Source organism: Vicugna pacos, chromosome 24 (genome assembly GCF_048564905.1).
Source record: "Vicugna pacos chromosome 24, VicPac4, whole genome shotgun sequence".
Lineage (NCBI taxonomy): Eukaryota > Metazoa > Chordata > Mammalia > Artiodactyla > Camelidae > Vicugna > Vicugna pacos.
In genome coordinates this window covers 16,494,608-16,782,965 of record NC_133010.1, presented here as the reverse complement: position 1 = coordinate 16,782,965, position 288,358 = coordinate 16,494,608, and the positions used below count along the sequence as shown (strand labels likewise).

General features: G+C 42.7%; 2 protein-coding genes, 1 long non-coding RNA gene and 1 other non-coding gene across 8 annotated transcripts; 2 read left to right on the top strand and 2 right to left on the bottom strand.

Annotated features, from left to right (window-relative positions):
• Nucleotides 1-31,503: 31,503 nt before the first annotated feature.
• LOC140688943 (uncharacterized) lies at nucleotides 31,504-34,563 on the top strand. Its single transcript, XR_012063765.1, has 3 exons — nucleotides 31,504-31,806; nucleotides 32,096-32,183; nucleotides 34,497-34,563. It is a non-coding gene; the product is annotated as an uncharacterized lncRNA (long non-coding RNA).
• Nucleotides 34,564-63,041: 28,478 nt separating this feature from the next.
• On the bottom strand, nucleotides 63,042-72,733 carry AQP4 (aquaporin 4). Of its 3 annotated transcripts, none has more exons than XM_006205086.4 (5): nucleotides 72,574-72,733; nucleotides 69,208-69,622; nucleotides 68,154-68,318; nucleotides 67,788-67,868; nucleotides 63,042-63,842 (listed from the first exon to the last, which is right to left on the bottom strand). In XM_006205086.4, exons 1-5 carry the CDS (start codon nucleotides 72,603-72,605, stop codon nucleotides 63,564-63,566), a joined length of 972 nt encoding a protein of 323 aa, XP_006205148.3. In that variant the 5' UTR covers nucleotides 72,606-72,733; the 3' UTR covers nucleotides 63,042-63,563. The 3 variants fall into 3 exon arrangements, with proteins under 3 accessions (XP_006205148.3, XP_072804982.1, XP_072804983.1); XM_072948881.1 differs by lacking the exon at nucleotides 72,574-72,733 and adding an exon at nucleotides 71,647-71,684 and having other exon boundaries at nucleotides 63,402-63,842; XM_072948882.1 differs by lacking the exon at nucleotides 67,788-67,868 and having other exon boundaries at nucleotides 63,564-63,842; nucleotides 72,574-72,638.
• Nucleotides 72,734-92,075: 19,342 nt separating this feature from the next.
• On the top strand, nucleotides 92,076-92,147 carry TRNAA-AGC (transfer RNA alanine (anticodon AGC)). Its single transcript has one exon. It is a non-coding gene; the product is annotated as a tRNA-Ala (tRNA).
• Nucleotides 92,148-99,179: 7,032 nt separating this feature from the next.
• Nucleotides 99,180-286,543, bottom strand: CHST9 (carbohydrate sulfotransferase 9). 3 transcript variants are annotated; one of them, XM_031690310.2, is made up of 6 exons: nucleotides 286,293-286,543; nucleotides 260,359-260,568; nucleotides 212,803-212,841; nucleotides 188,596-188,637; nucleotides 125,605-125,642; nucleotides 99,180-102,125 (listed from the first exon to the last, which is right to left on the bottom strand). In XM_031690310.2, the coding sequence occupies exons 2-6, from the start codon at nucleotides 260,477-260,479 to the stop codon at nucleotides 101,034-101,036; spliced, it is 1,332 nt and encodes a 443-aa protein (XP_031546170.1). In that variant the 5' UTR covers nucleotides 260,480-260,568; nucleotides 286,293-286,543; the 3' UTR covers nucleotides 99,180-101,033. The 3 variants fall into 3 exon arrangements, with proteins under 3 accessions (XP_031546170.1, XP_072805170.1, XP_031546172.1); XM_072949069.1 differs by lacking the exons at nucleotides 260,359-260,568; nucleotides 286,293-286,543 and adding an exon at nucleotides 218,203-218,291 and having other exon boundaries at nucleotides 212,803-212,837; XM_031690312.2 differs by lacking the exons at nucleotides 125,605-125,642; nucleotides 286,293-286,543 and having other exon boundaries at nucleotides 260,359-260,463.
• Nucleotides 286,544-288,358: the final 1,815 nt, after the last annotated feature.

Here is a 288,358-nt window from a genome sequence, read left to right as displayed (position 1 = left end):
TCGGCCAATCTCTCCACCACAGCAGCCGAGTCCCAGACCCTGGGGTGTCTCTGAAAATCAGTCACATGTTATAACGGGGATAATTATGAAGTTCTTCCAAGAAGGAAGACACACAGGCAGACTTCGTCTTTTCCTGGGACCAGCACCCCTCGGATGTGCCCTGCTTCCGTTAACATGTCATCGATGCACCTTGCTGCTCAGTCCAGGAAGTCAAGGCACATTGAGGGAGTTCCACATCCTATTTCCTAATATCTCCAATTTCCCTTTCCTCTTTTCTTCCTGCTGCCATTAGCTTAGTTCAGCCCTTATCATTTCTCTCTTGGGCTCCTTCTAGTTAGTCTTCACGATCCTCAAAGTCCAACAAGATGCTGCTAGAGTCACCTCTTTAAAATCGAGAATTGATTCCAGCGCTCCCCTGCATGTTCTGTGTGCCCTCTTCCTGTCTCCTGATATTCACTGCCTTGTGTAAGCTCCTCTCCTTAAATCGCTTGCTTCTAACAAATAAGATATCTCAGTCTTGAGGGGCTGCTAGTTCCATGATCAGAAATAAGAGGTTGTGACTTCTGTCTTGCTAGCAGGCATGCTTCCTTGCAGGCTCAATGAAATAAATCTCCAAGTTCGGGAAGCCCACATGGCAGGGAGCTAAGGGTGGTCTCCAGCCAATAGTGAGCTAGAAGCTGAGCCCCTCAATTCAACAACCCAAAAGGAATTGAATCCTGCCCTCTACCCCGTCGGGGAACTGAGAGGCAGATTCTTCCCCGGCGGAGCTTTCAGATGAGACTCCAGCCTTGACTGCAGACTGAGAGAGGCCCTGAATTAGAGGACCCAGTTATGTCCAGATTCCTGACCCATAAAAACTCCGAGATAATAAATGTGTGTTGTTTCAGTGGCTAAGTTTGTGGCAATTTGTTGTATAGCAGCAGATAAATGATACAAGCATTATTTGATAACATTGTGCCATCACATACAGTTCTTCCATCATTATCATGTTTGGGTTTATCTTACTGCTATAAAAACATTTTACAATTCTGGAAATGAGGGATGGTTTCTTACAAGCCTCGGCATCCTGCTTAAAGCATTTAGTGAAGGATTTTGCACATAGTAAATGCCCATTAAATACTTATTGACTGAATGAACAAAGGCATGCTTGTTCTCGATATTTTCAAAAAGTGGCTTGGATGCATGCCTTCTGATATTTGGCCTCTATGATTCTGCTACGTTCGTGTAGTTAAAAGGTTCATGCTTATTCCTTCTCAGTTAATAAAGGAAAGTTGTTTTTCCACGAAACATTACAGTTATTTTTTTTCTAGGAATTTGGAGAAAGAATGGTCCTACTTTTTGCAGGTTTAATTAAGAGCCAAATTGGACGTACTTTAGAAAGCTGGGTAGAATACATTTGGGCTACAAATTCTGGGTCCTGATCATTTTCTGATGGCTTTTGCCCACATTATTCTTCCAACCCACCCCAAATGGTCAACATATCTCATCACCTAAGAAGACTCCTTTGTAGTACGTTCAGTCTTTAGCTTCTCAAACAGTAGAAGAATGTTCTAGTCTTTTTCTTTGGCTGTTGATGTATTTGTTAAGGAAGTCATGTATCAATCATTAACCAGTATGACCTAGTCAGTGGGGGGAAAAATCAATAACAAATGCCAGTATAAAACAAATATAATTAAGAGTTTGTTTTTTCCCTCATTCCTCGGCTTTTTGTTGCATCCCCTTTAGAGACAGAGGCCCAGGAAAGCCAGATGAAAGGCAGCCTTCCCTCTCTTTTCTAGAAGAAGCAATCCTTGCGCCTTATCTTTCCATTCTTTATAGTGCAAGATGCTTTCGAAAGATACCGCTAACTTCCCTGAACGGCTTCCCCATTTCTACCTCCTTGTAGAAGCGTTTTTGGGTTCAGACGTCAAAGTCTGTAGCTGCCTGTGTTCTCGCTCTGGCGGAGAGGCGTCCTCTCCCTCAGGCACCTTGCTGCTTAGCTCATTGCTCTGAACGACAGCCATGTGAGTGCGTGATCAATCTGTCCTCCTCAAGAAATCCAACCAGAGCGGGCCGGGGACCCCATCTGGGTCCTCCATGGCTCTCCGAGAAGGGCGTGAGAGCCTGCTGGGACTGAGCAGGCAGTAACTGCTTTCAGGTGTCACTGGAGACCCTTCTTTAGCCCAGGAGGCTCAGGACACACCATTCCGAACCTTGGTCCCTGGCCGCACTCTTTCCTGGTGGGTAGATAGGGGTAAAGGTAATGGTGGTCCCAGTGCTCACAGGAGTGGCTCCAGTTCCCAACTATGTGCTGCCTGTCCACATGGTACGTGGTCAAGCAAACTACCACATCTCAGCAAGGCAGTTGGCAAGTTCTCCTGTGAATCTGAGGGAACATGTGGATTGGATGATGCTAGGTTTAGGCAGCGTTGATGGGACCACTAGTTTCTGGAGTTTGCTGATTAAAGGATCATTGTCCTCCTGGGAGATATTTGAAGAGGGTCTGTCTTTAATCTGTACCGTTCAGGATCTGTTATCAGTGATTTGGATGAGGTCATTCATGACACACCGATCACCTCTGTCGATTATGACAGGCAGGATGAGTTTAGCAAATACAGAGTGACAGAATAAAAATCCTGAAATACTGGAACAGTGGGTGAAACCTAGCAAGACAGATTTCAAAACAGATAAATGGAAAGTCTCACCTTGGGTCCAACACGCACACATACCCCCCCACCCCTGCCCAGGACTATCGGTGGTTCTTGTTTTCTAGAAGAGGGAGGGTGGGGTTCTGAAGCCTGGACTTGAGTGCAGTATTCAGGCATGGGGAATGAGGGTGTGAAGGTCAGGGTGGCCTTGTCTTGCGGAGATGCTGAATCAAAAGCTGGCCAAGCCATTCAACAAAGAAATATCCAGAGAGGTTATGGAGGGAGGGAGCATCTGGCTACAAAGCCAGCCAGATAGAGATCTGGGACAGAGAAGCCTTGAAGAGGGTTCAGGAAGCAGGTTGTAGGCAGAGCCCGGGGCAGTTCCTGTGCTGATGGTTGCTGCCCCGTTTTCATCTGTTGCAGTGACCTTAGGCATGGGTGGGGAGGGAACAGCTAAAGGCACCTGCCAGGTGTGGACAAGCGTAAATACAGAAAGGGGAACTACATATCTAGCATATAGAAGAAAGGCTCAGTTTTTGAGTTGAAAGTATGGTGTGAGTCAAGCTTAGAACGCAGTTGCCAAAATAGCTCCTTTGATCTCAGGCTGCATTGGTAGATGTGGAAAGTGTGGACAAGCAGTCTGACTCTCAGATCACTTAACGTGCTGATCCCTCCAGTACTGGTAACACACTTTACAAGGATCACCGACACCCCGGGATGTAACCAGAAGACCCCCTTCATTCATCCATTTATTCATCGAATGTTTATTGAAGCCCTACTAAGGGCAGGTACTTTTTTAGACACTGGGGATTTAACCACAAACAAAACGGACTAGGTTTCTGCTCACAGGAAGCTTACGTTCTAGAGGGGAGAGTAAATCAATGTAATAAATAATAATTATGTCCAGGAATAAGTATTATGGGAAATAAGATGGGATGATGTGCTGGAGTGACGTGACAAGTGAAAGGTGGGTAATTTACTTATATAGGGTGGTTGCAGAAAGGCTCTCTGAAGAGCTGAAATCTAAAGGACGAGTAAAGGGCAAGCATAGAGAGATCCATGAAAAGAATTCTGCAAGTAGAAGGAACAGCCAGTGCAAAGGTCCTGAGGTGGGAAAAAGCTTAGAATACAGAAGGAGACCAGCAATGAGCAACAGTGAGAGTAGGACGAAGTGAGGCCAGAAAGGCAGGAAGGGTTGGTGGTGAGGAAGGGGATGTGAGACGATCTTATTTATTTTATTGTATTAAACCATCGTGTATGTAGCACTTACCATGTGTCAAGTAGTGTTCTGAATGCTTCACAAAGGTTAATTGATTGATCTTTGTAAAAATGATGGTGGCAACTAATAAATTAATTGCATTTTCTTGCTAAAAATGATTTCACAACTATTATTTCAGTTGTAACGTACAAAAACCCTATTAGATAGGACTTTTTAACATGGTGACTATACAGACCTTGAAGCACAGAGAGATTAAATGATTTGCCCAAGGACCAAATCCTGGGCCATTTTCATTCTTGATGCTTTGTCATTTGGGTAATACTTAATGAAACAGGGAACGTGTAACCCAGAGAAGAGATACCTTAGAAGGGGACACCATGACCGTGTTTGACTATTTGATGGGCTCTACTCAGTGACCTATAATCCGTGACCTGAGAGCCTGTGTATCTTCTCTTCACACTGGGGAGGGGGGTGCCTAATAGGAAGCACCTAATGTTTGTTGTTGATCTTTCGTAGTTGTTGCTGTCCTTTTGTTTCATGAAAACCTCAGTGGAGAAGAATGTTTTAAATGGTTCTGATTTGTGGGTTTGATCCTTAAGTTAGGGAGGAAGAAGTGCAGTATTTGCAAGTATGATGCTGCTCTTATTTCTTTATTCAATTAACAATGACTTTATCAAGCATCTCTCCTGGGCAAGACGCAGTGCTCGGTGCTGTGCGTAGAGATGAGTGAAACAGACACAGTCCCTGTCCTTACGCCGTGCACGCTCTAGTGGGAGAGACAGACAATAAAGAGAAAAACAATTACCTATGTCATTTCAAATTTTATTTATGCCAAGGATGCAGTGGAATGTGCTTTTGTTGTCTATTACTGAATTCTAATTTACACTGAAATTTAGTGGCTTCAACCACAGTCATTCATTTTGCTCACACATCTGCCATTTGGGTAGGACTCAGTGGAAGCCGCTGATCTCTGCTGAACACAGCACCAGCTGAGGTGGCTTGACAGGCGCTGAAGAATCCACTTCTAAGGTGCCCGACACATAATTGATAGTGGGTGTCCTTGGGCAGCTCAGCTGGGGTTGTGGCTGAAGATCTCGTTTCCTCTCCACTTGAGCCTCTGTGGCGGCTGGGTTCCAAGAAACTGTCAGTCTTTTCAAGGTCTGGACCCAGAAATGGGCACAGCATCACTTCCACCATATTCTTTTGGCCAAGCAGTCAAATCCAGCCAGAGTCAAGGGACTCTAGTCCAAGAGTGGTCATAACTCCAAATCTTGATGGGAAGAATGTCAAAAAAAAAAAAAAGTAGCCATCTTTGATCTATCACAAGCTATCATTTTATAAGTTTCTATCTTTAAGCTCAGTGCCCTAGAGAAGGTTTATTTTTGCCTGCGTATTTTTCCTATAATTAGGACGTGTTGACACTGGAGCACATTGGAGGTGCTGGCTTAGGTGTGAATTTATGGCTAGACTAACTCATGAGGATTATTAACAGATTATCATGTTTCTCCTTTAATTATATATTTTCTTTAAGAACTATCTTCACTAAATAACTAAGAATAAAAAAGTCAGATATCAAATCTGAATGTCTTTAAAATTAAATATGGATTCAATAGCCCCTTAATTAACCCTTGTTCTGCCATCAGGTTCTGAGTCTTACGGGGTTTTCACATGTCCTAGGATATTGCAATTAAGCCAGACTTCATATCCAGAGCCCTTTAAATTGCTTTATTTGATTATCATGATTGTCAAAGGCATATTAAAAAAAAATCATGCTTAGTTTGCTTGGTTGTTAGCCAAGGAGCAGACATCTTTTTGGCTCTCGCTCTCTCTTCCTGTTTCGTTAGCCTCCCCCTGCTGGGTGAAGGTGGAAACACCTGGTTTAAATTCCTTCTAAACCACTTACTTCCATGGATCATTGGGTAAGTTAACCTTTCTGGGATTCCTTTTCCACAACCAGAAAGTGAACATTATGATACTAACTTGAAAGGCGTTCTGGAGGATTTCATACACAACCTTGAGTGAATCACCTGTGCACACAGTCAGTACTCACCGCAACCTGGTGTCCTTTCTCTTCTCCAGGCTCTGACCCGTTTGTGTCTTTCTGGCCTTAAGGCAAAGTCACAAAAGAACAACACAAGTCGTGGGAGCATATTTTCAACAGCCCTCACTTTGCTATCACCCCCGAATCACTGACTACCTTTGAAACCTCTGGGGCTAAAACACGCTGTTGCTGATTTAAAAAAAAAAAATTCACGCACAGCTGCACGCACACACGCAATGCATTATTTCTGTCTTTGTTCACTTAGCAGTGAGACTCAAAGTCTAGCTCACTTAAAAACTTGTCTCTGAGTCCTGCTGCAATAAAAACCTAACCAGAACAAAGTACTTAAAACAGATTTGAACAGGAATGGAAGATTTTGATCATATAGGTGGTTTTCATCCATAACAGCAAACATTTCCTTGATTTTCGTCCTTTCTCTGGTGACCTGGTCCTTTGCACCCGCTCTCAGCCTTGCCCAAGGGAAGGCGTGAGGAGCAGAGGAAGGCAGCCCCCTCCCAAGTGCAAACTCTGACCCCCGCAGACCCTTCCCACGGACACCTCGGAGCAGCCTGGTTTATCCACGCCCAAAGGTTTGTTTTTTCCTTGGATAGATTCTATTTGCAAGCGGCAGCTCAGGAGAGAGGAGAGGAAGGAATTACCTCGGATGGCTGGAGCGGAGAACTAATGAGGGGAAGGCCCCAGGGCTTTGCCAGCGGGGCATCTGGCCGGAAAATCTGTGGATGAATCAGCACAAGTGGATGCTCGCTGTTACAAAAATGACCAAAATCGCATATTCTAGTGATCACTGCGGATGGTATCATATTAAGAGTGAAAAGCTCCTGTGAAAGAATGTTCACTTTTCTTAGTGGCGAGACGTAGGAATCCAGAAATCTCGGACTAAAAGCAAGAGGCCAGTCTCCAGACACCTTTTAAAGTCAGCATTCAGACTTTCAAATGGTAGGCTGGCTCTATGTGCTGTTATAAATGGACGTCGTTATAAAGATGTTAATACCTACCTTTTCTCCTAGAACCATGAAAAGGACCACCCTTAAGATGGAATTGGATATTAAAAGCAGTTTCTTATCCGTGTGTCCTAAAGCAATCAGCGACATCCAAGATTAATTAGCAGGGGTGACTCCTGGCATACTAATTGTCACTCCAGAGCACCAGATCACAACCCGGGGGTTTTCCTTTCTTTTTGTCCATGTATGACTATGGGTATGAGGCTCTAAGCATCATTTGCTCTAGATGACTAACGTAATTTATACAATCAGCAACTGCTACCACCAAATATTTTACATTTTAGGTAGCCAAATGGCAATTCCAAGTCACATTTAAAGGGAGTGAAAATCAGATTTAGAGCATGACAAGTTCCTCGGAGAACGGGGGTTAAGGGCACAGGCTGTGGAGTTGGACAGACCTTGGATGAGAATCCAGCTTTCCCATTGAATGCTGTGTGCCTGGAACAGATGTTCAGCCGCGGTGGACCTCCTTTTCCTCATCTGTAGCACTGGATACACAGATAGTAACCACCTGGACAGGTTCTGATGTGGAGTAAATGAAATAATCTACATAAAAAGTTTGGCACGGTGCCCAGCATAGGATGGACTCAATAAGCAGAAGAGTGCAAGAATGTATGCACTGGGTATAATCTTGCTATGTGAACTTGGAGAAGTTATTTAGCTTTCTCCTTCTTATTTTTTAATAAATTTCTTATTTTCTTACTTCTCGGGGCTGCTTTGTTGATTTGGGCTTATCAAATGTTATCCTTTATTGGTATTTATCATTTCATTTGTCTCTCATTGTCTCAAGGACTCTTGTTATGTCTCAGAAGGCAGGGATTGTATTGCACATCTGTTTATAATTTCCATTATGATTTAGCTGGTGTCTTGTATACTGTGGGTGCTCACTCAGTGCTGCTTGATGATTAGTGGTGGTTGAATAGCAGTAGAACATGGTGCAGGGAGCCAGCCAAGATCAGAGATTCAGGCTTCAGGTGCATGAGACGGCTTCAGGCTTGCAGGAGAAAAGAATTCCTTTTTCCTCTGTGGCTAGAGACGTCACCTGTCGTCCCGGTCAGTCATTTTACCCCTTTCCCTCGCTGTACGTAAGCAGGCAGATGAATGGATATAAACACATCATCCCTTCAGGCAGCACACGATTGTCTTTGTTCACAGAAGTCTTCATGGTCAAAAGAATTTATTACTCTAACTTTTGGTAAAGATTGTCTATGAATATCAAACCTTTTTTACTGTGGTAAATGTATATAAGATAAAATGGACTGTTTTAACTAATTTAAGGAGTTCAATTCTGTGGCATTAAGTGCATTCACGTTGTGGTACAACTGTCACAATCATCCATCTCCAGTACTTTTTTATATTTACCAACTGAAACTCTGTTCCCGTTAAACAGTAACTCCACATTCTCCCCTCCCCTGGCAACCACTGCTCTACTTTCGGCCTTTATGAATTTAAATCCTCTAGGTGTCTGTATATAAGTGGAATTGTATAGTATTTGCCCTCTTGTGACTGGCTTATTTACTTAGCATAATGTCCTCAAGATTCATCCATGTCATAGCATGGGTTAGAAATGTCCTGCCTTACCGTGGGTGGACCTGGAGATTGTCATTCTAAGTGAAGCGAGCCAGAAAGAGAGACAGAAAATACCATATGTTATCGCTTATATGTGGAATCTTAAAAAAAAAGACACAAATGGACTTATTTACAAAGCAGAAACAGATTCACCGACATAGAAAACAAAGTTATGGTTATTAGGGGAGAAAGGGAGTGGGAAGGCATAAATTGGGAGTTCAAGATTTGCAGATACTAACTACTATATATAAAATAGATAAACAACAAGTTTCTATTGTATAGCATAGGGAACTATATTCAATATCTTGTAGTAATCTATAATGAAAACAAAAAAGAATCTGAAAAGGAATATATATATGTATATGTATAACTGAAATATTATGCTGTACACCAGAAATCGACACAACATTGTAAACTGACTATACTTCAACTGAAAAAAAAAACTGAAATAATAAATTAAAAAAAGAATGCCCTGCCTTTTCAGGACTGAATAACATTCCACAGCACATCTATACCACATTGTATTTATCCATCTATCTGTTGATGGACCCTTGGGTTGCTTCTACCTTTTGGCTATGGTGAACAATGCTGTTTGAGTATGGATGTAGATGTCTTGTTTTGTAGGAGTGTAGACTATTATGTGCTAGTCTAACTCTTACATCAGTCCTCTTTGTATAAAAATGAAGGCTGGCTGCCATCGGGGAGTGACCCATTTTTGCTTCCCATCATTCTGCCTGTAGCATGACAGCAAGTCTTCCGTGCTGATGGGGACTGGTCTCCACGACACATGTGCATGTTGCCCTTCCCCCTCTGTTCCAGTCCCTTTATGTAGGGAGACATTTGAGAACAGTCCTCCCTGCTTAAAATTAAAGCTTGGAAATTGTCTGCTTGGATTGGATTCACCCAAAAAAGAAGAATGTGAAAAATGAGACAAACTTCAAAGAAGCCACCATCCTACTCATTTCAGACACATCCTGGAGACGCAGCTTCCTCCACCTTGCACCTGGGCAGGTGTGCCCCTTGAACTGGTACCAGACTTCCACGTTGTTTGCGAGGAAAGGGCTCTGGCCACGCTGAGCCTGTGACTCAGAGCGCATATGGCAACCCCAGCTCTGTTAGAAAGAATTCAGAGATCCCAGAATTGATTTAAAAAAAAAAATCTGAAAGCCAGGCTTCCTTTGAGCTATTAAGTCACGGGCACAGTGTCCGCAGATGCCTTATTGCTCAGGGAGAAGCAATGATGTCAGCATCTCCTTGTGCGGTGAACTTCCCGAGGACAGTGAGTGAGCCTTCTCTTCTCCTGCTGGTGAGACCAGGCAAGCATTTCTAACATTTTTGAAAAGAAGCCACATCAACCCTCTTTTGAGCCAGCTGCCACTTGTGGGGTCATCTTTTTATTTGCCGTGTATTTGCTTTTGACCTTCAGTAGGTCCTAGTAACACAGCCAAAACAAATGAAGTAAAACAAACAAACAGATGCAGAACGAAAAGAAAGACTTTAATCATCTCCAGGTACGACCACCCTGATGGTCACATAATTCTCAGCTTCTTTGGTGGTGGTATGTGCAGAACCAACTGTGTTGTACCTAACTGCGGTCATCCGTCACGTTATAACACACCTGGCAAGAGTCAGGCATGTACAGGGCTTTTCTCCTGTGCTCCCCTTTCCTCCTCCATTTCCACCTTGGTGGCCTTAGGGACAGACAGTGTGAGCACTGGGCTGATGGGGCCCCAGAAGTCCTCAGGCAGCCTGTCTGTGGGGACAGAGGAATGTAAAGTACAGGGGGCCTGGAGGATTAATGCTGGAGGATTAATTACTGTTGGAGGCCCTCAGTCTGTGGTTATTGGAAGAATAAATGAGTGGAACAGAAGTGCCTGTGTGAGCAGAGGTACAAATGGGCGATCAGCATCTCATATTCATTCCACTTTGCAGGTGGAGAGACTGAGTTATTGAGAGATTAATTGATTTCCATGGGCTCAGCCAGCCGGCTACTTCACGTCAGGAACAAGACCAGACTTTCTGTTTGCAGACTCAGAGCTGAAAGTGCTTGTGCTAGATTTATGCGCTTGCTGACCCGTCCTGCTGATGGCCACTTTGATAAATCATCTCAATTAGAAGCAGATGTTATCAGGGTATACACAGAGGCCCGCCTTCCTGGGGCTTCCATACAGTGAGGTCGCTATTTTAACGGCTTCCTGTCTCTGTGTGGGTCTGTGTTTGTACAACCCTCACAAACACACAAATACGCAGACAATAGCAACAACACAGCTAGCTGTGGTGGCACCGCAGTTTGCAGAAGGTCGTGAGCGTAAAGTCATATGCCTTCCCTAAATCATGGTCAGCTTTGTTTGCAACATGGACAGTAAAACCAAGAGCCTGGTTTGTTGTCTAGAGGAATCAGAAATCACTCACCCAGCAATGGAAGTTTCTCGGAATCTTGGTCTGGAAAACAGTAATTATACCAACCCTTCCTGCCTTGACGGCATCTGGTACTAAGCATCGCATTCTGGGAATCTTGACTTGCACGCAGAGATTCTCTTAAGTCACTTCTTCCTCGTTCTAGTATTCATATGGCTTTTATTTTCTTGTAATAGTTTCCCTTTTGATTATAAATTTAATGCATGTAAATTTTGCATGAATTTGGGGAAGATGTACAAAGGTTTAAAGATAAAATAAAATCACTTGCCATTCACTCCCCAGAAATAACTATTACTAACATTCTGGGATGTACCCTTTTATTCTGTTCTATACCTACATGTGTGTAGCATACATAGAAAATTGGGATCTACTCTACATTTTGTTGTACAATCTGGTTTTTTTTTTTTCACTTAAAGATACGTTGTGAAAATTTCTCCATGCAATTGATTATTCTTCTAAAATGCAGTTTTTTTTTTTAAAAAGTGGTACAGTTGTCTACGTATTTACTCAATCTTTATTTATGGTGGAGTTTAAACAGAATTCTGACTTTTATAGTTCACATGCATATGGATAATGAAGCATCTATTTTTATATCTGTAGACTCTCTTTTAGAAATACATTTATTTTGAGCAATAAAGTATTTGATCTTACTTTTGATTCACTCTTTCCCCTTGGGACCTTGGAATTAGAGCAAAAAATGAGAAAAGAAACAAGATAATGACTCCGGTTGAGGCAGTTAATGTTAATTAAACCGTAACTTTCCCTTCCCACTCTCCCTCCCTCCTACCCTCTCTCCCCGCTTTAGTCAATGCCTGTGTGTCAGGCGGAGTGTAGGTGATGGAGTAACAAGAAGCAAGTGCCAGTCCCTGCTTCAGTAGACATGCCACGGAGGGTGGGGGCCGAAGAGTGCCAGCGGAAGGAGTAAGAGAATGGAGCTGATCGTGACCTGAGTATCAGCCTCGTAGGAAAGGTGACATAGGCAATTGTTGACCTGGAATGACACGGATGGACTTGGAGGGCATCATGCTAAGTGAAATAAGCCAGACAAAGGCAAATGCTGTATGATACCACTTATATGTGGAATCTAAAAAATAAAATAAGCTGGTGAATAGAACAGAAAGGAAACAGATTCACGGACATAGAGAACAAACTAGAGGTTACCAGTGGGGGAGAGGGGAGGACAAGAGGCAAGATCGGGGGTGGTGATTAAAAGATACAAACTACTAGGTATAAAACAAATGAGCTACAAGTGTATGCTGTACAACACAGGGAACACAGCCAATATTTTATAATAACTTTAAATGGAGCATAAGCTTTTAACATCGTGAATTACTATGTTGCACATTTGTAACATATAATATTGTACATCAACTATAGCTCAACTTAAAAAAAAGTAAGTACAGTGCCTATAACAACCACCAAAATATACGGGGGAATCTGCTTGAGTAGATCATGACGCCAAAGAGATATTCCCTGGGTTGGGGGGTGGGGAAGGAATCTAATCCTAGGTCTAACGCCAGAGCCCGTGAAATTCCAGTGCACTGTAATTTTTTCTGGAGCCTGTACGGTTTGGAATATTTTTGGTTTCTCAAAGCAAACCTGTTTCCACCTCTATTCATATCTCAGACTTGAGAAATCACTGGAAGTAGAAATAAGTTGGATTTGGACAGGAAAGGAAGAAAGGAACAAAGGGAAATCTGGCCAAGGGCAGAGAAAAGGTTTTTTTTTTCCAGCCCAATTTCCAAATGATTTTTGAATCTTTTTTTTTTTCTTCTTCTTTCAATCAAATTCAGAGCATGCTCCATTTATTTTCAAACCTGGCTGGTATAATTTTGTCACAGTTATTCACGTTTTCACAATCTTCACTTAACATCGCCAAATGCATTTGCCCAGGATTTTAAATAGCAGGCGAAGCAGCCTGGAGTCCTCTCTCCGGGAAGGGCTGGGGTGGCGGCGGGGGGTGCTGTTCTCCTAAAGGACAGAAAGAAGCAGCTACCGGGAGCCCTGACACAGGAGAAGATCCAGGAAAGTAGGACACCCTGGAGGGTATTTGGCATATAACAAGGTTGAGTTAGATCCCAAACGAAGCGAAATCAAAGCAGGCTGGCCTCATGCTGGAGATGGGAGTCTGCCTGGAGCTGACAAAGCCCAGGCTCCGGAGGGGCTTAACGACAGGGAAGGAAATGAAGACATTCCTCAGTTCTCCACCCGCCTCCTCTTCCCCAGACCCAAAGATGCTCCACCGTGTTTCACGCGAGGTGGAAAAAACACACAGGCTGCCTGAGTATGCCTCTGTCCACAGGTCATTACGGCTTTGCCTGCAGTCAGCACTTTGAATGCATCCTCAAAGGGAATCTGGAAGGAAATCTCTCCCCTGCCAAAATACATACATGTGCAGAGCATATAGATGCGCAGTCTGGAGACGAGGTCGCCTGGGAGGAGACGTTTTGCTCAGGGTGCCCAGAAAGCTCCTGGCCACGGGACCTGAGAGGGAGACTCTGTGGGTGTGAGCAAAGTCTTTGCCAACTGGTTGCTGTGGGGAACAGAAAACGCTTCCTGGCCCGGAGTAGAATCTTTCAGCCAACGCGGGGAGGGTTGGCCAAGGTTTTAGATGGGAGCTTGCATTCTTCATGCGGGCAAGGTCATTGGCATGTAGGCAACAAAAGCGTTCCCTAGTGGGGAGTCGCATCTCTACTTCTTTGCTAGATGCTTTTCCGTGTCTAGGTGGCCCCAGGTTTTCATCTGCTCAAGTGATTTTGTGAACACAGGCAGAGAGACAAAGAACAATCACATTAGGAAACACGTTATTGTACAAAACACACACACACACACACACACACACACACCTGCCTACCTTGGGACCACGCCTCGCAGCCCAATAACTAGTATCGTAACCCTTTCTTAAGATGGTCCTTGCATTCAGAAGTGGTTTTACCTTTGACTAATCAGATTTTGGAGTGACTCTTCATGTAAGCCAGTGACTCTTAGACCAGGAAGCCCCCGGAGCCTCACGCTCAGGGAGTTTGATGTGCTGGTTCTGGAGCTGGGTCTGGGGCCTGGGTCGTTCTTTACCTGCTCCCCAAGTGCCTCCAACATCCAGGCAGGTGAGCAGCCCTGATGACCGTGGAGAAGCCCCATGGATCATCCTTCACCTGCCTCATGCCTCCTTCCTGCCGGGACAGCAGGTGCCCTAGAGCGGAGGACGAGGGACAGAAGGCTGAGTCCAAGCCGGATTATAATAGACTCTTAATAGAGTATTGCAAGTGGATTTCTTGTGTATTTTACTGTCACGCTTTCAGATACAGGAAATCCGTTTGACCTGCAGGTCTCCAGGAGTGTTCCAAACGCGCGCACAGTCCTGGGTGACCCAGTCGTCCTCGGGTTAGGGGCTCTACTCACCTCCAGCCGCAGAATGCGCACCAGCTCCCCTGTCAGGAGACATGTATCTGAGAAAACACACTGGCATCTTTTCTTTCACCTGGAAAAGGAAGAGAAAACCAAATAAAATCAACGCTTTGATGGTTTTCACCCCCCATCTGAGAGAATCCCGCTGCTTATTAATTAGTCTTTTCAGATTACTGTGGTTATATTGTGCTGCTTGGTTTTTTAGCGGAGGAAGCGGGTAACTTGGTCAGAGTTATCTGGTTATGACTGGACAAGCCTGTGCACAGCTTCGGATTGAAGTGAGTCCATTTCCCCAATACAGCCCGGCTCTCTGCCCAGGCTCAGGAGAAAGCCTTTTTGACATAAGGATTGGAAAAACCCCAAACATCTTCAGATCTTAGGGCATTCTTGCTGGCTCATTTATAATATCACAGGAATCTGGATAAAATGAATTTATTCAGCTCTATTACATGATATAATGGAATGCCCCGTGTTTTAAAAATTATGTGTGTGATGTATATAATACATATTATGTAAAATAGAATAAAAATATTTATAATTGCCTTTCATAGGATTAGAGACTGGATGATAACATTGACTATACTATCTGGATCCTATAAATTTGAGAAAAATCAATACACATTTTCCCGAAGAGATCCTAAAAAATATGCATTGTACTGTTTGGACATTTTAACCAGCTAAGCAGCATGTAATTTAATTTAATTTAAAAATATTGTTTACTTATTTTCAAATATGCACATGTTTCAAAATTCAAAAGATGCAAATGGTTAGCAGTAAAAAGCCTTTCTTTCCACCCCTCTCCCAGCCTCCCACCTCCCCTTCCTTGATTTGAACAGTGCCGCCAGTCTCTGGTATAGAGAAATCTTATTTACAGGGTTTTTAGGGAGAATTGGAGGATGAAGAAGATCATTGTCACTAAAAGCAAAAAAGAAAAAAAAAAAAAGAAAGAAAAAAGAAAGAAAGGTTTCAGTGGCAAATGGAGGAAGAAAACTCTTTGTTTTTTTCTTCCAGTTTTATTGAGATAGGATTGCCGTACTGCACTGTGTAAGTTGAAGGTATTCAGCAAAATGATTCCATTTACACGTATCATGACGTGATTATCGTTAAGTTTAGCGAACACTCATCATCTCTTTTAAATACAAAATGAAAGGAATAGAAAATTTGCTTTCCTTGTGATGAGAATGCTTAGGTTTACTCTCCCAACGACTTTCATCCACAGCGCAGAGCAGTGTTGATTGTATTTATCACGTTGTACACTTCATCCCCAGCACTTACTTATCTGATAGTTGGTACCTTTTGAGCGCCCTCATCCACTCCTCCCCCCGCGCCCCCGCCAGCACCTCCTCTGGTGACATCACCTCTGAATACGCAGCACAGTAGTATTTATCGCCAAACGGCTTTTTGAAATCTCCATCAGTGGCTGCCCAAGCACAGTGCCTCGTCAGTAGATGCTGAAGGAACAGTTGCTCGTTTAATTGGCGGTTGATGGGATGCTGTCTTCCTTACACATCACATGACTCCCGGGTGCTTTCTCTGGTTTCTAGAGGGTCTAGAATCGGCAAGTTGGGCCTCCTGACCTTTGATTTCCCTGCTCCCTGGCCAGCCTATAACCTACCCTCGCTTGACTTGGAGCGTCTGGAGTTCCCTGCCTGACATTCCCACGTGTGCAGTTCGGATGCTGCCTCCGCTCCGGGTTGTATTGGTGGTGCTGAGAAACGGGGAGCGCTTTCTCCCGAGATGTGGGGCAGGTGAGGGCTGAGGCGCTTCCCCTGCTGTGTTAAGAGTTGCCTCCTACTTTCCCGGCAGGAGAGAAAGCCCAGTTGGGGTGAGGAAGCAGTTGTTTTAGCCACTGCTGCATGTCAAATAGGGCTTCCTATTGTTTTGTTTACCTTCTCAGCTAATCCTGTGATTTTAGTTCCAGGAGGATTTTGCCAGGTGGCAAGTATTCCAGGTGACTGGGAAAGAGTGTAGCAGGGGGAAATGGCACGGGGCTCTGTGTGGACCAGGACAACCTCGAGTTTTATTCTCTATTATCTTTGTCCTCTTTGATTTCTTTATTTTCAAAAGCCCAGAAGAATATGTGAAACAGGCTGGACTGGACAGGTTGAAGCTAAGAAAGCTGTTTCCTTAGCAACTGTAGCCATACGAAAGGCTGGCGAGTGTTCCTTGTCTCATTTTTCATTTCATTTTCTGCAGTTTCTGAAAGGAGGTCAGATGCTCTGTATTAAGTTCGCGTTGCAGTTTTGCTTTGTGGTACCTTCTGTCTCAAAGCTGGGTAAGGCAGATTGTTGTGCAAATCTTTGTTTATTTCAGTAAGAAATGAGTGTATATATACATATGTATATATAAACACACATATATATACATATATATAGATATACACACACACACATACACTCTCACAGTCACATTTTGCAGCCAGTTTGCAAAGAATCATGGAATATTCATTTTATTTGTGAAGAGTTAAGAAAGGAAAGTGTGCAAGCAAAGGATGCACCAGCCGTATACATATTTGCAGGTCATCGGTCTTGACCGAGAGCTATTCTGACTTCAAAGTCATATCAGAATATTCTTGGCAATGGCAAACTGCACCTTTTCAAAAAAAAAATTCAGATTAGTCCTCCACTAATTGATTCCTCTTCTACAATTATATGCAAGACCTAAAATTGAAGTTTATGGTGAATTTCAAGTTTCCAAATTCAATTCAACAATATTTATTGCCTCTCTGATCCACTAAGAACTGCAGGGGATAAGCAGATGTGGTAAGATGGCCTGTGCCCTCAAGGAGTTTCAAATTTAGTAGCAGGAATAAGACAAATACAGCGTAATTACAACTACAAGGAAGAAAGTGATGAATGGTGCAATGCAGTGGTTATCGACCTTGACTGCATATTGGAATCACCTGGGGAGATACAAAGACACCAGAGGTTCTTCCCCAGAGGTTCTGCCTTAATTGGTTGTGGGGGGAGTGCAGCCAGGGGACTGGGATTTCAGAAAAGCTTTCCAGGTGATTCAAATGCGCAGCCAAGGCTAAGTACCACTGGCAAAGAGCATCCAAGAGATGCCCAAGAGATATTTTGGATTGGCTGTGAGTAAAAAAGGCTTACATAGCATTTGAGAAGAACCCTGAAAAGTGGGTATGATTCTAGCAGGCAGAGGAATTTGGGACTGAAAGGTGGTGTCTGAGGAGGAGGAGGAGCGTGAGAACAGCCACAGAGGCATGAAACGGGGGAGCGTGCATTTAGGAGCCGTGTGGGGACCACCTGCGCATGAGCTGGAGTATCTCGTGTCTGGGAAGGGGCAGACGGAGGGATACTGAGGTGGGGTAAGGTGTGAAGGACCCTGAGCTGGAGGATCCTGGTTCAAGTTTGTTTTCTGTTTTCAGCTGTGCCTCCAAATCTTCAGGGATTTGAGTCGAATCTGATGGGGAGGAGTTCAGCAGAAGAAGACACAAAAAAGAGCTCATGTTGGGAAAAAGGATGAATTCAATATCCGAAAAAACCACCACCTTATAGATTGAGGAGGAGCCTTGAAGGTAGTTCAGTTATGTTTATTTTCCAGATGAGGAGGCCCTAAAGGAACCGACCTGTGACAACTACCTGACTAGTTAGTGAGCTGTCATGATTCCGAGGTCAGCGGGGTGTCCAGGCGGAGATGCCCAGTGGGCAGTTTACAGACAGGTCTGAGGCTGAGGAGAGAGGTCAGGGAGAGAAGCATAATTCTGAGGATCATTTTCAATGAGGACTTGAGGGCAAGGGAGGAATATGGAAAGAAAAGGGAGAGTGATATTTAGATGAAAAGAGAATTTGGAACCAGGAAAAGAGGCATAGAATTAGCACCAGAGAAGTAAGAGTCTGGTCGGAAGAATTTACTGGTACAGAAGCCAAGAAGGAGAGTTTCGAGGAGGAGGGGTCTACATGCAAAATGTTGTGGGTGGTGGAGAGGTTGCAGCCTTGGGGCTGAGGAGAGACCCTCGGGGGCGTGGCTTGTCTGTAACCAGTGCCCGCCTTCCTGGGCTGGTTGCTAGTGGCGGGTGGGTGGTGAATGAATGGCACTGAGGAAGTTACCGGGAACTGTTCTCATGGGCTGGGGAGTACTTCTCCAGGTCTCACTTGAGTCATTTCTCAGCTGTCAAAATACAACACGGTTGCAGTGAAAACCAAAGAGAATAATTTGCTTTCAGAGGAGATAAACAGCCTCTGATTCTGAAATTTCAACCCAAACCCACAAAAAAAAAATGACATTCTACAATACAACCTTGAAAAAAAAGGAAACAACGTACAAATAAGACCATAATTAGCTGTCTTCCCAGTGTTTAAGCCATGTATAAACGAAAGCCGAAGGATAGTGGGCTGTGAGCGTGTAGACAGATTATGGGTGTCACAGTTGATATACAGATCGGGAGAGAGAGGGTGAGTGGGGTTTTGCAGATGGGGAAGAGGAAAGGCTGGATTTTCCCGCTGGGGAGTGGAGGCAGCCCCACTCCAAGCTGGTCAGTCGTTCTGCTCAGCAGTGAGATTATGCAAAGGCGTCATGCCTCCCAGAACCCCCTTGGCCGCCTAGAAAGGGAGAGTTAATGAACAAGGACAGACGCTACTAACCAAAGAAGAAACGCTTGATTTATTATTCACTAATCTCCAAGGTCCCCATGCTATTCAGAATTAACACGCTCTCTGGAAAAATGGTCTAACACCTCTGGGTTGGATGTCGCTGTGCTTATCCGAGTACAGGCAGCATCTTTCTGAGGGCCAGGAAGGAGACACATAATGGAGCCCCCCACTCTTCCAGCTCTTCTGGTCATGTGGTACCACCTCCCACCCCCATGTGCCGCATGGCATCCCTGACTGGAGCTGCCTTGTCTTGCATGTTCCCAGTGATGAGGAGTTCATCACCTAATAAGGTGGCCCATTCTGTTTTTAACTGATTTGATAGCCTTTCGGAAATCGCATGTGTTGGATTCTTCCTTTCTATAGCATTCGTCTTGCACCTGGTCCCAGGTCTTAGCTCTTTTAGAGTCTATCGTTCCCTTCAAGCTCCTTCTCTATTAGCTATTGAATTTGTATTCTACGGCTGGAGTTATTTTCATTTGCTTTATGATATGTTAAAAAAAACCACAAAAAATTGTAGCTTATGTACTCGAACTAAAATTCTTTGGTATGACGTCTATGTCCATTTGGAGACCTCCATCCGTTTAAAAGGGAACTTAAAGTCAACACAACGTTGGTAACTTCGTTTACTCATTAAACTGAAAAAGTCTAGGCTACACTTAGTATTTTTCCCGAGTTGAGTGGTCTGTGATGTGTCTTTGATAAATGTCTTTCTGTGCAGGACCTTCTTTTCCTGTGTGCTGGACCTACTGGGCGGAGCCAGTCTATGGCACGAAGCACAGCCATGCCTTTTTCAGTGGTGAGCCTGAGCGATGTCTGAGCTACCAGACAATTTAACAGTTGTCACTTACAGAGGTCCATCTGCATCCAGATCTCAGAACTCTTTTTTCATCACCATCTTAGGGAGAAGGGACCACGCTGAACATTTTTCCAGATAGTCCAGCACTAAGGCGGTCACAAGTGAGTATTTGGTAAATTCCTGCTGAGTTGGCGTGAATGGAATCCACTTCAGTAGATTTCCCATTTTCCCTTGGACTTCTGTTTTCCTGTGGGGGTACTGGTGGTCCTCTCCGCAAAACCAGAAAGACATCTTTTGATAATTCCTAATTCTGCGAAGTGTATTTGGATTCTGTAGCAATTCTTTGTGAGCCTAGGTCAAGAATTCTGATAGATGTTATTGAAAAATTGTGGGTTTTTTTTTAAATTGATACTACAAAAGGGAAAAAGGATAAGAAGCTTTCAGGATTGGGTCAGGAATCTAAGTTGGTGTGTTCCAATGGGCAGCAGAAGTTCCCACTGCTCAAAATCTCACATGCCAAAATGCTTACCTTTTTTGGTCTGGGTTCTTCAGAGTCTGCAGAATATCTGGATGAATGTTTTCAGTCACGTTCGTCTATCAGAGAATTGACGTTATTTTTGTCCACAAGGACTAAGACATATGCAAACAAGCTGCAGTTTTTTTCTTCCCCATGCATAGTTTTTCAGGGTGTTTTTCCTGATTCCCTGTACATAAGTTTAAATGCACTGTGACTTGAGATGAGACCAATTTAAAACAGACACTGTTCTTTTCATTTTAACAAATTCCCTGATTGTATCCGTCTCTATTACTTTCACCCCGGTAGGCAGTTCTGGCTGGATCACTTGGTTGATGTGAATTCATGGGTTGCATTTGGGTTCCTGGGTACCAGATTCATCTGTAAGTCCCTCTCTGTCCGTTTTCGGCAGCTGGTCTGTCAATCTACTCAATGATTGTTCCCCTTGGCCTTTTTAGTAGGCATTTATGTACATTAATGGTAGAAGTTTTATGTACAAATAAAATCTGACATGTTTTTCAAATGTTGGATTGGCATTTAGTGGATACTTTCGTGCTTGCTCTGTAAACTGTAGGGCTGTTAATTTTACTGGAAGGCCAGTCTTTGGAACCAAAGCCAATAGCAAGGCGCCCCTCCTGGGCCCCCTTAACCCTTTTGTTGAGGCACAAGTTTTCCTATCATTTCAATGAAAGGACAAGTCAGGAGATGACAGTCATCTGGATGTCAGGGTATTGGAGGGGTTGGCAGAAGGAAAGAGTGCGAAGAATGGGGGGTGGGTAGTTCAGTAGAAGGTTGTGGAACCACGGAGATCTGAGGTTATTAGACAAATTAACAAAATATTGTCTCTCCGGCAAATGTTGTGCTGAAGACTTCTTACCCAGAGTGGAGTGTGGCTTGAATCCAAATGTTCTTGAAGATCCACATATAGATTTAGATGGGTTTGGAAGGGAGCCAAAGGCCTTTTTTCAAGGTCGATTTCCAATGTAATTTTCCGATTCTCCTGGAGACGGGCTCTGTCACCATGATCTCCTAGAGCCACCAGCGCCTCATTTTGCCTTAGACGTTCTTCATTACTCCTCATCTCCTTTGCTGAACCGGGTGCTCCCTGAGGGCGGGGCTGACCTGGTATCCTGCTTGTGTCTCTCGCTGTGCTTAGTGGAGAAGGTGCTGTCCGGATGCTGGAGCTAGTTGCACAGACTGGGATTGAAAGGATGGGAGAGAAAGCAGGTCAACTTTGAAAGCCTCTTGCATTTTCAAGAGCTGGAGATCCCTCCAGAGGCCACCCCCGGGGAGGAACGGGCCGCGTCATGATGTGTGGAAGCTGCCTTTCTGGTGGAGGGGATGGCTGTGAAGCCCTGCCAGGGCATTTCCAAGCGGATGTCTTCTCAGAATCCTCAGTGCTCTTGGGCACAGCCAGGCTCCGAGGAAGAGGGTGACTCTGTTGGGTCATTAGAAAGCATTTAACCTCCAAGCGCTGAGGGCAGGAAAGGGAAAAGGCCTGGAGGATGAGATCGGCTCAGGGTACCAGGGAATAGATCAGAATGCTGAGTGACATCTTGCCTGTTTAAGCACTGTGACCTCCTTCTCTAGGTAAAGTCTCCCAGATCGAGTAGGTGACATGTCCCTCCTCCTTTATTTCCTGAGCCCTTTCAGCCACACGGATCTGCGGAATCCTGCAGCACAGGGGTTTCACTCATTCATCCCTGGGTGCTGCATGCCATAGAAGTGGAGTGAGAAAATCCACCACCCTGTTACCCTGTTAGGATACTAGCTTCCACGGTCCTGCCTCTGCTTTGATACTCCCATCCTGCCACTGAGCGCCTGACTCTGAATTTCTAAGGTGCCTAGCACAACGCCTTATGCTGATTAGGTTTATTAAAACAGCAATAATAATACATTTTAAATAAAACTATTGTTTCATAAATGCTTTCATTTTAATTATTAATTAAAAATCAAGAACATTTAATTTTTAACATGGTTTTACTTAATTTTATCTTCTTGGTTGATATTTATAAAATGTGATTATGTAAAAAAAAAATGACAGCTTCAAAATCATGAACCACCACCTAATCACAGACTATAATGTTGTTAAAAACTTCCATCTGGCTGTACATCTTACTGTTACCCCAAACCCTGCTTCTATCCCACAGCTAACGATTCTCATAATGTTTGTATTTATCATTCTGTTGCATTTCGTCTTAAACACAGTTTTATCTCCATGTGCACATGCTTAAACAAGGTATTATTCAGTTGTATTTAAGTTTCATTTTAAAAATCCTATCATCTTGCTTTTAGGTTTCTGGAATTTTCTTTTCTCTACTTAAAATTACATTTCCATAATGTATTCATGTGGTTGCATGTGGTCATAGTTTATCAATTTTCATTGCCACGTAATATTCTATAGTGTGAAAATACAATAGTTTTTTCCCCCCATTTTCCTGTTGATGGACATTTGGCTTGTTTATTGTTTTTGCTATTGTATGTTACTGGTGTGAAGCAAGGGAAGTTATCTGGGGGGGTGTATCCATTTAGGAATAAGGTCTACAAGTGTTCAGCTTGGCAGGATGATGCCAGACTGTTTTTGCAAAGTGGATCACCACTTATTTTCCCACCAGCCAGCTATGAGATTCCCCACTGACCTGCTTTCTCTATTGCCCATGGTAGACTTCGCTTTTTCCCCCCCTTAAACCATCCAGTGGGTATAAGATGATATATGACTTTTTGTTTCTCTGCTTTATCATGGGGATGGGACTGAGGGTAGGTTCTGCAATGTGTGCTTGTTGAACTGCCTTTACCGGAAAGTCCATTGAAGTCAGAGAAACAGAATTTTAGAGCTAGATGGGATTTTATAAGATGGACCATCTGGGAGAGCCGAGGACCAGAGATGTCTACATCTGTATCTATAGCATCTCTTCCTTTATCATCTGTATCTAGCTCGTCTATGGCTACATCCATCAGTATCTGTCTACAGCTGTGTTTCACACATGTTTGTGTGTGTCGTGTGTTATAAAGAACAAACATGTCAATATTATCACAGTCCCCATGCAGGAGAGGAGGGGAGCAGGAAAGGATGAAAGCTATGCAGGCTGACAGGTGCATTCTCCCGAGAGAAGCAGGGAAATCATCTGCTCTGCTAAAGGGATTGTGGGCTGTGTGGGTCATCACCGCTTGGAGAATGTTATGCAAGATGACCTGTATGTGTACACATGTGGGTGTATGAAGAAGAGATGTCTGCAAAGAGGGTGGATGAGAGAAATTGCTGGAGTTCATCAGTAATCACAGATGAGGGGAGCAAAAGAATTGAAGAGGAAAGAAGATTCTAGTAATGTTGTCATGAACCCTGTATTCTTTTAAGGTTCACTGAGAAATAGAATGAAGGATCTGAGTCATCTCTGAAGTCCTCTTGGAGACCCTGACGTGTTTCCTTTAACTTGACAAAACATTGTGATGGAACCAGATGGAGTCCATAAAATTTCAGCACTGTATTCACACAGATGCTAAAAACTCTAAGCACAGTAGATTAAAAAAATATCCACTTATTGTTAAGATGAGCATTACCTTTTTTTTTCACTTAAATAAGGAATAAGATATAAATGCTGCATGCATAAAATAGGATGGAGAGTTTCCTTTTCAAGTACAAATATCTCCTATGACCAACAGGTCCCTTTCAGAACATATTTTAAAAATATAATATCCACTGAACACTTGACATATGTCAACTAATAAAAGACAAATGAGTAGAAATATTCTCCTTCTGCTGAATATTAGCTTTTGGTTTCAGGTGCAATCGAGTCATTCTGATGGGCAGAGAATCACTTGCATTTATGTTAACTTCCGTGCAGTTGGAATTCCACTCGACCACGTGAATAAGAGCCCAGCTGTATTTAGCCAGGCTGACATTTCCACTGTCAAATCCACTAACCAAAGCCAAGTTGTAACAACATTTCCTGATACTCCTCTTAGGGACTGTACATCTATTTGTTTACTTATTTAATGTGACATTTCTTTCAGCGGCGACTCTTTCCATTGCTGGCTGTAATAGGAAATCCTTCTTTTGAACACTGAGTAATAAAGGAAAAAGGGAAAAGAAAGAAAATCTATACCTTAGATATTTTAACCACTGCATCCACTTAACATATGTCTCTTGAGCCTATAACAGGCGTATAAATATGTGTCACCGCGTTTCTCAGGGTCTCCCATTTGAAATCCTTTGAGAAGCATCTTGGACAATGTTAGATGTGCTCAGGGTGACTGCTCCTGTTCTGAGATCTTCCTTTTCATTTACAAAGTGTCAGGTGCTGCAACGCAGAGACTCCTATATCCAGCTCTAGTTCTGACCTCCGTGTGTCCTCGAGTTCCCTGGCTTCAGAAGCTCTGTTTTGCAGGGGCAATCCCCTTCCTCCGTTCACAGACAATTTCTCTCTTCCTCTCCTCCTGACAACCTGTCAGATAGTCGCTGATTTCTCTTCCCTGGCAATGCACTGTTACCTGCAATTGCAGAAACCATTAATAAAATGGGTGGGAGGGGGTGGGGGGAAAGGGAAGTAAGACACAAAGGGAGTAAGGACTGTACATAGCCCGCGGGTTTTTCCCTCCCACACATATGATTCTCCGTTGTTCCCCGCCTCACGTGGGAAAACGTTGTCCTGCTGGAAATACACCTTGAAGGCGGCTCTGCCTCAAAGACATCACTATGCATATTAATCACACACACTTGGTAGTGCCTAGAGTTGTTTTTCACGAAGCAAGTTGAAATACACCCGCAACTTGCTCCTCGTCTTCTCTAGGATCCCGGAGTGTGGGCTCAGGTGGCTCCTGCCCCCAAAAGAGAGATGAAAGGGGCTTGGAGAGGAATTCTTTATGACAGAAACAGACAGGGAAGGAAGCTTCACTGGATGAGATCAGCCCATCTTCTAGGAAGACCAGAGCTCTGGGAAGTATTTCAGCACAGGAAACGGCCCCACATGTCAGTAAGAGAATCAATTGCAAGGGCACGCAGAGGGGAGAAGGACCTAGAGAGGAAAATCAGAGGCAGATAAGAGAATTTCTAAGAGAGAGTCTTTGTCTGAAGACGCACGAGGATGCCTTAAATGCTGAGATGACGTCCCCCCACATCTTGCCTGCTGCTCCCCCATTTTCCTACAGAACTTTACAGTTTGCTTATTTGAGAACAGATCACCTCTGTTACCTGGGCCAAAGGGAATCTTGATTTTTTTTCGGAGCAATCTAGTGGATTCTGCCAACCCAGTGCCCACTCCGTGGGGTTCGTTGCTTCAGAGGAACAGCTGATGCTTTGGGGCTCGGCCGTGAGCAGCACTGGCTAATGGATGTTTGGGTTCCCTTTGTTAGACCAGCCCAAGATGCAGGCGTGCTCTTTCTCCAGGACTAGTTAGTTGGTTAGAGCACGATGCTAATGAGATCAAGGTAGATGTTTCTGAAAACTGGCGGTTTCACTTTACACAGAAGAAGTTCTCTTGTTTGCTCACAGAGTTTACTCATAAAGGGAAGTGGTACCGTGGCCTGCCCAAGCAAAGCCGTCAGCGCCACTGGGAAACCAGGGACAGAGGCTGCCCTGTGCCTGTGTTTCTGACACCTGTTCCTTTTTCATTCTGAGAGGAAAGACCCTCATGACCTGTCACACCTGACTTCAGAAGTCTTCTGACGTTCTCAGTGTTCTCAGCCGCTTCCCACGCTCGTCAGCGAACACGTGAAGGCCAGCTGTCGCTCCACGCATGTCACTTTCATCAGTGGCCCCGGGATTAAAGCCCAGTTCTTTGTATTTAAAATATTCTGGTTTGAGCCTGGGTTTTTCTTCTAATTTTGATGCCTGATCTTCCATGTCACTCAGCGTTTCAGTCAAACTGGACGACCCCTGAGCCCTGAAATTGTTTCCATTTTTTTTTTTCTGTGCCTGTTCTCCTGGTGTTCGCCCTGGTGAGAGCGATGCCTCCCAGTTCTGTCTCTCATCCTTTCATTTTAAGGCGCTGTTCAAGTATCACCATGAAACGTTTTCTGTTCTCATAAATGAAGGCAAATTCTATCCTTTGAGTGTCTCTTGTACTTGGTTTATACCTCGCTTAGGGCCTGTGATTTTTTTCTATAATCATTTGTTCCCTCAGTAAATATTAATTGAATACCTAAAAGTGCTAGACACTGAGGCACACGGGAGGTTGCACACGGACATATGTAACCCCCTCGTGTTAGTTAAGGATATCCGAGCTGCTCTAAGAGACAAACCCCAACACTGAGTGGTTTCCCAAGAGAGTCCAACACAGTGTTACTGGTTGGCTGGAGGCCCTTCTCTCCATGTTGGTTCAAGGACTTCATTAGTTTTACTTATCGACTTTACTTTCATATACCTATTTTATCTCTTGGTTATCTACACTGTAGATAACAAATTAGCTACATCACAAATTAGCTCCAAACCAGCTGGTTTAAAAACCACATACTATTTCACAAGTGCGGGGCTTTGGAAGAGGTTTAGCTGGGGGGTAGTGATTTTCAGGTTTCTCGTGGGGCTGCAGTCAAGCAGATGGCTGGGTCTGCAGTTACCCGAAGGCTCGACCGGGGTTGGTGGGTCCACCTCCAAGGGGCCTCCCTCGCAGTCCCACACCACCTGCCTACTGTCCTCGTGGCAGAGTAGCTGGCTTGCCCCACAATGAGGAACCCAGGAGGGAGCAAGATAGAGCCTGCTGGGTTCTAGTCTAGCAGTGAGTTGCCAAGGTCAGCTCATGCTCCGGGCGTGGTGAGAATTAAGCACCAACTTTCAAGGGAAGAGTGTCAGAGAATCTGTGGTGCTCTTTTGAAACCACCAGAGCATGGGACTCACACTCCCTCAGTTTGTGTTCTGCTGTCTCCTAGGGCCTAGGTTCTTTAGCTTCCAGCAGGTAGAAGATGAAAGCATGGAGAAGGCACACCGGCTTCTTAGAAACACTGCTCTGAAAGTGACACATATGACATCCATTCTCATTTCAGTGGTGAGTAGTGGGTGGCCACCTCTGGATTCCAGGGTGGCTGGAAAACGTCATCTGGGGCTGGGCAGTGACAACACTCCATACCCTCCACTCTGCCCCAAAGGCCAGGGACTCTCTTGTCCTTTGTGTCCCCCGTTATACAAATAACAGGCCTTGTCAGAAGAGGTGCTCTGCAAATATTTCACAAACAAATGAATATATGAATGATGGGATGGGAGCACTATTTTTCTGTATGTTGCAAAGGAGAAACCTAGGCTCGCCTCTTACTAGAATCCACACCAGCCATGCTACTCAGATCCTGTTTACGGCTCAGCTGCGGCGCACATGTCTACGCTCAGAACTACCTAGGCATGATGGCTCTCTTGTTATTTCTTATGAATTATTTATCTCTCCCTCTCTGAACTTTCTTCAAATGGCACATTGCAAAGGACTAGTTCTGGACTAAAGAATATTATATAAAGGCAAGAATGTTCAAAGCTTCCCTGTATCACTACACAAACAGTTCAAGTAAGCGGCTGCCAAACACCGAAGTGATGGGATCACAGGGTAACAGAGATAAGAAACAAATTGTCATAGCAACCAGAAGCCCTCACTTGGAATGACTATACTTCAACTTAAAAGGTAGCTCTGGGAGCTTAAATACCCACAAAGAAATGGTTAATTTTGTAAAAGTGTCATTTAAATACAGGAGAACCTCTAAACTTTTCTGAGTGAATATAATTTGAAAGCAGTATAAGGTGGGAAAAAAGCCATAAAAGCGGTAGTGAACTTTCACCATAGTGTTTAATAGGAACAATAATTTATGTTAATTGCTAAACACTATTTATTTGCTGAAAAAATAAGATATTGTTCATATCTGATATACAGTGGAGGTGCAATTAGTACAGAAAAGTTGAAAAATGCAGAAAATATAATAGAATGAAAAAATAATCCTACCACTCTGAGTAATTTTAAAAACATTTTTAGTCAATATAGATATATATCTCTGTATACCTTCTTTCAATAATATGTATATTAAAAAAATTGAGATTGCACATGTATTTTCATTTAGTATGTTGATTTTAACTTCTGTCATCTCATAAACATTTCCTCATGTCTTTAATATTCTTCAAAACATTAATTAGTTACTACATGATTTTTGATAATTTAGACATATCATAAATGTATCTAATTATTCTTATAATGTTTGACATCTTGACTGTTTACATAGTTTTGGCATCATAAATAATTTTCTAACCAACCCTGTGGTTTAAACAGTATTTGTCACACAGTGAGTTCTGAACAAGTGTTTAATGAATAAATTACAAGATATCAATCTTTATGCACATCTCTGATTATTGATACCATGTTCCTAAAAAATGAATTTTCAAGAATTATCAATAAGATTGGGGGGGACTTGTGAGCACTCAGAGATTCAATTGAGGGGGTAACTGGTCCCTCTTGGGGTTCACCATTAATAACATCTTATTGAACCCCCAAGTTAGGCTTGAAAGATGTCAAGTGACTGTGTGAATTTGACCCAATCATTTAACATTAGGTGTTGCAACCCTGGCTGCACAATAGATATATCTGGGGAGATTAGGGGAAAAAAATAGATGTCTGGCCCCACCCTTGACAATTAAAATCCAAGTCTCTTGGGGGTAGAAGCCAGCGTCAAAAGTGTGTAAAAGCTCCTGTGTGATTTTAATGTGCGGCTCAGGTCGAGGCCCAGGGATTTTGACTTTGAGAGCATCTTCCCACGGGGATGGATGGACGAGAGGGTTCAACAGGTGGGCCACTGGGAGGTGAGTGGGTGAGAGCAGTTCCCTGAATTATTGGGGACCATGGATTTTAAATATTTTAAAATATAAATATTAGAAAAAAAAAACCCAAATGGTAGCACCTGCAATCAAAGGGCAATCTTTTATACCAGGAAGATGGTGTGAGTCTCCTTGCTGAAGGTCTGCAGGGGACTTGGCGAAAGTAACACAGTCCCCACCAAGCTGCCAACCTCCTTATCTGGGCTGTAGCCATTCCACTGGCCTGTTTCCCTTGACTTGCTGTTACTAGTCCGCATTACAGAAAGCCCTTCTGTTAACTGAAATTGTAATATAGTACTGAGCTCGCCAAGTACCAAAAAGCTCTGAAATCTAAACTTAAAAAGCAGTTAAGGGTGGAAGAGGCAACTATTTCCAAGCTTGACTTCAAGAACAACCTATGAAGCAACTGAAAATTAAAATTCTCAAAAATTTCTTCATGAAATAATGTCACGGGATGTCCAGACTGCAGTCTGATCACCACAAAGCCGAGCACCACTCACGCACAAAGCCTTCTTGAGCTCGTGGAAGACACATCTGAGGCTCCAACAGTCAACTTTTCACAACGTGAAGGACAGGAAAATAAGCTGTGACTTGGAGAAGCTCATAGTGAGGGGGGCGGCTGGCTGTGCACAGCGCCACCTTCTCCAGCCTCTGGATTTCAGCGCAGGGCAGCAGCCGAGCCTTCCTTACTTCCGGAAGGTGGGTAACAAAATCAACCAGGGCTGCACATGGCTGCAGGCAGACCTGGGCACAGAGCTCCCAGCATCCTCTCCCTCTCCCTTTTCCCTCCCCACCATTGGCATCAGTCCCCTTATTTATTGGAAACACCAATCATTCTTTTCAACCAAGGCATTATTTTTCTTAAATATCATTTCTCCTGCCTCTAGGGATGTTGAATACAAACTTATTAATGAGACTGTTGTGTGATGTCATTGTGGATCTTGCCCGTGTTGGATGATCTGCTTAGTTCATGAGACATCCAGAATCTACAAAGTGACTGGCAGGGAAGTGAGCATTTCGCGTTTGCCAGCGTGGCAAGACATCACTGAAAGTGCAAGGATGAAAAGCCAATGTGTGGTTAAGTTGCTCGATCGTAGCGTCTTTTGACTGCCTCAGCTCACTATTTGGAGGCATCTAACTTAGTGTCATTGCATTTGCTGTTAAAACAACTGTCCAGGAAATCACACCATGTAAGGAACAAATCATTGCATCCTTTTCCCCAATTTTGCTGTGGTGATCCCTTAGACGACAAAACAGCTTCACCATCCTCTTTTTCATCCTCCACCCTCTGAAACTTAAATTCCACCCCCACCCCCATGGACATCTAATATAAAAAAGAAAATCAGGATTGTTAATACAGATATGACTTACTTTCACCACCTGCCAAGGGGTGGAGCTGCAGAACCACAGACCACGGGTGTACTTACTGCCTTTTCCATCCCATCGGTACTGCATCCAGCCCTGACTTAGACAGACCCCCCTTCTATCCCTTTTCCTTATTTAGCATTAGGTTCTCAGCCTTTTCTTTCCTGGTAAATTTACCCTGATGATAAATGGTGTAAATTTCTTCACAATTCAACCCCGAGATAGAAAAGCGGAGTGGGGACAGGCGCTTAAGGACTCAGCTCTCAAAGAACCTCTGTTGAGAAGACATGTGCGTGAAATGTAGAGCCAGAGAAAAAATGATGAGGCAGAAATTGTGGTTTGTTAAGTTTAACAACTTTGGTTTTAAAACTTTGTGCAGGACTGCCGCTTAGTTAAAAACATGGGATTCATGGAAATTTAGCCTCAAATCCTGGATTTGAGGGGACACTGTCAAGTAAGTCCAGCCTTTTCCAATTTTTATTCATGAAACGTAGCAACGTATTTATTTGCTTTTTAGTTGTCATCATACCTAGTTGATAATCCGGACTTTACTGTTTAGAAGCATCCTCAAGACCTTTATTGGAGCCATAAAACAATGAAACCAAGGCTAGTGTTTGGAACCGTGTCAAAGGAATTTATGGTCTTACCACACTTAAATTAGAGAAGCGAATCTTGGGGATTTTGTTGCGTGCAACCGTGCTCTTGAATCATTTGAAGCAACCTGGTGTCACCATGAGGTGGCGCACTGCAGCCACCGATCGCTTAGGCGGGCGGGAAGCAAGCTACGCCACCGAGGCAGGAATCCCTGGGCCCTTTCTCCGACCCTTCTCTCAGCCATTTACGACCGCAGAAGACAGTGCGTGTGGAAGCCGGCAGCAGGGGTTTCTTTTGTGTGACGTCTGGCTTTGAGCCGCCGCGGCTGCGGCTCCCGGCCCCCGCCGCCTCTGCGCCCGCGGCCCCCGCCGCGTGAGCTCGCCCTTCCGGCGCGGGGTTCGCGCGGCAGCCGCGCCGCACCTGTCAAAACCTGCGCTCGGCTTGGACCGGGGTCTCCGGATTTTGCAACATTTGCGGTGGGGCAAGAGAATGAGTCTGATGAGGCTGTGTTTTGTGAACGAGTGCTGCTCTAGAATCATATCCCCGCTTTTTAACATTGGGCAAAGGAAGAAAAATAGAGTGAAAAAGTGAAATCGTGGTAATTACTCGGATTCTCGGCATCTGCTAATGTAACACTTTTTCTTTAATCACGTTCTAGAATGTGTGACCTTTACTTTCTCCGGTCACGCTGGCTAGAGGGACAAATCCAAGGTGCAGTTGACAAGGATCCGGATGGCAATAATCGTCTTCAGCTGCAGGGTCTCCACGCAGCAGAAGCCCAGGGCGCAGGGTTCCAGGTTGCCTGCTCATTCCTGGCAGCGTCTGGCTGCACCGCTCCTCTCCGTGGAGACTGGTAGGGCTTCTCTCCCCCTGGCATTCTTTAATCCAGTTTCCCACTCAGTGAAGACACTTCTCTGCTCCCCACCATTAGCCTGCTTCTCCCCTTATTTTTCCTGTGGGTCCATCACTCCTTTGCTTGAAGATTCTCTTCCTGGGCTCCGGGGAGGCTGGCCATGGACTTCCAGGATCTTATAGCTCTCTTACTCTGGGAACTTGGAATACATTCCCCCGCAACTAGATTGGAGCAGATTTAAGTGGCAGTGCCAATGACCAAACTCAAAAGTGTCCCTTGCCACCAACAGGACCCTTGAGTCTCGACCTCTTCTTCCTTCAGCTGTATGGCCTGAGTTCAAATCACAGCCTTTCCACTTTCATGCAGTGTGATCTTGGGTAAGTTATTTAACCTCTCTCTGCCTCAGTTTCCTCATATATAAATGGGGAGTGGAGGGGTCATCACAGGACCAACTTCTCAGCTTCATTGTGAGGATGAAATGATTCAATCAATGCATATGATGGGCTGAGAACATGGTCTGGCTCTGAGTAAGCACACACTCAACAACGATTATTATTAGAACGTTTTGATCTTTATATGCCAGGAACTGACCACTAGTTCCCATTTTTCCAAAGGGCTGACTGAGACTTCTCAGGAGGTCTGATGCTCTGACTCATAAGTCAGAACTCTCCAGGTGAGTGGGCAGCTTCAAGTCGCTATGTCCCCGCTCCCACTTCTCACTCGATAAAGTTCCTGGAGGTAGACATGTTGCTAAACTACTGGTAGGACGATGACTGTTGACCTGGAGCCAAGACTGGAAGAACCAGACCCTCAGAGCTTGCTTTGTATTTGTGGGTCTGGTTAGACATCCCTTTGTTTATGTTTTAGCCACCAGCCCCTTTTCTCCTTCCTAAGGGCACCCTGAATTTCCTTTGGGAAACCGCTTGCTCCCTTTCTCAGCCATGTGGGATTGGGGAGGATGGAAACTCCCTCTGATTCCAGCGTAGCCCCGATTGGCCTAAACCATCAGGCTGCTCCGCCTCCTCTGACCACTGCAGTAGGTTCAGTGAAGGAGCTTTTAGCCAGTGAGGGCCTAGAGACATTTGCAGGGGTTTCTGAGAAAGAAAAATACAACCCTTTTTTCCAAACACTGTAGGAAAAGACCTTCCCTCTTCCTCTGGGTGATGAGGCAGAAGGTGAGGTTGTGAGATCTGGAATTTGGCAACATTTGGACAAAGTCAGCTGCTGGGAGAGACAGAACTCAGCCCTGGCTGTATCTTCTCAGCTGCTGGGTCCAGCTGCTCCACAGCATCCTCTGGCCTTCTCAGCTACAATTCAACACATTTCCTTTAGGAAATCAATCCGAGTTGAGTTTTTGGTCACTGGCACCATACAAGGTCTGTCCTGACACACTATGGCAGGGAGAAACACTTCAGGGTTTCCTAAGCTCGAATTTGAAAACTATTCTTGTTCTTTCAGTCGTATTTAGATGCCTAAAATACCTAAACATTCTGAAGCTTTCTATATTTACATATGACCTTCCCTGATATGCAAATCTAGAGTGGACTCATTTGTTAAGTTGTATTTCCAGAAAGATGTCTCACCTATCAATTAGGAAATGGCCTTTCTTGCACTTTTCTAAAGTGACGTGAGTCAACACTTGGCACGTCGCTGGTGCTTATGGAATGTTTAAGAAATGAGGTTTTCTGGTTACTCGAATTTCTGATTAATTGAAAGTTAATAAAAAGCTCTCCCCTTCCCCACCCATAACCTACTGTTTCCCCTCTGTAGAAAATCTTTGTGAAATGTTTAAATGCACTTTCTTTCCTTATTAATTACAGTATAGTGAGCATAATTGCACTTTTGATGGTTATGAATTTTACAGTGCCTCAGGGTTATCAGGGTATAAATTCTCACTGTACAATATTTTACATGTAGAAGTTGGGGAAATTGAGCTAAATATGGATTGATCCAGGGACATTTTCTAGAGGTTTATTTTTCAAAAACTAGTTTTCATTGTCTTTGGTCTTTTTCTTTAAAATATAATTTGTGTAAAAAGTTTGATCAAAATTTTGGTCAGATAGACTCTTGGGTTCTTTTTTTAACTTTTTAAGTTAAAAATTAAATTAAATAGTAATTTTTTTAATTTTTAAAATTGAATGAAAGATTCTTTAAATTCTATACTGCTTTGCAATTGTCACATGTTTTACACACATGATTTCATATAATCTCATAATAACCCTTTTTTCCCTAATCCCCTGCCCCTCCCTCCTTCCCTCTCCCTGCTGGTAACCACTTGTTTATTCTCTATGTCTGTGAGTCTGCTTCTTTTTTGTTTGTTTTTTTACTATCTGTATTTTTTAGATTCCACATATAAGTGATATACAGTATTTGAGCTGGACTCTTATTAAGGAAAAAAAATTTTTAATAAGACATTTAAACACTGACATTAGTAATTACGCAGCAAAATTATTAATGTGGGGCAAGTTTGAAAATGGACATTAGGGAAAATATGGGACAATAGGGACCTTTCATTGGCAAGAGAAGTTTCAATGATGAGGTTATACTGGGGGTGAAGTTTGATTGCGTAAAGCCTCAGAAATGACCCAGGCTGACCTGTGAGAGTGAATTCACAGAATGTGCACAATGTTGATGCCAGGGCATCCGGCAAGTAGCAGCCGTGGCCCATTCTGGTCTTGTTTCTTTTGTAGACTGAAGGCTCAGTATTTCCAGATCTTCGCATGTCCTGTGGCTGCGGCCAACCCTGGTTGGTCATGAAGCAAGGATGACATGGAGGGAACACATCCGGCAAATACATACTGTTCTTGGCAGTCTTTTCTTGGGTGCATCCTTTCTGGTTTCTTGTCACCACTAGACTGATAAGCTGTAGAGGATTCAGGGATTTGGGATCAGGGCTGTTAGTCCTTTTATTTCCATCAGAGATGTGATTAATAGCCAGAGTCAGAGTCAGAAGGCAGCATAACATCGCATGGAGCGTTATGGGCTGAACTGTGTCTCCCCCAGACTCATACGCTGAGGTTCTCACTGGATGTGACTGTGTTTGAAGATAGGGTCTGTAAAGAAGTAATTAAATAAAAATGAGGTCATTAGGATGGGCCTTAATCCAATACCAATGTTGTTCTTAAAAGAGAAGGAGATGAGGACAAAGTACAGAGGGAAGAGGATGTGAAGACCAAAGAGGAAGATGGTCGTCTATCAGCCGAGGGGAGAGACCTCCGAAGACACTCCCTCGCTGACGCTTTGGTCTCAGATTTTCAGCCTCTAGACTGAGAAAATAGATTTTAGCCTGTGGCACCTCGTTATGGCAGCTTCAGCAAACGAGTATCTAGAGTTATCCAAGAACGGGGCAGGCCAGCCATCAGGGCGTGGAGCCAAGGATGGGACGGAGAATTGCAGCTCAAGTCAGGAGGATATGAAGGGGCCCGTCAAAGCATCCGGGGAGCAAACAGCAGGTTGCAGAATGTGGAAATTCTCTGGCTGGGGACCAGCAGGTGGTACTGGGTCCTCCCTTTGGTCTCAAGCCTCTTGATGTTGCAATTCCCCTCTGCCTACCCTTGCTCCAGTTTCTTACTCAAAGAGGCCGTATTCTGTATGGTTCAGAAACTGGCATTGGACAAGTTAAAAGTTTGTTTCCTTATTTTTTTTCCAGCCTAGTCTGTCCTTGGCTAGGATCACCCTTCATGTGAATTAACGTTACTGACCCACCGTCTGCAGGGTTTGTAGGCTGAGTTTTATTTACAGTCGTGGTGATGAACTCAGTAGCCTGAGTTAGCGAAACCCTCTCACTGGTCTCCCCTGTGAAGACGGCTTTGCAACGGTGGGGAAATTACAGAGGTTTCCTGAAAGAGTATGTGTTGGCTGGAGGACTGATAAGATTGAGATACAGTCCATAATTAGGGGACTAACTTCTCTACAAGCAAAGCTGCTGCTGCTTTTTAAAATCGGATTTAACCTCAGTCGTCCCTCAGTAGCACTCCGCTATGCTCATTTTAGTTATAGACAAAACGTTTCACTCCCAAGTCAATCAGCCACCACTGAGATGAGCTCTAAGGAGATGAGTTGGAGTCTTCAGTCTCAGAGTCCCACAGGGAGACAGATAGGAGTGGTTCGAACATGAGAAAGACTATGAAATGTGCTGTAACAAAAGCGTGGATGGGTTTCATTCAGAGAAACAAAGGAGAAAGAGGATGTTTCCAGCCTGGGAGACACCTGGAGGAGGAAGGGACTTGAGTCTGGCCCTGGAGATGCAGCTGCATCACAGACACAGACTGGGGGTGGGGGGTTTCAGGAGGAGAAACAGCCTGAACGTGAGCACAGATGCCGGAGAGGGCGGGGTCTGCTCCAGAGCAGAGCGTAACCCGATGAGACCGAGGTGCGGGCACATCAGTCAGGTGAGGTGACAGGGGAGAGACTGGAGGCGGAGGCTGGGGCCTGAGCCTGGGTGGCTCTGACTGCCAGGTTAGAGGAAGCTGGGAAGCCAGTCAATATTTTCGAGAATAGGAGCTGATGCGGGTATCTTGAATTTAGGAAGACAATTCTGGAGGCAGAATGGAGAATGCGTGGCCTGGGTGGGTGTCGGGGGCCGGGACAGACTGGAGCCAGTGTCCAGTCTGGAAGCCACTGCAGTCGTTCAGATGACAGCTGGGAAGGTCATGACCTGGGAAAGTGACAGCAGGAAGGAAAAGGAGGCCTCGGACTTGGAGGTGTAGGGACCCAGGGAATCTGCCTGTTACAAATGTCTCTGGGGTTAAATGCAATGATGAACTTAGAGGAAGTAAAGAAGGGACCAGATTCATTTTAATAAGAAGGTGAAAAACTCGTTTTTGAATACGTTGAGCTTCGGGTGTGTACACGTTCAGCAAGTGAGCTAAACTTGCTCTTTGAGGACTGGAATACGCCTCATTCACCTGTGTAGCCTCAGCACAAAGCAGGGCATCCATCCATTCATCCATTCAGCCAACACTGATTAAATGCCCATTCTGTACCAGACTCAGGGGCTGGCCTGGAGAGGGCGCTCAACATTTATTTGTTTAACTGAACTAGACTGATCGTGATGGATTCCCACACAGCTAAGATGTCATTATGTTGAGAACATCTAATTGGTAGACGTTAGTAAGACTACTAGTTTCATGGGGATGGGACTTAGGGGTGGAAACGTAGTAACTCTTCCAGGGAGGGAGGAGCTGATAGCCTCTCTCTGGATGGGCCGCTGGTGGAGGTGTGGTGGGAGTTCACCTGCCCTCTGCTGGGTCTCTCAGCCTGGAAGTGGATGAGGAACACAAAAGCCTTGGACACAGGGGAGGTGGAATTGGATGGCTGGGACATGCTGGGATCTGACCTACTCAGTTATAGGACTCCCTTCCCCTCCCCCGCCGACCCTCAATAATGCTCAGTGGTCAAAATGGGGACCAAAAGCAAAATGGATAACTGGAGTCAGGTGAGATTAAAAATTGGAAGGGAGGGTGTGGAGGTGGATGAAGGATCCTGACAACCAGCATCTCCAAAGTATGTCTGAGAAAATAGAGCAAGAGTGGTAGGGGACTGAGTGACGTTGTAAAGATCAAGGAATTGAGTCTTGAAGACAGAAGCCAGATTCAGCCGCGATGAGAGAGGATAGGAGAGGTGGAAAGTCTGGAGTGCTCATCAGAGTCAGTCATTTTTTTTTTCTTCCCCAGAAAAAAATGTGCAAGTAATGAAGGTGGACGCTTTCACGGATTAACCCAATAAATAACACCCCTTTGTACTTTTTGGTGCCTGAGTCTACGCTGCAGTTTCCTGGTGATAATAACTCCTGGTTAGAGTGAAATGAGCTGAAGGAAGCATTCTGTCAGGATCTATGTTTAACAGTGAGAAGGGAGGGGATGGCACCCCTCACCTCAATCATGACGTCCTTTGAAGTTAATCTTTGGAAATAGAATCTCAGTTTGAATTTCCTTGAGGTTCTTTTTCAGACATATGCTAAGTTGCAGCAGATTTTCCCCCACCCCCAAGTTTTTACTTCTTCCTTCCTTGGCTGTAGCAGGCATCAAAAGAGGTGCCTTTAACAGAACACAAGATGCTGTCTTAATATTTGTGGTGCCCTGAGTCTGTGGGCTCCAGGCAGGCAGAGTGGTTACCTCTGATTCTCAGTAAGCCTGCCCTTTCTATCAGCATTTAAGGAGATGGTCCAGGTAGCAGAGCTCCTTTGACCTGGGCACGGGTAATAGGATTGTTGCCTATACTGCCCGGGTCTAAAACTCACCGAGAACAGAGTGGCACCGCAGCCCTGTTCCCACGGCGGAGGACACAGGTTCTGTCCAGCAGCCATTAGGTGGTGCTGCCTGACCATCATTGCCCCTGCAGTGTCCTGCCTGGAGTGTGGGCACGATGTGAAATGACGATCTTTTAAAAGGTGGAAGTGGCTGAGATTTCTCTATCACCTCTGTGAAACTTATTGAATTTTCTCTCTCTCTTTTCCCCCCGCTCTCAAGAATAGTGAATTAACTGCTCTAAGGAGGCAGCAGACTGGGATGTGTCTTCTCAGACGGAAAACAGCTGTTGGCATTTGAACAGCGGTTTCCACGTTGCCAAGAGTTTTCACATGTCAGAGTTCCTGGACTCTAGTAGGTCTGCTCTCAAAAAGATTGCTGAATGAATACAAGAAGTACTGCACGGAGAGAAAATAGCTAATGAGCGTTGACTTTTGATCATGTAGAGCAAGCGCATCAGAGTTGATCTGGCAAAAGAGGTGCTGTTTCTGCGAGACAACATGCACGACCATTGACAAACACGACACATAATCCTACTTAGTCTGTTGTGGGGGCAGGTACTATAGAAGTTGCCTTGTTAGCGGAAAATCGAAACAGCAACAGCAATAAGAGTTTATGTAAGAACCTACCCTCAGACGCTCCTGGTCTCCGAACGGCTCTTTAATGGAAGGTCAAAGACTTCGTTCTCCATCACATGTTGCTATGTGGACATGCTACTTTGCAGTCATGCTGAACGATTTGGCGAGGAGGCAGGGTAAAAAGATATTAAAGGCAGTATGTGCAGTTTCTTTGACCAGTTTGGAGAGTATTTTTATTTACCCGTGGAGTCGGTCTCGACTGTAGGAACTGTCTTCAGCAGCTTCGCCTCTTGGGGACCCCGGGAGGTGAGGGGCGCCCATGAGTTCTGACATCACCTTCTTCTGGGACTTGCTGACTCTCTAGAGGGAACCCCTATGGTGTCTAGGATTTTTCAGGTTCCCTGCTAAAAACCCTTGGGATGCTGGAAGTTGTGGCTCCTACACAGGGTGGGCCTAGGATTATCTAGGATTATTGTCACAAAATATCTACATTTTTTTAAATAATTTTTTTTTAGTCTTTTTGTTTGTTTGTTTGTTTCTGTTCAGTCTTTTGGTGGGGGGTAATTAGGTTTATTTATTTAATTTTTTTAATGGAGGTACCGGAGAGTGACCCCAGGACCTTGTGCGTGTTGAGCATGCGCTCTACCACTTGAGCTACGCAATCTGCCCCTACAGTTTTAAGTTTGAAAAAAATGACTCAGACATCACAGAAAAAGAAAGTATACAATTTTGCAAATTTTGAATTATGTCAATAAGAATTAGCAAGTACCCCTCGTCCATGCTCCTGATTTCATTCTCCGTCAGAGGCAGACACTGCTGTTTGATGTGTATCTCTTCCAGCTTTTTCCTATATTGTTACATCTCCTATAGTTCTAGAAATCACCCTGTCCTGTTTTCTCTGCCTGTGTGACACACACACACACACACACAACTCTTGTCTTTCCTTTCTTTCTTTTTTAAACCAAAAAATGGCATACAGTATTCCATTGCACAGATGTGTCACAATTTATTTCACCAGTTTTCTACTGATGATCATTTTTGTAATATTCCCTTTTTTTTTTTTTGGCTGTTATAAGCACTGCTATAACTAACATCCAGATGGGGGCATCTTTGCATTCTATCAACTGGTTTAAATTGGTAAAGTTGTACACGAGGAAAATTGCATGACATCCTACCTAACGTGTAAGCCTGTATCAATATTACACTGCAAATCACCCTTTGTGGTTTTGAGCAGGAATCAGGGGATGACTATTTCTGGACCTCCCATCAATGCATCAATGGGGATTTGGCCACAGCTCCTCACTATTTCACACTGTTAGTTTTCTCTGAGGGTGTTACACACTCATCACCTCAAGAAAGCTATAGTTATTCATTCACTGGCCCCCTGCCTTTTTTTCCCCTTCATATTTCCCTTTTTAACAGTATCTAATTTCTTTATAGAAAATGTGCCCATTTTTACTTTCATTTCCATGTCTTTACTTTCTTTTTCCTTCCCTCCTTCCCTCCCTCTTTTTTCTCTCCTTACTTTGAAAGCACAACGTTACTTATCAGTCAGGTTTCCCATTTGGAATGCTCCCCTTGGAATTATTTTCTTTTCCTGGGGAAATTCTGAGTTTAAAATAAAAATAAGCAGGTGGCTCATGTGCTATTTCTCTCCCATCTCCCTTTTAGTAAGTAAGGCTCCGTGGAGTCTCCCCGGGGGCTGCCGGCTCTCAGCAGTGAGCTGTCGTACAAGCATGTTCCAAGATTTCCTCTTAGATCCCTGCTAAGACGAAGACGACTGTGTCTGGTGGCAGGAAGCTATGGGGGCACCAGAAATGAGTGCCTTAACGGTGTGGTTTCAAGCCGGCTCATCTCTCAGGGTGGATGTTTCTAAGAATTTATAGGGAGAGTCGTTTGACCAAGACTGTAAAGTTGAGAAAAGTGGTGGCAGTAATCATTGCCGATTAAACAGAACTGGAGGAATCATCGCTATGAAAAGGGAGGGTGGATCTTGAGACGGAGACAAGAATTCACCATTTAACAGGTGTTTGCAGGGACGAGGTTTAACCTGAATATTCCTCAGCACATCATAATAGCAACTGATTCTATTTGTTGGGAAAAATTTATAAAACGATTAGTTAGTCGACCTTTTTTCCCTCCAACGTGTCACTAGTATATACACGACACAGGCAACAGATGTTAGAACAAACCAACCAATTTTTTCTCTTGTGAGTAACTGATCAGATTCTATATGGTGGACATGCTCTGGTCGCCTTCACTGTAAAACAACAAGGTTTGGTTCAGTTGTTGAATCACTGAAGGTGGCCCATTAGGACTGGCTACTTGGAGCTCAACTTGCAAAGGGGTGTGTTTTTCATTGTGATGGCCGGACAGCCTCAGAACCATATTCTGAGAGTCTCTGCTCCTTCATATAGATAGTCACAGCTTCTCTGAATGAAGATGGAGAGTGAAGCATGTTGCCATGTTTTGTTTCCCAGCATCTGAGATACAAAAGACGAAACCAAAGGCATCATCGGTGTTCCTGCCTACCGGTGGTTTGCCTTTATTGTTCTGCAAGAGGAGGTCTCACACATGGGAAACCATATGCTCCATCACGGTTCAACTTTTGATGTCTCATCCGGGAGAGGTTTGAGCCCCCATCCCTCAACATTTCTTTTATGACTCCGAGATTAAAAGACCATATTCCATTTTATTTTATTGTATCTTTTGGGAGAGGCACAGAAACAGTAACTCCTAGCGGAGGAGGGGACTGTGTGCCCTCTGAGCTGGAAACAGATGCTAATGCGAACCTTCTGGCAAGATTGCTGGCAAGATCACAAATATATAAATATTTCTGCATCTTTCAAAGTGAGGATGCCTCTGACAATAAAAGAAAGTTGAATTACTGAATATATCCCCCCAAATACCATGTGCATCTGTAACAAAGCAACATTCCTCTTTTCTGACCAAAAGAGAAATTTTAGTTGGTCGCTCAATCAAAAAAAAAAAAAAAAGGCCAGGTAAAGTAAGGAATCATGAAAAATAGCTAAGCAAGTCTTACTGACTTTACTTAAGCTTGAGATCCTTAGTTATACACGAGTTCACCAGCCTTGTGAGGTGGGTCAGGACCTTGTCCCTGGCTTGGGATCTGCTGATGAATGCTCTGCCGTGGCTGTCGGGCACAAGGAACACCCACACCGCATCATTTACAGTGTTCAGCTTCAGCTTCTTAAGTGCAAGGAGAACTTATGGAAACTTAGAAGGAAATCTGCGGTCAGGATGCTTCTGGATTTTTATGATCACCCCCTTCAATCCTTTACTTGCCTTCCTCACATTGACTATAAAAGCTCTTTTTAAGTGAACTATTTTTGTTGTTTCTTTCCAACACGTTTGACATGGTTTTGTAGAAATAGATCTTTGGCTCTTTGTGTTCACGTTCATTCCTTTTAATAAGGCTCAATGAGATCACACAATTACGTTAAAAGCACAACTGGCGACACTGGATTTAGGAACGGCTTCCTGCGGAGCGCCCGACGCAGGGGCCTGGACAGGACTGTGTGGGTCTGATGAGCGGTCTGCTAGTTGAGAGAACTGGGTGTTCCGCGGGCACCAAATGGTATGCTTCACAGAGGGCAATGACAGCCAGCCTCAGTTAGTCTTTCGTCGTGGGAGGGAGGTTGGCTAAGAGAGGATTTTTGAATCGTTGTCATCAAGTATATAGGTCCTTGTAGGTCAATGAGCAACTCTTCCATATTCTTTTTGTTTGTTTGTTTTGGTGCAATAAATGTATTTATTTTTCAGTTTAAGCAAGCCAGGGGGTGAATAAATCCAAAATGAAAATGCCACCCAGAGATTAGCTGTGGGCCACACACGCAATGTGACTGAGCAAAACCAAGCTGTTTCCAAACCCGTGTGCAGACTCAATTCCTTCATGAATCAACTGTGTGGCACCACCTGTTTTGTTAAGTGTCTTTCTGAAGATACGGAGTTTGTCTTTGTGTGGCAAGAAGTCTCCTTTCACAAAATTGTGTGTGTGTGTTTGTGTCTTCCATATTCTTTCATTGCATCAACATACAGAATGGTTGCTCTCGGCTAATGCCTCTTTAAACAATTGCAATATGGCATCCTTTAAAAGCTGGTCTCATCTTCGGGGGCCAGCAAGTCTTTATTCAGGCAATAGAAATGTGTAAATGAATGAAGTCTGTGTATTAAACACTTCTGAGTGCAGGCTATTACAAACTTCTATTGGTTTTTTTTTCTTTCTTTTTTTTCCTAAAAGACATGTGCATTACAGATGATGGGAAATCTCTATGTTCAACAATAAAAGTAAGAGAGAAAACCAGAGTGTTATTTAATGTTGGAAATCAAAACTGTGTCCCTGATTGAATTAAGAGGTGGAGAGGAAGACTTTCAGGTCCCCAGGTGGACTGGAAAATGTAGGTGCCTGCAAGCTTGCAGTCAGTCGGCAAATGTCCAGTCACTATGTGTCTTCACTGCTCATAACAGTGCCCCGCTCTGGGCTCTTGCTTGTTCTGCCTGATGACAAGGCCACCTTGACGAGGAGCCCCCCCAGAACCTTCCCCAGGGGCCTCCTGGGCTGCCCCCCCCCCGGACATCTGCCTTCAGAGGACACGATACAGAAATCTTCAGGACAGAAGGAGGGCCGAGCTGCTGCTGTGTGCTCGGCTGGCTGAACTCCTAACATCCGATGATTAGATTTGATTTTTATGTCATCCTGAACTCTATTTTCAGTTCTCTCCCTTTTATCTTTTCTCGGCATCACAACCTTTACTACAAAGCTCATTTCAAGGGAAAAATCTCCAAGAATTCTAATCACTCCTGCTTCACGCTTGTCTGTTTGGGACACCAGCTCACAAGGTGTCCTTTGAATGATTGCTTTTAGTGAAATCAAAGTGACTTGAGGGGCAAAACTTTGATACCCGACTACGTGTTTTATGCCACTTCGGGGCTTCCTCTCGCAACTTGATGGGATAAACGTGAAACGTGAATCATCAGGGGTGAAGAGGGCTGAGGCTTGTGTTCTAGATTGTTGGCAGAATTTTAAATTAACACCAGGAACGTGCTCAGAAGAACTGGCCATTTTGTGAGACTTCAGAGGCAACCTGGAGTCAGGTCTGTGATTCTAGAATGTTTTCAAATTGGGGCGATGGGTTTTCTTTGTGGTCAGATGCCTCGGGCAGCAGCCACAAAAGTGACTTCTTGCCCTTAGAGGGTCTTTTCCTTCCTTACTTTTGCAGCAGTTCTGCAAGTGGTGATGACTTTGGGGAGACTACTAAGGGTTATGTAGGAAGGGTGGAAGACCTCTCCTTCATCCCGGGCTGGCACCCAGGATGCAAGATCTACCTCCTTCCATCTGCAAGCCCTCTGGAGCCGGGCCTGCTCTGAGAGCTATGTCTCCTCTTGATTAGAAAAGGAATCTTCAGCACAATGCTGCAGAACAATGTAGCCTTACCATTCTTTCCATCAGAGTGGGCTCTTAAAATGACTTACAGCAGCAAAAGTTACCAGATGTCCACTTGTCACCTCTAATAAGAAACACTGAACGCTTACTATGAACAAGACATGGCACACGTATATTTCCTTTAATCTTCTCAATAGCTTTGGTGGCTTTATCATCCTCTTCCTACAAAGGAAGAAAATGAGGTTTAGAAAGATAAAGATCCCACAGCTCGTAAGGGGCAAAGCTGGGATGTAAATGCCCTTCTATCTGCTTTCAAAAATGGTGGTTATTAACTGGGAAACATTCGGGGGCTCTTTCAAGGTATCATTGTGAAGGTTTATTTGGTATTATTCATTCCAAGTTAGAGAAATGGAAGCACATGACATCTCATCTGGCCTCTTCAGTTCTTGGAAGGGAGAACGAGATGAAAAGGTGAGTACTTTTGATAATTGTCTTCTTAGATCACCGTCCACGCTGCCAAACAGATGCCACGCTCTATCATCACAGTGCGTTTATTCAGCATAAGGGCAACGAAGAGAAATTAGTAGCTCCTGGCCCACAGGTAGGAAGGAGAATGGAGACTATTCTAGAATGATATAAAGCATAAGCCCAAGTGAAGGAAGGCTGTTCTAGCCTGTGAAACAACCACAGCTCGCCGGTCACTGCAGATGGCAACCTCTGGGTGCTGCCGGGGACCCAGCGAGGGCTCCTGTGCTCTCCTGGTAGCGGGCTTCACGGCGGCGAGGGGCTGGCACAGCTTCCAGGGTCCGCCTCCTCCACGGGCTCGCCTTCTGAAACACTCTGACAGCCTGCACTCGGACGGGCTCGCGAGCCCAAGAAATGAGGGCCGTTTTCTTTGCAAGTGTTTGCCAGGGTGTGGCCTAACAGGAGGAACGATTCTGTACATAATGGTATACCATTGTGATGAGTGCTTTTAAACAAAAAATACCCCGAAGACAGCACTGCCCAGCTCAAAAGCAATTCAGATGGATTACGCGACCTCTTTCGGCACCAGCGTTTCCTTTATGTTCTTGGAAATAGCTGGAGAGACTTTCCACACACATTTCAATCCTGGGACTTGGAAAGTTTCTCTCTTGTGCCTTAAAGAGCAGCGCGTGCCACTATTAAACTTGAACTGCCTGGACAGCTGTGAAGACAGAAAAGAAATCCCAAGATGGAACATTTTCATTTTGTTGTGGGTATTGCTTATCGTGCAGCTGGTCTGAATTTTCTCTAAAAAGATGTTGTGCCACTGTTCCTCTGAGGCAGAACCTGAGGGCAAGTATCTCAACTCATCACCCCACACCTCCTTTTCGATCTCAGCAAGTCGTTTTGCCCTTAACTCTGTTGTGCAAAATCACAAAAGATGGCTGTTTGTCAGAATCTTCTGTAGGATGCAGTCTACGAGCTCATTCTCCGAAGTTGCTGGAACACAGCATTCCATTGTAAAAGATTTTCTACATCCACCCCCAACCCCATTTTCACAGTTTCCATGGTAACGTTTTGCTCTGATGACACCTCCAGGATTATTACCGCCGTCCCAGTTATTTCCTCGGATTACTACCGCTGTTCATTGTCATCAGCATCATTTTGACTGTAGGTTAGTCACATCCGGAGCCTTAACGCCTGGCCTCTGGGGAGCGTGTTCTCCAAACAGTTGCAAAGTGAAAAGAAAAAAATTAGGACGTGAATTCCAAGAGGTTACCGGAAGTGCAATTATCCGACATCAGGTTTATTTTTTTCCTTTCCCTTTTCATTTTCCCACCAAGTCAATCTAACCCCTCCAGAATAGATGTGTTTGTTGGTATTACTTTTTGTTTTTAGAGAAGGAATGTATATGTGCACAAGTGTATGTGTTGGGGGTGGGAGGAATTCTACGCCCAAAAGGAAATTTTCATTACTAACGGAAATTTTCATTAAATGTTAGAAACGAGTTATTTAGAGATTAAGTTTTAACAGACAATTATCCACCGATTTTATTATACTTGTTGCGCCAAACCTGTGACCCTCTTCCAGGCTGAAGGGGGAAGAGGCCTCCTTTTAGTGACATGTTAGTTAGCGAGACCCCCAGGTCAGCTGGGACATCTCGTACCTTTGAGATCTGCTTAACGTTGCCTGGAAACCCTACCACCTAGGCCTTGAGAGTCCAGAGCCCTCACTGTAATGTGCACAAGTCCCCATAGCTGTGCTTTCCATCTCCAGGTCCCTGTGTTGATGCTTACTGCTCCTGCCGGGTTTAGGGAAACCCTGGATGCAGGATTCAGTGTCTTCACCAGTTTCTAGAAGAAATTCAGATCAAGTTAGCTTGCCTTCTTGCGTTGCTGCCCTCCATCCCTCCCTCCCTTCTTCACTCTTTCTTCCTTCTGGCTTTCCTGCCTCCTTCACACACCCCTTCCTTTCTTTTGATGGGGGGCAGGGCTTTGATGAATTGGTGAGTCGCTAGTCACCTCTTAAGGGAACGGCCACCTATCACCTGGTTCCCCAGCGCCGACAATGTCTCACCTCCTTTCTTCCTCTCTTCCTCTTACTTCCCCTCCTGGCACATTCAAGCATTTCTTCTCCTTGTCTTACTTAAGGCAGCAATCCCTGAAAGGAGTTCAGTTTTCTCCTCTTCGTTCATTTTGCCCATAGATATGTTTGTGGCACCTGCAAATCAATTAAAGATCTTTCTCCACCCACAATGTGGTTACGCCCTGAAGTTGAAAACATGCTAAGTCCAAAATGCGTTTAATACACCTAACCTAGCAAACATCGTGGCTTAGCCTAGCCCACCTTAAATGTGCTCGGAACACTTCTGCTAGCCTGTGGCTGAGCACCGTCATCTAACACAAAGCCTCTTTTATACTAAAGTGTTGAAAGTCTCGTGTCATTTATTGACTACTGGACTGAAAGTGGAAAAGAGAATGGCTGTCTGTTTTTGTAAAAGCCTCTTCGTAAGTGATGTCACAATACGCTGTATCTTTTCATCTCTGCATTTCTGTTTGTAGTTATGTGTTTATTTCTGAGTATTTAATTCACATAAGCCTCCAGTAAAACTCATCGCCGTGGCCTGTTGTTTAGCACCTGTCACACAGGAGGTATATGATCAACATTTTTGAGCAAATAGGTAAATAATTGCCTCCTTTGTAAGACTGAGGTCTACATTATATAACGCATCTAAGTGATATGGCACAGTGCCGGTATATAGTAAGTGCTTAATACATGCACATTATTATAATTATTCTTACTCCTGTAGGTCTGGTGTTCTTGACTCTTAGAGAAAGCTGAGAGATGAATACTTTGCATTTCTTCAGCTAAGTCGCAATAGCTCTGTTAGCTAAGTTTTAATAGTACAAAGGCTTTCATTAAGCTCAATATTCTGCCCCTGGCTTTCGACTGAGTGTTAATTTAAGAAATGGAGACTTCCGAGGTCATCTGTGGGGCCCCTCATGAAGACTGCCTGCCGTGAGGCAGGCAGGGGAAGGGGCTTTGGGGTTTGGATTCTGACTTTTTCATTCTAGCAGGAGCCATGGGCGACTTCTCTCTCTGTGCCTTTATTTTCTAACCTGTAAAGCAGGCATACTCATCTGTCTCGCTGTGCTGTTATGATGATTAAATTATCGATACATAAAGAGTTTAGGAGAATGCTTGGCACATAACAGACATTCAATATATCTTAGCTGTTCTTTTTACAAGGACTCGTAGGATACATTATTCCTGGAATTTAGTACAAAACAGAAAATAGTCACCCTTAAAGGGTTGGTATTTTTCTTTTTACATCATGGCACATTTAATAGAGGCCGTTACATATCCTCTTCGCACTTGCTATCAGAAATTTCAGAGTTAACTTTAGTGCTTCCGTGTAGCGAATCTCTCATCTCTGACCCATGTACATAAGCACCATTCTGTCTGTAGAGTTTATTATTCCTTGTATTTATCCTGCGGATCTGGATTTTTTTTAAAGTTGAAATCTCCCTCCAATCCTTTTGGGAAGCAGGTGGGGGTACAAATGATAAATTCATGAATTTCACAATAATATGTTAGGAAGGAAACACATTTTAGGTACTATTTATGTCAGATTAATTTCTTGTGATCTGAAGTTTCTCTGTAACCCTGCATAAACGTCTCCATTCCTTTGTGAATAACTAAAAGCAAATTCAGTATTATTGTGGGAATGATTCAGTTCAGAAATGCTAATGTAATATGTTCCAAATGCTTATAATTAGAAATTGCAAAATGAATGCTGGAAGTATTTGAAAAGCCCAAATTATTTTCCACTATTCATATCACAGAATCATAGAATTATAGAACAGGATGTAATTTGTTTCCATGTCTCACTTGGTTTGACCAAACTAACCAACTTAATCTTCTGTTAACCTAGTTCCAATTTCTTCTTAGAAAGGAGACAAAACTACTGTATTTTCATTGATTTATGGCATCAGAACACGTTTCTAGTTGGGTATTTCATTTGACTCCCTCTCAAGGTCAACACCTTGACCACTTGAAATAGAAGGCTATCAACCCCATGCTAAAATTTTTTGAAGAAGAAATTTTAAAGACCTTCACTGATAACTTTTATCAAGACTTTTTAGCATTCTGCTGGAGAGGGTGCAGAGAAAAAGGAACCCTGGTGGGAACGTAAGTTGGTGCAGCCACAATGGAAAATAGTATGGAGATTCCGTAAAAAACTAAAAATAGAGTTACCATACAATCTAGTAATCTCACTCCTGGGAATATATTCAGAGGAAATACTACTTTGTGAAGATACATGCTCCCCAATGCTCATAGTCGCACTATGGAACATGGAAGCAATCTAAATGCCCACCGATGGATGATTGGATAAAGAAATATATATATGTATATATATACACAAACACACACACACACACACACACAATACAAACACACACATATATACATACAATGGAATAGTACTCAGCCATAAAAAAGAATGAAATTATGCCATTTACAGCAACATGGATGGATCTAGAGATGATCATACTAAGTGAAATAAGTCAGACAGAGAAAGACAAATATCATATGATATCACTTATATGCAGAATCTAAATATAACACAAATAAACTTATTTACACAATAGAAACAGATTCACAGACATAAAAAACAAACTAATGGTTATCAAATGGGAAAGCAGGGCGAAGGGTGAATTAGGAGTTTGGGATTAGCAGATACAAACTACTATGTACAGAATAGATAAACAACAAGGTCCTACTATACAGCACAGGAATCTACATTCACTATCTTGTAATAACCTATAATGGAAAATAATATGAAAAGAATATATCTATGTATAAATGAATCACTATGCTGTACACCAGAAACTACTACAATATTGTAAATCAACTATGCTTGAATTAAAAAATGAACAAAATAAAAAAGAGTCTATTAAAAAAGGACTTAACATTTCTGTTCTTTCTGCAGGTTGAAGCTAAAACTCATACCGCCACTGGGTAGAGAGAGGAGAAATATTTGGTAACTATGTGTTGGGTAACAGCCCACTGCAGAAAACCAGTAACAACCAATTCATTCATTCAGTCATCAGCCAATAAATATTTACAGATTGCTGGCTGAGTGCCATGTGGGTGCCAGATTTTCTTGGGAAGTCTAGGGACTGACAGGGTAGCGAGCTGCTTTGATGCTACCCAGGGATCAGCCTGCACGCTCAGAGTTTGCACAAATAGAAGATGTATTCGAGTTTCTCTTGGGAGAAAGGGCCAGGCTACAACCATCTTAATTCCTACCGAACCAGAGACAGAGGGCTGATTGCAGGTCTGGGAGATGGAATACATCCTCTTCAGCTCAGTGGCAGGGGAGGAGTTCCTAGGGATGGGAATCCCAGAGAGCTAAAAAACAAAACAAAATAAAACCGAAATATGACCCATGAGGGAAAGAATCAAGAGTAATCATTTGCCAGATTCAGAGAGCTCAAAGCTACCTAACCAATATTTTTATTTGTTAAATTTGGCAACTCTGTTTGCCTACTTTTCCCTCTGCCTGCAGCTTAGTGAGCCATTATGCAAAGGGAAGGGGAGGGGACAGGGAAGATTAGAACAGAAGCTGTTCACAGCCCCTTCCTGGAAGTCAGGCATCTGCCAACTACAGATCTTAGCAAGGTGGGTGTGGGCACTCTTTGAAGAAAAATTGAGAAACTGCTTAATATTTGGGGAAGGAAATTTTCTATGTTAGTGGATCTGGTTTTGTGAATTAAAGTGATCATACGAATGTCTTTTTCATATTAAGTGAGCAGAAAATCATGGGGATCTGCCAAATTTCCTTCCAGGAACAGGGGATGATTATCTCCACTAAATAAAAGTTTAAAGGAACAGAAAAAGCACAAAAATAAATTTGTGTTTTGGTTCCGTCCACACCCACATCCACATGTCTGACGGGAGGAACACAGGGTATTAACAGGGGAGACGTAGCAGAGGCACCTAATAAAGGCTGGAGGGGGTTCTCCGAGGAAGCAACAGTAAATGGGGAGTGGAAGAGAGTAGAGGATTTCTGTGCAAAGATGGCAGATGAAAGATTTTTAACTCCCTCTCAAGATCCCTATAAAACAATTCTAAAGTGGTTTTTTAAAAAGGTATTAAACCCCAAAGCATAGGAAGAACAGAAAAGCAGGCAATAACTACAAAATTCTGTAACGTAGAAAGCAGATGGACGAGTGATAAAGGACCAGAGAGAATTGAAAGCTAAGTTCAAGCAGAGAAAGAAGAAATCCAGCTTCATTACTCAGCATTCACAGCTCAGAAATGGGATCCACCTGGAGCTTCCCAAAGTGGGGTAGTTAGAGAGGCTAATATGGGGAGGAACGATTGAAAGTTAGTTTTTGGAGTAGTCAGACTCCCAGCTCACCTTGCCAGCTCACTGACCCACAACCCTGGCAAGAGGAGGAGGATTTACTTTTTCTAGAGAGAGAAGCGAGGCCCTGCTGAGGATGGAGAAACCATCCTGAAAACAGAGGCTTAAGTAAATGTATGCACTACTGGATGTCAAGACCGTCCCCCAGCCTTCTTCCCACGTTTGGCTTCTAGATATTGACTAGCCAAGCTGTCGCCTTCCACGAGAGGGATACAAGAGCTTTCTCTGGGGAATCCGACCAGCCTAGGGGCAAAGGTCTGCAGACGGTGGAGTCAAGACTTCCTCACCTAAACAGCCCAGTCAGGTCACCCTGCACTGCAGTTCAGAGTTCAGAAGTCCCAAATATTTGTTTGGGGGATGTGGTCTCCACACTTAAATATGAGCCGTTGCCAAGGATAACCAGAAATCTGAGTAAAGCATCTGATATAGTACAAGAGGTCCAATATCTGAAGAGCAGGGGCTCCAGAAGAAAGAACAGGCAAACTGGAAAGCAGGAGGTAAGGGACAATTCAGGTAAATACACCAGAGTTGAAGTGTTTGAGTTTTAGATTGAGAAAGCTCCGTGAATGCCTAGCAACAAAACAAAACGGGTGGAAATGGACCCAAGACATATCATTATGAAATGTCAATGCACTAGGGGAAAAGAGAGGGACATACAAGCTGAGGAGACAGGGAGAGAGAGAAAGACATAGACAGTCAGACAGACAGACAGACAGACAGACAGACAGAGACAAGGAGAGAAGATCAGGAAACCAGTGGCATATTTCTCATCTGCTAGACACTAGAACCTTCAAAATTTCTTTTCTCAGACTATAATCAGTTGTCAGGATAAACAACCAACCAACCAAATAGAACAAACAAACAAAGAAAGCAAAATAAAAGAGGAAGATAAGAAACACCAGAGGGAGGCAAAGGGACTGTAAAGAAGACGGTGAGGGGAGATCCGAGGGTGGCAGACACTTCCTGGGAGAGGAGTTCACCAGCCCAGGCTGGAGCAGGTCCGAAGGCTCCAGGAGAGGTTTCCTCAGAAAGGTGTCATCAAAAGAATGGCATGTCTCAGCATTTTCAGAGGAGATTTAGACAAGTGGCGAAGATTCTGGGGTTGGACTGTTAAATACTTAGCAAATGAAGAAAACAAACCCGACAAAATTATTATAAACTTTCGGGGAAACCACAGCTCATGCAAGAAAGGCAGAGAAATCACAGTCAACTCATGGCTGTGTTGTGAAGAGCATGGATGTGCACACTGACGTGCTGGAAAGCGGGGAAGGAAAGATAATGTCTTCTTCTTCAGTGGTGGCAAGTCAATAGATGAATGTCTAAAGTCAAAAACTAAAGAAATCAAAGCAGCCACGCAAACCTATTATTGACAGGCAGAGAGGCAACTGCTAAGATATTTAGTTAAGAAAAGTAAGTGATTGCCTTTCAAGGCTGAGGGGGAAAATGACAAAAGAGAATGGAGGGTATGATGTAGAACTATTAAAATGAACATTTTGAAAAACAATTAAATTATTTTATGGCAAAAGGTGGAGTGATGGCATTGTGGTGGATGGGTTCACAGAGAGCTCCAGGCAGAAGAGAAGGGACATGTGCACGCCCTGGGTGAGACAGAGAGAATGGGGCTCATCTGAGGAATGGAAAGAAGTTCAAGGTCAGTGTGGGGAGTAGAGGAGTGAGAGGGGCAAGGTGGGCAGGAGTGAGATAAAAAGCTAGAGGACAAACAGGGACCAGATCACGAATGGATTTTAATTTTCTCCTAAGGACAATGGAAATCCAATGAAGGGCACTTTTATCTGCAACTAAGAGAAAGATCAGATGAAATAAGGGAATTGTACTGTGTTGTCTCACATCACAAGAAGCCCAGAGGTAGGACGGTTAACTCAGCAGCTTAGTGATGTCATGAGGGATCTGGCTCTTTTCCACTTTCTCCTCTGCTCTTCTCAGTGTGCCCGGTGTGTCTCAGACAAGCCAGATATTGCTTCCTCTTCCAACAGCATCCGAAGGCTAGAAGGGGAAGAAGGTCCATGTTCCTTCTGTCTCTGTCTCGGTTACTTGCTGTTGCGTGACTGATCGTATCAAAATCATTGTCCGAAAACAGTCACCCTTGAGCTTGCTTGTGGCCATGAGTCAGGGATCCGGGGTGGGCTTCGCTGGGCATCTCTGCTATTCTCTCTCGGACTCACATATTTCCTTGTGGTCAGTCAACTGGTGGCTTAACTGGGGCTGGATGGTCTCAGATAACCTCACTTACATGTCTGGGGCCTCAGCCAGGATGTCTGGAGCTGCTGACCTCCCTACTCCAAGGGGTCCTTCATCCGCCTGTTGACTAGACAGGGCTTCACGTGGGAGTCTCGAGGCAGTGTTCCAAGGAAATGAGGGCTGAAGCTGCGGGCCTCAAAAGTCCCACAAGACCACCCTGCTACATTCTATTGGTAGAGCAAGTTAGAGGAACAGCCCAAATTCAAGGGAAGAGAAATAGATTCCACCCCATAACGAGGAGGCCAGCAGAGCCATGTTGAGAAGGTACACATGAATAGGGATGGTGTGAGTTATTATGGCCATCTGTGCAGATAAATCTATCCAGCCTCCTTTTGAGTAGAGAATATTTTCTCAGATGAGGTTAAACGCATTATTCTCAGGCCCTTTCCTAAACCAATCACTGAAGAAGGCAATTTAATTATCCTGACTAGGTAAGCCTAATAAATTTGACTCCTTGGAACTGAACACCCATCCTTCTCTGGAGCCAAAGGATTCTTATTACAAAGAAATATGTGTGTGGGATTTGGATAGAAAAACAGTATCTCCCAGATTTTACTAACGAAATATAATTTCATTTTAAAAGATAACCGTTACAAGATAATGATTTCATTTAGAAAATAACCTTTCAAGATGAAAAGATATGACTTCATTTTTAAAAGATAACCTTGAAATAGGATTTAATTTTTTAAAAGGAGGTTATTCTTCTTGCTTGGAGGGAAGCAAGACTGAAGGCAGATAGACCAGTTGCAGGAATTCTCAGTCTCAGCACTGTTGATGTATTGAGCCAGATAATTCTTTGTTAGGGTGTGGAGAACTGTCCTTTGCTGTAGGATGTTTAGAAGTATCCCTGGCATCTACTCATGAGATGCCAGAAGCTCCCCGCCCCTTAATTGTAACAACCAAAAATATCTCCTGACATTGTCAATTTTTATCTAGAGGGCAAAGTCACCCCCGGTTGAGAACCCCTGGGTTCCGAGGCTAATCCAGTTATGCAGGTGACTATTTCACTGGCCTGAACCAAAGCAGACGCAGTAGGGATGGAGGCAAGAAGGATTTAAGAGATTTTAGATTTGGCAAATAATTGGATGGGGAGTGGGGACTACATGTAGATGGCTGCCATGTTTTGGCTTAGACAGCTCTATAGTTTGGGGTACACAAGAGAAGAAACGGGTTGAAAGAAATTCAGGTAGCTAGTTCCGCTTGGGACATGTTCAGTTTGAGATGTTTGAAGAGCATAAATGAACATGTCCAAGAGACCTTAGAATAAAGATCTGAAACTGTTGATCCTTGAGCCTGGTCCAACCTCAGACATATTGTCTTTGCCTCTATGGTTTTAGAAAAAAATACCTATGAACCAACATTTAAGACTTTGGAGCCTCCATTTTCTAAAGATTGTCTAAAATATTAGAAGCTTAAGCCACACCGGACCCGGATTCTTAGATGACAGAAATCTGCTGAGGCGAGTTGAATGCAATTGGTCCCAGGCTCCCCAGAACCTTCTTGACTCTTGTCCATCACTTGCCTGCTTACCTTTGGAATAATTGGAGTGTATGACCTTTGCTTTGGTTGGACCTTTCTTCTCTTTGGTAGAGACACAGATGTGGGAACCATTACCATCTGAAAGGCTCTGCATTATACCTTCTGTGTCCCTCTCTCACCCATATGTTTAAGTCAGACTTCCTAGATCTTTTAAAATACATCATTCATTTCCCCCTCCTCGAATTGACAGCAGTACATGTCCCTCGCAGAAAACATAGAAAAGACACCACACATATTATCCCAAATCCCACAGTCCTGTTGGATTTTCTTGCTAGCTTTCCACATAGCTTTGGGAGTGGTGATTAGGGAAGGAACCACCCCTTTCTGCCTCAGTTGGGGTAAACTTGCTCCCACTTTTCAGCCCAGATCCCAGGGTGCTTCACCACTAAAGCAGAGTTATTTGTCCAAAATGTCAGTGGAAGAAAGATGAACTGGTTGGATTCACCTCTCTGCTTTTGTGCCTTTTAAGCCAAACTTTGTGTGTTCTGGGCTTCGCTAAGAAAAAATTTCTGAAACAATCAAGAATTCAGGCAATTAAGTGTTTTCCCAACACCAAGAAATTCAACAGTCAGATTTTATTACCCCTGGTGTCTCTCAATGTTTCAAGGAAACATTTTCCATTTATGTTCATGTATTATCTCAAATGCTTTTTAAAATAAGCCTTAAATGTATTATTTGTAGGTAGCGCTTTTAAAACTGCTTGAATAATAGAAAAAAAAATGACATGCCTCTTATAGAACAAAATGGGCCCTAGGAACGAGAGAGAGAGAGAATGTGTAAGACGGCATGTAATGGTTAGAATTAAAATGACATCTGACAATTACTTTCAATTTGAACTGAGGTGAAGAAAATCAGAATTACAATACTCTTGTGATTAAACTTTGATGAGCTGAAAATGTCACCATTGTTTGAGGAGAATTTTTTATTAGAGTTCAAAGAATATGAATGATTTAACCACAATGTACCAACACCACAGGGCTGACTAATCTGTATCAGTTTTTCTCAGCTCGTCCTCACTGCAGATCACTAGAGAAATCCCAGCAGCCCTCCTGTTCATCTGCCACTGTTTCCAGAAGATCGATCGGCTTTTGAAACCACAAGATCAGCCTTCCGTCCCTTGTGATAAGTTTTGACCCTGAAATCGTGCAGTAACTTAATACCACCAGTCACCTCCAGGAGCCCTGTGCTGAGACGAGGCTCATGATTGTTCCTTCTTAAAGAGATCAATTTTAAAGGCAAGATTTCTTGAGTGAGATGGAAGGAGCTCACGCTTTCATCCTGCACTTGTGGCTGAAGATCAGGATTCAGTGAGTCCCTTAATTCCCCTGGAGAAGTCTATTTCCCTTTTACATGATGTTTTGACAATTACAATGGAGATGAGGGCTTATGTTTGCAGAGGACGATGCGTAGTGCAGTTCTCTGTGGGGCGCTGATACCACACAGGACAACCGAGGTGCTAATTACAGCACAGGGTGACAAGAACGCGCTAACTCAGCACCAGGACTTTGCTCTGCACGGAGCAAATGCTGTCCTAGCAGGTTCTGGGTGGCGTCAGGAGAGCCAGGAGCCCCACCGCGTACCTTGCTGTTACTGAGGGACTCCTGCCCCCCCGCCCTTTCCTCCCTCTCCGGGAGCCCAACATTTAAATGGACTTTAATTTACCAGTCACTGGTGGTACATCTCTATTACTTTCAAAGATTTTTGTCTTCTGAGAATCTAAGTCAAAATATTCTGGGATTTAAGCTACAATTCTGTAGTTTGGACACAGGGAAGTTAGTGCTGGCTGTGTTCCTTCTATTCATTTCCCGGAGCTGTTGCTGTTGTAATAATGTTACAACTTGGTCCACTCAATAATCTCAATATCTTTATTTGATTTGATTTCTTACAAATACAGTCTGTCAACTTTGTAGATTTATCCAGAGTAAGTTAATCATACACTAGTTCAATTTATTACCAAACACCATTTTGTTGATTCCCCAACTAAAACTTTATTTTATTTAAATACAGCTACTACATCTTTAATAAATAAATGTAATTTATGAAAATTTTCAATAGAGCCTTCAACAAGATAGGTGCTTAAACATCTACATTGATTGGGTGATTAATAGGTGAAAGGGAATTAAAATGACCTGGCTTAATGAAGGTCAAAGATAAATTGTCAAAGAAGGTAAATTAAAGACCAGCTAAGCAATTTGAGCTAAAAAAGTGGGAGGTACGTTGTAAAACCAGTCTCTGGTCAAGAAAAGAAAGTGAATTCTCGCCCATTTAAAGTCCCTTTCAAAAATACTTTTGTAAGTTTGGCTGGCCTATCTTTGTGGCATTTGCCCTTGAGGGTTTAGATCTTCCTTCAGGGGTGATCAAAACGATAACCAGAGGTTAAGTCATGAATCACTGAGAGGTTCAAACATGCTGCAGTCTGTATCGGCTGTGTAAGAATCAAAGGCTTGGATAAAGCAGGTATGAATGTTGGAACAAGTGGGGGCCTAAAGCACCCCAGGTAAGAGACAGCACAGGGCAGTGGCTGAGAGCAGGGTCTACAGTTACTGTTGTTATTGAAATGGGGGAGACTTTACCAGTAACTTTGCCGTTAACCCTCAACTCTCTTTTCTGGACCAAATGAAAAATATCTTCAGTAGTGCTCTTTCTAATATTTTCCTTAAAAGATCAATTACACATTTCCTAAATTACCCAAAGTATCCTAAAGTAAACCCATTGTAACAGTCCACCCTACTCTTTGATTTAAGATCTTTTCTAAGTTCTGTAATATTCACTCCAGGTCTGTAGTACATAATTTATTGCCCCTTGTTGGTATTATACATGAAGATTTCCCCCAGTATGGCTAGAATATATTTATTGCCACTTAAGGAAAGATGGCTGATGGGAAATTGGGCTGAGGGATGAATGGGAGAACTTAATGTGATCTGAGAATTAATTTAAGGAACTGGGATTAGTGGGGATGTGGGCTCCAGGTTTTGCTTTACTACTAGGTAAAATTCTGGGTAATTTACTTAATTTTCTTTGACACTCGGATTCCTCATCTTTAGAGATGAGAATGATAGTAATGCTTGCCCCACAATGAGCTTTGAAGAGTAACTCATTGAGACTAATATTTTAAATTCTAAAGCCCAATATATACTCATAATTGATAATTATTCTAATTCGTGAATTCCTCCTCTGTCATTCTGAACTTTGGCCAATGTTTTTATAAGGGAAAAAGGAATACAAGCTATGATTTCTATCTGTTCACAGATTAACTTAATTCCTCCAAATTGGAGAATTTCTTCCATCCATCCATCCATCTTGCATTTATTGAGCGCTAGCTACGTACTATCACTGTGTTATGCACAAAGGTTGCAAACATCAAGATCACGGTTTCTCAGAGACTTCTGAACATTGGGAGGTAGCAGAACTTGACTCAGCTTTTTTTTCTTTTCAGGTCTCTTTAAACTTAATGAGTGAAAAGATAAAAAAAACTAAAAAACAGTAAGAATTAATTCAGGTGACATATTGTTCTGGATATTTTCCAAGCAGGGTAATTACCTAAAATCAGGCTGACTTTTATTCTCTAGTTTCCTAGGCTTATTAAAATACTTTTTGTGCTGAAATACTCATTGAGTTAAATTTCATCTAACATCTGGCCATCGTATAAATATAGCAATGAAAACATGTCTTGTTGCTTATGCATTAGGTATAAATTTTAGAAACCCAATTACTGTTTCATTCTTTCTGTGCATTTTCCCTTTTATTTTCTTTAGTGTTGGAGCTAATTTGGGGTTCTTAATAGGAACTATATTAAGCATTCAAATATTTTGCACACACCTATACAGCGAAAACCAACTAGACTGAGGTATAGTGCTTTGTAGCATTTGCTAATGATTGTGAGATGTTCCTGAAGTTCTTTATTCATTTACGCAACAAGCATTTATTGAGTTGAAGCCTAGTCCTTAGTGTTGAGGGTGGAGAATACAGAATAAATAAGACGCAGTCTTAGCCCTTAAGGAGTTTAAAACCTCGTAGGGGAGACAGATACCTACACAAATGATTTCACTACAACGTGATAAATGTGGTAAGAGAGGTAGACATCCACCTGGATCCTCAGGCATCATTCACCACTCTTCCGATGTGTTGCACGTTACATTAATGACTGTCCTCAATCCTTGCCTGCGGGTCTGTATCCTCTCAAAATTGAGAGATTCAACCCAACAACTCAAGGGAGTAAACCAGTACTCACTGAGCCTCCATTATCCATCTGGGTAGGCAGAATTTGCCAAAAACCCTAAGGACAGATCATCTATTTAGCGATACCAGCCTCATCTGAGCCACAGTGGCTTGAGTCTTCACTTCTGGACTGTCTAATGACAGCCAATATTCAGTGTTCTATTTTGCATAGATGTGGACATTTAGGATTAAGCCCGTGAAAACACAATGTTCACTGTTGACACGAGGGTATGTACTCTGCACGCTCTCAAAAATGCGTTTTACTATATGGATTGCACCACCATTTCATTTGGTGTTGATTGGACTCAAATATCTAAACCTTCCGGTCATTCTAAATGATGCTCTTAGAATAGAAGTTGCAAAAGCTATGAACGAATTTTTGAGACCATCAAACACGATGCTTCCCTTTTAAAACATTAAAAAGTTTATTTGCAAAAGCTTAGTAATATGAAATACAACATAATTCATGGAAATCAACCAGAATGCTAATACGTTAATAGATTATTCCAAATACTAGACATTACAGTTTCAACCTCCTTACCATTAGCTCTAATATTGGAATAACGTTTCAGTTAATAAATAATTGTGAATATAACCATATGTTCAGTTTATTCTCACCAGTTTATCTCGAACTACAATTTTGTGATTTGGGTCATAAAAATGATAAACAATTGTTTATATAGTTTCATAAATTGCATGTTTATTTAATTAATCCTGAAGAGAATCTAGAAATATATTCTGATGGGTTATTTAAATTCGGTGTATTTTTTAGCTCTTGGATTTTTAACATGCCTGGGTAACACTATAATTGCTCTTGAGTTTAATATTCTGTGCACATGTTGTGTAACATTTAGTTGATATGTGTTTTCACAGGCTGTTGTCATTTGCCGAAGTGAGTGGCCATAGTTTTTAAGCACTGAATTAAATGTCTTCCATGTATTTCAGAGAATTATGGGTTTCAAAAGTTACTGCTGTTATGGAGTGATCTATAAAGTGTTGTAACACCAACGCAAACACACACGATTTGTGGTAAAGAGAGTGAGTTTTGTTATATTATATATTCCGGATACTAATTACCTCTGGCCTAATAATTTCAATGCCATCGACATATTAGGAAAGACAGAATTACCTTCAGGTACAAACTATTCTGAGTTTGCATATCCTTCAGTGCTTATAAGGAGAACTTACATGGGCTTTCTATTGTTTGATAAGTTTGTCTATTGCGCTCAGCTATCACAAAGGCAATCTCTTCTGTCAAGTGTCCATCACGTATGGGAACAGTGTCAACAAAGAGCAACAAAGAGCCTCTCTGGGATTGATGTCAGCATTTGAATCTGCTGTTCTATTTTGGAATTTTCTGGTTCATTATCGAGTTTAAACCAGTAAGTGAGTTGCCTGGTTTCACGGTCTAAAATTTGTCCTATTTGAAATCGGTCCACACTGCTAAAAATCAGATAGCTTAATTCCATCATATGTGTTACTGAAATATTTCTAATCTCCTTGTAAAATTTTCAAGACTGAGCTGCAGCTAAAGCCAGCACCTACCAACGGCATTAGGGAGAGGGTCAGACGAAAGAAAGAAAGAATCAAAATTTATGCCAAACATCAAATGGCAGCAACAAAGCGTAGGAATCCTACATTTAAGTAACTGTTTAGATACCAGAAAATACTTCCTTCCAGTGGAAAAGTTTAGGACTCCTTGAAGAAATTATCATCTCCTATAAAATGAAAACATACATTCAAATTCTGGGTCCCCAAATTTTAAGAAAGCCCCGAAAACTTAAAAAATGACTCTTCACCCTTTGTACTCGTTTGCCCAACTCTACACTTCTGCAGATTGGGGACCACCTTACAGTTTGGGAGTGCTTGTACTTCTCCTTAGGGAAGAGATGGTTGGCACTGTTTCCTGGCTGGCTATAATTCATTTATGTCCCTCCAGTTTTTCTCTCTGATCTCTTTTCTGTATATCTGTCAGCAGCGCTCTCCTGGGAGCAGTGCGATGCATTTCATTAATAAGACAGGATTAAAGGAAAAAGCCCCAGTCTCCTAACACACTTGGATAATTTGGTGCCATTCACCAGGCAATAGACCCCTGCTGCAGAGATGTCATTAGAAAGGTACAATTTCATTACTTTTTACTAGCAGAGCCTTGAGTAAAATACAAAAATATGTTGTCTCCTATGCGGGAAAAGAAAAGTGCGAAAGCTTTCATTTGCTGCGTGCCCCTAAAATAGCAGAATGCAAAAATATATTTTATAGTTTTTACATTTATATTGTCTTCCCTTAGTAGTCCTTGAAATCCTGCTTTTATTAAACGTTGAGCAAAATAAAGATTAAAAGAAAATTATTTATATTCTTAAATCACATATGAAATTTACATGTATTTTTCTTAAGTAACACACTTGTTTTAGAATACCTACTATGTGCCAGGTACTCTGTTCGTTGATGGAAAACAGTAAAAACATCATTTATGAGTTGTTTTTTTTCCAGCACTAACTTAGTGAATGCTCTAACCGGAAAAGGGTGTAAAAGTGAGTGTATAGGAAGTAAACCATATGGCTGGATAAAAACGATCATGGGCCAGTAAAATGGTAAGTGTATTCGGAAAACCTGTTTCATTTTTCCCTTACTAACCAATTTTTGAACTGACTATTGGCCAATGGTTGATAGTATTATCCTTTGAGCCGAACCACCCCCAGTTTTAAGCCTTTAGTGGTACACTGCAAACATCTGAAAAGATGGGCATAAATCATCCTTAGAAATGCACCCTAGATCCTACAGATTCTGCCCCCAACAAGAAGCAAGGGGCCTCAGTGGTGGAGGTTGTGGTCGGCCCCCTCGCCGCAAAAGGGGCCTGGGATTTAGGCACCTGCCAAAAAGATGCCAGTGGGACTCCCAGGCGCTACCCTGGCGTATGTCTCTCTGGGAACCTCATGCATTACTTTCCTAGCACCGAAGAGAATCAGATTTAATAGTGGTCCATTATCTCACTGCCACAGACACACAACTGCCATTAGCACTAAAAGGTGGTGCACAGTTGGAACTGTGCATGGGAGAAGAAAGCCCTTGATTATCAGCTATTTACAAGCTACTCTGTGCAGTGATAGGTTTTTGCTTTCCTGTTAGCTTTTGTTCAGTGGAATTGACTTTTGCGGCTCTTTGTCTAAGACAGAGGCTAGACTAGACAGTTAAGATGGTAGAAACCGGGGTTTCCAGAGATCATTTTACTGACATAAGGCAAAGCAGTAGAGGGAAAAAACAAGCTATTTTGACAAATAAATGAGCCAGTAATAAAAAGACTTAAAAAAATGGGCTAGGTTACATGTACTACCTTCTACAAATGAAAGACTGGTCACCTAGTCAGCTTTGAATACAGAGTTTTGATGTCCCCACCGTTTTACTTGGCAACCACGTCATTCTTTGTCTCTCGTGCATTTTAATTCATTAAAATATCATTATGCGCACAATGCAGATTATCAAGAAACGTCATGAGAAGTGGGACAGGAGCAGTGATCGGGACTGGTGGGACCAGTTCACGCCTTCTAGAATGAGCAGAGCTTAATGATTAACAAAAAGTCAGGACTCAACTAGTCATGTTCTTGTTATCGAAAGTAGGTCCCGGCTAATGTTTAAATATAGATAACCAAAGTTACAAACAAACAAAACCCCCAGTTTTGCCAATAAATTAAAAAAAATTAGCAAAATGGGTAAGTAGTTAAAAGCTTAGATTGTTAACCTCGTGTAGTGTATCTGAGGATGTGCACTGAAAACAGATCAACTATTTGAAACCATTATATGGACTTCCTTTCTCTTAATGATTTTGGTATGACGGTAAATTTCCACCCACCCCCCATATGATCTTACAAGTCTTTTGTCCTGAACCTCAATAGATGCCTTATAACTTGGATTTTTTTAGGGTGGAACATATATAGGGTTTCCGAAAATTCTTCAAATTGTCTGGGCTTTAGTTCCATATTACCTTGGACATTGAGGAGGAGGAAGGAATATTATAAATTGGAGTCGAGGTTGAAATCTGGGCATTTGAGATATAAATGAAAACAATTCATTAGCAATGACTCTTACTAATATTCTTTTGCCGAGGTAGTTTATAAACAGGGATTGTCTGCAAAAGAGTTTGTCCTATTTTCTCTCTTGAATGCGCATAACTCTTTGACACACTACATTTTGCCACTGATAAACTTGATTTAACAGAAGAAATACTCAGGTGAGGATTGACAATACCAATTTCATGGTGGCGAAGGAATAAGTTGATAGGTATGTCTGTAAGCTTTGTCAGGCAAGGCTTAACAAAATCGTGGTACACATTTTAAATTGACTGTGAATGAATGGCAGATAGATAAGCTAGGTAGACATTTGCTTTGGGGATATTTTTCAAAAGATTTTTTTTTTTTTTTAGATTTGAAATTCATAATAGGTTTCTTCCATTCCTCCTTGGTAAATAACGAAATACGCACTGTCTAGATTAAGTAATATGACATGAAACGACAAACCTGTACATGTCTAGTTTATAACAGATCTGTTTCCTTAATGGGTGGAAGGAAATCTGAGGACAGTTCTAAGGGTTCTTGTCTGCTTTCAGTGCTGTCCTCTAGTCATACTGAAGATAACACCTCTCCAGATGGCTCTTTCCCCTTCTTCTCCTCACCCCGATCAATGTCGATCACGTGCACCACTCCGGGTTTGAGAATCAGGTCGTCGGTCTCTACCTGACTCCTGTTGTCCTCCACCTCCATGTAGCTCCCTTTTGTTTGCTGGGCAGCTTTGCTGAAGGCTTCTTTAAAACGACGTTTGAGTTCAACATCTGGACAGAAGACATACTCATAAAGGCCACCCGCGAGGACAGCTCCTATTATTGGTCCAACCCAATATATCTGGGGAAAGTATGGAAGAGTTTTAGAGTGTAAGTGGAGCAAAACTATTTCTTTGAACAATACACAGATATAGAACTTAGCTGGTTTAAATTGAGAGCAAATGTGTCATGCATGAGAAAAAGGAGAATTGGAAAGAAAATAAGAAAATTAAATCTGCATCAGAGATCCATGTGTTACTAAATAACATTTGAACAGAAAATAAAAAATGACTGTTTCTTCTTCTCTTTTCCTGCTTTCAGTAATTATGTTCTTTTCATTTTCTAATAATCCTTAAAGCAAAGATAGGCCCTCTTTGGCTGTACTGTAAATTAAGAAGACACTAAGATGTCTTCAACTAAAATAGAAAAAAAAACTCTGGAGAGTAAGTATTTTCTTAATATTGCCATCTTACACTGGTTTTCTGTTGAATCACAATCCTAGTACAGATTGTATCATTTTGGGCTTTAATTATTCAGGACAGCATGACAAATGGAATCCCAGCTCCACCACTTAGGAAACTTGTGACTGCTTACATCCGTAACTTAACCTCCTAAACCTTGATTTTCTCATCTGCAAAATAGGGATGATGGTAATACATACCTCATGGGTTGTCAGGACTAAATTCAAATAATACTGGTAAAGTACTTAATAGTTCTAATTTCATTAGTAACCTGTTCCATTCTATGTTTCCTAGACAATTTAAAGATGTCTGTGACAAGGCTAGCTATAGGTCATCTTCCTTCTGTTACATGCTTTTCTCTCTAAAATTTGGTGATTTGCTTTAAGAGAAAAACCTGATAGTTTGTCCATTAATTTTGCAGAGCTCCTTCATCCTTATGGTTCTTACACTGATGACTTGGTGGAAAAATCTGTTCTGAGTTTATGGGTGATGGCTCGCTGAGGATGAGCCATTCCAAGGGCTTTAAGTCAAAAACGAGAAATTTTTTATCATATCACTTAAATGTCTACAATAAACTCAGTTTTGAGTTTGGATACATTTCAACATTTGCTTTAGAGCACATGTTGGCTGTGGGATACTAGCCATTCATTCAACAGATAAACTTCAGGAACAGAAACTCTGTTTCTGGATCATGCTCTCTGAGCTGGCTCCACTCAGGACTTTTCTTGTCTGAACTCATTTAATGACCTTTGAGGTAGATACTATTATTATCCCATCTGATGGGTAAGACAACTGACACTCTGAGAGGGTAAGAAACTTTCTTAAGACACAGGAAACTATATTCAAAATCTTGTAATAACTTTTAATGAAAAAGAATATGAAAATGAATATACATATGTATATGCATGACTGAGACATGGTGCTGTACACCAGAAACGACACATTGTAACTGGCTATATTTCAATAAAAAAATTTTTTTTTAATTGAAAGAAAACTTGATTAAGATTTCATGCTTAGCAAGCGATTGAGGTGGGATTTCAAGTCTGTCTGATTTGAAATCTCTCTTTTGAACTGTTTCACAGTTTTCTGCGACATTATGCTTCCCTTATTGCAAAAAAAAAAAAAAGATGAATGCTTCTGGCTTAAAATACTCTCTGGAAATTAAGCTCACTTAGCATCCTCATTGCAAAATCTAAAGAAAACTCAAACTTTAAGCTGAAGCTGAACACATATACTTAACAGGGAACCTGTTGACAGAGTGGCTGCAAGAACCAAGTGCCTTATCTTGAACATGAAAGAAACGTGTGAGAGTTTACCTTCTCTGTGCCCTTTCAAAGGAGAAACGAGAGCCCTCCTCTAAATGTCTTTGCCCTCTGTTCCTTTGGTAAGATCTCATTAGGTATATTCTATTCAACCAACTACAAATGCCACACGGGAGAAAGAGGACTGCTGAAAAATTCCGACACTTCCCCCAAAACACCTGTGGCCAAGACATCTCGCTGAATGCTCTCAAAAACACATCTCACTTTCAAGTTGCTATTCCCAAAGTCATAATGCCCTTTAAAGTAACTTTTAAAATTTATAAAAGTAAAGAAGATTTATTGATTAAAAATAAAGTCCAGAAAAGTATAAAGAGGGAAACTAAAAAAATGTTACTACACTACACACAAAATCCACCATTAACGTTTTGTTGTTATTTCTAGTCTGCGGAACTATCTACAGACAGACTTTAAGTTAGTTGCTAATTTCACACCACTCCTGCAAACTGGACGTTCATTTCCCGATAAAGTAGCAACAAGGGGAACCTTTGATTCAACCAACAAGCTAAGAATTTTCTTACTATTTAAATTTTAACCCATTTCCTATAACTAAGAAATAATTGATAAAAACATGTTTTCATCCACATTTTAAAGTCCTCATGGATTAAAAGTTGTCATTTTCCAAATTTAATTTAGAAAACTGTTTAAATTTAAATTAAATTACAAATCCTGTTTGAATGTATAAACTGAACTCAAAGTTGTACTTTCTTCAGAAAATCTACATACTGTCTTTCCATTAAAAATTTCCACTCCTGTTAACATGGCAAATCTCTGGAAACATAAATGGAAATGTCAGTGGCAAAATGACCAATCTCACGGATAGTATGACTGACTAAGTGTTTGCATGGCTGGGTTCCAAATCTTGCTTTTGATCATTGACTCTCACGCTGTTATTTGATGGGCTAGGCTACTGGTAAGAACTTGGTACACTTTTCTTAGGAGTAAATGCACATAGCACTGGTGCAAGGTAATCATGGTTGTGTGAGTGTGACAGTGTCAATAACCACTGCATACATGAGATTAAAACATAAGTGACACCCATAATGGAAAAGAATCTGAAAAAGAATATATATGTGTAATCAGGGGGAAGGTATAGCTCAGTGGGAGGGCACATGCTTAGCATGCATGGGTCCTGGGGTCAATCCACAGTATCTCTGCTAAAGTAAATAAAAAAATAATCCTAATTATTTCCTCCTCTATACAAAATAAAATAAAATAAAATAAAAAAAGAATACTTTGAACAAGAGGATAAAGTTGAAAAAAGTAACTGAATCTCTTTGCTGTACATTTGAGACTAACACAAATTGTAAATCAAGTATACTTCAATAAAAAATAAATTAAAAAAACAGAAGTGACATATACTTACATTCATGAATTAAAAAGGAAAGGTGTAAAATAGCACTCATAACGTGTAAATGAAAATAAAAGTTAGCCCCATTTGAAGCTGACATACGTCTCATGTTTATTGGTTATTGTAAGTTAGTGTGTAATAGACCTTCAACACTGCCACGTTATTCATTTAAAAGATTTAAATTTCTTTCTGGTAAGAAACAATTGAAACAAGATTGATTGTGGTATTTAAAAGCGGATACCCCAGCTCTCTGGAAGTGTTGCCACCACATTAATAAGTCGGTTAGGCATGAGGCTGAGAAGTGTGTCTTTTTCTGAAAGTCATTTATCTTTCTAGCTGTGGTTATGGTCATAATAGCATAAGCATTTGCAGCATTTATTCCTCACCATCTGCAGTTCAAATGCTTCCAACTCGTATACTATTAATTGGATTCATGCTTCTGTAAACAGAAAAGGTAAATATTTTTGCTAAGGGCAGTGCTTTTAAGCATTTCTCTTTCTTTTTCTTTTTCTTTTTCTTTTTTTCTCTTGCAAGTACATTTTTTGTTATTGCTGGCAAGGATTTACTTTCAATTATTTAAACACCATATTCACCCCCCCCACCTTGATTTTAACTTGTTCCAGATAGGCAACCTCCATGTATAATATATTCTGCCCAAGTCTGGCAGATACAGTGCCCAAAGCAATGCTTAAAAAAAAAGGACGATCACTGAAGGCCCAGAACAGATATAAGATGAGACATTTTGCAGCAGATCTGTGCTAGTCTTCATGAAAGACATAATAAGATGTAAAGGGGGCGGGTGGTCAAAGCTGGGAGGAAGAGAAACTAGTGAGCAAAATACTGAGCAGAAAAGAGCTCCATGATAGGAAAACAGGAACAACGAACAGAAAGGTTACCCAGTGGTTTTCCCAGTTTCCCATGATAACTGCAGGTCCAAAGGATCGGGCAGGGTTCATGCTGGCCCCAGTGTAATTGATCTACAGGGAAAAAGAACAGAACTTCAGACGTTGCTGACACAGGGCTCCTAACAGGTATCTTTCATTGCACTTTGCTGCCATTTGCCGAGTCAGTTACGGGAACTGTCCAGATGATAGCAGCCATATCAACATTCTCATCACAGAGATAGCAAAATGATCACCTAAAATGGACAGACGTGTCTGGATACTAAAGAACTATAGCTGGGAAACACAACATCTTCAGGCCAGCTCAACGGGGAGGATAAACGACATGGATCAATTATTTAAATGGACTGGGAGACTTACTGCAAATAAATGTCCAATTGCAACAGAAATTCCAATTGCTAAAGCTATCGACCCCGTGACATCGGTCCGTTTGGAATCGCAGCTGGCAAAAATTGTAAACACCAACTGAAAGGTGATTATCAACTCCACCAGGAGACCGTGACCAGCGCTAAGATTTCCATGAACCTGGAAAGAGAAAAATATTCCAACTGAATTAAAGCGAGAGAACATTTTGTACAATAACATATCATTGTGAAAGATATATTTTATCTCTGTAAAAACTGATGATTAATTTGAGTGTTCTGTCCCACCCTTAATTGAGATACTTCCCCCCCTCAAAAAAAGAAATAAGTTTCTACTCATCTTGGGCCATCACAAGATTATTAATTACTCTCACAATGACCAAGCGGGACTTTGTGCTGAATATCCTTTTCTACAAAGGAAGGAAAATGTGCCACTGCTGCACTTAACTTTAAAAGAGTTTCTTGAGAGTCTTATAATTTTATAAGGCAATGACTAAATCCATTAATTAGATTTAAATTAATTAATATATATTTCAATTAAAAGTTAAACTGTGTGTAGTTTTTTTAATCAACGCTGGCGCCGAGCTAACCAACGATATTACTAATCAGCTAAGAACAAAACTCGGATCAAGTGCCAATTTATTATTTTTGAGTGTTTACCCCGGATGTAGATCATTTTAAACCTCATGCCCATGACAAGAAACAAAAATGGTTCTTTCTGCTAGTGAACCAACAAATAATTGTAATAAAAAACGCCTTAAGCTAAATATATAGTCGGTGTAGTCACTGGGATGGAGAGAGAGAGAGGAAAAAAACAGCACAATTTTTGTGCTACCCAGACTCAGTGATATTCAAGTCATTCAACAGCAAATCATGATTTCATATGATAGATTCAGTGTGGCCAGTATCAGTTTTCACCCCATCAAGAATCAGACAGTCCCTGGGAATAAATTAGCAACTTTTAGGAAGGTCTCTTAGGCCTCTAGGGTGTCATGTAGCAGTCTATAAAGAGCCTGGAGTACTAGTTTGAAAACAAGAGCTAAAGATGGTACCGTGGTGACCCCCAAACCCCCCACCACGCTGGGAGGCGTGACCAGGTAGAGGATCCCGGCTCCAATGATGGCGCCCAGGCACTGGGCTGCGATGTAGAAGACAGACTTGGCGATGCTAATCTTCCTGGTGCACACCATGGCCACCGTCACAGCTGGGTTGATGTGGCCCCCACTGATGTGGCCAAAGCACTGGACCATAGTGGCGATGCTGAGTCCAAAGCAAAGGGAGATGAGAACCATGTCGACGGGTAAGGGCTTTTCTGCTCCACCCCAGTTGATGGTGGATCCCAGGCCGAGGAGGACAAAAATGAGCATAGCCAGAAATTCCGCGGTGACTGCCTTCCAGAAAGCTTGAGTCCAGACCCCTTTGAAGGCCACCATGATACTCTCTCTTCTACACAGAGGTCCACACTTACTGAAAAGGAAAACAAATTGGCCTCAGAAGCTACTAAACCAGGGTTTATGCATTTTGGTGAAGATGGCCCGGCCTGCAGACTTGCCCTACTGTGGGGAGCCCATCCCCGCAAAGGTTTTTTGCATACCAGGAAAGAGTGTTTCTGGAAAATCTCCTTAATTAATTATCTCCTTAATTAATAGTCAAGAGAGAGTTATTCTAACCTCCTTTGGTTTAATATCCAAAGACCATCCAGTTTCACTGGAAAATCATCTGAATTGTCCCTAGAAAGGAAAATGCTTAAGTCGAGTTCCTTAAAGAATTAAGACTAAAATAGGTTTATCTTGTAATTAACTCCCTCAGAACGAGTTTTGAAGTTTCAGTGTACTTTTTACAGGTCATTTGTATTTGGAATTTACAGCCATAAAAAAGGGGGGTCTTTTCCAGTTTTGTACTTTACTGTTCAGATGGCATTCTGAAAATGGATTTGTAGACTCTGGATGAAGGGGAAGCCTGCTAGGAAGCCAGGGAAGCTGCAAGTCTGTCTTTCGAGAAGGTAAATTCGTTCGGCTGGAAGGGAACTGGGCGGCTGGCAGGGCAGGAGCTGGGCCCCGGCGACCCGGACAGGGACGCCGCCTCGCTCTCCCCCGCCAGCGGGTGGAGTCTGGGAGCCCGCACGCCCGGTTCCGGGGGCGGCGCGGGGACACAGACCGCAGACCGCAGACCGCAGGCCCCGGGGGGGGTCCGGGGCGCCTCCCCGAGGGCGGGAGCGGCCACCCCGGACCGTGCCAGGCTCCGGGCAGCGCCAGGGGCACAGATGCAGGGGCCCCGCCAGCCCGCCGGTGTCCCAGGCGCGCCTGGCAGCTCGCCCGGAAAAGTGCATCCAGGCCCCGCGGTGCTTTTGCCGAGTTCAGGGACCATCCCTTCCTGGGCCTGAGACTCCACCCCTGATAAAACTTCCCAAAGGGATCCTGGCGGCCAGTGTGTGTCAGCAGCGCCCAGGCACGCTGCCTGCCAACTGTGGGTGACAGCGACCTGGGCAGAGCTGCGGGAGGCCGCGTGCAAGGGGGTGTGGCCCGGGAGCCGTGGGCCTCAAAACAGAAGGCTCTGGACAGCGGTTTCTCTCTGCTGTCTTCTTCATGGCCTTCTCTTCTGCTTGTGCCTCTTCCGGGGGGGAGGGGGGCTTGTGTGTGTCGGGGTTGCGGGAGGGGGTGAGGGTCGGGTGGGGACCAGCCACGCAGCCTTTGGGACGGTGACCCTTTCTCCCTCCCGTCTACTTTGCTCTTAATGTCCTGGATCTTTACTGCTGAGAAGGGATGGGGTTTGAAGATATTAATGCCAGCAGCTCATTCTGTCAAGAAATGGCCAAGATTCTCTTTGGTGGGGGCGGGGGGCAACGACCCCCGTTCCCCCATGTTGAGATCTTTGCCCTTTTCCTAAGCCTGTGACAGACATGGGAGCAAAGGAGTGTGGACAGCATTTAGCGGAGACTCTCATCCCGAAGGACTGTGAAAAGGGTTAGGCAAGAAAACCAAGTATTTTAACAGATGGGCACGACGGCAGCTTTCCCTTGGACACTGCTGAGAGTGGGCCCTCCCTTCGCCCATCGCTCAGTGTCCCCAGGAGCCCGGGTCTGGCTGGGCGGTGGGGAAACGCTGTGCCAGCAAGGGGCCAGGGGACGTCTGCCTTGACCTTTAGGATCTCAGCTCAGCCCCTGGTTTGATACGGGGCTTTGCTTCAGAGTTGGAGAGAGAAACCCACCTTCCGCCCAAGCCCAGGTGTCTGTAGAAGGGAGCAGCCGGCCCTGTCCCGAGGGTCCAATGCCCAAGTGAACTCCTCTAAGTGAATCACATAATTAGGAAAAACCCCAGCTGGGAAGACAATGCCATCACACTCCCTAGAGGAAGAGTAAGGAAAGAGACAAAAACAGCCCTTGGAACAGGGCAGGGAGGGTGCCCTGGGAGAGAGGTGAAAAGTCTCCCCAACGGGGGAGAAACTCGAAATCACAAATTGGAAAGAAGCTTGAGGGTGGCTTCTGAATTCACCAGCAGACCGCGGCTTAGCCGGGACGGCAAAGGGCAAGGTGTTATGTTAGGTGCTGGTCCTCTGCGGTCAGCCTTATTGGGAAGAAGGAAGAGGACAGAGCAGGAAGCTAAGGAAGCCAGGTGGGTGGGCCTGGGGACAGCCCCCTCCCCTGCCCTGCTCATTCTCTGTGCTTGTCTCCCTCTGCGAGACCCTGTCTAAGAAACTCAGTTGCTCTTTCAGGTTCAAACTTTCATCAGCCAGAAAAATTAAAAACAAAACAAAAGCCAAAAAACAAAGCCCCCAAATTCCCAGATAAAAATAGTCCTTAGGTGTGCATTTAGCCTTCTTTGAAAACCCATGAAATCTGATCTCTTTGCAGGGCAGAGTGACCCTCAGGCGGCCGCGAACCCCAAGGTCCTCCGGCGGCATATGTGTCCCTCTGGCCCCAGCGTCTCCCACGGCCCCTCTTTCTGCCTCTCATCAGCGTTCCCTCAGGGTTCATGCTCACTGGAAATGGATCAACACCATTTGTTTTGCTTCTTTTGCCCCAGAACAAAGGGGGTTTGTTGATGTGACCGGGTTGTACTGAGCCGGACACATTACTTTCCAGCTGAACCCCCAACCGGATTCACTCCTGAGCCCCCGGGTAAGTAATTTTTCTGACAAAAAAATACGACAGCTTAGACTGACCTCCGCAGGGGGATTTTCTGGTGCTTTCGCAGGTCTCCAGTGCACGGAGGGTTTTGCCACAAAGCATCCCTTTTCTTCTGCCCTCCCTCTGCCTCTCTGATGAGTACGCCCAGTACTCAGCCCTGAAAGAACCACGCACCTGCCCTGTGGTTTCCTCCTAGATTCTGCCCGACAAGGCACACACATCTGTACTAAAAGAGTCAGAGTTTCATCTTCTGGCCCTGAGCATTGTTCTCTTAAGGCAGAGAAGGACTTACCCCCACCGCCTCGCTGCGGGTCTGTCACTCATGCCTCTCCTGGCCAGAGTGCTGCCCTCATTGCCAGCCCCGCGGCTCCCAGTGAGTTGGGAGTCAGATTACGGCCGCTTGTCTGATTGGGTTTTTGGAGTCTAGGGGTGGAAAGATTCTGCACCATGTGGCAATCGAGTTATATTTGCACTTGAAATGCCTTTCTCTACCTGATCGCTCTAGGGTATTTCAGGAACACAAAACACTTGCCCACATTATGTTTTTTTAGCTGGTAATCCTGGAAAATGAGGCTTTCCCCAAATTTTTGTGTGAGTTCTTCCCACCACAGAGAACGGTGGAGACATTGTCTTCTTTTGGTTATGGGTGTAGTTGAAATTGAACAAATATTAAAGCATGGATCTGCATGATCCCAAAGTTGAGATGATTGGAGATTCAGACTGCAGTGCCCTTGTCTTTGAGGGGCAGACTATCCAGTGGGCTCTATTTAAAGTTTCTGATCTCAGAAGCAGACTTTTCAGCACAGCAGATAACTGCAGGTCCCTGTGTAGCCCGGGCAGCACTGATTTGGATAACAGGAAATAAGACAGCTTCAGAGTGCTCCCCTGTGATAACAACTGTTGGGTAAGAAGTAGCAAATTTTAAATATATCAAGGTAGGGTGGGCACACAATTTGGGGGAAATGTAGGTAAATTTAATATCTAGAAACCTAGGGACAAGACTGTCTACATCATTTGTGGGGTCTAGTGCAAAATGAACACAGGACTCCTTGCTCAAAGACTGTTAGGAATTTCAAGATTGCAACAGCGGGACGTTAAACAAAGTGTGGGGCCCTTCGAGGTGCACAGGTTTGTGTGCCCATAAAGGCATCCCTGGCTAAGGAGTTGGGCGAACTCTGGAAGGTCTGAGAATTACTGTCTGCATCTCCATCTCATTAATTTTTTTTTCTTTAAATGGACCCCAAGTGCATGGAATTGGAATAATAATAATCCTTGGTGTGTAATGTTCTCACCAGCGGTACATATGTGACCTTCTTTAATTTTGTAATAATTAAATAATTACTTTTTAATAAGATAATGAATATCTGTGAGTCCATCGCTCTCCCCAACAACTGGAAATGTCATTGTAACTCGCGTTTACCCATGGGACCCTCCTATCCCTGCCTCTCCGCCTACCATCTCTTTTCACATCAGAGTTTATTTTTTTTTTCCAGAATGAAATGTGGCAATAAAGACATGCAGGAGAGGGAAGAAGAAAACAGTTCCATTTCACATCATATTTACAGTTTTTCGTTTTCTTGTCTCGTTTGGGTTCTTGAGAATTGGAAATGGCTGAAAGGCTCTTGTGAGGAAAAGGAATTAATATTTTGAGTGCGAATTTCAGACGAGCTCTTTATTTCTGTTTCAAGCATTCTCAGATAACAAAGATTAAGTTCGCATCCTTCAGAATGTGGCCGCACACGGATGGTTATCCATCAGGGGTTTCGGCCTTTTAAAAACACGCCCCCTGACGTCAGAATAAGCTCTGATGAGAGGGGAATGGGGAATTTGTGTGAATCCACAAAGAACACTTAAAATATTTCATGTTGATGCTTAAAACTATTTATCATTTAGACTTGAGAATGAGTTTTTTTGAAGATGCAAAATGTTTTCTGTTCTTTCTTAAATTTGAAAACTTGACCTTGACATTGAGTCAGAAGTGCCTGTGAGGCCTCTGAACCCGAGGAGCAAGGCCGGCTGCAAGGCTAGTTTCTTCCGTGCAAATCAAACCTGTGGTTGGATCCATAGGAACTCACCCCGAGCGGCCCTCCCGAGGGCTGCTGGTCACCGGGGGGACATTTTTCAGGTCCAGTCCCTGGAAACGGCGCTCAGCTCATTAGCATTCACTCCACTGCCCTCGGCAGTTCCCGTCACCATTTTACGAAGTGCCAGCAGAACTTGGTCACCACCGTTTCTCAGCCCCTTTCCCTTTCTTCTGGCTGGCTGATCACGGCCCTGGGAGAATGTGTTGACAGTTCCTAAGGGATGGCTGTTCCCATCGAGGGCAGGGCCACCCTAATTGGCACCAGCTCCTACTGCTTTATTAGTACTCTCAGCAGAGCGGCTTGAACTTGACCAGGGGTTAACCCTTTGCCGACCGGAGCTGGTTTTTCTTATTAGGTATTACTTCTTATCCTTTCTGTATTTGAGTTGATGTTATTGATCTTCCTACAGTGCTCCTGTGAAATAACCAGCTACTTTCCTGGGTTTTCTTTAAACTAGGCAGAGACACTTCCAATAGGATTGTCTGGGGCAAACGACGCAGGATACACTAATAAAGAAATCAGCTGTACTGCACATGTGATGATGGTGGAAGCATTCTGAGGTGGGGAGCCCTGGAGAACAGGAGTAGCAGCTTCTAAGCTGAATTGTTTTGAAATGGTCTGGGCCTAGAGTCAATTGAGATTAGGAATCTAAAGTTTTTTCCCCCCTTTGGTAACCTTAAAAGAGTCTAGATGCATTTAAAGATGGAATAACAATGTATTGAGGAAATCTTGACTTACTGTACCATGCTCTCATCTTTAGGGAAAGGCTGGTAGCATGGCACGTTGATTTAAAATCAGTCTTATATGCCAGGCAAGCTTGTGAGGTTTTAGTTGAAGAGCTTTGTGAAGTTGTAGGTCAGTAAGTTACGAGAAAAATGAAAGAAGGGTAAGTGAAAATCACAAAAGTTCCTCAGCAAAAAGTAGCCAATGGATGCACTTGGCTCCTGAATTCGTAACCGACTATGTCATACTGTTTCCCTCTGGAGCTGATGTACAGCTTTGGGGTCTGTGGACTCCTTTTCCCTCCCTGGCCCTCAGAGCTAATATTCCTTCATACATTCAGAGATTGAAGACTAACACAAACGCACCAAAAATGGCAGCATGCCTCAGTCCCAGGAGGGAAGTGTCCCCAGGCTGGCAGGGGCAAACTCGGTCACAACTCACACAGCTTACCTTGCTTTTCCTGAATCTAAGCGATGTGACTCCCCCCAGAGCACTTAAATGTCAGTATGTTTGTTGAAAACAAAACAAAACAAAACAACAGCAGCATTGGCAGCCACCACACAAAGGGCTCTCACAGAGCTTTGTTCTCTTTTCAAAGAGGTGTTCCCTTCCTGTTACAGTAATTCAGAGTAGTGTCCGGAAACACAGCTCACCCCCAAAAGAGTAAAAGAAAATAACAAAACCCAGCAGGGGACCCCCAAAAAGTTTGACGTAGCTTCCCTTCCTCAGGGAGGTGACTCTGAGAAAGCCTGGGTCTTCCCAATGGACGTGAGACCTTTCGCTGTGTCGCACTCCTGCCCCCACGCCCCACGGACCCAGGTTTCCCCGTTTGGTCATGGCAGGCACAGTTTCCTTGGTTGAGGTCCAGGTGGACTCTGCTTTGGCTGGTGAGCCGTACTCTGCTGACATTTAAGGCAGGAATTCCCTGGGAAAATAGTCCAGAGATTCTCTCGGTGCTGCTGGCGGGGTTCCAAAAGGTTTAGGGTTCCCTTCCCTCGGCAAACGGGCAGAGGGAAAGGGAGGGATGGGAAGAGAAACAGAAGGACTGTATTGAGTGACTGTATTTCATCTGAAGCTTGTGCGAAAAAGCAGATATGTGGTTGGATAACTGGATACTCTTCTCACCCCTTATCTCCCCCCAGCTACTATGACAGAGTTTGGGTGGCCGTTTTAAAGGTTGCTCAGACATCCACAGTCGAAAATCAGTTTTCTGGGAAGCAAAGAACCTTGGGATCGAATGGGTTGGACCAAAATACTTAAAATGGCCAATAAATGAAGTGTAGTCTGTAGTAGTAATTCTTCCAAAATTTAAATTAAATTGGAACGTATTAAGAGCCACATCAACATCTTGGCAATTATTACCTCTTACACAGAAAGCCTCAGAATCTTCATGTTTTTAACAAAGAAAGATAATCCCAGCTTTAGGGAAAGAGCAAGATGCTTTAAATTCTGTGGGTAAGGGGACCTGACAGGAGGAGGAGACCAAAAAACTAGGAAGGTTTAAAAAAAATGCTTTTTGAATAATGTTAGAAACAGAATATTTTCCAAGAAAAGAGAAGAAAAATAGTCATAATCTGCGATTATTAAAAAAAAGTGATAAACGTTCAATAGTCAAGTTATTTGGAAATTTTCTCAGATGACCCTTCTAATAACTCAGGCAAAACTTTCTCTTGTTTCTTTCTTAGGTGATCACACACCCTTTTCCTTAACCTCTGTACTTCCTCTTCTCGTGCACTCAGAAGAATCATGCCCGTGAAGAAATTCACAGGGTCTCTTAGAGGTGTCAGTTCTCTTCAGTGGGTTCACCTTACCTGAACGTGCTTATCTTTAGCTACCCCTTGGCCTGGATGCCTGTTGCAGGGGACCACGCCATGGCCACACCTCGTCGGCTCTTCTAAGGAGCCAGCTAAGGTGATCCTTTTGTCTTCAATCCCTTTCCCTTCTCTCCGTGCCGCGTGATTCTCTGGTTCATTGAGCACTCCTCAACATCTGTCTCCTCCGAGAAACCGCCCTTTGCAAACTAGCTGGGCTCTTGTCACTTGAGATACCCATGGAACCAACGCAACACTCTGCAGGTACTACTAGGGGATGTGTTTGGCTCGTTCACCGGTGTTTTGTTGCTAGTTTACTCTGTCTTTCTGGATGTGAATTGAAGTTGTGGGCCATATATGTCCTGTTCAATTTCTGACAGTAATGAGGATGATGGATGAGGATGGGGGGACAGTAATAATTTTGGGGATGACACCGTTGTGCAGTGGGAGGAGAAGGGTTAAGAGCTGGCAGTCTCACCTCCATCACTTAGTTCTTACGGCTGTAAGCCATTTGATGTTTCTGAACCCTATGTCTTCATCTATGAAACAGAACAGAACATTATCTCTTTCCTCCCTTTTTGCAAAGTGGTGCTAAGTCCGGGTGCCCTCCTGACCCCATTCTGGTTTTGGACCACCTCATGTGGGCTTGCATAGTACTTTGGTTCCCTGAGTTGTATCACACAGTTGTCCCCAGCATGCTTGTCTAACTCCATCACTGTAGTCTGTAATCAAAATGAGAGCAGAGAAATGCTCCAGGAATCTTAGTCATTCATGACACCTAATAATTCATTGTTGTATCCCCAGCACCTAGAATAGACCCAAGACACTTTCTAAAGACTGAAAAACATTGTAGAATAAATAGCAAAGCGAATGAGGCTCAAATAGAATGATATTAGCAGACGTGCTTTTCCAACAGAATTGATAAATATAAATAATGATGATGTTGATGCTTGTGATGAAAAGGGCATATGATTTGTTAGCCAGGAAACCTACCCATTCCAAATCTTGAAAAAGCCATGTATTCTTAATCGCATTTCCCCATTTAAAAATGAAATAGTAAGTCTTTTCTAGTTCAGGTAAGAATTAAGAAATAATAAATTGTTAATGTATGTGCAGGGCTGTGCAATAAAGATCTAGGGAATTGGGAAGTACCAACATTAATGACCCCATTTTATAAACTTCATGTAGACACAGATAATTCCAAGGCCACATTTCCAAGCTGAAGTCAGAAACAATACTAAACAAACTCTGCCTTATGGATTAATCCAAAATGTCTCAGCACATTTTATTAAAAAGTAAGAAACTGACTTGGATGTCATCTCCTCACTGGCTCAGGAACCCTTTGGGGATGATGACAATAAATGACATTTACATCTCTGACATATACATACATATACACACAAATACATAATATATATAATTATGTATAATATATATAAAATAATACTAGTATATTTTTGTCTACTATGGGGCTGTTGGTTGCTTTTTAAGCATATGAATTCTATCAGGGTATAAGTGCACCTTTTCTTATATTCTCCCATTTATCTAGAAGACTTAAAGGGAAGTTTATGCTTTGCTCTTCTTTTGAAAATAGACTCATAGTTTATAAGCAAATGGGCTAATTTGGGGATCATTTGTTAAAGTATTTTAATAAACACAGAATCCTATTCTTGCTAACTGGTTAGATTATTTTTTTAAGTAACATTTTCATTGCAAATGAGAGGGACTTTTAAAAGAACAATTTAGTGAACCAGGAACATACTGACATAATGAACTATGATTCCCACTGATAATGGAGAGTGTTTGGTACAATACAGCATTGTAACAAAGTCTGAAACTGTTTTATCGATGTACTCAGTATATAGTTCATAATTTGTTGTAATAGTTTTCTGTGTATAAGACTTTATCATCACCCAAAGGGGCATATGAAAATCACTTTATAAACTTTCAAGAGCAATACAATTCTTCTTTATGATTATTGCTAATAATTCCATTTGAAAAATGAAAGCTTGCTGAGTAAATGGAAGACTCCTGTGACATCTTGGTAATGTCAGCATGACACCCTTCAACAGCACGTCGCATAGCAGAGCTCACAGAATAAGTATGCAAACCTCATACCACCCTTCTCATTGTGCACAACATTTTGAATAGAAAAAGTGTTGTACCAAGTGGCTTATGGCTCCTGGAATGTTAGAGACAGAGATCGTCAGTATCAGAACATGTGAAATTCTCAACACCTTGATTTCAGCTGTGATCACTAGACCCAACTGCAGCCCAACATGGGGATATAGCCCTTCAAACACTTTAGAGTGCTGTGTAATCCTCTGAACGTTTAATTTTGGCGAAGGGAGAACAAGTGCTCCCATAGTTGGGAGATTGAAGTCTTAAAGGTTTGTCACCTGTCAAAATCACATAGTTGAGGACATGAACCAGTCCTAGAATCTGGGTCCTGAAGAGTTCACTTTAACCACTGAAATTTGTTCACTTCAGCTTTGATTTTTTTGCTTGCATCAGATCCTTACTATGCCACGCAGTGAGTCAGTAGGCCATAGCATATCTTTAAAAAAAGAAAGTGAAAACAAATCCATTTAACTATCCCCCTCCCAGCAAAATTGTTGTTGGCTCTATGAAGCTAAAATTAGATGGAAAGATTGTCGATTGTCCAGTCTTCTAGGCTGACATTTCAAAATCAACATTGGAAGCAAAATTTTAAATCTGTGCATTTATAAAATCAGAATATCAAGAGTGGACTAAGCAACTAATCAAATATTTTAGGACATTGTGAGGTACCTAGAAAAAAGTTAAACAGTCAGTCTATGTCACCTATGGTAAAACATAAAAATTGTTAACACGGTAACAGTGGACTGAGAAGGACTGAGATATTGTCCTATTTCTGGATGGCTGAAATATGAAACTGATGAGAAATTAACTAAATACTGTAACACCAGCTGCTTCATAGCATGGGATGCTCTTGCAGAATGGCTTGCAGGGTAATGAGCACACGGTTTTCCCTGGTTCAGGAGTGTGCACCCCACCCCAGCTTCCCATGCTGCTCAGTCTTCCCTCCTCATGGCTCTGGCCAGGTGTTCTCCGGTCCCTCCAAGCTGCCTGCCCCAGGGGTCCCTCAACCTCCTCACCTTCTTGCTGTTTCTCCACCCTTTCCACGGATGACCTCAGCCCCTACATCACAGTGAAAACAAGCCCTCAGATGAGAAATCCTTTGAATTTCCACAACCAAACCTAAAAATGCCTTGGCATCTGCCTAATCCTCTCCCCCTCATCTGTTTCCTGTGAGAAGAGTCTCCCTCTGCGTGTCTTGGGTGAATTCTTCCACTCCTGGTCTGGGTCCCACCCATTGCTGCCTCCTCCAGTACCATTCTCTAATCTTACCTTTCTGATCAAACTTTTTGATCTCAGGAGCCCTTTACAATTGAAACTTCTTGAATGAACTTTTTGTTTATGTGAACTGAAATAGAGAATTTTAAAAGTGTTTTATTTCATTTAAAAATAACAATAATAAACCCAGTATATGGTAACTAAATTGAATTTTCAAAGAGAAATATTCACATTCTCCAAAACAAAAAAATTGGCGAGAAGAGTAGCATTGTTTTACATTTTTGCAGTTCTCTTTAATGTCTGGTTTAATAGAAGATAGCCGATTCCTCTTTCTGCTTCTCGGTGCAATCTGCTGGGAAATGATTGTTTGGGAAGAGAATCCTGCCACACACACATGTAGCTGGAAAAGAGAAATCTATTTTAGTAGCTTTTTCAGATCACTGTGGGTGTTTTTCTTTGATAGTACACCAAAACTCAGTAAGTGGTCATTTTTTTAAAGGTTAGCATCAATGTGGATTCTGAAGGCATATTAATAAATTTTTATATCTTGTTACTTTAAACTCTATTCATCTATTTTTTACTTTGAACTAGTCTTCTACTCATAAGGCATGATTTTTAACATTATGCATAGTCATTTGGAAAACATTCATTGACTGATGTGGCTCTTCCAAGGGTTGGCACATTTTACTTTATAATATCAAAAATATCATATTTATTAATATCACCACCAGTCACATCAGAAAAGTATCAAGGTTTTGAGAGCTGTCAACCTCACGGTAAAAGGCAAATTTTCCAAAATTATAATTTTTGCTTGAAAGCTCAAATATTATTTCTGGCAACAAATTTGTCAGTTTTTCCAGAAGTGACAAGCTCATTTACTCATTTCCAAGAAAATGTTTGCCAATCACTCCACTTGAATAGCCATAGCATCAGCCATTCCTTAAAGTAAAAACAGTATTCCATAAACAAAGGGGCTGGTTCAGCCCCCTCCTCCATCAGTCCTGAAGATGACCACCATGCTCCATCTGTGGCAGAAGTGCTCACGCATGCTGCTCATTTCGTCACGTAGAACATCACATAGACCTGCACTCAGGGCCGAGAGTTAATACAATGAGTAATTTTTGTGCTTCCTCAAGGACCTTCCTAAGTGGAACTGACACTGATTTTCCTGGTGTGATGGTGAAGAGTTCCACCACGGCTAGGACAGTCCGACCCCTGATTCCCACCAACGTGCCAGCAGCTCTACCCACCACGGCTTTTGTGCCGACAATTCAAAAGTCACACAGTGAAAAAGGCAAGTAACATCGCGTTATGATCATGAAAACAGCTGTGATCACCCAGACTCTCTGAAACGTCTCAGGAAGCCCTAGAGGGAGAGACCACACTTTGAGACCCACAGCTCTAACTGATTACTCCTTTTTTCTATATTTTAACTCTCTACTTAACATCGTCTCTTTCAATTGGGAACCACCCCCACCAAAGCAAAAAACAAAACAAAACTGCTCAACCTCAGTTGCCTACCAGAGACCATTAAATCTATTTCCCCCGTATAGCCAAACATCCTTAAACAGCCATCTCCATTTATTGTCTCTGCTCTTTTCACATTTTGTCCTTTCAATCCCTTGCAATCTAGTTTCTGTCCCTAATGATTCCTGTAAATGGCTCTTTTCAGACTCCCAGGGCCTCCTCTGTTGTGTGACCCTAGAGGAAATCTCCAGTCCTTACCTTCCTTGACCTTCTGCAGCCCCGACCACACTGACCACTCACTCGTCCATCACATATGTGCCAGGCGTGGAGCTAAGTGCTTTCCACCACACGGCTCATTTAATCTGTGTGGCAGCCTGGTGATGGTGCCATGATTATTGTTCCATTTTACAATTGAAAAAAAAAAAAAGAAAGAAAGGAAAGTGCCCAAGGTCATGCAGCTCACAAGTAGAAGTGCAGACTCTCAAATTCAGGGCTCCATGACCCCAAAACCACAGGTTTTAAGCGCTTCAATATACCCCCTAAGAAACACCCACCTCCCTTTCCCACGACATCATTCTCCAAGTTTGCTGTTATCAGTTTCTCAAACCTCTATCATTTCTGTTCCACCTTTGCCACTTTTTCCATATCTAAGTCAACTCTTTACTACTACTTTATAATCATAAATGTATATATATGTACACAGTTGACCCTTGAACTGTACAGGTTCACATACCCAGATTTTTTTCAACAGGAAATAGTGCAGGACTACAGGATCCGAGGTTGGTTGAATCTGCGGATGCCGAACCTCAGATTTGGAGGGTCGACTCTAAGTTACAGGCAGAGTTCTGACTGCTTGGCGGGTGGGTGCCGCTAACCCCTGAGCTGTTCAAGGTCAACCGTGTTTAAAGTCAGCTCAGATGTTTACTTAGCATCAATCTGTGCGACTTCTCCGCCAGTTTGAAAGGCTGGTTAGATTTTTACGATGCACATTCAGTTCACTGTGGGACTTTCAGAGAAGTCCATTCCACGTCCCACCTCCAGCCGTCCTGCACACCGTCCGTGTGCGGCTGCTGCCTCCACGGTGCGCAACGGCACTGTCTTCGAGAAAGGAGGCAAGGGAGAGCAGGTTCTGGAGGAAGTGCCTTCTCTCAAGATGGAAGGAAAAGGGGAGGCAAATGAAGATGTGTGTGCATCTTAGTTGATGGTGGTAAAAAATGGCCGGCCCTTCAGGCTACACAGATTGAGGGATGTTTGATAGAGCAGCATAGAAATCGTTAGAGAATTAATTACCTCGGGATGAAGGATGGTGTTTTTCAGGCGCGAGGCTCAGGCTCTGCTGTCCGTCAGTGCCTACTGCACAGACCAGAGAGCCACGGGAGTGGCAGCGGCGCTGTCCTCAGACCCCGGCCCCGCCGGTCCTGCGCTGGTCCACTGCTCTAGAAGGCTCTGCCCCAGCTCTGCCCCCTGTCCTCCTCCTCCTCCTCCGGCACGTCAGAGCCCCTGCACACCACACGCCCCACAGCCGGGACCCCACAGAAGAGCTGGGCCTGCCTCTTCTCTTGCCCCCCTCTGCTCTCAGGGTCCCCCTGCTGATGTGCGCAGACCCAGGCCCCAGTGGCGGCCGGCGGCCGCGGGGGCAGCTGTGCCTGTAGGAGCTTGCGCGGGGCGTCCGCACGCGCGCCGGTGCCGCGGCTGGGAGGGGAAGGGGGCGCCCCATCATGCAGCGGGCTTGGTTACCCCAGAGTCAGAGACCTGAGCCAAGGAGACAGAAGTGCTTCCCGGGAAACAGGAGCGACAGCTCAAAGGGAACGTGTGCTGCAGGTTCCACCATGCGACCCCCCCCCCCCTTTTTTTAAATCAGTTCCTGGTAGGAACAGAATTAACTAGGGCTAGGCCAAGCGTTGTGATGAAGAGTCTATTTAAATAAAGTGGGAAACTGGTGGACTGTGGACCTGGCGGAGCAGCGCTGTGTGTGGTTAGTACCCAGCCTAGCTTCACAGGTGTCACCACTGTGACTGTTTTAATACGGACCCAGCTGGAACCGGGTAACATTGGACACAGAACAGCAAAATGAGTGGAAACACGATGGCAAAAAGGAGCCCGAGTGAGATGAACACAGAAAGTCTTCCCTTACTTGCATTTGGTGAAGATTTTCCCCAATTTTTTAGAAAAAAAAGGGAAATAGTTTGTGTAGAAACTACACTCCGTATTGTTTTTGGCTTCAGTCAGGTACACATCTATTGAACAAACTCAGCTGTTCCGCAAGGCGCTGGTAGAACAGTATGAAAACCGACTCCTGAGGGTATCGGGTGGGAGAAGAGACTTCAGGTGCAGGAGATTTAAGATGGCAAAGATTTGGATAGATCTGTTTAGGAAGCGTGCCGGGGAAGGCACAGGAGAGAAATAACAAGGTCTTGGTCAGCTAGGAGTGCTTCTGAAGTTAGAAATTTGTAGGGAAATCAGCAACATTCTGTAATTTTCTTTAGCAGTGATTTGCAGTCGGCACAGGAACAAGTGAAATGAATGGAGCAGGTTGGGTCAAGCTTGGCACAGTGATTGCTTAAAAAAATCCCGTGTTTGGTGAGAACAGCACTGAAGGGGGGTGGCCACACTAATTGTCATCATCATGATCACTGACATTTTTTTTTAAGCTCTTCCTATAGGACAGTTTCTGTCTTTAAGTCTTTAAATCTGTCATTTCTGAACTGGGCAGGAGTCATGTGACCACAAGAAGGTTCGCAAGCTTGGGAAGATGGAAGGGCAAAGTGCTTCCAGGGCTTGATGAAGGTTCCAGCAATCTGTCTTTAGTCGTTTTGACTTACACTGGAGGTGGGTGGAACTGCAGTACAAGGAATTTAAAGTTCTGACAACTGAAAAGTGAATGCCTGAGACACAGCATGGTGATTGTCTCTGAAGGTCATTAAAACATGCAATGTATCATTTTGGCTGTTTTGGAATATTTTAGATGTGGCCCTTTTTTTGGGAAGCAGGGTTATAAACAAGCTGATTACCCCGAATCCCTTCCTAACTTTAGGGATGTGAAATTACACTTAGTACTTTTTTGTTTTGTTTAGGCTTTTACTGATAGGGGGAAAAAATGAGGATTTAATCTCATTATTTAAAATTGAGAAGATAGATTTTCAAACAAAATAATTTGGCTCTCTGTGCTGTGGTTGAGAACTGTGGCTGTCTGTGAAAGTGTTTCCTTTATCAGGTGAAAAAAATCCAATCCAGACCCGTTTCATCTTTCATTTGGTTAGTATTCGGTACCGTGGCCGTGTCAGGGAAGCACCTTACTGTCATGTCTGGAAGATCTTAATTGGCATTTGTCATAAGTAACTTTTAGACTTATGTTTAGAGGCATGTGGAAAAAGAGACACAGATTTCAGCCCACCTGGCTGGTTTGCTTGTCTGGGGATATGGAGCAATCTTAATTCAGATATCATGCAAGTCAGCGGGCCATGCAGGCAGCATCTTCTGGGAAGCTGATTGTTCATGCACAGCAAAACTCGCTTTCAATTACTGAAATCAATTTTTTCCAATGCCTCAAAGCAGGGACCATTCTGAGGCCTTTGAAAGCAATTTTTCATTTCATGTCTTTGCAAACCGACACATCACTCCGTTTGCTTTGCAACAGAAGAGCTGATTTAAAGCATTTCGCGGCCGTGGCTCTCTCTGCCTCTTCTACCTGGGATCCCGTGAAACTTCTAGACCATTCTGTGCCACACGGTGGAACTCCAAGATGGCCTTCTCAATAGAAAATGTGTTGGCAGAGTGATAAAAATTGGGTGAATGTATGATTTAACCAAGGAGATTTTTTCGCCAATATTGGTACCGATGTGATTGCACTGATTCTTTTGTCAATTTGATTGCCTGGAAGATTGTAAGAATTCAGCAAATGGCTTTTAAAGAGTTTTCATTCTTTACATATATAGGTCACCTACTCGAAATCTTATTTCCCAGCTTAAAATAATTTTCTGACTAATGTGTTACATACTTCCATGGACAGTCTCTCACTTGTAAGAAAAATATGTTTTTTTTCCTCCTAGTGATAAATACTAAAACTGATACATTTTTGAGAACATGACATTGAACACTGGTAGCCTCTGCTCTTCTCTCCAGTCCTCGTGTCTGGAAAGCTTAGCTTAACATGGAAAGATTTTGTGTGTGTGGGTGTATGTGCATGTGAGTGAAATAAAAGGGAACTCCATTGCGCTGTGTGGCTAGTTTCCAGACAAGTTTTGTCTTGCAAGTGATCATTTTAAAGTAATTTGGATTCTTCAATGTACTACCATTTAAAAATCTGTATTCAGGAACATTGCTGTTAATACTAGAACTTTAGTTACAGTCACAAGTTTGAACCCCAATAAAGCTATAGCCCAGAGCCTATAAAAGTATCCAAAAGATGTTTCTGAAAAATATTTCTGTGGACTGGAATGGAGAGTTGGCGGGGATGGGATGATTGGAAGGAGTCCGGGAGTGTGAACTGTAGTGACTGACTAACGGCTAAAAGTTACCCTGTATTTTGATCTTGTCTTCCATTTAAAGGAAAAGATTGCATTTTCAAGAAGATCATTATTGCCGATATATGTCAGTTTGGTTGTTAAAAATTAGTACTGATCTTTTGATTTTATTTTGGGCTGCAGGCTTGCAAAGCTTTACTTCAGACTGCAGTAACTAAAGGTCCATGGCTCAGATTTATAGAATTACTGCAATGTGGGTATCTAGTCCAATTTTCTTACTTTTCAGAAGATGAAACAGAGTCCCAGTTGATAAACGGAGAGAGTTGTGCTTTTTAACTCTATTTGATAACAGAATTTTTTATAAAAAACTTTCATTGGGGTTTTGGTGCGATACGTAAGTACCTGATACTTGGAGAGTATAGAAATTGAAGCTGAATTACTAAATCAGAAGGTTGCGCGGCAACTGGTGGAAGGGCGCTTATCCTTCAGCTTTTTTCTGGCTCTTCTTCCACGTGCAGCAGCCACTTTTGGCTCCGCCAGATGAGATCTTGTTTTCTACCTGAGCGTGAATTTCCCTGTTTGTTCCTCCAACATGCTAGGAGCTGTTAGAGCAACTCTTTCTTAAGCCATAATCATTAAACAAGTATCCACAGAGCTTAATCTATGAGCTGCACAAGAAGAACCAGACATGATTCCTGTTCACGTAGCAGAGTGACTAACACATCATCTTTCGGATTACCGTTACGCGATGGCCTAACAGGCACAAGGTTGTCTATGACAGACAGTAAATAAGGAGGATGTATCCGAGCTGATTCTACATCAGATCAGAACCCGATCATGTGTTAATTGAATGCTTGGCAATTGTTTTCTTGGTTTACCCACTCAGAATACTTCTACTGAGGAAATGAAGACAGAAAAGATGGGTGGCTTCATTTTACAATGATATGTGGGCTGTGTGGCGTGATGAAAATTGTGGACAGGCAATTTTTAGGCCAGTTAGGATGGCTGCACTAGAGAATCCAAGAAATGCAAGGCAGTATCCGTCATTCTCTTTACAACATACACGTGACCTCTGTTTGTGTGTGTACCTAGTCACTACAAACGCTGCCTCCAGGGCAGTTCACAGACAGGGTTAAGGAGAAGGGTGCGTGTTAGGAAGCCAGGCTGCATTTGGAGAAAAATTGTGACGAGGTAGGGTTGCAAGGTTTACTGGTCACAGTCCCAAACTGGGAATGAAAAAGTTGCCCTTTTGTTTAGCGTTCAAGTTGAGAGTTTGCCATCAAGAGATGGTCAACTGCTGACTTTACTTGAATGTCCTTGAAAAGAGAAGGCCTTCAACCAGACATGAGCAGGAGAAGAATGCCAGGTTTTCTGGAAACATCGCCAAAACCCAACAATTTCTCAGAATTTTCAGAGGCGCCAGAGGAGTGTTTGCATTTCAATGGAAAAAGTTCTGAAAGCGCTGGAAACTATTCCCCGTTTTACTTTTTCATTGAAAAGCAAAAACCATTGCTGTGAATAAGAAGCACTTGCTAGGGCTTTGTTAAGAGTTAAAAAAGGGACCTCTGGGAAATTTTAATTGTTCAACCCTTTGCCACAAAGCCAAGACAAAGAGGATCAAGTCGTTACAGCAAATAGAAAATAAAAGTACTGTTAGTTTCAGCACAAAAGTACCCAATGCCTGGAGCCGCTTTCCACTGGCCTGGCTTTGAAAGAAAGGCAGACCTTTCTAGGTTTAAAGACATGTCATCACAATGACATTGCAGTAACTTAATCATACCCCTCATAAGTACGCACTCCTCCCAAGTGTTTAATCAGCTCATCACTACAGATACCTGGCCAGGAAGCTTGGAGATTATAGCATTTATAAGAGACAATTTTCAAGCAAAAAAATAATATCCAGTTGGGATTTGGAAGGATTTTACATAGACCTATAGCAACAGTCAAAAGTAAACAAAATTATTTTATGTTTAATTCTGCTGCAACAAGCTTGCAGTTGGCATTGTCCAGTAGAAACACAATGTCAGGACAGGGGTAGAGGTCCAGTGGAAATACAGCATCAGCTCAGTGGTAGAGAAGAGGCTTGGCACGCACAGGGTCCTGGGTTCAGTCCCCACTACCTCCATTAACAAATCTATAATGTCAGCCACATAGAATTAAACATTTCTAGTAGCTACAATCAAACAGTAAAAACAATAGGTAAGCTTAATAATACTGTACTTTATTTAATCCAATATATGTAAAATATTATGACTTCAACAGGAAATCAATGTAAACAATTAGGAATGAAACAGTTTACATTTTTTTTCTTACTAAATGTTTAAATTTTATTAAGTACTGTATACTTACAGTCTCTCTCCTTTTGGAAGCTAAATTTTCATTACAAATACAATTGACCCCTGAAAACAACAGATTTGAACTATGCAAGTCCACTTTCACATGAGTCTTTTTCAATGAAACGTACACGGGGTTGGCTGAGTCCCTGGATGTGGAACCTCGGGTACCGAGGGCAGCTATGGGGTTTGGGTGTCCATGGATTTTGGTATCCACAGTGGGTCCTGGAACCAATCTGCAGGAGATGCTGAGGGATGACTGTACTTGGCTGGTCTTCAGATATCGTAATATTTAATTCAAAAGAGGAGATTCACAAACAGACTTTAACAATTTCCAATAACTGAACTGAGTAACAGTTTTTAGTTTTAAACGAATTAAAATGAAATAAAATAGAAAATTCAATGTCTCAGTTTTACTAGCCCCATTGTAAGTACCCAATGGCCACCATGTGGCTAAGTGGCTACTGTATTACGTGATGTATTAAGAAGTTGCTAGTTTTTTTATTATTATGCTGTGACTTTATTGGTTCAAATATTAGCTAATCAAGTGAGCTTTTGAAAATGACTGCTGACGTCTTTTTCCGTGTAGATGTTTTGGGGAGAATACAAATGTTGTATGAGCTTTGGCCTGTCCTTTGCTATAGGGGTCTGTTTCTCCATTTACGACTGCGGTGCATGTTGTGCTAGAAATTTTCAAAACTCTCAGCAAACTTGGCCTGGGGGGCCTTGGGAATCAGTTGGTGATGAGGTTCAGGGGGTGGGAAAGAAAGATGAGGAGGTGGAACTGGGCAGAGGGAGGGGCGTTTTTCCACCAGGCTCAGAAATGTGAACATTATCTCTTTCAGGTACTATGATATCACCACATATTTTCTGATTATTAAAATAATGATTCTTTATTATAAAAAATTAACAGCATTCAGATAAGCCTGAAAAGATAATAGAAACCATCCATAATTCCATTACGTGGAAATAACCCCTGGTAACGATGAACATACTTTTTTTTTTAGTTTTATAAATTTATTCAAACAATGACTGCTTTCCCTAGGGGCTTCTCTGGTCCTGCTGGAGGCCCTGTCCTGATGGCTAGTAGGAAAACTTTGCTCAATAATGAGTAGTATCTCAGTCTTAGAAATATTTGTTTTCTGCTTCAATCTTCAGTCTTTTCAGAGTTTAAGCCCCTGTCGAGGTGAATTTAAATAGTTTCTTTTGGATGAGCTAGACTCTTGCTGAATGCTCAGTCTTCCGGATTTCTGCTCCTTTCCCCTCCCCTTTCCAGGTTAACCGAGTGTACGGAGCCAGTCGCGTGCCCTTCTGGCAGCCAGCCCGACCTCTGGGGCAGGGCACTGCTCTGATCTGCTCCTTCCCAGTGACTACACAATGTCCTTGGTCCATCTGGTCTCTTGATGTGATGCGTCTTTACCCATCATAGGCACATCCGGTACCATCAGACATGCTGGGTCATGTGGCCAGGTGGCGGAGCAGATAGCACGAGCTTGCTTCAGAGCCATCTCTTGGTCTGAACCTCAACTGAACAGGCAGTCTTCTGAGTGTCTCAGAACTCCATGAGTTAGACCAGGATCCCCGAGTACAGTATTTGCTGCCTCTAAGATCCAAAGAGGCACCCCATGAACTAAGCTTCTTAGTGGTAGGCGGTGCAAAGTGCAATAACGTATCATTTCCCACAGAAGGAACGCCCCGCACCTCCCAGACTGTTACACGCCCCAAACCCTTATGGATGTGAGAGACTCGGACATTTCCGTGGGGTTTATCCCCCCCCTCTGTTGCCCACTTGTATCTTCCTGGGGCATCCGGGGAACTTGGCCATTTCCTGCTCTACAGGGCAAATTAACCTGGTGTTATCAGCACAGAGAGTTAATGTGATGACTTGCAGAACGTCAAGATAATCAAGGCCTCTGTGCAGCCGACTCCAACAAAAGGCACAGAACTACCACAGCCCTGGAGCAAGACGGTGAATATTCTCTCTCTTCTGTGTGAAACTGATCTGTGTTTGATCTTTTCTGTCTTTTCTGTTGAAGGGGAAGAATGCTTTCACTAGATCAAAATCCACAAGCCAGAGGTCAGATGTTTACACGCTGAGCTCCTTGCTTGAAAAAAAAAAGACCTTATCCCCTTGAGAAAGGGTTTTCTCAAACTATGAGAAGAAGAGGTGGTAAACAGCCCCCCAATCTTTTCAAAAAGGGACTTTGCATCCTTTGTTAGGGTACCTGTGCCTTTGGGAAAATACCCAGACGTTTCCAGGTCTGTAAGCTATTGGGTCCGAGCGAACGTTAATATGGAGGGACCCAAGACACCATCATCTGAAAGGCTGCAGAAATGTGACTGGTACTAGCCGTACGAACTCTGCACCAGAAGTGGACGCGGCTTGTCAGGCATTCAGCAACACGGGGCTTCAGAACTGGATGGCCCACTGGCCATTGGCGGGAGCTGACAAAGTTGTTCTCAGACCCATCTCCTGCCTGTTGCAGTTTTTGGAAGAGTTCCTCCACCTTGTAACCCCCAGGGTAAATTAGAGCCGTCAGCGCTCTTGGTCGACGAAGAGGTCACCTTTTAATCTTCCCAGTCTTTTCTATGGAACAAACCTGAGATACGGGCCTGCCTTCTGTTACCTGCAGCTTTAAGACTTCAGTCGTCAAGTCGCTCTGGTGTGTCATCCTTGTTCGTCCAGCACTGCCAGTGTCCTGTGAAGGAGGGAGCCCGAAACCCAGAGCTGGGTCCAATCAGTTCTACGATATGACTTTGCTGAGTGAATGTCAACTACAGACGTGGCACTGAAGAAAAAGCAAGAAATGTGACAGAGACTGTCCCCGACACACGGAACTGTCTCCTTTTCCCGTGGGAACGTGTAACTTTGGAAAAGTGGCTACAAATGATCCGACCTGGCCTGGGTGGGGAGGGGGCTGGTCAGGAAAGGCTCTTCTGAAGACCGATGACGTTCTGAAGACTGGCCCCGGGTGTCCCAGGCCCAGAGACTCGCCCTCTGCAAGGCCCTGCGACGGGGAGCAGCGTGCTTCTCTGAGGCGATCCTGGCCCAGCCTGGTCAGGGCGCGGGGCTAATGGAAAGAAGGGAGCTGAGGATGGATGGCGTGACTGGTTTTTCTTACTTGTTTCTACGTGCTGGTTAGGAAACCCACCGTTTTAAACGATTATCTTATTAAAAATAATCAACACTTGAAAATCCGAGATTCAAATAGATGTCTATTTATTGAGCAAGACGTGCATAGTTTCTGCCCGCAGGTAGCTTAGAATCTAACAGAAAAGTTAAGACCCATTTTCATACTGTTATTTTACAAGTTATAATGTGTTGTAAGGGAAGGACACGGGGCTAAGTGAACATTGGGGTAGGTGTGTGACACTCGGTCCTATGTTCATTTCTTCAAAAAATATTTAATGAGTACCTTCTCTGCCATTACAGAGATGAACAAGAGAAGGAATTCAGTGAACTGGGGAGTCAGTTGCATACAGAAATGATTAGAATTCTCTCAGAGCAAAGAGAGAGACACGCACAGGGTCTCATGGGATGATAACAGTAGTTATAATTTATTTAAGTACTTGGGTTGGGGGTATAGCTCAGTGGTAGAGCACATGCCTAGCATGCACGAGGTCCTGGGTTCAATCCCCAGTACCTCCATCAACTAAACAAACAAACCTAATTACCCCCCCAAATTTATTGAGCACTTATTAAACACTTTACATAATTTTCCCATTTATTTCTCCCAATAACCTGACAAGGGAGGTACTGCTCTCCTCATTTTTGATATGAGAAAACTAGCACTTGGAGAAGTTAAACAAATTGGAGCTGTCCCAAAGGTTGAAGGTTGAAGATGTGGAATTCCAACCCAGCTCTTGGTGATGACAAGCCTGGGCGCTTCCCCAGCAGAGCAGTGTGCTTCCCAGTAACGCCAGGCTGGGGCTCTCACTGCAGAGTGAAGACTGGCAGTGTGGAGGGTGGCGCCGAGCAGAACCAGAGTGGGAGAATGGTCAGAAAGGAATGCAGCATCGCACGCAAGACAGGCTGAGGGTTTGAACCAGGAGAGTAACTGCGTGGATGCGAGGGGAGGAGAAGCTTGAGAAGAATGTGGGTGGTGAAGGCAGTGGCCTTTCCTTGGCTGCAGGGAGTCCGCACGGGGAGAAGTCTGGCTCGACTCCTCGGCTCCTGTCGTGGGAGACAGAGCAGATGGATGGAGATGACATCGAATATAGAAAAAGCAGGTTTGGGGGTTAGATGATGAGTTCAACTTTAGTCATGAGGAGCTGGAAGTGCCAATGGGCCACTTCGGTGAAGAGGTCCAGCAGGAAGCTGGAAGTCTGAGCAAAGGTCTGCTGCAGACGTGTGGGCTGGAGAAAGAGATTGCGAGCCATTAGTCTATGGGCGGAGCTACAGCAAGGAAAAGGGAAGAGATTCCCCAGGCAGAGTGGGTGCAGTGGGCTGAGTGAGGGATAGTCGTCGGGGTGGGGAGAGGAAGGGGTGACGTTGAGGGGGGAGGGGAGGCAGCATCACATCAGAGGGGGCATGTGAGGGGGCCGTAAGGGAGAGAGAAAAAAGGGTCACTTCAGGCAGCGCGAATAGTAGGAACAAAGTAGGCAGAAGAGCAAGGCTGTTTTCAAAGAATGTAATGGTTCAATCTGGATGGATCATAATGGGCTTGATGCCATTACTGGGTGATACTGGATAAAAGTTACATTGTCTAGAGCCTTAAAGCCAGGCAGTGAGAACCTGGGAGCAGAACGATTATGTAGGAAGTTTATTTTCAAAGCGCGCAGAGTGGATTAAAGGGGGAAGTTATATGTAGAGTGGAATATTACTCAGTTTTAGAAGGAAGGAAATTCTGACATGTCTACAACATGGGTGAGCCCTGAGGACATTGTGATACATGAGATAAACCAGTCACAAAAGGACAAATACTGTATGATTCCATTTACATGATGTACCAAGAGTAGTCACATTCATGGAGACCGAGAGTAGAATGTGGTTACCGGGAACTGGAGGAAGGGAAAGGGGAAGTTATTTAAAGAAGAATGAGTATGAAGTTTTAGTTCTGCACAATAAAAAGAGTTCTGGAGATGGACAGTGGTGATGGTTGCCTAACCACGTGGACATACTTAATGCCCCTTAAAAAGTTAAGACGGTAAATTTTAGGTTATGTGTATTTTACCACAATCAAAAGCTTAAAAAGGAAAAATGGGGAGAAACAAGAGAAGAGCAAAGGGAAAGGATGGTGGTTGGGGGTGGGGGTAGGGCTTTTTCCAGAGGCTATTTCTAATCATCCAGTGAATGTGGTGTGGCCAGAACTGGGTAGACAGCAGTAGAACTAAAGAGTGGAAACAGGAAAGGGCTGTGTTTATATGCCAGAAATGGTCAGGTGTTGGCAATGTCATATGGTTCAACCTAATAGAAAGGAAAGGAGAGACAAATTGTTTAACGAAGTCCATGAAATGTACATTCTTACCATTTCAGTTAAATTGCAAAATATTTCCTGGGGCACTTGCTTTCACACTAATAAACCACATAGCAAATACTTTCCATTTTCAATCATCTTATGTCAATTTGAAAATGGCTATTTTTTTACGGGAGAAATTCACACTGTCTTCACTTTGTTCAGTGTGACGCGAAGTTGCCAAAAGTGCCTCCAGTACACATTTGTCTTTTGTGTTTCAACAGGGGAAAGTTTCCATTTCCCCATTTCATCCCAAAAGCTTTCAAAAAGTGTTGGGCAGTGCCCAGGGCCGTCCCCATAGCTCACTTTGTTTCAGCTCTACTTTGTGCAGTTGGCAGACTCAGGTGCCAAGTTTCTGCTTCAGCGCTGGTCAAAATCCCATGCAAGATTTTGGTACCACCACCTGCTGATCCATCTCTGAATTGAGAATTTTTCACTTTTAAGAGAGCAATGGAATGAAAGGAGCAAGTTTGATTATTACCTATAATCGACTAGGATTTAAAAAAAAAATCATATACACGTAAGTGGCGCTCAAACTTTGTTGTATGTAAGACTAATCCCAGGATGATGGTGAAAAGGTTTTCTGCTCTTTGGGGACAAGAGTCATGGTTAGTGCTTCCCATGGCTGTGTTTTGGTTTTCTCCAGCTCTCCAAGTGTTGAAGTAGGAGAAAGAGGGGTTGAAGCACTGAGAAGCAAAGATAATGGGGTGTCCTTGGGAAGGCTAAAGTCACCCAGGAAAATTGCAGGAAGGAAGTGGAGAGGAGTGTTATAAGCCAGATAGGGAGATGCTCAGAGACATCTGGGAAACAGGCAGTTTTCAGAGTTGAGGATGAGTGGGTCCACCTTCAAAACAGGAGGAGTTTTTCAAGAAAGGTTATGGAAAAACAGTCTGGATGCATTTATGGGAACCAGTTTTCGTCCCTAGACACCGAGGCTCCAAGGGCATGGGAGAATGACTCATCTCTGCTGAAGGGGATGAAAGGAATGTGTTGCCGGGGGACCCAGTGGCTAAGACAGAAGGATGCCAAAGAAAGGGACTGGATTTCTCCCAACATGTTAGTTGGTCAAAAGAGATTTCTTCAAACAATGAAATATTGGTTGGCCATCCCACTGGGCATAAGACCAGAGGACAAGCAGCATTTCAAGCGAGGGTAAGAAAACCCAGAATGTGACAACCTCATGGACTGCACAACACACATCTAGACAAAGAAAATGTTCAGAAGTCACTTTTCCTCAGGAAGCTTGGTGGATGAAAGAACACACATTTCAGAGCAGAGGTGGCAAAGTGGGAAACTCAGGGTTCAGCCAGGTAAGGCGGATGTGTGATGACAGCTGGGTGGAGAGCATGAACGGGAGAGATCTCTGGCCTCATCTAAAGGGGCCGACCTTGACTCTGCCTGTTTTCAGTTAGGCAGGTAGGATGCAGAGTAACAGAAATTCCCTATCATTGATAAAGAGTCCCAATTTTTAAATGTTGCTGATGAATTCAAATACAAAATAAAATGCTTTATAGGTCAGACCAGACATCTGTGGCCAGATGTAGGCAGTCAGTATGTGGTCTCAGCTTTGGAGCCAGAGAGACCCTGGCAGGCACCTGGCTGGGGGGGGGGTGCCATTAAACCTCTCTGACCCTCAGTTTTCTCACTTATAAACTGATGGATGGAATAATGTTTCAATCGCCTCTTCTGGGGAGTGGATTAGACATACTGTTCATGCTGTTAAATGGATGTACATGAAGTGTTTTTCCAGTGTCTGTTATCCAGTAGGTGCTCAGTAAATGGCTCTCATATGACCAGAATCATGCATTTTTTTTCATCATTTCCTCCCCAAACTTCATGAACAAATACATCATCCTAGGAATGTCCAAGACTGCTGTGTTCACAGCTATACTTCAAACTAAGGTGTGACTGTTAGGATAGAAAAGGCATGTGGCTTGGATCCCTTCCCCCAGTTGCCCTGCTCTGGAGCCTTCTCTTTAGATCCACAGATCCTACAGACACCCGAAAGCCACAAGGCAGAAATATACACACGATCCACTAAGAGATGTGGTAGAGGAGCCTTTACATGGCATCATGAAAACTTTTATTAAAGGAACTCTTTCTTTCCATGCAGTGCTTTGCTAGAAACTGTGCAAAGCGAATGAAAGAGACACAGTTTCTTTCCACCTAAGACATATTCCAGTGACAATAGAGATTTTGTACGCATATAAAGAGCGACAGAGCAAATGAACAAGTGATTAATGAAGCAAAGGACCAAAAGGTAGGGAAGGAACGCCTGTGTTTATTAGCAAGAGAAGAAGGTGATGCGTGTCACATTAGGAGGTCATTCTGTCTTCTTCCATTGTTAAGAGAGCACCTGAAGAGATGAGATTTCAAAACTGAATAATCGAAAAAGATCGCTTGGTGAGTTACCATGAAATGAACGTCCAGATAGAGAGAAGAGAGTATTTCACATAGGAGGTAAGAGTTGAGCAGAAGCTTAGAGATGAGAAAAAAATAATTGCTTAAGTAGATTTGAATACATCTGCCTGGAAGAAGAAGATTCTCATGACGGATTAAGATGGGCGCAACCAGGCAATTCAGAGCATTAAATGATGCAGAGTGGACGAATGATGTTGAACTCAGAGCTGGCCCTCCTCAGGCAGAGGACCTCGCAGGCTGAGCAGGTCTGTCTTCTTCTGGCTGAGCACGTATTTAACTTGACTTTTCCCGTGGTCTATTTCAGTTGGTTTAAGTCTAACCGCTCCTCTGTTCTTCACTGCAACCTTCCTGAGTTAGTTGAGGGTTATCTAACTACTGAACTAATACTGGGGATGGGAACTTGGGAAAAAGAGGTGAGAGCCATTGCTTAGTTTCTCAGTGTAGTCGTGGAGTTCTCACTTTGGCTGACTTGCTGAGCTGCGACCATCTTCCACACCAAGTGCCCATGTGCGGAGAACTGGCGGGACTCCCTCCCTCTTGGACTACGCTCCCCTTGACCTTGCCCTCTCCTGCAGCCATCCCGACTCTCTCGTCCAAATGATATTTTGTTTTCATTAAGCTAAATTTGTTCCAAAGACTTGTCCCTCTCTTTTTAAAAACTCTGTGTCTCATGATCAACTAGAGATTAAGAAAAAAAAAAAAAGAAAAGGAGGAGAGGAAGTCTAATTTTTTATAAAATCTTTGAAACTGTCAGTTGAACTCAGCAAGAATAAAGGGTTAAGCTGATCCGAAATGTCAAAAAAGTTTCAAGATGCCAATATATATATACTTCTTGCCTTTGGCTGTTCTGAATATAGATAAGAGAAAGCAGAAGTAAGTTGTTACGTTTATAGCATTCTAAGAAGAGAGCGTGGTCCTGGTGTTTGCTGCTCGTGTTCATTTCCCTGCCTAATTACCAGCTGAGTCTCTCTAGGCAAGTTACGCAGCCACCCTCTGCTTTAACTTCCTTTATTGTATATGGGGTGGTGATGGCGGTGCGTGTAACACCCTCTAACTTAGTGTGACTATGGAGATGAAATAAATTAATGCCTGAAAAGCACTTCAGCATTGAGTAACTGTTAGCTATAATCATGAATATTATTGTAAAGAATATGATTGAAATTGAGACAGAGTGACTCCAAAGGTAGGACTAAACTATGTTGGCCCTGGTTGAAGATCCTCAGGTGGCTGAGCTCCTATCAAATGCCTCGGCCAACCGTTCTTCAAATACCAGGGCACTTTGGGGATGTTAGCCACAGGCAAAGTTTCTGCTTCACCATCTTCCAAGAAGGCTTAGAGTTTTAAAGTTGCCCCAAGGGGCCAAGTGAGAATTCAGGGGAGGGAGATGTTTATTACAGCCCCAGCCTACTAATTCCAACTTCCACTAATTCAGCAAGTGATCTCTTCAAAGGGAACACTACGATTCAAAATTCTCTGCGTCTGCTTATGTATCCCCTCAGCTAAGCACTAACGTGCAGTGTTAAGGAGATAACACCATTTGAAGAATAATTATTCATGAAAACAGTGTAACAGTCTTTTTTTCCTCTTTGTAGTTTAAGTGGTGTCCAGGTGGTTGCTGAACTGCTAGAGAATATTTTATACGCCATGAAGTTGGAGAATTAGCAAGTGGCCCGCATTCCCACTGGCTTACTGGGTATTTCCAAACACACCATGTCAAAATCAGACAGTTGGGTGTCCTGTGCATACGTTTATGTTGAAGTTTATGGCAGTTTCTGGGCATAATCACAAGATTGTGTCTCCATAGGTAGTTCCCCAGGTTAAATAACTGTGGTTTGGGGTTTCATTGCCAACTTGTTACCCAAATAGTAATTCTAGACAGGAGAATAACAGAGTGGAGGGGCCTTCCCAGGGTGTCACTGCTGTCTGTGAAAGAAAATCAGACCCTTAGGGTTTAATTAGAGGACTTACAATTACACCAAAAGCGTGCTACTGTCAGCTGGGGACACTGCACATCTGGAAGATGGGTCTCGATGTGGTCACTTGCCTTTAGGGAATGAAATCCAAGAAACTGCGACTGTCCAGTGGGACAGTGATGTTCACGGTTGGCGTTATACACAGGCAGAAATGCCAAAGGTCAAAGTGAGCCAGTCTGCAAAGCAGAGTAATTCAGGCGAGATAAATGGGAAATGTACTTAAAATTCCAAAGAATCCAGGATGAATGTGGTATCTTTGGCCCTAAGATGAAAAGACGTCATTTAAAAGGAAGAACAGGTACATAAAAGTGTGTTCTTCCTCCATGAAAATGTACACGGCCCCCGGAACGCAACCACACAGGATGCCGGTTGGCATCAGAGAGTCTGCTTAGGGAAAGGATGACTGAGGGGCCCCCCACGGTCACACAGGCTCTGAAGAGAGGGTCAGGAGAGGAGCTGTTACAGCATAAGGGATAGAACAGCTTTGACAGGGAGAATTTTGTACCATTTTCTTCCTCTCACCCCTTTTCTCTACCACTGATGCCAGACAATCACAGATATGGACATATCATTGGTCGGATATATGTATGCACGATTGGTTACATATATGATTGTGCATGTAGACATAGTCTATCCTCTCAAGTGCATTAGAGATGCCAATAAGACAGACGACCCTTGTTTCCACTTTTTGTTTCTTTCCAAACTTATGAAAAGAAAGGTCGTTTGTTCCTTTCATGGTTTCAGGAGTAACTTTGAGAAAACCACCTCTATCCTTTGTAGCAGATTCCATCTCAAACCGGTTTTGTGTAGTTGAAGAACAAACTGTCAGGCTTCTTGGCACGTTTTTATTCTTTCTCTCTCTTTCTCCATAAAAAGAGAAGTTCAATGTCTCTGAGTTACTAGGAATCCGCTCTACATGGTACGGCAAAATTTAAATGACACGATTTAGATTACACCAGAGTAAAACTCCTTAGAAACAGAGAGCACAGCTCAAGTGCGTGGTTCAGAGGGAAGAGTAAATGGGGTGGAACAGTAGTAAAAGTCTGGTTGTGGAAGGTTTAATACTTACGATCCGGCGGCCTGTAGTAGTTAGTCACTCACTCCTTGGGAGACAAATGGGACGGGGTAAAATGTGTGAAGAATGAAGCAATTCAGGAAAACTCAGCCATGAAATGGAAAATCAAAATGAAATAAGGGCGACTGTCACTATCTTGGTCTATTAATATTCAAATGTTAATACTTTTCTTTGAGAGCCATCACTGAATACTTACTGACAAGAAAAAATGGTAGCTTGAGAAGAACATATTCCAGAAACGCATTTAACAGGGCTTGAACGTGGCGTCTGCTTAACTCAGAGTAACCGCTGACCAATTCAAGTGCACTTCCCATCCAAATGCATCTTCGAATTTAGGATCCCTTGGAAAAAAAATTCCCCAAATGCATTGCAACTTTTCATAGGGGTGACACATGACCGTATTTTCCAGAGACTCTGATTTAATATCTGAATGCAGTCGTACTTGACTCTCTTAAATAGAGAATCGTTAAACTTGAAAAGAAAAGACCTTAATTTGTATATGCATAAGCCTATTAAAAAACTTTTCTAGGGGCTCTTGTTATGTTTATTCTCTAGAACATAACCTATCTTTGAAGTGGTATATTCGTTTTCAAAAAAGCATTCCCAAGCCGAATAATTAGACTGAAAACAAAAGCTATTCTTTGAGTATATTTCCCACATAAAGCCATGCACGTGATGCTTTGATTCAAATAATGAATGCTCTTACAAAACTTTGTTATCGTTTGAGGTCTATATGCAGACTAGCAACTTTTGTTTTTGATGATCATTCCATCCTGAAACAAGTTCCCGCACCTCCACCCCCCATTAAACCAGAATTAGGAGCACATTTCTATCCAATGGGGCTTAAACTTCTCCACCGCCTGCTTCAGAAGTGAAGACCTCTAGTGGTTATGTTCATTTTGTCTCTGCAAAGAGAGCTCAAAAGAAGACACAATTTCCTGAAGTTTTTCTGGAACAGGAAGGTTGCCTTTGTTGCTTTGATCTTAGCATGTTGTGCTTTTTTTTTTTTATTGGCTGTTGAGTATTAAAAGCCACAGCCTCATCTGGTTTTTCTGCTATATTCTCATATTATAAATCATATGATGCCTTCCAATCTAAAGTAAAATGCTCAGGTCCAAAATACCATTTTGAAATTTGTTTATCATTATAGCTGATAGAAAGATTTCCAAGGGTCTAAGAAAGCCATCCGATATTTGATTCATATGCCACAAACTGCTAACAGTATCTCCATGCACTTCAGACAACACAGCCCAGAATGGAGACACACGCTCATGCTATTTCAGAACCCCCTTCCTAGCACTGCACGAGGCTGCTGTGGCTCACGTAGCAACTGGCTAGGTTACTGCTTCTATAATATAATTCGTACCGCAAAAGCGGCTCTTTTCCAAACATTTTAGAGCAACTGGAGTTGTTTGCATGTCTCTGTTAGGTAATTTTCCTATAACTTTGTGCCAGTTGGTTTCATACTATTTGGTAGAACTCGTCATTAAATCAAGACAACTGCACTTGGTTGAATTTCTCTCATACAGAGAATTATAGGAAAATTACAGCTAGCTGATTTCAGGCCCTCATCACGACGTAAGTACAGGATGTTAGAAAATGAATGCAACCTACAAAAACGGAGTTGTATAATTAAACATCAAGTAGTCCAAGGAATAAAAGTCATAGATTAATTGTCTCTCAGTTCTAGTCAGATCCTTTAAATACTGTCTCACCACCTGAGCATTGGTTCTTCTATCAGAAGCGTGTCGATCCTTAAAGTTGGGAAATTTCAGCTCTTTCGGAGCTCCAATCAGCTGTAAAAAGTAATTGGCATCTTCTTCCAAAGTTTCAAATTTCCCGACAAAATCATAGCTGATCAAACACGGATAGCAGAGTTTGCTGACCTTTTCCCAGTGGATGTCCATGCCTACTGGACGGTGCGAATCCAGCAAATAGTGAATGAACTCTTTGAATTTGACTCCAGAGCCATTATTTAATGCCTCCTCACAGGCATTCGGCCGGTATTTCTTTATGATTGCCTTCCCAAACACAGGATGGTAGTAACTATTGGGGTGTTCAAATTTGTCCCTAAATGCTGATACCAACCTTTCCATGGGATCACGAACAAACACAGCTTTGATGTAGGTGTTTAAACGAGTATGAATCCCTTTTAAGTCAAAGCTGTCGAGCTTTTTCAAATGCTTCCCATAGTGAACAGCATCATGAGAGATGTTGTCCGCAGAGGGAGCCAAGCCACTGAGTACCATTAGAACTCTCTTCCAGTTGGAACAGCCAGCTTTCGGCACTTCACAATATAAGATTTTGTGTTTGTCTTCCACATAGATCCTGGATACCATGTGAAAAAGATGTGACTGAGGGCGACTCACCCCGCCATATTTCTTGCAAAATTCCTGAAGGAAGGACCGGCGTTTTTCTTGAGTTGCATCAGCTCTCTTCCATTTGCCATCACTGACTAAGCTTTTGTTTAAAGGGCGAACATCCATTGGCCACTTCATTTCGCTGAACTTCCTGAAAAGGGTATTAGTCCCTTGATGTCTTTCAGTCAACTTAACTGTTGGTGACCCTGTGGTCCTACCCAAGGCTCGTGCCTCACCTTGTGGGTGGCTGGTCTCTGTTAAGACCCGAGTGGGCTTCTCAGAGTGGAGTAGGAGATTTTCTGTTTTCTCCTTGCGATCCCTGGGCATGTGGGACTTGGGGTTCTGTTAAAATACAGAAGGAGAGATGTTGAAGGCACATTTACAAATGTGGGTATATTGATAAGGAACTTAACATACTTGTTTTAAAATGTTATCTGTAGATCGACTATACTTAGAAACAGAAAAAGAATGTTACTGAGGAGAGTACATTTCATGTAAACTGCCAGAACAAATTAGCAAAGCATGTGGAATATACATTTTGCAGTAAGCATCTTCACAGAAAACGTAACGATGAAAGATGGAATCCATGCATTGTTTTGAATCAAAGCTTCACATCTTACATTACATACATTTGGGTTACTATTACGCTATTCATTTAATGTTAACATGATGCATTACATTAATGGATTTTTCTCATACTAAATTATCTGAACATTATTGGGATAAAACTACCAGTTACTGCTTTGAATCTATGAGCACAGTGAGTTTGCTATTGTTTTTGTATTGTCTTTGCATCCATAGCAATCAATTGCATAATCTTACAAAATGCCAAAAAAAAAAATTCACAAGGTGGAAAGGAAAAGGAATCTTCTATCTTAGCTTTGCCTATAATGCAATAGAATGTAACGCCATCATTCTGTAGGTCAGTGATTCTTCAGCTATTAAGAAGTGTGTTACTTAGTGCATTTGAATGTAGATACAAAAAGTAGCTGCATTTGGACTGAAATTTTTGTTGTTTTGGGGAGGCATTCTGTAATGTCCAGAACAGTTCCATGTTGTAAATTACAACTTAAAATTGAAGCAAGGCCAATTTAAAATTCTAATGACCACTTCAAGTTTCCAAGCACTTGCAAAATGTAATAGATTTATCTGTTTCCCTTAGAAAGCGTTTTATTTTTCTAAGCTCATTTATCACAGTCGTTTCGTAACTATAGTCATACTATCATATAATTTCATTCACGTACAAGACCATCCCTCGTTCCTAAGTGAAGAATGACTAAGGAGTCCAGAAAGGTCTCCTTGATGTCCTGCTAAATAAAACTGCCCAACGCAGGATGAGAATTTAGTTCTCTTGTCAGTGGGATGAATCACCTGATTTATCATCGGCTCTCTATCTGACTACATCCTTTCCACAATTCTACTGTCTATAGCAATTGCTCTCAAATATTTGTTACATGAAGGAATGCATGTATGAACGGAATTAAGTCTTCAAGGATGATTAGGAATTTTCTGGCAAATTGAGCAAAAGAGCACTGTGTGTGGGAGGCACCTCCAGGCATCATGGTCCTCCCACCAGGTGAGTTTTAAGGAGCAGTGCTTCTTCCTAGTGGAAGAAGATTGTGTAACCCCTGATCACCGCGGACCAACTGGCACAGCCCCACCAAACAGCTGCCTACGTCCTTCACTCCACTGAGCCAACTCTTTGGGGTTTCAACTCTAAAACCATTGGTCTGCTGTCTTCTCAGAGACTGCCAGGAGGACTCTGAAGCCTCGAATCCCTCTTTACTCTGATCAACAACTTGTCGCCCAGAAAGTGTTCACGTGTCATATGAAATTTGACTTGAGGTTTGACAGATCACGGGGGTTACTGCTAGACTGTGTGGGAAGTGCTTAGCACAGTCCTGAAATCAAGCTGCTGCCATATTTCTGCTGCTGTTTCTTCAACAACTACAGCTAGAAAAAACGCTTGCGATTATCATTGTCTAGTCCTAGTAGTTGCCGCAACAGCACTTCATCCCAGTGACCTAGTGAATCTCGTTTCCCCGGTTGTCCATTATTACCCAGGCTACAATTTGTGTTTCTACATATGACCCTATTGATCATCTCCCTGCCTCGTTAATAAAAACAAAAACAAAAACAGCCTTCCACTGTGTGCCCTCTGGACCTTCCGCTTGCGGTCATCAAACTCCCCTTTAATCTTCTGGAATGGACTTCTGGAATGTTTGTTTCCCATGACTTTCTCTGACGAAACCTGGTTGGCCCCAGAGACTCTGCTTCCCTTGCACTTTTTTGAGCAGATGAAGCTTCACTTTTTTCCCAACCACGTGACCCTCAGGCCAGAAGACAGGGAGCTGTTTCCTGGGACCTCATCATCGCGGCTTCCAGGACCCGCCCCCAGCAAAACCGCCTGCCTCCGTGCCGCACATGCGCACAGGCGTCCTGCTCAGCCTCCCTTTCCCTCCCCTCCTGCTGCCATCTGCCTCTCCCCCCGATCCTTCTGCTTGATGCACTGAAGACTTTAGCTCCTGGCTCAGACTCCTGGTCTCCACTCTTGTCCTTATGTGTTGTGACTGCTCCTTGACCACCTCGCCTCTCATAGAAGTGTCCTCTGTGTTGCACAGACCTGGCCATCACCAGAGCCTGCCCCACCTCCATCATCCCCATGACCCTCCTCGTCTCACCTCCGGTTCATCGTTACTCCCAGTTTTGCACTTTTCTGACCACTTTTCATCACTATGTTATTCAGGCTTTTGAATAACAGCCAGCATGCCTAGGGGCTCTCAGAAAGTCACCTCTGTGGGGAGGTGGTCCCTGTCCACCTTGCCTAAATCACTTTCCCCTCTGAGATGTTCTCCCACTGAGCTCTGCTTATTTTTCTCACAGCACTTAGCACAATATGAGATGATTGTATTTACTTCTACGTTGTCAGTTTCCACCCCTCTTCTACCTCTCTTGCACTAGAATATGCCTGCAGAGGTCTGATTTTTCTTGTTCTTTGTAGAATCTCTGGTACCTCGCACGGTGCCTGACACGTAGAAGATGACCAAGAAATGACTATTGAAGGAGGCAATGTGATTATAACTTAATGATGGGCTTCTGACCAATTGTTTTATGACCTTGTCGAAGAAAAACAGTGCTAATCAGAAGGTGAAAGTTAACTTAAGATGAATCACTGACCGATTCCTGGTAAGGTGCTGAATATCTGTATTCAAACAAACCTTTGGCAGGAGGGAAGACAAATCAAACAGGCACATGTAGAGCTGCTCGTGCTAAAGAAGGCTGGAGGGCGGGGATCCTTGCCTGCCTGCCGGAGCAGATTGGTTCAGTCCCTCCATGCCACCTGGGAACCCCAGGAGGCTTGCCAGCAACCTGGACTCCTAGGCCTCACTGTGGACACCCCAAAAAAGGATCTCTGGGGATGGGGCTCCTAACTCTAATTGAGACAAGCTCCCCAAGCAGTAATGGCATTTGGGGTCCACCGAACTGGAGCATGGCAAAAGAAAGTAAAAAAAAAAAAAAAAAAAAAAAAAAGTTCTTATTTCTCTTATTGCCCAGGAGAGGGAGACACCAAATAGGGTGGACGTGAATATTTCAGTAAGCAGAGACGAACGTCAGGTGTCACCTCAGCCCTCACCTGGACCAGAAGAAACACCCTTCACCTTCGTCCACTTCCCTTTGCTGCAGCTCCCTGCTCCCCAAGCCGCTTTCCAATCACTGGTTTGGCTAGGAGATCACTGCCCGGGGAAGAGTGCATTGCTCATAAATCAGACTTCAATCTCCTACTAGTTTACTGAGTGCTCATCTGTTTCCTCTACTTTGACCAAATCAAGGTATGGACACAGGCTTAGTTCTAAGTAATGACACCCCCTGAGGCTTCTTGTTGGTTGGCCGTGAGGCCTTCTCCCGGCAACACCTCATTTCGCCATCACGCACCTTACAGAGCAGTTACCAGGATGTGGCGACATCCTCCGCCTCCCAGCCCTCCCCTCCACTTTCTTCTAATCGCAGCAAAGGCTTTCCATAACTGAGGGGTTTGCACTGCTGGTGTTTTAAATTTGAGGTTATACCAACGACCCGCCATCACCATCATCATAATAAAAACAGTTCACAATAACAACTAGAGAAAACGCTTACATTTCCATTTTCCTTCAGGCTCTTCGTTCAGATTGTCCCTCAAGCAAATGTATAGAAAACCACACATCCTGCTCCTTCCCAAAGGGGCTCCTCCTGCACTCTTATCTATTTCTGGGATGGTTCTGTTACCACTCACAAAATCTGAGAGGTGCTTCAACAATCAGAAAGTAAACTGGTGACTTCACAGCTCATCAAGTCTTTCGAAAAATCTTTTCTTTTTTATTTATCGTCTCTTAACTGGATATTCTTTAGTAACCTCCTAACTAGCCTTCCTGAAACTTCCTGCCAAATTAGTCTTCCTAAAACATTTTACTTTTCATCCCCTTAAAATCTGGAACTGGCTCAACTACATATAAACTGAAGTCCCGACTCAGCTGGCATTGGCAGCCTGTCACCGCTGGGCCGCATGTCACTTTGTGTTCTGGGTCCTCTGTTTGCATCTATCAGCCTCTCAGCATCTCCCACCCACGCCCTCCCCCCTTTCTCGGGACTTCCCAAATCTCCTAAGTTGATATAAAATCCTGCTCTCTCCAGGAAAACCACCCAGGTCTCCAGCGAGGGATTCCACTCCTTGCTTCCACACTTAGTCTACACCATCTGTAAAGAAAATAACCTTTGTTCCTGCATACACAGTTATTTGATTTTTTTATTGGAGACACTCTTTCAGCCACAGCTAAATTGTAAACTTTGGCAGAAATCTGTAGTTTTCCATAAGTACCTTTAAAGAGGCATTTCCTAGACAGAGAGGTAGAGACCATCACACAGTCTTGCTGTTGACTGAGTGCCCGCCACGAGCCAGACCCATTGCGCCCACTGCCGCCTCCTGCCACGCCAGTCTTCCACTTTCCAGAGGAAGAAATGGAGCCTCAAAAACATCAATGTGTTTAAGACACACAGCTGGAGAAAAAGGGCCAATTCATGGGCTCAGTTTTGCTTTTTTCTTTCTTTTCTGGGCTCAAAGACTTTTCCTGTCCACGTTGCCCCTTGCAGAGCAGAGAAGGGATGCAGGGTCTGGAGGTCAGCACCACTTGGAGAATGATGTGGAGGAGGAGCCTGTAAATGACACTGTCAGTGACTGGCTCAGGGCACACATCAATGTTTCCTCTTCAAGTCTGAGTTCCTTAAGGGGGCTGGACTCTGCCTTATTCCTTGTCCAAGAGAAGTCAGGCGCCTCCACGCTAGAGATGTGGTAGGAAGAAGTGTGAAGCCCCCAGAAGCTCTTTGGTGAGATTCAGAATCCAAACGTGTGGGAACATAACAGTTCATCACTGGCAGCTTTGGGGCTCGGTCTGGACACCCTCTTGAACCATAGGAACAAGTCTGGAGTCTCAATTTCTCCTGAACAGGGCAGGCAGCCTCCGAAGGCAGGGCATTGGGGTAGGTAAGGGCGCAGCCTGCCTGGGGTCAAGTCCTGACCGTGGGGCGGCTTCTTTGCCTTGCCTGGACTCAGCCACTTTTTCTGCAAAGTGGGGACACTAGCAGCAATCATCTCAAAGCTGGTGAGGATCAAATGAGTAAATAAAAGCAAAATGCTCTTAAAAGTTTCCGGTGCATGGTAAGTGATATGATGTGGCCGTCCTTCAGGAACAATTTATTTGCTTTCAGCTAAAACGTATTCCTTGCTTTCACGAAATTGAAACACAGCACTTATGGTAAAAGTCGCCTATGTGACTTTCATGCTGACTACCGATTTGCGCAGACGATGCCACTTCTGAGAGTGTCATCGACACTGCAGACGGTCTCTGCTGTGCGGGGACCTTGGTGAGCAATTAACAGACAAATGTGATGATAATATTGGTAAATAGACGGTGATTTTCCCCCCTTCTTCCTTAGTTTTGACATTTTTTCTAGTTTACTTACATAATATTACTTTTAATAATGTACCTTTTGTGATTTATCTTGAATCTAGATGCGAGTGCATTTTCATTTCTTCACATTACCATGAAGATCTAGTTATTTCTAGTCGTTAATAAGAGTAATGATGGGAGCGGGTGGGATGCTTGAAAGCCCGTCCTTCTGGGGATACAAATCAGTGTGTCCCTGCCTGATGCCTCGGTGCCATGGCTCCTCCTCTCAAATCTTAGGTCAAGGGCTTCAGAGGCTGATCGCTTAGTTAGGAGGGGGGTGAGGACCACGGCCGCATTTCCAGCAGGACACTGGGGACAGGCGAGAAGAGTGTGGGCATACAGTCCTAACACTGTACAGCCCGCCCATCTCTGCCATCCTCACGCCCCACTCTTCCATCTTCAGTGACTCGCCCAACAAATGTTTCCTGATTGCTTAGTGTGTCCTGGGCGCTGGGCTGCATGTCGGGAGTGTGGCTACAAGCCAGCCTCTGTCCCTGCTCTTCAGGGGCAGCCTCAGGGTCAGGGTAGGGGAAGGAGATGCAGAAAAAACCAAGCATTACCATACTCACGGCAGGTGCTAAGATGCAGGAAGAAAGCCATACTAGGACTGCCTAAGAGAGGGGCGTTTAACCCTGCCTAGGGGGCCAGCGAGGGTTCCCTGGAGAAAGCGTGTCCTGTGCAGAGTGACTTGTTTCCTGTCTCTGTAACTTGTCCCCACTCGTGAATATTCTTCTCCATCTTGTTTGCCAAGTGACAAGGCAGGGGCCTGGGACAAGCCGATTTCCTCACAGTATCACCCAAAGACGAGACAGGATATGTTCATTGTACAGATAAAGGTCTTGAAGCTCAGTTTACCTAACTCGTCCAGGTTAACACAGCTATTGCCAAATCTGGGCTTCAAATGTCAGTCTGAGTCATTGGTGGCTTTTTTCAGCTGCATCATCTATCAAGCAATTTATTCATTAAAGCTCATTAAACAAACTGATGTCAGTAAAGCACTAAGCACACACCTGTCACAAGAAGGCATGACAGTTAAGCACCTAGATTTTTGAATCACACAGACCAGATCTGTGTCCCTGTTCTGTCATTTTCTATCTGGGTGACCTTGGCTCACCTGCTTTATTTTGCTAAGCTTCAGTTTTCTTGTCTGTAAAATGGGGGTGATAATAACATCTATCTTGCAGGGTAGCTGAATTATAGGAAATGTGTAGTGCGAAGTATGTTTTCTACAAGGATTAGTTACTTTTATTGATTTATTTAATAAGTATTATGAGCATCTCATTGTGACAAGCATTTTCTAGGTGAATATTAGTGTTTTCCTCTGCCTTTTCCATCTCTTCCTCCTCCTCTCGCCCCCAGATACAGTGAAGTGTATGATAAACGCTCACTGGAGACACATATGAGTGGAAGAGAGGAGGATGAACACAACTGGGAGACAGAAACAGGGAAGAAAAAATCAACTGATGCACAGGCAAAAGCAAAGGAAAGGAAACAGAGGAAAAGAAGCACAATTATAGGTAATGGGACAGAATAACAAACAGTGGGGACGAAAGAAACCAGTGGACCTTAGCCTGCCCCACGCCGCAGTCTTGCAGCCATGCAACAGCTTAAACACAAAGCCGCCATTCGGGTAGTGAGGCTATTCAGGCTGATCCAACAGGCTAATTTCCATGGTCCCCTTGGATGCAAGGACTGCACTTGTGACTTGAGTCCAGTCCTCTAATGCCAACCCAGCAAGCTTCATTTAGCAGAAGACCTTGCTTTTTTAAAGAAACTCAAAATTGTAACGAGGAGTTGTGCTCAGAAAGTGAAGGACGTTCACTATGTTTGGTCATCGCTGTTTTATCTCTGAGCTCGTGTCTGCACACGTCCAGTGTGGATGAGTGCAAAACGCCGTCAGTTACATCTGGCATGAAAGACTAGAGAAGGTGGATTATGACTATTAGGGTTTTGATATTTCATTGGAATTTTAGATCTCTAATAGATTTGAAATACAGCTCTTAAAAACTGAAGTATAGTTGACATACACTATCATTGAAGTTATATACAATGTAGTGATTTCACAATTTTTAAGGCTTATGTTCCATGTGTAGCTGTTATCAAATATTGGCTATATTCCCCATGTTGTACAAGGAATCCTTGTAGCTTGTTTTATACCTAATAGTTTGTATCTTTTACTCCCTTGCCCTTATCTTGCCCCTCCCCTCTTCCCTCTCCCCACTGGCAACCACAAATTTGTTCTATCTGTGAGTCTGTTTCTTTTTGGTTATATTCACCAGCTTGTTGTATTTTTTAGATTTTTACATATAAGTGGTATACAGTACTTGTCTTTCTCTATCTGACTTATTTCACTTAGCATAATGCCCTCCAAGTCCATCAGTGTTGCTGCAGGTGGCAAAATTTCATTCTTTTTGATGGCTAAGTAGTATTTCATTGTACATCCATACCATAGCCTCTTTATCCATTCCTCTGTTGATGGACACGTAGGCTGTGAAACATAGCTCTTTAGTATCTCCAGGTTTCTGTTTAGTTTTCTAAAAATGAGTATTTGTCAGCCAGCCTCTCCTCCCTTTGCTCTGAAGATGAGTGACAGCAGTGTGTATATCTGGAGGGGAAACGGAGGAGGGCGCCCTGACTCCAACACCGTGTTGTAGACAGTCCATCCTTGCTCTTGTTTGCCTAGTGGGGTGGGGGAGAAGGAACCAGCTGCCCAGGGCTGGAATGTCTAAGTGTAAAGTGTTCCTTCTTTTGGGGAGGGGAGTATTGTTATGGACATGGATTCCCAAACAAGACATTTTCCAGGCAAGAGGAATGAGTCCATGAGGTGACTGTGGAATTGGGGGCTGACTGGGGTGAATCAGGGGGCTAGGAAACTCAAGGGCCTGTTTCTTCCCCATCCATTGCCCACTAGTCCTGAGCTACGTGAGCCCTGGGAACAGCAGTGCCTCCTGGGAGAGCAGCAGTGACACGGACAGGGACACATTCCATTTGTCCTGTTTGGTTAAGCGTCTGCCAGCCCCAGATCAGGTTCGTCTGTGTCAGCACCTCTGAGGGACACACACGCCCCTCTGGCCGACATCGCCTGCAACATTGACAAGTCAGCTTTCCCCAAGGCTGCCTCTCCCCCAAGCCGGGCTCCACCCTCTCCGTCTGAGCAGGGGACTCACTCCTGCGTGTCGCCCTGTGTCACCTGGGCCGGCACTACGCTAGGAAGAGATGGTGGCCTGTGGCATCAGATTGTGCCTCGGGAAACCTGAGGCCATGCCGAGAGGGGTTCCTTTTCAGGATTTCAGTCTGAGAAAGAATGCGAAGGAAGAATGTGAGACATAAACTTGCAGCAAAGCGGGACAGAGAGGGGGTCAGACAGAAGACCACTAACAAAGCAAATGCATGAGCCAATGGGTATTTGTCAGGTCTTATATCTTTGTGCATTAAGATACATTTTATTACTTTTATTTTGCAAATATTATTTCATTAATTATACATATTGAAGCTTTTGGGGGGGAGGTTTCTAAAATAGTTTGTTTCTCCCGAAGATGACTATTTGATTCAAGATGTCATTGAAGTGGCTACCAAGAAGCATCAATGGCCACGGCCAACTCCTTCTGGTCTCCCTGTCTTCTCCAGGCCAGGCAGGGGTAGCCCTGGGCCTCATCCCTTAGCCTGAGGCTGGGAGCCGCCAGGGGCTGTGCAACCTCACTGCCCGCAGCCGGTGCAGCAGGAGCGCCTGCCGGACGCGGTGGGGGCGGGGGGCACAGAGGGGCGCCTGCCCCCTGCAGCACAGCCTCGGTAAGTGCAGCTGTGCCAATGGAGAAGGGGTGGGAGTGGGGCAGCCCAACCCTTCCCGGCCCTGGAAGCAGCATTTTCCTGGGGAACTGTGTCTTCCCCGCTCATTACTGCCTAGTCCAAAGCTACTTGAGCCAGCTGGGAGAGCGGCAGTGACATCGGCAGGGCTGGTGTTGACATCCAACCACAACTCTTTCATATTGAGACACTGATGGAGAGGAGTCTGCTTAATCAATTTACAGAGAAACAGCTATCACCGAGCAAGCGAGCAAGCAAGCCTAATTCTCTAAAGATCCTCCAGACACTGCATCATCACCCCACCTCCCCCTTCCTCGTTATGATTCCGCAATCTGTTTTTCGGAAGGAACAAACACGTCTTGACGTACCTTGCTCAGAAATAGTATCACAGTGTATTGGCTTCACCTACTCCCCACATGAGGGAAAACCACCCTCGGCAGGAGGAAGGAGTGTAGGCTCCCTATAGGGGCTCTTCTTAGGGCCCCCATAACTGTAGCCACTAGTGACTAGACTGCAGCCAATCCTGTAACAAGATGCAGGTGGATGGATCTGAGCACCATTCAGCTACGACAGCCAAAGAAAAGACTGACACTGCTGGACCAGCTCTCAGACCGCTGGGAAGACCCTCGCCTCACCTGTGACTCATGGCCCATCGATTGAGACTGCCAGGACCAGGGCATGCCCCCTCCGGAGTGTTTACACCACCGGAGCGGGCAGGCTCTTCTTGGCCCCTGCCAGGGCTCCAGCCTCCTTCAGGTAAAGCACAGCTGTTGGATCAAGACGTATGGAGAGGGTGAGTGATGACACTGGGTTTGGGATGGGTCTTGATGGAGGATTTGCGTGTGTTGCTCAATTAAGTTCATCCTCATCCCAGCTCTGTCACATGGTTATGATCAAGTTTCCATTAAACTTAACCCAGTGTCTTACAACTGGCGACTCCGAGAGCTGGGATTAAAATCCAGGTTTGCCTGGCTCCAAACCTTGTGTTTCTCACTGCATAACACACGTTTACCCCACAGGGCTCTCAGCGCCATCACATCTGGGATTAGAAGAGTGTTTCCTTGCTGCTAGATCCAAGTGAATACTCTCCTTTGTACTGAGCCACCTTGAGGTGGCCAGATGTGTCTGAGCCAACTGGAGCTAGAGCGGACAGGGGACGCGCCAAACCTGTGATTGCTGCTCTTCTCCGACTTGAATTACATAGGTTGGGTACCAAGAACTGACACTCTGCTGGATGATCCTAAATGGTTAGCGTGGCTGAGGGCATACTGGGTTCTTGCTTCTAGAAAACCACGATGTAAACTAGTGTAAACTAGACTCCAGGTCTCTTCTTACGCTGAATAAATCCCACAGAGACGTGGTCATCCGCTCAGCTTTGATGTCAGAACAAAGCTCCTTATCATCATGGCATCTTTATTTCCACTCCTGCCTCTCCATTCCTATTGGAAACACATAGCCAGACTTGGTGGTTATGGAGTGGTGGTGTCTTTACTCCATCCTCGGTAACCTTTTCAAGAAAACTTACATCTTGGCATTTCAGGGACTGCAAATCCAGGACGACACCTAAGATGCGGGCACTTCGGAGTCGTGTGCCTGGATCAGGGGTGACCGGAGGAGAGTTGAAGGTCTCTTTCAGTCTCTGATAAACTCCCAGCGACCAGGGAACCGGGTCCCCTCGGCTTCTTATCAGCTGAGACCCTAGCTCTACGATGCCGTCTCCATGGAGATTCACACACTGAGGGTAAAAAATGCCCACTTCCTGCCACGAGTAAGAGGATGCCTGAGAGTTGGGTCATAGCACCTTCCACCTGCCTGGACCCATCCGCAGGACAGTGTGTCCTCTGGGTCCCAGTATAGAACTCGTTTTCAGCAGAATCCAGTTTCTACGTTTTAGGTCAGTAACTTATCGGATGGTTGGCCCAGAAGATGGAAACCAACAAGTTTCATGTGTTGCGTTTTGGTTAATTTCTCAGGGGTTCTGTCGCCCTCCAGGTGGCTGTCTCCCAGGTCACTGGTGTCCCTCTGCTCTACTCATCGCGTCTCCTACCTCCATCCAGTCACTTTTCTGTACCGTGTCTTCTTCAAGGTGTTTGCAGCCCCCAGCCCTGCATGGTTACAATCGTGGAGGTCTACAAGTGCCCAGACCAGTGTGCAGAAGATCTCCTGAGGGCCAAGGTAGGTTGTGAGACACAAATTTCACGCCTACTTCAGCCCAACAGCTTGTGGCATGGGAGGGAGACCAGACTTAGTGAGTTTTTACCCCTATTCATGCTTTACTTGCAACTGTCAATTCACTTTAAATCTGTACTCTCTACCAGATCAACTTCACTTACACAACAGCGTGAGTTAGGTTACACAACCTCACTACACAAATCACACAAATCACCCTGGGACAGGGGACCTAACTAATCCACCTGGGAGAGTTGCCTCAAGCTCTCATGTGTAAAAGAGAGAGAACGATGCCGACTTTATGGACTGGTGAAAAATAAGTGGAATAAATACACAATCCCTGTCATATATATTCATTAAATGTGGCTTTTCACCACAACTTTTATATTTCTGCTGAGAGTATATTACCTTCCTGCAGTCCCCCTGAGCCCTTGAATTAAAACTTGTCAGACTTTGTTCACTCACATCCCATATTTAGACACCAAGCGCTATTCATTTTTTTCTATTCATTCCCACTATCAATGTATCACTTAGACACATTTTTTTTTATGCCCACACTATTGTCATGGCTGCTAGTGGAATAAATTAAGCAATGCATTCATTTGAAGAGGATTTGAGCGTCTAATATGTGCAGTGTTGAGTGGTGTTGGGCCAGAGGGGCAAACCACTCTGATGAGGGTCTGTCCTCCTGGTACTTAGGTTCTTGTGGGTGAAGGCAGATCACGAACAGATAAACAAACAAAAGGTTTGATGGTGACACGTGTGATGCCAACACCAAAACAGCGTGATGTGATGGAACATGAGGGGCAGGTGGAGGGCGGGGAGACCAGAAGAACCAGCTGTCTAGGGAAGAGCTATTTGTGGAGAAGCTACTTGAGCTGAGATCTGAGAGACGAGAAGAAACCCAAGATCTGGGGGCGGAGCATTTCAGGCAGGGGCAGCGAGGGCAAAGGGCCCTTGAATGGGAAGGAGCTTGGCCAGGAGGAGGGACAGTGGGCAGCCCAGTGTGGCTGTTTACAAGAGAGAGGAGCCCAGGGACACAGGATGAAACCAAAGAGGAGGGCAGGATCGTCTCCTGTGGGAACATCAGGTCATGGAGAATTTAGGGTTTAGGTCATGGGAAGGATTTAGGATTTTACCCGAGGTGTAAGACGAACCACTGGAAGTTTTTGACAAGGGGATAGCAGGATGTGATGGATGCTTTAAAAAGCTCACTGCGCTGGCCCAGTGGAGAATAGAATAGGGCGAGAGGCTGGTGGCTGGGCTCCGTGGAGATGGAACAAAAAGGAAAATACAGGGCAGGGTTTTAAGAGTCCATGCTAACGGTCCTGAAGGGATTTCTCTACTCCAAAATTTTCAGTGCTATCCCATTATACTTCCTGCCAAATCAAATCTCAGTAACTTTGGTTTCCAAGTCCTCCTTGACCCTTCCCTGGCTACGTTTCACGGACTGTTGACTTTTCCAAACTCCACACTATCTACACTGTGTGGTTAATAAGCAAGCGAGTAATCACATCCTCTCTGGGGTTCTGCGCAGCCTTTAAGGTGGATTCGTCCTCTTTTTCAAGGTAGAAAATCCCTTTAGAAGAGGCTCTGTATTGACCTTTTCCCCCATATCCTCCGTCATACTTACTACAGCTCTAAACACAGGGTATGTGTGAAAATTGCTGACTGATTGATGGAAAACATGCATCACTCGCATTCGTTTCTTCAGGATTTCTCTTGTATGAAAGGTGATTATCTGTCAGTATTCATGGCATCACTGAACCAATATGCAAGGCATTCATCATCTTGGGGATAAGCAGATGAAGCTGCCTTGTAATCTTTCTATTTTGCTGGGAAAATTTCACTTGCTTCGGAGTTTATGAGGCCATAAGTGGCTCCCATCTGTTGATGAACATATTTCTAAGAGTCATTTAGTCTCAAGGATGAAATACTTGAGGGGAAGTTAAATGGTAACTTTTATATTAAGTGTCATCTCAGTAACAGAACCAAAATTGGAAGCATGTGTTCAATTTTGGTCTTACGTTTTCAAAGCTTTAGGTCAGGCAAAGAATTAATTTCATTTGTTTACAAAGCAGATTATGCCTAATAAAATCTATTTTGTTTACGGTCACATTTAAGTCAATCCATTGCCTTAGAAAATGAGAGAAATCTGATTGGCTAATTACTCAACATAGTAAATTACATTATTCCCCAACCACAGAACACTGCCCTAATTGAATTATCCAGTAATAAATAGTGTGATGGAAATATTTCCTTTTAATACATTTTGAGCAAGGCGTATACCAGTGATGAAACAGTGAAGAATCTTGTTTATTCCATCCTTGTTTGAGGATCAGCCACAGAATATAACATAAGACTTCTGTGGATAATAACTTTTTCCACATTAAAGATAACAAAGCAAGGTAGCCCTCACTGGAATCCTTACTGGTACTTTTGAATTTTCACTACTTGTCTGTGCATCTTTTCCTTCCCAGAAATGTGTTCTCTGGTAAGTGCTACTTTACAAAATAAAGTTTCAGTAAAATTGGTTTTAATTTACGCACTATCAAAGAGATATAGCTTGGATCATGCTCTCTCTGGGGAGGTAGAAAAACTCTCTAGGACACCTTCTTTCACTCTTGAGATTCGGGTGAGGACCACTTCCTCAGCAAAATGCAGATGCACACGAAGGTCTACACACAATGTCAGGGATACCCGAGGGATCTGCCCCGAGGGGCCAAAACCATATATTCAGCATGAAGTCCACAGCATTGGCCTTGTATTAATGACTACTAGTTGTTATTTATTTATTTTTTTCATCTTGGGCTTTTAGAAATATTTATTATGGCCAAATGTTGGAAACAGTGAAATTCAAAATGATGAAGATTTTTTAAAAAAGTGTTTCAGTTTGTACATACAAAGGAAATAGGCATTTTAGCATCGTTATGGGGAACAGAGCTCAACCTTAAGCAGTGATCTGCATACACTATAAATATATTTCTGATCCTTGATCATGACTTCTTAAAACACATTTTTTTATGTCCATAAGCAACTTTTATTCAAAATGATGACTACTCAAGTGCCTCTTTCCCACACCCGCAGAAGACACCAAGTTTGCACTTGAGTCCTTCATTCAGTTCCTTATCACGAGAAGAAAGAATAAGATGGGTAAACAGTTTAAAGGTAGATTAAAAGATACTGTGTTAGAAATGTATATTCAAACATGATGACAAATGGGCTCTTTGGCCCATTCTGATCATAGCTTTAACCCAAGAAATGGAAGACTTTCTATGGGGAGGTGACGTCTGAGTTACCGAATGTTGAAGGGTCCCCATTAACCACGCTCCCGGCTGGTAGAACTTGGCCACTGGGGTTAGTTTCTATGTGTTGAGGGAAAAAAATCCCCGATGATGGTGCTGACCATTTTGCTCATAAAATCTTCTGAGCTGAAAGCCTGCAGTTACTCAGTGAGGCTCACCTTCAGGTACAGATGCTAGCAAGTAGGGAGGAATGCATTAGGAAACTCAGTCGAGGGGATGAAAAAGATGAGAAACAGACTGACTAGAAAACATTTGTGGAATAAATTTTCCTGGCCTGTTGGGTGACAGCGTCTTAGGTGGTGTCATTCAGTTACACTAGATGGTAAATTCACTGTTTTTAATTTTTTTAAATAGATGTTACATTTTTAGTAGTTTCAGAATCCCATACTTTCTCAAATGAGTAAATAGATAGTGACATATTATTAATAGTGAAGAACTTACAAAAGGGTTTTTAGAAGTAAGGTACTTTTCTGGAAAAGAGAAGAAGAGAAGATGTTTTAGCTGGTGACAGTACAGGTTTCTACTTCAACTCTTGTTTTGTGCCCATGGTAGTTTGGTCTGGGCTCTCTTGAGAAAAACTGCCAGTAGGCAACAGATTACCCCAATGTATACTTTTTTTTTTTAAGTTTCTTTTCAGATGACAAATAGTTTTTCTCTGAGACCAGATTCATTTGATTTTTCACTTACTTAATTAAAAAAGTAATTTAATGCTCATCAGGAACCCCAGAGTGAGTACCTGCTCATTTTGATAGTTACAACGTTTTGAAAAAATAAATAAAAAGATCTACCACATCATAAATACCTGTATTCTAGGTCAGTCTCCTAACCAACTGCTTTGGTGCTGGTGTCAAAATTAGAGTACTGGTTAGGGTGGTCCTAAGTGGGAGCATTTAATTAATGGAAGAACGTTCAGAACTTGTGTAGTACAGCACAACAGCAAGGAGAAAGGATTTCAGAATGAGATCCACCTAGATTCGGGTTCCAGCTCTGTAACTCATCATCTGTGTGCCTTTAAATAAAGGCATTTAAAGCCACAGAGAAGAGTGGCTGATCATATGGTAGAGTTGGACTGCCTGCTTCCATTCTTGGGGAAGCTACTTAACTACCCTCGCCTTGACTCCCTTGATCTGTACCTACCTCCCAAGGTTACTGCTGCAAGGTTGAAAGGAGATAATTTTATGTAAAATTTAGCATAATGCCTACGCACAGCAAGTTCATTAAATGCTTAATGGAGATTCTTCAAGATGGCGGAATAGGACACAGAGCTCACCCTCTCCCACGAAGTCACCAAAAATACATCTACATGTGGAACAGTTCTCACAGAATGCCTGCTCAACTTTGACAGAAGTACAACTGGAACTACAGGGAGAATCTTCATGAAACTGGATACACAACAAGGTCCTACTGTACAGCACAGGGAACTATAGTCAATATCTTGTAATAGCCTATAATGGAAAAGAATATAAAGAGGAATACATATGTAACTGAATGACAATGCTGCACACCAGAAATGAACACAACACTGTAAATTTACTTCAATAAAAAATTTAAAAAACACGTAATAATAATGCTAACCATTATTATTATTAATTTCATGCTCCACACGGCGGGACCTGAAAAATTACTAAATCTTTCAAATGTGAGTTTCCGCCTGTATAGAAAGGAGATTAAAATAGGTGCCCTCCTAGGCTTGTAGTGACCAAGAAATGCGGTGGTGATGGAGTGAAAACACAACTCTTGGTCACAATTATTTAGAAGCATTCTGAGTCAGAATTATCTGCGTATGTGATTGCTAGTAGTTCTTGCAGAGTTGCTAATAAACAATTGTCCTTATTCCAGCCATTATTTCCTGCTTGGCGTTCATGCTTTTAAAACAGTCAAGGACCATTTTCCCCTCCCTCCCTTTGTCTTGACAATATATTTCCAAAGACTCTTGTCTTTTTCCATAGACATCCTTATACAGTATTTTAACTTTCCTGGCTTCTGATTAAAGAGGAGAGGGCCTGCCCTTTGACATTAACACCTGAGTACCTCCTAGATATGAAGTCTTCTAGCCTTTAATAAAGATCATCTTTTATAAGTTCTTCTTTGTGGACCACCGTTGGTGCCGCCACTTTCAGTCTTGCTTCCAAGTACTTTTCAAAAAGACTCATAAGTTGGACAGTTTTTTTAAAAGCACAACTTCCAGGTTTAGAAGGTAATCTTCAAAGAGAACGGGGGGACAGCAAGGTCCTACTGCAGAGCACAGGGTACTATATTCAATAGCTTGTAATGGCCAATAACGAAAAATAATTGGAAAAAGAGTATATACGTGCATAAATCAATCACTATGCTGTATACCAGAAATTAACACAACATTGTAAATCACTATCCTTCCAAAAAAGGCATAATAGTAACACATACACAATAAACAATGTTTTAGCTTCACAAGGAAACCAAATATTTTTAAGCATATTCAAACTCTACCTTGCTCTTTCGTCCCCTTCTGCACAATTTATACAATAACTAGAAAATACTTTGTCTTTAAAAAGCAAAAAGAGAATGAGGAGATGGGAATCTTTACTAGCTCCTTGAGTGCTGAACCTGTCAAGAGAAACTCTCTTTAGGTCAAAGTTGTCTCCTTGAGTGCCTGGCCACTTTGATAAGAATAGTGCAAGGTAATGCAATCCCACTTTAAATTTAGAAGTTGTAAAGTTCACGCTATGCTGAAAAGGCAGCAGTGAATGGCATCACCACACTTACATTCAAGAAAAAAAAATCAGATGCCTAAGTCTTGACCCAAGCAAACGGTTCAATGTTTCGCAGGCAGTTATGAAATGTGGACATAAAGGTGAAACGAAGGTGTGGGTCTCCCTGCCCTCCAATTCTTTCATTCCCCGACTGCGTGACCATTCTTCATAGAGACCACATGCAGCCTTAGCTTGTCTGTTTTTGGTTTCAGTTCCTTACTTGGAAGGGCAAAGGACAACATCTGGTTCCTGCCTGATAAGAATCAACGGCACACCAGGTTTGAACGGTCCAGGGTACCGGAAGGAGACTGCCCGCATCCCCACAATCCATCCCTCTGCCTTTTGAGATAATAGTTCAGTGAGTTAACGGATTTGCATTCTACCAGCAATTGGCTGGACACCTATGATGGACAAGGTCTAACAGTGGACACAGAAATGAACCAGACGTGATTTCTTCTCTTTAGGGTGATCCCATCTAAATTACAAAATCATATGGGAATATAAAGCACTAGAATATCGAGTGGAAAAGGCAAGGGACTACAGCAAAGGGGCAGAAAAATAATACAGGGGTATGGAAGGAGGGAGTACTCTCAGCTCTGTGATGACGAAAGTGTCTTGGAAGACGTGATAGTGGCGTTGGTCTCGGGAATATGAGTAAATTTGGTACGTGCAGAGAAACAGGTGAGTATGTCGGCATGACAGTTTTAAATAGGACACAACAGTCTTACAGAAAGCGGCACAATGGGAAATAAGTCTAGGGAGGCGGGGTGCATGCTCACCAGAGGAGGTCACAGGGCCTTGGGTTTTGTAGTCAAAGGTTAGGATTCTGTGGACAACAGGTGAGTGGGTTCAATCTTTTCTTCTTATTGGAATCACATTTTGAGATTTTTTTTTTAACTGAAGTATCGCTGATTACAATGTTGTGTTAGTTTCTGGTGCACAGCACAGTGATTCAGTTATACATATACATATATATTCTTTTTCATTTATAGGTTATTACAAGCTATTAAATATAGTTCCCCGTGCAATACAGTAGGACCTTGTTGTTTACCTATTCTGTATATAGTAGCTTGTATCTGCTAACATACTGAGTTTTTAAGTTGTAAATGTCTGATCAGGATCATCGTCGGCATATACGGAGCCTACAGCAGGATATGAATGGAGGCCCACGTACTGTAGGTCTAAATATTTAAGAATTTAAAGTAAGCAATACTCAAGCCCTGGTCCTTGTTTTCACCCAAGGTCTGCAGCCTGTCCCAAAGGACTGCTCTGGGCCTAGAGGCTAAAAAAGTCCCTTCTCCTTGACGGCCACCCTGCCACTGGGGGCCACCAGGAGGAGAGTAGGATGGATACTGGCCTCAGCCAGGGACCCCAGGCAATGGCTGACCTGCCTCCACTGAGGACGGGGATGACCCAGTAAATCTCATCAGGTTTCAGGAAACCTGCAAGGTTCTCTTACTTCATGCCTCATTTTTCTGACTCAGGATTGCCAGGCAGTTCTAAGTACCACCCAGAACATCACCTGCCCACGGCACCCATGTCCCAAGCAGAGGGGAGGGCAGGAGCACCGTTACCCAGAGGAACGCCATCTCCTGCACATCCTTCCACTTTGGGGTTGGGGGGCTACCTTGAAACTAAAGCAGTTTCTTTTTCTCTCTGGTTTCAAAGGGCACAGGCTGATCTTTGATCACCCAGCCCAACCCCACCCCACTCGACCAGGGGGCCCAATCCAGCTGCTCTGTTCCTCTCCAACATTTTGTGTGTGCTCAACTGGTTATCAGACTTTACACATGAAGATGAAAAGCAAAAAAAAAAAAAAAAAAAAAAACGGGGTTGCTATTTCTGTGCTTGTGATGTTCGGGGTCTTCCAAAGCATATGAACTCTCTTGGCCTGGTTTAACAGTTATGCCACGTCTGAATCCAACCACTGACCCAGAATTTCTTGGCGGGGGAGGTGTGGGTGGGGTCTCAAGGCCTGTGCTAACAACGTTCCACTGGTGACTATAGTGCAGAGGCAGGGTAAAATCGGGGAGGCATTTCTGTTTAATTATTGTTCTTCGGCAGAGGAGAGATGCCAGGTCACTGGGATTTTGGCAAGTGCAGTGGAACAGAACGATGAATGGAATGGCGCCAGAGCAGGAGGGCCGAGCAGGTGAGATGAGGGCCCGAGGAAGCAGGGCCCAAGGGCTGGGCGTCGGGGGAGAAGCTGGGCGGCTGGGGCTACCGGAGATCCCATCAGAAGTGCAGGTATTCGCGGCAGAAGGAGCAGAGGCTGACTCTCAGGTTTCCAGCTTGTTGGGAGGTGAACTGCCCCCAAACAGGTATGTCACAGTCCTAACTCCTGGTACCTGTGAATGTGACCTTGTTTGGGAACACAGCCTCTGCAGATGTAATCAAGATGACGTCATGGCTGATGTCCTCATAAGAGGAAAGACACAGAGGGAGCACAGCCATGTGTCGACGAAGGCAGAGACGGAAGAGATGGAGCTCAAAGCCGAGGACCCCCGAGGCTGCCTGCAGCCATCAGAAGCCTCCTCCCCTGCAGGTTCCAGGGAGAACCCGGCCCTGTGGCGATACCTTTGATTTTGAACTTCTGGCCTTCAGAAGCGAGAGACAACACATGTGTGTGTTTGAAAGCACCCAGTTTGTGATCGTTTTTTCAGAGCACTCCCAGGAAACGAACACACAGCTGTGAGAGCAGCCGATGGCGTTGGCTCTCTGGGCGGGGCCATCAGCAAAGGCAAACGTGCCTCACAGGCAGCGCCTGAACTGGGAAAATGTTCCCCACAACACGCACATCCAACCCCCGAGAAACGGAGCCCCGTATTCAGTGTCCCTCTTTGTCACCAAGCTGTATAAACACAAAGTATGAATTCACTCTGGGTTTCAACGGTCTATTATCCAAAAAGGCACAAACAGAAGGTATCAATTTACTACGGATTTCAATTGCCTAGGCCCTATAGAAGAAGGCAGTTTCCACGATTTAAGGGAAGAGCGTTTATATTCAGTTTTCCCATTCTCATACTGACCATAGTCTACTTTGGTTTTGAAGGTATGCTGAGAAGGATCTTAAGGTATTATCTTTCATCTACCATAGTCAAAATGATTCAGAAAAACCTGGAGGAGATTTTCATCTCTATGAGGAACATTTTTCAGAGAGGAAATTGTTGCGGTGTTGAACTGCCAAAGAGACAGCTGAAAAAAAATGGGTCACGCAGTCATCTCATTCTGGGACATAAGCTGCCAAGCGATTCACTGCTCATTTCTGTCCTCTTCTCGTAAACAAGCTGCGTGAACAAGTTACTTTAAAAAAGCATCCTGATTTCCCCAGTGAATTACACAGGCAAAGAATCCAAGGTTCCCTCCAGAGAACTCAAATAGTTGTTTGTTCTCAGTGCTCAGGTGTGGTAAAAGAGCTGCGGGCTAAAAATGCTGCATATTGGCTGGTAGGCTAGAAACTTCCCTCCACTCCAGCCCTGATTCCTCACGTTGGTCTGCAGCTCGTAGCTTGCCCAATGGCATAGGAAAAAAAAAAAAAGGAAAAATAAAGACTTGCTTTTCAATTTCAATTTAATTACACAATCTATAATGCCTAGTGGGAAGGATTTAGGGGCAAGGTGGACGCTCAGCAGCGCTCCATTGCACATTCCTTTCTGATAAAGAACCCTGCATTGATTATCTAAGGTGAATACATAGAAATGTTTTTCAAAAGCCAAATCCTTTGGGTGGCAGAGTGTTTTAAAGAAGGGGAGCATGGGGTCAAGAGGTACAAACTTGCAGTTATAAAGCCAATCAGTCATGGATGCAATGTACAGCATGGCGACCATAGTCAATACTGCTGTACACATGAAAGTTGCTAAGAGAGTAAATCTTGAAGCCATCACTAGAAAAAAAAAGTTTTGTAACTTTGGATGGTGACAGATGGTAATTAGACTTACTACAGAGATCATTTCACAGTGAATATAAATATGGAATCATTATGTTGTCCACCTGAAACTAATGTATGTTATATGTCAATCATATCTCAATTAAAAAAAATTAATAAGGAATTGGCTTCACTTCTTGGCTCTTTGCCAGACTTTGGATAAATTAGAGGTGTAAGATGCCTCTTTGAATTGTATTCCTGGTGCCTTCTTGAGAGTCGGGGGCAACTCCCTACTTGGAAGAAGAAAGGATAGACATTCCACTGTAGAATTAGAAACACCAGCTGGCAGACACTGACTGAACAACAACACAATTATCTGTTTTGAGAATGACTGTGTAATGAATATACTTAAGACCCTTACCTCTTAAAGTCAAGTCCAAAGAATTTCACTCTCTGACTGGGACTGGAAACCATTATGACTTTATCTGGTACCAAATCAATGTTTAAGATTATGAGTAAATATTTGGTGTTCTACTTTGGTGTCTACATACTCTTATTAGTTTGGCCAAGGGTAAAAAGAAGGAAAGTACAGGAAATGAAAATTAGCTCCAAAGGAATGGTGTTAATATATTTTTCGACCAACTAACTGCTTTACCTTGTTAAGTTAATAAAGAAAAAAGGCTTCTTTATAAGGCAAAAGTATTCCCTACGTGACTTTAAATAAATAAAAATGGTAGGATTAACTTTACTGGTTATCTGTTGCTCAGCCTTACCAAACCACTTGAGTATGTACAAAGAGCTGAAAATACAATGTCAAAGATACAAAGCACAAAAGGCAAATAAACTCTTTGAAATGGCTCGCTGACTTTAGCATTGCACAGTGACGCCATTCCGAAGTATTAACATGGCTGCTAGGAAGAGTCAATGTTTACAATTATATTCAAAAGCGAAATGGTACCCAGTAAGCATTACATTTTGCCTGCTACTGAATCTGCGGTCTAGTATTTTAGGCAAATGAATGAATAATTTTTACAGTTTGATGAATTACAGGGCATCTGGCACAGATTAGGTAAAGCTAGAGCTTAATTTGGTTGGAATGACAATGGAGACTAGAACTGGAATTTATTTTGAAGGGCATCAGACGGCTCTGAAACACGTAGCCTTGACTGGTATAAATGCAGATGTACCATGCTTCTCCTTGGCGAGCGTGAGTTATAATTGACGCCATAGGAGAACAACAGAAAAAGACACGGAGACTTTTGTGTCTCTGCCCGAGGCCCACATCTACATTCCGAGTCTAGTGGAAGGCGCAGCCTTCAGAGAGGCAGCAGCCAGACTGGCCTGTGGGAGGAGGGTGGGGAAGGGCAACACAGGCTGAACTTGGTTTGTATGTGTGGCTGCGTGCGTCAAACCCCTCAAACAGTTGTACAGAATGACTCCATCTACTGGTAAATATAAAAGAAAAAAAATCAGTAAAAAGGGAAGCAGGCAGGAAGACACTGGTTCAGTGTACACAGAAATCAAAGGCTGGAATGGAAAATCAACTTGCGTGTTTCCATCACTGGGAGTTTAGTTCTTAACTGTTTGGGATGGAGTGACTGGGTGAATTAGAACTTCAGAAAATCACGGAGGAGCCTTACCTTAGTTAAGGGAGACGTACATAAAAGTATCTATTTGCTGCCATGAGAGTATCCATGCAGAGGTCACCATTTGCCCAGAGACACTTATGTGTTAGAACTGCCTCCCCACCTTGGGGAGGTGCGTGTGGAGGGAAGGAGTGAGGTGGGAGGGACAAGGAAAGTGCATGATCATCCACATATGACCCATTTATTTGTTCTCAGAAACAATAACCATATGTCGCTCATATCCAATACCTAGCAATGCTCTTTTTAAAATATTTACAAATGCTTGATTATTAACATTTAAAGTAAAATTCTATATTACAGTTTATGAGAAGTGAGGAAATACCTGGTTGGTGATATATTCCTGGATTTTTTCTCTAGTCACTGAAAGAGAAAGCAAAAAAAATTTAACATTAAAGTATGAAAATGAATAAAAATACAGTACTGGTCTTGCTCTGTTCTCACTCAAAACTCCATCAGCTGTCATGGACTCTCTGAGCAAAGATGTGTATCACAATAGAGACATTTACCATCACTCCAATAATTGGAATGAAAAAAATCAAAACCGAAATAACTACATCAGGCAAGGATAATAGAAAATTGAGTGGAAATCTGGGAAGGGAGATATCAGAAGAATGTATTAAACTCTGGCAGAGAAATGGTAAAGAGATGAGAAGGTCAGAAGAAAAATCTGAACCACAGCCAGTCAAAGGTTTCCAAACAATGACAACCTGTTCCAGCACAATACTGACGCTGAGCTCATGGAAGCTTGAGGACAAGACAAGATTTAAAGTGGCGGATGGCAGAACGGCTACTTTTCTCTTGCCTATGAAGATGAGAAACACATTCCTATGCTTTTGGTACCACCAGAGACTAAAACACAAACCAACAGTTCTATAAATGGTATCTTGGTCAGGACAGAAACATATCAGGGTAACGTATGAAAAGCAACAGAGGGGTACAAATAATGAAGACTTTAAAATAATAAACCTCAGTCATGGCAAAAATAGCTTGAAAGTGATCAATATCATGTATGTCTTAAAGACAAGGGAAAAAAATCCATAGTCATAATGGATCACCAACAAACCACCAGAAAGAGAGGAAAGAAGAAATTTTGTGGGCCCATCGTTATGTGCTTGTGAACATCTTGTTGTGATATGTACACTTTATTAAACCTGTCCTTTTAAGTTTTTCATTAAGATAATTGTGTAGTCATGTGCATTTGTAAGAAATAATACAGACAGGTCCCAGGTACCCTTTACCCCGTCTTCCCCACCGGTGACATCTACAAGATCTGTACTACAGTGGTATCACGACCAGGACACTGACATCGACACAGTTGAGACACAGAACACTTTCACCACCACAAGGGTCCCTCACATCGCCCTTTGATAGTCACAGCCATCCCACATGCAGCCCGCACCCCCTTCTTAACTCCTGGCAACCACTAATCTCTTCTCCATTGCTATCATTTTCTCATTTCAAGAATGTTGTGTAAATGGAATCATACATTTTATAACCTTTTGGGACAAGATTTCCTCACTCAGCATAATTCTCTGGAAAGTCATCCAGGCTGCTGTGAGCATTCCTACCTTTTTAAAAAAAAAAAAAATTGGTGAGTAGTATTCCATGGCAAGGATGTACCAACCCTTATTCAGCATTTCACCTATTGAAGGCTAGTTTCTAGCTACTGTGAAGGAAGCTCCTATCAACATTTGTATACAGCTTTTTATGTGAACATAAGTCTTCATTTCTCTGAGATAAATGCCCAGGAGTGCAATTGCTGGGTGGTATAGTGTTGCACGCTTAGCTGTTTAAGAAACTATCAAACTATTTAAAAAAAACACATAATGAATAAGTGATATTTACCAGTCAATTAAACAACCAATAATAAGCATATATGGAAATTTTACTAAGTGTTCAGCACCAGGCGAGGTGTTACACAGGACACAGCAGACGAACAAGGAGCACAGAAAATGAGATGGCTCTGTTAAGAGTGGGCTATTCAATGTTGTTAAAAAAAAAAAGAGCGGGCTATTCAATCAAGCCACTGTCACGAAACGCCAGGGGCCGGGCAATCTTGGCGTTTCCAGATAATAAGGACCAATTTTCTTCATTTTTTAAAATGGTACGGCCCAACCAGACATTCTTGATATGTTTTAATATTAAGATTTCTTTTGTCAGATAATATGCAGAGTGTTAAAAGAGGAGTGTTTAATGGTCTGTAGAAAAAAAAAACACCTTTTGAAGTAGACCACTAGTATGGCTAAGAAGAGGGGGAAGAATGTTCTCGAAGGAGGAAGAGTCTATGCAAAGCTGTGTGACAGCAGGGAACAGGGCGGGTCCAAAGCCCGGGAAGGAAGCCAGCCAGGGGGAAGTAAGGGGGCGAGGGCTGAGACGAGGCTGGACAGACAGGTGAGAAGCCCGGGTAGACCGTTTGTCGGAGATTTATGATCTTCCCCAAAGTAACGGGAAGTCAGTTACTAAGGGGATTTAGCCCAGAGTGTGATGGGGACACTGGAATGGCTTGGTCAGATTTGCATTTGTAAAAGACCCCTCCCGCTGGGCAACGGGCTGGAGGTGATGCTGGGGGCAGCAGCATTGCTACAAAATCTTAGTTTTGTTTCCTTAGGAACCAAGGGAAAGTTGAAGGGATTCAAGTGAAAAATAAGAGCCCAAACAATCAAATAATTGCCACCTAACCGTGTAGCGGGTCACTGGACTCTAGAGAATGGAGGCAACAACAACCTGGTGCTTCATACAGCACTGGCATTGACTACATGTCTGACTTGGGGCCAGTTACTCAATGTTCTCGTCTTGTTTGGCCATTTATAGGAAGACTTAACCATATTTTCCCTTCTCTGGATTTGTGAGGAGTAAATAAAATAAGCATGAATTTTGCAGGCAAAGGATGAGAGAAGGCATTCTAGAGGGTTGAGACAGGAAGGTTAGTCTCGGGGGCAGGATGATGGGTGTGTTTGGGTAATCGTGAGGCGTTCTGAGTGGCTTGCGCTGTACGACTGCATGTCCCACGGCAGGCGGGATGTAAGGGGCGTGGGAGGAGGGTAAGAGACCAGCCTTGGGAGGTTGTGCACCAGAGGTGAGACTGAGAGGGGCTTTGCAGGCTGTGGGAGGTCAGCAGAGAGTTTTTAGAAGGGGGACGAGGTAGGAAAAGCTGTTCTCGAGAAAGAGGACTTGGGCGGTGGTGTGGAGGATGAGTTGACGGGGAGGGGAAGACGGGAGCAGAGAGAGCAATGAGCATGCTTAGTGTCTGGGCTTGAGTGATGAGGGCTTGAGGCCAGGGATGAAGGGACGTCTGGAGCAGGTGGCATTTCTGAAGTAGCGTCTGGAGACGGACTGGACGTGGGAAGTACAGGAGCAGGGAGCAGGGCACCCTAGGTTTTCAGCCAGGGGAACACGTGGGTAATGATGTCACTGAAGCCATGGTGGGAGAAGGAACAGATTTGAAGGGGACTTTATTAAGCAAGTCCTGTGGGCTTGTTCTCGTAATTAAAATGAAGATATCTATAGGTTATGAAAGCTGACATGGCAATCATGGTGGATTGAATAATGGCCCACCCTCACATGCCTACATCCTAATCTCTGGAACTGTGAACATGGTACCCTACCTGGCAAAAGCATATGCAAATGCGATTAAGTTAAGGATCTTGGGATGGAAGTATTATCCTGGATTATCTGAATGTGCTCAGTATAATCATAAGAGTCCTTATAAGAGGGAGACAGGAGAGCCAAAGGCAGAGAGAAGGCAACATGATGATGGGAGCGGAAGTCAGAGTGATGCCGTGGCTGGAGGGGGACCATGGGGTGGAGAAAGCTGCAGAGGGAGGCCATGGGCATTGCTGGCTCCGCTTAGAATAGTTTCGGGACACCGTTGTCCATCAGGAGCTTCAGGGACAGAAGTTACAGAAATGCCCCCAACCGCCCCCCCACCAAGTCTGAGGGGACTTATTTCTCAAAGACTTGTCATTCCAGAGTAACTGCCTCAGATTCTCTAACCTCCATGACAAGACTCACGCATCCCTCCCATTGTAAGTGGTTTGATTAACCACCTCAAACTGAATTATAACTTCAGGGGACATACTTTTGCTGCCTAAACAGTTTAGAACAGTGGTTTTTAATTTCTTTTAGGTTACAAGCCCCTTTGAGAATCTACGAGCAGCTACAAATCTGCTCCTCAGAAAAATGCCAACACCCAGCAAAACAGGACAATGGCAGGAGGTGAGAGGGGCCCTCTGAAGCCACACACAGGTTTGCAAGAACCTGCAGTTTCAAGTCTCTTCTGAACAGGAGGCCCCAGCACATGAGATAATTTCTCAGATTCCGGCTCCTCTGGACCATTTTTAGTCCCTGAAGAAGACTCATTAGCTGATTAGCCACTGCCCTTGCTTAAGGCGCTGAAAGCATGAGTCTAATGTCTTATTTTTATCCTAAAATATATGGTACCTTCAATATGTCAGGTAACTCCTAAACGCTGGGTGTGCAGAGACGTACACAGCAGGGCGACCACCCTCCAGGTCAAGGTCAAGTGGAGCAGAGATAAGTAGAGATAAATGGCAGCACTGCACTGCAGGTGTTTTAATCGAGTTTTATGAATGACGCAGGGTGAGGACACAGAGGAAGAGCCACCCATGTGGCTGATCTTGGGGGACAAATAGGTTTCTGGGAAGGATGTTGCCAATGACCACTCTTACCCTCCTCCATTTTAGCTCATGCAGAAATATGCCACTAACCACCAAGGACCACAATTCTAATTGATTTTTTAATTGGCTCTTTACTTAATGGTCTTTAAGAATATCTCCTGGATAAAGCATGTTTGAACATATGTTTAGATGATGACTACAAGGACCAAGCATCGGGATGCAGGAGTTGGAATAATGAGCAAGTGGAACTTGAATCAGATCTTCAGAAAGGGATGGAATTTGGAAAGCATCGTGACAATGACAGCTCCGGCTAGATGGGAGGATTTGGGGAGAATTATTGGTGCCCAGGTAGGTTTGGGTGACCTGGAAACAAGTCGATTGCCTTATGTTTGAAGCAGTAGACAACTTGGGAGCAATTATGGTTTCTTCAGCAGAGGTGGACTATGAAGAAAATGAAACTGGTGAATAGACTGAACAGAGCAGGTGGAGCAACTGGAGAACCCAGAGGGCGCTGTGGTGGGTGGATAAACTGGGATAAAGGATTAAAGATGGGAAAGAGTCATATGGGGCTTATTTAGTCACTTAACAAATATGTGATCGGCTACCATGGGTCACATATGGACAAGCTCTGGGGAATCAGCTGGTCCCTCGCTGCACCCAAGAGCTTGCTGGCTGGGCTCCCTGCCCTTCCCTGGCATCGTCTACCTCTTTACCATCGCCGACATTTTGCATTATCCTTTCTGTAGCGATGCTCAAACTGTTTTGAAGGTACCACTGGTGAACTCTTCAGACGAGGCAAGGAAGAGGAAGTCGGGTTACGAATCTCCTCCTCCTTGGAGCACAAGCACACCTGTTGTATGTATCTCCGTGTATTATGGAGAGTAATCTGATATTCCACAGCTGCCAGATTCTGGAGTATCACATCCTCCCTCCTCTCCATCTAAGGGAATTTTAGGAAGGAATCTGAGAACTGGGGAAAGAGGACCAACATGGTGATCTGCAACAGAGCAGCTCTGGCAATTTGGGGAACTTTATCTTTATCCCGCAAAAGAGGACAGGGCGAAAGAGGTAACTATGGCTGATGAAAGGGCTCAAGGACCAGGAATAGTTCAAGGGGGCCAAAGATGGGAGCAGAGGAGGGGTTTCCGAGCAGCCCAGGGGCAGTAGGAACAGTGCCTCAGTGTCTTCAGAATCTACCTACAACTCATGCTGTTGGTTTATAGACGCTGACTTGCTGCAGCCCATCCATAGCTCTCCCCTGGATTGTGATCTTGCTGTCTGGCCATCCTGCCTCTCTGCTTGCACTCCCTAAACTCCTTACTACATCCTACTTGTCTTGTATCAGCTGCGTCTTGCCCATCTTTCCAAGCTTGCCTTGTTCTCTATTCCCTCTCCCTTCCTACCCTCCAGTCACTTGGGTTTGATGTGAATTTCTGGTCCTTTTGACCTTACTGTTGTCTCTCTAATTTTGCGGGGCTGGCTTTTTCGAATTTTTCAGGTTTCAGTTTAATATTAAGACCTTAGGGGCTCTTCTCTGGTCACCCAATCGCCTCTTGTGATCTTTTTAAAATTATTACTATTTTTATTTTTTGGGGGGGAGGTAATTAGGTTTACTTATTTATTTTATCTTTAGAGGAGGTACTGGGGATTGAACCCAGGACCTTGTGTGTGCAAAGCATGCGCTCTACCACTTGAGCTATACCCCCCACCGCCCCTTTGTGATTCTTGATCTCAGCCCATCGTGTGTTTCTTTCCTAGCACTGACCACGACTTGCCATTGCTTTGTCATTTGTATGTTTGCTTGCTTCTTTGCTTATTTCCTGTTTATAGTGGAAGCTCCCTGTGGTCGGGGACCAGGCCCTCTTATTCATTGTTGTATCCCCAGGGCCCAGTGCTGGCACCCTCGAGGGTGCCAATGACTCTGTTTGGTGAGAGCAGCCATTTCTGTATTAGTTCCCAATTGATTTTCCAAGAACTTTAAAGCACCCTAATCATAGTGATTATTATGTCAAAAGTCCTTTCCCCCTATCTTATACAACATCTGTAGTAGCCCAGTTCTGTATTAGGAACATAGTAAGTGTTCAACATTGTGGGAATTGCAGTGAAGGATGGAGGGTTAATTCTAGAAAACTTATAACATCAGGTTTTATACTTTTCCTGCAGGTTAACAATATTTTAACTGTCCTTTTAGTTTGAATTTACCTAAATTACCAGTTTTCTTTTTCTCCACTAAACTACTATTTACGAAAACAAGGTTTCTTAGCAAAGCTACAGTGAAGATACAGGCTGCTCATTAACCACACCATGGAGTACGTGGAATGAGGGGCCCTGGGTGATGGCAGGCTGGACAGCCCCAGGGCAGACGACTTCAGAGCCCCTACCCTACGGGTAGGAACCCAAGGCACAAACCTGGGCTGCATCTTGGGATGATAAGGCAGGCTGGATACAAGTGTCTCTGGTGAAAGGTCACAGTGCGTCTGGGATTTGTGGCGTCTGCCCAGATAAGGAAGAGGTGGGTGACTGTTAGTGATGTAGGTGGCAGGGAACACATCCACGTTTGGAAGGGACTTGGGGACCAGGTCAGGAACAACTCAGGCAACAAGGCAGGAGCCATGCTGGGGGACTGGGGGTAAGGGGGGCTGACTCAGAAGGTAACAGGGCAGGCTTCCAGTCACTGAGGTCAGAGAGTCAGCTGAGGGTCACGGGGACTCAGGAGCTGGAGAGACCTTTTCTGTGAGATACAGCTATTTACATATGAGAAAAATGATCTCCTCCCTTCAGCTATTAAAACTCTACTAAATTAAAATATATCATTATATAATTATTTTGTGGCTCTAGTAGTTATGATTGCGGCTAATGATAATTTTTTTCTCCTGCTCACGGACAGTCTTAGCCTGGCAGAGATGTAAATGTTCCCCGACCAAGACAAGAAAAAAGGAGGGAATCCCACTTAAGGAAAACCTAAGTCATTCCCAAATTTATTCAAATCATATTTGAGAAAGAGGAATGGAATTTAGGGGATCAACTGTTACTGCATAAGCCTTTGCTAATAAAAGATTAAGAAGTATGTGGTTTAGCATCTTTTAATTATTTTTCCTAGCATCTTGAATATACAATGTTTGAAATCTCTGGTTGGATCAACATTATTTTGCTCAGAGGTTTGTGGACTTTGCATACTGATTCTTTCCTGTTTCCAAGTACATTTGCTTTTAGGCTATTTTTATTCACTTTAAAGGAATTTTAATAACTTTCTGTTGACAGCATGGACAGCTGGTCTTGAGAATTAAAGAAAATTCACTTGCTGACTGAGGAAGGAAGTGACATCAATGAGCTTCTACAGTCAGCCCAGAGGGGGAAACTGGCTTGTGAGAGAGTAGCCTTTCATTGCACTGTATTTATCGAGCGATGCCTTGAGATGCAAATTGGTGTATCAATCAAATCTGTGGCGCCTACCTCCAACCAACTTAGTGCAAACTGAAGGAACAATGCCCCGAAACACTGAGGAAAAGGATGAGGGGCTTTGGAACACCTAGGGGCGAAGTGAATGATGGGAGCTCATGGTCCCCTCTCTGGGCTGATGCTTCATTCTCTGTCAAGCCTCAGTTTCTTTGTCTAGAAAATGAGTTTGATGTAAATTGTTGGCTGAAGTCGGTCCATTTCTGTGACAGGTGGCTAATAAGACCATGTCTTAATAGGTATAGTGGAGACACGTTATCTCACCACTTTGTCCCAAAGAGGGCTAGCAATTGCTCTTGATCCTCCACTGACAGCGATCTAGAAAGAGGAATCTTTACGTGTTATTTGTAACTCCCACCTTTATCACTTGATATTTTTAAAATTGGTGTTTGCTGTTTAGAACTCTGCTGTAGAAAAAGTCAGGCACCAAATCGGGACTTTAAATAATAATGACAATTGTCATAACGATGATCATTGTCACAGTAAAGGATGACTTGATTCTTTCCCACCCGCAGAGAATTTCCCTCTGGAGCTGCAGATAACCATGTCTCAAAGGCAACTGTGGTGCAGGCAGAGTGCGGCTGTACAAGTGGGTTGTATCACGTGCGCGTGCACATGCGTGTACGTCTACACATCTGTGTAAAAGAGAGGCAGAAAAGTACCTGAATACATCTTATGGTAATGAGCTGAAAGATTACATTTCCAACGATTTATTTCTTAGCTCATTTTACAAAGTGTCTGCGATGGTTGCAGTGATGGCGCGATACCATTGTTTAACCCATCTCCGTTGGAGTTAGCAGTCTTGAGTCAAAGGGAATTTTATTCAGCCCAAGAGATAGATGCATTAATGCTGGCTTCTTTTCCTTGTCTGTAAACTTATTTGGGGTGTTCAATTACATTTTCAAATTGTGTGAGCTTACAGAAGTAACTCGAACCACTCAAAAAATATTAAGTAAAGAAAACAATGACTGGGTTCTCAACAGCCATAGTCTTCAGGCCAAAGCATTTTCAGATTATCCCCAAGCAAAACTTGCTCATTTGATCCTACAGCAATATTTTAATAAGCATCTATTCTGGACAATATGCTCAGTGCTCTGGAGGTACAGAAGTAAGAGAGAGGAGGTCAGATGAACACCTCCAGAAATAACTACATGAAATCATGGAGCTATAAGGGATTTATTAGTAAATTGTACAGGTCATCAGACCAAAAGGTATTGAAATCTTGATATAGCAGAACTGGCGATGGGTTCACTTTCAGATTTTTCTAGTCTTGGCTTTGCCACTATCAAGTTCCATGGCATTTAGCAAATAGCTTCACTCCTGTAGTCTTTGCTTTATCTTTAGTGCCTAATGACAACATTGCACGTATAGATGGCTTCTAAATTTGTTTCGAGTTACTTAAATTCTTGGGCCCTAAAAAAAACGAGAGATTGAAAATTTCCAGAGAATTGGCATAGGTGAAAAGGAAGAAAGGTTGTGTTTGGTGGGCGAACCTGAGGAAACGTCATAAAGGAGGTGGCATTTGATCTGGGTAGTTAGATGAGTAGAAACAGATTGGAGGGAAAGCTCAGAACCAGGAAATTCATGGGGTGTGCACAGAGAGTAGTAAATAGTTCTTCTTGACTTCAGTGAAGTCTGTCTGTTAGCAAGTAATCAGAGGCAAGGAAACATGTGTATGATGGACCAATACCATGGAGTGTCCTAAATACTTCAGGAGCGATTTTGACATTTATGTGATTACAGAGCTCTAAAAGAGTTTTGAGCCAGAGAGTGATCAAAACTGTTTTAAGAATAACAATCTAACAATACTATGGTTTGAGGATGGGGGGACACTGGGAAGGAGGTGGAATCATGTAGGTGAATGTGAGAGGCACTGTGTAGGTAGAATGGACTTAATTCAGATGTGGGGCTGGGGCAGCCAGACAGTGGAAAGAAAGAAACAGAAGTTGACTAATATCTTGAGCCTGGTTACTTGGGAGAAGATGCTCTTAATGCAAAAGTGGAAACAAGGAAATAGGGCCAGTTTAAAGAAGCAAATTTGGTGAGTAATGGTGGAGGTGGAATGATTAGCTCAGTCTCAACGTTTGTTAAGTTGAAAAAACCAGTAAAACATCCTGGAGGAGGCAGAAAGTGAGATCAGCAGAGAGGTCAAGATAAGGCAATCTTCTGCAGAGAGATGGCTGGGGAAGCTACGGGTTGCAAGATGCTTTTGAAAGTATATACAGAGAAATAATGACCAAATTAGAACTTTGGGGAACAGTTGTATTGTAGTTACATTTGGATAATTTGCTGCCTCCTTAGGCAATGGGATGCAAATTGCACATTGTCTGCAGTGAATAGGGGACGCCACACAAGCTATCACAAGGATTCACTCTCAGGAACTGGCAAGTTAGAGGTTTGGTTTCAGAGTTTAAGTTCTCACTGGTCCTGCATTTCAGTCAAAGTCTTCGATTCTGGCACCAATTGCAATGGTGTGTTTTTTTTTTCCTTTAACACCTCAAACAATTAACTGAATTCTCCACAGATACTGACTGGGTAGCCCACAAATTTAACTCAATTCTGACACTATTTACCCAGAGATAGAGTCAAATCCCACAGGTTAAAGGCTCAGTCCTAGAAGCCTGCACCCCCCGCCCCAGCCCCATCATGCACATGGACACACACACACCACACTTCACGGATGCCAGCTGTGAGTCCAGCTTGTCACCTGGGCACCAGCTATTGACCAGAGGTCCTCACGACTCCTTTTTTGGGTTTGTTTAATTTACTAGAGTAGCACTTACAGAACTCAAAGAAAGATTTTGCTTACTACATCATCAGTTTACTACAGAAGCATGTAACTCAGGAACAGCCTGATGAAGAGATGCACTGGACAAGGTATGGGGAAGGCGGACAGAGCATCCATGCCCTCTCTGGGGGACCGTTATCCCTAAACCTCCACTCCTTCACCAACCCCATCCTTCTGGGGGTTTATGGAAGCTCTATGACATAGGCACGACTGATTAAATCATTGGCCATTGAACTCAATCACCAGGCCCTCTCCCCTCCCCTTGGAGTTCAGGGGTGGGACTGAAAGTTCCAAACCCTCTAATCACATGGCTGGTTCTCCTGGCGACCAGACAACCTGAAGTGAGAGTCCAAAAGTCACCTCATTAAGACAACAAAGGACACCTTTATGACTCTCATCACTTAGGAAATTCTAAAAGCTTTAGCAGCTCTGTGCCAGAAACTGGGGACCAAGACTGAATATATATATTTCTTATTATAAATCATAATATTGCAAAGGCAAATTACAAGTTCTAGGAGAAGAAACTTAGGCTGATTTCCTTATTTATAAACTGAAGCTTTCCAAAGTTTGGGACTTTTCGAAAGACATCAACCACAGATTTTAGTAATGGGCAAGGGTAAGGGTTAAGCAGTCAGACTGTCTGCTGGAAATTCAGTTTCTCTACTCTCTGTCTGAGCGGCCTTGGGCAAATAACAACCTCTTTGAGTTTCCTCATCTGTAACTAAGTATAACAAATATATTACAGAATCTTTTTTCTTTTTTTTTTTTGGTAATTCAACGAGTTAACATAAAGGGCTTGGCACAATACCTGGCATCAGGAATGACTGGTATCACAGGATGCTCCAGCTAAGGACAATAAAGTCGGATTGTTTAAAACCCAGACGGAAGCTATTTTTGAATGTGGTTAAGAAAAATAACAGCAAATTTGAAGATGGCAAAGTGTCCTGTTCTGGAATGGCCAAGCAGTATGGAGGAAAACTAGGGATCATGTGTATTTTCAGTGCCCCACAAAAGTTGAGTCAAATTTAAATGATTAACAAATAGCCAAGAACTTTAGCTTAGCCAATCAATAAAAATGAAAATGCCAATTTTTACCTTAAGGCATTAATGCACAGGCATTCATCCCAAGTCCTGCTCTTGGCCCCAGATGGTCACAAGGAGACAAAGGAGAAAGAACCCTGCAGCATTTGGTCCAGAGAAGTGGCGGGGCTGGGGGTGGGGGGGAAGAGACCAGCTGACACAAAGGCAGAGGGACTTCCCTCAAGAACTGTGGGGGCGGGGCCCCCCTGGAGAACTAATTCTGGTTCTCCTGCAAAACACGCTATGAGAAGGAGAATGTGCACAATTTCCTGTTTACCTCTTGATGCTTCTCAGGGTGAATCACAACATGGCACCTGTCAAAGACTCTCTTCTTGATCAAACTTTACCCAGGTTCCTCTAACCTTGACCTTGACCTTGACCCTGGTCCAGTCTTCTGCCAGCCTAGCCCAGTCTCAGCAAGAATCCTCCTGGGAGTAGGAGTCCCTGACTCTTGCTCTGTGATCAACTTCCTCACCCCCCACCTTTGACGTGTAAGTCCTTGGCCTGCCTTTAGCAAGAATCCTGTTAGGTCAGTTTAGCAAGACTCCTCCTACCTTTAATGTCTCCTCTTAGTAACTGTCCATCCACTGACCCCTCACTCTGCTCCCTGGCCATCAGTTTCCGCTTGTCCTTGTCTTTTAGCCCACGTCTCTCCACTATCACACACCCCTATTGCACCAGTCCTGAATAAAGTCTTCTGGACCATTTTAACAAGTGTTGGAATTCCTTTTTTCCTTTAACACACCTAGTATTTTATCATTAAATTCATTTTTCTTTCCTTTACAACCATTACACTGTCTAAAAATGACTGTGTTTCATTAATTCCTTAAGTTTGCAAATCCCAGGGACTCACAACTTCTAATAATTCCTGGTGATGGCTTAAAGCCTTAGTGTACAATCAGGGCAACTGTAAGTGACACAATCAGTCAATGGCAGCCACTAGATGTCACAGTGTCATTCACAGTAGGAGCCACAGTCTTAGGAAAAGTTAAGATCCCCCCCACCCCCACTTTGGAAGTGGCAAGGAAGGCTAGCTTAGTTTTTAAAGATCAAATACAGATTTTTGAAATGGAGTTCCCTTTTTCTTTCAAATTCAAGCCAAGATTTTTTTTTTTAACACTGAATTGGGACAGCTGGGTTTTTTAGGGACGTTTTAGAGTACCAGAAACGACAGACAGGATATGTGGATGTTTTTTCAGGGACCTCTTTCCCATACATCAGCACTTACCCACTGAAGGCTAGAACGCGCTGAAAGGATTGCTAATGTGCTGTAATTGCGAGGCAGCCTCCCGGCTCTTTGGACATGATGTGAGCAGACCTCCGGAGAGGTTGTTTGGATGTTGCAGATTACGGTTCAAGGCAGGGAAACAGTGAAGGCTGTGCCTTCTTCAGCGTCCCTCTGTAGGACCAGGGGGGTCACGCTGCAGTGCAGCATGTGGGTGGCCTGTGGTTCAGGCAGCAGGGACCAGATGTAAACAGGCAGTGTGACACCGTGTGACACCATTTTCCCCAGAAATCAACCTACCAGACATTTTCCTGTGCAATACCCACAGGAAAGGATAGGCCTGTGACTTTTATGCTTTTATTTCATCTCCCTTACTTTTTGGTGTAGTCTTTTGGCATTTGGGAGAACGTTGTCATTTGTTTGCCTGTCTTACATTTCGGGGGTTCTGACCACCGCTCCCCGCCCAGGGTAGGGGGACAGGAGGGAGGGGAGTGGGGAGCGTGGTAGGGTGGCATAGAGAGTTGTTATAAAACCAATTCTGTGGTCGGACTCTTTTAACACTGAGGAAAAGGTAGAAATTACAAAGCTGAACCCAATCTCTATGGTTGTATCATATTAATTTCTTCTTTATTCACGTACTTATTTATTTGACAACATTAAAAGTAATTAGGGGGAAATCATTTAACATTCATTCAAATCATAATTGATTCCTAGCTTCTTGCTTTTCATGAAGAAAGATTTTTGGGTTTTAAATGCTCACCACTTTATTACTTAGCAGGAAAATGTGTTGCTTGTTCTGTTTCACAATGGTGACAGAATAATTTTCTTTTGGTTTTTTTTTTCCCCTTTCATTTGGAAAATGTATTTCTCTGATTAAATTTGGTTGTTCCCATAAAAGCAATAATTTGAGTAAGTAACTGAAACTCATGAATCCCTAAACCATTTTATATCTGAACTGTTACATGATTTTAAAAAAATTTTAAATTTCCCATTCTTCTTTTATTCCTTAAAAGAACAGAGAGCAAAAGCCTTTAGAGTTTTCCAGTAAAGACAAATAATTCTGATTCTGCTCGGGTGCTTTACTGAGCGCTGCATCACTATAATTCTCCTTACGTTTAAACGCACCCAACTGTCATATATAAGAATTTAAGGTGCTCATTTATCTCCCCTGACTGTCTTGCCCATTCCATCCTTCTCTGTGAACCAGGTTAAGGTCCATAATACTTTGGTAGTTTCAATCACCAATTTCAATCTTATACAAGCAGAAAATCCTTTCTCCTTGACTTCGATTAAATTCATTACTTATAGAGGATGTTCTTATTCTTCTGTTAGAGACTATTTGTATCAACAGCATGATGCTGGTTCCAGGCTCCGGTAACTTGATAGGTTATGTTTCTTTCTGCACCAGCCTTGACTCTGAGAAAGGTCCATTTCATCATGGATCTTTACGGCTTATATCCCAAGACCAAAGAGCATCACAAAGAAATTATAAGCCTAACACCCAGCAGATTTATCATCAGCATTATCATTTTGAAGCAATTTAAAGTAGATAGTAGGATAAAGAAAATAAATATATTAATATTATTAGGAAGTCCAGTGCTCAGTGTAAGAAAAAAGAAATGAGAAAGGCAGAGGAGTTCTAAATTTCAATGCAAAACATATGAAAGCATCACTGAGAAAAAAACAAACATTTTAGCAGCAATGAGCACACTGAACACCCAGATCTTGTTTCTACGCTCTACTTTCAACTTTTCCGTAAGTTTGAAAACTTCCATAACTCATAGTCAGGGGAAAAAAGAAGGCAATTGAATTCAGTGCTAAGTATGTAAGAGGTAGAGATAAGACCTGGTTAACAAGTTTATTTTTTGACCAGTGGTAAGAACAGTTTCTAAAGAATGGCGGGGGCTGAGGCCAAATGGCGGTGATCTCGGAGGTGAGAAAAGGGAAGCAGGAAGGACGGGCCTCGCATATGAGAAATGGGAATGAAATGAAAGGCAAAGGATTGAGTTAGTGCAGAAATATTAATAGAACCCAAAGGACTCACAGACGGCTCTGGCTGAGGCCAAGGAGCTGGAGGAGGAGGACACCGGAGGCAGCACTGGGAACTCTGAGCAGTGGGTGAGCGGGCAATACGTCCAAGGTGCAGGCGTGGCTTTGAACTGGAGGAGGGACACACACCCTCCGATGCTGAAGGCAAGGAATATGGAGAGCAGAGTTTGTAGGAAAGTGAGAAATGGAGAGAGTGCACTCCTGTGGCTTCCATTTCCTGCCAACATCTGAAGCAAGGCAGCCTGCAAAAAATGCGAAGAGTGAGGATGTAAAGATGGCAGTGAGGGATTAGAATCACCGTGAATGGGAACCAGGACATTAAGATAGTGGGTGATGTAAAGACCTTCCTCATGTTGGAGGACGTGATTTCAAAGTGGCACTTGTCAGCACCACTGTGGGATGTGCTCCATCTTTCTAGCAGGTGATGTGAAAATAGAGGGTGCAAGGGTGCCACGGTCCTGAAGAAGGGGAGCTCTGATGATGGACATGAAGGCTCCGAACAGATTAGGAAGGAAGAGGGGCTCAGGACAGAAACAAATGCAGAGAATGGCTGAATAAAAGGTCCAGAGAGATCTATGAGGCCAAAGAACAGTTAGGTGGGCAAGAAGCACCCTGTGAGGAACAACAGCAAGACGCAGTCAGAGATCTGAGTGTCTGACTTTTGAAGTAGAGCAATTACAGGTCAAGATCAGCTTGTGGCCTTGGGAGCTTGTGGCTGAAGCTGAGCAGTGATTAAGTTCATGGTTGCTGTGAAGTTTCCCAGAACCACGAGCTTTAGAGTTAGATGAGCAGAGCCTTTGTTCCAGTTTCCACCAGAAGTTTGAAAGGGCTTCTGTCCATGAGGCGTCCAATTCTGGTCACTGCCATTTATAAAAGTTTGCCATACTCCAGTGAATGGTTTTGCTTAATTTATTTTTATCCAAGTAAGAGGATTAGGAAAGAGTCAAAGCTGAGGCATGAATTCCCCTTCTAGGATTCAGTCTAAGGAAGTCCTCAGGGCAGTGTACAAAACTGCGTCAGCGTGTATGCTCCAGGCTGGGCAGGGACAAGCTTGAGGACGACTTAAGAGAACCTCAGCAAGAGCTGGCTAAAGAAGTTCTGGAAAAAACCTTTCAGCTGGACTCTTTGTAGCCAGTCAAAAATGATCAAATGGATCTATTTAGTGAGATATGGATATATCTAATGAAAAAAGTGAGCTACAAAACGGTATTTATATCATGAATGTATGTTTGTTAAAATGGATATATTTTTATGAAAAACACTATGAATCCCTGGGTGATGGATTTATGGATCCATTTTTCAGTTTGTTTCTCTGTACCTTTGAATTTTCTACAGTGAGTTCCTTGTTTAATAAAAATGTTTGAATTTCTTCTTCAGTGAAGACACACAAATGGCCAACAGGCACGGGAAAACATGCTCAATATCACTAATTATCAGAGAAATGCAAATCAAAACTACAATGAGCTATCACTTCACGTTAGTCAGAATGACCATTGTTAAAAAGTCCACAACTTATAAATGCTGGAGAGGCTGTGGAGAAAAGGGAACCCTCCCACACTGTTGGTGAGAATGTAATTTGGTGCAGCCATTATGGAAAACAGTATGGAACATCCTTCAAAAACTAAAAATAGACTTACCACTTGATCTAGCAATCCAACTTCTGGCCATGTATCCAAAGTAAACTCTAATTCAAAAAATTACATGCACCCCAATGTGCACAGCAGCACTATTTACAAGAGCCAAGACATGGAAGCAACCTAAATGTCCATCGACAGATGACTGGATAAAGAAGTTGTGGTATGTGTACACATACACACACACACACACACACAATGGACTACTACTCAGCTGTAGAAAAGAATGAAATAATGCCATTTGCAGCAACATAGTTGGACCTAGAGATTATCACACTAAGTGAAGTTAAGTCAGAAAAAAGTCAAATATCATATGATACCACTTGTATGTGGAATCTAAAAAAAATGACACAAATGAACTTATTTACAAAACAGAAACAGATTCACGGACTAGAAAACAAACTTCTGGTTAACAAAGAAGGAAGGGGGGGGATAAATTAGGAGTTCTGGATTTGCAGATACAAGCTACTATATATAAAACAGATAAACAACAGGGTCCTATTATACAGCAGAGGGAGCTATATTCAATACCTTGTCCTAACCTATAATGGAAAAGAACATGAAAAAGAATATATATATATGTATAACTGAATCACTATGCTGCACTCAGACACTAAGACAACATTGTAAATCAACTGTACTTCAATAAAACGGCTGAATTTCAAATAAATTGAAAATGAACCATAAACAGCTTAAAACATGACTGTGTTAAAAACTTTATTGTCGTATTACTACTAAGTCAATGTTTTTTTTTGTGAAAAATTTAGACAATACAGATAAAAGAAGTAAACAATTATGACTTAGGATCCTACCACCTGTAGATAAGACCGTTAACATTCGTTGTGCAGTTTTCCAGATATTTCATTTTTATTCTTTTAAAAATGATATCATCTAAGACATACCTTAAAAATATTTTGTTCACTTAAGTAATATATTATGAATAATCCTGGCTTGATGTTAAACATTTTCAATCTGCATCATTCTGAACGACTATCATTATTATTTTTTTAATATACTAAAGTTCCTTTAATCCCTCTCTTGAGATATCGAAGTTATTTTACTGTTTTTTTGGGGGGGGAGGGAACCCTTCTAATGCAGCACTGTGAGGGGTGTTCATATGAACATATCTTTAAGCTCATCCGTAGCTCTTCCCCAGCACAGATTCCTAGATGATCGATTATAGTTTTACGAAATGTCTTAACACTAATACTAAGAATCTTCCTATAAGCCTATTTCTCAGCCCTGCTGTCAACTCTGAATTTTAAAAATGGTAACAATTTTTTAGGAAACATGCTGCTTAAGCAATCCCATTGTTTTGACTTTGTTTCATGTCTTTCTTTCAGAGGATGAACACTTTTATATGCTTAAAGGGCACTGATATTTCTTCTTCTCATTTCTCTGACTCCCTTTTCTAATAGAGCATTTCTCTTATTAATATTAATTTTTGCCTATCGTATGTTCTGTGCATATTTTCCCTAATTTATCCTTTGCTTTACTTGTTTGCAGTGGGAAGGTGATAAAAAGAGAAGGTGATGGCTGCAATGGCTCGTATTTAGGGAGCCCTTACATGATACCAGTACCATGCCAGGGGCGTCACGTGCAAGGTCCACACTCTTACTGCGAGAAGCCTCCTGGTATCTCCAGTTGTGCAGATGATGAAGACGGGGGCTGACCGAAGTTAATGTGGTTCAGATCACAGAGCTGGGAATGGGTGAGCCCAACCTCCCGACTTCGGAGCCCACCACCCTTCCTTTCCTGGTTCCTGCCTTTAGTGTAGTGCTTGGAAAGACACACCGCTGTGTAGCTATTAAAAACAGTAAGGTCAAATCTGTATATGGTGACGTAGAACAATGTCTGCACTGTGTCCTCAGAACACAGCATATAATTAACGTGCTTTAACAACAAGTTCCGACTGTATAGCACAGGGAACTACATTCAGTAACTTGTAATAACCTATAATGAAAAAGAGTATATACATGCACGTACAACTGAATCACCGTGCTGTACACCAGAAACAAACACACACTGTAAATCAACTAGACGTCAGCGAATAAAAGGTACATGTATTTATATACAGATAAGGAAGTCAGAGGACATACACTTGAACACTTTGCTATAGGTGAAGGCTTGGTGGGATGGGGTGATATTCAGTTTTACTTTAGACACATTTGGGGTTTTTTTAAGCTTTTTATTAGAAACGTACTTGGTTGCTCTAAAGAGAACGGTATTTCTGTTGGGTAAGAAGGCGCGGCCGAGGCTTTAATCTGCCTTTTCTTTTCTGCACATTGGGACAAGCATGCATCCCTTCATCCATTCATCCGTTCAACAATCAAGGTAACTTGCCTGAAAGTCTACTTGGCGCTGATCTTGGACCGGATATGGTAAAATCAAAAATGAGAGGATATGATCTGTCCCTTGCCACAGTCTAGCTGGGAGACAAACACAGGACAATTCCGGTGTCCTGGTCACAGGAATACGGCAGAGGACAGTAAGAACAGTGGGAATGGAGGCCCACTGGCCTGGGGGCGTCAGGAAAAACTTCTTGAAAGAGGAAGCATTGAAACGGAGATGTACGTACAGAACTCGCCCCTTCCTGGCTCCGCCTGCCTCTCCAGCCTGGGTGGCGACAATCTTCTGTCAGCATCCTCGGGTTAGCACTTCATCTCCTGTCGCCTGCTCCCACCTCTCCCCCGCATGTTGGAGGCAGTTCCTTTCTAAATAGCCGCTTTCTAACTTACCTCAACCTGAGTGAGACCTCAGTTTCCTTTGGGACGTTTACTGATACATATGATACATAGTGGCTTTGGCCTGGGGCAGGTGCAGCCCAGCCGGGCGGTGACAGGGCTGAAGGCTGGCAGCCTTGGGGGTGGCTGGCATCTCACCTGGGTGCTGGGGTCAAGGCCTCTGCAGCAAAATCCTGTACAGGAGTCCGATGTAACAAGGAGAAAACTGGTGGGTGGCAGGTGGTAGTGTGTGTGTGTGTGTGTGTGTGTGTGACAAACTCTGAAGACTTCTAGAAACCGTGATTCAGATGGGATGGAGCCGGAGAAACGTGATTGGTCTTCTAATGGTAAGACTGTTTGTTTGTTTTAAACTCCAGGGCTGATGCTTTTAGAGAAACACTCTTCACTTAGATGAGTAAATCAAGACTTCAAAAAACTGACTCGCTCACTCATTCATTCAGCAAAGACCGAGGGCACGCTGAGTACCAGGCACTTGGCTGAGGATGAAGACTGAACACCGTGAACCCAAGCCCCTTCCGTGATGGAGCCGGATTGGAACCCAAGCCGGTCTCCCCGCTACACACAGTGCACCTGCTCCTTTCTCGTGCTGCCTCCTTTTTTAAGTATCTGGCAAAGTCTCACTTTGCCAAAACGCTCCTTCAAAAAGACCCAGCCCCCTGCCACTTCTGGGGGCCCCAGAGACCACGGAGCTACGTCTGCATCTTGTCCGCACACTTGCAGTTAGGCCCGGCAGCACCTCCAGGCTCCTAGACTCTGCAGGCTGGTAACGCAGGCTGGGAAGTCATTACCGGGACTGGTCGTAAAAGCTACTGCGTGTGCTTATTACTGAGCCGTTGGGTCTATTTTTAAGAACACAGAGAAGGAAAAGATTAGCTGCCTACAAGCTCCCCCAGCTGTTCAAATGGAAAAATTTCACAGAGCCCTAGGGTGCTCGGTGGCACTGATTCAGGCTTGTATTTTTAAAGAGCGCTTAAAAAGTAAGTGAAACAACTCTTTGTGTATCTCCTCTTATGGAAACCCCTGTTACAACTTAAAGAACATCCTGTAGCCCCAGAGTGTGATGATCAGGGACCTGGGGTCCACACCAACCCCTCTATTTACTGGCTGTGTGACCTCGGACAATTTACCTAGCATCTCTGAACCTTGCTTTCTTTTTCCAACTGCAATTATCAGAATAATACCTATCTCATGAGGTTTTCCTGAGGACTGAATGACATAACACATGTCTCATAATTAGCACAGTGTCTGGCACGTAGTAAATGCTTAATAAATGGAGCCACTATTATTACGAGCATTACCTCTTTACTTACTACAACGCTAGGGAGGGAAGGGGGAAAGGAATTTTAGGTAAATTTACAGAGAAAAATCATCAACTACATTAACATAAGAAAGGAGGAGTAGAACTGAGATTTCTGTTCCCCCTTAACAGGGACACTGGGGATTGAACCCAGGACCTCGTGCATGCCAGGCACACACTCTACAGCTGAGCTATCCCCTCCATCCTCCTGGACTGAGATCTTGATGCAGCTAACACAGGTTTGACATTTACCAAAGTTGTAAAGCTTTATAAAACCTGGAGACCAAATCTAAATCCGTTTCGTGTACTTTATACCATTGCTCACATTTAATTCCTCCACTAAGAAATCAGCACAATTATCTACGGATTTACTCAGAGGCAGCTCTTTTCTTGTATGTTTCAGCTAATCCTCCCAACAACATCTTGTTACATACACTGCACACTGGTTCTCAAGCACCCATCTGGTTACTGGACTGATGCTTCCGTAAGGACAGCCCACCTCTGCTGTGGTCTGTGTGCGCCTGTCCCCGACAGCGGGCCGGGAAGTCGGCATCGCAGCAAAGGACTATTACCCTCAAGCAAGTGCAGGAAGGGTGAGGGGAGAAGGCACTTCTTTTTTTTTTAACCTCCAGAAACAAGTATGATCATTTTAGACTTCAAATTTCTTTTTCCCATTTCGTGCATGTTACTTATAGCTGTTGTTTTCTTTTTCTTGATGCATTTGCAGTAAGCAAGAAAATCAAAGCCAGCCCCAGAGGGCAGTGAATGGAAACCCTAGTGTTCCTTCCGGCAGGGCCTCTCAGTGCATGGTGAAGAGGAAACAGCGCCGTCAGGATGCTGACCCCTCAGCCCCCAGGTCTCTGGGTCCTTTGGCCCCGCCCCTCCAGCAGCCCTGTCTGCTCACCATACAAGTGCATGTCTGTTCTACCCCAGAACCACCGTTACCAGGTGTGCAGTGATGGAAAAAAGATGGAAAGCCCTGCCTTGGAGAAGGGGAAGCTTTGAGCAGTGCCCTTTCAAAACCAGGCCAAGGGAATTGTTCAGGGTTGACCCTGTATTTCCCAGCACAGCACAAGGAGGCAGCACAAAGCAACCACCACCATGGGAAAGAGATGATACAACCAACAAATGTGCAGGAAGAGGCAAGGGACGGGGAGTCCCTTTTCCTAGTGGTCAGAGGAAAGGCCAGGCCAAGATGGTGGGCGCTCAGTCTAGGGAAGGAGAAACACATCTCTTGTTTCATGTTCAGAATAGTGATCTGTTGCTTCCCTCCATTTCCTGCAGTTGTCCAAAGCCAATACCTTCTTGGGAAGCCTATTAAAACAATGTAAAACATATTACAGGGACTCCCTCCCAGTTAACAGCCCTGGCCAGGCATCACGTGGGTTTAGAATTTTCGCTGCGGCTGGACTGTAACTTTCAGGTAAGTGTCACCTGATTGGTGCATCACAGTCTGAAGCTGCGTTGTGCCACTTGCCACGTGTTTCACAAAAATACTTCCCTGGAGTAAGACATACTGATGCCCAGGGAGTGTTATTGCCACTTGCAAGAGCAGTCTGTTTTGGCGAGAGGGCCATCAACTTATAATTACGTGAAGATATGTGTGTGGAACCATGAGTGAGCTGATGACATGATCTCTGTTTACTCCAGTGATGTTCCGTGCTTTTTATAGACCGGCATTCCGGGGCAGCGGGCCACCTGGCTTGCCCTTTAATTTGACCTTGGCTTGTAGCGTGGGCTTTGGCATCCACAGGCCTGAGTTCAAGTTCAAGCACTTCCATTCATCAGCTGTGCAACCTTGGATAAGTTATTTAACATCTCTAGGCCACAGGCTGCAAACCAGAGAGATATGGATAATAAGAGAACTGATTTCATGATGTGGTTGTGAAGGCTAATGGATAAAGCAGACCACGTGCCTGGGAAAGTTTAAAATGGGTTCCCTCTTCTCTTTAGTCCTATGACAACAGAAATGGTAACAAACTCTTCTATCAGTACCAGCAGATGGTGAATACATATGTGGGGATCGGAGGGTCTTGTGACCAAGTGGCAGGCCTCACAAGGGACCCACGAAGGAGACATCTCTCACTCAGAAAAATAAATGATATTGAACAAGTGGTCATTGAGGAAAAATGGAATCCTGACTCTATCACCCAAATAGATGACACTGGCAATTAAAAGAGAACAGACATGTATGGTCTTATCTTGGTCTGTATGCCTAACATTACATGGCTTAGCAAAAATAAATACTAGCTTTATTCATAATGCTGCCTTTATTCTTCTCAATTAATTATTTTGTTTCTTGCTAACGTCTCTCGCATTCCTAGTGGATAATCCCAACGGATCATTTTAGGGTGGGAAGTGTTACGTTAAAAAACTTCACTGTTGTTCATAATTTTTAATAAGAATTTTGTTGGTGAGTTGCAAAGGTGAAACGCTTTATAAAAACTGTGTCTATGACAGCTATTGTAAAAAAAAATCAAAGACAAGCTATAATTGATAGGATACTTTCATTTTTTATCTAAAGAAATCTCTAAGTCCTTGGAAAAGATCAGGCACGCAAAAGTGAGTCAAACCTTGAAAATTATGCTCTTGTTGTGCACTCTGAAGCAGAAATACACCTTTGTTTTTAAGTCGCAAGAATAGTAATCTAGTACTTTGGGGATTTAAAACAATTCATTTCCCTGCTTTAAATTCTTTTGAAACAACAAGGCAGGAATATAAACATCGCACACAGTATTTCTTGATTTAACACCAAATCTTTGATAAAATGCTGATTCTGGTTTAGAATGTCGCTCTCTCTCACGTAAATACATTCACACATCCACACATCCAGTTGTTTTTAACTATCTGGCCTTCCAATGAATTAATCACAAATCTTCCTGTTACAGCATCATCTTCTCACCGGGCCCAGCAGTTTCCTGGTTCCCTTGGCCATGTCGGAAAGGATCCTGTGTCAGTATCAACTGAACTAGAGAAGCCCAGTTGGTCATTCTGAGGCCTATGAATTATTTTTAGCATTTTAGGGTTTCCCTGGCTAATGTTTGGTGATCACCAGCGATATAAAAATGAGACTTTAATTTTTCCTCTCTAAAAAACGATTCACAGAAGCTGCTGCGGAAGTTTCAAAGACCCTAGAAATCTACCTAACCGACCAGTGTTCCAGTGGGCATATGTCTCGGGCTAGCCTAAGGATTCATGCATTTTAATCTCAGGCATGATCAAGCAGATACACCTTTGTGGGGACAGGTCATAAGGATAGTGTGACCTAAATATTGAGGGTTTTATTCTTTCTCTTATGAAATTCCAAAGGTAGCCTCATTCATTGTGGAAAAAATTTCCAATATTGAGAAAGTGCAAAGTGAAAACTTAAAATGTTTTCTCCCCTCCTCTCCCTGACACTGCCCCTTCTTCTGTACTATTCTGTAAGTTTGTTGCACATGCAAGAATTTTCACATTTGTCTTTTTGCTTTCAACAAATAGGGCTATGCTACAGGTGCTGTTTAGCTGCTACTTCTGTTTTTTTTCTTTTATTTAATAGTGTATTGTAAACATATGTCGATTCACGCAGACACATCCCATCACTTTTGATAACTGCACTGTATTCTACTGTCACTTTTTAGCAAATCGTTATTGTATGTGTTTAGAAATGTCTTTGTTACAAGCAATTTGTCAATGAACTTTCTTCTATCTTCACCTACTGACACAAGTATATTCTGTAGGTTAAATTCTTAGAACTAGAATTGCTTGGTTAAAGGGTATGCGAATTAAACATTTTGGTTGTTATTGCCAGGTGACCACAAAAAAGATTATGCACATTTAGACTCCAAAACAACGTATGAGAGCGTGTCTTCTCCACATCTAGTCTTCAGCGTTTCCAAGTTCTGAAGTCACTGTCATCGCTCTCTCTTGGTTTTAATTGGCATTTAAAAAATTAGTGGTGAAGTTGACTTTTTAACTTAATGATTGTAATCATTTATGATTACTTTTCTGTGAACTGTCGATTTTCCACACATCTACTTTTTATTTATAATAGTTCATTGCACATTAAAGAAATCAGATATTTGTGTGTTGAATTCTGAAGGACTTTTCGCTGACTTTCAACTTGGATCATGGAGAATATTTTTTGTGGGGACGTTTTTACTATTTGTGTCAATTTATTGAATGCTATATTATGCTGTGTGCATTTCAAGCCTTTATTCGACAGGCTTTTCCAAATCCATGGCTATTTAAAAAAAATCAGCTATTTTTTTCAGTATTCTTAAGGTGTATTATTTTTTGATGATTCCTTATCTTAGATTTAAAATGTCGATATGCTTGAAATTAAGGAAAGACCTAAATATATTTTTCCTGCTAGATGGCTAGCCAGTTTTGACCAAACTACTGATTTTGAAGACTGCATCTCTCCTGAACTGATTTGAGATGCCACCTTTATTTACACAAAATATCCACATGAGTCTGGGTCTCCTTTCAGATCTGCTGCTGACTCCTTTGTCTATCCTTGTTTGAATTCACACAGTTTTATGTTTTAATGCTTTACTATCTAGCCTTTCTTCTTTCTTTCTCCATTTTTCCCCTGTTAATTCCTAAATAATATGAGCATGGAAGCCTCTACACAGGCTGAAGGTGACCTCTGGTTGTTAGTATGTATTTGGCAGCTGTGATCACAGATAAAAATGCTTTTATTCCTCAGAATAGTTTTTGAAAGACGACTGGCCCAGGCTTTGAGAGTAAAGCAGTGGGAAAGAATGAAGGGGTCCCTGTTCTTACCGAGATGACATTATAGAGACTGGGAGGAAATAAACAATAAGAATATTGACAAATACGCAATGTAATACGTTTCCATGAAGTGGAATGAGGAAAGCAAATTAGGTGATGAGACAGTGGTTGCAGGGAGGGAGATATTTTAGATAGGCTATTTGAGGAAGGTTTGCGGAGTGACATCTGAGCATAGCTCCAAATTAGGTAAGCTTTAGTTTATCGTATCTCATCTCCTTCTAAATAGCTTGACCTTGATACTTCACTGTCTAAAATAGAATTTGTCATCTTTCCCTTAAAATCTGTTCCCCTTTGGTCTTCATCATTTTGGCCAGTGTTAAACCGTCCTGTCTCCAAGTCACCAGATTCTGAAACCTTCGGGTCCTTTTTGCTTTGCTTTTCTCCCCAAGCCTGTCTGTTGGGAGGACCAGAGCCTCTGCTCGGGAACGTCTTCACAGTCTGTGTTTGCCTTGCCATGGCCGATTCTGGGACCTGTGTTTCCAGGTTCCCACAGTGACATGATCACATCTGCCTCCAAAACCAGTCTCTCTGCCTCTCCCTTTCAGCCCCTATTCACCCTGATTAACCATCTAGATTGACCGTCCAGAGCTTTCCTGATAAAAACCTTTGAGCTGCTGGTGGAAAGGATTTCTGCCTACATAATAAAACAATAGATGTCTTCACTTCGGACTCAAGATCCTGAAAAATCTGAAGCCTGCACAATTCTCAAGCCTTCTTTTCAAAGCAATAGCACTCACTCTCTGCCAGGGACTGTTCTAAACACTGTACATATGGACTCATTTAATCCTCACAACGACCCGCTGAGGTAAGGGCTGTTACCACTGTCGCTTTACAAATGAGAAAGTCGAGGCACAGAGAAGTTAACTGACTTGCCAGAGTCACAGAGCCAGCCCATCGACAGCCAGGATTTCAGTTGAAGATGTGAAGCTGCACGGTCTGGCCTCTAACCACGGTGGTGTATGCCACCTTCTAATCTTTCCAAAGCGGTCCCTGCCTGTGTGTGACTGACAGCGTTCCTCCAGGCAGGCACAGTCTCTCCCTGGTTCTCCTTCTGCTTGTCCAAGTCCTCCAGGCCCAGCTCAGGTAGCCTCTCCCCTTCTCTAACCAGCCTCAGCCTCACTGGTTGCCCCACCTCTGAATTCTCAGGGTAATTTTAATCAGGATAACTCTAGGCTGTATCCGCTATTACCATACTGGGGCGCACATGACTGCATATGTGTTCTGCTCCTGCAGCTCAGACTGCAAACCACACGGGCAGATACAGTGGCTCATTCCTCTGGAGACCCAAGGAGGACCCAGCTCATGCAGCAGGTACTTCATGTCGATGGTTGCTTGGGTCGGTCAGAGGACACTTTCTGGAATAAAGCCTGTTTCCAGATAGTACTGATAACTTTCGCGTATTTAAATTTAAAACATGCCATATAAAAACCTGAGGGAAGACAGAGAAGTTCACTCAACAAATAGCACACGGCCTGAGCATACGCGGAGCACCAGGCTTCATTCTAGTCCCTGTACAGCATCCCGGAACAAGTGAAGCTCAGTCCGATTTGGCCAGGCGACGCTGCAGTCACAAAGGTCACATGATCACAGTGGTTTGAAAAGAAAGGCTTTCTCCTGATCACACTATATGTGCTTTGATGGCTCCCGGGGGCAGTTTGCTGCACTCACTCACCAGGGACCGAGCCTGACGGAGCAGCCTCCCCCCTGACAGGTGCGGGATGCCAGGTCCAAGGGAGGAGGGGATATGGCAAGGTGGGCTACCAGAAAAGCCAGACGTGGCACACATCCTTTCTACTCCCCTTTTAGCAGCCAAAATGGCACAGAGCCTCACCTAAACTCAAGCAGTCAGGAAGGCAGTGACGCCTGCACTAGGCCTGGAAGGAGCCAGAGCTGCATGTCAGCGGGTGTTTCTCATGACTCTGGGGCTTTTTGGGGGCTCGAGAGGGGCAAGCCGACAACGAGTTACAGGTAAGCAAACCACAGATCGTGTCAGACAATGCTCAGCGTTAGGGAGAAAGAGAAAGGAGAGCAGGGCCAGGCCAGGAGCTGGACCGTCAGGGCTGCGCTGGCCATGGCTGCAGGGCTTCAGTGTCAGCTGAGGTGTCCCTTCCGCAATGGCACTGAACAAGGAGCTGAAGGAGGTGAAGGAGTTAGTTGAGGGCGTGTGGGAGGGGGGTTCTAGGCAGAGGGACCAGCGGGAGCCCCAGAGTCAGAGCATCTCCAGGTGTCTGAGGAACAGAAAAGAAGCTAGCGTGGCCGGAGCAGATGGGGCCAGGCCAGCCGCACGAGGTGGCACCACTGCAACTGCCCGGCTTTTGCGCTGAATGACCCAGGGAGCCCTGGCCGGGTTTGGAGCAGAGTACGACAGGACTTCACGTCACCTTAAGGAGGGTCTGGGTTAAGGACGACCTGGTGAAGGGTGTGAGGGCGGCCGCGGCCAGCCAGGTGAGAGCAGAGGGTGGTGCTCACACGGGCTGACGGCACCTTCTCTCGCCAGGGGCTCTGATTGCAGATTTCCTTTCAGGGCTATGCGCTTTAAAATGCCGTTTCCGTTTCAAAGGTGGCACGGGACTGAGAACGAAATCTGGTCTCTTCCCATGGCCCTCACAATGGCCTTGGCCCTCCTCCCGCTTCATCTTTTGACACCTGCTCCTTGTCCACGAACTCCAGCCACACGGGCCTCCTTGTGGCCACTTGTTACCCCGGTTCTTCCCAGCCTCGCTGGACGTTCCCTTCACCCAGAACTCTGTCTCCTTTTTCACGTCTCAGCTCAAACGTCTCACGTTAGGGAGGCCTTCCCTGGGCTGGGAGCTTTAAGGAGACCTCTGCTCATTTTTCTTGGTCCCCTCATCCCTCTGCTTCCTTCACAGCTCTCGTTACAATCTGCAGTTTCCAGCGTTTGTTTAATTCCTTGTTGCTGGCCCCTGCAATGCGAGCTCCGTGACCGCACAGCCGGGACCGTGGGTCTGCCTGGCTCTAAGAGGAATTCCGAGTGTCTGCAACAGTCCCTGGCAGAGCGGGGCAGCCATGTTCACAAATGTGTTCACGGACAAACGAATGAATGAAGAGTCTCAAAGGCCAAGCTGAGTCAATGAGGCAAGGACGCAGGTCAACAGATAAGTGGTCCCGGGGGGAACTTAAAAGAGATTTTTTTTTCAAGGAACTCATAAAAACTTGAGGAGGTAACGCTTTAGAATTGTTTTTTGAACCCCAGACTGGATACGCTGGCCCTGAGCATGCTGGCCACTTAACATATTCCATTTTAATGATCTGTTTTTGTGTCTGTTTCCTCCCACCAGAGGCTATGTCCTATTCTTTCTTTTATCCCTGGTGCCTAAGTGCTCGACAAATACTTTTTGTACCAAACTACACTGACTACTCGTGTCTTCTAACTCTCTCATGCTGAGCTCTCTAATTAGATCCTTATTAAAAAACAAAATCTTATCATGAATCTCGTAGGGCACTTTGTGGGGGGAAAAAGAAAACTTTGCATGCATGCCATGATCTCTGGGATACATCGAGATGTTTCTAATCAAGCCACCATCTGGGCCACATGTTTTACTCACTCTGTTTTGTTGTATTCCATCAACTCATGACATTACAGAATCTGAAGTATAGGGTCTGAACTATGATCTGTGACCTGGATCTCCCTGAGAGGTCTATCTTGTTTTTGAAGTTTCAAAACCAATGTGTTTTGAAATGAAAGAAGATAAGGGACTCATAAAATGAAAGTCGGGGTTCAGGAGCAGGGAGCGGACCCTGGTAGGCATTAGCAGACTCGGCAGATTTCTTCAACCAGTGGGGGATGGTTAGGAACCGACACAGAGGCAGAGGCCACGCGCTCCGCTGAGGGCCACTGAGCAGGAGAGCGAACGTTCAGATGAGAGAGGCCTGATGAAGGTGCGGAAAGAAGAGGAGACCAAGGTGTGAAGTATGTTTTCTGATTCTTCAAACTGATGTTGACTTGGTTTCCTCTGAAAACCTGTTAATGATTTTAGTATTGGGCTGAATTTTTGTTCTGGCTTAAGAATTAATATCCTTATGCTTGTACGGTGCCCGGCAGCTTTGAGACACTTCTGCAATCCTCCATCTCGTCTGATCCTCCCAACAACCCAGCAGCAGGCAGAGTGCAGATGACTATTTTCATCTTTACAAACGAGGCGCAAGAGGCTCTGAGCTTCGGGCAACTTGCTCCAGGCCGCAGACTGTAACGGGGCAGAGGTGCCAACACGGGACCTTCTGTGTCCCTTCAGCCTTGCTTTTCTGTTTAAACCTAGGGCTTTATTAGCTCAGGGTCTCCTGAGCAAAGATTTCAGGTGTAATGATGGAGTCAGGGTGGGCTTCCAGGAGAGGCGAGTCAGGGAAGGGAGCTAAACAAGGCTGATTCCAGGAGGGCCAGACGCAGGCTGATTTTTGAGGGAGCTGCACCGTAGAGCATAAAGCACATCTCAGAATTTATCTCACCTCGAGGCAAAGGAGTTGGCCGTTTGTGTTCCCACACGGGTCTACTCTGGCCATCAGCAGCAGGCACCCACACCACCTCAGGGAGCACCCAGTGCCTGGGAGCAATCCCCTGAAGGGGGCCTGCTAGCAGTCAAGCGTCCTAAAGGGGCTCCAATAATGTCCCCCGAAACTATGCTGATCAGGAGGATTAAATAACCTACTAAAAGTGGGATAACCGGGAGCAACTCAGAATTTAAAAAATGCTATACATAGAGACGAAGTCATTGCCTTCCGAGGCGTTCTGAAGGCAGGCAGGACCTCTGGGCATGTTCTTTGCAATCAGAATCAGAGCTGCAGTCATCTCTCTCCCCGAGGAGTCTGGTGCAAAGAAACTCATTCAGAAAAAGGGGGTGTTGGTCAAGGCTGGATGTTGTTTCATTGAATTTACAGAAATTAATTTTATCAACTCATATCCTGTCCAGACAAAAGGTCAGGCACAGAGAACAAGTGATTTAGCTCCAGGTCATTAACTGGTAGATGGCAGGGAAGCCAGGTCTCCTGACACCTCGTCCAGAGTCTCTGCTAGGTGACTGCACGCCAGCCAATCAGAAGCGATTTTGCTTTCCAGCTGGGCAGGGCTGAGGTGAGGACCCAGGAGGGCGGGGCGGGGTGGGGAGGGTTCCCTCCCTGGACTCCCGCAGTCAGGAGTCCTAGAGTCTGTCCAGACTCAGAGAGGAGACTGACTCTCCCCCATAGGCTTTAAATCCTCTACCACAGACGGCCTCTTGCCGGACAGGAGGAGAAGCACCTTTGTGACTCATTGGCAGAGGCTGCGTGGCGTGGCAGTCACAGGCACAGAATCCACGTAGCGCTCGGATGCGAAGCCACCAGGGCTGGTGAGGAGACGGAGTGTAGGCAGAAGTGGGCGTTGACTCCGAGCTTAGAAGAGGGGAAAAAAAAAATCCATCTCCTTGCATTGGTTGCCACTCAGCCCTACGAAGTGTTACTGCGTAGCTTGACTGGGTTCAAAGCTTTATTCCATGCATCCTTCCCTCCTTAGAAGGGATGGTCTTATTTGAAGAGAAGAATCTGAGGGAGATGAGAAATCTGGGGAGCCCTGTGCCTCGGAGCGTGTTCTCCAGGTCCTTTCAATCAATATGTGCGGGGCTGGCCGGGACCGCGAGCATCCCATGCGACGTCACAGAACCATCTTGGAGAAGTCCAACATGCACGCCCTGAAAATGGGCGTCTCTAAAGAAAATGCTACTTGCTAATATATAAAGCCATTTAATTTGTACTGAAGTTAAAAAAAAATAAGTTTAACCAAAACTCAGATGGAAGTTGTCTAAATGCTCGGGTTAGAGAGAAGATTGGGTCAGATACTACAGCAGGTCCTAAAGCAATAGCCTGCTGCAGGGAGTACAAATCTATCTGCATTTGGTCTAAGTGTAGAGTGACCTTTCATTACCAAGCCTTGAGCTTAAAGTCAGCTGCAGTTATTGGAAATCATTTCCAAAGTCATTTGTTAAAAAAACGGGAGGAGGAGGGGGAGGAGGAGGAGGAAGAGGAGAAGAAGAAGAAGAAATACAGATTTAAAGACGCCTCCATATATGCAGAAAGCCAGGCCTGCAGTGCTGGTCAGAAGTAATATAGGAGAAAATCACTGTTGCAGTGATGAGTTTGGAAAACCATCTAAAAGGTCTAGGGCCACAAGGACTGCAATTTAATTTTCTTTCCTTATCCATCAGTAGAATTATTCCTATGTGTATTGCTAAGCTATTTACCAACACCTTATGTATAGCAGGAAAAGGATATGCAGTGTTATTTAGGAGGGAGTTACTGAGAACCATTCGCTTTCATTAGATCAGGGATAATATTACACTGAAACCAAGCAGAGAACATTCCAACAAGCAGAAGTCTCACCTCATTCCAAATGGTGGCATTTATATGCAGGGTGTCCAACATGTCATTAGAGATTTTTCAAAGGGCATATATAGCTGAAGTCACTAGGGCATGATTACATGTGGTACCTTAATAAGTTGAAAAAAAAATCTTCACTCGCTCAGCAGGAACTCAGAAATACTCCCCTGTTCACCACTGAATGCTAAATGAGCCCCCTTTTCAGACGCAGGCAGAAAAAGAGGAGGTATCTGTGTGTGTTAGAAATAAGACATACTTTGATGATTCTCAAAGACATTCTTTCTCCCATGCTTTTTTTCCCCAATGATAAATAATGCTTAATGTGGAATATCGATTTATTTTTCTCAGAGTTACAACAGAAACTAATGATAAATTATTCTGCTTTATTTAATTAGGAATCTCTTTGTCTCCAAATTTCCTTTTCACCCTTTCTCATCAATCCCTCTTCCCTCCCCCTTTTCCTGATTTTTTTTTTTGTGTGTGTGTGTGTTAATATAATTTTTTTCTTTTTGATTTCTTAGACTTCAGAATAGATTCCTTAAGGACAATATCTATTTAGATGATTTATTAAGGATTTTTGCTGTTTATTAAGGGTTTATTACAGATTATGTCTTTTAAGAATTAAATCAGAGTAATAATCCTTCTGTTCTTCGCCCCAACAAAAATGTAAGGAACATCTATCATGTGCTAGAACTTTCCTAGACACCAGCACCCACATAAATTAAAAATAAATCACCTTGTTTGTCCTCACTGATGTTGGTCTGCTTTTGTTAGTTGAAGAGAAGGCTGCTACCATTTGGAATTTGTGATGCGGAGGAACCAACCCTATGTTCAGAAAGAAATCTGGGTCCCAGTGTTGCTTCCAACACTTTCCAGCCTTCTAACCGGAGGCAAGAAACTTTATCTAAGCCTTACTTTCTTCAACTGTGAAGTGAGAAAAATAATAGCGGGCCTGCCTACCTCACAGGGCTGCGGAGAAAATAGAAAGAAAAAACTTTATGAAAATGCTTCATAAATTTTAACGTGTTATGCAAACAGAAGGCACTAACGCGTTTAGTAAATGGCAGATTCGGTTGGTGCCTGGCCCAGTGCTAAGCCAGGTGGGTTCTCTGCAAAGAGCTGAGTCCAAGAGAGGGTCATGACCTCAGCAGACAGTAAGGATTTTCTAAGTGGCTTATGTAAACTCCCCCTGTATCTATGCGCGTATGTACTTTTTTGTTTTGTTTTTTAGGAAAGGACCAGTATGCCAGGCAACAGAAGGATGGACCCTTTATCCTTGAGGATGTTATCCTGAGCTATTGTGTTCTGGACACGTGCCCCTCTTGTTTTGTTGTGAGAGTCTGACGGTGAAAGTTCTATCAAATGTGAACACTTTGTGCCTTTCATCCTCCTGATGACAACCTCTTGCGTCTTTTCCTTTCATTATAAAAGCAGTATGTTCATAAGGGAATACTTGAAATAGACCAAAAGGGAGACATGAGAAAAATGCTGCCCGCAGTACCACTGTCCTCAGACAACCACGTCTAACACCTCACTTCTTCACTGTCTCCCTCTCTCTTTTTCCCCACTCATATATATATATATATATTTTTTTTCTTTGGTTGGTTGACTTTATAGAGTTGTGGTCAAACTGCACATCCAATGTTACTGTCTGCTTTTATTTCCCACATAACATCATAAAATAAGCCATGTTCTATGTTTCCATTTCCTTTCTCCCCTCTTGTCATTCAAAACCCAAGTCCTACACCATCTCCTTCTGGCAGCTTACCATGTCCTGCTAGTCTGACTTACGCGGGTCTCAGTTACATCCCAGTAGCATGCTCAGGCCACCTCTGGAGACCATCTCCTTCCTGTAAGTGAACTGGGTCATCTTTATTCCCCATTTTGCCACGAGCTCCTTCAAGTGGGAACCACATCTCTCTGACTTTGTGTTCACAGAGCCTAGATCAGTGCCTGGCACAGGCTGCTCCATCAGTATTTGTAGAATGAACTACCGAATGTTGTAATAAATTCTTAGCAAAAACCATGCATGTCTGCTCTTCAGTCCTTTGAGTGGATAAACTATAATTTCCTTTAAAATCCCTCTATTGCTGGTTTTAATATTGTTACTACAAATAACTATGAAATTGACATTCTTAAATACACTATTTTTCCTACTTCAGAATTTTTTTTAAAGATTCAAAGAAGGGAAATTCTAGGTCTAAACATTTTTTGACTCTTGAAACGTATTGCCCAATTACTTTTTAAAGAGGTTGCCTCCAGCTTCACTAGCTCCAGCCTACATCCTAGCATTCATTAAGACTCCATTAAGACAACACAGATGTTTCTTCCTCCAGGAAGCCTTCTCTGCTCCTCTACCACTTTGTCAAGCTTAGGTATGCCTCTCCTGTACTTATAACCCTCCAGATCTACGATGCTGTATTATCATTATGTATTTATTCCTCTTTCTTCCAGACAAGATTATAAGCTCTTTTAGGGCAAGAGGCAAGTCTTACTTGTTTTTATAATCCTCAGTGCCTAGAAGAATAACTCATTCTCGATACATTCTTACTGACTGCAAGTAGCTAGTATTTAATCCAACTATATAACAAAACTGATCTACAAATAAAGATAATAATGGTGATGGTTACTATATAACTGAACATAAGGTGGAGGCCAGAGAGATACAGAGTTAGTGGAATTTCTTACTCTGGAAATCTTGACAGAATTAACGTTCAGTACATACTGTACTGTCCAGTTATTCAACAGTTCACACACTGGAGTCAGGATGTTTCACCATAATGAATTTTCCCTTCTCCTTCCACCTGCCTTTACTCTGTTTTCTACATCAGGCTTCCTTCCTCTGACAGTCCTAGGGTATACCAGCCTGCAGACTGAAGGAATGGGAGTGTGACCTAAGGCAAGCAGCTCTATCAGTTCCAGATCTGTTAAAAAAAGAAAGTCCACACTTTTCTTGGGAAGAAAAAGAAAAGATCTTATAATTATAATGGTTAATGATGAATATTTTACCAAGGGCAGAAAATGAGCAAATTGGTATGAAAGAACCTGTAGAATTATCTCGTAGCAACTCACTGGCCAAAAACGAAGGCTGAATATTCTATGTCTTACGTCCCAGGGCAGAAAGGATACGTCAAATGAAGGGATCCTTAAAGGATACAGGGAGTGCTTGTCACTTTTTTGGTCTTTTTTCAAAATGCTTATCAATCGTCATCTATATAAAAATGACCCTTAAATATGTAAGGAGAATTCTGGGATGTTGAGGGAAATAGATCAAGGCCAGGAAGCCCCCCTTTCCCTCCAATTTTACACATAATCTCACAGCAGAGTTGGACTAACTAGTGCATCTTTATCCCAGTTTCCCAAATGAAGAAGTGGATTGGGAATTTAGAATTGGTTGCAGATTGAATTTTCTATGTTCAATAAAAGCCTTTGGTTTGGAAAAAAAATTTTAAAGTATTGGTGAGAGGAAGCTAAATGGTCCTCTTTCCAGGACTAAAAACATACATATGCACAACCGAGCCAAGTCCTTCACGCCTAAATGCCGATTTCTAAATTTGGGACGCACGCGGAAACGACGTACATTCTTCCCTGCGAGGGACCCATCCTCACTCCATTCACAAAATAGAGCTGCTCACGTCTGGCATCAATCAGCATGTGAATTCCTGACGTACTGAGCTGTAGCCAAGTATTTGCTAACTGGCATGTTTGCAGCAGAGCGACATCAATCATTCAAGTGTTACTCATTTCCATTGTAATGAGCACTTGAGGACGAACAGTCAGTTCATTGTTCAGGAATACATGTGCGATCCTGCTGCCGATCAACCATAAACACGAACTCATGTTCAGACTCTGGCGCTTGCCTCTGGCGCGTGGACTTGGGAGGTACAATTTCTGTGGGTAATTACCGCACAGCGGATGTGCGTAGTGCTTTGTAGTGAACAAAGGCTTCCATCACAGAACCTCGCAGGTCCAGCAGAAGCAGAGGCCTGACAATTTAATTATTACTATTACATTTAAAGCTAACTCTAATAATTTCTGACAAGCCCCTTATCTTTGTCAGATAATTCAGTGGGCTGAGCCAAGTTACTAAATATCTGTTGAAGCCAGTCCCTTCCCTCCTCCAGCCTGTCACAGCCCTAATTCAACTTCTCATCAACTCTCTCTTGATCAGTTTCCACACTGCTTTGAACTGGTCCTGGTCCTCCAGTCTCCATCCTCCCCTTCCCACTCCCCAATCAATCCTGCTCACAGCAGTCAGAGTGACCTTTAGAAAAACAAATCTATTATGTTATTCTCCCTCCTTAACATCATTCAACGGCTTACAGCTGCCTTCAAGATAAAGTACCAACTCCTACACAGAGTAAACAAGACCCACAAGGCTTTGCATGGTCTGGCCTCTGCCCGGGGGCTAGATTCAGAGCCTCTAAACATTGCAAAGATTATGGCGCCCCATTTCCTGGTCTCCTCACCCAGACGTAATTAAGAAAAAGAGAGGAAGAAGCCAAAGCACACAAAACACATTTGGATGCTGTAGTTAAAACTGTTTCTTAAAACAGTTTACAAAATGTTGGATACATTTATCAAAGGTAAACATCTTTCACTTTTTTGCCCCTCTCCTGCTTTACTGGTGTTCCTAAAATTCTGCATACTTAGCCAGGTGAATGATTATGGTTTCTCTCCAGCAAAAAAACATTCAAGCAAACAAAACAGTAGCAACAAGAAAAGTTCACCTAAGCCACTAAGTAACTCGTTCGTTCATTCATTCATTCACTTACAGTGAATTCATTCTATGCCAGGCACAGTACCAGCCCCTGCTCAGGCTTGGGGATGGATAATGAATGGGGTGCTGTCACTGGCCTCAAGGAGCTCACAGTTTGGAAGGGAGCGGGGGGAAGGGACTGCAGAATCCTTGAGATTTTCCAGTCCCTTCTGGAACACCTCTTGTGGCAGGTGCCTCAGTGCTCCTTGCCTCCTGGAAGTCTCTGTTCATAGCACTTTGATTTAGGATTCCTTGTCCACAAGACAGCCCTTCAAATATGTATCGATCTACTCAAAAATTATATAATTCCTTTCGACAGGATAGTCCTTCAAGAGTAAAATGAAATAGTATTCATTTACTCAAAAAATGGTATTGAATTTCTAATCTATGCCACACTCTGGGAATTCCAAGTCTCTGACCTTAAGCTCCTCCTGGTCTAGTGGCAGATACAGGCAAGTGAACAGACGATTACAGAAGGGTGTGAAAGAAGAGTGACTGAGGGGCTGACTCGAGACCCCTGTGTGCACGGATGTGCAAGGAGACAGAGGAGCTGACCCCCAGGAGGTATCAGCCAGGCCAGGAATTGTGATGGGGATCCAGGCCAAGGAACACCAATAAGCACCACCTGGAGGGGAGACCAAGCATATGCAGAGACAGACATACCTACCTACATAACGTGTATGCATACACGTGCACACGCATGCACACATGCACACACATAACATACGTGTATCTATACAAACACATACACACAGAACTACAAAGCTCTGTAGCTATTCCAAGTGGATGCTTTTTGCAATGCTGTGAATTGTTACTGAGTCTTGCTATGTGCAAGGTGTCATTCAAGGTCCTGTTCTTTTCTGGGGTCAACCCTTTTTCAATTTCACTTTCCCAGTGGTTCCCAACCAGTTACTGCCGTGGTTTTCACTAACAAAATGTAATTCCCCCTTTTGATGACAATGACTTAAGCAAGGCTTGGAAGTTAAGACCTGAACTCAAAACCCAGACTCATACCTTCCTAGCCATGAACCTTGGGAAATTTATTTAACAATTATGTAACTAATTGTACATTTCCTCATTTACAAAGTGAGGAAATATCTTTCTTATAGGGATTCTGTGAAGATGAGATGGAGTCTCAACCTGCACCGTGCCTACAGCATAATCAGTGCTCCAAAAGTGCTAATCCAGAGAGGATGGTCTTTTCAATTAATTAGGCTGCAGCCACTGGCTACTCCAATCCTGACCCCTGCTTCACACCACCAACAAAAAATTAATTCCAGATGGATTGTGGAATTCCAGACCATCTTCATAAGGCGAGTATCACAATAGGATGAGTCACACGAATTTCTCTGGTTTCCCAGTGTAGATAAAAGTTATGTTAACCTGTACTGCAGTCTACTAAGTGTGTAATATCATTTTGTCTAGGAAAAACAATGTACATACCTTAAGTAGAAAACATTTTGTTGTTTGAAAAATGCTCACCATTGTCTGGGCCTTCAGTAATCTCTTCACTGGTGGAGGGTCCTGGCTGGATGTTGATGGCTGCTGACTGATCAGGGTGGTGGTAGCGGTGGCAATTTATTAAAATAAGACAACAATGAAGTTTGATGCGTTAGTTGGCTCTTCCTTTGGCGAACGACTTCTCTCTAGCACACAATGCTGTTGGATACCACTTTCCCTACGTCAGAACTTCTTTCAAAATTGGAGTCGATCCTCTCAAACCCTGCCGCTGCTTTGTCAACTGAGTTTATGTCATATTCTAAACCCTTCATTGTCATTCCCACAGCATCTTCACCAGGAGTCAGAGTCCATCTCAAGCAACCACTTACTCTGCTCACCCAAGAGAAGCAGCTCTCATCTGTGAAAGTGTGACCACAAGACAGCAGCGATTCAGTCCCGTCTTCTGGCTCCACTTCTAATTCTGGTCCTCTGGCTTCTTCCACCATGGCTGCAGTTCCTTCCTCCACTCAAGTCTTGAACTCCTCAAAGCCACCCATGAGGGTTGAAATCAACTTCTCCCAAAGCCCTGTTAATGCTACTATTTTGTCCTCGTCTGTGAATCATGAACGTCCTTAACAGCATCTAGAATGGTGAATCCTTTCCAGGACGTTTTCCACTTACCATTTCCCAGATCCATCAGGGGAATCACTTTCTATGGCAAGTACAGCCTTAAGAAACGTATTTCTTAAATAATAAGACTTAAGAGTCAAAATGACCCCTTGATCCACAGGCTGCAGAATGGACGTGTGTTTGCAGGCATGAAGACAACACACACCTCGTCCACCTCCACCAGAGCTCTTGGGTGAGCAGTCACATTTTGAAAGGAATCTTTTTCTCCGAGCAGTAGGTCTCAACAGTGGGCTTAGAACGTTCCGTCAGCCATGCTGTCAGCTGGAGACCTTGCCGCAGCTTCGACATCAGCACGGGCTGCTGGATCTTGTGCTCCCACGTTACGGGGAGCACTATTTTCTTCTGAAACCTCAAGAACCTACTTCCGCTGGCTTCAGACTCCTCCCCTGCAGCTTCCTCACCTCGCTCAGCCTTCACTGAGTTGAACAGAGGGAAGCCTTGCTCTGGATTAGGCTTTGGCTGAAGGGAATGCTGTGGCTGGTTTGATCTTCTGTGTAGACTGCTCAAATCTTCTCCCTACCTGCAGTAAGGCTGCTCTGATTTCTTATCATTCGTGTGTTCACTGGAGCAGCACTTGTAATCCTTCGAGAACTTTTCCTTTGCATTCACAGCTTGGCTAACTGTTTGAGGCCCAGCTTTCAGCCTGTCTCAGCTTTCCACATGCCTTCCTCACTAAACTTAACCATGTCTAGCTTTTGATTTAAAGTGAGATTTGATTTAAAGTGCAACTCTTCCTTTCATTTGAACACTCAGGGGCCACTGTATGGTATTAACTGGCCTAATTTCAATATTGCTGTGTTTCAGAGAATAGGGAGGCCCAGGAGAGGGAGAGAGACAGGGGAATGGCTGGTCAGTGGAGCAGTCAGAACACACACAACATTAATCCATTAAGTTCACTGTCGTATACGGGTTCAGTTCGCTGCGCCCCAACACAGTTACTATAGTAACACCAAAGATGACTGATCAGAGATCACCAAAACAAACACAATCATTGTGAAAAAGTGTGAAATACTGTGAGAATCCCCCAAATGCGACCCGAAGACACAGTGAGTAAATGCTGTTGGAAAAGTGATGCCAATAGATGTGCTCAATGCGGGGTCACCAAAAACCTCCCGTTTGTAAAAGAACGCAACATCTGGGATGCAGAGCAAAGCAAAGTGTGAGCAAATGAGATATGCCTGTATAAAGGAATCTAGAGAGACGACTAGGCCTTTGTCTTCTTTTTCACTGATATCAAATGCGAAAGAATGTCCTGTAAGTGCAGGAAATTCGTGATTATCACGTGCGAACGTCGGGAGGGACTTTTCAGGCTGTGCTCCTTCCCCATGGGGACGGGGTTTTTCTCTGGGTAGCCACTGGTCCTAGCCCTTCCCCAGCCCCCAGCCCCTCCACAAGTCAACCTGGCAATCATTCCATTTGAAAGAACTGGAGCTACTTTTCACTTGGGAGAACATAATAAAAATCAGTTCTTCACCACTAAATTAGGACGGACAACCCTTCTCTTGGGGGAAGAAAAGCAATAAGTGATCACAATAATGAGATTGTGCAAAAAGCTTTGAAAACGCTTAGACCACATTTATACAGAACAGTATTTGCTTACATGTCAGATACAGCTGCCAGATTTATGGTTCAGAGACACCGAGTAGGTAATAAATTTGAGTACAACCATTTACTGAAACCATTTTATTTGTTTCTTTAAAAAATAAAAATACTACTTGCTTGTTCACTTCATGTTAAACTATTGTATCCAAATTCCTCCACTTTGGATTTTTGGAATTGATGCTGGCAGGATTTAGCCCATAATGGAATAATTCATTTTCCAAAGGAAATACCTTTATCAATGCAGTGGGCTCTCAAAAACTGTGTTCCAGGCATGATAAGAGATTTTTTATTCCGTATCATTGAAACTGACTTTCCTGGGTCTCATAAAATGCATTTCCCAAAGTAATTAAATGTTTATAAGCTCAAACTCAATTTTTAATCTTAAATTTAAACAGAACAAAAATGTTTAAGGGCTTATATAAAGGAAACATGAGAAGTCAGAGAAAATAAAATGATTTCATTATAGTTTATCATTTTCTGTATCTTGAGAGAGTTGTATGTTTCTCTTTAACTTCCTACATTTTAACCAAAAGGATAACAATTACCTGCCTTCTGGGGTTTTTATAAGTGTTATAATTTATGAAATATCACAGAGTTAGTAGTAGTAGAGTTACTGTTATCTACATATTTAAGGAAGCCTACTGATAAAATAAAGATAAAAATTCAAAATACATGTAATTAATTGGGTCCCCAGATGCTGAGTGAGAACAGTGTGTAACGATGCAGAGCTAATTATTTAGTGGCAGGTTACAAAATACATCAGTTAAAATAGGGGGAAAGAAGAACCCTATTTACAAGAGAATAGCAGAATGAAATGAAACAGAAAACACGATTGATGGTGCACTCATTTAACTCGGTAATAATATGCTTGCAATGCAGAGATCCAGGCTGTCTTTTGGATTTTTTGGGAGCAAATTCAGAATCGCACCTGATGTCACTGGTGGGACCGCACTGCTGACACCAACCTTCCCTCCTTCCCCTCCCACTCTCATTTCCAAAGTTGTGTGTCTGCCTAACCGTGCTCCCTGGATTCACCCCAGACCTCTAGTTGCCTAACCACATCTGCTCCGCTCTTAGTTTCTGCACATGGAACTGTGGCTCTGCTGGGCGCCTTGGGGCTTCGGCAAACTCACCAAGAAAAAACTGTAGTCATGGAGGAGTCTCTTGAGACAAACATGATGAGTTTGGTGGCTGAAGCATTCAGTGATGGAAGAACTTTTCAAAATTTTAGTCCAGACGTGTTTTACTTTTAGAGAACTCAAATGTAGAAAATCCAAAATAATTTACCTATTCTTTCAAATTTAATTTATTCTGCAAGTGATACTTAACCCAAAAACACAGAGATGAAGAAATCCTACCATAGGAGCCCACAGCCTAGAGAAGCGATCTTAAAATCTTTTTCATTAATCAGCACTAAACTCTCTCCATCATTTATTTGTTTTATCTATCTATCTATCAATCATCATCTTCTATTACTTATCTGTTGTCTACCACTGTGGTAGAATATTTTGATCTCATAAAATTCACTCCAACCCCAAATACAGAATTAAAAAGCTTAAAAAAAAACACATATAAATGGAAGTTCCATTATTTTCTTCCCTAATATATTATCTTGCTTATCCCCTGAGGTATAAGCAACTCACTTTGGAAATCACTGCCTGAAAAGGAAACACAGACATGTGAACAGAAAATATAAGAAGGCACAGAGATGGAAGCAGTTAACCCACTGGGGGAAACTGGTACGACTTTACAGAGGAAGTAGATTTAAAACCGGGCTCTGTGAAGAATGAGTAGGGTACAAGACAGGTAACACAGGAGGTGGTGGTGTGTGTGTACGTGACTAGTGAGTTACCTTTGACACCAGTGTTTTTCACATTTGTTTATTTATTTAATGTCATTGAACTTTTTATTCTATTCAAATCCTATGTGGAAGCCTGACATATAATATGAACACAAGCAGAATCGCTCTAGTTGAAACAGAGGGTGGCGTCCACAGAGGGAGGGTCTCCTCAGTGCTGAGGAGGCGCTGGGGAACTCAGGAGTCCAGACAGTGCATCTGAAAAGCCACTATTTTAGACAAGAGATTTCCTTAAGTAATGAGTTTTTCTACTGTATTTTTTTAAAGGTTTAGAGAGTGTAATTTTGATGTAAACATTGGGGAAATTAAAATTAATCATTTCATGGCACAAGGTATCAATCCAAATGTCAAGTTGCCAGTTCGTCCCTTTCCATTGGAAGTTTCTAAACAGAGAAAATATACTGAAAGTAGAGATTTATGATTCAGACGGTCATCTGATTTGGTAAAATATTTTTTTCTCTCTAGTTCAAAGGGATGAGAGTAAGCAGTAATAACTGTATTTCATAAGAATCTATTCATTTAACAAACATTTGTTAAATGCCTGGTCTCTGCCAGGCACTGTGTTGGTTACTGTGAATAAATCTGAAAACTCACTTGTGGTCCAATGGAAGGAAGTAGGCAGTTAAACATGGTAGAATCATGTGCAAAACGTGCACATGTCAAACTTAATAATGTGTGATTGCCAAATAATAACAATACCATAAATCACTATGAAATTATATTTTGCATATGCACTCCATTGTATACTATAATATTGCTATATATTATACATTCATATGTACATATTATTGAACATTTTTGCTGTGTTTTATGTAAAATTGGCTATCAACATTTAGTATTACCCATCCCACGCACAGGACTTTTTTATTAGTGAACTTTTTTTTTTTATTGCCTGTTTCCACATCCTCTGCTCAAAAGGATTAAGGAGCTCATTTTTAACTCTCATTGATTTATAAAAGCTCTTTATATTATTAACCCCTTTCTGTTGAATTTCATATGAATCCCATTTATATGACAATATGTTAGTGCTCTTGAGGTCCAAACAAGCAGTTGGTGACATATCTTTTCAAAGGAATAATTCTTGGTCAATTGGTGAACAAAATAAAAAAAGAGTTTTCCCTTGGTGTACACGGTAATCAATTGCCCGGAAAGTTCAGCGCTTCTTAAGACACCAACAACTCGTTTCCGTTTGTTATCTCAAAGAGAGTAGGGGTCTAGGACCACCTAATTATCAATATGTCTTTTAACTGCAACGGTGTCCACCAGGATTTCAAAAAGCCACACGTAACTGGGGTCAATTCCTTGCTGGGCAGAACTGACTTGTACACTGAGTGGGTGTCTAGCAGTATTGGCTCCTATCAACTAAATGCCAGTGACTTTTAATTTCTGTGACAACAAAAAACTGTCCTCGTAAACTTCCAAAAAATCTTCCTTGCGGAGCACCCCCCCCCCCGATGAAATCACTGCTCCGTTGAATACGGTGTCAGCCCCTGTGTTGCTGCGTGCACGTTGCAGGGTCCTGCGTCGGGACAGTCTGTTCACAGGTCCCCGCTGCAAACACTGAGCTCTTTCCACTCATGGAACATCTTGGTATTTTCCGAAGCCAGGAAGTGGATGCGATACAGAATTGCAATATATTACAGTGACCAAGAAAAGCAAATGTTCTGTCCTCCTAAGGAGAAACGTTAAGGAACTGCACGATATTCACGACTGTGTACATAAATACAGAAAATGCGAAGTTAAGCCCATGGAGTAGGGCTGTGTAGGAGGAGAAGACAAATGGCAAAAATGTAAAAAAGCAAAGATCTTTTCCTAAGTCAAAACCTGAAATTAAAATTAATCTATCTATTGTAACTCAGCTATGAGGGTTGACTAACTGGATGGATGTCTTATGATTTGATTTGGCTTGAAAGAAGTGAAAACATGAATGCACCCTAAAAATCGTTTTGAAATTATAATTTCGTGAAAACTGGCATCTGAAGTAACATCTGCTGTTGGTCTGAATGAAAGGCTTCTTTGTTTTTATTTACTTAATGGAGGCACTGGAGAGTGAACCCAGGACCTCATGCATGCTAAGCAAGTGCTCTACCACTGAGCTATAACCTCCTCCTTGACTGGATAGGAAGTTTATTTAAAGGTTGAAGGCAGGGTTGGGTGCCAAGAGCGGCTGATTGAAAACAAAGCTCTAGAGTAATCTGCGTAACAATTAAACTAATCATCTTCCTCCCAGAAAAACTGATGATGTGGAGGCTTGCCTATGACCACATGGTGAGCCAGGGGAGCAGGAAGCCAAATTCCTGATTCCCAGTCCCAGCCCATCATTTCATTATTCAAGAAGTCCTAGATCCACCACTCATGGGACATTAGCCCAAAGCTCACAAACTAGGTCAGCGGGCGAAGTATTTCAACTTACAGGATGAAATGATGGACATGGACCTGCTAAACTGTACTTGCAATTATTTTCTTAATTATAACTGCAGGGTAATTTCCGCAGATGGGGTGCATAATACAGGAAGATGTTTTCCCCTTCACATTAAGGAGTAGGGCAACTGAAGGTCTCCCATCTTTGCTCTAAGTGTGGCCGAGATATCTGCTGGCCCCCGAACACAGACTTCAGGATTTTATGCAGCGACTGCTCCACATGACAACCAAAAGAAACGGTGAGTTGGGAAAAGAAAATCAATTAAACTGGTTGTTTGATGTCATGTGGACCAAAGCAAGATTTTTTGGCCACATCTTTCACTTTTCCACTTAAATCTGTGGTTTTAGTTCTGTATACACATCACGAAAACAGGTTTTTCTGCTTGTTTGGGTCCAGTAAGAGCGAGACTGTAAGAATGTGTGCTTGTTTTTTGCTGTTACATTTCTCCCCACGGACCTGATCAGTGTGAGAGATGATCCTCCTCTGGCATCAGATAACACGTTGTTCATAACCATCAAGTTTAGGTAAAACAGATCCTGCAAACACATTTTATTGGTTTCTTAAGAAAATAGGGATGTGAGTGTTTGGAAAGGAGGAAAAAGAAAATTTAAGCCGCCAAACAGGAATAGAACTAAAACCAGAACTCAATATAACAGCTAATGAAAACGAAGAACAATAAAGCGGAGGAACAAAGCCGGGCGGAATGGGAGGAAAAATGAAATGAAAGAGAGAGGCCAGTAAAAGTGAAGTCAGAGTAACTAGGAGCAGCAGAGGGAGGGGACAAACGCCTTGAGGGTGAGATTAATGGAAGGGATGAGGACGTGGCAAAGAGACCAAAAGAAAGCTATGGAAGGGACTGAGGAAGGCAAACTGTGTCCTCATTGTCTTTTCCTTCCTTTATTATTATTCCCCCCCACCCCCGTAACATCACAGCCATACTTCCAGTGGTGAAAGCCAGAGGGAGAGAGAAGCTAGGACTTTCGATTTCAAAACTGTGCCCACCTGAAATGCTCCTTCTCTCACCAAACCGGCACCTAGAAACAGTCCATCAGAAGACATCCTGAACTCTTACGTCTAGAATCAGGTATTTTTCCCTCCCCTGAAAAGGCGTATGTATGTCAGTGATGCTTCTATTTCAGAATGTACTCTTGGTAACACTGATTTCAGATCCCTAAGTGCCCTCTAGTGACAAGGTCCAATTTCAAAATCTCTTTCCCTGTAATTCTGTTCTCAGCGTTGTTTCCTTCTCCCAGGACAAATGTGGCTGTCGCAGGCACAAAGCATCCGACGTATTATCAATTTATTTTAATTGGGCAGAGAGGAAAGTTTCTTGAGTAGCTGTAGGACACCATAACAGTGAGTTACTGTTTTCACTTCTAAATCAAACTATAATTGGAAAATGTGATTGTTGCCTATTACAAGAGCCGCTTTCTCTCAGTTACACTGTTACAGAACAAACAATTTGGGGGTGTGGTCAGTCATATCCCCTCTTCCTCCTGTTAAGTTTTATTAAGACTCAGATTCCTGACATAGTTTCTCTTCATTCATCTTGTGACACGATAAAACCGCGGCACAGCCGACAAGAACGACATGCCTCTACGGCTCTCTTCCAGTTTTCCTTTCTCCTGATCACTTCCCATAGCCCTGCAGCCTTAATATGGTAGCTAAGAGAAAAAACGTTGCAATCATCAAAATTTAGGCTTAAACACTAATTTAATAACTTTCTGTGGCATGTGGGGCATGCTCTGTCCTTTCTTTAAATATCAGTTTTATATCTGCAATATAAAGAATAATCGTAAAAGACTGTTAAAGGGAATTAAATAAGACATTACGCGTTAAGCTCTTAGCAGCACAGCTGAATGTATCAGGGCTTAACACAGGATAGTTATTAAGATGTACAGCCCCGTAACTGATATAGACCAACCCTGGGTCTTTTCTTCTTACTTTATAGAGACATTTGGTAGAAGCAAGCTCAATGCTGTGAAGCAGAGTCACAATGACCTTTAAACAGACTGTGTTTACTTCTAATCAGAGCTATTTTTAGATTCTCTTGCGCACCTAAGAGCTCAAGAGCTTAACTAGAACGTTCAACAGACCCAGTTCTGATGTATTATGTTCAACAAATTGTCTGAATGAAAAAAGGCAAACGGGAAATATTAACACCTCTCTTTGTGTATGTCCCTGTACGCATTTACAGATTCTTGAACAAATCATTCTTTTTATCGACGAGGAAATTAAGGCCCAGAAAGGTTACATCATTCAGGAAAAAAGTGGGGAAGGGACAGCTCGCCAGAGGAATGAAAACTTCCTGAAGCGGGTGATTTTCCCATGGACGCCCCCCCTACCCTCCTCCAGGGGCAAGAGACAGGGGTAGAAGAGGTCTGCCCCTGAGCCACTAGGACTGATGGAAGTGTGTTGGACTCTTAGTCACTGATGGGGTGGAAACAGTTAGGGACCATTGGCTTGGTGACCGATCTTGAGTGAGAACCTAGGTCAATTATGCTATAAACATATTGGTATTTCTATAACCACATAAGAGGAATTGTTTCCATTTCTTGTATTCAGAATTTTTAGCTGCAGATGTCTCTGGTTTTCCTCACTTGTGCTCTCTGTACTGCCCTAGTCTTACTCCCATCACCAATTTACAGACCTAGTTAAAAGGGAAACTGATTAGCATGAAGTTAAAAGAATCAGCATGCAACTGGAACCTTCTCTCTGATGTAATCACAATAATAGAGTTCAGCCAGTGCCCCGAAGAGAAAGAGGTTAGCTGCTCTACGTTTTTATTAATTTTTCTTACTTATTTATTTGCCCAGGATCAAATGCTCACTGACGAATCTATTTCCAGAGATCTCTACGACTTAACACCCCAGGCATGGGGCAGGTATGTTATTTTCATGGAAGTCAACCAATGTTAGTGGATTTGGGGCAAGCGAGTATTTCCAGCAGCCTGAAAACCTCTAGCAATGCATGGACCACGAGCTCAGTTTAAAATAGTATTCCCTGCCATATCCATTTTTATTGTAATTCTGTTTGGCCTGTTTTATCACCTACTTTTCATTCACTTGATTTCAGGATGGCGGAGATCCCCCTCTTCCTTTATCGTCACAGTGTCTAGTGTGTCACATGCGGAGCTGTACCAACTGTTTCTAAAAATGACTTCCCATCCCCAGTCGCCGATCTCTTCTTTGGTACTAAAATTTGTCATCCTCGTCGTCCCCCTTTCCAGATTCAAACGATTTATGTGATTGCTTCTCAGCCTTGCCAGGATTGCCACAATTTCAGAAGTTACTCCCACTCAACCCATCACCTAAAAAGGTGCACAGAATGGTTGGATCTCACTGATCCGGAACAAGCCAGATCAGCAAAGCCAAGCTGTCTGAGGAGCTTTCTGAGTGTTGCTGAACAGCACAGTGGTGCATGAGCAGGCCTTCTGAGTCTGTAAACCTAGCATGACGCAAACCAAGGGGCTCACTGGCAGCACTCTCTCCCTCTCTTCCTGTGTTCCTCTCTCTCACACGTACAAAAACATACTTCCGTATCTGAGGTCAGTTTTTGTTCCAGGCATCAGGAAAAGAAAGGGCGCCCTGCTGGGTTCTACTTAACATTTTGCTGCAAATTGTGTATATGTGTAACTCCAACCCAGTCATAGAGTCTCAAGACTTTAATATTGAAAAGGATCTTAGAGACTCTTTTATCTCCCCTCTGGCCTGGACCACACTCCATGTCCTGGACAAGAAACTTAGAGTGGTTTAGCTTGTGGCTCCAGGAGGCCACTCCTTGAACTGGTGGCTGTGGCCGTCCGTGAAGAGGGTGAAGGACTAACTCCCAGGATGTCAGTTCATCTACATCCTTTTGAGATGAGCTCATCTCTTCCTTTGCCCACAGACTCCAGCATGGTGTCCTCCATATATTATTGCTTAATGAATGCTGGATAATTTGAATTTGTTGTTCAGATTCCCTTGGTAACAGAGTGAGCACTGATCTTTAGATGAATGGAGGTGGCCAAGTCACTATCAGACCAAGGCAGGAACTAAGATCTAGGTTTAGTACAATTTCCCTTCCTGCAGTTCAGAATGAAAATATGACAGAACAATGGGTGAAATCATGCCAGCGAGTATGGGAATAAATTTCTGACGTGTGGCATGCAATCTGCGAGGGCACTCCTTCACTTGGTCCTGCACTTTGAGAAGTAATGGAATGGAAAATTAAATTAAATAAACTTTTATTCTGTGGCTCTGTTGAAAAGGGTGCCATCAAATACTTTGAGAAGTATATCTTCTGAAAGTAATTTCTGAAGTTCTTTCACATTATTGAATTGTGAAAAAATATCTTCTCATCTCTTTTATGTTTTCCTTCTGCCTTTGGTAGAATCAAATCCATGGTAACTGACTTTGGGTTGTGTCAGGAATACACTCTTAGTACCAGAAGCCTTCAAGGTGAAACCTGAAAGCATAGGTTCTAAATTAAACCAGAAGAAGTAACAAGGTAATACTTTTATTGTTTTCATTTATATCAACCTCTAACCTCAGACTTCTGTGCAGGCTTTTACGTCTTAGATGTTGTAGCTATTTCTATGGCTGCTAGGTTCTTCACTTAAATATAATTACATCATACTCAGTAATCAATTTTGTTTATAACATGTCTAAACATATATTACTTTTTTTGTTTTCATATGAAGTAAATTTATCTGTGATTACAAAATGATACTTGACAGGTGCAAGGACCAAGTGCCCTTGGTTTTTAGCCCAGGGATTTAAGTGATGTCACTTCCCATGGTTTATAATGTCTTTTTCTCACTTCAGCTGTCTTCTTTCAGACTATTGTTTTTTCAGCAACATACAGACAAAGAAGTCCCTCTCTCCTTGTGCACTTGACTAATGTTAAGTTATTGACCTTGTATAAATGTTGCATGACTTGAAGTAACTGCAAGCATCATTCAAGACAGATGCTCTCTTACGATCTCCGGGAATGATTCTTGGTTCTACCGCACAGAAGTGGCCGTGGACTGGGAGGAGTGTGAGGTTTGGGTCCCACAGCCTCAGGTTTGTATCCCAAATCCATACCTACTACCTGTGGGCTCAGGAAAGGTAATTCCTTTGAACCTTGGGTTTCTCGTCTACAGCACATCCATTCACTGTTCTCAATATGGTGCCCAAGTAACACTCTTAGAAACATATTTTATGCATGTATCTTTAAACACTTCTCGACATGAATTTAGAATGGTCAAAACACTAACAAAATGAGAGAAAATACTTCCCCCCTCCAAAAAAAAAAAAAAAAAACCAGGCTACAACTCTTAATACATAGTTATTTTATAGAGAAACTGAGGCTTGGAGAGGTTAAACAACCTGAACCAGGACCTACAATGGGTCAGGATTTTGAACCAAATTCTATCAGATTCCAGAGTCCAAAGGCTTGTAATGCCCAAGAAAGGAAACAGGAGCCAGGACCAGTCACAAAGCCAAAGGAGGGAGGTTGATGGCGGGAAAGATGAAACAGACCTTAAACACTGTCCGTCTTTCACCTACGTGTACTCATCCATGGTCACCGATTAATCTAGAAACAGGCGCTTTTCAAGCATCTGATGTGGGAGGGGCAGGGAAGCATACGACGGAAGTTCACAGTACATTCCTTCGACTCATCCAGGAAGATGGGAAGCTGAATAAGCATGGGGCAATAAAATTCCAAACTGCTCAGCATTTAGTAACTAGCGTGGCAGCACGCGGGCAGATAATCGAGAGGCCAGCAGAGACGGCTGTCATCAGGAAAGCTCCATGGAAGCCCACCCCCAAAGGGGCAGGACTTGTGTCTTAACTCAGAGAACACGCGGGCAGAGCGCGCTTTATTGGGGTAGCACTGGCGTGCTTAGCACGCTCACGGGGTCACGACTGCGGGGCGGTGAGGAGTCCGGTGCGAGGGAAGGGAGTGGACGGGAGCCAGGCAGAAATGGGAAACCAGCGCCTGACTGAACACTTTGCGAGCCATCCTCAGCGAGAGAGAGAACACGACAAGGCAGCTCTGTGTTACTCCCCACCTGGGGCAGCACACCGGGGGTCAGTGGAGCAGAGGCGGCCAGAATTAGGAAATTCAACCAGGAGATGAGGACAGGGATACTCAGGAGAAGGGAAGAGGGAGAGCATGGTGCTGGGGTGGAATTGGACAAGGGAGAGCCTTTTAGTGGAAAGACAGAGAAGTAAGCTTGGGGTGCATTTCGACTTGAATGGCTGAAGTCGCTATTGATTCTATTTCTCTTATTTCCATTCTTGGGGAGACAAATTGGCTAGTCCGGGAGGGACCCAGAAAGTCTCTTTGGGTTGCCAGGTGATGAGCCGGACTCCTAGCTTCTGCTCCCAACTCACCCTCGGCAGGAGAGGCAAATCACGGATCCAAATTCCCACAAGGCTGTCAGGTGTGAGCAGCTGGCATTTCCTGACAATTCTCTGCACGCTGACTTTTAAATTTAGATTGACTGCATTCTACTGGCAAGGCTGCTCTTGGGTAGAAACCCAAGTCCTCAAACCAACACATATATGAGTAAATTCACATTTATAACTTATGTAGTTTTTTACTCCCTCAAGCTCTTTGGCTTGAAAATGGAAACAGCAAACAAACAAATGAAAACAAAAGCGGGGAGCTCAGAAAGGCAAAGCAAGTTTTCCCAAATCACACAGATAGGATGTAGTAATAGACTTAGAACCCTAGTCCAGCACACATTTATTTTCCAATTTGAGAATCCAAAATAAAACAAAAGGGCACATGGATAAATAAATTTTACCCCCAACAGTTTTGGACATGGGGCTGAAAACTGTAGCTCGTGGCTACCTGTCAAAGAATTGCAGATGACCATGAAACTGGATAGTAAATCAGCTCACGTGCCCACAGAAACTTTCCAGTGTTAGGCCACCCCTGCGGTATAGACGCTGCCTCTATAATACACCTTGGCCAAGCCAGGAGAGTGGAGTGCTGCCTTCTAATCGAATTCTTTCACTTAGTGTACCAGCTTGGGCAAGGCCACTTAGATTCTGTGGTTTAGGAAATACAGGACCATGTGGTGCAACAGTAAGGACTTCCATGACACATGCGACGTGTCTAAAAACAACAAGCAAAATGGTGTTCATAACTTCTCATTCCGTGAATTTGTGCAGCGTATAACCCTTGCCAGGTCTGTGCAGTAGCTGATTTTCAGAGCACGCTACACATGCTGAATCCACTGTTCATTTCAAAGCTCTGTAACCCACAACACTGGTACATTCACGAATTATTAAGCTGTGTACCCTCGTAACACTGAATGAACAGTTCTTTTAAATATACTTTTATAATTTGATATCTTGCTTGGCATGAAAAAATTAGCAAAATAATTGAACAAGAAAACAATAGCTTGAGCTTGAAGCCCTGCATATATGACATGAAATTTAAATACATTTGTAAGTATCTGAGCTTATTTCACTCTTCTAACAGCCACTAAAGATTTAACTCAAGAAAAGATTCCTTGGTTTAAAAAAAATTAGCAAAGACCCTTACTCAAGGTACTATGCAATTAACATCATTATTCAGAGTTTTCCGGGGTGCTCCTCTCTTTTGCATAAATTAGCAGCAAGTGTTGATATTTAACTTACTATACACATTTTGTTATGATCACTGAAGACTAAAAATTTCATTTTAAAGTTTCAATTATCTAGATGACTTGTTTATTTCTTGAAAATTAATCTCCTGGCACAGTGCCTTCAAATAATAGCCATGTGTTAAATGTTAGCTAATTTATATTTAATAAATCGGTTGTCAACTCTTGCTTTTGTGTAGAAAAGCACACCCTTGGTAATGTCAATCCTTTGAGAAAGTTGATGAAACAAAAATTTTAAGTTCAACGGTGTTCATAAAAGCAAAAACCTATGATTGTGGTAAGCAGTATCATAAATAAAACATGTAAGTGCAGCAAATATTAAATACTAAAATTCAAGAACGGTGTTACCACGCCATCACTCACAAGTCTGCAAGAACACACGCACTTCATTAAAGTCAATGGAGTGTACCAGTTCATCTTGGCATTATTCATAATCGAAACATTTCAATTTTAGTTAACACACACACAAAACTAATTTAAAAGTCAAATGAGGAAATTAGTTCTATGTTCCCCATGTTTCAATTCCACAGTGATATCAACCAGCCAAATTTAGCCTTAGGAGGTATGAAAAAGTATCTAATACAATGAGTGGAAAACCTTTTAAAGAATCACCGATCTGTTAAAACTAATGTTTTTGCAACCAATTCAACAAAAATATAGTTAGTGTTGTAAAAGAGCCCTCAGACTACTCTATTACAGAACAACTGAGTTTATCTATAGATTTACTTCCAGATTTCAAAAGCAGTGGATCAAGAACTAGAGGGTTTATGTAAGAAATACAGTTCACTTCCTAAAAAAATTAAATTGAACAGTATATTGATTGAAAAATATTTTCTGCATACACTTTATTAAGACCAGGGAGCATCTTTTCCTGTTTTAAATCTCTTAGATTTCTCAGTCAACACTATTAATAACACATCCTGGACCACTGTCTTGGCCTTTATTTCTGTGACACTCTTCCTGTGTGCTTTCCCAAGTTTTACCATTCTTTTAGTGTCTCTCTCTTTTCCATTTTTTGGTTTATTTCTTTATCAGTTCCCACTGTGCATGGCACCGAGGACTCTGTCCTTCATTCCTTATTTGTTTATCTCTCCATTAGGTCTTTTGTCTCCCGTCTATGAAGTTAAACATCTCCCCAAAACCAGGTTTTACTTGTTGCCATTTGCAGATATCCAACTCGACCCTAAACCTCAACAACAACAAAAAAGGTACTAAAATTCCTTGACTTTCCTGCTAAAACATTTTTGTAATCATTTCATTCTGGCTCTCCTGCAAGCTCACCATCGATACCCAGAGCGTGACTAGTTCCAGGGCCCACATAGATGCCCAAATCTGAGGATGCTCAAGTCTGTCATATAAAATGGCTTGGTAGAGCCGGCCCTCCATATCTGCCCGATACTTAGTCATTCTGACAGCTTTCTTTCAAAGGGTTCCAGTCTCCTCAGTGCGCGGAGAGGGACCCAGACTGGATATCACCTGCTCAGACAGGTCTCCTGACAATACTTTTTATTCTCCCAACTAGAGAAGGAGCTGTGTGTACATCTGTGAGGCACTGTGCGCCCTTGGGAGAGGGGAGGGGAATGTTCATCTGCGAAAAGGGAGGGGTAATGCTGTCCAGCCAGTGGCGGGGCACAGAGGCAGGGAGAGGACGTTGACCTTGACCCTGTACCCAGATCATTCATCTGCCTGCCCAGAGCCGCGATGGTAGCTTCCAGCCACACCTCTCCTCTCTTGAAAACTCAATAGGGAAGGATACATACTAATGTATTTTGTCTATACCTCCTAATGTCAGGAAGTAACTTCAAACTGCAGAGAGAGTCACGTGGGGATCCTACACCACGCAGCCTACCCGACCAGTCGACAGAGCTCTCTGCACAACAGTTCTTGCTTTCATGTCTTCCTTTCCTTTACCACTCGGCATGATTTACACGAATTCTTTGAAAGTCCTTTTAGTGGAATTGCCTGCTTCCGGTTTCTCTCCCATCCGGTCCACACTACCTGTTCGAGAATGACCTATAACTGGTTGGTGCACATGACATTTGGTCTCCTTCACATGGTCTCATCCTGGCTTCTGGACAGTATTTCAAGACTTTACTTCAGCTTAATCTTCCAACTCCCGGCCTGCTCCTTACTTCTTCACTCTGTCCACGTACAGGCACCTCATGGCCCTTATGTGGCTCTAAATCCAAATCCCCTTGGCTGGTACCCCCCTCTCTGCTCTACAGGTCTACGGACTGCTCCTCCTGAGAATTCTGTCCAGTGAACACCAGCGAGCGACCCCATCATCCCCAGCCACATGCCATCAGCCACGACTTGTAAATATAAGCTGCTCTCCTGGGACTCTGAAACAGAAGTAGTATTACTGGCTGTCCCTCAGTCTAGCTACAAACACCCCACGCTCATCTGGTGAGGAGAGCGGGCTTCGCTCATAAGGAAGGACAGTTTTCATCCACTTAACTCTTGGCAATGGCCAGCGAGGCCCTTCCACGCCTTGCTGCTGCCTCTCTCCTCAGCTCACTGCCCTACCCTCGCCTGCGTCACACCAGCCCTTACCTGCCTGAGGCCGTCACGTGTGCTGCCTCCCCTGCAAGGCTGCTCTTCCCCTGCCTGTGACAGGACTGTGTCCCTCTCAACCCGAGTCTCCAAAAGAAGGTCACCTGCTCAGACAGGTCTCCCGACAAGTGGTCTTCCCTGTTACTGTCGTCCGCAGTGCCTGCCGTATCCCGCACAGCACTAACGCAGTCTAAACCTTTGCTTACGTGCCTAGCTCTCCTCATTTAGCTTGTAAGCCCCTAGAGGTGGGAACCTGATCTGTCTGTTCACCATGGCACATCCAGTGCCCAGCACATAGTATGGGTCAGTATATATATTCACCAAAGGGATAAACATTGTCAGAGGTTTCCTTAGCTCTAGGTAATGTTCAAGCATCATCTTAGTAAAACTTAAGATATTACAAATTTGGTATACTTAAGTTTGTATACATTGCATGCATTTAAGATACTACAAATTTGGTATATTTAAATTACAATATGCAATAAATGATATTTGTAGGAAAGTCTGATAATTTGCTATCATCCTCCTGCTGCAGAGATGAGGATAAAGAATAGAAATAGCATGGCCTGGCTCCCTGGACCTGAAGTCATTGCTCAAGGACAGTGAAAGATGCTATAAGATCACTTGCACTATAAAGATCATTATCTAAAATCATTATCATGCACAGGACATTCAAACCTCACGTGGAGCTTTCTTTCCTAGTACTTCAATCCTGACAATTCTCAAAACACCCAGACTTACTTTCTATTTCTCAGAAAAAAGGAGGATAAATCAAGGAGACACTTGGAAATGAACAAATAGTCACGAATTTATAAAAGTGCAGAGATAGCCCTGTGTTTCAGTCATCATAAACATGCCTCTTTATCTGCCTGCAAACTGCCATTATTATTATTATTTCCAATTTTAAAAGTTCCTCCCTCACTTTTTGAGTAATAGTAAAATAGCTTTACCACCTCAGGGTAAACTTAGAGTTTTCTTTATAGATAGGCCACTAAAAAGCAATAATCATAAAAGAAAAATAATTTATTCTTCTTTATCAAATTAAAAAATCGGCTCATCAAAAGGCACTTTAAATAAAATGAATAGGCCAACCACAAACTCGGAAAATATTTACTGTGCATGGATCTGACAAAGGGCTTTCCAGAACCTATGAAGAACTCCTACCATCAGCAAGAGACAAGTGAATGGTAAAAGAGGGAAAAAACTTGAATAGACATCTCACCAAAGAAGATACACAAATGGACAACAGCACATAAAAAGGAGATCAAGATCACTGGCCATCAGAGAGATGCCCCTTAAAGCCACGAGCAATACCATTTCATACCCACTGTTGATGAGGATAAGCAGTAGCTGGAAATTTTAACATCGTTGGTGAACTAATGGACAGTTTCTGATAAGGTTAAACCATGAATTCCATTTCTTGTTCTTTATCCAATGGGAATGAACACAGTTATTCACAAACAGACTTGTACAGAAATTTCAGAGCAGTCTTATCCATAAGAGTCCTAAGTTAGAAATAACTCACATGTCAATACCAGGATAAATAACTTGTAGTTTAGTCATACAGTGGAATATTACTCAACAATAAAAAAGGAATCAACTACCAATACATGCACCAATCACAAAAATACTATACAGTAAGTGAATGGAGCATCTACAAAGTATATGTTATGTGATTCCATTCATAGAACTAACCTATGGGGATAGAAATAGCCAAGTTGTTGCTTGGGCAGTAGAGAGGAGATGAAGGGGTGGGAGAGAAGTGAGGGGAGGGGTCTTGAACTGGAATTGACAGGAAAGGGCCATAAGGGAAACATTTAGGGTATGAGATTCAGTGTCTTATTTTGGGTGGGTGGCTATTATACAAAGTGCATATAATTGTCAAAACCCATTGGATTAAACACTTAAGATCTGTGTGTTTTACCACATATAAATTGTACCTTAATTTTAAAAATTAAGAGATTGTTATTTTAAAAAAGAACTTTAACACTAAACATCATTCAGAATATTTCTCTACTTTCTAGGTATGAGAAACATTAAAAAAAATTCTTGTTCTATTGAATTTAACACACCTGGTTTACAATATATGATGACTACATTAATGTAACCAGTTTCATTAGATTAACTGTAATTCATTAGACTCAATTTATAGTAAAGTTCAGAAACATAAAGATAAAAAAAAACAAAGAAACACCTCCCGAAACAAACAAAAACTCCTGCTCTAAATCAGGATCGTTTTTCAAAGGTGAATGTCATTGCCACAGCCCACCAGCAAGGGGAGTAGTTACACTTTGAGAAGAATTCGAACCTTGTCACCAGTGAATTATTCCATAGGGCACTTTAACAAGACCAAAAACCGACTTCTGGGTATAGCCAGAATGGAAATGACAGATCATTTGAATGCAAGAGAAAAAGATCGGAAACCTTGACCCTCTAGATTACTTTGCACCTCAGTGAGAAAGGGAAAAACAGATCAGTTTATTAAAAGGATATGTTCATGTAATTCAGGCACCAGGAGAATATTTTACAGAACAGCTACATTAACTGTGGGATGCCGCTTTTTCTTGGTTAATTATTCCCCATACAAGAATAATAATGTACATACACCCACTTCTCCCACAAAAGAAAAAGACCTGAACGGTGCCACTATTTTGACGGATGTGGGAATGACAGCAACATTCTGCACGGAATCTGCAAGCTGTTAGAACACTGGAGCCTGTTCGAGAGTAGGTTAAGACTGGCAGAGGGTAATTTTTAAAAATCTTGAAGCGTAAGGGCTTTTCCGTTGAGACAGATCCCAAATCTGAAGGTTTATGCTGCATTTTTAATATGTATCATCACGTCACCAATTCTTACAAGATCTGTAAGGCTTAATTCTCCCATAAGCTCAAGAAGGCTGTGGAAAAGTCTCTCTCTCTCCCTTACTGCCAGGTTGGGTAATCCTCGATGTACAGAAATGAATGTTCTGGCTGACAAGAGGAAGCATGTCCCTAGGCGTGTGTGAGTGCGGGGCTCCTGGTATAGACACTTACAATACGGGTAACTGCCCGCTTTGCACTCTAACCCCCGTAATAACCCTGACCTTGATTCTAACACCACAGTACCTTCTCCATCCTCCTCATTCCCCGGAGAAGCTGAGCACAGAGGAACCAGCATCGTGTGCCTTAGAAAGTGCCCTGAGCCACGCCCGGCAGGGGGGCTGGAATCCCCACTTACAGGAAACCCACATCTCTGCATTCTGCAGTGCTCACAAAGCTGGGATGCCCTCCCTCCTCCCTTGGGGCGCAGTGAGTGCAAGGATCCTGGGTGCACAGAAACAAGAGTCCCTTCTGGAACTGTGTAGGAGAACACGCCTCCAGAAGAAAAGCTTTTTAGAAGCTGAGCAAGGTGCGTGGGCTGAGCAGGGGTGGTCAGGGGCAACTCTTTCCAGCTGCAGCTCCTTCCCGAAGGCAGCCCTCCACCCTAGGGGGAGAGAGCAAGCTCTCACCATGTAGAACAGTTATCAGCCATGAACGTGTGTACCCTTCGGCTGGGACACAGAGCCCGCCCGAAGATTTTCCTCATGAAAATCCAAGGAATGTTTTTTAGTTCAATATCCCTGAGAAATGACTTGGAATTACTTCCACTCATCAAATAGAGAGAAAGCCCTTCTCCCCCCAGTTTCTATAAATGGAGGAAGTATGGGATCCAAAGTAAGGAGAGTCAAGTTTTAGACTCTGCCTTGAACATCTTCTTGAGGTCCCCACGTCTGTGATGCTACAGTCTGGACTGTATTCTTGCCGGCAAGGATTCACGGGGTTGTCCCACACTGACCACCATTTCACTACGCAGCAAAGAATTTTTAGAGAACAATGAGAAAGATTCATGAATACAGTGCTGCTGCCCACATAGTCCTAATTCTGAGTTTGCCACTGGATGGACATGAGTCTTGTGTTCTTCCAACTAAGTGGGAAATAAACCAAAATACTGTCTCCCAAGGGTGACTAAAATCTGCAAGGTGTATAAAAGGTGGAGATGAGGTGTCAAGGGGGGACTAGACGAAGAACCCAGAGATGGGAGACGTGCTGATTAAAAGAGGAAACAGAAGGAAGATGTAGTTAGAGCTAAAGAGATGAAAAAGATAAAGATGTCTGTGTGTGTGTTTAAAAATTTAATTTGATTTTTAGTTGATGTATAACTGACTCACAGTATTACTTTCAGTTGTACAGCATGGTAGCATAGTATTTTTATAGGCTGTGCACCATCTAAAATTATTGTAATATTATTGACCGTATTCTCTGTTTCTTATTTATTTTATAACTGGTGGCTTGTTGTGTGTGTTGTACCGAGAGGTGAGTTGCTCGCTCTAAGGGATCTAGAATGAAGACCACACACAAACCAGGCAGGAATGAGTGGCAGTTGTAGAAGTCACTCTGGTCTGGCTGGCACGGCAGCAGGGGATTAAAGCACATTCAGAAAAGGGCTGATGTGCATTCGTGGCCTGGAGGCTGAGTCCCCAGCCTGAAACTGAATCAGGAGAAGCATTGTGTGGCGCTTCCTACCCTGGGGAAGGCAGAGACTCCCACCCTGGGGAAGGTTGTGCTTCAGCACGGCTCCTGCCTCGTACGGAGGGACCACACGTGGGGAGTGAGGATGCTGTGTGCCCTGGAATGGCCTATATGTGGGCAGGTGACCGCAGCTGACCGAAAGCAATGAACAGGGAGCAAGGTGCTTAGAGGCGAATCCTGCGTGATCCCTGTTGGTCTCCAGAGGAGGCTGGGCTCTGGGAACCAAGCCTGAGGAGAATGAAGAGCGAGCTCCGGGGTGTCCCACCCCCTAATGAGTCTTTACAGTTGTATTTTTCACAGAGATCTAGATTTGTCTGAATTTGACAGGGTTTCCCTGATGTTTCACATCTTATTCATGGAAGACACTTACATTCATTATCTTCAAAGATCTTAGACAGCAGCTAGCACCTTGAATTTAGGAGATCCTTAATGAATAGTTACTGACTGAATGAATGAACTCAGTTCCCCAAAGACAAATGTGTCTTCTATTAATTAAAACAGGAGTCAGTGATGGGCCAGATACAGCCTATATTTTCTTTATGACTGCCATTTGGCAAATGAAGGACGCTCTCTAGCAATTCAAATCTCCCTCTGAGGGAAGTTTAGTAACTATCAAGATAGATCTTGGCAGCTCTCGCCTGGGGTCCCCAGGGCTCGCTAAGCATTTGAAGAGGACACTGGATATTATCTTAACGACTGGGGGGAGAACCCACTTCCAGGGGCGGGGGGGGGGGGGTGGGAAGCGTGGTCCTGCCTGTCGCACCCAGTGAATTCTGTAGTGCCTGGACTTCTGTCTGGAACTGGTGCCTGCAGCCAGGCTCCTTTTGCTTGGTTCAAATACCAGTTTTCTATTCCAGAGGAGGTAGAAACCTTTCTCACTGCCTTGCATGCTAGGGAAGAACTAAATGTCAAGTGGAGGGAGAGGCTGGGGGCGGGGGGGGACTGCGAGCGCAGGGCGGAGAGTGAGAGGGTGGGAAGAGCAGACAAGGGACTGGCTGGTGTCTAACCCACAGCTGGTGTCTGGAGCTCAGCTGACAGGAGAGTGTACAACCCTGGGGACTTTGGCAACTCAACCTTCTTACTTGAAAATGACAAGAGCCTGAAGGTCACAGGCAGCTGAGCCTGAAGAGGAAACACAATATTCTGCCATCCCAGTGTTGAGGCTGGAGGATAGACCTTTGTTTGTTTGTTTGTTTTAGTTTTCTTGTTTGTTTTTTGGGAGAGATAATGCAGTTTATTTATTTATTTATTTATTTTAAGGGCAGTACTGGGGATTGAACCCAGGACCTCGTGCACGCTAAGCATGTGCTCTACCACTGAGCTATACACCCGCCGGAGTACAGTCTGAAGGAATCAGGCCTCCGAGTTTCTGGGATCTGCACTGATCAACATTTTCAACTGTTCCCTCAGTGGCATCGAGCCTGCTTTGACCTTCCCCAACTCCAGTCCATCAGATCATCCATGTCGGTTGCTCCGGAGCTGTATCACTGCACCGCAAAGTCATGTTTTGAGAAGGGGCTCTCAATTCTGCTTAAAAACATTCTTACATGCCCCCTTCTGGTTTTCATTCCTCATTGCGATTTTTCATTCTCTCTCCCTGGGGATAAGCTCTGATTCACAGATGACAATCATCTAGCACCTTTCATCTCTAGAGGACCTTTAGCTGAGTACGTGGTACGTAACTCATCTTTATAACCTCAGCGACCCCTATAAGCAACATACCGTTCTCCTCACATGATAGACAAGAGCTCAGAGGTTAAGGTAACACCGAAATGCACGTTGGTTATGGGATCTGCCCATGTTGACATCACTCACAGGCACCTGAGCTGGGGTTCAAGCCTGTGTCCTCCGAGTGTACACCCCATTATCCAACAGGACAGTGGGAAGAAAACTGAAGCTCATAGACATAAACTCCCCCAAATTTCTTTATAGCCACCTTCAAATTTATTGCTCCTTATTGTCACTCATTGTTTATTTACTGACTAACCCTTTTCTCCTCCAGCAGGGATAAGCTGATTCTATTTGTGCTCTTAAAAGTCCTCTCAGTTGTCCTTACATCGTCTTATCTCTTCCCATTTCTTCCCGTTTCAGTTCTCTGCAGATGGCCCTCAGATGTTTCCGTGAGCTCCGATGGCTGTTTCCAACCACCAAGTAAAGGCGTATTTCCTCAGTAACACACCTTTTTATAGATCATACACCGTCCCCCACACCTCCTCAGCTCTCTGCAAGTACCGTGTCTGCTCTGCGTTTCTTAAGCAGCCCATGGAGTCCCTGTCTCCATGCTTTGGCTCATAATGATTTGGAATGTTCTCCTTTCTCTCCTTGTAGAAATTCTATTTTTTTTTTTTAAGAATGAGCTTAAAAAAATGTTACACCAGCTATGAATATTTCCCCAACTCTCCCAGTCAGAATTTAACAGTATATTCTCTGTGTCCCCAAAGCACTTTGCTTATAAAAATAACACATCACTCCTCACATGAGAAACTTGTCTCCATCTCTATTTCAACTTATGGGCTTTCAGCGTAACGAGGACACTAAGACAGTTTATACATGTTTACACTCCTTGAAGCAATAAGCATGGACCTTGACTAAGTGTTTGTTGAATGAATGAACGAATGGTGATTCAGTTACTGCTCTGATTTTCCAACATGCCCCAGTGAGGCCATGATTTGATTTTAGGGTCATTTTTTTCCTCACCTTAAAAATCTTCACTATCATCCTGGGAATTTGTCTTGCCTGCTTTGTGAAAATTTTGAGTTTTAAATTAAAAAAAAAATTACCTGCTATATAAAAGCATGGAAAAGGAAAGGGAAAGATGCATCATTTTTCTTGTAAAAATAAACACACCACTGTCATCCAGGTGATCAGTGTTACAGAGAAGCATCCAAAAAAAAATGACAGTTTATATTTGTAAATTAAAAATATAAGAGAATCAGAATTGATTCTCTTCTGTTAACAAATATTTAAGTTCACATGTAACACAACAGTACATTTCACTAGATTGGAATAATGAGTTTGGGGAAGTAGCAGGGACTGGGGGATGTTAGCCCGAATTACGGAAGTCAGATTTATTGAAAGCCACGCAGTTTTATTACTTGAATATACTATGATCTGCCAATAAAGTCTGTCTAAGGAGACATCTACTTAATGGCATGGATCCTTATTTAATAGCTGAGTCTTTTCTGTCTGAAGACCACTGTCTATGAGAAAGCCATGAGGACAATTATTCTTTATAAATAAGTTACAGTTACTCCCTTTATTTCTCTTATCAAATCCATTCCTTGGAGATAATTCAAAGGTAAATTTCATCTTAGTCTGGGTCAAATTGTCAAAAATGGTGTATTTGCAGTATCTGAATGAGGTTTTACTACATTCTTAGAGGAAGACATTTCTGGAGAATAATGAAGAGAACCCAACGGGAAGTGGTAAATACTTTTTAAAATAAAAAAATAGGAAAAATGTGAACTTTTTCAAATAAGATGAGCAATAGTTATTCATTAAGCTAGATCTAACTGAAATCTATCTTCAAAGTCTTTGGCTTCCTTTGTAAATTCCTGGAGGGCAAGGATCACGGTCTGCTTGATTCTCTCCCAACCTTCCAAGACTTTATACACCCCAACAACGCCACCGGGGCTGTGCCTTCCGGGGATGGCTGTCATTGAAAGAACAGGCGTTTAAAAGCAACGCTATGGGGGTTTCAGATAAGGCAGTTTTTGCTCTCTTTCTGTCTAACTACCTGAGACCCAAACATTATGGAGAGTTTACTCACTGATTCTGGGTAGAGGCCGCAAGTAGTGTGTAGGTCCCCATCCTAGAAAAGAAAAGAGGGAATTCATATATTACCATCACATCCAAGGACATTTAAGAACCTTTCTACATTAAACACGCTTCAAAGTCTCTGATACGTTATTTCTAGCCAAGAAAATCACGAGGAGGGAGAGGACTATGAAGCAGAGTATGTCATTCCTGTGTTTCTGGGCCGCTCAAGAGGTGACAGGCTCGGTGTGACTTATGCAGAACTCTGGCATTACCTTCAAACTTTGCCACAGAAAAGAGTGAGCTTTGTGCCTGTACCTTCTGCATCTGAGAAACAGAGCTAGAAAACATCCACCACAAGGAAGAAAAGCTCCCTGGCTTCTCTGCATCCTGCTCCACAACATGCCAAGGTATTGACATACAATTACAGTTTCTGCTTAAAACATCTGAGAACTTGGGCTAGACCTCTTTGGGTAAAAAGGATGCTCAGGGCAGGTGTGCCATGTGCATCTCCTGATGTGGCATATCTGGTGACCCATCGTTGGAGACCTCGGTTGGTAAAACTTAGAAGAGCAAATGAAATGAAATCTAGGATAAAAGAACCAAAGCTCTTTGAGGGAAACGCTCCCGTGCGTATTTAAATCATCCAGAAATAACGCAGACCTGGAGGGAAGAGCTCGAACCAAGGGATCTTGGGGTTTTCCTTGCGCCAAAGATTTTTCATCTTAATAATCAAGAAGGACCCTTCTCTGCCAGATGAAGTTGCTAAATGTAACAGTATATTTCTTCTGCTTTAGTCATCTCTGGGGAGAGGTGAGCCTCAACTTACTCTGAGAACAAGTCTAGGGAATCACAAGAGGGTAAGTATATGGCTATTTAGACTTCTGCTTTCTAGATTATACTGTTACAATTCTTCCTTCAAAAACATATTACAAATACACCATATAGAATGCATATTATATACTGTACATAATACTACATATTTTATGTAATACATATTTTATTATATATTATATATTACAAGTGAAACTATATATTAATATATATCTTATCTGTGTACATGTAATGTTTTGCTCTCTGCATTGTCTTTTTCAAAATATGCTTTAATTAGTTTTTTGGGGGGAGGGTAATTAGGTTTATTTATGTAATGGAGGTACTGGGGATTCAACCCAGGACCTCGTGCATGTTAAGTATGTGCTCTACCACTGAGCTATACCCTCCCCCTCAAAATACCCCTTTCAAAGTTTGCTGAGAAAAATTTGAACAAGTACTTCAGCATGGTGAGGCTTAGCAATGGTAGGATTAATTCTCTGTCCTGCTATTCTGCTCCATTTAAGTAACCTGCTCTCAGGGTGACTCATTTATAATACTGCTTTTCTAAACCTAATTGAGACAAAAGATCCTATTGGCCCTTGCCTTTTAAATTAATCTTTCACCAAATTTCATTGGCGCTAAAATATTCCAGTTTATGCTTATGTCAGTTAAATCCTATTCTATCCTTAGAATGATTGAAGAAATATATCCAAGGGCATTTTGAGCTGCACTGTCATGAGTTTCCTGGGATAAGGGATCAGCAGCTCCACTTGATTTAGTAATTTCTGCATTTTGAATGAAGGCACTTATAAGGTCATTAGTAGAGCTCATCAATAAGTTACAGGTCCTACAGTACAATCGATCCCCACGGGTTGGAACCTGATATGTCATCCACTGCACTGACTCACTTTGATGTAATTGCAAGTCTGCATTTACTTGTTCACCCATGTAACAATAGCACGATTAAGGTCACACTTCTGTGACTTGGTGACAACAATACTGTTTAGACCAGACCCTCAAATCTTCCTCCACACAAAACTGATTTTATCCAGGACATCTCATTGTTTACGTAACCTGCCACATAACCGTGGAAGGAAATTAAACTGACATGGAAAAAAAACGGCTATTCAAAAAGTCAAATGCGGCTGCTTCTTTATCTCTGATGAAATTCTGCTAAGTCGCTTATGGTTGCATGAGAAGCTGCTCTCATCAGGTATAGCCCCTCAGCTCTCAGGTTTACCAAGTCATTTCCATTAAAAAATGTGGACATGGAAGCTATTTCCCTATCCCCTGCCAGGGCTCAGCTGTGTAAAGGCTGTGCAAGGTCACCCGCCAATTTCTTTTCTTTTTTAAAAATTTATTGTAGTAAAAAACACCTAAGATCTATCTTCTTAACAAATTTTAAAATGGACAGTAAGGTGTTGTTTACTGCAAGCATGACGTAGTGCAGCAGATGGCTAGGACTCATTCATCCTGCAGGGCTGAAAGTCTATATCCGCTGAACAGCAACTCCCCATCGCCCTCTTCCCAGCCCCAGGAAACCACCATTTGCTAATTTCTCCAGGATCTCAGGAAACCTGACATTGGGGCATAATAATGAGATTATACTCCTGGACTGGATACACTCTGATGGTCTGGTTTGGCTTTCCACTCATTGCAGACTAAAGTATATCATTAGATGAACGCAAGTGTCGTACAGCATACATAGTAAACTTATTGAACACAGGGATGGGGAGGAGGGGATAGCTCAGTGGCAGAGCGCACGCTTAGCAAGCACGAGGCCAGGGGTTCAATCCCCAGTGCCTCCATCTCACACACACACGCACACACACACACAGATGATTTAGTCTTACTTCTCTTTATAATTTCCCAAAACCTAGTTTAGTGCTGTGTATAAACATATATTGAGTTAAACTGTAATATTTCTTTTCAAAGGTTAACATTAATTAATGTTAATTTTAAGGATCTGACAAAAAGACAGGAAAGTAAATACCATTTATTTTTGAATTTATGACTTGTCTCCTAAAAAAAGCCTCCCCTCTCACCTCCCAACAACAGTTAAAGTATGCACAGCCCTTTAAAGGGTCTGACTCTGTCTTCTGGCTCATGGCTATTTCTACGTACTTTTTAACATAATGACTGCCTAGGATGTGGCTCTCAATCTGTATAATCAATATAGGCTGACTTTCTCGCTACATGACCATACATTAAATAACCGTGAACGTTCTCCCGTGGTCAGCTGTGAAATGGCTTTAAATGTCAGCAGGCAGGCTTGCTTCACATAACAGAAGTTAACTGGGTTTGTCCAGAGCCCTGAAAATTAGTAAGAGTTCAAATCTCACATCCAGTGTACGTGTCCTTATATTACACTTAGGAGATTGATATGGTATTAAAGGCTTAATTGAGTGGCACAGACAATCTGATGCAACAAGATCTTTCCCCTTCATCACATGACTTTACTCTGAGCCATTTTCGTTTTCGGTGGTAAAGCACGTATCACCTGTTGAAACTTGGCGTATCACCGTACTGAATGAATAGGTTCAGAGCTTTAATGGGAAATCAGTTTTTTAAGACGTAGCATCTCACCAATCCTTTTTTCCGAGGGTTTGGGGGGTCCAAGCAGCACGAATAGCACACTGAGCCAAGCAGGGCTCACACTCAAATGAGGGAACACAGATATGACCAGAATGTACTTTCCTGAAAGTAATTCTTCTGGCCACGTGATAAATTAAGTTGGTTACCATCACCCTCACTTGACGAGAATACAAGACAGGAAAAGGCTGGACAGTTTCCTGAGGCCACGTGGCAGTTTGTCGTTAAAACTGAAATAGGGTTACATTTCATGAATTTTTTTTCTCCAGTAAATCTTTCATAAACATGAGGATCAATACCCTCTTAATTTTACATAGAGACATATTGATGCAAAAAAAGAATGTCATAGTGAGGTTTAGGTTCTTTGCTGTAAAATATTTGGCTGGATTTAAGTTTATCCCGGTATTTTATTTTGTAATATTGGTTTGGTCTAATCTTACCCTCTTTTCTCTTTTCCTCTAAAATCGCTTGGATATACACTTACTAAATCAATAATAACCACAATAACAGCTAACAGGTACTGAATCCCTATTAAGTATCAGACCTGGTGCTGAGCACTTGACGTGACCCCTGTCTAATCTACGACCAGAACAATCCCACGGGAATCTGACCTGGACTTCTGCTAATGGAATGTAACTACATGTTTCCAGTTCTTCACTTGTTAACATGAACCCCACCCACCCCCATCATCATCATCTATATTTCCTAGATTCAGTTCCATTAAAGTGCATGAGAACTCCATGACACAAAGCAGGAAGCCTCTTGAGACTTGTTTGAGGTTCTCCCTACCATTTTACCAATATATTTTCACACCTGATTCTGTAGCATTTTATTTTCAGTAACTCAACTTCGAGTCTCTCCAAAACATCTTCATAGAAATAGCAATTCTTTTAGACACCCCTATGTCATCGGTTTTATACAATTTATAATTGAATTGAGTAATTCTATGAACAAATACAGCGGGCAGAGCAGGTGTGGGAACACACACAACTGACTCGGTCCACACGCATCCCCACAGGTGGGGTCAGACGTCTCAGGTGGGCTCAAGGCACGGCAGGTGGGGGCCTGGGGGTGAGCTGGCTGGAAGCGTCCGTCAGCAGGGTACATCTCGGGAAGGGGCAGAGTTGCTGAATCAGGGACATCATTTAAGAGAAGGCCAGTTAAAAGAACTTTTGTTGTATTTGATACTTTAACTGTGTAGGCTGAACTTAAAAGATAATTAAAAAAAAAAAAGAAGCAGAAGGAAAAAGAGAGTGAGTTTAGGTTCCTTGTCCAGGATTACAAAACTAGAGCTGGAGCTAGGATTTGGCTCCAGAAATCAGCCTTCCAGTCTAGCACGTCAGTGTTTCTCGCCCCCCATCCCAGGAGAGATAACTGTGGAGGCTTGGGTGGGCTGCGGCCGCCCAGGAAGGGGGTTCAAGACAGCTCAAGAGCGGTCCACAAGAGGACACAGCAACAGAAGAGGGAGGAAGCCTGAGAGCGATGAAACAGTCTTGGAACTCTGCCGAAGAAGAACCCTGATATTGAAATTAACCTTACGTTAACCCAAATATTTCTTGACCTTGGGCCTCACTGGTTCAAAACAAAAGGGGTTTTAGCAGATAAGTTCGGCCAACTATTTTCAGAACCGGTTTTTGCAACTCAAATGGAAGAAACCCTGACAGGGCGTCCCTGCCCTCCAGCAAACAATCAACGACCCCGGAGACCCGTTGCCCCAGTGGTCCTGTGGGAAGCCAGGTGTGGGAGCAAGCTTAGTGGGCACGTGTGACGGCAAACAGCATTCAGAATGAAGCCATTTGAATCTCACCCCCCACTTCCTTCTAATCCTTGGGTTTTACAGCTTCTATTTCCATCAAGTCCTCCTTGGAATAAGACTATGTAAGCACCAGTTTTGAAGAACTCCCTAGGCTCTGTTAAAAACAAAACAACAGGTCCAAAATGGGGTCACCTGTGCTAAGCCCATGTCACCAAAGAGAAACTTAATACCGAACCTAACGGCAGTTCCCATCTCCCCCAAGAATGCAGTCTTAACTGGTGGATTAGGAACTTTCTGGTCAGTACCAGTGAGGTAACCTGCCACAAACACCCTTTTCATCCACCACAGGAAGGTGAGGTCATCTGCCCGGGCCTCATGCCTTCTGCTTTCTGCCTATAAAAGCCTTCCTCTTGGGCAACCTCCTCAGAACCCCTCTCTGCTTGCTAGACGTCATGCCGCCCGATCTGCGAATCACTTAATAAAGCCAATTAGATCTCCAAATTTACTCGGCTGAATTTTGTTTTTAACACCTCCTAGAAGGGACGATTTTATGATAGCTGCTTTAAAAATGCCGGGAATGGATTACGTTTTTCCGTTACGTATTAATGCTTTTAGTTTACGTTAAAGGTTTCCGATGTTTCTGTCCTTGGCCTTTTCCAAACTGTTTCCTTCAAGAAGAAAATTAGAAAGGTATTAAGATTTCTGTGACTTCACAAGGAATTCATAAAAAGGTTAAAGACCTTTAAATGGCCATCCCTCCAATAAAATGATGCTAAGTTGTGCAAACTCTTCAGACACGGGACATAACTTTTATACACGTTCAAAACACAGCTGTTTCGATTTTAACTGATGTGGTTTAAAAAATAATTATTGCAATCATTGAGCCACAAATGTGGTTGAGATTTAGAGCCTCCTTCACATAAAACAGTATGTCATTCCAATAGCTTTTTGGAAGCAATATTTTAAACAGTGGAATAAGTATTTAATGAATATGCATGCAAAGGTAGGGCGTGCATGGGTAGAGATCGAATGTCGGCGTGTATCTGAGCGCTCCTTCCCTCGGAGCCTCGCTCTAGCCTCTGCGCTCTGCCCTTGGCCGAGTGCACGCGCCCTGGCAGCGGGACCCGGCACTTAACCGCGTGCTTTGTGTGGAACAGAGGACAAACTGAACCATGTGCAGCCACGCCCTGAGAGACAGGATGAGCCCAACCGGCAGCCTGGAAAGCAAGAACCGCACTGAAAAGGGGCAGGTCTGACTCTGCAGCTGGCTCAGGGGAAGCCAATGAACCCAGCTCTGCTGCGCCCTAATTCCCTCTTCTACAAAATGTCTTAATGTCCATTTTGGCGTTGAGATTCTGGGAAACGAGGCAGCTACCAAGCTTTTCCTATTTATGTTGTATTTCATCACCCCACCACCATAAGTGCTGTCACACACGCCACCGCCTCTGATGCTCAGAGCAGTTACTTGCTGGCGCGTCACCCTGCCTCACTCTTGCCAGACCATCTCCACGGGAACTTCACCCTCTCTCCCATCTCTCAAGCTCACCTGTACTTGGTTCAGTCCCAAGTACATACACACGCTAGCTCTGACCTCTCCTGAGCTTCAACTCTGCTTCTCCAAGTTCTAGCTTCCATGTGGGTGTCCTATTGCTGGATCAAGTGGACTAGACTTGAACGAAACTCGCAGTCCTTTCCCCCAAACCATCTGTTCCCCTGAACTTGCACACGTGCGCCTATTACAGATTTCTCCTGCCAGGTAGGCTTGTGACTTTGACGTTCCCCCCATCTCTTCTCCACACCTGTTTCCAGACAGTCACCTCTGGATCTTTTCTTTCTGCGTCTCATACTCATTCTTCTTTTTTTGTTAACCCCCCATCAATCCTGCCAAAATCCTTAGCACATCAAAGTCTAGACGACTGCAGTGGTCCCCAAACTGATGTCCTGATTTCAGTCTCTGATCTAAAGTTAATATACCAAATCAAGCATCTAAAAAACTGCTCTGCCCGTGCTCATCTCCTCAAAACCTCTATTTGCTTCTCTCCGTTATCAGATCCCATTTAATTCTCATTAAATATGACCACTGCTTATCCGCGCAACTCAGAACTTTCCTAAACAAATTCTGAAAGTCCTCCGAAGAGGCCACATTCATTTCTATTCCCAAGCCTGAAACAGCCAACTCTCTCCCTGCTGTTTGAAAAGGACCCACTCCTTCTTCAAGACTGAACCTTGATGCCCTCATCTCTCGCTGCTCAGAGCGGTTGGGTTCCGAACGTCAGTAGTTACCACTCGTTTGGGAGGAGGGCAAGCAGCACGCCGGGCAAAGCCCCTTTACACAGAGTAACTCGTTCGGTCCGTGAGCTCATTGGGTGAGCACCGTGAATTCTCCTACTTTACAGGTGAGAGCATGGCTCAGAGAGGTTACTGACGTGTCTAGGCCACAAAGTTGCCAAGTGCTGGACCCAAACCCAGGTGGTCCAAGTGCCGGATTCAAACCCAGGTGGTCCAGCCACAGAGTCCGGGGTTCCTAACCTTTACACCACCATGTACGGAATCTTCCTGTTATAGAAGTCATCAACTGTCTCTCCCACATGCAAGGTGATTAAGGGAAAGCACTTCGCCTCTGTCCTCTTTGTCCCTCTGGCATACACAGAGACACCTGGTATGAGAATTCCAAGAGGTGCAGGAAGCAAATTTCACAGTAGAAACAAGGATGAACCTTGTACAGTGTCTGCCATGCTTAAAACACACTGAGACACACATCTTCCTTCTTGATTTTTCCTCTGTTATGTTAAAAGTGCTGCTGCATGGGCTTAAGACCTAAATACACATTTCTCCGAAGACATCCATATGGCCAACAGGCACATGAAAAGATGCTCACTATCACTAACTATTAGAGAAGTGCAAATCAAAACTACAATGAGGTATCACCTCACACCAGTCAGAATGGTCACCATTAAAAAGTCTACAAATAATGAATGCTGGAGAAGGTGTGGAGAAAAAGGAAACTTCCTACACTGATGATGGGAATAAAATTGGTGCAGCCACTATGGAGAGCAGTATGGAGGGTCCTTAACAAACTAAAAATAGAGTTACCATATGATCCAGCAATACCACTTATGGGCATCTACCTGGAGAAAACTCTAATTCAAAAAGATACATGCACCTCAATGTTCATAGCAGCAGTATTTACAATAGCCAAAACATGGAAGCAACCTAAGTGTCCATGAACAGATGAATGGATAAAGAACATGTGGTATATATACTCAATGAAATATTACTCAGCCATAAGGCAGAATGAAATAATTTCCAGTAACATGGATGGACCTAGAGATTATCATATTAAGTGATGTAAATCAGGCAGAGAAAGACAAATATCATATGATATCATTTATATGAGGAATCTAAAAAGAATGATACAAATAAACTTATTCACAAACCAGAAATAGACTCACACACACAGAAAACAAACTTATGGTTACCAAAGGGGAAGGGGAGGGAGGGATAAATTGGGAGTTTGGGATTAGCATATACACATTACTATATATAAAATAGACAAACAATAAGGACCTACTGTATAGCATAGGGAATCATATTCTACATATTATAATAACCTATAATGGAGAAGAATCTATAAAATATATATATATATGTGTAACTGAATCACTTTTCTGTACACTTGAAGCTAACACGACATTGTAAATCGACTATACTTCAACAAAATTTTTTTAAAGTGCTGCTGCATATTTCACAGTTTGAAAAAGGGGTAATATTCGTAATAAAAATACCTTAAACATTTCCAGGTTTCAGAATGTGGGCCAGACAATGAAGAAAGGACTTTTAATGTCACAGCCTTCCTCCCTCCCTTTCTTTTTTCTTTCCTTCCTTCGTCACTCTCTCAACAAAAATTTCTCCTTATGCACACCACATGCCAGAAAAACAGACCTCTGGGCGTGCTATTAACATTTTCATCCTAGATGGTAAAAGACAGAGGCAAGTAACATCAAGTGATATCAGAAGCAATAAAGTGATCACTAAAATTTACTGTGAACATATCATGAGCTAGACGTTAGGGACTTGACAGCTATTTTTCTCACTTACGCCTCATAACAGCTCTATGAGATAATACTATTATATCTCCATTTGTGTATAAGGGGAGTAAGTTGAGGGAAGGGATGGTCACATGACTCCCAGAGATTCCAGCCCTGGTAGTTTGAGATTAGAACTTGCACTCTTAACTTTTACACTGGACTCCCTCCAGGAGTAGGTTTCAGCCGCACGGCATGCAGAGGGCATATGCGAAATTGGTTTCATTTCCTTTCCACGAATAGTGCTGGAGCAAAAGAGGGATGCTCCGAATATCAGCACAGACTTCCTCCGCAAGCAGGTGTGTGAGTTTTAACACGTTTACTCTCTCAGGGCTTCAGTTAATCCATTTGTAAAACGAAAAATTAGCACCAGAGCATCTCCAGAGCTCCTCCCAGATACAGACCTTCCATTATTCTAAAGAGGCAGCTGTGGGGCAGCGAGAATCCACCGAGTCTGGAGTCAGAAGAACTAGGTTTGTTTTAACAGCCAGCATCCTCATCGAAGCCCCTGTCACAGGGCTCTGCATCCATAACTTCTGGCTTGTCTTCTCTGGACTTCAGCTGCCTGGAAGACGATTTCCTAGTCCAAGTATCATCTGGAAATGCAATGATCCACCCTCTCAACAATACATTATTGTTGACTGGAGGTACAATGCTGTACTGTAGGACTGGAGAGCATCTTGCCGGACTGAAATTTTATGCCTGTTGATTAGTAACCTCCTTCCCCACTCTTCCCCCACCCCCTCAGGTAACCACCATTTCACTCTTTGATTCTATGACCTTGACTATTTTTGATTCCTTATATAAGTGGAATCATGTAATATTTGTCTTTGGGGTCTGGCTTATTTTACGTAGCATAATGTCCTCATGGTTCCTCCATGGTGTTGCATGTCACAGAACTTCCTTCTTTTTGAAGGCTGAATAGTATTCCATTGCATGTATAGACTACATTTTCTTTATCCATTCATCTGTCAATGGACCTTTAGGGGTTTCCACATCTTGGCTATTGTGAATAACACTGCCATGGGCATGGGATAGCAAATATCTCTTACACATTCTGGTTTCAATTCTTCTGGATAAGCACCCACAAGTGGGATTGTTGGACTATATGGTGGTTCTATTTTTAGTTTTTTGAGGAACCTCCATACTGTTTTTCCATAGTGACTACACCACTTTGCATTCCCACCAGCAGGGTGTATGTAACTGCCAGAGAATTCAAAATCAAAGTCTCAGTTTCTGAATTCTTTCTTGTCCTGTTCTGTGGCCGCAGGTTTTGCTCTTTAGATGTGAGACTTGAACTCATGTCCAGTATTTCTTCATTGTAAGCTCTGGCTCCAAAAAGGAGCTATGCCCATAAAATAATGCACCTGATTTGGAAGGGTGTTCACATCATTCCTTCCCTTCTCTGCATTTTCAGGATTGTTTTGCTAACCAGCATGATCCACGTGAACCTTTTTCTTTTCATCTGAAATACAGTCTCTGTTTACACTGCTGACTCCCAAGTCTTAAACTGTGTCGCTCACCTGAGCTCCAGATTAGAGCTTGTATGTACTCTTAACCTTTACACTGGACCAACTGAAAATAGAAAAATAGGAGCCTACTGAAGTAGATTATTTAAAACGAGAAAAACTAGTTAAAAGGTTTAAAATAAAGATGTTGTGCATTATCTACCTATAAAAAGCACATGTGCTTCATGGCAGTGCAACAGTGTATATGATATAATCCTGAAAGCAGATTGAATACAGATGCGGGATGATTCAAGTTGCTGAAAAGAGGGGAGTAAGGAGCATCGGTTCATCTGAAGGGACACAGAAGAAGCAGGAATCTTCCTCTGAAGGTAAGTCCCCAAGCTGAGGATGACTGGACTTGTTCCAGCTCTTCTTTCTCTCCAATTTCAGGGAAGAAAGAAGAGGGATGGACAGTAAAACCAGAAACCCTACTTCCCCCCTCTGCTTGCGTGAACTGGCAATCACCCAGCACAAAGATCACTGCTGGAAATACAATGTGACCTGGAGTTAGTTACATTGTAGGGTTTCTACAGAAGGAAAAACAGGCACTGCTGTCTCCCTCTTCCCTCCCTTCTTTCCTTCCTTCCTTCTTTCCTCAGTTTCTTTCTTCAACATTTTACTATGAAAATTTCCAAACATACAGAAGAATGAAAAACCTTCATTTCTTAAGACCATATTTCTCCGTCCATCAGATGGAGCCAAGTGGTCTCAGAACTCCCCCACTACTGGGTGGGACCAGAAAATTCTAAACCTCTAACTGCCTGAGCAAAGGACTGGACCATTCATGATCGGTTCTGACATTCTGGTCATCTTATCAGTTTCATCATACCTGCAGCTAGTTGATGACCCCTGTTAGACAACACCTGACTGCTTAGATCATTTAATTTATTTTAAATTTTATTTTATTGTGGTAAGAACACTTAACATGAAAGAGATCTACCCTTTGAACGTATTTTTAAGTGTACAATACAGTGTTGTTCACGACAGGTCAGTGCTGCACAGCAGATCTTCCCACGCATTACTTAAAAACAGGAGACAGTGAACTCCATCTTTCAAAGCCATCTAGTTTTTGCTTGTTTGGTTTTTTACAATCTCTCAATGACTCTGACAACTGCCAAGGTTAACTGTTTCCTGAAAAGTTCAGTGAAATTCAGACATTGTGGCCATCATTAGAATACTAAGCATAGGACATTACTGGTCCTTTAATGTGAAACCAGGATCTAATCCAGATGTATTAGGAAGTTGTTACTTAAAGACTTCTGTTAGGGAGTTAAAAAGTATTCAGCTGATTCTCTCTCTTGATTTTCTTCCTCATGTGGAGGGGGCAAATGATTTTTTTCTTGTTTTTTTCAATAAATGCCAGAAAGGTAAATTCAATTCTAGGAATGCATTTACATTCTACTGTTTAACAAATTCTGTACATTTGCATCAAATTAAATAAAGGAAGATGTTAACATTGTAATATATTCGACAATCAAAAACACCATCCTGAATGATGTAGCCAAAACTCTTTACGTGTTGGTTATTTTAGGCCCCAAATTATTTTAGCTAAACCAGTGCAGTGATTTTTAACATGGTCATTTAATTAACATTAAAAATACAGCAATAATTCATATTTATATATGAACTATGAGTTATATATTTGAATAAGAGGTAATTTTTTTTTTTTTTTTTTTAGTTTACAGCGGTGATTCTACAAACATGTTAATTAAGCCTACTTTGAATGGTTCGGCTCCTCTTTTCACAAATGCCTTTATAATTCCCAGGAAGTCGATGCACAGCTGTCCCCCAGCACACAAAGACCACTACTGTTTCCTTCTGCTGAGAAGGCCTGGCGAGGGCGGACACTAGGAAGGCATGCAAACACTTGTTAGGGTCACTTTGCAATTAAAAAAAAAAGGCGGGAGGGATAATTTAGAAGTTTGGGATCAACAGATACACACTACTATATATAAAATAGACAAACAGCAGGGACCTCCTGTACAGCACAAGGAACTATATTCAATATCCTGTAATAACCTATAATGGAAAAAGAATATATATGTATGCATATATATATATATATAAAACTGAATCACTTTGCTGTATACCTGAAACTAACACAACATTGCAAATCAACTATACTTCAATGCAAAAGTTTTGTTTTGAAAAAAAATTGAACATCCCATGACAGAGAAATTGTCATATTCATATCCTATTATTTTCTAAGATTTAGAAGCCCCTATATTAATGGCAAATGAGTTACTGATAAATGTGCTTGACTGCAAGTAAAAGAGATGCAACAGAGAGTTGCGCTTAAGGCGTGAGATGCAATGTTAATGAAATCCTACAATCTCCTTTCAGTCCGATCTCCCCCAGTTGCTTCTGAAGGTAGACTCCCATTTCCAGTTGCATGTAGGCAGGTAGGGGAGGAATTCTGCTTGAAAATAACATTCTTTCCCTGTATTTACGTACACTTTTGAAAATTAATAGCAGAATACTGAAAATCAACAAGCACCAGAAAGGCTGAATTATTAAAGAAACAGTGATTTTTGTGCCTTGTTTTTAATGTTGCAGTGATCTAAAAGGTAATATTCATTATCTGTTCAGGCAAACAGACTGACTCTGAGGCAACCAAGATTCATCTGTAGCAAATCTGAAGGCAAAGTTCAGAAAACACCATCCCACCCCCCAAATACTCCAAATCATCAAATCAAAGAATTTTTTAAAATATGTATGAGATTTTTCCCCATCTCAGATAGAACTTCGGTGCTGTGCCCTTGACTCACAGTAGCAAATAATAAATGTTCTTTTAATCTTCAACAAATGAATGAATAAATGAATGACTTCACTTCCAAACTGAATTAGGATGCAGGAATTAATATGCAGAACTAAGAAAGTTTGCATGAATTTCTGGCTAAGGAGGCACTCACGGCTCTGGGGGTGGTTAAAAGATGATCCTCTGTACCCCAAATGCTCTGACTAGGGGGCTCAGACCCTTCTCACATGTGTTCCCACTTCCCTGGTTTTCTCATATTCCCTTTGCAATTTCTTCCCACCATTCTCCAGGAATTCTTCCCTTAGGAAACTCACAGGACCATTTTCTGTGTGGGATGATTTAACAAAACCACTTGTTCCTTGTTTGGTTGAACCAATATTTACTTCTTCCAGGCCTGGTGAAAGGCCCCAGGGACAAAACAGAACCATAAGCAACTTCTGTCTTTGTTTTCCAGACACTGTTCCATTTTATTCAAAACCAAGCTCAAGAAATCAAGAACCAAGAACATGCAAGGACCTCAGTCTCCGGACAGGCATTCCAGGACTGGGCATGTTGCCGATACAGGCTCACTCAGTCCGGTCCTGGTGCCAGGACAGTGCCTGGAGAATGGAGAGCATTCAATAATGGAGAGTTTGCTAAATACATTTAGTAGCTCATCCAACATCTGTGCATTCAGTGCTTACTACGCTCCAGGTGATAAGGCTACGCTGGTAAGAAGGAGATCCAAGTTCCCTGCCCTGGAGGCGGGGGGGGGGGAGGGGGAGGACGAAGCCTAGAGCAGTGCTGTCCAACAGAACTTCCCGTGGGGACGGAAATGTTCAGCTCTGCACGGTCCGCTGGGCGAGCCCCTGACCGAACACTTGTTCTGTGGCTAGTACAACTGAGGAACTGACTTGCAGAGTTTAATTAATTTAAATTTAAATTTAAAAAATGAAGCAGTGTAAAACATGTTTCCATTAAACACAACTTTGTTGTTTGGGCGGGACTACAGTTTTCTTTAACTGTGGTATCCTGGGCACTGTGGATCTTCGTTGTGTGTCTGGCAAATGCAGAGTTTCTAGCATCTCATTTATCATTTTTTATATAGATTACAGGTTGAAATGATAGTTTTTAATATACTGGGTTAAATAGCATATGATTACATTAATCTCATCTATTTCTTTTTACTTGTTTAAAATGTGGCTACTCAAAAATTTCAGTTTACATCTCTGTTTTGAATTGTATTTCTATTGGATCTAGAAGCAAGCAAGAGAGAGGGAACAAAACCAAATAAGCAAATAAATAATTATGAAATCTAGAGAATCTTACAAATCTAATCATTCTTTCTGCCTAGGTTAAAACCTTATAGGGTACCATATGATCCAATAATTTTACTTCTGGCTGTATATTCAAAAGCATCAAAAGCAGAGTCTCGAAGAGGTATTTGTACACCCATGTTCATAGCAGCATCATTCTAATAGCCAAAAGGTGGAAGCAACCCAAATGCCTACTGATGGATGAATGGATAAACAAAATTCAGTATATCCATACAACTGAATATTGCTCAGCCTGTAAAGGCAAGAAAATTCTGGCACATGCTACAGCATAGATAAATCTTGAAGACACTATGCTGAGTGAAAGAAGCCAGTCACAAAAAGACAAATATTATATAATTCTACTTATATGAGGTCCTAAGATAATCAAATCTGTAGAGACAGAAAGTAGAAGGGTGGCTGCCAGAGGTTAGGGGGAGGGAAAAAAGGGGAGTTGTTTAATAGGCACAGAGTTTCAGTTGTGCAACATGAAAAGCGTTCCGCGGACGCATGGTGGTGATGCTAGCTTAACAATGTGAAGATACTCAGTGCCGCTGGACTGCACATTTGAAGTGGTTAAGATGGTAAAATTCGTTATGTGTATTTTACTGTAATTAGACACATTTTTAAAACCTTTAGTGGGAAAATAACTATATTACTCCAGAAAGACTTAGGGCATTTCCAGGCATTATGAGTCAATGAAAAGCATTAAATTTAATATAGTTCATATTTACTGATCTATATGTCCCAGCATAAACATTTTCGAGTGGCAGGGAAGCCAGCAGATTAGATACAAAAATGGTCAAAGAAAACAATAGAAAAATGCACTAAATAAGGTCAGGTCTGAATGTGGTGTTTAACAGAGAGCTGCGTTCTCAGAGAAGGCCTGGGTAGAATTGCATTTCAGGGATATTTTTGAGGAGGAAAAGAACACATTTGACTGAGAAATATAGATTGTTTCTGTGCAGTGAGAAATAAGAGATTTATAGTCATGCTAATAACTACATAGTGGAGATGTGTAAGCAAATGCAGGTAAGCAAAGAGATTCAAGAGCCACTTGGTGAGGACTCAGACAAGATAAAGACACCAAACAAAGGCATGGGCCACGGTCAGGATCATCTTCTATAAATAGTTCAAAGGCAAGCTAAGACACTGATGATCACATTGAATAAAATTTAAATGTGCTATCTGGAGTCAGTAATGCAGTAATTTACGGCCATTCATTAGCCCCTCAGTATGAATTAGTTGACTAGACGACTCAGCTGTTTCTGGAAGAGTCCCCTGACCCCGCTCTTCCCCACACCTTGTACCTCCCCTGGTGGCGCTGTCTCCTTCTCCAGCTAAGGCTCTGCCCCTTTCAGAGTTCCTCCGATGGCCACTCAAGTCATAACCTCACTCCTGGGGTCAGCCGTCTTCGGCTGTTTCTTGTTTCCTCAGAGTCTCATGGCTTCTCTCCTGTGCTGCAAATCCTCTTATCTGGGAATTTTCCAGTGAGATAATAGGACAATTTATACGACTGATGACTGTATTGCTCAGCTCCAATGACTCCATTCACTTTAGCAGGTTTCCAGTTACACAGGGTACAAGTATATCATTTACAGTTGATTAAAATGTTTGTGATCATTTCTACTGAAAAAAAAAAAAAAAGCAAGTTGGGCATCTGTCCCTTGGTTAGAAATACAAGTTCATTGTTTTCTTTGTGGGAAAATCTGGTACGACTTAAGGCTCCTTTCACAAGAACGCCTAAGGATCATGATATTCTATTCCTGTGGGCATTTTTTATCGTTTGTTAATATAAGTGCCACTTTCAACTAATCAAAGTACATGTTTACCTAGGATGCTCCATTCCCGTATCAGGTCAGGTGACAGTGTAGTTACTGTTCTATTGACTGATACACACACCTTGGTGCCCTTTGATGCAAATTCCACAGTAAATTCAAACCAGCATGAGCCTAATTTGGTTGAGGCTCTGCTCTGGCTCGTACTGCTTTAATGAGCTCCATCACAGAGCTCCTGAAAGTCCATTTTTTATTTGCATTCCTTTCGATTTTAATTGGGAGTTCCTTGTGGCTTTCTTACAGAATATTTAATTTAAGCCAAAAGCCCGAAGTAATTTTTGGCTAACAAAATCATGAAACTCTTCTTCATTTTTCTCTCCTGGATGAAAGAAACACAGAGATGTTGCTCAAGAATCAACCTGGTTAAAAGTTTTCTCTTTTTCAGTTACACACCACACGGCTTTAAGGGGAAATCTTTTGTGATGCAGTGAAAGAGTATTTCTTCCCTGCTGCCTAAAGAAACCATGTTTCAAGTCTCAACTGTGTGCAGATAAGTCCTGCTCTGTGCACTATACTAGCCATCCAAATTAAACACGTGAGGGAATTTCAGAGAGTTGTATTTCTACCTATACTTTGACGATCTGGGGTGATGCTGGCAATCTCTCCCACATTAGCTGTTCATCGTTACAGATTTCTTCAGTCTGCACACACACACTGCTTTAAATGCAGTGTCACACAATGAAATTTAAGGGATTTTCAAAACAACGTGGCACAGCTGTGTTCATTCATTCTCTAGCATAAATTCGACTAGCCGGAAAATGAAGTTTGTTTAAAAATAAACTCTTCAAGACTCCTTTTAATGAAAAGCTGGTGCAAATGTCTTCCAGGTTGTGGATGGAAACATGCATCTAAGATACCTTATTTCACTCAATGATAAATATTGCTCTGAAACCATAAACCCAGAGAGAATTGGTTACTTTTTTTTTTACATTGATTTCACGAACACAGTTCAGAGAGTCAGTCCTTCAGAAAAGCTGTTTAAAAAAACAAACGGGCCAGAGACGGATTGCCTGGGAGGCGGAAGCAGAAAACTGGTAGCTTAGAACCAGAGGACGGATAAACATGAGACACCGTTTATACCAACCTGAGCCACGTGGGCACAGAATACGAGAAACGAGTATTTTACTTATGTTTTCACTGAAGCCCTGGGGCCTGCTTTGGGCTGAATGTGGATCGCAGGTCTGGTTTGAGCCTCAGCTTTGTTATTTGTTGGCTAACAGAGGGACCGTGGCCAAGCAGTGGGAGATGCAGAGGCTCTGCTCTCAGGCCGAGATCCGATCCGGTGGTGCGCTGGTCAGCGTTTAAGAACTGGCTCTCCGGTAACAAGCCAGCCAACCCACACGGCTTTGTAATGTTCGGCAATTTCTGCGGTGTAAATGCTCCCACCACAGCCCGCTGAAGCTCCTCCACGACCTCACGGACCACAGAGCCGGGAACAGACACGCCCCACGGTTCTCTCCCAACACCTCCCCGGAGAGACGAGCCGCTCCAGCAAGCCACCGCCTACGCGTCACTCCCGGCGCTGCCAGCTCACCCACGGGGTCGAAGGCACGTTACTTCCCTTCTCCACATCTCAGTTTTCCAATTCGTAAGATGTTGACCATGAACAAAGTTCACAAGGCCACTCTTGGAGTAAAACAGAAGGCCCTGAGCACAGAGCCTGAAAGAGCAGATCTCAGTGAACATCGATTCCCCCGACTTAATGGCTGAACGATTCTGTCCTGTGTCTGTCTCTGTCTCTTTCTCCTCCTCTCCACGGGCAAACTCTTTGAAAGAGCAAGTCTGCATTTGTTCTTAGTTGTTCTCTACTCCCTCACTCAACCCATCGCTATCTGGGTTTCCCTGACAGAACTCCTAAAAAAGGATTTCTTTGTGGGGACCAGCAGAGTTTTCCCCCCAACTCCAAGGGACACTTTTCAGTGCTTATTTTATTTGATTGCTCTGGGGCATCTGACATGCTTGGCCAATCCCTCCTTCTTCTTCTGTCTTTCTCCCTCTCTTGGGTTCAGACACAGAGAACTCTGCTGATTCCCAGAGGACAACGCTGATGGACCTTTCTCAGGCTCTGGCCTCTGGTTTCTCTCACCATGTTCTTTGTCAATGTCAGGGATTTTCCAAGGATGCGTCCTCGCCTCTTCCCTTCTCAAACCCCCATCTCTCTCTGGGCCAACTCATTTATAACCAGGGCTTCCACTCTTATCCAGGGGCCAACGACTTGAAAGGCAAGCCTGCATCTCAGACCTGTCTCCGGAGTTCCTGCCTTGTGATGCCTGCTGCTTATTCAACATTCTTGACATTTCTGCCTTCATTTCCCAGAGGTCACACTATAATCAACAAAGATACGACACAATTTATCATTTCCCCACCAGACCTGCCCCTCCTCCTGGGCTCCCTAGGTGGAGTGCACTGTTCATCTCATTTCTTAGGCTGGACACCTAGGAGTCATCCTCCTTTACCTCCCCTACCCAATCAAACGGGCAGTTCTACCTTGTAAATAATCTGCATTCCCATTCCTCAGCTCCCTCTCTAATGACACTGTCTGCCCTCAGACCCCTCAGACCCTCATCCTTGCATTCTTAGATACTTCAAGAGATGTACCACCTGATTTCCCTGCCTCCAGTCAATTCCCCTTCCATTCACACTTCCTCTGGAGGACGTTTATAAAATGCAAATAGATTATGTAATTCCTTGCCTTTCATCAGCTTCCCACAGCTACTGCATAAAGTCCAAACTCCATGGGATGGCGTAATGGTCCTTGCTGATTCTGGCTCATGCTTACTTGTCTGGCCACATCTCTTGCCTCCTATCCATTTATGACTACACTCCAGTCTTATTAACCACTAACCTTCCCCTCAATAGGCCATGCTTTCTCTTGTCTTTGTCTCTCTGGAAAGCCAGCCCTCTCCCCTTCTCTATGTATTAAATTCCAATTCTTTCTTCAAGGACCAGCTCAAGCCTCTCCTCTTCTATGAACGCTTCTTTGAAATTTTCATGACACCTTGTACGTGATTCCCTAAAAGGCACAATTCATGCTGTATTATAATCATCTGTATGTACTTCTTTTTCTCTCCCAGCTGAAAGTGGATGAATCAAAACATTAATGCCATATCTTATTCATCATTGCATCTCCAGTATCAAGCACAAAGCCTGGACCATGAAAATATTTATCAAATTGAATGTATCTACTTAAAAAGGTCTCCTCAGATTCCTTCTTTGCTCCTCTGTGGTGTCAAATGAGATGGAATCCAGACAAGAGTTTGTTTTTTTTTTAATTGAGATATAATCGACACACATTATATTAATTCTAAGTGTACAGCATAATGATTCAATATTTGTATATATTGCAATAAGTCTAGTTAACATTTTTCACTGCACATAGTTACAAATTTGTTTCTTTTTTTCCCTGTGATGAGAACTTTTAAGATCTACTCTTTTAGCAACCTTCAAATAAGAAATATAGTATTATTAAGGGACAAGGGTTTTTGCAAGCTATGAAGACATTAAGATGATAGGCGTTTTCAATCTTGAGTCTAATTGGAATAATGACTCTCAAAGTGAGGATAAAACATGAAGAATATTACAAAATATTAATGTCCAAGAAATGATGCGCTTTTCAAGAATGATAGTTTACTTCAATGTGTTTGTTGTAACATAATCTGCCTGCTAGCTTCATATGTTTAATGTTGGTGACCATTAATTAAAACAATGACCAACTAGGTCTTTTCGTGCTTATTTTGAGGATTTTTTTTGGATAGGGTACAAGAATTACAGCAAAAAGCACTACAAAACAGTAATTGCATCGAGAAAAATCATGCTAAATATGCATCCACTTGAAAATTTGCATTCAATAAATACCATACAAGTAAGTGAACATTCTATTCCCGCACAGGTGGAACAATGTATTCAGTATCTAACTTTTTAAAACCTGAATGGCTGCATGTTCAATGTGTGTTTAAAAGTTTCAAAACGGAAGTACTATTGCTGGTTTAGAACACTTCAAAGAAGCGAAAAGCTCATTAAAAAAAATAAGTAGCTGAGGGAGGGTCTAGCTCAGTGCTAGAGCACATGCTTAGCACACTCGAGGTCCTGGGTTCAGTCCCCAGTACCTCCATTAAAAGAAAAAAAAAAGTAAGTAGCAAGGACTGAGCTTACAAAGCAGATGCTCCACCATTTGCTGAATTTCCAATAATACATTTCACCTTTTGAGTTGAGGAAAAAAATAACATTCTTCTTCTTTACTGGTAACTTTTCCCAAATTATGCAAATGAAAAAAGGATTTCTAACCCCGAGGATGTTCTAATGTCATAAATGAAAAGAACGCAACTTTATTTTGAAATACTCCTTATCATCTCTGTCGGTAACTCTTATTCTTCTCTGTCCACTGGAACTACTCTTTATTCAATACTTGACTGGATTTGAAAGTGTTCCCTTTTTAGGAAAATATTGGAACAATACACATTTAGCAGATGGTGCCTCTACAGTCTACGTTTGTAAGCCTTCTAATACATCTTTTCCTAAATAATAACTTATGAAGCCCCTTTCTCTGTGAGAATTCTTCTTTGAATTTTTTGCTGGGTTCCTTTTTAAAGAAACAGGATTTCCTTGACCCCTAAAGAGATCTTTCTCCTGATAAGATAAAAATACTTCAAACTCAATACAGACTTTGTTATAATCTATGTAGTATGGCTGCTTCTTTTTCTTTTCTTTTTTTCTATTTTTCTGATGAGGAAATTGGGTGCTTCAAACAATCAAGGGCAAATAGATAACTGATGACATCAGTAATCTGCCTCTTGATATTTGACTGTTTACCACTACGCAGCCATATATTTTTAGTATTATTTACCAACCCAAATAGCCAAATTTAGCTTTGAAGTTGCTGGCCATGTTGTATGAATTTGACATGGGTTTCCAAACTCAACGTCAAGCGGCATATGCTTTGAATTATTTTTCAAAAATGGCTAAGCTTACCATAGCTTTTTAAAAAAAATGACACCAGGTTATACGCATCCCTTGTCACTCATTTCCAGCTGATCAAAAACAGCATCATATTCGTAACAACAGCCAGAGTTACAATCAGGATGCAAACAACTTTCTCCCCAAAAGAAGCTAAACAGACTACAGAACAACTTTATTTCACAGTCTTAGCCCCATTAGCTATATGCTCTATGGTGCGGCAACTCAGTCTAAAGTAATTTAGCTCAGCTTTGGAATATGACTCATTCAGTTATATAATAAGATGAGAGCCACTGAAAGTTTTTGTGTTGATCCATATACACACATAATAGAGCCATTTCAATAAAGTAATAACGGTAAGTAGAATCATAGACACAAAATTGGAAAGAAACGGAGGAACGGTCCAACCAAACTCTTCATGAATCTCTCATCAACATCACTTGCAGGTGATGGCCAAACCTCTGTACAGCTTTACACACACAATCTCATTCTTCCCAGGCCTGGAGAGGTGCCCTTGTTAAGAAGTTATTTTTTATTGTGAGAAAAACTTACCTCTGTGACTTTCATTCTTAGTGCAAGATTCTTTAAACAAAGAAGTAACCAACCAATGAGTGAGGGTCCTGGAAGTCCTTACTTTAATGAGGAATATTTTTGTCTACAATATTTTTTTTCTAAATTCTTTCTCCCTTAGCTGGGAGATGAACGCACTATAAGCAAGAGGATGTGGAATGTATGGTCTAAATCAGCAGACAAGACATAGAATCTGAACAGAATAAACAACAAATGATATAAGGAAGTCCAGACAGGAAGTCAGAACCAGAGATGCCCATGGTCTTGGTATCTCGGGTGCATACTTTTATCTAAAGGTGCAGATGCTCAAACTAGCATCACAAAACATGGAGATATTTACGACTCATTGCCAAAGGTTATGCCCCGACTTTGAAAACTCAGACTATCTTTACAAATATAGATTTCCCGAGGGCAGGATTTGTGTTCTTTGAAATAACGAGGAGCCAACAAAATTTCCCCCCATATTTGAGCTCTGTCCATTAGCTACATCTTTGACTTCACTTTCCAACAGAAAGTTTCTTTCACCTTCTCAAATAAATGGGACACACTGACAAGCTGTGAATCAGCTGGAGCAAATTAGCTTCACTAATAAAGGGAGTTTCCTCATAAATTTGATGATTAGTGTTTCCTATTGCCCTAAAAAGATTTTCCAATTATTGAAAAATATTTTATAAAGCAAAACACTCAACACAGTATCAAAGTGACTTGCATTTTGATTTGAAAAGAAAGCTTAGGATGGTGGGACACTGGAGAGAAAAAAGAATGAAGAAAATCTGAGCTCTTTTCCTGCCTCTGTCTCTAGTCCTTGTGTCACCTTGGTCACACAGCCTATTAGAATCCATGAGCATGGAGGGAATTTAAAGAGGCATCTGGTTTAGCACTTTGGCCAATTTAGCTTTCTTCCCAACTATAAAGTTTCTTCACGCCCATACCTAAAGGATAGCATTTTAGGAACAGTATAAATAATTTTCCCCCAAGGAGCAATAAGGGCGGTAATCGCATCTGTGAGGCCACCAGACACCTCGTCTTCACTTTTTTGTTGTTGTTGCTAAGGCATTCACGATCGGGTTTTAAAAGAGCCTCAAGGAGAATACAAATACTAATATTTAAGAGGGAAAGCATGCAGCTAGTAAAGTGCCCAGTTGTCTGAGATGAATGCTAAGGTTGAGGAGGAGGACAGACAGATAATTGTTTACATATTTTTGATTAAAACAGATTTTTGTTTTCCACTGACTCCACTGTTTGGAAACACACCTAACGCATTGCTAACCAGACCAAAAAGTTGAAAGAAGATAATGTTTGGGAGCAACGTGTCTTTATGTTGGTGGCTCTCACATATCATAGAATAACAGGTTGGTGGACACACTTGGGAAAGGTGACGAGCCTCTAGGACTACTGGCAATTTTAGGGTATTAGGAGCTGCAAGATTGCCCTTATGCAAAGATTAACTTGGTAAGTGAAAACTGATCTTACCGCATGACTTTAAGCCAAAAGCCAAGTGTTGAAAATATGAAAATGTAAAACCTTATTTTTGTATTAGATAGCTAACATTGGCCCCTACTATGTGAGACGGCGCTGTGCCAGCATCATTCCCTTCTGGATATATATTCGGTTTAGAAGTCACATGCTTCTTAAAATTCCTCCAAAATGTAAAGATTCTTCTTGGTTAAGTAGTGGACACTGTCTTGAAGGACATTAACTACATAAATGGCTTTAAGAAAAATAACTGAGACTCACAGATACTTGGGAAAAATGAAATGGCTGTCAACGATTACGACCTTCATATTTTGAAATCAGTAATCATGGAAAAATCAAAGAACATTCTGTAGCAATTCTGTTTGAATAGAAAGAATGAAAAGGACATGATTGATGTGAAAGAGGAAAAAAAACCTCAATGTATTCATTTATTTTAATTAATTTTAAATCAATTCATTCTAGGACTATGAACTGTTCTATTTTTACATGAGTTTTTGAATACTAAATTGCAAACAGATTTTTTTAAAGGTGGAAGTAAAAACATGAAGTAAAGCTGAGGCCAATTAGTCAAAATCTTACCTGAAGTTGCTCTTTGTTCTCTTCTCTTCTCCACTCTCCCTGAAATAAGAAGGCAGATCAGTTACAACGAGCAGCCATGAAAATATGATGTAACCAAGATGAACGCCCAGCCCAGTTTACGGCAAATTCCAGATCGTCTCTACTTCAGGCATGTCCAACCTGCTTCTAGAGATGACTGGGCATAGCTGAAAGGGGTGAAAATTTTCTCAAATCAATTTATGGAAGTAAAAAATAAATGAGTATGCATCACATATGCTGCTGGGTTTTAAAAATCCAGTTAATAACAGTCATTTACTCAACAATAAGCCGACAAGCTGCTAATCCCCATGGAACGAAAAACACACCATTCTAGGTGGGAGCAAACACCTGCATAACATAAGACCACGGCCTCTTACAACCTCCTAGGGGAGATAAAGAACAGACAATACAACCTGAAATGAGATGTGCTTCCAAAGGGTACATGTTTAAAGATATGAGAGGATGAAACAACTACTTTAAGAAATAAGGGGATGCCCATGAAGTTATGGAGAAAATGGTATTTGATTTGGCCCTTGGGAGATACGTATGATTTGGGGAATCTGAAAAAGGGGAAGGATTGATTCTCGGCAAAGAAATAGTATGGGCTGGGTGAGCCAAGGCTATCTCAGCAAGAAGAGTCTGCATAGGGCTTGCTTTGAGAACCTGAAAGACAGCAGTTTTGAGCAGGAGGAGAGCGATCCTAGAGGTTAGGCAGAGAGGCAAGAGATTATGGACTGAGTATGTCAGCGGGAGCAGAGAGCGGGGAAGATGGATGTAAGAGAGGGCAGGAAGGCAGACCTAACAGGGCCCAGGGAGGGCCTCGTACGAAATGTGAAGAGCAAGGGAGGTGGAATGGTCAAGACGAATGTTCATCTAGGTGACTTGCGGTGTGATGATGCAATCCGGGGAAACGGTAAAAAGCGATGGGGGCACAGGGATGGGGCGTTCTGTTTTAGACTTAAGGAGCTGGAAGTGCTAAAGGGACACAGAGCTTGTGAGAGAGATCAGAATTGAAATTACAGATGCAGAGAATGTCCATCTTGAGAAGATGGTTGGACTGGAAGGGGGGAAATGGGAACGTAAAAGCAGACAGAACAGAGGGCTGGGCTGGAAACAAAAATGCTGTTCTTGTTTTGTGATGTAGGACCATGAGAAGACAGAAGAAGCAGAGATCCATGGAGATCAACAGAGCACAGTCGTTCATGGACCACAAATCAAGTTTTAGGAAGTATGGGGGGGTACCAACAGCATCCCATACTGCTGAGTTTCCATGTCTGCTGTGAGATAGAGATTGTGAGAACAGTTTTAGCAGAGCCGCAGTAGGGAACACCAGAGAGGCTGCGAGGGCTGGAAGAGTAGTGGGTGATGAGGAAGACAGGGCTGAGGAAGTGCCTTCTTGTTCACAATACTTGCCAGCACGAAAATGAGTGAGACGCAGCAATACTTTGAGCAGGAGTTAAGTCAGGGTTTCTGGGACACTTCAGCATATTTATGGGCCTAAATCAGAAACTTTGCACCAGAGCAGTGGTGTGTGTCAACACCACAGCTGAGGTGAGAGACTTGGTTTTGTGACGAGTAAGCGAGGGCCACCCTTCCAGCCATCACTTTCCTGTCAGCCATCGATTTTTCACAGATGGAGCCGCTTATTGAGCATTTACAGAAGCTGTATGTAAACTTTATCTAAGTTTTTCTACCAGCCCTTTACGTCTTTCAAAATCCTAAACCATAAGGTGGAAAATGTACAATCTTTCACTCGTGCAGCTGCCCAAAGTGTAGAATTCAGCTAACTGGCATCTTGATTAATGGCACATTCCATTCACTCGGGTGATTACCAGAGGACTTGTTTGATGCAATTTATTTCAATGATTCAAACAGATAAACGGCATCAATCGTCCGTTTAAAGGCTTCATTCATTACCAAGTGTGATGGGGCACCTCCTCATCTGAGACTTGGCTTGGGCAAGCCACTGAAAATTATTTTTGATGATCAATTTTTGTACACTGGGGGCTCTCAAACATTTTCATGAATTTTAAAAAATGTTATTCATGTCCTGAATTATAAATAAACTATATAAAAAAGATTTAAAAAAACCCCCATCTCTTTGGAGAGTCTTTAACTTGTGTAGGAATGAGTCATAAATCCTGAAAGTTGACCAGGAATGTACTGAAGGTAAATAATGGGGTGTGGTAGTCAGCCCCCAAGGTGACCCGACAGTCCTCGTGACCCTCCTCCTGGTGTTCCTGTTCTTGTGTGGTACACTCCCATGCTGAATTAGACTGACTTGTGTAGCCAATAGGATTTTGCACAAAGATGAAGTGTGGCTTCTGAGGTTGGGCCTTAAAACACATTGTGACTTCCATCTTGCTCTCTCTCAGATCACTTCCTCCCAGGAAGCCAGATAATACCAACCAGGACACTAAAGTAGCCTTATGGAGAGACCCAGGCAGCAAGAAATTAAGGCCTCCTGTCAACAGCCAATGAGGAACCGAGACCTCTTGTCAGTAACCAATGAGAAACTGAGGCTTCCAGTCAGCAGCCAATGAGGAACTGAGGCCTCCAGTTAACAGCCAATGAGGAACTGAGGCCTCCAGTTAACAGCCAATGAGGAGCTGGGGACTTCTGTCAACAGCCAAGGAGGAACTGAGCCTTCCTGCCAGCAGTCGGCATCAATTTGCCCGGCATCTGAGCAGCGCATATAAGATTGTCTTACTTACCTAGTGTTAATGTTTCTAGCCCCAGCCAAACCTTCACATGGCTGCGGCTCTGGCTGATATCCTGACTGCGACTTTGTGGGACACGCTGACCCAGAATCATTCACTTAGCTACTCCAGACTTTCCCAGAGAAACTGTATGTGATGGTAAATGTTTACCATTGTTCTCAGCTGCCAAGTTTTGGGTAAACTGTTATATAGCAATAATACTTATGGAATGATTTTTTTATGAAAGGTTAGGTTAATTTATCTCAACAGAATATACCTACAGCCATGTTAGCTGTGGCAAATCAGTCTGTCTCCCTGACTTTCTCATCTGGAAAGCGGGGATCAGAGCCTGCTTATCTGGATTGTCCTGAGGCTTAAATACATCCACATGCAGAGCCACCAAGAAATGGAGGAAACTCACACAAAATACTGGGGTTCAAGGTTTCAGAAGGGAGGCTGGAAGGCGTTGCTGATAATGTCTTTTTCACTGAGATTTCAAGCCGTTCTCTGCCCCCGTGTTACATGAAAGGGCTCTGTAAACTGTGGAGGGCTACAGAAATGTGTCTTAGCTTTATTATGCTATTACTTCTGTTATGGGAATCGACTTACATTTCTGTTCTTAGTTACATACACACTAAACCTCAAATGAGAAACATTAACACTAGGTAAGTAAGACAATCTTATATTGATCAAGGGACACGGAGATTGAACTGCTTAACTGGAGATAACCCTCTAGGTTTCTTTTTCAGTCTCTTTAGCTCGCTCGGCACAGGCGATCTTATCTCTGGGTGATCATCACCTGCACAGAAAGAGATGACTCTTGAGACCTACGTCTCCAGGTCCAAAATCTGCTTCGGTCTTAGGCCTACTGGAAATCTCTATTTGTGTTTTCTGCTTCACGACACAAGTCCTTAACTTACACCATTATATTCCCCTCCAAAACTGCTTATCTTCAGCGCCATCCTCCTATCTGCTCAGGCACCCAAACTCGGGACCTAAGAATCATCGGCTCCTCCCTTTCACGCAGCCTCAGATCTAACCCCTCCTTTCTTCCTGCCACTGCCCTTGTTCATAAACTTCATATTTTTTCCTGGCTCCATATTTTTTACAGGCTCCTAACCGATTTCATTGGTTTTAGGGATGGTTATGCCATCCCTGTAGTCTGACCCCAATTAAAGATTAAAATACACGTTCCTCAATATGAAATTTATGACCCTGAAAGATCTGGCCATGACCTGCCTTCTGCTACCATTCAGAACACTCACCAGTGATGCTAGGAATTGCACCTCTCACTCCAGCTCCCTGTACGTGACGTTTCTGCTTCCTGGAATGTCCTGTCCTGTCCTTCCTATCCATCAAAACTCTACTCATCCTTCAGAGCTGAGCTCCCACGCCGAAGCTTCTGTGAAGCCTTAGGCTTTGTGCCACCTCCCCCACCTCCCCTCTCCCTACAGAATTAATCACCCTTCTTTCTACGCTCCTTTGGCCCTTTATTTGCACCTTTGCTACAGTGCTAACTCCAGTGTTTGGTTTATAATTAGCTGCATGTTTATCTCCCCAACTGGACTGTGGCCTCCTTTAGGGCGAGGGGTGTATCTTCTTTCTCTCTCCTCACGCCTCACAGCGCCTGGAACACAAATGCTTGGGAGCGGGTTGCACAGAGAGAGTTATGCCCTATTCCAGCCCTCCTTCAAATGCTAAAGAACGTGAAATCAATTTTAGTGCTGTTAACACTGAGTGCAAGTACAACCAAGAACAGAGCTTTTACCAAGTATTTACATTACAACTGACAACCTAGAAAACTATTACATTAGAAGAGTGGGTGATAAAACAACAGAGGCTTTCAGAATAATGAACATGCACTTTGCCCTAGTTGTGCTTTATTGTGTCACAGATTCCACTTGAAGAACAAAACATTAAAGTATGGTTTGCAGCTCACTTCCCTTTAAGCCTGGATAGAGCACTCCACCTGTGAGGAATAAAAGCGGACCGTGATCTCATAAAAATGGAATTTGCAGGGTCCCATTTTTCTCCTGAGAAAGTGAACACTAAAATTCTGCATCTCATGGCGATTTATTTATAAAAACCGAGTCTTGATTTTTTAAAAAGCCATTTTAGACTTGGGAGTTGATATTGTTTCACGGAGAATCCTTAAATATATATCCATTTATAGCACATTTCAGTACGGAAATAGTCTCTTCATCGACGTGATTGTTTCTGATGTTTTAAAACCACAAGCACATAAATGGCAATCCAGTGATGTCTCACTAATCATGAGTGGGGCATTTGTATCACAGCTCAGTATCTCACTTCACTTCTAATGAACAGAAAATTTTGTGCATACATATATATGCACTTATGCTTATACACAGATATAAATCGTGGGTGTGCACACATACGTGTATATGTGTATGTATATGCATATATATGCATGTATATATAATGCACTGCATATATGTACATGTGAGATATACACACAAACACACACACACCCATATTTTTAGAATCGTAGTCTACAAATGTAAATAGTGGGTATACACATGTACATGCATATATACAATGCATTACATATATGTACATGTGAGATATATATATATATATATATATATATATACACACATATATACCTCCCACATTTTTACAGTCAGACATAGTCTAATCTCCAAAAGATCCTCTCTTCTACCTGCCTCTGTCCTTGTGTAATCAAGCCTGTCATGGAATCTTATCGAGCTTCCCTCATGCACTACCAGTTTCTCAGTAGCCAGTCCTGAGTGTGCATTCACTTGCAGGCATTTTATCTGCCCTGCTCCGAGAGGTATTATTAATCACATCCTGTTGCTAGGATACCTGAGAATGTTCATTTGTGTCCAATGTTTCTTTGGCAAAATGCACTATGAAGAAGGCATAGAATCATGACAAGGAAAATTACTGTGCACGTGCTACTTATTCAAAAAGAGGCAGCAGGGGCAGCGGAGAGTAACATAACTACCAGACGATATAATGTGAACTCCCATGAATTTGTTTTTTAACATCGTTTTGTTTCACCTAAATTTTAATGGAAAAACATTGGCAATATTTCTGCAAAATAAGAATCTGTAGTATGTCCGTACTTCTGAGTTAACTAGGCAAAGTGGAAGGAGGCAGGGTTTTGATTCTGTTTACTTTATGGGAACTCAGAGAGGAAGGGGCTTTAAGAATTACTCACTTCAAATGCCTCAATTTCAGACAAGGGTACTAGGTGACAGTGCCAGCTGATTTGCAGAGCCAACCTAAAGACGAGGTCACCACCATTGCCATGTTTAGCTATTTTAATGCAAGACTTATGAGAAAAGTAATCTTCAAAATGTGCATTTGGGTAATGAGGAGAAAAATGTCTTTATCGATACCTTAAAAACATGACTGCTGTTTTGGGTATGAGTATACCAAAGATTCCTGCTTATCGATTGTAATGAGAGAAAATATGAATATGTAAAATCCAGCTAAATGCAAGATTTTCTTCGTCAACCTCTTCCCACAGGACACAGCAGGATACAGTGAAATAAACACGGACTTTGGAGTTGGATGGACTAACTTTCCATCTTAACCAGTGGTACCTATGAGCTATGTGGTCTGGGAACAAGGCAAAGAACATCTCCTCAGTGCATGCTCCTTTCTGTTCTCTCCTCTTCTCTCTCTAGGGCTTGTGTGTCTGTGTTGTGTGCACACAAGACATATATATATATATACACACACACACACACACACACACACAGTAACTGTTTACCTATCATCCACCTATCAATTGATCTATCTGTACCTACTTATCTCTTGTACTTCGACTGAAAACAGAAACAATTTGAGTTTTACTTCCATTATCGTTTCCAAGTAATATTTGCACAGCGCTATCATTATATGCATGCTAATCGTAGTAGCTCGTGTTTACTGAACAACACTTGTGTGCTCACCACTGTCACCAGCATATTTTATGTTAATTCATTTTCTCTTCAAAATATTACACTATTTTAGAAACATTTTACCTATTTTCAGGTAAGGAAACTTGGTTCAAATTTGTTAAATAACTTTGCCAAATCACTGAACTACTTAGTGGCCAATAAATCATGAAAGGACAAAAAAATAGTTGGGAGGAAAAGGTAGGGAGGAGTCGGGTTAGGATATTTATCCATAAGCCATTTATAATCAGTTTCTAGGTTTGGAAGGTTCCCTGAATAAAGGAGCTTGTTAAAAATATTTCAGCAGACTTTTTTTTTAAAAAAAACTAGCTGTTTATTATTTATCATTTGCTTGAATGAATGAGCTGCCATTTTAACTGCTAAACACTTAATCAGAATATTTCACGAGTAGAATGCCCCAAAGACCTTCAGATTTTGAGCTTTTTTTTTAGTAGTTTAGTATTTAGTTAGTACCTACCACGAATTGGGCACTCTAATGACACTTGAACATCATTTAATTTAGTCTTCACAATAACTCCATGGAGGAGATGATAATTACTTCCATTTTCCAGTGGAGAAAAGAGGCTCAGAAAAGTTTCTGAAAGGGGCACAAGGTTCCAGTTAGTGATTGGCAGGACTTGACTGTGAACCCAGGGATTGGTACCCTTCCTGAGTGCACTGGCGATGGGGATTAAGGGCAGCTCTGCAGCGTGGGGAAGAACTCCATTTCCACTCTTGCGTGGAATCAGTGCGGGATTCTGGGCACTTCACTTACCCTCTCTGCATTGTATTTATCTGGAAATGGGGGTAATACTAGTTCTTACTTTGCAGGGTCATTGTGAGGGTTCAATAAAACGTTTACATGTTTGGTGTATGATGCTATCAAATTTATGACATTCTCACTTCAGCGCCTGGGAAACAGCAACCTGGCGCATTGCCAGGTGCTTCTCTTTATGGATGTTCCACATCAGGTGGTCCCTAGCAACACAGGATACTTCTTTATATTCTTAGGGTCAGTGGCTTCATTTACACAAATATTATAAAGTTCAGCCTTTGCGAGTTTCTCAATTTTTTTTTTTTTACTATCACTTCTCTCTCTTGCTTCCCCTTAGAATTTCTAAGAAAGAAACAGCTCCCCACTTGGCTGAAGCCCTTTCCTCTCCTCTTCGTGGCATAACTCTTTCCAAATACAAGTTGGCTTGATGAAACACACACTGACGTGGCAAAACCCTCCCTGATTAGGAGCTAAGGTGACACGATTTCAGAATCCAGAGTTTGTGGTTTGAATCCCTCCCCACATTCTGTACTGACCAGCAGCTGTGGAACTGCCCACAGTCTATTATGGTCTAAACAGAAATCGGAGGACCTCACTGCCAGAACTGACTCATTGAAACAAGTGGTAAGACCTTGAACAAGTAACCTGGCTTTTCCAACATTCATAGGTCTCTTTAGTTAGACAGGTAAATACTATCTTTTAATGATACCAAAAGAAATTGTACAAACAGGGATGTGAGAGGATCTCAAGTGCTGTACTATAGGGCAGGAACAGAGAAGCTTAACTGGGCCACTTTAAAGACCAGCTAGTCTACAGAATAGAAACTGGATAGTTTCTGTTTCTGTCAATTGTATAAAACGGCAGGCAGAGAAGTTTATTTTATTATTGATGTCAGGATTTATGCTGGTGTTGAAATGGCATCAGCCTCAGCAGACCCTATGGTGAACCTGTATGGCTGGGTTTAGAGAAAATCCACTTGCTCTTTTGTCTGTTTCTCTTTGGTGAGCTGATGCGTTGCGAGGACACTTAGACAGCCATTATGAGCACGCTGCGTGCTGGGAGCTCCAGGCAGCGTACCTCGCTGCAGAAAGCGGCCCTTCAGAAACATATCGATACAGATAGATCTGGGCCTCCGAGGTTGGCCGGCTGCCTTGGCAGAGCTGACACTCCATCTGCACTCCCCAGCCCTGGGGTCCGCCATCCATCACAGCGTGTAGAAGGCCTGAGAAAGACTGAGTGCACAAAGATTTTTCCTGGGCTGACCGCTCAGCAGAGAAATAGTACAGTCAGCATGAGAAACAATAGTTTTATGTTCTCTTGGAAATTCTCAAAGTACAGAATTTCTTCCCACTTAGATCCACCTGACAAGCACATAATGAATGTGACAAGCAACAGTTCCTTTCAGATTCCCAACACTGGCCTGGGTGAATTAAATCTTAGTGCAAATTTTGATATTCAGAACCTCATTCTGAAGCAGTCAGTTGTTGGCAGAGAAGTTTTTTGGAAGACTTTTAGATGAAGTCAGACTGGGAAAAAAAAAATCCCCAAAACAAAAAACCAACCTCATCCCCAGTGATTGCCAGGTCTTAAAACATCTCTGCAAAGTAGGAACTCTAGTCATAGTAATAGCCGCTTCAGCTACTGACCAAAGCCGGGATATGTTCATCTCTACTTTCCTTTGTACAATAATACATTTCGATTAAGTTGTGATGTGATGTGAACAATTTTTAAATGACATATTCTCAATGTCCTTGGAAGTTCATTCTGTAAAAGCAGCAGGAATGAATTATTTTGAAAACTAAAGAATCTTTTCATAACACACTGACTCACTCCTGTACTGCAATAACAATGACCATATGTTAAGAAGTGCAGTCAAATTTCCTGCCTGCTCAATCGTCTGGGCCTTCGTAAATTGCTTAACTAATAGAATATGCTAGAAATGCCTGTTTCTTGGTTTGGGCCTTGGAAATCAGGTAGCTTCTACTTCTTGAGTCTTTTAACAATACTTGCTGTGACAGAAGCCGGCCACCAGGTAAGAAGTCAGACTACCCTGAGACTGCCATGCTGCGAGGAAGCTCAAGCCACCCACACATGGAGGCCACATGGAAAGCGAGCTGCCTGGACCATACGGGACCCTCAACGCACAGTCCCAGCCATCCCGACCCAGGTGCCAGACATGTGTGGATGATGACACCATCCTGGATGTGGGTCCTCCAGCTCCAGTCACCTCAGCGAACAGCCATACAGATTAGACAAACTGCCCAGCTGAACCCTTTCCAAATTCCTAACCTACAACACTGCAAGCAAAATAAATGTTTGTTTGATACCATTAAGTTTTGGCATACTTTGTTATGCACCAACGGATGATAAAAACAACTTCCTTTCTGTTTGCCTAGTAAGAATATTTATTGATATACCTATCTGCATACACCAATATATACTGATTTTTTTCCCTTAAAGCAGGGCTTACCTAGATTCCGTCTTCCCTAAGATGGCTTGCTCAACTATGCCTATAAGTATGTTCTGTTATCCAGCACTGTGGCATCTAAATGGCACCTAAACTTGTTCCTGTTCAGGAAAAAGAATAAAACTTGTCATTATTAGGAGTACGGTTAATCTGTGCACAATCTATGGAGATTAACATGGACTTCGGTTTTATACAAGTATTACAAAATTATCCCCTGTCCAGGTTGCCGACCCAAACTGAAGTGGAGATTGGCCAGTCATCCAGCAATTTCAAACGTGTAAACCATCAACTGCGGTACCCATTTGAAACAACAACATTCAAACATTCCCCCAGGCTTCAAAACCAAAACCGTTATCGTTTATGGCTGGAATTATACAGAAATCCTCTGAACTGAAATACTGGAAAGATCCAACAGCTATTTCTTGCTAAATACTTACAAATTATCTTAGTTTCCCTGAGTAGGTTTACTTTTAAAGGATACGTTAGAAGAATCTATATTGAATTAAGAGCTTTAATACTATTTAGGGTTCATTTTGTGTATGAAGGCAACAGGGGAAACATTTCATTACCAAAGGTAATGATATGAGTCCAGTCAGACTCTATGCCTGTGAAGTCAGAGTCTGCTCGCCTTAAATAGCAATTTATTTGGCTAATGGACACACAGCCCTGTCCAGCTTTTCATCTGAGGGAGACAGGCACATTTCTCTGCTCTCTCCCAGGCTCTTAATCATCTCCTCATTAGTGGGTGAAGAAAACTGGTAAGGTCAGAGGTGACCTTCATTTTCCTCTCTGAGATGTCAGCACAGTTTTCATTCCTGCTAGCCCCAGCTTTTTCCTTTTTTATCTTAAAAAAATCCTCATCTGACTCATCTTTTCCTTCGCATTGACCTGCATCAAAGGTTTGGGACTTAGTCGGGGAAGCTCACATTACACGGACTGCAAAAAGACGATCAAGAAAGTGTGCTTAGATCAGTGGATATGGATTTACTGCTTTCGGACTTTGCAGTGTACTCCATAATCTTGTAAGACCATCCTCCGTCAACCTGGTTGACTACCCGAGTCTCCTAGAAGACTTGTTAATTATCTAGTACATTTTATGTGTAGGAGAAGAGGCTCGCCAACACGTGGGTCCTTAGAAAGCAATAAGAGAACAAATACTGTCGAGCCTTTATTACGTGACAGGTGGAAAGTTAGGCGTCTTCTGTCTGCAACACACTGTACAGAGTAAACACGCAAGTGGAGGTCAAGGGAAGGGCTGCAGAAAGCAGCGCTCGCAGGCTGCAGGCTCAACGCACGTGGCCTCCAGAAGGGGCTGAAAGTGGGCCTTTACCTGATAATAGAGACAGAGTGGGAGACACTCCAGGAGGGAAGAGAAATAAATATCATCCGAACACCTAAGGCAATAAGCTATTTTCTGGCAAAATCTTTAAGCGGTATTCAGTGGGAGATGTGATTTCAGAAAAAGCAAGCCAGGCATGGACACAGTGCAGAGGGCAGCTCCTTCTGATGCAGCCTGCCCACAAAGACAGGTAGCGGAGCATCCCGGGGTGGGCGGGGAGGGTGCAGGTGAGCCCTGGAAGGGAGCGAGAACACCGACAAGGGTCTTCCCACTGGCTTCAGCACCTGGAAGCTTAGATTTGCACAACAGCAAGAATCTGGCCATCCCAGGGGAGGGGAGTAACTTTCTAGCTTGATTTACCGTAGTGGACATAGCTGAGTGCCTCCCCTCCACTCACTCCTCCTCTCATTCCACGGTGGTACTCAACCCTCCTCTCACATGGATGACGCACAACTGACATAAACAAATCATCCTGGTCCCATGCCCCTTGCTCTAGGTGGTCACTTGACGTTTCTGGCCAGTGACATGTGAGATGAATTCTGTTGAAGAATTTCACTGAGCAGTTTCCCATGCCAAAAACAACCCCAACAGATGGGAGAACACATTTCCTTTTCTTTCAGTGGATGTTGTCACATGTGGGTATGATGCCTAGAACAGGAGGATAAAGCCAACGCTGCAAGGACGACCGGAGGGGTCAGACCCCAGGAGGATATCCCTCAGGCTCACAACTAAGGTACCACGGAACCACCCCATCCCGAGATTTCTTGTCATGGCTTATTTAGCCTTTTTATGTTTCAGTTACAGTTTTTGGTTACTTGCAGCTGAAAGCATCCTTTATTATCCACAGGTTAACCACAAAGTAAGAGTATTCTATGCTAAATAAACTGCGAATGCTAAATGAGTTTTAGGATTGCTAATGATTATTCTATGCTAAATAAACTAGAAATAAAACCTGAAGGAAAGGAAAGAGCATTGCCTTTAGGATGGTCCCAGGAATTGTCTCCACAATTCTACTACCACTCCCCAGCCAGGGGCTGCACTTTAGAGGGCCTGGCCTTGTGCTCTTCCAGACACATCACCTCACACAGGGCGAGAAGGACCAGACTGTTTGCCCAGAGAGTCCACGCCTTACCTAGACTGTGCACTGAGTAGCTGGGACGCCAGATTCCCCTGGCCAAGCATCTCTGAGGCCCTGCGGGGTCTGAATGGGCTTCCTCCCCGGATCAGGTCTCCAGAAGGGCTGGGGGACCAGACCGCATCATTGGCATAAGGTCTGTGGGGTGTTTAGAGGATGCCTGGGGCCGGGATGGGTGTGCAGACTAGACCCAGTGCATGTGTCTGAGGCCCCTCTCAGTGGTGGAGGGGTGGTGACGGAGGGGAGCAATGGAGGTAGAAAGAAGAGGGGGCTTACACTGGTTCTCCTGCCCCAGCCCAGCGATTACAGGGCAGGTGTGTCATGACACACACACCAAGGGTAGTTCCTTTGAGAGCGCACAGGGATGATGGGCACATAGACTCTGTCTCGCTGAATTCGCACAGCAGTTCAAGGGAGGGGAAGGGAAGGTGTCTGTCCACATTTTATAAACAGGGATAATGAAGGCTCAGAGAGGTGAACTTGCCTAAGATTACCCAGTAAGTGTCAGATCATGGACTTGAATCCAGGACCCTCAAAGTTCTCACTGTTTACCACATGTGCTCCCTCTGAGTTTTCCATGACTTTGGTTTAATTTCTGTACGAAATTGAAAGACACAGTCTGTTTAAACTACCCTTTTCATTTGTGTGGTCTCTAGCTTCCTATCTCAAGATCACTTAGAAGGGGGTAAATACAAATGAATGAAATCCAAACAAATTTCTTTATGAATGGATCATTTTTAAAAATTTTTAAAAAATTTTTTTGGGGGAGGGAGGTAATCAGGATTGTTTTATTAATTAATTAATTTATTTATTTATTTATTTATTTATTTATTTATTTATTTATCAATTTTCTTTATTTATTTAATGGAGGTACTGAGGATTGAACTCAGGACTCATGCATGCTAGGCACGTATTCTGTCACTGAGCTATGCCCTCCCTTGAATCACTGTTGAATTTATTTGCTCTTGAAAAAAGTTGAAAATGTTCTCAGTAAAGACTATACTGGTATAAAGTAAATAAAGTGGGACAAAGAAGCCTCTCCTTCTCGCATGGTATTACGGGACACAGATGATCCACTGTCATTTGTATAAAATGTTCTCTGAAGTTTTTGGGAAATGGGTCAATTCTATTCTTCTTCCTTTGTTGTGCAAAATATGTAAGTTTTATTTTCCATAAAATTATCTGAACTGGCTGCTTCCATAGCCCCAATCTGTCACTTTCATTTTAAATTCTCCAATTCACTATTTGCTACAGATTAAAAAAAAAAAAAGTTAGGAGGTGATTTGCATATTTTTTTTTTTTGGTAAATTTCAGTTTTTTATCTTCCAGTCGAACCAACTGTATTTAAATCTGGGTGAGGGCGGTGGAGGGGAGGCCTGCATCTTCGCAGGGTAGTTCTGAAAGGGGAGACGTCATTCCCACGTGTGTCCAATCCAAGCATACTCTCAGGGACACCTAAGAGATTTCTCCCAGAATACTGAATACCTAATGGAAAACACTTTGATAATTGTTTTAACTCTGTCATGACACTGTCAAATATTTGGGGGGAAAAAAATCAAATCTGAGCAATAACAGGCAGGCTGACATCAGCTCCTGAGACGCTGATGGGAAATCCTGGAAAAGTGTTAATAGATAAACACAGAAGAGTCATTTCAAGAGATGAAGGAAATGTTACAAAATCCAGACCACACACTTGTAATATCTAAGCCTTAGAGTTAAAAAACTGCAGGCCATGAGCTCTGCCATCATTTTTCTGGAGTCGGCCTGACGGAGCCAGGTTGCTCTGTCTGGCTTCCAACGATATCTACTCACCCGGATGCCACCCTGGTTATTAACAAGGGCACAGCACCCTGTTTCCTGAGATTCGGAGCAGTTGTATTTTTGTAGCAGGAAGTACTATTTGGGCTTTGAACCAAACGGCAAGGCTAGCTTTAACTCAAGAAAGTTCAAAACTTAGAATTTTGTTCTTGGTGTCCAAATGATGCCGCCATGGATGGGTGAACCGTTCATCTAAAGAAACATGGTGTATATTTTTATTTTTTGCCATTTCGGAAATATCTGACAGTATTGCACATGACACCATAAGCAGTGAAAAGAAGCAGGGAATACAGAGGTTTCTTCTGTTCAGCTGATCCTGCCTTTGGTAATGACCAACACTTTCGTCCCCTGGCTGGTCTCCAGAGGCTTTCACTTAATCCCATATTCAACAGGACACTGCTTGGGGTGAGGCTGGCACATGGGTATTCGTTCACCCTATGATGCACATGCAATCTGAAATAGACTGCCAGCAGCTCAGGGCAGGAGGAGAAGAGGCCAGACCTGCTAGGCTATTTGCCTAGCCTACATTTCAAGCACTGCATACCACCTCCTAAGCCGGACACAGGCTATACGTATCCCCTGGCAAGACGTTTAGTTTTGGGGGCACACAGGTAAGTGTTGTAATGTATCAACCCGAGGGAGAGAGAGAAGACTGGGCACCTGGAGCTTTTCTTTCTGTGTTTAAATGACAGAAAACTCTCTGATAAACATCTTACCATTTCGTCTTTAAGGCTAGATAATTCCATGGAACGAAACGGAATTAAAATACATATGAAGGATGTTTGCTGGGTGGACTATCTCACAGGCAACTACATTTGCTCTGACTTCGGTCTGCGTTCAAAGGACTGCAAGGGTCTTCGGGGGTAGTATTTCTCCCCCCTCCCCCAATTCTGGAAAATCAGAATTTTAGACCTGACTTTTGTCATTCTGTTATCTTTCATAATCACTGTGTGAAAATAAATGTGCACTGAAAAGACCAATGTTAACAGGAAAGAGGGTTTGCTATTAATGACAAAACAAATAGTAGCCACTCTTGGCCTTCAAGGAGAGTGGCAGAATGCCATCCCCAGGGAAAATGGCTCCTTAGGAAAGTTCTCCGGTGTCTTAAAAATCCACTTTGGTGATGACAGTGAGGCTCCTTGGATAGTTTAGTTGCGAGAGGGCGAGGGAAGGAAAGGGGGATTTTTCTGTATGATGAAATAAAACGAATAGTGGAGTTGTTTATTCATCTTCTTTGAGAGGTTAAATAACTGAAAAAAGTAAAGAGAAATGTAGTCTAAACAGGGAGGGGCTTATATATGAATATGGTGATCAGTTGGGACCAAAGGAAAGATATAACCAATAATAAATTCCCATTTTAGGAAATGGCCAACAAACATTTGGAACCACAAAAACGACTTTCAGTATAAGTTGTTTCCAATTCTGTGAAGTGTTGAACTCCAAGCTACGGACCTCCCAAATCAACAAAAAAGCTGGTTAGGCATCATAGCGATGTGCGAGGGTGGCAAAAGGCTTTGGACTGAAAGACTGGAGAGTGCTAGGTTCTAGGAGACAAAATGTGGAGCGGGAGCATAAGCAGAGCACAGAATAGCCGAGGAGCAGGAGGAATGGCAAGCCCCCTGGGCGGCCAAAGGACACTGGACTTTACAGAGCATGGGGAAAGATTCTGTTTATTTGATTATCAAAAGAATGGCCGACCCAAGAAGGGTAGAAGAACTTTAAGTTTGGGCAACAAAATCAAAAGGCAAAGAGCATGTTGTCAGGTGGCTCTTACTGACTCACATGTTTTGAGCATTACTTGCTAGGTATGAACAAGGCAAAGTAGAGGGGGGGCCTGCATGTGGATCCTCGCTCTTCCACTTAAAAGTTAATGAGATCTGGGCCGACTGCTTTCCCCTCTGCATCTCCATCTCCCCATGTTCAAGATGGAAGCAATAATACGAAACTATTAGCGTTATCATAAAAATGAGAAGAAACGTTGACTATTACGTTTTCAATAAATGCTGAATCCAAAATCACAACTTTCAAGCCACAGTAAAATAAAAATCAATACGATTCTGTAAACGTGCCAAAAATCCCACTATCCCCAAAATGCCTACACTATTCACAAACCTCCTACACACTCATTATTTAATGAAATGACTTAACTGGTTGGCGATATTTTTACACACAATTTCATGTAAATCTAGTGTTTTTTTTTCATTAATGATGTCTCATGACATATTCCACACTGTTTGAATTTCTTATGTATATTTAGATATTAAAAAATAGTTGTTTCTAAAAAGATTAACTAAACGGGTCTCAGTAAATATCAAGAGCTTCCAGGAACTCACTATGTTCAGGAAACACCTTCAAGTCCTGCTAGTGATTATATCTAAGCCTCCCACTTCTGGAGTGGTTTCTCTTTCACGTGTATGATCCCATTTGGTCTTGATGCCGCTGACTTTTGCTGTTGTTGTTAAGACCAGATTTTCTACATTCAAACCATTAAATTCAAGTAGTTACGATCCAACTTTCTAATTGCCTCTTAAAAGCAAAGTGGTACGATTTCTCACTGCACCACCTGATCAGTACTTTCACAGTTAAACCAAAGTTTCAAATTCATAAACTCACCTATGGGAATGTTGCTAGTTGGTTATCTGGTTGGCAAACTGTACTGACATCTTAGCACTACGGACTTTTTTTGGAAATCCATTCAGTTCAATTTTGTTTAGGAGATTAAGCATTTCTTTGGAGAGCAAAATAGCTAGATCAAAACTGACATGGCGTTAAATTTACAGGGCGACGCTTTCTGGTTTGGCGGTTAGGCTTTAATAATATTTTGTGGCAGTAACAACACGCCACTGCCTGACGTTTCCCTCCTCTTTAGAAATTTAAAAAGAAAGAAAACTAAAGAAAAACAAAAAGCTTTCCTGTAACAGGATCAAGGAACTCAACTACTACCTCAATTCTGTCCATTTCAATGCAGGGTTAATACCCAACGTATTTCTTTTTCATTTGTCTATTTTCACGGAGAAGTGGACTGTTTTGAGTGTTTCTAGTCCTATGCCCTATCTCCACTTTTCTATAGGCCTTATGCACTCCTTTGTAAAATGAGAATTTAAAAAGGAGTAGTTACCGTGAGCTTTGAGCATTAAATCTAACATATGTAGATTGACAGGCCATTTGATTATTCTGGGAATAGCCATCCAGTTTTTAGTTTATTAAGCCCCTCTGCCCCTCAATCATTTTATTGCATTAACACTAGGGCATGGTCTGGGTTCTGAAACTCAAAGCAGATTTTTTTTTTATGACTTGTGAGAAAAAAGCAAGTTATAACTACTGCATATTGTATTAATTTGGGGACTCTTTTTAAATGATCCATCTTCCCTCTCTTCCATGCACAGAAGACTCTCATAAATGATTCCGTCTCTTAACTTTCACTGCCTGCTCCTCTCTCTCCCAACCTCAATCGTGCCCCTTTAAGGAACAAGAATAAAGTAATGAAAAGTTCCCATATATAATACAAATATTTTTGTGGAAATTAATCTGGAGAAAATAAGAGGAATAAAGAGAGGCAAGGATGATTTCTTTATGAAATACTGATCCAATCACTATATCCTAAAAACGTTTTTTGACCACTGAACAGAAGTTATGCCAGTTACACCACAGGAGACATTATTTTCTCTTATGAAAAGTGAAAAATTGTTAAAAAAAACTTAATCTAAAGATATGCTCCTCCCTTTTAGATCTACAAATAAATGCTGTATGTAAATTAGGGCAGTTTCCCAATAGGCTGTCGCTTTAAATCCTCTCTTAGCATAGCCATAACCTCCCTGTGCTCTTAACCTTTCCGTTTAACTGTCTGGTAAAATCACATTCTGGGATCAGTCCAAGTCTCTGCCTTTTCATCTGACTGATCAGTGAAGAAGCAATAAAATACTCGAATGGGCACCTTTCACAAATAAGACCTGTGTCTTCACAAGCACACAGCCACAAATTTATGGTATCCAACCCAAACAGGCTGTCGGTCGGGCTGGAAATTCTGGGTTTCCTTAGTCAGTTCTTTTTTCTACCCTTCATTACAAGCATTCCATACCTTCTCCTTTATCCAAAGATAAAGAACATCCCCCTATTTCTTACTTTGCAGATTAAAATCGTCACCATCACATGGGTTTCCCATTCAATGTTCTGCCAATACACCTGCAGCCTTGCAATTCTTACTGCGTTCTCCTTGTCATGATGGAGGAGGGAGCCCTTCCCTCTTCAAGGCTGTTCTTGATCTCTTCCACTCCAGGGTCCCCAGATTATTTCCTTTCTCATTTGTTTCCCATTAGATCCTCGCCATCAATATTTAAATGTGATGCAGTCTCTGCTTTATAACAAAAGAACAAAGTCCCTCTCCCTGCAAGACGCTACATCACTGTCCATCCGCAATGCCCTGCAGGCTCCTGCGACAGCTCCATGGGGCCAGTCCCCAAGTGTCAGCCCCTCCGTCTGAGTTCCAGCTCCTGCTGGTCCACTTCTGCCGACTGCTCCTGGCTTCTGGGCTCCAGTAACATTATTTCCACCCCCCCAGTCCTGGTGGCGGTAGTGCCCTCTGCTCTCGCTAATCCTGCTGCCCCATGATGCATTGTTGGCCCCTTCAGCTCCTCTGGCACCTGTGTAACCAGAGGAATTATTTTCTAACTGGATCCTATTCTTTTTCTTTTTTTCCTGAAATTATGCCTCCTTTCTACTCAGCCTTCTTCCATCATTGATAAATGTCACTATTTCATTCACCCTTCAGGGCCCAAGTCCAATCTACCTTTTAAAGCTCTCTGATACTACTTTAAATCTTCAAACTTACTTGATAAATGCTTATGCATATGTGTCTACTGTCCTTGGGCACTGGGGCACACTCCTGAGGAAGGGAGGAATCACCCGCAATGTGAGATTTATCCTAAGACAATGTCTGTCTTACCGGGTCCTCAATACATTCATTCTTGTATTTTTTCAATTCAAAAATTTAATTTATCGTTTCTTTTGTAGAAACCAGTATTTCCATGGAAATATCTGTATTTCTCATACGAACCCAGTGTTGAGAAAGCTACTGCCAAGACAAAATGGACCGTGTGTTATTCCAATAAAAGTGGCACGATCGCTTAAAGACATACAAACAAAGGACAGCATTAATACAATAATAGACGTCCTGGGGTGGGGGTGGGGGTTCTCTATTTTCCTGAGTCTAAGACTGTATCAATGCTAGACAGCTTCACAATTAGTTAGTGTAAGGAGTCTCTCCACTTGCCCTCCTTCCCACCAGACACACGTCTATATACGGCGTATGTGATGGTCAGCTGGGCGTCTACACCATTTGCAGTCTCCTCTATCTGAAGACGACGCTTCCCCGGCTCAGCAGCGTGTGAGAGCGCGGCTTTCAGGATGCAGGTCGGCTCGGTAGTTACTTCCATGCTGGGCAGCGCGGGGACTCCTCTGACGGGGCTACAGCGGGGCCTTAAGGCGGGTAGTTGGGAAAGGGTGCGCCAGCCCTGGGGCAGGCATGTGCCCAGGGGTGGCTTAGAGGGGCGCTGGAGGGCCGACGCGGGAGGGGCCGCGGGAGGGAGGGGCCAGGCACTCATTCCCGGACTGACGGTCAGTCCCCGCAGCAGCTCCTTCCCGCTCGCGCCCCCTGTCGGCCTCCCCAGGAAACTATTTGCGGCTTCTGACATTTCACGCATCTCTCAACCGTGTTTTACTTACTTTTCATGACTACATCTATTTTTTTCCCCCTGTATACAGGGCAGTCCATCATACGTTCTATTTCTCTGGGTTCACATTTACTATCTCCTCTTGTCTTACTTTTTTCTAATCTCAGTCGTGTCCACAACTCCACGAGGGGGAGCTGGTATAATTCATCCTTGATAAGTTGGAACTGAGTTACAACTGACACAGAACAACTTGTCTCACCTAAGGTAGCCTATCTGGTGACAAAGTTAAGAACAGAACACAGATAATTCATATTTTATCGTAGCACTTTTGAATATGACATCTCGCTGTTTACCATTCCCTTCAAATGAGTGAAAGTTTGAGACTAACATCCTTACGTTATAAACCACGGAAGCAACTTTCTCCCAAAAGGTATGTTATTTTGAAACCTGTGATTTATTTTGGGCAGCTTAGCTTGAAGCATCTTTTCTTAAATTCACCTCATTTTATTCTCTATTATTTATCCCAGATATCTGAATCTACATGTAGACGATCTACTAAGTAAATGATGGAGTGTGTTATTCCAATAAAAGTGGTGGTTATTCCAATAAATGACTGGTGTGTATTTTCAAACAAAGACAAAACTATAAAAACGCCTTCAAGTTAATGAGAGTGACCTGTAACAAATTACATTTAAAAAAACAGCCTTGGAGGGGTATGAGTTTTTGGGGTGTGTTCCTTTGCAGAATTGAATAAAAGTGGACTCGACTAATGTTATCCTTTCTTCTTCTGACAAATAGTGACTTCCGCTGGGAGATGATGATCACCATAGCTGCCTACCCTCCTGACCCCTCCCCCACCCCCAAACCCTGACATTCACGTGGTGCTCCTGGCCTGCCTCTGGGTAGTAGGACTGGGCGGTTTGCGTCCTGATGTTGGGATTCTACTTGTAAGAAACACAGTTGCTCTTTTCTGTTCCTAGCTTTGCATAAGCAACAATTTTTACACTCTGTTTTTTAATGTATTATTGAGTTTGGAAGAGAGCATAACAATACATAAGATTTAATATATATATTAAGTCTTAATATAAGGTAAGTAATGTTAATACACAATACTGTATAATTTATACATAATTATATAAGTGTATGTTATAGTTATTACAATATAATTATATAACTATATATAATTATATAACTATATAAAACTATATAACTATAACATAGTTATATAACCATAACAATTATATAATTATACATTTTTATATAAAATAGTCATAAGTGTATATTTCATATAAAATATAATTATATATTACATCTTTTATGTAATATATAATTATATAAATGTTATATATAATACTATCTAACATCTATGTAAATCTTATATATTTATAAACTGAGAACATAGCAATATATAAGATGTGACAGCTATAACGGAGTCACTGAATAGCAGTAATAAAAATAATGCTTTAAAGAAAACGTTCCTCACCATGTTTTTCCTTTTTTTTTTTCAATTTTTAAAAGCTAGGAAGTACAGACCATAGATCACGGATAAATAAAAGTGAAGTGCCCCCAAACTGGTGCAGCAGTTGCCTCTCTGACTAGCACGTGTTGCAGCTCTTGTGAGAGGTGCTTTTTTTTGCTGATACATTTTATTAGTTGCAAGAAGCTTCACTGGGTGACATAGTTGTCATAGTCATTTTACAAACTTGTCCAACCAGCTAGCAAATATACTAAATCTCCACTATTTTACAAATGGAAACAATGCGTGTACGCACGTGCGCACACACACACACAGGGAAATCCTTATTTCCGAAAGGATATCAAAGAAAGGATAAGACAAACTCCAGGCTGCCAGCCGGTCTTATTCAATCATTCATTCTCAGCTTCTGATTCAGTGTTGAGAAAATACATTCATTCCATCTGACTCCAAATGGTCTGAAATTCTTACAAATTTACATCATTTATCCTTTTTCAGGTAAAATTCGTAAGAACACAGATTACCGGCCCACGACAACATGTAAAACTTGGCCATATCAGGAATACTTTTTTTGTTTCCAGCAACACCTAAACATCTCATTTACTAGGAATCAGTTACATACAATGATCTACCTCCTCCACAGTCATACATATGCCCACAAGTGCAAAACTTCTAATGATCCTGTCAGAGTTGGAAAACACTGTTCTCAAGTGCACAGTGTGAGAAGGACTAAAATTAATTACAAAACATCTAAATATTTAAAGATCTGCCATATTTAGGGATTTCCTAGGGCACCTAAAAGATAGTCATGGATGCCTGAATCCAAGGGGCAAATCATAAAATTCCAGGAGATCAAACAATTTTAACACATGTGCCAATGCCAGGCCCCTTTGACCCAGGTCCTGATAAAGATGTGAAGTCCACAGAGCTGCAACCCGAGAAGCCACTGGGGCCGTCCTGCCATGGTAACATCATTTACCGTGTCATTACCACTGTCACTGTGTCCTCAACCTCAAAGCATGCGTGTCCAGGTGATAAATTATTGAATCTGACATTTCTCGACATTCATGAAGCACTCTGGCAGAAGGACTCAGCTCCCTTAACTAATTGTGCAGTTTCAAGACAACAGGCTCTACTGGGAAAGGATTAAATTCCTGAGAGTTTAGTGAAATGACATAATTAGAAGTTTTAGGCTCTTTCTGATATGGGACAACCCCAGAAGCAGTAGCAGTAATCATCCTATTTAATTTTATAAGGGGCCAATTTGTTTTTAATGAATGTGTGTGTGTGTGTGTGTGTGTGTAATACTGGTTCGCTTCAGTGGGCTTGGCTTCTCCTAGGCCTCTAAGGTTCCATTTGAAAATGATTTTCAAAAGGGAAAAGTCTCCAGAATGCTTGGAATGCTTTGCTACCTGACCAGTACATGAACCCTGGGACAGGCGTGGGTCAGTGCGGCGACTAAGAGCCCGCATGCCATGCCCAGGAGGTCAGAATGAACAAACACGGTCCCCCAGCCAGCAGTCCCGTCTCAACTCCTGGCTCAAGCCAGTTAGGTTTTTGTCTGTGTTTAGCAGAACAAGCCCAGAACAGACATCCTGTCTGCAGTTAACGCAAGGGGCTCCATGCTTTCCTCCCCATGACCTTGGAGTCTTGCAAATGTGATTCTGTTGAGGATGTGAGCTTCGAGTGCCATGCATCACTCTTTCATCCACGATCAGGCCAGTAAGGTGCTTGACACAGAACTTTGTACATAGGTTGTTCCATATTTTCTGCACACAGTGGGAAAGGAGGTGAGAGCTTCATGCCTCAGGAGTGGGGAGGAGGTGAACCAGAAGCCACACATTTCGCCATTTGGAGCAGTGATATGTCACACGGACTCTGATGGCCTTAGTACAGAGACTAACTGCAAACATTGATCAGGGAATTCTCACTCTTCTGGAAGAGGCAGTCCATCTACATTTTATACCACGTTCATAGAAGGTGCATAAAATTCTGAATTTATAGATTCACAGGGTTCATTCACCCTGCCAAGCTAGAGTTTACTGACTCGTCTGTGCGGAAACTTTGGAACAATTTTTGTTACCGTTATTGGTGGCGCCAGGGTGGTTTTCCACTCTGTCTTTACCAATGTTCAGAATCCCTCACATTGATAGAAGCAAGAGGAGTTACTGCCATTTTAATTATAACATGGATGCGAATCAAGGAAAATTCTAAATGGCTAAAATTCTGATCGGTAGACTTGAAATGCTCTTAGAATGCTTTAAGTTAGCCACTAAATAAATACACAGACTCCAATATACTTGTATACATTTGACCATATAGTTTTTTTCTTTTCTGTATGCTCACTTAATTTCTGCCCAAATAGTATATATGTTTTGGTAAGAAGGAAAAATACCTTCCTTATCTGCATCTTCCACAGCACTCAGCACAGTGCCCAACAAATCCTCATTAAATGAGTCTTGAAAACAAAAACTCCATTCATCATAGATAATGTTGCGGATAGTGGGAAGGGAGCCTTGGTTTGGAGATTTTTATTGCAACAAAGAAATAAACTTCTTTGGGGAAAGTGGGGAGTGATCAAGTGATTACATCTCTACCAGTTCTGTATATTTTTCAGTCCACGTGCCTAAAACGTAATACGGAAGAAAAATGGGTAACTTGCTAAAAAACAAATAAGCAAATAATGTATCTTGTTTGTATAAAGACAGAACACAATACAACGTGGTAGAAAGAATTCATTATTTGGTCCATTATTGTTTCTACAAGAGAGAAACAAGGTCCTCAAGTGTGGGGTGCAGATCAGGGGCACCAGAGTCTGGTACTCCGGAGGTGTTAAGTGACTTCCTTGAAGCTGTCACATAACAGGCGACAGAGTGGAGATTCAAGCCTCATCGAGCTGGCCCTAGAGCCAGAGCTTCCTGCACTGTCTCCACCCTCTGGTTATCTCTGTTGGACAGCTCAAACAGGAAGTCAGACTGCGGCCTTCTTTGACCTCTTGGAACATACACATTGGGTGACACAAAGCTAAGTAACTGGCGACGGGTATGGCTTAGAACTGTCATTAAAATATGAAAGAGGATTTCCCTGGGTGAGAAAGGTCTCTGAGAAGAAAAGGCAGAAGATCCCTGGGGGAATACAGTGTATGATGATTGCAAGAACAGGAGAGTGGTCTCAAAAGGGAGGTAGCGGCTACACCTTGAATTGTACTAAAACTTGTCTGTAGAGTTTGAGTACAATTCTCCAGGCAATGGACAGTTACTGGAGTTTCAGCTCGAGGTATGATGCGGACTTATTGTAGGAAGACAATCTTTGCAATCGTACCAAAATTAGACTAAGAAAGAACAGATCTGCTCAGAGTCCCTTGGCTATGGTTGCTGTTTTCGTTCTGCTGCATGGGTACCATCTTGTCCCCTGGTTTCATTTATAAACAGCCCAGAAGACTCATGCTGAGAATCTTCTCAGGTCTCCTTGTTTATGAGTCAGTTTTGTCAGTTAAATGCGCTCTAAAATTACACAAGAAGGGAGCTACAACAGGTACCGCATGTGTATGGTGGACACGCAGGTTTCAGTAATGAACTGGAGCTGGTATGGAAAGGCAGAAAATTTTCAGAAATTCAGTGCGTTTCTTAACCACGTGTCTGTTACTGCTCCGGACTGTGGCTGGTCCTCAGCCCCGACTCCTCATCGCGCTGATGAGGAGGAAGAATGGCTCCCTTGGTATCGTTGAGGAAATTCCACAAAGACAGTCATAGTTTTGCTGCTGTCATTTCAGTGTAAACTTCCCCTGAGTTGATAAACATCTCCGGATCACTATTCTAATGGCATGTTTCTCCCTCCTAATAAGCTGCGTTTGGGGGACAGGAGTCTGGATGAAGGGTGATTGTGGGCAAAAAACACGGCATACTGCGCAGATTCCCAACAACTTGCATTCCTGCCCTATGTTCTAGTACCTTCAAATCTCAAACCCATTTATTATTCAGGGCTTGTCTCTTGGTCCCCTGTCAATTTCCCCAGTTCCTCGGAAATTGAAGTCTTCCATCACGCTTAGCAGTTCTCTCTGAAATTTCCTGATGTCAACCAGCCACTCACCAAACACCGACCAATCACCTCTTCTGTTAACTTCCTCTACTTGTTTCCTGGAAAACCCACCAATGATTCTTTACTAGACCTGTATGAGTCTCTTGTAATTGTGTTCCACCTGTCCATTTGCATTTCCCCTCATAGCTATGGCTTTAGCTACTTTTCAAACACATGGATGAGTGGGCTGCTGAGACTCAGAACTGCCTGGTTTTGGTTTTTTATCATCAGTTAAGTCAAGTTCTTTACAACTTTTGAATATAAAATGATGCAGACAGGTATATTTATAGACATAAGCACATTAGCTTTTTTCTAGGTTGGGTAAGTAAATTATATGTGAATAACATTAAATGATGTTTCACTTAGACAGATAGTTTTGTCTGATAAATACAGACAATCCCTTTAAGAGACCAAGAGTTTGGATTAGACATTTATACATTTACACATTTACAGATACTGGGATATAGATCAGGGAAAGGAAAAATGAAAAGAAAAAAATGCATCTAAATAGAAATATCAGTTTTTTCCATTCCAAAAAATTCTTTTTCAGGATAATGATATTTCTTTTCTTTTCTTTTTTTTAAACCAAGAAATATCTGAATAATTTGGGAAAAGTTGAAAGGAGAGGAAGGAGTGATGGCAAGTGTAGGAAAAAATTATGCTCTATTATCACCTCTTATCCTACCAAACAAAAAAAAAAAATCACTGTTGATTATAAACACAATGTACCATAAACCTACTATCCTTGAGGGAGGGTATAGCTCAGGTGGTAGAGCGCATGCTTAGCATGCAGGAGGTCCTGGGTTCAATTCCTAGGACCTCCTCTGACCTCCTCTAAACATAAATAAATAAATAAACCTAATAACCTCCCACTCACCCCCAATTTTATTTTAAAAAGCTACAATACTTATTAATGCATTTCATATTGGGATACGTAAATTATTTTTTCCAATTCTGGTCTTTATCAAGTCCAAGGGGACAGGAGCTTTATTTTTCCCAGAAATTTTTAAATTAAAATATCTTTATTCTATGTCCTCACTACACAGGACAGTCATATCTTGCATTCATTGATGACAAAATATCATATGACAATTCTCAGGGTAATTAAGGGATAATTACAGGATGAGGAGGTCAGAAGCCTTGAGCTGTATTCAAAATAAAATGCCAGTAGTGTTTCTAGCAAATCCCACTACCCAGCAAGGTTTACGGAGCAAATGAACAGAACATGTTAAACCAAATAATACTGCAGCATCAAGAATTTGCGCCCACAACAGGGATGGCCTCTGGACACCTGGGAGCTGGATCTCATTAAGTCAGTCCTTAATCAAGGCACAGCCACCTTTTTTTCTCCTGCAAACCCACGGGACACAGCCTACTCGTTCCTGGGATTTGATGTCATATTTACTCTAGCAAGTGACATTTGTTCCTGGTGTAAAGGAGCTGGGTTATTTTAAATTTTGCTAAGAAATTGCTCATTTTTGCCTTGGATTTAGATAGCAAAATACTGAGTGATTTATCTCCCGTCTTGAACCCAGATAAGAACGGGCACGTGGCCACAGTTGAAGGCCAGGCAAAGCCGCTGACCAATCCAACTGAGATCTGTGTTTCATCTAACTGTTTGGGCCCAAGCTAGCCCTGACAGCTTGTGTATTCCAAGGGAGCATGCAGCCATGGGGTGGGGGCCGGTTTCTCCAGAGCCAGACTCTAATTGGTGCCGACGCCAGCTGCCTGATTTCCATCACCTTCCATCTGAATCAGTTCATCATCGCCACTGCATTTGTCTGCCAGCGGCTCCCAGTGAATTTCAAAATTGATTTTGACAACTTTTGTTTTTAACCTCAAGGCGCTGCCCGGGTTCACCTAGGTGAGTTTGACAATTTGATGTTTCTCTTCATAATCAGGGAAGGTTCAGGGCCAGAGCCAGCCTCTGAGCCCTGGGCACTTTTGAGAGAACTTGTGTCTCCTTGCCTTACTCATTAGCAGGACCGGGAGCTCCTGGCTGAGGAGAGAAATGGGGAAGTCTAATTTTCTTTATTTAGGTGTAAGCAGAGTTGAGTAATTTATTACCAGGGTGGTCTAAGAGGCAGATGGAGAAAGACAGAGCTTTTGCCTTGGGGTTTAAACACATTAAAATAAATCCTATTGCAACAGTGTAAATGTTTATTGTAGAGTTCCTCGCCAGAATTTTACAGCCTAGTTTTTGGTTTGGACTGTTTCGTTTCTGCCACCTTGATACAAGTTCTGTTTTGCTAATTTGCTTCTGGCCTTTGCCTCCTTGCTTTCTCTGACTTCTAGGTTCTACTGTTTCCTCTTGCTTTGCACTGTGTGTCCAACATGTCCTCCTGTTTGCAAGTAATGGGCATTATTTTCCTGCCTGAAATCTTTCTGTTCCCTTTATAGGTTTCAGGTTCTCTGACATTTCTATACTAATGGGGATCTTTTGGGCTATAATGAAAAGAAATTTCCAACTCCAACTGGCTAAAACAATAAAGATATTTATTTTCTCACATCACTGGAAGCTCAGACCCCAGGCTAGGGACCATCTGGGCCACATGTCATCATGGACTCAAATTTCTTCCAGTTTCCTGCACGGGCCACCTCAGCCTTAGAGTCCTGATGAGGCGTGTTCCCTCATGGTCACAGATGGTCATGGGGTGGCCTCTGCTGTTTCTAGGTTGCATATCTAGAAACAGAATGTCTCTGGGGAAAAGGATGGGGGATGGGGTGAAGGGCGGGGCATCGTTCATTCCCCAGTTAGGTATGTCAGGTCTTCCGGCAGACATCCCTTTGTGTTTCGGGGGCTAAATTTGGATTATACGCCCATTCCATCAGCTAGGGCAATGGTGACCTTAGACCAGTGGTTCTCAAAGTGCAGTTACAGGCCGGCAGCATCAGCATCACCTGGGGATGTGTGAGGAACGCCCGTTTGCAAGCCCCAACTGAGATACGCAGACTCGGAAACACAGAGGCTGGGATCCGGCAATCTGCGCTTTAACAAATGCTTCAGTGATTCTGATTCAAGTTCAAGATCGATGTCTACTAATCACCTGGGGCAGAGTGGATTTAGGAGTCTACTGCTATGACCTCTCCAATATCTCTTGTGGAAGAGGCCTGAGTTCCCGAAGTCATTCTTCTTGAAATACCGGTGTGTAGTCAGGATATAAATTTTGCATTTCTACTGTTAAACTTATCCCTGATTATATGTTCTATTCTTTCTAACACTACTATAAATGGGATTCTTAATTCCACTTCCAATTGTTCACTGCATGTACAGCAATACAAATTACTTCTGTGTATTGATTGTCTCCTGCAACCTTGCCAAACTCACTTATTAATTTTTTGGTAGATTTCCATATTTAAGATTATGTCATCTGTCAACAGAGATATTTTTTCTTCCTTTTTCATCCGGATACCAGACTCCACTTTCCACCAAACATTTCAGATCCAATTCTGAAGACTCTTTTATTAAATGACCACAGGATAAGGAACATAACCAAGTAACATATGAAAAGCATATGCTATTTTTAAATCACTTGGATATTTAGGATAGGCAACATTTTATCTACCCTACATCAGGCCTTGGGCTAAGTGCTTCCTATAGTATTTAATATGTTTACACCAGCTTTGAAAGTAAGTATGAATGACCCCTTTTATGGATGAGAAGACAGAGGCTCGGAGGGCTCAACACTGGGGAGTCGGAAATCTGCAGACAAAGTGGGGATCTGAACCTGGGCTGTCTGACTTCAAAGCTAGACTTAAAAACTCTTTCCAAGTAAGAAACTCAACTACTTTAGAAAGAGATTTAATTAACAGGAAACAAAATAATAGCAACACCCTGGAGATGTGCGGTTGGCTCTGGAGAGAGCAGCCCGCCTGCTCCCCAGGGCCTCTGCGGCTGTGCGCACCTGCAGTCCCCACCGGACTTCCTGCTGGCCGCTGTCTCAGGCCATCTCTGCCACCGGACTGCTTTCACTCACATTGAAGCAGCCCTCAGCTCTTCCCAGGCAGCCCTCAGTCTTGTGAGAATGGCCACTATTCCTTCTGGCCTCTCCTTCCCCCACCGCCCACCCCACCCACAGCAACATCTGCTGGCTCAACCATTATATGGTTTTCAAGTGTAATGAAGAAGTTAGTGATTTCTGTTCGACTATCAACGAAGTTGATTCAGAGTTACGATTTGTATGCATTTAAGTGAAGAAGATGCATTTATTTTGATCGAGCAGTTTCCTTTTATTTTTTTAAAAATTTTGGAACCCAAAACTACTCCTGTCAGCAAACATTTTCACGAGTTCTTGGACAGATCACAGACTCTGGGTATGGGGCTGATGAGAGCTGCCTTTGGTTAAAACCATTTTCTCGCCCCTTGGACCCAGTATTTCTAAATGACTGACCCACCCAACCAATACCTATCTTCTCGTTTTAATTTATAATGTGCACCCATAACCCCACGGAACTGATGGGAACAAATACAAAGGACTTGCTTTCTGCCAAGTCATTCAGCCACATTATAGAGAAAGATATAGCATCCATTGGACTTTCAGAAAATTTGAACATCATTTAAGAGCTCCTAGTGGTCTGAGCGTCTGGGATATGGGGACCTCACTGTGGGGACTGCTGGATGGCTGTTACTAAGTCTTTTTTCAATTGTAACATTTTGTGGGAAAAGACAGAACAAAACACTCTCAAGAACATTACAGCCTCTTCAGTGAACTTTGCTCTTGTTTCTCTAGCTAATGGCCCGGTTACTTGCCCTTTCCAGTGGGTCCCGAGCTATTTTCACAGCTTAAGGCTCCGTTTACTTTAAGCCTATACCTGGACTGCAGGTGATAATTACCCCCCTACCAGTTTTTTGCCGCTTTCTCTCTAAGCCTTTTCTATGGCTTCTTCACTTCTTTCTCTTTTGAGAAATTCCATCTAGGGGGATGTCTCCTTAAGGACTTACTCCAGGCACCAACCGTTTTTTTTTTTAAAGGAGACTCCCTTCAGACTCATTCAACAGAGAATTACCAAATATTCAGTATGTATGAACAGGAACAGTACAGCATGCTGAGAATACAGCAGTAAATCCAATGCAGTCACTCATTTATAGTTTAATGGGCGAGATCAGTATTAGACTATCCAACAGTCGCACAGGTAAATTAACAATTACCAATTATGGTAACTGCTATGAAGGAAAGGTACAAGGTACTGATAGAGAGCATATCCAAGGAACCTGACAGAGAAGGGTCAATCAGGGAAGACCTTAAGGAGGTGGTGATATTAAACCTGAGATCTTAAGAGTAAGTAGTAGTTACGTGCGCAGATGGGCAGGACTATTCCAAACAGAAGAAAGAGCCTTTAGAATCATCCTGAGGTTTAAGTTTTACATTTCACACTAATAAGGACATTTGTTAGCCAAAGATAAAGCACGTTCTTCCACTCTGGCTGAAACAGACAAAGAGGAAACAGATGCCTCTATTAAGAGCGCATTTGGGAAACGAGTAAAGAAAGCTGTGATTGGAGAAGAGATCAGAGTGTGCTCCCTCTCAGCCTCCTCCAGGATGCTCTTCTCCTGATATAACAGGGCCAGAGGTTCATGACCAGGTTGCCACAGATGACTGCAAATGCATTATGCTTCCGTTTGCTCTCTTCTACAGCTAATCTCAGAGAGAAACTCCTCCAGCCCTCCGCCATTCTGTGTCCCTCTTGCTCTCAGGGTCAGTGGCTCCTGAGCCTGGTTACTCAGCAGAATCTCTTTGGCTGCTAAAATCTGTAAGGCTTCCCAACCAATTCCAGAACTACTGAATTGGGGTGTCCCAGGGTGAGACTCCGGTAATCCACATAAAAAAAAAAAAAGCTTCTCAGGTGCTTATAATTTGAAAAAGGATTGAGAAACTCTGTTATACTCCCAGCTGTGTGCCCCTGGGCAAGTTACTTACCCTCTCTGTGACTCCACAGCAAACTGAGAACCACAATGGTTCTATTTATGGGGTTGTTATGAGTATAAAAAAAAAAGTAGAGAATCCTGACTTCATGGAGCATATCTGGGTAGGAAACACAGTCATCGAAGGAAATGCCAGTCCCAGGGACTTCCACCTCAGGACCGCCCTGCAGATAGGAATTCCACTGAGTCGCCTCTGGTGGTGATTTCTGAGGTCACTTTAAAGGCTGGGCAGCTGCCACAGAGCTGAATGGGGCAACATGAGTATCAGCTGGTTTTAAAACCTGCCTTCCTGCCTTCTTTGACAGTAATGCCTCTATGTTCTCCACCTCCCTCACTGGCCCAAAGCTGTCAACTATCAGGCCGTACTTTCTGTGAGACCATAAGGGAAGGTCTGCAACCCAGGCTGGCCAGTCGGAATAGTTACCTCCATGGGAACAGCCACGGTAGCAGAGGACGGCAGCAGGATGGAGCAGAGTCCGTTTCCGGTAACTGACATGGGCACCAGGGAAGGTAGAGGTCTCTTCTTTGTAATTGCTATCAATAAAGATGATGCAAGTCTGGAATTTCCCCTATCTTCGCCATCAAATGCAGGCACCCGCTGTGGACGCAGCTGTCCAGAGGAAAGCAAGGTCAAGAGAGGAAGCCAGAGATTGGGGGGGGGGGTCCTAGTAACGACATTGCTGGACACTGGATTGAGCTACTTCTGAAACCACCGTGGACTCCCCAGGCCTTGGCAGAGACTACGGAAGTCTCCTGTGGAATGTATCTATTTATTTGTTAGTTTAACTCACATGGAGATGGATTTTTGCCCCCCTAAACTCAGAGTCCCTAATTTGAAAAGACATATGCACCCCAATGTTCATAGAAGCACTATTTACAATAGCCAAGACATGGAAGCAAACTAAATGTCCATCAACAGATGACTGGTAAAGAAAATGTGAGATACACATATATATGAATATTACTCAGCCATTAAAAAGAATGAAATAATGCCATCTGCAGCAACATGAATGGACCTAGAGACTACCAAAGTAAGGGAAGTAAGCCAGAAAGGGAAAGAAAAATACCATATATTATCACTTACATGTTGAATCTTAAAAACAAAAAAAAAAGGACATAAATGAACTGACTTACAAAACAGAGACAGACTCACAGACATAGAAACCAAACTTATGGCTACCAGGGTTGTGGGAAGGGATAAATTAGGAGTTCAGGATTTGAAGATACTAACTACTATATATAAAATACACAAACAACAAGGTCCTATGGTATAACACAGGGAATATTCAGTACCTTGTAATGACCTGTAATGACAAAGAATACAAATATATATATATATATATATATTATATGTATATAGTATTTATATAAATGAATCACTATGCTGTACACCAGGAATGAACACAACACTGTCCTAAATCGACTATACTTAAAAAAAAAACCCAGAGTTCTGCACAATACCTTTGGGCGTTTTTCTGTCCTATCTGTAGTCAGTATGGCTTATGCCAGGGTGCCATGAAGTTGTGTTTGAGGAGAAAGGCTGAGGCTACAACCTAGAGGAGCGAGAGCAGGAGTACTGATGGGACGGGAGGGCAGCACCGTCACTGCTCTCGCTCAGGGTTTGCAATCACTGAGGAGCAAACATTTCAGCATCCTTCAAATACGTGACTCAGATAAACTTAAAAGTTTAAAAATGTATTTACCATCCCGCTCTGTTCAGGAATTTTGCTATTGCCAGGATATGGTCCCAGACATGAGTGGGTTTGTCCCTTCCCTTAAATGAAACCACCTTAATAAAAATGCTGTTTTTCCTACAACTTCAGCAAGAGCCCATGTCTTACACTAAAGCTTGGCAAGACTGTGTTCCAGCGCGAGCAGATCTCTGTTCAGAGCTACATGAACACAAACTGGAATGGACTTACAAACAGCATTAAAAGTTAATGAAAAATCATCCTTGTATATGCCGAACAACAAACAAAAAAGTCAAAGAAAAAAATCTAATTATGTGCTGCTAGTTATAGTTAAGACTTAAGTAATTATTCTGAATTTGAAATTTAGATCATTCCCTCCCTCCTTGATGTAATTATCCATTAGCCTTCCTAATGCACATTTTTCATGTCAAGCGAGCCGGAACTCCAAACCGAGGAGGTGGGGCTGCAAGAGGGAACGGGGGAAAGGCAAATGTGATGCCCATGGAAGCCTAAGACTGTAGGAAGACATCAGCGTTTATTGCACAATCCATCACGAAAATGTGCAGGCGCGCCGAGCTATCTTTATCTGGTCACAATACAAGGGAAATAGATATGAACCCAATACATCTCCAGTGTGACTACTCAAAGGGAAAAAAACAAGCCGGAAGAAGCGAGTTGTTAAGTGAGTGGAAATATCAGCATTTTAGGGCAGAAGGGAAACCTGAACAATCTCTATCATAGCTTCCTTGTGTTTTAGGTCAAGAGACACATTTGGGTGGACGGAGGGCCTCAGCCAAGGACACACGGCTACTAGTTGGAGCTCCCTTGGTGCTAATCAGTGACTATCTCCCTCTCTAAAACATACACCTACTAGGAAAAAACACAGAGATCAGGCAGTGTTCTTTCAACAGACGGACTTCTCAGAATCTCCAACACAGTGACTCTGCCAGTTTGCCGAGGATCTACTCTAATTAAGCACCCAGAGGATGGGCTTGCGGGTGACCCACGCACTGTGAGATGGCCCTGAGCTGACAACTCCAATGAGCACCACCCCTGTAAGTCTCTAGCCTGACACTGATGTTCTGGGTCTCCTGAAATTAGTGTGAGTTCAGGGCCAGGGTCCAGTAATTCTCCAAAAGACTGATTATTTCTTTTTCTCCAATGAACAGTCCTCCTGGTGAGAGGCCACAGTATTCAGTAACACCTTAGTGCATCTTTTGGAATTACGTGAGTTTTTTAAATTAGAAATTTAAATTGTAGAATAAGATAGTCCTTCGTGCCATGAAGACAGAGTATCATGTCCTAGGTTTAGTGAAATTCCAGAGCAACAGAACAAGAAGGGGCAAGAAGTCTGGGGAGGGCAGAGGGGTAATGGGGAGAAATGTCAAAAGACAAGGGAAGGCTCACTCGTTCCCCCAGGACACCCTATCAGTTCTCCAAATTGCCACAGAGCAGCTTGCTGCAAAGCAGACATAAATATCGTGGCAACAGAAGAGGCCATTTTAACGCACTGACACCAAGCGTGTGGTCTGTTAGGATCTAACACGACAGCCAGAGTCTGGCAACACGGCTACTCTCTGCAAACCACCGCCACCAGCAGCACAGACGACCGTGCGTCTGTGCATTCCAGACGGGGCCAGGCAGCTGAACTGGTACCCTGTCACGTCTTCACAATGCTCCTCTCTGGCTCAGGAGTCCTCTCTCCTCGCCTGCTGCAGTCTTTGGCCTTCAATGTCTCTCATGAATATTCGGAGAATACAAACACAGATCAATGGATGTGAAGTTATGAAGTTCTAGGAGCCTTACGAGGGAGCTTTCTGGAAGGCATGGCAACACAATTGTTTGAAGTTGATATAATGATTCACGTAGTAGTGCTATTCACTGTACACGCAAAAAAAAAAAAAAAAAAAGTAACAACCCAAAGGGTCCCCAAAGTCAAAACCGAACAAATGAATATTTAAGAATTCCAGATGCTAAAAATACACCTGAGATCTCATTTTCTTCTTAATCAGAAATTGCTTCAGGGAAGAAGGCTCTTTGCCTTCTGGAATCCAACATCAGCCAAGTTAACTTGGCATCCTGGCAGAAATCAAGGATACCCTGACTCTTGCCAGTTGTGAACAGACAGCATGAAATTTAACGTAGGAGATACGGAGGAAAAAAGCTGCCTACCTGCTGCTGTGAATTAGACAAGACTTATGCTATTGAAATTTCACTGGGTATTGCCTCGGTAGAATTTGAATTTGTTCAGTTTTGATTTTTCAAATGAACACCTGCCATTACGAGCTCAATCTAGCTGATGTAAGAATATTTCAGAAGAATGAGGAACCTATTAAATTCTTCCGTGACTACCAGTTTTCCATTTAAAGCACATCACCATTTCCCCCATCTATTCCAGATCGCTCATCACTCTTTATCGCTCTTTCAAAAACAGAGCATCTCGCTCTCTGGATATGAGATTTCAGGTTGCAGTTATGTCTTTTTCCCTAGCTGTGGGTTATCGGACATACCTTCGATCCAAAGCAAACTGGGAGTCTCTACCTAATTTTCTGCCAGTGGTTCAGTGAATGAACTTCTGATTTCTGTTGGTTATCGAATTGCTTCTGGGAATGGACGTAAAATGCAGGCACTGACCCTTAGTGTCAATCGTAAAATTCTGAGCCCAAAATTCAGAGGCAATTCCATTGTTTACAGTGTATTTCTGGCAGCGTGACCATAAGCAGCCTGACTGCTTTATGGATTTATCTGTCTCCTGAGTAGACTTAAAAGAAGGCTTAGTAAAACCTACATCGGTTTATTGAGTGCATGAGAGCTGGCTGTCACCCTTGTCTTCTCCCCCTAAGGGGTATTTTTTGGCTTTATGCAACTGAAGAGAGTTTTAAAACTGAGTTTTGAAAGTTTGAAAGTAAAGAATTTCCTAGTGTTACTAAATATGTCTTTCTTAGCTAATTATTTTATGATGAGTCATGTAGAAACCTTGGGGACTAACGATAAAAATCATTTGTATTTTAAAGTCACATTTCATATTACAAGAAATGCAAAATTGTGTGAGCCTGGTTTATATGAGCTAATAATTCATAATAAATTGGTTATAAAAGTAATCTGAAAGCTGTTCCTAGGACCATGAAATATATAAATATTTATGTCTATTGCTTTTCATTTGCAAACAACTATTAATTGTGATTTTACCCATACAGTGCATGATAAGCATTCTGGAATTCTACATTTATCATCGTGATGTTTTTATTAAGAGCACGTTAGGGTATTTCCATGAGTACTCTGCTCAGTGCACGGCTACACCATGGAAAGCTGGACGTTCCGCCTCTGTTACTGCTTCTGCTCCGAACGGAACCAAACCATTTTGATGTCAATTTCTGGCCTCAATTTTTAAAAAAATGAATGTGGAAAATTCTCTCTCCATCAAGCATCTTTACTAACTCCGTAGCCAGCTGCCACCCACGCAACAGTTAAATGTCATCGGAAAAGAAGAAAATGGCGCCTGTGCAGGATGAACCTTGTTCCTTCTCCGGGATGGGTCCAGACAAACGGGAACCTTCCCGAGACAACGTCACTGTGGTCAACACTCTTCCTCATGGGCTTTTAAAAATCACTAACACTGGGGACAATGCTTCTGCACTGAGGGCCACACATAGGGGCTGCCCAAGTGAGTTTAAAATCTTCTGGAAAACAAAGAAGTCTCTCAAGGGGAAAACTGAGAAAATAAGAGAAGTGAGAGTTCTGAGCAAAAGGACAGAAACTTACAAAGCACATTTCTTTATCCTAGAGAAAAGCCAGAAAATTATATGACACTGCAAGTTAACTACATTGTCACTATAATACTGCCTGATAAAGAAGTTCTGCACAAGTCTGTTACCACGATAGGAGCACTCCTCTTTCCATGAAATCAGACGGTGGCTTCTCACAGACTCTGAGAAAACATCACTTTCATGGCTATGCAAGTTGGGGGGCAGCCACGCACGCACCTAAGAGAGAAGGCATATACCTGTGTTTCTTTTCCAGGATTTCTCAGAATTTTCAAATTGAGCTGGCCAACTCCCAACTGTCATGGCCAAGGGAAGCGCAGGCCAGGCACAGGGGACGCCACGGCGAAGTGGCCTGCTGGTGCCACCCTCACAGATCGTGTGGCCTGATGGGTTAAGGGTGACGGGCAGGATCTCAACCAACCCTCCTAATCTCCCGTCACGAGTGTTTCGTGGGGAGGCACAGCGAGCACACAAGAGGGGCAGCTCAGACGTCGGAGACACAGGAACTGCAGGGCCCTCGGGTTCAGTGGCCCCGGGACCAGGGAAGCAGGTGAAATTTAGCACAGTTGGAGGGGAAGTGCCACGTGACCCCGGTGGCCAGAAATGAGTCTGGAGAGTTAAGCAGAGGTTGTATCGTGAAGGGCCTCCAAAGGCAAATTTTGCAGTTTAGGTTCATCCCAAGAGCCACTGGGGGCGAAGAAGAGCTTCACGAGGGAAGAGGAGAATGGAGGCATCGCCAATAGCAACGAGGCCTCTAGATCGGGGCGACGGCCTCGGCAGTGAAACGGGACGGACTGGAGAAAAATGATGAGGTGGGCTTTGTGCTTCCTGAGTTTAAGGGATCTGTGGGGCATTCACACAGAGAGGCTGGAAGCAGATGGCACAAGGGACCAGGGTTTGAGGGATGGGGTGACACCGGGCGAGCTTGCAGGTGGGAGGGAAAGAGGCCTGAGGGCAGAAGTCTGAAGAACACCAACACCTAAGGGATGGGAAAAAGGAAACAAAGTCGTCTGAACAAGGAACTGAGACCACAGCCAGAGAAGGTAGGGAAAGTGGACGAGTCTGTCCTCACGGACATCAAGGGAAGGTGGCATTTTAAGAGCCACTAGTATCTAAAACTGCAGAGAGCGAAGAGGGACAAGAGTGGAACACGCAGAGGACTGGGAAGGACTTGCTGGACTTGAGGGCAGGCAGGATACTGGGGGAACGGGGCCGCGGTGGATGAGGAGGGACCGCAGGAGGTAAGGGCAGGGTGAGCGAGCATAATAGAGCAGAGAGAGTGATTACACAAAGTTCTTTTATGAAGTTAAAGGAGCAGGGGAAGGGGTATACTGGGGGGAGAGGAAAAATGTGGTGGAAAGCACTGGGTATTTGGGGTGGGTTGAAGCATGTATAGATACAGACACAGAAGTGACAGAGACGAAAAGACAGGAAGAGAGAAGAAAGAGAAGATGGGCAAGATCACCAAGGAGGCAGACCACTTAGGAGACAAAATATGAGTGGGAGGAGGAGGAAGATGAAGATCGAGGAGGAAGATGGAGAAGCTGGGAGAAGGGCCAGCGATGGGGTGGACACAGATCAGCCTGTATGTCGTTAGGAGGAAGCTCTGAGAGCTTCCTTTCCTGTGAAGTAGGAGGGGAGGTGGTCTGCAGGGAGACATGGGGGAGGGGACGTGCCCGGAGCGCGAGGGAGAAGGTCACACACCTGCAAACTGCCTCTCTGGAAAACAAGAGAGAAAAAGCTCTCGGGAACCCGGGACTGCCAGGTCACATTCAGAGCCCGGCAATGTCTCCTGCTACCAATGTGTCTCCCATCATTTCCCATCACAGTCTACAGCTGCCAGATATAAAAACAGCCAGCCAGGCTGATCTTGAGGGATGACACCATGAAACGGACTATTTTGTATAACAGTTAGTTTATGAGGATTCATGACCTGAACAAAACATCCCTGCAAGAATATTCCAAATGGACTGAACGACCCCCTAGAAGAGGACAGTATTTTTCCCCAACACCTTGAGCCTAGGAAAGTGGGGGAGACTGGCCAGTGCCTATGCTTATTCCAACTTTTGGAATTTCTCATTATTAATAATTTTAATAGGATACTCATTAATTACATGATTTCTGGGTTATGCATAATACACCTATGGGACTGTTTAACCAAAGTTAGACAAAGTTGTTCAATCCTTCAGAAGAGGCCCTGTGGAACATGCAGAGCTGCAGAGCACGCAAATGCGCGGAGAAGGCTGTGGCCGTGCTAGAGGCTGGCTGAGGGGCTGTGAGTCCTGCAGAAACGGGCAGCTGCTCTGTCTCCGGAATCTCTCTCCCGGTTCTCCCCATCGAGCCCTTTGCTGGGGTCTCCTGGGTTCCAGGAGTGAGCGTCCTGACCCTCCGCGGGCTGCCAGTTGGGGAGACAGGCATGAAAGCAAACGTTTGCAACCCGGACTGAGTCACGCCACGAGAGATGGGGATAAAGGCTGCAGAGTAGGAAGGGGAGCCTAGGGATGAATGCTGTCTGCTGGATTAGCACAAAAACATTAACTTTCAATCCCATATATGAAACCCAATGGAACTCTTGGCAATCTGTGACTCGGGAAACACAGCAGAGAGTACACTTAATGAAAACTAAGAGCCCCCTTTTCTTTAAAAACAATCCATGTTTTCTTTTCAGGTTTTATTCCTCTTTAATATGGGATGACCTAGATACCATCAAATTTCCCATCAAATCTTTTAGTTGCTTGATTTACTCTCGAAAGGGATGTGCCCAGAGACACTGGTTCTGCACTGCTGAACCTTCTTTTGAAGTCTGGGGCTGTTACAAGGCGAAGCTCTTCTTCGTGCAGATTTTTCCGCTGGAGAACAGAAGCTACATCCTTGCTCCTGGTGAGGCACCTGGCTGCGAGCCTTCTAGACCGGGTTTGGGAATGGTTATGTTCAAGCCACTTTAGGAAACAAACTGAAAATGCAAAGCGTCCTGAGTCCTCCTGTATCTCAAGGGGAAGGGAGGAGGGAGGGAAGCCAGTATGGAGGGAAGGGGAAGAGCACTGTAGGGAGAATAGGCAGTTATCAGGAACCTCATTTCGTTACTTCCTGTCTATTGCAAATTTGAGCCTTTTCATTGCTTCTCTCTAAAAGGAGAAGGCTGGGGCGAGATGACGCTTCCGTATTTGCGGTTTATTTTTACTAGGAAAATCAGAGAGTTTGGACTAGGCGGTATTACATACTGAACCCGTACTCCCCGCCAGGAGCTAATCTGCCCATCACCACGAATTATGTAACGAGTGGGGTCTCTGCCTTCATACTCGAAGTCCACACTAATGTCGGGTAGTTATTTTAATCGATTTGCAATGAGCTGCTAACTACTCCTGTGGCATGCCAATAAAGCAAGAAGTGCTGTGAGTGCAGGTTCTGTGGTTTGTATTTGTATCTTTCGTTAAACATTTTCAGCGCCCTAAGAAGTCTTAATTTTGATTTGGAAATCTGTGAGTCCACATAAACATTTCTGTATCCATCTTACCAGGATTTTCACTGAACGTTTGCAGTGGTCCAAGAAGTCCTAATTTTGATTTGCCTGAGCAGACAGGAAGATACCATATGAAATCAGAGAATCTTGAAGTTGATGTTATTTGGAAAACATGCAGTTTGACAGCTTTACAGGAACTCTCAAATATGTGAACAAAGATACTATACAGGAGTGTTCTTAACAGGATTGTGAGCAAAAAAAATCAGAAGCACCTTTAATGCATATCGGTTGAAGAATGGACAAAGGAATTGCAGCATATTCACATGACAAAATATTACATGGCACTCAGGTGAATGAATTCAAGCTACAAATATCAATATACGTAAAACTTGAAGACCTAATGTTAAATGAAAAAGCAAGTTGCAAAAGGCTATATATGGAGAGACACCTTTTAGGTAAGGCTAGAAATATGAAAAAGGAATACACATAAGTGCCAAAAACATTAGAGATGTGCACAGGAATGCGGTGATAAAGGTCAAGTTCAGGACAGTGGTTACCTGAGGAGAGCAAGGAAGAAGGGATGGAGATTGGAGAAGAAAAGACACCAGAATCTGGAGAGATTAGTCAACTTGTTCAAGGACACAAAACAGGCTAGAAACTAGAGCCCAGCACTTTCCACTGCAGAACACCACTTCCAAACTGGAGAGCTTCTGAGCCTGTCTTTATTTTTATGTCCCTTTCAGACCCAAAATGAGAGCCACAGGGAATTTAACATTATAAGGGATCTTAAAAAGTCATCATGTGAGGCAACTCCTCCCTCAATTTTCGACTTTTCCTGACAACGTGACTGCCTAACGGTGATCCAGCCTTTGTTCACAAAACACAGCAAAAGGGAAAAATAACCCTCTGCAGGTAACATCCCTAACCTCAAGGAACATATTTCAGGATTCCCCTGGAGCAAATGCCCTGCAAACCAAACACTGCAAATTCTGCAAAATCCTGTGTTAATTAGCAGCCTTCTTTAGCTTAGCTTTTGAGGTGGGTTGATGAATTTAGTAAAGACTTACTGAGCAGCTACTACGTGCCAAGTGCCACGCTAGGTGTTAGAGCACAGCTGTGAGCAAGGCAGCATCATGTGGACCACGTAGTAAAATAAAATAAAACCAGTGAGGGACAAGGAAAATCCAGCAATGGAAACAGCGAAGGAAAACACATCCCAGGAAGAGAGAACAGCTAACACGAAGGCCTCTCTGAGAGGGGAAAAGTCATGTAAAAGAAAGATCCGTCCAAAGGTGGCCAGAGGGGGCTAGTGGTCATTTGATTAAAAAATGGTTGCCACCTTCATCAAAACCAGAGAAAATAACTCAAACAAGTAACTTATTAAAAAAAAAAAGCAATTTTATTTTCCTGACTATATGATCGGCAGTAAGCATAAAGTCTTCCCATGCTATAAATGGCTTTGCTCCAAGTCAGGTATACACAAGCCCCCTGGGAGAAAACAGAATTTCAATACAGCAACAACATGATCAGGATGAACAGCCTGATTTTGGCGGAAAAGAATACACCTTCTCATTAGAGAGACTCAAGAGAAAAGAATTAGGTCAAACCAGTCTAAAAGCAAAACTTCATATGCCACAGAATACACTTAGTTTGAAAAAAGCAAGCGATTACGCAAAGCATAATCAGCCAGAGAAGGACAAATACTGCATGATTTCTATTCCACAAGGACTGTAAACAAACCCAAACCCCCCAAAACAGTCAAGTTCACATGTACAGAGAACAGACTGGTGGTGGCCAGGGGTGGAGGGAGAGGGTAGGAGAAATGGGTGAACTGTTTTTGGTTTTTTATTTTAAATAAATTGATTTCTTTTTTAAAAATTTTAAAATGAAAAAAAAATTAGTCCTGAATAATAATGCTCAGAAGTTATTAGATTTTTACAATGTAGATAAAACCAAGGAACAGTTTTTGTTTGGAATGGTTGAGACTAAACTTGATTCTGGAAAATCTCAACAACAACAAAAAAGAAATAACATAAGGTATTCAGTGGGGTGTTCGATTTTTCACTATTTTGTATATTTAAAAATATGTGTAAATAATTTTTTACTACTTGATAGGGGATTTTATTAGATATACGTATTTCTAACACAGGTTTCATACAGTAATAGAAGATATCATATTTTAAAATAAATATATAGTAAGTGTTACAGTTCAGAGTCACCAGGATCGTCATTTTTAAAACGGTTTAAAAGATCCGGGGTTTCATTCACCACGATCAGGCCGTGGAGGAAGGACGAGCCTCATGCAGTGCTGGCCGGGGATGCAATGAGGACGATGAAGATGCAGAAGTTAAGGAAGTGGGTTCTGGCTTAACATATGGCGCTTTCTAAGGAAGTGGCTATAGAGTTGAGTGGATGCCCTGGGACGTAGTGGATCCTGTGTCCCAGAAATATTCAAACACAATCTATGCAGTCATTCGGCCGGATGTTGGAAAATCTGCTGAAGCATTATTTACCACCCGCACGACAATCCTATTGAGCACCTACCCAACAAATGCCCCAACCTGCAGAGCGAGCACACCCAGGAAGGGAGGCGGACAAGGTCTCTGTCCTCGTGGGGGGCGCAGAACAGTCAAGGGATGCACACAATTAATAATTAAGTCAACAGATAATTAAACAAAGTAATTGCTAATCATGATCATTTCTCCAACGAAAATAAATAAAGTAAGGTGGTGGGGGAGGCTGACGGGTGGGTTGTGGGGTGATCAAAGTAGGTGACATCTGAGCTAAGCCCTGGCAGGTGAGAGCTGGGAGGAGAGCACTTCGGCTCTGAACCTGCGAGAGCGCTGAGCTAGCCAAGGGCTTGGGGTGGCAGAGGAAGCGAAGGGAAGCAGGATGACACCCTGAGGGAACAGAGGTGGGGCTCCCGAGGCGGGAACTGGCTACACCCCCAGCTCTGTGGGCCCCAGGGACAAGTTTCTGGTAAAGGGAATGAGATAGCCCTGAAAAGTTTTGAACAGGGGAGTGGATGTGATCAGATTTATATTTTTTAAAAACAGGTGGTGTACAAGATGATCTTTAAATTTTTTCAAAAGCTGAGATTCTGAATCTGTTATGCTGTCTTAACCCTGTCTAATTGCCCATACAAAACAATTGCGTACCACACCTTTTGGTACTTGTTATGTTTAGCAGCCAGAGTCTACCCTGAGAAAGAGCAACAAGTCGCAAATTTCAACAGTAGCTGCGGGAAAAAAGTGACCCATGCTTGTGAGTTATCCTGAACTGGCCCTCCTCGTTCCTGCATCTTTCCCAGACATGTGTCTGTTCCGCTCTGATCTGGTCCCCTGCATCTGTTGACCTGGCCCCCACCGCTATGCCCCTCCCTCTGACACTTTTATCCGGTCAGCAATCCCATCACAGGCAATTGATCGGGCTCTTTCTCCTGGTCCCAACTCATTACTTTGCCTCAGAATGGAGGGCCTGTCTCCTTCCCTTCACAATGGACTGTCCTTTTGTACCAAAGCCTTGGCCTGAACCCAAGACTTCCTCCCTTACAATCCATGAGCGTATAGTCTCCTTGAGAACAGGGGTTATATCTGGTTCTCTGTTAGATCTCTGCATTCACCACACTGTTTGGCACCGACGATCATTAAGTCTTCAAAAAATACTGCTGAATGAACAAATTCTTGACCTTGGGCAGCCTGTCCGGACACGAGATCCTCCTGCACAGTGACCCTTCTCTCTGCCCCTCAATCTGCCATGCTCCTTCCAACACTTCCAACAACGACTCTGTGCCAGTTAGATTTCCCAGCGATTTTCACCAGGGCCAGAAGGGAGATTTTTTTTTTCCCCTCTTAATCGGTCAAGGCACAAATTTGAGTTCCTGAACTGTGGCTGAGTTGTAACTGGGGTAACTCAGGATAAGCAAGTCTGAGGATGCTCTGCATCACTTCCAGAATAATAATAAAGGAGTTCACATTCATGGTGCAATACTGCTTGTGAGACACCATGCTAAGTGCTTTGCAGGCACTGTCTCCTGTAATCCTGTATGGAAACCATCATTATCCCCATTTTACAGATGAGGAAACTGAGGCTTAGACAGGCTAAGTGATTTGCCCAGGGTCATATGGTTAAAAAGGAGATCTGAGATTTTCAAGATTCCCCTGAATGTAAAACTTGTACTTTTAACAAACTAGAAAGAAGAGCTGTATAAAATAAAATTCACAATAATACACATCCACATACTGAAAATCAGCACAAAGAAATCTATAATTTAACTGATGATAGTATTGAAGGATAGATGGTCATCTGGAACTCTCTGTTGTATAATTGGATAGATTTTCATTTCTTTATCACATATTTTTCCTCTTCACCTCCAAAAAAATCTTGCCCATTCATAATCTTTCACTAGCGTATCAGAGCCCATTTAAGTGTTTTTCTTTTCTTTTCTTTTTTTTTGGTAATTCTGAAGCATTTTATTTTAATAAGAAGCAGCCCAGGAAAACTAAGAAGGCATAGAAAACAGTCCCTCCCTTAGTAGGTTTTTAAAAGCCTCAAAAGAAAAAGGCATGAAAAGAACCCCAGAGTTCTCCTATACCAGTGAAATGTATGTGAGATCAAACCATGCAGAGTTTTAAAACCTTCTCTATTTTCAAGTGATCTCTGGAACCAAAACTTCTTCCAAAGTTCTGTGAGTGATAGTTCAAGTGTCCAAAACTCAGATTCTTTCCCCCCAATTTTTAACTTAACATCAAAACACACATTCGGATACTTTCTGGTTTAAAAAGAGGCTGCCCTTAAAAATGCCCGAAGCCCCTGACATTATCTGAAACACACCTGAAATACACAGGTCCCTGTCTGCCTGGAAAACTGCAGAACTACCGCCGGGGCACAAGCCAAGTACAAGGCAAAGTTCCAGATGGAAGCCTTATGAAAAAGAACGAAACTTTCCTTCAGTAAAGCAGTCATCTAAAGGAATCCTGGTTCTGACGTTTATTCTCACTGTCATGAGGAGACTGTGGAAAATACTATATACTCCATTTAGGACATATTGAGAATCAGAGAAAGTACTTCTAGCAATCACAAATAAAAATTAAGAGGAGAAATTGTAAATGTTTCACCAGCCCAACGTAAGTGGAGAAAATAATTACCCAACTTGGAAAACGTATGAACTGGATTAAGAATCCAATGTGCAGAAGAGATTATATACATCTATAAACTTGTGAATCCAGCTGAGGTTTACCACGTCAGTGATTTAAAAACCTCTGTACTGACGCTACAGCATTTATTATACGTTTATCATGTCCACTTTTTGGTTAGGAGGCTCTTTAAGGGCTCACGAGGCATAGGAAAACCTAAGCGTGGGTCACACTTTGAAAACTCTAAGCTTTGTATCTTTGAGCCAGTCACTTAAAGTTTCCGTTTGAAGTCTCAGTTGCTTCATCTGTGCTCTAGGGGCAATATTCACCGCTTCTCCATCACAGAAGCAATGTACAGGTCTGGACTTCAGAGAGACACCACCTGGGTTTGAACCCTAAAGGTCTTCCCTCTGCACCTAACCCTACACATGTGGGCCTTGGATAACGTTCTGACCCACCTGCAGCTCACTGTCCTTGTCTACACACCCAGAATATCACACCCAGGAAGACATCGTTAGGTTAAGAGAAAATACACGTAAACATTTGGCACTTACTAAACTTTCAATAAATGGTAGCTATTGAGGTTGTGGACATATTTTGTAAACTGCATTATATATGGAAGGTTATGACATGACTTGACTGTTTCTTCAAATATCATGTGTCTTCCTACGGACCATAACATTTCTTCATTTGTCTACATATATGAATATAATTTCTTTTACATATTGCAGCCCCCTTGTGATACTTTTCTTGAGAAATTTTCTAGGAGGCAATGATATTAGCAAACTTCCCAATATGAGGTGTCTTTGATTCTTCCTCCTTTGCTGCCATGGGGTCTACAGTCTGCAGTGAATTTTTAACACACTCATTCAATCAACACCTACTGCAGGCTTCTACGTGACAAGATCTATGCTAGGAATTATACCGCAGGAGGAGTTAGCCTATATATTTTATCACAGATGGTTTCATTAAATATTATAAGTTGTTATGATAAAACACTGCAGTGATAATATAGAAAACTTAAAAAATGTTATAGTTTCCATATAAGTTTTGACAATACATTACATACTCTGTTGAAAATAATTCTATGCAGTCTTTTCACAGGAGTTGCTATATAAATTAAATAAATCCAAAGTGTCTGTAAGGCTAAACCAAGGAAAGGGACTTAAAGATGGAAACAAATTTTAAAATGATCATATTTGTGACTTAGTGTGGAATTACCTTTCAGAATAGACCCTTCAGGGCTTTATATCTGGAATAATTTTAAAATGGGCCACAATTGGAAACAAGTAAGAAATTGTTCTGTTTTTACTTTGTTTTTCTTAATAGTGACAAGCATAGGCTATTTCTACTAATGGAAAACATGGATTTGACAACACCTATGTGTATATATTTCTACGATGTTCTAAAACATTTCCTTTAATCGTTATAAATATAATCCACTTTAACAGTAATTGAGTGCCTCCAATGTACAGCAATTACAAACTGAATGGTGAAAGTACAGGATAAGTATAGTAGGCAGCTTCAAACTACTGCTCCTGGACCAAACCGGCCGACGACCTGTTTTTGTAAATAAAGTTTTATTGGAACACGTCCTGATCCATTTGTTTACAAATAATCTTTGGCTGCTTTTTTGATCCACTGGCAGAGCTGAACAGTTCTGATAGAGACCACACGGCCTACAAAGCCTGAAATGATTTTTAATTTTTACTGAAAAGGTTTGCCAACTCTGTATGTAAAGGTAGTAAGGAATTGCTACACCAACTGGAGCAGCAACACAAAAATTAAAAAGGAATTGAAAGAGAGAGTTTGCTGTATATTCACCTCCTTTCAGGCCTATGCCCAGTGCTTAGCGAACACATCAAGGGCAGGATAAATGCTCCACGTCTGTGGAGACAAAGTCTCCACAAACAGTCCTTACTGCCCAAGAAGGCTAAAGGGCTACTTCCCCAAGATGACAGAAATTCCAAGTGTGGCCCCAAGGGACCAAGCAAATGCTCACCAGAAATGTACACCCAGCCTTTCTTTGGGGAGCTGGGGGTTTTCGTTTGTGTCTCATGTTTTATGTTGCTGGAAGTATGGTGATTTTCCAGGTATCCACAGACATCACAGCTTATTTAACTGAAAATGACCATTATAATTAAAAATTGGAAAAAAAAAAAAAAAAGAAGTTGCGGTGTTACCTGTGCGCTGTTCTTCAAACCAGACTTGCAGGTACATGAAGAGGAGCAGCCCTGCGACCCCAAACATGAGCACTGACAGGAAGACTTGTCTGGGGGTCATGACCACTTCAGAAGGCTGCATCTCTCCTCATTTCTGAAGACCGCAGGATTTGGTTTTCCACAGACCTTCAGCCCTTGCTTTTTCTCTGAGGAACCATTCCATGCAGTAACCTAGAATTTTAAAAAAAAATCCATACTGTACCTTGCTGATGACATTTCTTCCCAAATATGGTATAAATACGCAGTATGTCAACAAAACTGAGGATTTACATGAACTTTAACACTCTTCAGACAGAAGGGACTGTGGCTGATGTCCCTGGAAAGGCAATTTTCTGTTGTTACCTTTATCTTATCTAAGGAATGTGCTATCCTGCAGTTAATAAGTAACAGCCTAACATTTAATTGGGTAAAGCACGCCCAGACTTCAGCTCTCCTATATTGTAAAGTTGAGTTCAGGTTACCTTAAAATGGTTGTGAGGGCAAAAAAGACTCTTAGAATAGACTGCTGAAGATGGAATTTTGAAAAGCATGTTCATAGAAAAAAGGGGAGAAAAAAACCACTTCGTGGTTTAGAAACATATAAAATTTAAAAACATAGGGTTCAATCTCTTATTTCCCTCTCCTGTAAAAGTAATAGGTTTCTCCAACTTAAAGAGTACCCTCGAAATCCCTCAGAGGCATAGGAGGATAAAGATGAAAAGGTCAAGGTTCAAAGGCCTCTTCCAAAATAACCTGGGAGTAGAGAAATCTACGTTAGATTACAGAAATTGACTTCAGTGATAAAAGATTACTTTATTTAAAGAAATACTGACATGACATTGTTTAAGAATGACCTCATTTAGTGGAATCTTAACTTTATATATATATATATATTTTTTTTAAGCTCCATCCACTTCTGAGAATTTAATTAAGATGTAAACCCTCTTCTCAGACAAATATAAACACACACAAAGCCTTGTGTAAAATGTCAGTCTGTACGTACCCTTACTGAAACCCAAGTTAAGAAGCCTTGCTCCCCGTGAACTGCTGTGCAGATACGCAGTAGCTTGCATGGTGAGCTCACCTAGTTAGCAGACAGCTAATGAGGCCAAGGTCATGGCTTTGTGTCTGAGGCCCACCGAAGACTTTGGCTCTGTTCCTCGGCCACACCCCCTCTTGGGATGTGCTGAATAAATGGTTTCTCAGCATGAGGACATCACGCACACACTGCTGTGTCTAAAAATTCTCTCTCCTTTTTCTCCAAAACTGCCTCAAAAACTTCTGAAAGAATACTGATTTAGCCTTTGAAAAGAGGTGTCTGGTGAGGCGCCAGGTAAAAGTTAGAAAGTGCTGTGGGAGATGGCGAGGCTGGTTAAAGGATAATATTAGCTATTCTTGGCAAAACCAACTCTCACACAGCTGCTGGGCTTCAGGGGTAACCTCTGAGATCAGAATTAGACGTGGATGTGGTAGAACCATCTCCTGATTAGAAAAAAACGAGATCCACCCAACAGGTAAAAGTGTTTATATGCAGAACAACCACAAAAAGACATATTATAAATAGATTTTTTTTCCTTCATATTTTAATTATTCCACGGAAGGGGCCAGATTAAGAGCAGTGACTGTCAGCATTACCTGAGGGGCTTCCTCGAATCCACCTCTGAGTCCCTTGAGGAAGGGGCAATGGTTAACGTTTTCACAAGTGCTTTAGGGGATTTCGGCAGGAGAGGAAGTTTTTAAATAAGTAAAAGAACTGAGGATATTAACATACTGCTCACTTGGTGGGTTATACTTTGCTTTTGTATCGATTCGAAACTGAAATATTATGGGCTTTCTAAACATAAGCAACCACGAACAGCTCCCGAGGGAGATTTGCAGCTTGAGGTGTTCCAAGATCGAATCCCTCAAGGAAACTAGGAATAGAAGCCAGCTTTCTCTTTTCTTGATGCTTCAGTTAAACGAGGAACAGACATAATTCTCGGGCCCACAAGAAGATTCAGATAGGAGGAAACCAGTTAAACCAAATCTACTAGGAACAAAGAAATAGTTGTTTACAAGAAAAAAAGAGACTCTTACAATCTGTCTACATAATTAAAACTTATCTGGGAAGAAAGAGGAGAGAAGAAAATCCATAAATCAGAACAGAGCCAAAGGCCTGTGGGAACGGTGGCTGTGAGAGCCAATGGAAGTCCTCCCTGGGGGTTCGCAGGGGAAAATTATTACCTACGACGCTGGAAGAAGATTAAGAATTTGCCCTTCCTTTCTTCGGGAGATGCGGCTCTCTGCTGACACATCCTCCTGGGTAAGAAGTCAGTAGAAAACCCATAATGGTTATTATGGCAGATGTGGGCAGAGCAGAGCGATGAAAGCCACAAGGCAGAAAGGCAATCTGGTGTAAAACGGAGAGGTACGTTTGATTTTCTCCCATCTCAGTCCATTAACCCAACATTGGCATCAGGAAATGGCTCTCATTAAACAAAGGTGAGGCACGAGGAGCAGCAGTCTTGCTTTAAGCAAACCTGAAGGTCAGGTGTGATGGGAAAACACACCTATTTGGAGCCCAAACATCTACCACCACGCCTGCGGAAAAAGTGCAGACTACTGGAGACTGAAATTACTTGGAATAATGCTATTTTATGTACAAGCATCATACAACATTTCCACGGTCAAAGGCTTCCTGTATTTTGTACAATCCTGCCTCTCCTCGCTCATACGTACCGTCTACCTTGAACCTAACAGGTACTCAACAATGGGCTGCACTGAACTGAATTTGGGGCTCAATAACAAAATACAGGTAATTAATTTTCCAGTTGTATTTGTAAATCATTAGTTCTAAGCTACAAATGGAGAAATATGGACTATTAAAATACTGAAAGGGTCTATGTGATTTTGTCAATAAATACTATTGCATTTACTTTTCCCTGCATATCCTATGGATTAATTCCTAATAATTACAAAAATATAGAAATAATTATTTCACTCCATTATCTCTTTCCCAACACCTTAAAAGTCATTCTTTCAAATGACCCTGGCTACCAAAAGAAGCATTTGGGGACTTAGTATAGTGATAGATTCCAGGAGGGAGGCAGTTTATTTAAGAGGAAATTTTGAGTTGTCCAGTTTGCCAGAAGCCTACAATTTTAAAGGAGGGAGGTATGGAGTTTGAGAAAGGTTTGGATCTAATTATGCAGTTTTGGTGGGAGAAAACCCCCAGAGTCAGGGGGACCCCCATCCCTCCCCACAAGCTCAGCAGGACCTCAGCAGTCCTTGCCTCCTGCCTCCCTCCATAGCAGCTGCACCACACTCCTCTTTCCCACTCTCTGAGCAAACAGACCAACAGGGACAAACTCCCTCAATTTACTACCACCCCTCGCAAAGTTTACTGTCATCTGGCTCCATCCTCATCTCTTTGTCTCTATTTCTGACGAACAAGAGCCCTCACTCTATCCTCCATCTCTTGCGGGCTGCTGTGAAACGCGGCTACATCACCTTGCCCAGCCCAGGCTGGGTCTCCTTCTGAACCTCTTCACCCAGTGACTTGTTCCTCTGAAACCTCTCCAGCCGTTACCCCACTGCTGTCATTCCCACGCAAGCCTCACCACAGAGTACTCTGCCCAGAGTGCCTCAGTGCCTACTTCCCAGCCTTTTCTCAACCCACAGCTGCCCAGGAAGCTGGAGAAGATGAGTGAGGTGCAGAAGTTGTGTAGGGATGGAAAATTTATAATAACTTGGGGTTTTGCTTTCCTTTTTTTGCTATTCTAGTTCCTCTTCTATGAGTTTCCTGTTTATACCCCTTTCTCATTTTTCTTATTGATCTGCCTAGTTCTTCATGCATTTTAGGTGGTAATTCTTTATCAGTTAGGAGCATTACAAAAATCTTCCTGTCCGTGACTTTTTTCTTTCTTCCCTCTCCCTCCCTCCCTTCCTCCCTTCTTTCCTCCCTACCTCCCGCCTTTTGCTGGTGGTGTGGTTGTTTTACTATGCAGAAGTTTAAAATCAATTTTTATCATTCTTTTCCTTACTGATTTATAGTCTTGAAAGAAAACCACATGATGTATTCAGAGTCAGGAAATTGGGGAGAGTGTAATAAAGGGGGTAATTTACAAAGATGTGTTCGGGGTTTCGAGAAACCAACAAGGGGTAGGGCAGTCCCCAAGGAAAAGTATCGGCAACCACTCCTAGAAGTGAAGACAGGAAGCAGAGAGCTATTCCTGAGCCTGAGAGGGGGCTGGAGGCAGGCGCATGGCTGACGGGAGATGCAGCCTGCCGAACAAGCACAACCCGCTGGAGCCAGGTGTTCAGGTGACCGGCTTCCTTAACTTCCTCCTGTCCTGACACTTCCTGCCAGTGACCCACTTGGCAAAGCCAACCCAAAGCTTGAGGACAGGAGAGCTTTTTTATGTAACACATTCCCGTGAGCCTCCCAAACCACAGGGAAGAGAGGGGATGGGGGACGGCGTTCTTTACAAATGTTCTCAGGTAATATTCCTCACCTTCAAATAACACCGGCATTCTTTCATATTTCCTTTCAGAGGTTTTAAAGTTCTACTCTCCATATTGGGAATGTGAATCCACCTGGAATGCTTTTGTGTGCACGTGGGCTGTTTATTTCACATGGACAACAACAGTCCAACTCTATTTACTGAGTGGTTTATTATTTTACTATTGATTGTTAATGCTGATTTTGTTATAGTCCAAGTTCCTGTGTATGCTTGTACAAACATCTGCGCCTATCTTTGAGGACTGGAAAATGAATCTGATTACTGATCTAATTTTGTTAACGGTTATGCGTTTATTCATTTTGCTTTTTTGAGTCAGCTGTAGAAAATTATATTGCCTACACAATTATCATTTCCTTTTCACATCCAAATTTATAAGCACAGGGTTGTTAACAGGATTTTCGTATGATTTTAAAGATCTCTTTCATAGTTGTAAATATAGCCCCCTTTTCATTCTCAGTATATGTGTTTGTGACTTTTCTCTTATTTTCTTTGAACATTCTTATTAGAAGTTGTCTGTTTTATTTTAAAGTATACTGTAATTCCTCTCTATTGCTTTTTCTATGTTTGTTTTTATTCTCTCTTATTGATTCTTCTTTTATCTTCATTTCTTTCTTCATTCTGGTTTTTTTTTCCTTTAGGGGTATCTGTTGTTTTTTTCCCAATGGTTTTGAATTGTGAAAATTAATTCATGCATTTTAGATCTTTTTTATAAAACACATTTATGTAAGCCCACTAATTTCCTCCAAAATTATTTTGTGCCATATCACATGATTTTACATGTAGCATTGTCACCATCCAGTTCTAAATATTTTGTAATTTAAATCATCATAAATTTGTTTCTTATTTTTAAAATGGCTTTTCTCTTTCTTCTTCTTTTGTTTCCTAAAGTTATCGAATCCTCTCTGTTCTTCTTTATGCTTTCTTTGAATCTGTAGATTTCATTTGTTAGCTAAGCAGTACTTTAAATTAAAAAAGACTATCCTCTTAATAATAAATTTTTCTCACAAAGTTTATAGCTTTCACAGGAACTTCAGCATGCTTTAAATACTTGTTGAACTGTGTTTCCTCACTCTGATCACGCTTGAGATCTATTTAATTTCAACCATTCAAATAATACATTTATTATTAGTTATTAAAATAAACTTTTTGGTATTCACCAATTTCTGTGTTCAGTGTTAATTAGCCTGTGTCAGACTTTCTACCCACAGAGCGGTAAAATAATACATTTTTGCTATCTAATCCACTAACTTTGCTATGATTTGCTATAGCAGCAAAGAAAATTAATAAAGTACATTTCTATTACAGAGTAACATGCTAAAGGAAGATCGTTTGTAAAATTACTATGAATGGGTAGTACTGATCTTTTCAAATAATTTTCACATGGTTTCTCAGGTCTAGTGTTTCATGGTCTATTCCTGTAACAGCTCCATTGTTCATCATATTTTGTCACACAGAGCATAGAAACACATTCCTTTACTAGACACTAATTTGTAGGTACTTCCTTATGCATTTTGTTGCTTTGATTTCCTGTGTAATTTATTTTAACAGGTACCTTCTACTTTTAGCTATTGTAATTAAATTTTAATTATAATTAAAGTTTTTAATAAGACAAGGCTTTGCCCTTAGAGTCTTTGTTTTAGAAGAAAAAGTTTTAAACTCATATTTGACATTTTAGTGTTCAGTGTAGAGTTTCTCGTTTTGTTTCTTTAAAGACTGCATAAGACTAAAACCAAGGGCCCTTGCAAACATTTGTCTGTATTAAAGATGGGAAAAAATAAAAACACCCATACAGATTGTTGTTGAATAGACTGTTCATCCCATTTCTCATTTTCACTTGTTTACTTGTTCCTCATTCTAAAGATGTCTAAGTGTTAAATATGGATGACACAAAAATGGTGTTGGAGCATCCATCTGTTCAAGCACAGTCACAAGAACCTACAGCATGTATTTACATGCCAGTCAGGAATCACCAGGATCACATTAAGGAACACGTAAGGCACTTACAGCATCAAATTCTACTTCATTAAAGAGTCCTGTGAAGACAGAGGGAGTCCTTGAAAAGTTTTTTGGAGTCCTGGGATTTGGGCACGGCGGTACAAGGAAACGGCGATTTGAGCGGTCATGTCTAAGACAACTTGAAGGCATTACTGGTGAGGGATTATGTCAGGTGAGATAAGTGAGGACTGCAGACTGGGTAAGGGGGTCAGCAAGTCCAGTGAAATGATGGAGTTTTAGTTACCATAATAATTAACAGCACAACCTAAGAAGTGCTAAAGAAAAGACGGCTTCCAGTCCACGATTGGGACTGACTGTGGCGTAACCAATAGAAACGGGCAGGTTTCAAGTAAGAAGTGGAAGGAAAGGCTCTTCAAGTGGGTGTTGTGTTGCCTCCTTAACACCCATCCTGCTGCTCTGTGTGGAAGCCACACAGTTTAGAACGGACTGTCTCTACCTCCAGCTCCAGCGATTGGCCCCCAATAGTGTAATTCTAACATGGTAATTAATCCTATGGTCAAAACAGTTGGTTCAGGAAAGGCCCCGAGTATCATTTTCCTGTAGCTGCCATAACAAGCTACTACAAATGTGGTCGCTTAAAACAACAAAAATTTCTTCTTTCACAATTCCAGAGGTCAGAAGTCCGAAATCAAGGTGCGGTCAGGGCCACATTCTGCCTGGAGGCTCTAGGGGAGAATCCTTTCTTGCCTCTTCTGATTTCTGGTGGCCCCAATCTCGGCTTCTAACTTCACATAGCCTTCTCCTCTGTGTATTTGATAAGGATATTTGCCCCTAGATTTGTGGACACCCCACCACCCCCCGATTATCCAGAATGAGCTTACCTCAAGATCCTGAACATAATTACATCAGCAAAGATGTAATTCTTTTTCCAGGTAAGGTCACAGGTTCTGGGATATACAGTGTGCACAGATCTTTTTTCGGATCACCATTCAACCACTGAAACAGGCTTTGCCTGGCCACAGTGACTGTCTTGGGAGTGGCTTAATTATAATGAAGCTCAGTGCTATGGTTGGATGGTCAGGAGATGTGGTATTTCCTTCCGCTGTGAACGTGAATAAGGAAGCACACAGTTCCTGTTGTTGCTGGAAGGCTCCTGGCGACCCTGATGGAAGCCAGCCTAAAACTCAAGACAGCACAGAGGAAGGCAAAACTGAAAACTTGCAGAGAAACAAGAAAAGCTCTGACTGACCCTGATGGGACTCACTCTGCTGCTGAATTTGTAAATTACAGGAGCCAATAAACTTCCTTTATTTTTCAATGTACTACAAAGCAACTGGAAGTACAGTGAGAGAGCTAAGGAATTAGCTATATTTTGGGTGTAGCGATTTTGGCAAGATAACCAGAAACAAATGAAAACAGTAGTGCTAACATTTATTGAGCAGTTATATATTCCAGACACTATTCTGAGCTTTTATTTTGATTATTTAATTTAATTCTCACAAGTAACTCTACTGTCTTCCCAGTCAAGAAATCTGCAGGACTGGCTCATGTACCCACATGGTCTGAAGCAGAATTCAATTGAGAGATGAAGTGACAGGTGTCAGAGGGAACAGACCACAGAGGACCCTGGGGTCAAACTATGGTGATTTCATTTGTCCTGTGGACACCAGGGACTGAAGCACAGTTCTGAAGGGAGTCTGGAAGGATCAGGTTTGCACTGTGGGACAATCCCTTGGCGGGAGCTGGAGATGAGACTGAAGGTCAGGAAGAGGACAGCAGCTGGCAGGGAATCCCCAGGGCAGGGGTTGGGCTCGATTTTATTCCAATGCCCAAATCCTTCCATCCTTCCACTCATGCACACCCTCCTGTCTTTCATCACTGGAGGTGGTTTATCACAGTGGTTAATTAAGTGTGAAGATCCTGCCGCCTGACTCTTGAGATCCAGTCACAGCTGGATGACTTAATGAGTTTTGTCACACAGCTGGAACCCCTGGAACCCCTGCGTGCCTCAGTTTCCTTACATCTAAACTGAGGACAGTAAAAGTATTTACCTTGTTTGGTAAATGCTGTGAAGCAGGTCAATACATACAGGATATTTAGAAGAATCCCTGGCCCATAGAACTTATGTACAATATTAAAATGTTAATATCTTTGTGTTTCAGCTGTCTAGCACAGGAGACGGCTATGTTGCAGTCAATCAATAGGTATCTGTTGAAAGGTCGAGTATTTTTACTTCAAAAGGCAGTCAGTCTGTTTTGACTGTGAAAAAGGTTTATTCTTTCAATTCACGCCAACTCGACCCAATCAATAAACAACCATTAGGCTGGACGACGACTGCGGCTGGCGCCTGACACTGGAGGCAAAGCGGAAAGGAGTAGGGTTTAATCTCTGATCCTCCTCAGCGAGCATCTGAACCCAACTCTTCATCACTTGCACAAGGTGGTACCAGAAGAGCCTTCTAGAACAACTCATAACAGATCTGTTCTCTCCTTTACATGACAGACTTTTCAATTATTGAAAACAATTATCCTGTCTACCCTTAATTCTTTTTTACTCCAAGATAAACAATAAACACGCACAATTCCTTCAGCCATTCCTAACGGGATACGATTTAGGAGTATTCAATCAATTTAATCATCCTCCTCGAGACACGTTCGTGTTTGTTAATGCTTTTCTTTAAATGCAAGGCTCAGAAGTAGACAGAATCATCTAAGCATGATTGAATGGATGAGAATCAGCACCCATAAAAATAATGTCTAAACTTGAGTGCCTTCACAGATAAAATGGGAGAATAAACCAGGTTACAGGTTAGAGCCTTAGGGGCTTCCTTCAGTCCAAACGGGAGGAAAACAGAGAGACCTTCTTTAAAAAAAAGTCAAAGGGAAGGATTGTGAAGTGGGAAACATGCCATAAAGAACATGCAATTAAGAAACTAAGACAGGATATTATTACACGGCAGACAATAAATAAAACATTTGCTTAATAAATACATGCAGGGCAAGGATGCAAGAAATAGTAGGCATGAAGGTGAACGATGAAACATGGTCACCCCCAAAAGTGGAAAAAGAAGAGAACAGAAGAGATGATTATGTCAACATGAAATTATTGAGAGAAGATCAAAGCAGACTGGAGGATTTTGAAAAGACAAATTCCAAGATAAGAATGTTCTAATCCAACCATTGTCTGAAGTGTCAGAAGAGAAAAAGGGGTATTTCCTGTAGTGCACAGTAGGGAAAGATACCTTTTATACATAAAAATGTAATTCATATACCCTTGAACCTTAAATAATAATGAGGTACTCTGGGTAATATGTACACAAGCAATACACATTAATCTAAATTTTTGTTCTTTGTTTCAACGAGAGTCGGACATGAGTTTTTCACAGCAACTGAAAGAGGAAGTTGCTTTTCAGGGAGATAATCTAATATATATAGGAATTATAAAGTCTAGTGAGTTTGGTGGGGTGTTATGACTGTGACATAATGCAAAAATGAGATAATGCAGGAGCGAGTGAATGAGAGAGAGAGAGAGAGGGAGGGACAGTGAGCAAGAGAATTTTAAAAGCTTCCTAGCAATGTATTTGCTTCCAAAAGACCTCAAAAAACAAACAAAACCCAGCATGCAATTAACTATTATGCAGATATAACACTGACATTATAGATAAATGATTAAAATTATACAAAAAGACCCATGATACCTTCTTAGGTGAAAAGGGCACAGGTTATAAAACCACTGGAACACGCAGTTTGCTAAATATTGTAGTTCAGCCCCTGGTCACAGGGTAGAATTGCATTCTGGCCCCTCTTATGATTGGTGGGGGCTGCGTGACTAGTTAAAAAAAAACAACAAACAAACAAACAAACAAAAACATCCCTGCAGCAAGGACGAGGCCACACACAACAGAATGTCAGGACGTCATTTTGATCTTTCCACTTCTTAAGAGTAAGCAGTAGTTCAAATTAGAATTGGAGCTACAATATAAAACAGAACGGATCAAAGTGGTTTTGGAATGTTACTTTTTACAATATAACAGCAATATCTGTACTTAATTAACATCCAATAATTAAAACGACTTCTAGGACAACAAATTCCTGGGACAAAGAATTTAGTCAAAAAGTTTGGCATTGCTCTACATTCAACAAATTGTCTTGATATGTTTTCAAATTGGTATCTTACAGTGAGACAATGAAACATAGACTGTTTTATTATTACTGTTGTTACTTGTTGTTAGCTAGATAAAATATCTCTTCTAGGTTGTCACCTACATATTACACTATTTCTAAATTCCCTCTCTGCTCATCACAGTAACAATGAAACCCTTGTAAAACTATCACATTTACAGGATATCCTGTTTCCTTATGCCAGATATGTTAGGCAGTTATTTATATGAATGATTAGCTAGACAGTCAATACCTATTTGGAATATTGATTTTTCCCTTTCATTATATATTATCTAGACATCTAATATGTTGCTACTGTATAATGTTTCTTAGACTAAGGATAGTACTGCTTTCCAAAAGATAGTAAAATTCTAGAGCTAACATAAAACTCTATAAAACACTAGAAATATGTGTATATTCAAAAATGATTTGTTTCTTACAGACAGTGAAGTTTGTGAGCCAGGCACTCAAGGCTGGCTTCAAGCAATCTCATGCAAATATTTATTAAATGCTATTATGTGCTCCCTCTCTTTGCTCGTTTCACATTCCAGCCCATCTGTGCTTCGCCTGCAACCATTTAACAGAGAAACAACACGAATAAAACAGCAAAGGTGCTAATCTACAAATCTTGGTTTCAAAAAGAAAAATAAATTAAGCCTGCAAAAATATCTACTGACAAAAATCAGATTGTAAGCTCTTAAGGCATTTCCAAAGAATATACCATGAAACGGTGCTCAGGCAGAGGGCATACCTCAGCAGCAGAGTGCGTGCTTAGCACACAGGAGGTCCTGGGTTCAATCCCCAGCACCTCCATTAAAAATAAATAAATAAACCTAATTATCTCCCCCTCAATTAAAAAAAAATACAGTGCTCATAATAAAATATCAAAGTAACTGCCATAGGGGAGTTGTTGAAATAAGTGTCGTTTTTATTGGGAGGGCTAAAATGATGCTAACAAAGGAAAGCCAGAATAATATATAACTCTGAAGATTAACATTCCACAAAAAAGGCAGGAAATACAACAAAACATATAAAAGAAAGGGTTCTGAGTCTGAAGGGTACCACAAGATTATGAATAACTAGTGATGCTTTTAATGCTATTATTATTATTAAACTAAACTAAACAAACAAAAAAATTCAAAAGGTCTGTAATTTATACCCTTAGAGAGTTAAGAGAAAAGACCGGTTCCAACAAACAGGATCCTTTAATAAAAAGAAAGGAAATCAGAGCGCGCGCACACACACACACACACACACACACACAAAGGTCTTGCAAATGAAAAATATAACCAGAGTGAAAATTCAACATATAGGTTAGAAGACACACTAAGGCAACTTCTAAGAAGGTAGAGCAAAAGAACAAAGGGATAGAAAACTGGACAAGAAATTAAAAAGCCAGGAAATAGAATTTATCTAAGAGATTCAAAATCCGAATAACAGAGAAGGTCCAGGCAGAGAGGACTGAGAAAAGGAAGGAGTTCAATACTGATATAATTTAAGAGAATTTCACGAAAATGAAGGACATGAATTTCCAAATATAAAGGGATCGCTGAGTATTTAGCACAATGGGTATGAAATAAACGCACGAAGGGACATTGTATAGATATTTCAGAACACTAGGAAGAAAGAAAAGATTCCGTGTTTTGCCACAGAGAAACAAACAGGTCATATTCAGAGCATCAAGAATCAGAATTCATCAGACTTGTCAACAGTAACAGTGGAAACTAGAATAAGGCCACGGAGCAAGGATGCCTTCACATTTCTCAAGGAAAATCATTCTCACTTAAAGTTCTATTAAGTGCTACCAAATTCTGCCAAAGTCTCAATCAAGGGTGTGGGAAAAAAAACCCTACAGATCAGTATCTCTCATGAACATAGATGTAAAAATACTCAACCAAATATTAGCCAATCAAGCAACATATTAAAAAAATTATACTCCATAACAAGTGGATTCAGCCATGTATGCAAGGTTGATCTAATATTTTAAAAAATCAATTATTGTAACCCATCACATAAAAGAAGAAAAATCACCAGAGCTTATCAGTATATGCAGAAAAAGCATCTGACAAATTCCAAAACTCATTCATGATAAAAGATGCTCCACATCGTATGTCATCAGGCAAATGCAGATTAAAACAACGACGAGGTACCACCACTCACCTATCAGAATGGCTGAAGTGCAGGACACCGACAACACCAAATGCTGACAAGGACATGGGGCAACAAGTGTTCTCACTGCTGGCAGGAACGCAAAATGGTACTCACTTCAGAAGGCAGCTTGGCAAGTCTTACAAAACTAATGTACCCGTACATACGATCCAGAAATCATGCTCCTTGGTATTTACCTAAAGGAGGTAAGGGTACCATGGGGGACAATGGAAGGAAAGCCATGACTGCAAACAAACAAGACAGATTTAGGGGTCTGACTGGTTCAACTTGAGGGCAAATGGAACCAGCGTGGTGAGAGAGGGTATTCGAGACCAGACCCACACTGGAGCTGTAGGCTGCCCACCACACCAGCTCCTGCCATTCCACATGGCTGGCCCCCTTGAAAAATGAAAAGCAAATCAGAAAATGGCTTATGGACTAGAGATATAGGTACCTGGCAAGGAGGAAGGGGGTGGGGAATAAGGATCTGGCAAGCAAAAATTCAGGAAGTATAGTGCACAGGAGCCTCCCGCTAGAATAAACTTGATAATGAAATCCAGATAGCCACAAAATAACTCAGAATAACTCAAAGAAGGAAACAGCCATGAAAGGACTGCTTCTGAGCACTGATTTCATTCAAATATGAAACTCTGAAATACGGCATAATAATAAAAATGTAACCAAAACCATGAGGAAAGGGAATTGGAAGCATCCTTTATTTTAATTTTGCTAACATGCAGTAAAATTGATGGGGGTGGGATGTACAGTTCCATGATGTGTTATAAACGTACAGGGTTCATAAAGAGAAGGCAGCTCTGCTATATTTTATTTTACAGCTAAAGTGCTTTTTCTAAGCAGGTGAGTAGATGCCACAAAAGCAAACACCCAGTTAATTGGGGATTCCAATATGCAGAGGCAGGAAGACTTCCCTGGTAATGATTAGGTGTTTATTCCTGGTAACTGTGATTTTCAGCATAGTTTATTTAGCTCACTACTGGTGACAGGTTATAGAGTTCCACTTTGCTATTTCTTCCATGATGGCAGTGTTTGGAATATGTGCACAAACAGAACAACACCATTTTCCATCGTTTGTTGTTCTGCTCTTTTCTGAGACTTCAGGTAAAATGACCTATTAAGCACCATGAATGAAAAATAGTCACATCCTTGGTCGAGAGTTCTGCATTCTATGTGCAGGGAATTCAATATATTTATAATATCTACAATCATTCCCCAAGGCACAATCTTTCAACACGGATTTATTCTCAAAAGGTTCTATTTGTACAAAGTCTTATTATCATATGTGTATATTCAATAAACTTAGAGTACAAACAGCTTCCAGCTAATAATTACCTACACAAATTGTTCACATAGCTGTTCGCTTTCAAAGCCGAATTCTATACGGAAGTTCACTGTTTCTACTGCTATAAATTCAAACAACTTTTAACTCACATTGTTCATGGTCTTAGAACTTTTTTAAAAAATGTGAAATAAAAATTCATAAAGCTGAAGATGAAGTTTAATTTCCTATCACAGAGAAATTTAGCCTCAAGACAATATAAACTGGCAGTACCAGGAAACTGGTTCTTTCAGATTTTTCAGAAACTCAAACCTCTTCTGCTTAGTTATAATTTACAACAAGTTATGAACTATCATATGAACTGTAAGGGGAAAGAGCTCTGCTAACATTTTTACCTTTGGTTTATTGTATCTTAAGATACAGGAAGATCTAGAAGTTCTTTTCTTAATCATATGCCAAGAAATATCACTTCACTCGTTCGGCTTGAGTGGAAGGTACATATTAAAGCAGCTCTAAATGTTATCAAAATATTACATCGTACACTTAAACGGCAGGAGGAACAAGTCTGGTTAAGCTGGTGGCTGCCAGATAATCTTCCTGTAAAGGTCCTCCCCTCTCTTTGTCATTAATGAGCATCTGCGAGTTGACATTTCGAGCTGGTGTGAATGTCCTGTCTCCAGCAACCATTCACCCAGTGGTGGGTCAGCCTTTGATTGTTCTCATGACAGGAATAGCAAAAAGGTGACTTTATAATTCTAGCCTTTCTTTTCATCATTGACCTGTACTCTTCAGTGAAACAGAGCTTTTCCTTGTACTCAGCCCCATCTGCACACTATACATACACTACGTGCTCGTGGATTCCTTCCACACTCAATGTGCTCTATCCCATAACACACATTAGTACTTCTTATGTTTAAATGATCCCAGATTGGGCCAGTAAGTGTCCCTTAAATCTGGCTCTTCTGTCCTTCTGATGTGCCCCCACCAGCTTCTGAGCAATCCCTTGAGTTCTGACACAAAGTGTCCCTAGCTTAGCAGGTTCACTCCTAAACTAGTTCAAGCAAGAAGGCTTTAAATAAAACGGGTTAACTCAACTCAATTTTAGTGCAGCAATTTGAATTCATGCACAAATAATTAGAACAGTGCCTAGAACATAGTCAGTGCCAGTCAGTGTGGAAAGGTCTCTTCCTTAACTATTTTAGCCACAGTGTATTCTTTAAAATGCAGACTAATTTATAACACAGATTTTTACGTCACTTTTTCAGTTTCATCTATTTATGCTTATTTTTTGCTCTCCTTCATTTCTTTTATCTCCATATGGAAATCCTATGGAGAGGGAATCTCCAAAGAGTTTTTTCTTTTCTCCAACATGGCACAATCTTAGATCACTGACTATCGCCAAAATATGCAGACAGCACAGCATAAATCCCCATAAAGTAAAGCCTTTTAGACTTCCTGAAATTATCAAGGGATTTTACCTGTCAGAGGAAATAATGTAAAGAAATGTCCGGGCCTTTTTTTTTCCCCCTTTGGTAAAAAAGTCAATAGACCAGCTTCATTTTTTAAGCAAACACAGCACTACTCAAGTCATCTCTGAATGAATCACTGATAAGGAGAAACTGATAGGGAGGAAAAAGAGGAGTATGACAGTTGGAGAGATCACAAAGAAAGTAAAAAGTGGGGCCTCATAGCTTGCAAGTTATTTATTTGTTTATGTCAGAATGTGAGGGTGGACGGGAGCGTGAGTCTGTGTGTAGCTGTGCATGCGTGTGCACACGTGGGGTTAGAGAGAGGATGCCCGGTCAACATTTACCCAACAAATACTTATTACAATCTCACTCTCGGTGGGCACTGCAGTCTTTTCCAGGAGTATAAGGACTGAGAAAACTAGACAGGTCTCTTCCTTAATGATTAAAGAAATATTTACACAAATAAATTTGAATTTGCAACCATTTTGATGGATATGGACACATGAGTATGGATACAAGTAGGCATATAAATACATATGTGTGTAGATGTATATTGCAAGAGGAATTGGCTCAGTCTTGGGGGAAGACATGGACCTTTAGAGGAGGTGACATTTGGGTTGGTGTTTGAGGTTTAACTGACAGTTAACTACGCAAGGTTTGGGCGCGTGTGTTTACAGGTGTGAGGATGGGAGAGAGCATGGAGAGTCAGAGCACCCAGCAGGAAGCCAGGCAGCTGAAGCAGAGGGAAGGGTCGGGGTGGGTACCAAAAGAGATGAGACTGGAGGAGCCTGACCTTGCTGGGTTTCAAAAAATCAAGTGCACAGTTTGGGTGTTTACCTTAAAGCAATGGTAACCCATTTAAGCGGTGTGAATAGTTGAAGGGGTAATAGTTATTGTATTTGCATTTAAAAAAGGCTCCTCTGGCACCTTATTGGAGGATGGATTCAGGGTGGGTGGCAATGGCGGATGCCAGGAGACCAGCTATGAAGGCCCTGGAGTTCTCTACACAATGGATGTTGAAAGTTGAGACCTAAGGCAGGTGTGTAACATCCTCTGGAGGTAACAATCGATGACTGGGCGAAGGCTTTGATACTGGGTGGATGGAGTGGATGGAGGGGGACCATCAAGGATAAAAATCCAGATTGAGAGCTGGGGAATCCTAGAGGTTGAGGTGAGATGGGCAAAGATCGCAAGTTTGATTTTGATATGTTCCATCTGACATTTAAGATAGACAAGAAGGAATACCAAGTACAGAGCTGGCTCTACAAGTGGAGAATTTAGAGAGACTTTCCAAGCCATAATTATGTTTTATAGCATGCTTCAAATAAAACACGTGCCATAATTTCAAGGAATCTTATTAAACTACTTAGCATGTGTATGATGGGAAAACTCAAGGTGAACCAAAGTTCTAAGGTACTAGATGAACAGCCTCTGCTACTTGAGAGTTGAATCATTTGCAAATTCATTTCTATTCTAAATGCTGTTATAATTCCCTGATCTAAAAAACCTGAAAATATGATATTGCTAGACTTTGTAGCAAGTGAGATATACCTATGGTTAGCATGTGAGAGCTAGCTAGCTATCTATATTGAAGTCATGAAAGTGATCACGTAAGTACAGAATTAATATTTAAATTATTTAACAATCTGCACAACTTGGGCTCCAGCCACAAATAACCAATAAGATTACACCAGTGTATCTAGTGGAAGCCCAGCCCTGTCACAATAACAGAACATCATTCTCCAATGGTAAAAATTCCTAATTGAAAATAGAGTGCAAATATTAGAAGGCAGGCGTGTTGATAGTTACTACTTGTAGACCAATAATGTCACTAACACCTAGGGATTTTTGTAATACATTGAGAACATTGATTTTTTTTTTTTTGGCAGGGGATGGGGAATACATTACCCTCATTCTAATCTACTGTTCAAGTGTGCTGTGAGAAAACCAAATTTACTGAGAGATATGTTTCAAAAAATTATGCCCACATTTTAATTTCAAAATTCCTTTTCAAAGGATACAAGAAACGTCATCATTTTATCTAAATCTTCACAGACTGATTTGCTTAACGTAACCTGTAACTTTGGGCCTCCGCTCCGATTCCCTTGGGTGACAAAAAAAGACAACAGAAATGACCACAAAGCTAAGTGAGCTTTGAGCTTCTTGATTCGGAAACTAACGGCGTAGAAGTACTACATTCTCCATTTGAACTGACAAAGTTGTCTTACTGGGTTTCCCACTTCCGCACATGTCCAATAGAGGCTTCTGAAATGCCTTTTACTGCGTCAGCTGGGTGTGTTTTCCCTCTTCCCAACCACATGTTTTCATGTTTCAGATTTCAGTTTAGGGGAGTAATGAAGTCCAATGGTAAAAGGAGGCAGTGTGATTGGGAAGTGTCATATCTATTTATTCAGACAAAGGAGGTTTTCTCTTGTCTGGCACTGTGAACGGTACAAAGAAGAAGGAGGGCATTCCTTTCCCAATCTTTGCCTCTGTTCCATGCAAGAGTAAAAAGCATCGTAAGAAAAGCAGATATTCCCATAAAACTTCACTGCCTGTGTAGATCTTTGTGCTGCTCAAATGAAAGCAGCTCCTTATTTCCCTTATCACCTCCACAGCCCAACCACCACAATTTCACCTCCTCTCCGTTCCCACTGCACCACGACACTCATAGCAGAAACTGTAACAAAGGGGTCAGCCTGAGGTTCAATGTTGGGCCGTTCAATTGACCAAGAAGCTTCCAGTAAGAATGAACAATATAGGGCAAGACAATCACAGATCAAACTGTGTTCTGTACGATCACTGCACCCCCTTGATAGGAAAAGCTACCTCTCCTGACTGCGTAGAACATGCCTTTCTGCGCAGAGAATCTTGTGATTGTGTCAAAGCCATTGGTTACTTGCACGCACACAAACACACACAGACACAGTGTGACTTCCACCTTGATTGTTGAAGACTTTACATTAAAAAGCTTCTTTCCTTAAAGAGAATAAGAAAAAAGGAGGAAATACAATGTTACATAAGACATCATAGGTGGACCCACAGTGGGAAGTAATCTAAAGAAAAAAATCTTCCTTAAAAATTTGATAAACTCAAGATGCTTGCTATATAGCTCATACTGAAGTGATATTTTATAATAACTCAATTCTCAAGAGTAGGTCTTATGGTCTAATAGAAAGACCATTAGAAGGAAGAAAATTTGAGTTTCACTCTCAGTTCCCCCTTTGCTTCTTAGATCCTACACTCTCTCGTAAGTTGTGTATATGAGTAATCTTCAAATCCCCCCAATCTCTCTGTAAATACTAAATATTATGCAGAGAGAAGAGATGTGGGTGTGTCTTTTTTTAGTGTGGCAGCAGTGCACAGACTAAATACATCGAGACAGACAACACAGTCTTTGTACCTCTCCCCCTCCAACTCCCTATCTGCCAGCACCGGACACATTTACTCCAAGCAACACAAAAAAATTCTAATACAACAGCTTATTTGCATTGGTAACAGACTTGGGCCTCTGCTATGAACATACTTCACTATGTTTTATGGTGCAACTTGCAACACTGGACCCAAGCAGTTCTTTGTGTGCATAAGAATATCTCAAGGGCATTAAAAATATAATCTCAGATAGTATCTCCTTTCCTGTTTTTTCAGTACCTGAAATCAATTGTGTGTAGACATGTACGTGTATGTATATGCCATGTGCATCTTACATATACATGCACAGACTTACACATACATGCATTTGTGTGAATGTACATAGTGTCTCTCTCCAGGTGTGAATGCCTTCCAGGCCTTCTGGAGATAGGCATTTACACAAGTTGAAGGCCTGGGAGAAGTAAAATATTAACCAGCTTGCATATTAGTTTGTCAACACTCACGGCCACCCATAAAAGATAGAGTCCTGAGAGAAATAAGGACCAAAAGGAGTAAATTTTTATAACGACGAGAGAGAGAGAAAGAGCACAATGTGAGCCTGAGTTTGATGGGAAGTGAAATTTGTAATCCTGGTCCATGGATGACAGATCCGTGGACGAGTGAGATGTCCTGCTTAAAAGAAGCAAGAATTGGGTATGATGAAAAACACCCCACGCCATCATAAAAATCCTGTTTCTCCAGCCCTGCGGCTCTCGTCAGGGCCAGACTGCCCCTGGAGCCTATCTGGGGAAGGACTGGGAAGGCTTAGGTTTGTCACAATTACTAAGGGAAGGGAATTCTGTTGGCCTTTCGTGGCTTTTTAATGAAGAATTTCCCCAAATATCCCAAATAACATGCAGTGTTCCCCTGAACTAAACCCATAATGAACATCCACCTGTAGAATCCGGTACAGAATCCTAATGAAGAACTTCATAAGAATTTCCCCCCAAAGCCCAGTGGTTTGCAACAAGGTTGCTGTGGTGAATGATTCAATCGTTTGTATAGTCTTCCTCCTAAATCTGGAATTCATAGACTACAAGATGAATAGAAAATAAGCTGAAGAAAAGGCAGCGTCGGCACTGAATCAATAATTTCCACTGCGGAAATATTTCATTTGTTATTACTGATGATAACAGTGTGTAGCTCGCAGGGGCCCTGCAAGTAGGGTTCACATTAGCAACAACAGGAAAATGCTGCATAAAGCAGTTTGGGGTTTGGGTGGAAATATATTAATAGTATTTACTCTCTCGTTTGCAAAATATCATACTTTCACATTTTCTCCGCCCCGAGAGTCTGTAACTCGACTCGGCATGTTTTCTCCACGATAACCATCACGCCCTTCCTTCTGTCACCATATACAAATGCCTGCTTGTAATTATCCTGATACAACTTTTAGTCCATTCTCCTTTCATTTTCCTATACTTCTTGGATAGAACATATTCTGATGTTTTTAATCTGTCTTAAATCCCAGTTTATTCATTACACACACAAGCAAGCTTCTGACTTCTTTGTTGCATGTTCCAGTGAAGTCACACCCCCCCCAAACATTAGTACAGTGAAATGCACGTTTTACTACAAATGGCTTTTATTTTATTGCCCCTTTTCAGGATCAATATATGCAGTGATTAGATTGTCGATAAATCACATTTCAAGATACTAAGGGGGTGACACAAAATATTTGTTCTTAAAAAAGGGGACAGAGTGTAAGAGGGTTGAGGATGACAGTTTGGTCCACAGTGAATGACCGAAGACAGGACAATCACATGCCTTCTGCACGTTTCTCTCTACCATGTCACGTCATGACTGTCCTGTACAGCTGACATCATGATGGCCAGTGAGTTAACTCCCCCATCCAGCCACCCAACTTAAAGGAGCTGGATGAGAAGTCCAGAGATCAGGTTTCTAGTTTCTGCTCTGCCACTAACCACCAGTGTCACCTTTAGCAACTCAGGGGGACCACTGTGGGTCCCCATTTCCTTAACTATAAAGTAAGAGCACTGAAATAAAGTACCTTTCAGGTCCTTTCCAGCTCCATAACAAAATGCATAATTTTGATTCTAAGACTGAGGGCACTGATCAGAAGAACCTGATTCCCTTAATAAATGTATATAAAATATATCCTGTGGGTCTCAGTTAGATTTCCCACCACAATATATATATTTTTAAAGTACTCGGTCTAGTCAAGGCTTTAAAAAATGCCATGCCTTATAAAAAACAAAAATGTTCCCTCAAGAAAGAAGTAACTCTACACATTATGGAGCAAGCACATTTATTATGGGAACAGTCACCAATCTGAAGGGGACACCAACTTTTCTAGTCCCATTCCGCTCACTGCTGTAAAAGTCACAGTTTTATGTTTTCTTTGAATTCTTGAAATAAAAATGATCTTATCTATCTGCTTTTCCAATCACACATTTTTGGCAGCTCTAAACTTCTTTGTAGGGGTTTTCTAAATTCTAACAGTCCACAGAAATAACAATTCGACAAAATCTATATACAACTGAACAGCGACCACAGAAAAGGTGTTTTTAAGAGCAAGCGCTTTGGTGTGAATCGACTTCAGGTCCGAGTAACTAGTTCATCCACAACCAATTCTGCCCTGGAGCTTCTGAAGAACACAATAGAAACCTGTTAAATTGGCAGCCTTGCTGAACTTCAACTATTTTATCTAACCAGGTCCCCAGTAATGATAGATACTTGAGAGCTGCTTTTTGATAAAAGTTTGATTTGGGGCACAGGTGCAACAATCAAACGGACCAAACCCCTTATTCTGATGGAGGCTGGCTGTTTCTGCTTCTGGGACACACACATATACATAAGGCTCGGGAACAACACCTTAGCTCATCCACACAGGTGTGCTTTAAGAGAACCTAACACTTAAAAAAAATCAGTTTTGTAAGATTTAAATAATAGAATATTCATATTTGGTTTTCAGGAGCACCCCACTATCATCTACTAAAAACACATTAATCACCTCCGTGACAGATAAAGTGGGACTGAATTTCTCCAGTTTTGACTGAAGAATTTTTTTCCCCCAAGAACACAGCTAATCCTTAACACAAATTCATTAAGGAAGCATACAATCAAGTCTCGACCATCTCTCCATGAGTAATATATAATTTACTGCAAAGTTGTCACACAGGTTTGCTCATTTCTGTCACCCAGCTCGTTTCTGGGCAGGCTGCCCACAAGCCCCATCTCCCCATAAATCGGTTTTGCTGTTTGTGACATGTAAGCGCATTTAAAACCTAACCTAAACAAAACAAAATAATTAGAAAGGCAACATGCCCGCAACAGCAATGAGAATCTTTTTCAGCTCAAACATGTAATACACTCCAAGACAAACACAAATGACTTTTTAAATAACCATGATTTTGGATTATCTTTGCCTCTCTTCCTCTCATTAACATGAATAATTCAGAGTGCTTATTCCACACAATGAAATGGTCTCCCCTCAATAATTCATTTTTAGCACACAGAAAAATAAGATGTCTAACACATCCTTATGTTTTTCCAAAGGTTTAAATTAGACATTTTTAAATGCAACTTTACTTTCACAGTGATCTATAGCTTGGGTTCCTTCCTTTCACTGCTATCCTGGCAGTAAGCAGGGAGACTTCTGAGTTCAGGGCAAGGAGAGAAGAGAGCGGTGGAGCAGGTAAGAAGGCAGAAGCCCCATCTGCCTTTGGTTCTCGATATTCTTCAAGTACAATCAATTATTCGCACAGTGTGAGCAAGACGGCCGACTGCTTTCTCCTTAAATACATGAAAATGCTTTGGGACATTACACCCTGATTTGAGTAAAAAGAACTTCCTAACGTTCTGGCCACACTAACCGAACACTGTTTTTATTATGCAACTTAACTTTGAGTGATAAAAATATCCTGACATTGAAGTTCCAGCTCTAGCAAACGTCCCTAAAAGGGAAAGCATTTCTAGATGGGAATGGGAGGCGGGACTCAAAACCTCAAATCTTGCTTTAATGATGACATGAACAAAATGATGGGAGTGGGTTTTCTCCTAATTATACACAAACTCATCCAGGTTCCAAAACACAGGTATCAAGAGTACTATGGAGATGGACGTTTTATTCACATCCTCTGTAACACCCCACAGCAGCACACCCAGTATTTGTGTGCGAAGCAATGCGTAGGTCTAAGGTCTACTGAATTTGGGGTTTCAAATATTAAGCTGGCCTCCCATTTTGTAAATTCCTCCCGGGAGGAAGTTGCATTCTTCTAGAGACCACACTCGTTTTCGGGGCTGTTTAATGCACTGCTTCAGAGCAGCAAATGCTACCCTTGTGACCAGGAAGAACGGGAAAGAATGCCATCAGGAGGAGCCTGCAGCTGCACTAATTCTCAGCTTCTCTCTGGTGATAAAAAGGTGGGGGAAAAAAGCAATCAGATTTCACCGGAGTATACACCAGCCTTGGCCAAAGGCTTGAAAACTTTTTTGATATCTCCTTTCATTGGAAATGAAAGGAGAGGAGCCTACAGTGTAAAAAGCCAAACACAACAGTTGCTGAACTTGGGTCAAGATCAGACACCACTACCCGCTTTGGGGATATTCATGGAGATGCACAAAACGAGGATGTATGTTTTGACACCTGTGAAAATAAAACATTGCACTTTAAGTGAGTGGGAGAGAACAGATGGTTGGTAATGATTTAAAACATTTATGTTTTTGGACTGTTACCAAGCCTCTGTATTAAAAAATATGGTGTCTTAGTCAGTACATACCAACAACTATCTGCAAGGTTCATTTTCCGGAGGATGCTACTGTAATAGAGGAGATAAAAAAACAAATGAGGCCAGAGGAAAAGGCGTCCCGTTTTCTCAAGGCATTCAGCGCGTGCTATTTCTTTCTGACTACATTTCATCAAAATGATCTCTGTGTGACGAGAGGGTTTTAATTTTTCCTCAAATAATGAGTCAACTACAAGTGCCCGGCTATCACATCCCTTTTGAATGCATGGGGTAGAACTGTCATTTTGTCCCGTATATCTGATTCACACTAACTGAAGCCCTTAAAAACCATCTGAGCAATAATAAAGTCTGGTTGACCAGGGTACCTTGCTCATGAAAAACAGTAACATTCTCCTTATTCTCAATTTGGTAGACAGGCATACGGTGTCATGATTATGTACGGGAACTAGCAGGTGCCAGGCCACCAACTAGTAAGGCAGGTAAATATTAACTATTGTCACACTGTATTTTGGGGTGTGTGTGTGTGTGTGTGTGTGTGTGTCAGTCTAAAGGGAGCCCATGTCCTTTAAACCCAATGGAATAGTGACAAATACAGATCAAATTGTATATAGAGAGTTTAAGGCAATGTCTGGGTTTAAATCGAAGAAAAAGAAAGACTGGTAAATAACAGTCTTAACTACTACAAAAACTGCTAAAGGAGGGTCTTGTTAAACATCCACAGTGTTTTGATTTGGTCCTGGTAACTTAATGGGGAAGAAGTTACACAGACGCCCACTCTGTATTATTTACTTCCTGTCTCTTTGAAAACCCTGGGATCTATTCAAGGACAGGTTTGCTGGTGGGAGGGAGCTGGGGGGGGGGACCTGCAGCGAGAGGGGAAGGGCCAACCGCTGCTCTAGCTTCACTCCTGTGAACTTAGTTGGAAATAACTCCTGACAGCCATCAAACATACACCTTTCAGCCTTCTAACAGAAACATGCTGAGAGGCAGGATGTGCAAACAGGGCAGAAGAGGGAGCGGGAACAGTGTGAAAGCAACAGCAGCGGCGACAAAGTAACCACGCAGTGCCTACTTGCCCCAACCCCGCTCCAGCCACCTGCCCAGCAGCCCCAACCCCACTGCCGGGACTCCCACTGAGCCCGGGCTTCCAGACTCCTCACTCCCCTCCCACACTGCCCGCAGCCTTAGCAAGAGCCTTTGCAAGGTCTCGGAGTTTGGGACTCATGCAAAAAGGGGCACCACAGCAAAGATGCTCATCTTCCTGACAAACACGCTTGGAGGACCGGATAAACTGGCATGAGAAACTCAAGACTGTTCCTTCTGGTGTCCGTTTTCCAACCTCGGCTTGCCCCGACTAGGGGCTGCTAACTAAAAACTGGCACTTGCCATCTGCCTCTACAAGGACTCGATCACACTGGCACTTGCCATCTACCTGTTTGAATTAAATCGAGAGCCACCGCAGCCTCTGACCTCCAACACGTCCTGAAGAAAGGAGCTCAGGATGAAGACCAGGAATGAGGCGCTCTGTGCTCACAGAAAACTGGCTAAACAGCCCTCCAGATAGTTAAGATATTTTCAGAAGATTTTAAGACCCCAATTCTTGCATCTCTTCATATCTAAAAAGCACTAAAATCATTAAGGGAGAAATCTGCTCTTCACGACGAGCAGCAAGCCTCTACCAAACATGTCCCTAACTGCACGCCCCCCCCCCATAAATCATATATGATACTGTTTCCCCCTGCCTCTTTGGGACAGTTTCTCAGAGCTTTCTGGGATGCTGTCTACCGGGTTATAGTACTCATTTTGCCCCAAATAAAACTTAACCCACAACTCTCACGCTGTGTGATTTTATTTCAGTCGACAGGGCTGGCACCAGAGTCCCGGCTTGGGAGTCCACCGCGGGGGCGCAGCAGTCCAGTCCAGCGCAGGTGGCTCACAAGTTCAGGCCCCGTCCTCCTCCCCTGCCCTTCTCGTACCCCCTCCATCGCCCGGACCCCCTCCCCTCCCCCCTTCAGCGCAGTCAATAAAGTGAACAGGAGTGGGTTCGAATATGGAGGGGAGGTGGGGTTAGATTAGGGGTGGAATGAAAACGATGTCCCCCTCAGTCACCAGGGGTGAAGTACCAGGAAAGGTGAGGATGCACGGCCCCGCCCACCCAGAACCCCTTTCCTACCCAGGGTGCAAGCAGCACCCCAAAATCTCGGCCTCTCCAACCCCGGACACCCTGCCCCCCAACCTCCGACACACGGACCCAGGGCGTTTACCTCGGAGCGGAGCGGCGCGGGGAGCAGAGGGCGGCAGGCGCCGGCAGGCACCGCTTTTGCAGGCGCGGAGCTTCGGCGGGAAAGTTCCCCGAGCTGCGGGGCAAACTCTCGGGGACTCCGCCCCGCCGCAGGCCGCGGGGTGCGCAGGAGCGCCGGGCGCGGGAGCGGGGGCGGCGCGGAGCCGGACGCTCGCCCTCGCGCGTCGGCCCGGCTGGGGCTGCGGCGCCGATTGGGCTCCCGGCCGCTCGGGCTCCCGCTCCCGCCGCCGCCGCCGCCGCCGCCGCCGCCGCCGCGCCCCGGCGCCCCCGCCCCCGCGCCCGCCCGCGGCTCCGCCCCCCGCCCCGCCCCCCGCGCGCCCCCTCCCATCTCCCCTCTGTCGCGCTCTCTGCCTCTGACTTTCTGACCTTCTGTCTGCTGGCCACTCGCCCTCCCTCCCAGCCCTAGGGCTCTCGCGCCACCCAGTCCTGGTCCAGAGAGTGATGATCTCCGACGTTTCCTAAGTTACCTCCTGTTCCTCACCTCTGCCCTGTCTCAGATTCCTTCCCAAGTGTTCTAGAAACACCTGAAGGGCAAATCTATAGGTTAGTAGGCTGTGGCAAGCGTTGACGGCAAAGTCTTAGAATTTCTTTTGCATTACAGATTGATCAGTCTATTATACACATATATAATTATATAGGTAGATCTATAGGTCAGTAAAGGTTTCAGTTAAGGATGTATCTGCCATAGGCAAGTTCGGTAACAGGTTTATGTAAGGCAGGGGCTTCCGAAGACCGAGCAAAGTGACCCTGTACAGTATCCAAGACCTTGTAGGTCCCTCAGGCCAGGCATTTCAAAATCGTTCAAGCCGAATTCAGCAGACCAAGATTACGATAGATTTTTTTTATCATTAAAGGAAACTTTATTGAGATTTAAAAATTAGTTCCAAATATTATGCTAGCAACAATTTGACCAAACTAGGGCAAATAAAATTAACATAACCCTTGATTGCTTACCTTGCATTCAGGTAGTCTGTAGGAATGAACAAAGAAAAACTAATTTTTTAAGAAAGTAGGAAGTGGTTAAACCTACCTCATTGCTACATTAGAATTTTTTTTCCAACGGAGACGTTATTAACATTCTACATTTTCAGTAGGTCTTATTCTTACTAGTAGGTTAGAAATAATACATCTAGTGGTAGTGAACTTGGATTCAGAGAAGAAATACTATTATAAGACTTGCTTGCCTGACTCTGATTTCTTTTAAACACAACCTGGTTTATTTTGTTAAAAGAACTTTAATTTGTATGTCTGCTGGTTTGTTAATTAACACTTAACTCAGATACTGTCTGTCTTCCCTGCATTGAAGTCCTTATTCACCAGGAGAATGAAACTCTTTTTCTGCATTTGGACTTTTAAAGAAACAAGGGAGTGTCCCTGAGCTGTATTTAACTGGAAATTGATGACTGCTTCTTGAATGAATTAACCATTTTAACTTAGTCATTTTGGGTTTGGTCCCATGGGTATCATTCTGTGTTCTAGGAACTCTTGGAGCTGTGACTGTTTCACCAGAGCAGTGAAGAACTCCCAGCCGGGCTCAGGGGACCTGGACTCCACTCCATTGCTGCTTCAAGACATACAACTTTTGTAGCCTATGCCTTCTGATTTGTAAAATAGAGGAATCAAGCAAGAATATCATTATAACTGTCTTGTTTCTAAATTCTGAAAGTTTTTAGAGCTCATGGGGGAAACTGGGCACGGTCAGGTCAATTCTGATGGAAACGGCGCTAGGCATTGCCCATCCATTGTGGGATTTTCCCGCATCTATTTCATTCACCTATTATAGCAAATGAAAGCCTTCAAACTGTGAACTGTTCCATTCCTAAATCTCTACCTGAAGCCATTAAAAAATATTTTAATGACTGAGGAAATTGAACTTTGTGACTTTCCAACATTGATGAATAAAGGATCAAAGAATCACCTAAAAACCACACCTAACATCCGTATAAGATGCATCTGCTCATGGCATTTGGTTATATGGTTACGGCCTGGCATGAGAGCCCTATAGTTAAGCCCAAATAGCACCTTCTT

Bases quoted from the DNA above. Each gene is read 5' to 3' on its own strand.
- AQP4 (XM_006205086.4), bottom strand. From the start codon at position 72,605: ATGAGTGACAGACCCGCAGCGAGGCGGTGGGG. The intron at 69,623-72,573 runs GTAAGTCCTTCT...TTTCCTTTTCAG, and splicing joins CCCGCAGCGAGGCGGTGGGG to TAAGTGTGGACCTCTGTGTA. The intron at 68,319-69,207 runs GTACCATCTTTA...TTCTCTTTCCAG, and splicing joins GGGGTTTGGGGGTCACCACG to GTTCATGGAAATCTTAGCGC.
- CHST9 (XM_031690310.2), bottom strand. From the start codon at position 260,479: ATGCAGCCTTCTGAAGTGGTCATGACCCCCAGACAAGTCTTCCTGTCA. The intron at 125,643-188,595 runs GTGAGTAAACTC...TTTCTCTTTCAG, and splicing joins GCGGCCTCTACCCAGAATCA to TGACTAGAGAAAAAATCCAG. The intron at 102,126-125,604 runs GTATTTCCTCAC...GTATTTTAACAG, and splicing joins AGGAATATATCACCAACCAG to AACCCCAAGTCCCACATGCC.